Source organism: Molothrus ater, chromosome 17, assembly GCF_012460135.2.
Source record: "Molothrus ater isolate BHLD 08-10-18 breed brown headed cowbird chromosome 17, BPBGC_Mater_1.1, whole genome shotgun sequence".
Taxonomy (NCBI): domain Eukaryota; kingdom Metazoa; phylum Chordata; class Aves; order Passeriformes; family Icteridae; genus Molothrus; species Molothrus ater.
In genome coordinates this window covers 8487092-8764964 of record NC_050494.2, presented here as the reverse complement: position 1 = coordinate 8764964, position 277873 = coordinate 8487092, and the positions used below count along the sequence as shown (strand labels likewise).

Sequence of the window (277873 nt, the reverse complement as noted above, 5' to 3'; positions counted from 1 at the left end):
GAGCTCTGGGAGCTGCAGGATCTGCAGAGTCTGGCTTTCAGCAGGCTGGAGTCTCTGGGGGGACAGACCTGGGTGCCTGTGAGGGCACAAACCCTGACTGAAGCTTTTCCCACGGTTTGGGCATCAATCAGATGTCAGCTCCAGTGGATTCTCCAGTGTCTAATAAGGTCTGACAGCATGTGTTGTTTTTTCTCACAGCTGCAGCCCTGGCAGGGTCATTCTTTGCCCAGCTGTTTGTAATGGCAGGAGCTCAGTTCTAACCACTCTCAGTTTTTGATAGAACTGGCCAAAGGGTTAAAAAGATTTTGAAGAGAATAATTTTGAGGAACGTGAGTGGCCTGATATACAATGTGATTGCATAAGCTCTGTTACATTAGGAAATCAAAATAATCGACCCGTTTTGCTCTAAACGGGATAAAATTTAAAGACTGAATGCTGAGCCTGGTAGTGCAAAATCCTCTTTTAAACTTTGCTCCATGACCTCCAGACACACTCCAGAACTTCAAGTTGCTGCTTTATCGTCAGCAGCAACGTGAAGATTCAGTACAGGAGAGGCAATCTTTGCACTTCAGGTCCCTGCGGAAAAAACGTGGCCCCCACCAGAATGGCTCTTGAGTCAGGCTGCGAGCAGCCCTGGGGAGCCACAGAGATATGCAGGTTTGTAGCACACCTGATAGCCAAGGCAGGGACTGGGACTGGAAACGTGTCTCTGACATTCCACAGGAAGCTTTGAGGCCTTAACAGAGTAGAAAGGCTGTGAAGGCTGCACAGGTACTTCTCACAAGGAATAAATCAGCTGTGATGAGGCTGCACAGCTCAGACCAGGTATTCTGCAAACGCAGCTCCACCACTGAGATTCACAGGGTGGATTTATGCCCTGGAGCGGGGCTGGTCCCCAGAGCAGCTCTGCTTCCTGCACTCTCACGTGCCAGCTCTGTGCACACACAGGAGCATCACCTCAGCGTGTCCCCAGCTGCCCCCAGCACAGGAGCTGCACGTTCAGGGACAGGGTGAATGTGACCTTTACAATCTCAGCTCTGACAAGCACTTCCTGCAGGGTGACAGCACAGAGCTGCTCCTCCTCTGCTTCTCACATGGGCCTGTAGAAGATCAAGGACTGTTACTTCCTCAGAGCCCAGTGCCAGGAGCATCTCTTTTGGTCATTCCAGTTTGAACATGCTCTGCTGCTTGGAAAGCTTTAAAAAGCCCAGGTAGATGGTGGGGGAAAGGCTTTCCTGAAGCAAAACCTCGCTGAAGCCTTCATCCATCCAGCTTCATCACCTGCCAGCCTCTCAAGGGACACACAAGCTGAAAACACTCTGGAAGGGATCAGCCCATTCTGCTGCTGCAGCCAGGCTGATCCTGCAGAGCACTTTGGACATGGCATTGAGCAACTGTTGAAGGATTTCTCCAGCAAATTGTGCTTTGCAGACCCACTGGGAACCTTGCTGTATCTCAGTCCTGACACAGGCTGGCTCATCTCACATATTCATCAAAGGAGACCTCCTGCTCCTGAGCATCCTGCCTGGAGTTACTGGAGTTCTCCTTGAAGAGGAACAGCAGCTCTGCAGGTGCTGCTGTTGTGCTGTATTCACAGCTCCCTGCAGCCTATGGCAGAGCTCACCTCTGCTCACACAGCACCTTCCTAAAATCACAGAATCAGAACAAAACAGAATTGTTTGGGTTGGAAAAGCCCCCTAAGATCATCAAGTCCAACCATTACACCATGGCTGCCAAGCCCACCACTAAACCATGTCACCAAGTGCCACATCCACGGGGCTTTTAAATCCCCTCATGGATGGTGGCTCCACCACTGCTGGACAACCTTTTCTGTGAAGAAATTTTCCCTTATGTCCAACCTAAACCTCCCATGGTGCAACTTGAGGCTATTTCTTCTTGTCCTGTTGCTTGTCCCCAGGGAGAAGAGATCAATCCCCATCTGGCTACAATCTCAGGCAGATGTGGAGAGTGAGAAGGTCCTTCCTGAGCCTCCTTCTCTCCAGACTGAGGTCCCTCAGCTCCCTCAACAGCTCCTTGTGTTCCAGGCCCTTCCCCAGCTCCGTTCCCTTCTGTGGACACCTCCAGCCCTTCAATGTCACCTTTTCAACCAAACACCGGTTTTGAGGTGTTACCTCAGCAGTTCCCAGCACAGGGAGGGCAGTTGCTGTCCTGGTCCCGCTGGCCAGGTCTGAGCCTACTTAGCAACAAAAGAATTAGCAGAAAATCAGGGGAAACACGGATGAAGTGCCCAGCTCTTGCTGTCAGGACTTCCTTCCGATGTGTCCGTCGGGTACCCCAGGAACCGGCAGCAGCTCCGGGGGATGGTGCGCGGCTGCCCCGCGCTCCTGGGGCGCTGCAGTGAGTGCGCTCCCCGCTCCCCGCTCCGCACAGGCTCCTGCTCCCGGCGACCGCGGGGGGCAGGGAGCAGCCAGAGCCCCGCCGAGCCGCCGGGAACCCCCGCTCCACCGAGCTACGGAGACCCCCGAGCCTCCGGGGATGCCCGAACCGCCGGGACCTGCCGGGCTCCCGCAGCCTCCGGGGATGCCCGAACCGCCGGGACCTGCCGGGCTCCCGGAGCCTCCGGGGATGCCCGAACCGCCGGGACCTGCCGGGCTCCCGCAGCCTCCGGGGATGCCCGAACCGCCGGGACCTGCCGGGCTCCCGGAGCTCCGGGGATGCCCGAACCGCCGGGACCTGCCGGGCTCCCGGAGCTCCGGGGATGCCCGAACCGCCGGGACCTGCCGGGCTCCCGGAGCCGCCGGGGATGCCCGAACCGCCGGGACCTGCCGGGCTCCCGGAGCCTCCGGGGATGCCCGAACCGCAGGGACCTGCCGGGCTCCCGGAGCCTCCGGGGATGCCCGAACCGCCGGGACCTGCCGGGCTCCCGGAGCCTCCGGGGATGCCCGAACCGCCGGGACCTGCCGGGCTCCCGGGCCCCCGAGCCGGCGCTCCCGGCGGAGTCGGGCGGCACCTGCGGGCAGGTCCCGCTACTGCAGCGGCGGCCGCGGGAACGGCACGGCCGGGACGGCTCCGGTGCGGGAACGGCCCCGGGCACCGGCACGGAGAGCTCCGGGCAGCGCCTCTGCCCCCCGGGTGCCACGGTTCAGCACCGACACGGCTCGACCGAGGATGCCGCTCTGTCCGCCGGTGCCTCCGGGTGCGGCAGGATGCTGTCAGTCCTTCCCCGGGAGCTCTCCAGGCTGGCACGGGGGCAGAGCAGCTTTCCAGCCCCCAGCAATGTTCCTGGCTGTCGATGGCAGCGTTTCCGATTGATGGAAAAGCTGCGAGGCCGAGCTGCTGCACCCTGGGCAGCCAAGCGTGCGAGTCTGGCTGTTCACTGCCAGCCCCATGGAGCAGGGGGTTTGGAAGCTCCAAGCATTTCCTCACAATCCACACTCTTTAAAGAAAAGCCATGATTTCTCATCATCATCTGAAGGGATAGACTGGATGGAGAATCATAAAAAATCACAAGCCCAAATCATAGAATCCTGGAATGGCATGGATTGGAAGAGACCTCAAAGCTCATCTCATTCCAGCCTCCTGCCATGGGCAGGGACACCTTTCAGTAGAGCAGGTTGCTCCAAGCCCAGTCCAACTTGGCCTTGAATAATTCCAGGGATGGGGGGAAATATTCATGGAAATCTCTAAAAATCTCAAACACACACTACAAAGCAGTTCCTGAAGATGTGGGAGCCTTTATGGGCATTTGTGAGCTTCCAGTTAAATGAATTGCTAAAGAAAATCGTGAGGGCTGGTGGCCCGGTCACACAGCAGGAGGGAGCAGCCTGGCAGTCACAACTCCACACTGGAGCTGCTCTGAAGATTTGCACAAGTTACAGGCAGAGGAAGGACCCTGCTTTGTCTGCAGAGGTCCTGGGGCAGGTCCCCCCTGGGTGAGAGCTGTGGAGATCCCACTGTCGTGAGGATGGGTGAAGAGAGGAAAATCCAAAGTGCTGGACAGGGCAGGCTGAAAATGTGGGAGGCACTTTGAGTCTGTCTAATCCCCCAGTGCAGAGGCAGAGGGATCAGCTCAGTGATGCTGCTCACATGGGTGGGGGTCAGGGTGGAGTTTTCACTGCAGGAGTCACATTTGGGGCCTATTTTAAACACGTCCCCCACGTCGCAGAGTGCACGTCTCAAGGATTGAAATAGATGGCGGTTTGATCATTGTCTCTCCCAGGGAAATGGTTTTTAATGAGGTTTTAAATAATAAAGTGGGATAATTTCCCTGGCTGGCAAGATCATGAAATTTTTATGCCTCCTTTCTCTCCCAAAGTTTTATCACCCTTTATTTTTAGTGATGTATAATCCCCACTTTTGAGAAAAGAAACTAATAAATAAAAAAAAAAAAAAAAGCAGAGAAACCACTGACACAGGGAAAGCCACTCCTGGGCAGGGAGCCTTAGGTGGGAAACAGTCTGGGGGAAGCTTCACAGACAGCCCTTCCTCATCCCCTGGGGATGGGAGAACACCCCAGAGGGGCAGAGGGGATCCCCAGTGTTGGTGCAGGGTGCCAGTATTGGGTGCACGACGCTGGTGCTGGGTGTCAGTTTGGGGTGCAGGGTGTGAGTACTGGGAGCCAGTGCTGGGTGTGTGATGCTGATGCAGAGTACAGTACTGGCTGCATGGTTCTGGTACTGGGAGCCAGTGCTGGGTGTGTGATGCTGGTGCTGGGTGCCAATAGTGTGTGCATGGTGCTGGTACTGTACCAAGTGCTGGTACTGGTTATCAATCGTGGGAGCACAGTGCTTGTCCTGTGTGCCGATATTTAACACGGGGTGCTGGTGCAGGGTGCTGGTAATGGGTACCAGTGCTGGTACTGGGTGCCAGTGCTGGTTCTGTGATGCTGGTGCCGGGCACAGCCGTGGGTGCCTGGTGCTGGGGGCAGGGGCCGGGGCCGTGGGTGGGTGTCGGTGTGTGAGTGTGCGTGTGTGTGTGCCGTGAGGAAGTGCCAGGGCTGCAATCGCTTTCGGAAGTGGCCGGCGGGGCCGGGCCGGAGCCTGCGCAGTGCCGCCGCCGCCGCTCGGCTCCCGCTGCCGCTCCCTCTCCCTCCGGTGCCCAGCCCGGCGGCAGCGCAGCGGCGGCGGCCGGGGGCGGCGGCGGCGGCGGCGCGGATGCCCGGCCCGTGAGTACCCCGCGCCCCGGCCGGGGGCTGCCGCGGCTGGGGGGGACGCGCTGCCCTCGCCCCCTCCCTCGCCCGCTGCCCAGCCCAGCCCCGCTCCCCCGGCGGACCCCGCTTTGCCCACCCGCTCTCCCTCCCCCAGCCCCTCCGCACGCTCCCCCTGCATGGACCCCTGCCCCGAGCATCCTCCCTCCCGCACCGCTCCCCCCACACGCGCCGAGCCCCGCGGAGGATGGAGAGCCCTGCCCGTGCCTGTCTGTCCGTGCGTCCGTGTGTCCGGCTGCCGCCTGTCACCGGCCCCGTGTGCGAGCGCTGGGGCGGGGGGATGCTCCGTGGGGACCGGGCGGCGGGGCGGGGGGACCCCGAGCACCGAGCAGGGAGGGGGAACTCCCCGCCGCATCCCCCCAGGGGAGGGCAGGGCTCCTGCCAGGAGGAGGAGGAGGAGGATGGAGAGGGGGAAGGAGGGGGGCACCCTCCAGCCGCAGGGCCGGCTGCGCCGGGGTTTGCCCAGCCCGGGGCGGGGGTTGCAGGGAGGATCCCCCCCGGAGGCCTCCCCGGCTCTCCTGCACCCACAGGTGGGTGCCAGGGCGGTGCCGGAGCATCCCCGCAGCGGCTCGGCCGGGCAGAGCTCCCTGCCCGTGCAGCTCCCCGGGCACCGTGCGGAGGGTGCCGAGCCTCGCCCGGGCGAGGGGCAGCGCTGAGCCGGGCTCGGGCAGCGCCGGGGCTCGGGGAGGTTGCCTGAGGTCAGGGCAGCCTCGGGCTGCGGTGCCCGCGGGGTTCTCCAGCAGCGGCACGGCCAAGGGCCGGCTGAGGGACCTGCCTCGGGGGTGTCGAGGACGCGGCTGTCCCCAGAAGGAACGTGACATGCGACTGTCACCCAACGCGAGCCCGTCACGTGCGCGGCGTCGCGGGATGCCGCCGCTTGGCGCTGGGACTCGGTGGCCAAGGGATGGAGAGGGACAGCGCGGCCACCGCGCCCTGTGCGGGTCACCGCGCATCCCCCGGCACCCAGAGGCTCCCCGGGAAGCTCCCTCTCCCCGCTGCTTCCATGAGGCTGCTCTGGCACGGATCCATGGCCTTATTAAAGAAACTAAACAAAACGTGTGAAGCGAGTGGGAGGGATTCCCCTGCTGCGAGGGGAGTTCATTCCCCTCTGGATGCGTCTCCATCCCCGTCAGTGGAGATGCTCATCCCGTGTCGTGCTGGGTGAGCGGAGCTGTGGCGTTTGCTGGCCTGGTGCATGGCATTTTCTTTGAGAAAACGGGTCACCCCAGTGGGCACATACTTCAGAGTATCTCCCAAGGGAGAGCGCCACATCAGACTTCCCTACAAGGATTTTAGCTGCTCCGCGTCAGCCCTTCCCCACAAATGACTCAAGCCACTGATCAAAATACAGTCATGTTCTTCAGCAATTAAACAACCTCCACCTCACAGGATTGTAGTGGAGAAGCAGGAGTTTAGTGACACGAATATATCTCAGTCAGGGTGCAGGCACCCGTTTTGATATTATTATTTAAGAAAAGAAGGAACTGAAGGCAGATAAATAATTCAAATGAAACCCGGAAAGGGTAAGGGAGAAAAATACCTTGGCAGGGTTGTTGGTTCTGAGTCTGCCCAAGTCTGCTGGAGCGGCCCATCTCAGCCCATCTCCTGAAGTGCATCCTCTCCCATCTCGGCTGAGCTTTGGTTCTGGTCTTTGCTTTTAGGCTGGACCTGGGTTTCAGCTGGGCTGATGTGAAGTGAGTGGGTGAGCTCAGTGCTCAGAGCTCTTCCCTGTGAGCAACAGGTCAGGAGTAGCAAAGCAGCCACTGTGTCACTCCTCAGCCTCTGCAGAGCATGAGCTTGAGATGCTGAGGCTTTTCCTCTTATTTTTTTTCCCCAGATTTTTATCCTCTGGATAAAAATAATTTTGGAAAGCTCATGAGGAGGTAAGAGCCACTCTGCCTTTCCCCCCCAGCTCCTCCTGCTCCTCAGATCAGTTCATGCACCAACCCCTGGCCATGCCTGAGCATCCCAAAAACGAACAGGCAGGGCGCAGCAAGGCCAGCAGGCACCCTCACTGCCATGCCACACTCTCAGGGCTCAGCAATGGGCTCTTGCCTGGAATAACAGCAGGTTCTGAGTGATCTGGTGCCCACGGCCTTCACCCGAGACTTCCTATTGCTCAGTTCCTTATTCATCTGCACATCCCTCTCTGCATCTCCATTACAGAAGCTCTTCAGAGAGGGGGGGATCTAAATCCAGCTGGTTTTGTACATTATTTCATAGTTGTCACTTATTCTGGGAGAAGAAAAGATCCTGGACCTTATCAGTGATATTTTACATCCCCCCATGTGTTACAACCTGGGTTTCACCTGTGGGGAGGACAGGAGAGGGAAGTGTCTGACATCTTCCGTGGTGTGAGAGGGGAAGGAGCTGAACTCGCAGGGACTCCAAACACCCTGTCACAGAGGGGAAGCAGCTCTGTGGTGCCATCACTGCCCCAGCTCTGGCAGCTCAGGGAACAGGCATCCAGCCCCAGCATCTCCCTATTCACTGCCCATCCTGCACCAGCACCACTTGAGCCTCCTCCAGCTCATTCCCATCACTGCTGGGCTCAGCCTGCCCTTTTCCATTCCCAGTTGCCACTCCATGGGTTGCCCCATGCAGCACAGGGAGGGTGACCTGCAGAAAATCCTGAATCCTCACTGCCCTGACTATCCAATGGGTATGATGGTAACTCCAGTAACACCACTGGCCAGCTCTCCCCTCTGCTCCCACGGGTTTCAGGACTTCCAGAACTTCTCACAGGGATCAAACATCTTAAATCCAGCTGTGCATGCTCTGCAGGAGCTGTTGGCTGTGCCGGTTCACAAGCCCTGGGGTGAGTTCCCTCTGCAGCTGCCCAGCCTTCCTCAGGACCTAGGGACACAGGAGCTGGTGGCTTTGGGGTAAAACTTGTGAAGGCAGAATCCTGGCTCCATCCAGATCCTGAGCACCGTGTAAAACAAGGCAGCAACCCCAGAGTTTTGATCAACCTTTCACCCTTCTGCGAAAGCGCTCCCTGGGAGCATGGAGAATTATTTTATTTCTGTTATTTTTGGCTGGAAGTCCACTGGGTTCCTTCTTCAGAGTGGACCAGTAACAGAAACCTCCTGCCTGTGATTTTCCTCCTCCCCAGACACTGTGCAGGGCATGGAGGGTGATGCCTCAGCCCATCCCATCATATTTTCTGGATCCATAGGACCTCAGTCATTCTGAGTGAGTGCACCAGGAGAGGCAGGGAGTGCTCTGCCACTCACCCATCCTGCAAAACCTCCTGCCCTTGGCCATTTCATGAGAGCAAAATTTAACCAGCAGAAGGGTGGAGCAGCAATGAAAACAACAACAAAGTTCTTTGGGGTTCAGCTTCACCATTCATCTTAGACATGGAAAAAAGGGGGTTTCCTGACAGCAGGAAAATGTGTGGTCGAGTTTTCGAGCAAGCCGCCCTTCCAGTTCTCCGAGCACTTGGAACCAGCCTCGGTTGACCTTTTGAGGGCTCTCTGCTCCAGCTGTGGAAACACGCTGGGCTTGGGGGCCCAGGTTTGCCACACTCCACTCTCACTTGTCAGCACTTGCCCACTCTGGAGGCAGAAATGCTGTAAAGCCTCCAGGGGAGCAGCGGGGTGGGCACGGCAGAGCGGGGCTCGCAGCATTCCTGTGCATGGCTGTGGCTCCATGCAGGGGACAGGCTCTGGGTGCATTGGCACTGGAAGCACTGCTGGTTCAGCCTAAAGGGGGTCAGCAAAAGGGTTTGGGGCAAGAGTTTGGGTTTTCCAGCTGCTCCCCCTCCTGCTGGTTTAACCCAAGCAGGGCAGTAGCTTCCTCGACAGAAGGCGAATGCCCAAGCAGCGCTCCAGGGCAAAGGGCAGGAGAAGAACAAACAGGTACATATTGGCATTAGTGGGCAGAAAGCTTCAAGGTAGACTGGAAAAAACCCAACAAACCCAAGGGAAGATGCTGCCTGAGAGCCTGGTGTGGGTTTCACCAGGAGGAGAGAGCTGGCAAAGCAGATTTGGGGGTGCAGAAATGTATTGCAGTGACAGCAGCTTGTGTGCTGTGATGTGACCCGCACCCTGCAGCATCCTGGGGCTCAGCAAAGGGCATCACTATGGTCTGTCAAATCAGGGTCTCACTGAGATGCCCTGCAAGGCCCACTCCCACCATCTGAGCCTAGAATGCCTGCAATGGGCACTCACCATGGCCAGGGTCCTGCAGCCCAGCTGTGCCTGCCCTGTCTGGCAGCAGGGGGATGCAGCAGCTGCACTGCCAGACAGTGTCCCAGGGCATGGGGCCACACAGGGTGACAGTGCTTCCTTCCTCCTCACACTGCCAGCTCCTCCCTGGGGTGATGGAGCTGAACCCAGCCATCAATCTTCCCCTTAGGTTGGGGTTTATACCACCAGGGCAGCTGGATTCAGAGGACAACAATTGCTCACCCTGATCCCTTCTGGTGGCTGGGGCACGGCAGAGCCTCCCTGCTGCCCTGGCACCATGACCACACCACAGGGGTCGCCTGTCACCCTTGGGATTCTCCAGAACTTGGGCAGGGCATTGGGTCACCAGATCCCCTTTTCCATGTGTGTTTGCCTGCAGGATGAGTCCTGGGGGGCTCATTCCTCAGTCCCTCTGTTTTAATGCAGGACTGAAGTCTGATGTGGGAGGAAGTTTTGCTGGTACAAGTGACAGCCCAGCTCTGAAAGCTGTCATCCAGGGACCTGATGCTGGGGACATGTCCCAGCCCTGGTACATATCCAGCACAAAGTGACATCTGCCTGAAGCCAGGCCTCCAAAGGCATCTGTCAGGGCTGGCAGTGTGCAGGCAGCAGCACTCACAGCTGAATAAACCATGCTGGGCAAATGCCCCTGTGTGCAGCATTTGGGGTGTGTTCCCAGCTGTCCCCAGCTGCTGGTGTGGCCCTGGCCTGGCTGGTCCCACTGCTGGTTGAGCCAGGCTCTGCCCTGCCCTGACCACATCAATGCCATGTGGGGCCATGCTTTGGGCAGGAAGTGTGGCTGGAGAGCAGGGCCAGACCTGTCCTCAGCATGGTCACACTCACCTCCTGCCTGTGCCAGCACAGGCTCCCAAACCTCCTCCTGCACCTCCTGGTGCCTCCCATGCAGGGCTCTGCATGCAGCCACTGGGGTTTGGTCTCGTGCTGGGGCTGGAGGAAGAATCATCCCTCAGGTGTGTTGGGAGCTCTCAGAGCTGTGCTAAGCCAGCCCTTTGATCCAGCATTGCCCTGTGATGCAGTGTTCTTCCTTTTCATCCCAGTCCTGCCTTGGTTCTCTGTCTGGTTCCTCATTTCCTTGAAGGATGCCACTCTTCATCCCTCAAATTGCCACTGTCCTGTGGTCCCTGGCAGCTTGCTGTGAACAAGGAGCACCTCACCACCTGCCCAGCTCAGCTCTTCCCGTGGTCATGCCAGTGCCTTATCCCCCTCCCTTTCCTCTGATCTTCCCTTCCATCAACCCACAGGCTCCTCCGTCCCTTTGGCCCCTGCTGAGTATTGATCACTGATCTGTCTCCTCCTCTCCCATGGATCATTACTGAGGTCAGAACAGGCCCCTGCCCTAACACCACAACACCTCTGGTAGTAGAAACAATTGTCAGGGCTTGCCTTACTAAATCCCCCAGCTGATTGGCATGGGGCTATTTTTATGCTATAAACAATTGACTCTGTTTCAGTGTTTCAGGGTCAGGGGGTGGGTGCTGGCAATGCTGTGCCTGTCCTGCTGTCCAGCAGCTGTGGTGCCAGGACAGAGCCATGGGCCTGTTCTCCTCTTCCCAGCAGGTGCTGCATGGGTTCATGTGGTCCTGTTGGGAGGGCTTATGGTGGGATTCAGCTTGGAGGATGCTCAAGCAGAAATACACTGGGAGCACAGGAGATAGCTGGTCTGGAGAAGGACCCTGGCATTGTCCTCATCCTGGCAGGAGAGGGGCTGTCAGCTCTTGTGGTGTCAAGGACTGGGGAGGTGTTCGGACACACTGAAGCATCTCACAGTTCCCATCAGCAGGATTTGCCTTTCCAGCCTCTGGGAATGGCAGAGAAATCACTGCAGGGCAGAGGATGTCCCCAGAGGTACCCGCTGGCCACCGCTGCCTCAGCCACGTGTGCGGGCACATCTGCGGCGTTATCAGTGCCCTGGGCTCCTTATCAGTGCCGTGGGCTCGCAGGGCAGCGAGGACACGGCAGGGTGCAGCCACATGGGCACAACCACGCCTTCATCGCAGCAGAGCCCACCCAGCCCCTGCCAGGCATCACTGGCACCTCTGTGCTGGTAGGATTGGGCTCAGCCCAGCCCCATCCCGCAGAGCCAGGGGGCTCAATCCCTCAACCTCTTTAATCTTTTTCTGAAAGATTGCTAAGGGGTGGGGTGGGGGGATTGAAAACCGAGTCTAAAAATAACTCCTAAAACTTCCTGTGCTGCTGGCAGGTGGCTGGGACAGGCTGCGGGGGCGGGAGGCAGCTGTGGGGCTCGGCGGCCGTGCCTCGGCTGCACCGTGGGGTAGCCCTGGCAGAGGGGTCCCGGGGGGTGCCAGCCCCCTGCCACCCACCCCAGCTGCCTGCTGGGCTGCCTCGCCTCTGGTTGCACTCCGTGGCTGGTTCCAGCCAAATTTGGCAGAGATCAGAGGTGCTGGGACCTCCTGGGAGAATGCCAGGGAGGGGGTGGGGAAGCTGCAAGGCTGTGCTGAGCCCTTATTAGACACTGGAGAATCCAGCAGCACGCCAGGGCTGCCAAGCTCTCCTTGTGCTGATCCAGCAGGGCTGGTCTAGCAGGTGATGGGTGTTTGCTGCTCCTCCAAGGCATGGAGAGGGCTCAGATCCGGTGCTGCTCCTGGCTGAGGCAACACTGGGCTATGACAGGGACTTGGACAGGGATGGTGTCTCCATGGCCACTGGGGGTTTGTTCGTTGCCCCCACCCAAGTGATCCTTGCCGGGTTCTGTGATGAGCAGCAAAGCTGCTATCCTGGTTTTGACCCATAAAATACGAAGGGAAGGTCCTTCCTGGGGTGGAGAGTGACAAGAAGTGGCCAGAGAATAAAAATACTCTCGGTGCCTGTGAGCTGGGGTGCCAGAGGCCGTGGGAGCATGGCTGCATCCTGACAGTGCCAGCTCTCTCCCTGCCTTGCAGCAGCAAAGAGAATCCTGGAAAACCATCTGGGGAATAAATGAGGTTCAGGTGCCCGGAGAAGCAGCGCCCGGCTGAGCCCCTGGAGCGCCCGGGGGTGACGGCAGAGGAAGGAGCTGCCCAGGCCGGTGGTGGCTTTTGGGTGACAGGAGGGTTTCCATCCGGATGCAGGGGCTGGGGGCAGCAGCAGCACAGCCGCGTGGGGTTTTGTGTGCCGGGTGTGCGGGCTCGGGAGGAGGGGAGGTGATAACGCGTGTCCGGGGAGGGCGGCGCTGGGATGAGCCGGTAACAGGCACATGGCGCTGCCCCAGGGGAGCGGCGGTGGCTGCCAGCATCCCTCCTCCCTCCTTCTCCCCTTCTGCCCTTCTTCACCTGCGGTGAGACCGTGCCACTGAGGGGCAGTGACCACAGCCAGCAGAGACCACAAGAGGTGTTGGTCGCTTGTGGGCTGGAGCCTCCTCTGCCCACAGCAGTGCCGAGGGTGAATTTAATCAAGAAAACGGAGGTTGGCGGCTGATTCCTCTGTCTCTCTCTCTCTCTCTCTCTCTCTCTCTCTCTTCTGTTTCTATTTTTCCTGAAGAGGAAAAAAATCAAACAACTTTGTTTGTGAGTCACTCTTGGCCGAGGGAGCAGGGCTGCGCTCCGTGCATCAGGCTGGCACATCCCACCTCGCACGGACGATGCTGCCGGGAGGCACCGCCGGCGGCTCTGACTCAGCCCACCCTCCGCACAGCCCCTTCCCGCACTGCCCACCTCGCTGCCGCTGTCTGTGCCCTGCGGGCAGTGCTGGAAGCCCGGGCACGTCGGAAGCACAGCGTGGCAGAAAGCGCTGTCGCTTTGAAGTGGCCTCGGCTGGTCACCGAGGACCTCGGTGCAGCCTGGGGACACATCCTGCCCTGTCACCCTCGGCACAGCCGCTTCCTCGGCCGCGGGGTGGTTCCAGCACCAGCGTGCCCGGGCTGTTTCCGAGGAGCTGCCATCAGTGCCAGTCCTGGCTGGGGAGCCCCATCTTGGTAGCCCTCGTGCTTGCATGGATCCAGCCCTCCTGGGAGGCAGGAGGCTGACCTGGCTCAGCCCCTGGTGGGACCCACTGTGCCCCTCCATGGGGCAGCTGCCCCCGTGATGGAGCAGCAAGGAGAGCGTCTGGGCCAGGCTGGGGCTTTCCCAAAAAAGGCCTGAACTCTTCAGTTGAGTTTGCCACTTCCCTTACCACTCCCTTTCCTGTGAGAGGATGTGTTCTGCCGCTTTCCTTTTCTCTTTCTCTCTTCTTTTCTCCCCCACCTCCCTGCCTGCAGAGCCGGCGGTCCTGGCGATGCCACGCACCCCCTGAGCCAGCCGGGGTCACCCTGGCTGGTGCCATGGCCAGGCTGCAGGTATGGACACAGCACAAGAGCTGCTCCCACACCCCCCAAGTCCTCCCAGCACCCACAGCACAGGAGGGCACGTTAAGGACAGCACAGGTTGTGCTGGGAGTGCCCCTGCACTGAGGTGGGTGCTGATTTGTGCCCCATGCTGCAGAACTGGGGGAGGCTGCTCTGCCCAGGGTGAGTAGGGCACAAGGAGCTTCATATGCAGGTGTATGGGATAGGGCCAATGTCTCAGCAAGGCCTGCTAGAAGGGAAGGAGGTTCCCTTTTGAAAGAGATTTTGGGGAGAGCTCATCTTGTCTGGTTGCTTGGAGGGTCCCCGCTCCATTTGGCAAGAGGACAGTGCCAGACATCATGGGGACATCACAGGCGTGTGATGCCACCTGGCACAGCTCAGGGACAGCCGGCACACTGGGGACTCCCAGACTCACAGGGAGATTGGGGAGCTCAGGGAGGGTGGCTTCTGGGGTGTCTCTTCTCTCTGTGGGGAAATGTCCTCTTCTTGTCATCCTTCCTCTTTCTGCAGCCTCGAGCACACGCCCTCGCCTTCCCTCCAGCACTTCCCTATCCGCCAGCCCCGTGGGGAGGCCTGGCACTGGGGCAGCTGGTGACAGCCCCATGGCACCCAGTGCCTGCCAGCTGGGGAGGTGGGGGTGGCAGGGGCATTAAAGGGTGCTGGGAAATCATGTCTGCAAATCCAGATGATGGCAGTGCCCTTTGGTGTCCATCAGAGTGTGCTGGCATTGCCTTTTGGTGCCAATCCAGATGTGCTGAGCTTGGCTTTTGGTGCTAACCCAGATGTGCTGGCATTGCCTTTTGGTGCCAACGAGGATCACACAGCAGCACCTCTCGCTGCCATCAGACAGTGTTCCCTGTGGTCCCTGTGCAGGCCCACAGCTCCTTTCTCCCTGCTCCCCATGGCACAGCACACTCCTCCAGAATGGCCCTGGGTGTGTCCCACAGCACTCAGGGTGGGCAGTGACCTGATCCTGCTCCTGGCTGCGTGCTGAGCACACCCCTGGCATGGGAAGGGGGTGCTCCTGCCAGGGGATGCTGCTCCCTCCTGCTGCTTCTCCAGGGTGTGTTGGCTCAGCCACTTACGGGTCAGCTCTGGCCAACGAGCAAAGTGAAGTACCTGGATGTCCCCACAGAGCAAAGCCACATGCTGTCCCCACATCCCAGTCCCTCAGCCACCCCCAGTCCAATCATTCCATAGGCAGGGCTGTGGCAGAGCCAGGCTGAGCTGGGAGGGAGCTGGGTGCTCCCAGTCCTCAGGTTTTTGTCCTGCTCAGCCCATTCCCACAGCCTGGACCCCAGCTCCTGCTGGTGCCGCAGCCCCCAGCAGTGCTGGGTGCCATGGGATGGGCTGTGGGATGTGGGTGGGCAGTGGGAAGAAGGGTGCTGGGAGTGGAAGATGGTTGGGCCAGGGGAGGCAGAGGAAAGGGGGAAAGTGGGGGGTTAAGTGGACCCGAAGGCAGCGTGGTGTGAGAGGGAGCAGAGCTGCTGCTGAACCGGGTGACAAGGTCACAGCCACCCTGCCAGCACTTGGGGCTATAAATAGGGACAATTGGGAGTGAAACACAGACTCTCTCCTTTTTCGTTCCTGTGGGAGGGTTTGTGAGGGCCCAGGAAAGCACTGCTGGGTGATGGCTGTGCTGGGCACAGGGGGGCTCCACCCCAGGGCTCGTGGAGGGCTCTGGGGACAGTTGTGTCCCCAGCTGCATCCCACAGCCTTGCTCTGTGCCCTTGCTGAGTGGCAGCAAGACTCAGACGAGGCCTGGGGCTGCTCAAGATGGGGATGCTGAGGCTGAGATCTCTGGGGGCTCTCCCAGCCTGCTGCCTCTGCTCCCATTCCTTCCTTCTGGCAGGGGAAGGACCAGGATTGCTGCTCATCACCCTTGGCAAGGCACAGGGAGGTAGAGCCAGCTGTGGCCTGACATAACCAGTGCCCATGCTGAGCCCAGCATCTCTCCTTCTCAGGAGCATCCCTGCTCCAGGCTGAGCCAGTGGTGCAGGCAGGGACAGGCAGGTGGCCTGGGACCAGGTTTGGTTAGCACTAGGAGCTGTGAAAACTCACCACCACCACCCTGTTTCCTTCCACTCACGTGATGCTGTGGAGCAGATCTGACTTCCCCATGCCATGCCTGAAGACACCAGGGATTTCAGCCACTCTTCCTCGTGGCACAGGGCGTGGCCAGGGGTGTGCAGGGCCAGCACTGAGCCCCTCACCCTGCCAAGCCCCACTGCTGTCTGCAGTGAGCCCCACAGCATCCCCAAAGTGTGGGATGGGATCCCAGGCAAAGCAGGGGGCTGACAGAGCATGTCCCAATGCATTTCCTCTTCTACTTTCCTTCTCACTTCCTTTTCTTGCACTTTCTGCCTGCTGCCGTGCCCTCGCTTGCCACCTGCCCAGGGCTTTCCCCAGCACAGAGCTGCCCCCGGAGCCGCTCCAGGCCGGGGCTGCTGTGCAGTAACGAGGTGCCACTCCTCTCCCTCCCCACAGGCTCCATCCAGGCGGCGGCAGGGACAGTAGCCAGGGGGTCTCGGAGCTCACCCGCGGGCTGGGAGGAGCCGAGAGTGGCAGAACAGCCCCTGAAACACGACCCAACGCCGTCCGCCGTGTATGAGGCTGGGACACAGGTGAGGCCGGGCTGGCAGGCAGGAGCCAAAACTAAATTACAGCAAGTCACTGCACAGGGGCTGCTCCTCCATTGCTGTGTGCTTGCACAGGTGGGGGTTGATCACTGGCAGCTCCCTGACCCTCTGCACCTTTCAGTGCGCAGGACCCGCGTCCACAGAGTCACTCCTTCCGATGTCCCGGCATGAGACCTCTCCGACCACGGTGCAACCTGCCAGCAACCACCGCCCCAACGCCTGCTGCTTCTGCTGGTGCTGCTGCTGCAGCTGCTCCTGGTACGTCCCACTGCCCCTGCCCTGGCTCCTGCAGGCTCCCCCACTGAGCGTCACCCACCCACCTCGTCACGGGCAGGTGATAAGAGTCCTGGGTGCACTGTGATTCCTGTTCATGAGACAAATCTCTTAGAATACATACAGGGACTCCCCAGTGCTGCCCTGATGGTCTCCAGGGAAGGATGGCCCCGTCCATATGAGCCCTCTGGGAAGCTCTGCTTTGGAGCAGCGGGCACAGAGTGCAGCCCTGCCCTCTCAAGACTGCCCAGAGCCAAGGATGGAAGCAGCTGCTTGCCTCCATCTGCATCTCCTGTCCTTACTGAGGATCTCCAGCTCCTTATTCTCTGGATAGCCCAGAATTTGGAGAGCCCATCTGCTCTTCCTCCTCAGCATCTGCTCATTCAGAGATTGCTGATGACTCCAGCTTTGCAGCAGCTTTGGTCTTTACAGCCACCAAGAGCAGCAAGCTTGGAGGAGTAAAAAACCCTGGAGCTGAGCCCTGTGCGTCTCCCTCCTAGACACTGTCCTAGGCTTGGTGGCATTCCCTGTGTCTGTCCTTCATTTCTGCAAGAGCCTGCAAGCAGAGAGGGAGCAGAAATCCCAGAGATGGGACAGCTGTCCCTCCTGTATCCCGTTCCTGGAGCAAGCGGGGCTGGTTGCAGAGTGGGGCTCAGCCTGGCAGGCAGTGAGCCCTCGGGGTGGCACAGGCAGGGACATGCCCAGAGCTTTGCCCACCCAGCTGCCCACGCTGGGGCAGAGGTTTGCACAGCCAGTCCTGTGTGAGCAGCGAGGACAGTGTCGCAAGCAGGAAGGGCTGCGGTCAGTGCTGGGCACCGAAATTCACGGGCCCAGGGGAAGTTGGCTGATGGCTGGTCTCCACTTGTGCCACCAGCACCCCCGGGGACAAGGGGACACAGGGACAGGGAACACCACATCCCCAAGCCCCAGCACCTCTATCCCACTATCTGCCTCCAGGCTGGACCCATGCTGGCACATCACCAATAAACACTTGTTTATTTCTTGGTGATTGTTCGTGACACAACAGCTCGCAATTGTTGTGAACACATCAGCTTCGCCTTGGGCTGGTCCAGCACTGACCTCTGCCGGCTGTTGTGGCCACTCCAGCTCAGCTCAGTCCTGGCACATGGCCCTGGCACATGGCCCTGGCACACAGCCCGAGTGGTGGAGCAGGACCAGAGCCACAGCAGCCCCCGAGCACAGGGACAGCACAGGGACATGCTCACATGGTGACAGCAAAACTGCATGAGGGAACCAGGGTGCCACCAGGCAGTGGGTGAGAGGAAGGCATGGCTGGGGGGTGCTGGTGCCCACAGAGGAGATTCAGTGGTCAGGAGTCAAGGTGGGGTCTGCATGTGTCCCCCAATGCCCCTGACTACCTTTCTGTCTCCCCGTTAGGAACGAGGACCGAGAGCGAGCATGGAGGGCATCCCGGGAGACCAAACTGGAGAGCATCCCAAACTGTGAAGCGTGGTGAGTGGAGGGCCAGTGCAGTGGGCTGGGGTCAACCACAGCATGGCACAGTATGGCACTGTCCCCTCTGCCACCCTTCATGGCAGCCAGGACTGTGTTCTGCCCTTGGGGTACACACCAGGGCTCAGGGGTTCCTGGTGATGTGTCCAGCTCATCCCCAGTTCTCACCAAGAAACAGGGAATCTGGAGCTGCAGGCTGAATCCTACTGTGATTCTGCGCTCAGGCCCATTGCGAAGGGAAACTGAGGCATAGAAGAACCTCAGCAGATTTTGGACCTCATTCTACCATTTAGACCCACTGCCAAGAGCATCTTGCAGCCACAGGGAGAGGAGGGGACAGGCCATTCCCAGGGGGTTTCAGCACTGAAGTGGAAGCAGCAGCAGTGTCCACATCCACTCAGGGAGGAGCAGGATGGGCCAGCAACCCACTCCAGGAATGCTTGGTGCCAAGCTGAGTGACAAATGTGACACACCCAGCTCTGGGGGCTCATGTGCAGTGCCTGGAACAGCTGGGTCAGGGTTAGATGTGCTAATTAGCCATGGATAATGAGTGTACCTGGCCTGCTTGAGCAGGTGCTGAGCATTTGCTGGGAAACAGCCTCCCCACCCCCTTCTCTCCCTCCCCAGCTGAGAGGGGTGATGGACCCATGTCAGTCTCTTGCCTCAGAGCTGCCTCTCCACGAACAGGCTTTTCCTCCTGTTGACATTTGCACAGAGCCAGCACCAAAATGCATCCCAGTTTGGGAAATCCAGCCCAAAGCAAGGCCATGCTCCAGTCTGGCTGAGCAGAGTCAGGATAGACCCCAGGAGTGACCTCTGGAAGCTCCACACCACCGGAGCCTGAGCAGGAACATCTCCCCACGAGCATGGGGGATGCGGTCAGGCTCAGTTCCTCTGGGGTGGGACCAGGGATGAGCAGGAGGGACACAGTGGGATGTCTGGCTGGCTGTAACATCTTCCCCTTGCCTTGCCACGGACCTGTCAGTGCCAAACCCACGCCAGAGGAGGTGCAGGGCTGGGCACAGTCCTTTGACAAGCTGATGAAGAGCCCGGCGGGGCGCAACGTCTTCCGGGAGTTTTTGCGGACTGAGTACAGCGAGGAGAACATGCTCTTCTGGCTGGCATGTGAGGAGCTCAAAACCGAGTGCAACAAGCACACCATCGACGAGAAGGCCAGGATGATCTACGAGGATTACATCTCCATCCTCTCTCCCAAGGAGGTAGGAGTCAGAGCCTTTGAGGGGAGGGCTCAGGCTAAAATGGGGAGGGCTCAGTTCCAGCTGCTGCCAGAGCCCTGTGACAGTTTGGGGATGAGTTTGGCAGTGTGACGGCGGTGGCAAGGGGATATCCAGCCCCCCAAAACCCCCGGGACGCTGCTGGCAGTGGGACCGCGGGCCAGGTTGTGCTGCGGGGCCGAGACCTCACGAGGGCACCAGCGGGCCGGGAAAACGCTGCATCCCGACTTCCAGCATCCCTGGAGTGGGGTACCCAGGGCGGGACCACCCCAAACCACCTCCCCGTGCCCACCTGGGGAACACAGAGGGGACCCAGGGAAATCCCCACACCTCCCTGCAACCCTCCCCAACCACCAGGGCTCCAGTGCCAGTATCTTCTGGGATGGAGCACGCTGTGGTCGCCCCACATCTGGTGCTGCTGCATTGTTACCCAGTTTCCCTTGAGAGGGGTGCGGGGATGGGTGCTGGGCCGGGGGCTTGTCCTTGGGTGTCCCCCAGCCCCCACTTTCTCTCCGTGCCCCCCAGGTGAGCCTGGACTCGCGGGTGAGGGAGGTCATCAACCGGAAGATGCAGGAGCCGTCCTCGCACACCTTCGACGACGCACAGCTCCAGATCTACACGCTGATGCACAGAGACTCCTATCCCCGCTTCCTGAACTCTGCCATTTACAAATCGCTGCTCCAGACCGTCTCCCACTCCTCCTCGGAGTCCTAAGGGCACCCACTAGCCATGGGGACACCAGTGGGGACGTGGTGGCCAGGGGCGGTCGGTGCCTCCTCCCCTCTACCGCCCTCCTTGCCAGACCTCACCAAGTTTTTAGCTTTTTACCTATGAACTGTCACCCCGGTGTCTGGGCCACGCTCCACGACTGTCCCCAGGACACAGCCTGGGCCAGTTCATACTACTGATTCTCTGCCCTGTCCCCAGTGCTGGCCAGAGCGAGCTGGGGGAGCACAGGATGGCGCCCAGGGCCTGGCTCCCCCCACACCCTGTTTGGAAGAGATCACTTTATCCCATCCTCACCACGCCTGGGGACATGGGCCGTCCCCATTTGCCACCTGAGTCCCAGTTGGGAACTGGGTTGGGGTTTTTTTGAGGTGGGAGGGAGGTCAGCTGTTGTTGGTTTGGGTTTTTTTTTAATTTTAAATGCTCTTTTGGTTGGCTTTTACTGGGGGACTTGAGGTGCGGGAGGGGGGTCGATGAGCATCTCTGTACATAAAAAAACTTGTCAGGTTTACCTGGTTCCAGCTGTTTGAGGTGACCCAAAGGGCAGGGGGGTGGTGCTAGAAGCTGTTTGTATTCCTGGTGGGGCAGAGGGCAGAGCTCTGAGGTGCCATAAGAGACCATGGGCATGTGCTGGGGGGTGGGCAGGAGATGTCTTACAGCTCCCCGTGACACATCAGCACTGCTCCAGCCCCAGGACACCACACACTGTCACCCCAAACCCAGAGCGTCCTCCATCCTTGCTTCATGGACCTCAGAGAGGGGGAGAACACCTGCAGAACCCACAGGATGCCTGCATGAGAGCTCCCAGCTGGCCCAGGCCTGCTGTGCCAGCAGGGAGAAGCCCAGGGGTCTGCCCTGGTCCCTCACTGAGCAGGGACCTGGGCTCCATGCAGGATGGGAAGTGTCCCAGGGAGGATACAGAATTCCCATGTTTTTGCACAGCACAAGGAATGATTTACTGAAGGCTCAGTATTCAGGATTAAAACATGTCTGTCCCTGCCCTTTACACTGAAACAAAGCCAACACAGGGGTTTTGCTGCCAGTCTTTGCTTCTCCTGATCCACTACAGCAGTTTCTTATTTATCCATCCCTTCCCCTCCTCTCTTCAGCCCTTCCAAAAGAAAAAAAATGCTTTTTATTGAACATATTTTTTAAACAAACCAATTCTTTCAGCTTTTTTTTTGTTTTGTTTTTGTTTCCTTCCTTCCTCATGGCATGACTATGTGGAAATTCATGTCAGAAAATTTAGTTTTCTTTGCCAAGCTGGAAATACAGTTCAAGAAAATGTTTTTTTGAGAGAGACCAGCAACGGTTTATTAGGAATGTCGGTATTGTTATTATTGGCAGGTTTTTCCCCAGTCTGCAACCTTACAGCATCCCCACCCTGCACAGGGGAAGTTTTAGTTCTGGGTTCATTCTGTGAATAAAGGAAATACTCTCAAATGCAGCCCTAGCCTGAGGGTTGGAGGTTGAACATCCCTGAAGCTGTTCAAGAGCATGGCTGGGGGTCGGAACATCTCCACACACCACAGAACTCTCAGCACAGGGAAGACCCCACTGCCACGAGATAATCGAGTTTTTCTCTTGCTCCCACTCCCTTTTAAACACCTTACAAGCAAATCTTTACTTCTGAAACACCTCTTTATCCAATGTGCTTCCCCTCCCTGGCTCTCCTGAGAAATGGAACTGTAAAATGACATGGCAGTTTTCCTAAACTCCTGCTCGGGACTCTTGGTACCTAATTCAGGATTGTCAGAAGGCTGTACACAAGCTCAGCTCCGCTCCTCACAGGAACACAAGAAGAAAGGCAAGAGGCACTGGTAAAGAGCTGGCTCCCTTTCCCAGCACATGAGCCAGTGCTGTGGTCAGCGTGGGTTTTAGATCCTGAAGCTTTTTCAGCATCACTGCGAGGACACTGCTCCCTCCCAAGCCTGGCTTGAATAATCCCATTCACCACAAGACTCGTGAGGCTTAAAGGAGTTGTCAGCGTCTTTGAATATTTTCCTTCTTGGGAGACTTGGCTTCACCCTGTAAAGTGAAAGCCCTGAGCGAAGGATGCTGGTGGGATCCCTGCCTCCGGAGCAGCACAGCCCTCAAAGGGGCTGGGAGCACGTTTTCCGCTGCTTTCATGTGGCTGCTCACTCCTCTCCAAACATCTCCGAGGTCTCTGCTCAATGTCTGCTGTCTGGCATGCTGGGAAGCCAGTGGAAATACTTGTTTTTCACTCTGGAAGAGGGAAGCGATGCCATGAGAGATGTGACTGCAAATGCTCCTGCCCTGCCCGTCAGCACAAGAGCTGGAGGGCACAGCACTGTTCCTGGGCAGCCTCAGACCCACAGCTGGGGTCCCCCAGGTGCTGCATCACCCCAGCTAAAGGCTATGAAAAGGAAAGAAGAGGAATTTTAAGTCTGGCTGAAAGCTGTTGTGAGCTCAGATGGAATTTCCCCACCAGGTTTTAGTTAGCTCCCAGAAGGAGCCTGATTCTGTATCTCTCCTTCACAGGGTCACATCTGCAGATGTGGCACCTGGGGCTGGCTTTGCTACAGGATCTTTTCCTTATCTGACCCCTTCCAAGCACCAGCTCTGAGCTCACTTCAAACCTCCTCCACTTCTACAGCTAAATGCCAACAGCTCCCACCCATCCCTCTAGCCCTTACCTTGTCCAGATCCAAGCCTCTGGAAAAATTCCTGTATTTGCAGCATTTTCCCTCCTCCTGAGCCTCTCCAGCAAGCCCCTCTGAAACTCCAGGCTGTTTCTCAGCTGTCAAGCTACAATCAGAGCACAAACAGTAAAGTGCCTGGGACTCACTTTGAACCGTTTGGGGTGGAATTTTCTGTGGCTGGTGTCACCCTGCTCTCAGTCTGTTACAACCTGGGCAGTACATTCTGATCTTTGCAGCAGCCGATGCTGTTGGCATTTAAAGGCTCAAGATGACAAGGAATCAGTGCAAAATCCAGGGAATGCTGCCAAGATAGCAACATCTGATCTCTGCCCCAAAAGCTGTTTCCTGTCAACAGTACTGCCCACCCAGCTGCCCCAGGCCGTGGCCCAGTGGTTAAGATTCCATGAGGTGACAGAAACAAGCCTTCACACACCAAGGGTGTGCCTGCAAGTCACATCTCACTTTCTGCTGCTCCAGGCATTATTCAGTCCTCATCCACCTGGACATAGACCGCCTGTCAAGTTGCCATGCTGGAAAAACAAAGTGCTGCACACACAGTTGAAATAAAAGTCAGAAACTGACAAAAATGTTTAATATTAGTTTTGAAGAGAAAGTGACCGTACTCGCTTAGATGAGAAAGTAATGACTGGGTGTGTTTAGTGAGCTCTCCTGCCAACCTGTCAGCCCATGGCTGTGGCTCTCTGTGAGGCCCAGGCCTCCCCGCTGCTGCTCTCAGCATGTGACAATGCAAACTCACTGGGACACAAAACACAACTGCCATGGGAGCCGGCGTGTGGAGGCTGCGCTCGGGTCTGCGTTTGCCTGCCGCTCTGGGCCTTGGCACGTGTCAGCAGAACTGCAAGAGAAGGGAGTTTAAACCCCAATTAGAAACCTCACTGCCAAGGGGAGCTGCAGAAAAAGGTAAGGAGCCAGGTATGGGCTTGTTTCAGAAGCTGGCAAGGGCTTGGGGGTTCTCAGAAGCAGGGGCCAAAGGGAGCTCCCATGTGAATCTCTCACTGTGGCTCTTTGGCAACTTGTAGTGGCATCATTTCTGCTCACCACTGACCAGGAGATTTCTGCTCACCCCTGAGCTCTGTGCACAGCATGAAAGAGCCGTTCTGAAATCCTGAACATCATCACCACTACCCTCAGAGGCTGCATGGAAAGCACTGTGAAGCTGGTTATGGAAGAAGGGATATGAGAAGAGTGCAGGGAACGTGGAAATGAGACTCGACCCCAGCTGGTCTGCAGGGATGAACCCAGGAGCTCTTGCCTCTGTGCTGGGAGGGAAGATCACTCTCTAGAGCCAGTTGAGGGTTTGGCAAGCACCTCTGAGCAGCAGCCAAGTGCCTGCAGCATGCTGGGTGCAGCCCCCCAACACCCCTGGGTACCAGTAAAACAGCCCTGGTGCACTACCTTCCAGCGATTCCCACACTCATTGCACACGACGAAGGTGGTCATGGGCTCATCGGAGCTGCGGGTCTGCACCTGGGGGGACAGAAGGGAGGTGAGAGCTGAGCATCACACATGGCCCTGTCCCTCTGGCCTCCAGGGATTGGTGCTGGGCTCACAAAATCAATGAGAGACCGAGGTTTGGGATGGCAAAAGGAGCTTTCCAGTAAAATCAGTCTGGAGGTTGTGTTACAGACATACATACATCATCACCCCCTTCAGCCTGACATTACCTCAGTGACAAGTTTTGGGACAGTGTATTTCCCTCCTCACCCATTCTGCTGTCCATTTCTTGCAGGTGACTCTGGAAGTGGACATGCCCACAGCCAATCCCTCCCCAAACTGTCCCCCAGGAAGGGATGTGGCCAGCACTGCCATGACAAACCCATCAGTCCCAAGCACAAAAGCATTAAAAAAGCACTCAAGTCATTCCCATTTACAGAGCAGTCCAACATCCTGGCCTCACAGGAACACACTCCGGGTTACCAGGTTCTGCACTGTTCCAGTCTGGTTTGTGTTTGAGCCATTAAGGAACTCTGATATTTAACCCAGATGTGATTGCTGCCTCTGACTGGCTCTTGCCAGAAACACATACTTTAGTAAAAACCAGATTTTCGTGGCATTTGAATACCACAAGGCAGATCTAGACTGAAAACACTGGTACTCCCCACACTAGTCAGGCAGAACTGTGTCGAGGGGTGATTATGGTGATCTATGTGTGTAATTACCCAATGTGCAAGAGTCACAGTATTTGCATGGTGCAAATTAACCATTTTTGCAAGAATGCTGGATAGCTAAATTCTGTAATTCTCCCCCTTTACTGTCTGCTTCCAACATGCTCATAAATGCCAGCTCACCTACTTGAGATTTACATCTCATCACTCACTACTGATTTCACTAGAAAACAAATCAAAGTACAGAAAGCCCCCTGATATTGATATTTAGAGGACACTGCTGTCTCCTGCCTAAATTCCAGGCAGTCAAACTCCAGTCCACTCCAGGTGGAGACAGTGCTGGGAGTGTGCTGGGACAGCCCAGGAATGCTTACTGGGAGCACTGGCAGAGTGAGGCCCCTTGCCTGAGCCAGCCTGTGGGATGCAAGGCTGCTGCTGAGCCAAAGGAAACTCCCTGGTCAGATTCCTGGATCTCCTCCTCTTTCCATGTGTTTATATGTCAAGTCCAAGCAGATGCAGGAGTCTCAGCCGGCGCTTGCACACGCAGTTTGTGCGCAGTCACTCAGCAGCAATCTGGTGGCTGCTGGTGCATTTTTGGGTATCTGCACATTCTAAACCACTGACTCACAGCAAAGGCACATTTATCTCCAGATGCCTGGCACAAACATGGGAGCTAAAAAGCACTGGTAATGCACAAGGCTTCCAACAGCTGGCCACAGGGAAGAAAAATCCTCTGTCTGCTCACATCACAGCTTCGTTTATTCCTTTTGTTTCACTCATTTCATGCTATTTGATTTTAAATAAGTTGGGACTTATCCAGCTGCAGGTAATCTATATTCTTAATTTGTACTTTTAATACCATCAACATGTCTGAGTCAGTTTCTGCAGCCTCTCCTCTACACTACCCACTCCTTTCTTGTCTGAATCCCAGCATTCCCAGCACCTGCTCTCAGTGTAGAGCACTGCTGAACTTTTGAAAGCTTCCTCAGTGCTGCACAACTCCAGCTCTTGTACAAGTGAGCCAAAAAGTTACACAAGCTCACAGAAACATGTGCAGAAGTACATTTTAGACAGCCAGGAGTGTTTACTGTGCACCAGTAGCAAAATTTGTGCTGTGCTGCAGGGCCTATCACAGAGCAGTGCGAGCTCATGACCATGACAGATCCTGGCCTGTGCAGAGGCCAAGACAGGAGCAGGAAAACCAACCTGGGTGTAGGTGCAGTTCTTCTTCTTGCATTTCCCACAGGTGAAGAGGTCAGTCTGTGTCCCTCCTGTCTTGGCCATCTGATGCTCCCGGATTGCTTCTTTTGTCATGGCTTTCCTGATCTCTTTCAGCTCATTACTGGCCATTTCCTTTCAGAAGAAAAAAAAAAAGAAAAGAAAAAAGAAGCAATAAAATCACATCTGCCCAGTTTTACCACCACACCCACTACAGTGGAAACAGCCAACAGGACAAGGCAGCCTGACAGATGGGCATTAACACAGAAAGCCTGTTCCAATTCTGGTTTCTGGTTCATACCCAGGGCCCCAGGATGATGGGAAGGCCCAACAAACCACTCTCCACACTGCAAACCCCACTGCAAGCTCACTCCATGCACTCTGGCAGCAGCTACAGAGAAAACTGCAACCCTTGCAGCAGCCCAGCTAAGCCTCAGGACATCCCCTGTGAGAAGCAAACCCTGCTCCCCAGGCTCCCTCACCTCCGAGGTCATCACTGCGATCTGCTCGGGGGTGATGGCCCCACACAGCACGTTCTTTTTCAGCTCAGGATTTTTGGAGTCCTTCAGGTTGGAGATGCGGCTCCTCACGCGGTTTTTGTATTTCATGTCGGTGTTCTTGACATCCTGGTAGATGCGTAAGGGCAGTCAAGGAGCCTGCAACCAACCCAGAGGCATCAAGCACTTCCCAGCCACCCATGAAGAGCAGAGATTGTCACCCTGGAGGTGCTGGGACACAACAGCAGCATCTGCTCTGGGAGGTCAGTGCTGGATTTGAGAGCAGGTTTATACAATCCCAAACTCCAGGGGCTTCCAGCTTGGGCTTTTTCACTGTGCTGGAAATATTCAGCTATGCTCAGGTTCTACAACCTCCCCTTTCTCTCAGCAAGGCAGCCACAAACCCCTCCACTGAGAGAGTCCAGCTGCTCCTCCAACCCCACAGCTCCTAAGCCAAGCAAACTCCTCTCATAAGGCTTATCTCACATCACCATGGAACTTGATCTTCAAGCTCCATCCTTTCCATTGCTTTTGTCTAGATCATTACAATCTCCTCAACAGGGAGCACAGGGAAGTTGCATGGATTTGGAAGCAAAATCAAAAGCAGGAAACAACACTCTGATGGGAAGGACAAACAAGGGACTACAATCTCTGAGCTCCAACTCCACACTGGTAGTTCCTTAGACCCAGACCCCTGACAAGCTGCAGCAGAACATTTATGCACAGAGAGTCCCATGTTTCCTTTGAGCACATGGATTTCACTGCTGGAGGCACGCAGGAAGCACAGTACAGCAAGGATATACTCTTCAATCTGGGCTGCTATGTGCTCGCAGTCGGCACCGATGGCGATGTAGTCGTCTGTAAGACAGCACAAACAGGAGCTCAGTGCCTTCCAACCAAGCCAGGGTTCCCCAGGCTCAGCATTTCTGAGCTACACATCTGGACAGTTTGCTGGTTTGATTCAGGTAATCTTCCCATCAAATGGCATCTTGGTCTTTGCTCTTGCTACTCTCTGACCCTTTGGAAAAGGGCAGTGATGAAAATGGATTCATCTAGCCAGTCTGTGCCCTGTGCCTCTCTAGGATATGGACTGCATGAGACAAAACTAACAACAGCCTTGGCCCAAGAACTTACTAGTTTTCCATTATATTTTTCATACAATTTATATCAAATGTATATAGGCAGGAATTGAGTTTCATCAGATATTCACCTCAGTAAGTAACTCTACTCAGACCAACCACCTGGGAGGGCCTGGAGGTGTGCAGCATTGGGATCAAGCCTTCCTTTCTCATCTCACCTCAGGACTGTCTGCTCCTCCCCTCTTCTCCCACACACCAGTTAAACAGCATCATACAGAGTGCATAACTGCCATGGATTTGGACAGCCAGTATGATAAACACCATAAAGGAAGGAAGGTAAGGCACAGCTGAGCTTAGGGAAAGGCTCAAGGGAACTCTTTCCCAGATTTCATATGGAAAGGGTTTTTCTAAGAGCTGTGCAAAGCATTTAATGCAGCATACAAAGACATGCACGGGAAGACTAGAAATAAAGACCTCATGAACTTCTCCATCTGTCATCTACATTCCTTGGCTCCAAATTAACAAGACTCTGCAGTGCTTAAACCCCATCTTTTTAAAGGGGTCTGCAATGTGGACACAACCAGATGCTCAAACTTCCAGACATGCTGAGTACCCGCCTCTCACTTGAGATGGCACAGTCTGAAGGCAAGAGGGATCTGTTCCACCCCAGATCCAGAGGACCACAATATTTAGGGAGCTCCTGTCTGCAAAGGCAGCAGAGTCTGACAGCAGATGCTGACTGGCATAAGCACCATTCCTACAAAGTCCATGTACTGAATAATAACTTCACCCCAAGGGTGACAGGAAGACAGCTTCACTTAACAGCAATCAGAAAAGATCTAGAAAATGAAGCAAATCCCTGCACACCTGAAAGATTAAACTTCAGCAAAGACCACCCCATGTTGAACCCTATGTGACAAACCCTGTGTTCTCACAAGCCATTGCTTTGCACATTGTCATGCCTCCAGCTCCAGCCAGGGCCCTGTGTAAGTGTCTGAAAACGCTGCAACAGCAGCCAGTTCATCAAAGGGGTGACCAGTGGCTAGACTGAGCTGCTGGCAATAATCCTTTGACAAGGCTGCTCTAGAACAGTATGTCTAAACTGAGCTGGCACTGAGAGGCTCTGTGAGAATGGTCCAGGAGCTGTGAAGCACTTGAGGCAATGGAGGGCTGCCCCCAGCACTTACCATCAGCCTGCAGAGCTGCTGTCAGCATCTCCCTGCATTTGTTGCGCACAGCGTCGCACGTGATGGGGGCCGGAGGGAAGGTGGTGATTTTGGGGGTGGTCGGAGTCTTTGGAGGCTCCTGCCTTTTGTTGGAGCTAAAAGAAAAACTTCACCTGTCAGAATGTCTCAGTTTGGGCCACTGAGAGCAGAGAAGGAAGCAGCAGGTATGTGGCCAAGCATCCTGTTAATCACAATACAGAACCAGTCAGAACACAGTGCAAAGTCATTGTCCCAAACCAGCACAGAGCACAACACAGCAGCCAACGCCCTCAGCCCCGACACGAGCTCTCCTGTGGACACTGCTGGCTGCCAGCAGAGGTTTAATCCATGAACAACCCTGCCAACCATCTTGTGTTATTCAACACACATCAGCTGCTGCACCACTGGGCATCAAGTGAAAACATCACTGCTGAACACCACCAGTAACCCAAATACACTCAGAACATCTGAGACCATCAGCACTCTCAGTTTGGCAGTGCAGTGCAGATTCATGGTACTTCTGTCCACTTTAACTTTGCAGGACACCAGGCCTATCACTGCTCTCAGCAGAAAGCAAGCAGAAAGCTCCAGAGGAAGGAGCTGTGCTAAGAAAAACAAAGAAAAAGAAAGAAAAATGGCTCCTTCAGCTTTGATATTTAAAAAACAACAACAAAGTGTAGCACATAAAAGGTTCTTCCTTTTTCCTGTAATCTGAGCAAGATACTGATTACTCATCTCACAGAAGAGCAACCCTACACAGCCACACACAGCTCATACAGGGGCCAGGCTAGCACAGGACTAAGAAATACTGCTTTGCTCTCGAAAATAACTCCATTTCCACCTGCAGGCAACCACGGGCACAGGCAAGGGAATGCAAACACCTGCCTGCTGTGGCTGACTCAGTCAGGTCACCTGCCAGGGGAGCAGGATGGAGACCTGCCTGCACAATCAGCACATGATGTGGGCAGGCTGAGTCACTGCTGCGGGGTCTGCATGCAGAGAAGGAACCTCAATGAGCAGCTCAGCTGGTTGTGCACACAGAAAGCCTAACATCTGCACATGGTGTTAGTCAGCCCTGCAAATACTGCTGGTAAAAGATCTGGGTTAGTATGAATCACAGATGATTTTCTAGAGCTTTGTTCTCCCCCCTAAATCTAGGCAGCAGAACAGCAATTTTTTTTTCAGCAGAGATTGCTCTGGCTTTGGTGATTTGGCTGTAAAATGCCTGGTACCATTATTGCACAAAGGGACAGAAAGGGAAAAAAAGAAACCTCAATATTCCACCCATGGCATGCCAGCAATATCTTCTTGAAGATCCAAGTGGCTTGACAAATTTTGTTAAGCTGGGTCACTACTGCCAGTTCTTTGCCATCAAAAATAAATTTGTTATGAAAAAGCACTTCCACTACACTGTCCTGGAAGGGATTAGTCAGCCCACAAAAAAACAGCACTAAGCTGGAAACCTTCCGAATCTGCTGCCACACAAACTGAGCCAGACGACTTTAGGGGACTTATCCTGTGACTAAGGTCATATCCAGTCTGGCTCAAATCCCATAGATCATCACTGGGGCTACCAGATTTTCTCAGTTCAGAAGCTCACCAAGCCCTTTTCAGAAGCATCCATCAGTGAACCTTCAGCAAATGGCTCACATCAAACCAAAGCAGAACTTTGATTTCTTGCTTATATGAATGAGATGATGCACTCTGTGAGGGAGATTGTACTGTCAGCTCACTGTGTTTTACTGACCAGTAGCTGAATAAAACCCCTTTTTACCAGCTGGTTTTACTGGTCAGCACTGCAGGATCTTATTAAAGAGCAGATTTTGTCCAAGCAGCTCAAAACATTCAACAGGATTTACACTGCATGTGTTACAAAAAGAAGAAGCAACTTAGCCTGTAAATAATCCATTAGATGACGATGTTTTCCCATCTGGAATGTAGAAACTGCCATCAGGTACTTTTGTGCTTAAGAAGCTACACACAAATCATAGGCACCACTCATGGGGGTGTATATGCCAGAGCATACACTAAGGAATAACCCATAATTCAGGAATAACCCATCTAAAAAATCACAGCTTCTCATGTTACATAAAACAGTTTGGAAAAATTAGACTTCCCAAAGGACAAAGGCAAAGCATACTTACAGTAAGAGGAAGGACTGAAGGAATATGGGTGGTTTGTGGCAAGAGAAACTTAAAGGAGACAAGTCCTGAAATTCCTTACAAAGGAGGATGGTAGGAAAAAATCCACAGAAGAGTGTAGAAATGGGTTTTGTAAGACAGGTTTTGATTGAGAGCAAGTTTTAAACTGTAAAGGTGAGTTACGAATTGGAAATACTGCCAAGGGCAGCTGTGGAAATGCCTTACCCTGAGGTTTTCTAGGGCTGTCAAAGAGCTTGAAAAAAGCCTGTCAGGACAGCTTGGGCAGAGGTTGTGCTGTGCTGAGAAGAGGCTGCAGGAGAAGTTTCCTGAGAGCTCTTCCAGATTTAAATTTTGTATCAATTTTCAATCAACAAACAAAGGTTTCCCAGAGCAAAATGCTGTGTGTGACTCAGTGACCTCAGTGTGAACTCAGAACACCAACCTTCACTACAATGAGTCCTCAAACACAGGCCTTCAAACCTGTATTTGTAGAGGTAATATTTGATTTTCAGGAAGGTTCTAACTGCAATTGAATATTTAGATGTTTATTCCTTGGGGGTGGAAAAAAGCTCAACAAGATGCATGGTAAGTCCCACTTCTGTTAGCTGATGAGGAAAGATACATTTGCCTGCACACACACACATCAACCATGCACTGAGATGAGAGCTGATCCCTCAAGAATTAGATGAAACAGACTTCTCAGCCATTCCAAAGACAGAAAATTATTTATTAAGGTTTAGAGGTTAGTTTATAAATAGAATTGTTGGGAAATAGAGCTCAAACACACCTAGAAGACTTATTTCAGGAAATCCTTGTGGTTCACACTGTTCCTGTTGAACATGAGAAAGAGCTTGTAAATCTATCCAGGCAGCAAAAGTTTATACACAAAACAAGGCTATGCTGGAACAAAATGGTGGCAAAGCAGCAGCCAGGGACTGCAAACAGATCTCAGGGCTGCACTGGAAGAAAATGCCACAGAAGAGCTAAATTCAGGCCACAGATCCAAAACCTCCTAATAAAGGCAGTTTAGAGAATCCTGGAAAAGAAAAACCTCATGCTGCCAGAGACAGAAACATTAGACACAGCCCATTAAAGTGTACTACACTATGGGTCTGAAAGTCTGCAGCACAACAGAGTATGCTTTGGATTAGAGTAATGCAGCATCTAAATTCACAGGTGCCAGCTCCACACTGGCTGGCTCAGAGCCTTCAGGTCTTGCAGTGATAGCTCCAGTCACCACACAGGGATTTCTACATCTGTGCTCCAGAAAGCAAGATGAGTTTCAGGCTAAGAGTTAGTCAAATATTTTTCCCTGACCAAAATGGAAGGCGTAGCCAAAATCTAACAGACTAAGAGGCTGAAATATCTGAATGCAAACTGATTTCTTTGGTGTCTTGACAGCAGCCTCATCTGAACCAGCTATCACACACTGAGCAACCAGTCTGACTCCACTGCAGTCTCTGCTTCAAAGAACAGAGACTCTCCTCTGCCAATAAATTATTATTTTTTTAAGGCAGATTAGTAGTTTATTTTGCAGGACTGGAGAAAAAACATTCCTGTCTCTGGAAGAGAGCCTGGCTCAACAGACTAACACCAGAAGCTGGCCCCTGCTCCTGGTCTAATCCATTGGCTTCTGTTCATCCTTCACAGCCAAGGGGATGTTTTGCTAGTCAGAAGATGGAGGTTGAATACACATAAAAAGCATCAAGGATTAAAAAACCCCATCAAACTGCAGCATCTGCAGCACATGAAGGCACAAGGGAACATCACCAGCACAAGACAGACAGACAGACAGACCCCATAAGTGGCCAAAGCAAGGAGGCAGCAAGGAGGGATTTTGGCTCTGTGCTTACAGCCAAGATTCTGTTCTGAGTGAAATCCCACCCAGTTACACACAGATCTGGACAGCCCTGGCTCCCACTCTGCACTGCATCACTGAACTCCATCCTGGCTCTGAAGTCTCCCAAGTCCTTTCACTGCACTACTTAGCAAATCCTTTTTGCCATTTTATGGAAGTGAAATAACCAAAGATACCAATCATTTAAAGTCATGGAGCATCAGCAGCCTTCTCTCCATCAGCAGTTCTGGATCGAGCTGCAAAGGCTCACCCTGAAGTGCCAAGCCTTGAGAGAGCTGAGCAAAACCAAAGAAGTGACAAGAAAGTGACAAACAAAGGCTGCAAACATGGAAAATCCTGCAAGCCAGCAGGGCTACAGCCTGAATACTCTAAATCTTCTGTCAAACTTGGGAAATTGGCTAAATCACTTAAGAGCCAAATCTAGGAAGCACACACCCTCCTGGGATCTGAGGCTGGGAGAAATTTCTAGAAGAAGGCTTTAAATCCCATTTTTCCCCTCCCCTTTGATCACTGTCTGCACTCAACAACTGCAGTGACAGGCAGTGAAACAGGATGCAGCATCCAAGGCATGGCAAGGAGCAAGCATGCAGCTGACCTGCCAGCTGGGGGACATCAGCCACAGGGAAAAGGGGACTTCTGCTGGGATTTGTCAAGGACAAAGAAATGGAAGTTTTACTTTAGTAATGTAATCAATCAATCCCATCCACTGCAAAGGCCAAAAATAATCTTCTTTAAAGTTAGAAATAAACAAAAATGCATAAAATGCAACATAAAAAAAGAATTGGGGTATGTTCTACTTCTAGAAAAAATAACTTATAACCAAGAGTAAAAAACTTTACATAAAATATGAGTAAAATTTAAAAACTCACTTAAGTCACTGTATTTTTAGATGTGTATTTCTGCATTATAGTTAATTATTAACACCACACAGATCAACCTTGAAAAAGAAACAATTCCAGCATCTCTGATAAGAATTTTGACTATACAAAATTCCTGACTCAGACACTTAAAAATAAAAATTAAAGTAAGATGCCTTAAGAAAACTTAAATTCTTTAACAGTGTCATCTTTGGTAAAAGGGAAATATTACCTTTGGTCTCTTGAGTTACCAGTCTCCCTGGAGGAAGATGTTGGCAAAGACAGGCTTTTCTTTTTGTCCTCATTTTTTTCCTCAGAAGCATCTATGTTCAAAAGAGGAATAAGTTCAGAACTGGTCTTTATGCTACAGCCCTGCCAATACTCCTCAGTGTTTTCACACTACCCACTGTTGGCCTTATTATTCTCCCAAAAAGAATCAGGAGAAAATGCCTTTATGGCCTTCCTGCTTCCCAACAGACCTTCTCCTTGCCTCCAAGTAGAAACTAATTCAAACAAAAGCTTTCCTCACCAAACTAGAGAGCAATCAGTTTCCCTACCTGGGAGATAAGCTTACTCACAAGACAAGCCTCTTCACAAAAGTTTCTTTCAGAGGCTGCTGAGCAGGCATTAGATCAAGTTCTCTCAAGCACAACTAAAAGCAGAATTTCCAGCCAACACCAGCTGAAGGGCCAGTCCAGGCTGGTCCTTGTGGAACTTCTTCTGCTTCCCAAGTGCTGCTGAAGGCCAACAGCACAACCCTGGAGAGGACCTTCTTGACACTGTAGAACAAGTTTGACCCAGAGGTAAATTGTCTGAGTCTAGCCAACACACACCCAATTTAATGAGGAGGTAACAAACCAGGACAGGAAAAGAGCCCTTTTAACACTCATCCAGCCTGGCAAGAAATGGGAGCCCATAAAAGGGAAAGCCTCCCCAGCTGGACATGGTCCATGTGAGTTTATCTACAAGATGGTGAACTCAGATCCTTCTCCACCTCACCACCCCAAATCCATTCCAGCTCTTCCCTTCCTGAGCCGCTGCACGAGGCTGAGAGCACACATGGTGCTAATGGCACGCAGAGCCAAGTGGGAGCAGAGGGTTCAGAGCACAAATAACATTGCTAATTATTATGTGATGAGGTATAAGTTAATAGTCCTGAAGCTTTCAATGCTCTTCCAATGATGAGCTGGCTAAACAGGAGCTAAATCTAGAGGGATGCATGATAGGACACAAAACTCGCAAGACAGAGAGGGTGGAATTGTAAAGGCTGATTTGCTAGAATGTTTATTCGGATCAAGAGATAAGCTCTCCCAAAAAATTCAGCCTCCCACTGAAGGCAGCTTGTTCACAAGCTGAATCTGACAGGAACATGCTGATTTCCTTACCTAGAAGTTTCTTCCAAGATTTGATGAGGGATTTGGCAAGTGATATCACTTCTTCATCTGTGCTCTGCTTCCTCAGTGCGTTCACCGACATCCCAATGCGGGTGGACTGCAAGGGAACACCCCAGTGAACCACTCCAGAACAGACTCAGTATCTGTTACTAACTGAAATCTCAAATAACCACGACAAAGTCAAAGCCATGACCAAGACAGGAGTATCCAAAGGCTTGCAGAATGATTCTGTGAGCCTTACAATTTTGGAAGAGCAAGGAGACACTCTCCAGCTTGCACAACTGAACAGAAGACACATCCAATCCCCACAAATCCCTTCCCTACACACTTGTGAGTGACATTCAAGCTTTCAATGCATCACAACCTCCAAATTGTAATTCTGCTCACTCCTCCCCAGTGTTCTAAATATCAACATTACAAAGAACTTCTCCCACGACTGCCCCTCTGTGTTTGCTACTTTAACCCAGTCTTTCCTCTTTTTGCAGCCTACAAACAAGATTTGAGCAGTTACACACATGGTGACCCAGAGCTCTTTAATTGCCAGTCCAAAACCCAACTTCTGCACTATTTTGTTGGATTTATTGCTTATTTTTATTCTTTGCATGAAGCAAGAAGTGTGAGGAAATCTATTAAGTTTATTTAGACAACATTTTGAACTCATCCAGATGTAAACTCAAGCTTTTTACCATAACTGTGCAACTCACCTGCAGTAAATCCAAAGTCATAGGCATACTTTTCAGTTCTTTCAGTAAATCCATTGCACCTTCCTGGAGAGGAAAAGAGAAAGAGAATGAGTGCTTTTATTAAAGAAATTCAACAGCTTGGGAATAGATACAGAAAGTTGAATTCAAGGGAAAAACACCAACAAGCATTCCCTGAAACATCAGCAAATGCACTGCTGGGTGCTGTTCCACAAGACAGTAGATTCTGCAACCTGAAGGCACCTGAATCATTGGAGTGGGCAAAACAGAAGATCAGTGGAGTGCTACAGGTCCTTGCTTGTGTATGGTGCAAGTGCAGCATTAGTTTATTATTCTTACCTGGTACACTGAGCATTTTTAACACCTGAAAACCACACTCTGAATTACAACTGTCAGTGACTCCATGTAGCTGTTTCCTGGTTTTCATATTAATACCCCACTCTGCTCAGAACAAAAGAGAGACCAGGAGCAAAGCCAGCAAGCTGTGATGCTGAAGAGTTGGTCATTTGAAACTTGCTCTGTGAAGTCTCCTTACATCATCTCTACATGCCAGAACCCAGGACCAGGAAAGATCTGACGAGGATTCTGTAGATACCTAAAACTGGCAGTCACTCAGAGAACTGGCAATCACTTGTCTCCCTCTAGCACATCCCAGCCTGGCCCAGGCCTGTCTCCATTCAGCTGGCTCTTTCCTCCCAACCCCCTTCGCTCAAACAAGGCTTCCAGTGTTCACATTTAGCAGCTCATTTGCAACACCGACCACTCCAAGCCCAGTTGCAGCACAAGGCCTGCACAGCCACCATTGTAGAGGAGCCAGCCCTGTCGTCACATCCCGTCCTCCCTATGCAGAAGGGCTGCTTCCAACTCATCCCAGGAAGCAATCCAGCTGCAATCCACCCTACAGAACAGATGCTCGAATCAAAGCAGAGTCAAAGCTTTCAGCGTGCACACAAGCAACTCACACCAGCATAAACCACACACATTTACTGTACCCAGAACGACTGACTTGCCCCTCAGGTAGTTCCACACCTTCCTGTTCCTCCAGCCCCGAACACCCAAAGTGACCCGGTCTGACTCCAAATGGAGCCATTTGCCACAATGGCAGCAAATGAGGATCCACAAAAAAAACAGAGCAACAATCAGGTACTCCAGGAAACTGTCCTGCAGGAAGAGTTCTAAGATTAGCCAACATACAACATGCTGTAGTTCAGCACTGTCTCAAATGCCAGCCAAGAGGAAATGTTGCATACCCCCCCTGTAAGAAGCTGCCTCTTTCCCAATGAAGCTGGAAGCAAATTCTGCAAAGCTGCTCCTTTCCTATTTCAACACGGATGCTGAAAACCTGCCACCAGCGAGAACAGACATCACAGGCTGTGCTTTAGCCCAAACACACTTCCCTGGGCTGTTCAATAGTGACATAAGTGACAGCACCCGCCCTACCCACAGCTGGCAAGGTCAGTCCAACATCCAAAAGTTCATGTGATAACAGCACCCAGCATCCCACCACAGAGTACCACACTCCTCTAATCCCTTCCCCTCCTCGCCCATCATCTCCCACTCCCCACAGCCCTTCCCAGCCCAAAATCCCTGTCCCCCACCCCAAACACAGATGTACAGCTTACCTCCATCACAAACCCTTGTCAGCTTTCTGCCTTAGCACTCGCATGACACTGTCCCTACAAGCACTGATATATCCCATCAAGCTGGAAAGCACCGGCTCCTGTCCCCCCAGGCTGTCACATGGGTCACAGCACACCCTGCGAGAGTCCCCGAGTGCAGACACCAGCTTGGCCAACCCTCCACACTCCAGAGGCCACAGCAGTGAGCAGTGGTGCCGGTGTGGGATGGAGATGCAGGAAGCAAATCCATCAGCACCGGGGCTTTCCCCGAGGGCAAACCGGAGCCCCAGCCTGGTGGGGACTCCCCTCCCAAAGGGCTCCCACCGGGACAGGGGAGCAGGGGCTGGGGATGCTCTCCAGGAGGGGAAGACAGCACAGGGGGAGCCCCGGAGTGCTGAGATGCGGGCTGGGGATGCCGGAGGCCTGGGGTGCGGGGGCTCAGCATGGGGACTGGAGAGTGCCACAGCACCCAAAGGGGCACATAGGGCTGCCCGCCCAATAAGTGCCAATGGGTGGATCCTACACCTACGCAAAGGATGGGGACAGGAGAGGGCGACGACGCCTGGGGGAGGCAACCCTACTTTAAAGGCGGTCTGCTCCAGCATGATGTTATGACCGGGGTGGCACTGGAAGAGAGGCTCCCAAAATGGGGTCTCGGGGGAGGGAGGCTCCTGACAACGGGCACCGAAGGAGAGGCGGGGGTCCACCAGCGCGGCAGCGAGGAGGGGATCCTGCGGAAAGGAGGGGGCGCGTCCGCCAGACAAGAGCCCGGGGCAGGGGGCGGCTCCCCACGCCAACCGGGCTGCGGGGGCCCTGCCGCCGCCACTCACCGCGTTCTTCTTGGCCACCATCTTGTCCAGGCGCCTGGCAATGCGCACGATCTCGTCCTCCCCGCCCATCTCGCCGCTCCCCGGGATCGGTGCCGGGGTCGGACGGGGGTCCGGGCGGGGGGAGCTGCGGTCGGTGCCCGGTGCCCACCTCAGCCCCCGGTGCCGCAGTCAGGGCGGGCACACGCGGGGCACGACGGGAGTTGTAGTCCTCGGGACGCCAGCTCCACCCGCCGCCTGAGGAGCGCAGCCCACGGGCGGGACTTCATCTCCCAGCGTGCCCCGCGCCCGTCCCGCGCGGTGCCGCCCGGCCGCCGGGGGCGCTGTGGGGGCTGCGGTTCGCCCCGCGGAGGGGGCTCGGCGCGGAGCCGGGGCTGAGGGACCCCGGTCCCCCGTCCCCACCCGCGGGGCTGTGCCACAGCACGGCAGGAACAGCCGTGTCCCAAAGTGCTGTAGCGGGTCCGGACGAGGCCACGGAGATAATGAGCACCTCTGCAGGGGAGACAGGCTGAGAGCTGCGGGGTTCAGCCTGGAGAAGAGAAGGCTCCGGGCAGACCTTTAAAGCCCCTTCCCGTGCCTAAAGGCGCTTGAAGAGAGATGGAGGGAGGCTTTGGACAAGGGCCTGGAGTGACAGAGCAAGGGGGAACGGCTTCACACTGACTGAGGGCAGGGTTAGATGGGATATTGGAAATAAATTCTTCCGTGTGAGGATGGTTACAGCACTGGACAGGGTGCCCGGAGTGGTTGCCCCTAAATCCCTGGAAGTGTTCGTGGCCAGGCTGGATGGGGCATGGAGCATCCTGGGATAGTGGAAGGTGTCCCTGCCCATGACAGGGGGTTGGAACAAGATGAGCTTTACAGGCCCGTTCCACCCCAAACCGTTCTGTGACTGTGACTGTTGTCCATGGCTGTGCTGAGCCTTCGGAGCAGTGCTGGATAAACTGCTGGATAAACTGGATAAAAGCTCCCAGGATGAACCGAAGCCGTGCCCCTCACACGGCCTTGGGGTCTGGACAGCAGTTACCGGTGGCGAGAGGATGGATGCTTTGGGGGGGCCCGGCTGGACCCCCTGTAGATGGCACTCGCACACTGTGCGAGGGCAGCGCATCCCCCGGGAGCTGCTGCTGAGGGCTGTCGCTCCCTCCAGCTGGTTCCTGGCAGAGGGACAACTTCCATGCACAGCCGCCTGCAGAGCCCTCGCCAAGCAGTGCTTCAGAGAGGGCCCTGACTGTGCTGGTGAGGAGCGGCCGTGTCCTGCCCCGGTGGAGCTGCAGATCATGTGGAAGCACAGGGATATGCTACGTGTGGCCTCGGGATGCACAGGCACGTCTTGGGAACCAGAATTCCCAGCACTCATCTCCAACTGCACTCTGTCCTGGGGCAGGCTGAGTCACTGAGGGCATGATCACAGACTCACAGAATTGGTAGGGTTCAAGGGCTTGGAGATCGTCCAGCCCTCCTTCAAAGTCAGAGTCACCTAAAGCAGGTGACACAGGAACTTGTCCAGATGGGTTTTGAATACCTCCAGAGAGAGAAGTATTGAACAAATCAGTGCTAAAGCTCTGATGGGTGCCTGACCCCCAGATCGGCCCACCACCAAGCTGCCAGCTTGCGGTGCTTTATAGCAATACCATGGAGATTTATAGAAATACCATGGAGCTCTGGAATCTCCTTGAGCAAGAACTGTGCCCTGGATGTGTAAGGCACGTGTCAGTTCATCCCTAAAGCAGCAAAGGTGGTCCCAGACCAAAAGTGAGCCCTGGACCCTCTCCCTGGCATGACACCTTGAAACTTCTTGGCTTGGCCCCATGTTTGTGAACACAAGTTCCCTCCACCCCACAGTCTGGAGCCTGTGCAGCACCTGGAAATCCTCCAACCCTTGGCAGGGTCTGGCTGTGGAGTCAGGGGGTGCCATTTTGGAGAGGCCCACCTCTGTTAGGGATGAGGAAACAAGTCCCAGCAAGAGGACCTTGTGGAAATGAGCAGCTGCCTGTCCCGTGTGTGGGGTCGGGTCACGCCGGTCCTTGGCGTCAGAGACACGCTCGAGCGGCACTGCTGCCACTGTCAGTGTGGTTTGTGTCGCTGCAACGCAGAGATGCTTCCTGACCACAAGTATGGCCGGGGACGTGTCTGAGATTCCAGAGCACACAGTCACTGCTGCCATCACCCCGTCGCTCCCTGCCTCGAGCAGGAGCCATCACCCTGCCAGCGCTGGCCTCCTGCAGTGGCAGCCAGCCTCACCCAGGGCCCACCACTGCCTGCCTGGTCCCCGAGGACAGAATGGCACAAAATCCTCATGCCTGCAGCCCTATGTGCCTGCTGGGCACGTCCCCTACCCCTGTGTGCCCGTGGGCACGGGGCCATCTCTGCAGCCCAACCCTGCTGGCCTGTGGTTCCGATCTTCCCAAGGGTTAACAGGACACCGCAAGCCAGGGGTTTGCAAAGCAGGGAGGGTTTCTGGCTGACCTTGGCTGGGAAGCAGCGGTGGCGTCGCTCAGCCCTGCCCCCCCAGGCGTGGAGCCGCTGGCCAGAGCGCTCCCCTAGCCTGGGTGGAGGTAGATCCAGAGGAAACTCCACCTCCGCGGGAGCCAACCTGCTATTGCAGGAATTCCCAGAGAAATTCCCGCTTCGGGTGATCTGTCAACGGATCCATGAACTTTCTTTTACCTCTTGTGAAAGCAGCTACTTGAATGTGCTAAAAACAGAGCAGGGGCGAGTCCGTCAGGGAGAGGCTGGGAAGGGGCTTTTGCTGACCCCTGCACACCAAGAGACTCCCTGAAAATCTCTGTTTGTGGTGCCTCACTGGCAGCTGCCCTTGGCAGGCAAATCTGGGAGAGCCAGGAGAAGTTTCCTGCAAAATAAAAGCCCACAAAATCTCACCTGTTTTTTCCACTGGGCTACTGTATTTCCCAAGCAACTCTCAGCAGATTTGAACACAGCAAATGGGCTGGATCAAGTTGCTTGCACTATCCCCAGTAAGTTCAAGTCATTTGGAGATCAGCCATCAAACCCCACCCTTTCTCTGCTCCCAACCACCAGAGGCTTGGTCTGGTCCACTTTTGGAAAAAGCAGAGATGAGAGGCGCTCCTGGGCCTGCCTTGTCCATCCACCCACCACAAAACCCACAGGGAAGCTCTTCCTGAGACACCCCCTAACTTCAGGGGTGCTCAGATCTCCTGGACCTCAGCCTTGGAGGACTGGTTGTCCTGGGTGACACACTGGGCTCTGAGCTGGTAATGAGTGACCCTATCCAGAGAACAACAGACAATCAGTAGCTGGCAGATGCTGAGGCCAGGACATGGGAGCAGCTGCTGTAGGCTTTGCCAGAGCACCACTTATTTTGGGGAGGAGTTTTGATGTGTCTACCCTCCTTTTCACCCTCATGGTTTTGATGTGTTTCCCCTCGTTTTCACCCTCAGCCTTGGCTGGAGGGGTCCTGATTGATCCTCCAACCATGCACTTGTGTCAGGAAAGGAGGAAAGGGATCTGTCTTTTCTTCCCCTCCTAGCTGCAGCTGCTTGATGTCCTTAATCTCCTGGCCTTGGCACTGGGGACATTTGACCCAAGAGCAGACAAATCCTCCATTCAAACACTTAGGAAACCTGAAGAATGTGGCATGAATGGTGACTTATATTTCTGTCTTACAGACCATCCTGTTTTCCTCCTTTGAGGAGCCAAGGGACCTCTCCACACCTCTTCTTATGGCACAGGCTCTCTAACACAAGAGAAAGCATAATGGTTCCCAGGAGATATTTTAGGATCCATCCATGCCATTCTGGAAGAGCAGCCCACAGAGGCTCTGTGTCCTCCGCTCCCTACATCCCCCCACTGCATCTGTCCTGGAGCTTCAGGTGAGCACCCGTGCCTGGGGACACTGCCATCTGGACCTCCTGGGACAAGTCCTCCACCAAGAAAAGCTGCAGGATTTGGCTACAGTGGGCAGCAGCTGCAAGGGGAACGTGGCCAGGACCACCCTGTGTGCTAGCCCAGCCTCTGCCACCCTGAGAAACGGGGAGCATGGAAGGGAGGATGCAGAGGAGATGATGGCTCCCATGGGCCCTGCTCATCGTGAGTGCCAGGGTGGAGTTTGGACCTCCAGCTTTGCAGATGCTCTTCTGAGACATTTTGGATTTTCCCTAAACCTCTTCCTCCTAACAATTTTAATTATACTGGCTGCTGTTCAAAACAATAATGACAGGGAGAGGAATAAATGCTAAGCAGCAGCCTGTCACGCTTCATGAGATGCCCCCGGGGGACACTGGGCCAGACAGGCAGCCTGCCCAGAGCCATGCCAGCCAAGTGGGTGCAGGCTGCCACTCCACATCAGCCACCAGCAGATGGTGGGTCTGGGCTGGCCTGTGTGAGCGTGAGAGCCTGTGCAGGCACTCAGGTCTCCTTTCTCTCCCCCTCTCTGTCTCCTTTTATTCACCTCCATAAAACATAGGAAGTTCAAGCCATTCATTTTGCTATTTGTGTCTCCTTCCCCACGCCCCGGTTCCCTCCCTTGCCCCCTGCAGCCTCTCCTCTCACTGCTTGCCCAGCATCCTTGACCCCGAGAAGTCTGGTGTGTATGCACTTCCCTTTTGGCCCATGGAAAGCACCACTCTGAACTGGTGCCTTGATAAGTCTGCTGTGGGAAGGCAGGGGCTCCTGGGCTCCCACACAGGGCTTTCCCATGTAGCATTTCCTATGCTGTCCCTGCTCCCCCGTGCGATCTCCAGACCCGGGCAGTGGGAAGCTCTCTGGATGGCAGTGCCCCTCCGTGGCAGCAGGTCTGACCTCCTCAGGATCTCGTGACTTGCTCTGTATCAAAAGTTACAGTGGAGGCATTCTCCTGAGGAGGAGGAGGAGGAAAACGGTTGACTTCTTATGGGGCATAACATGGCACCTCTCCGTTCAGCAAAGGATTGCAAAGGGCTCGAACACCCCAGCCCCTTCCTCTCAGTGCCCTTGCAAGCAGAGCTCAGATATTGTCTCCCACAGAGTTTGGGATCAACAGGACCTGTGTCCTGTCAGCAAAGGAGCAAACACGTGGCAGAGCACACAGAATTGGGATGGAGACCTCAGAGGTGCTGGAGACAGGGACTGACTGGTAGAAAGGCAGGAAGGAGAGGCTCAGCGAGGAGGGCTGGAGCCTTTTCCATGAAATAACCTCAGCATTCAGCCGTGGTTTGCCGGAGGGCAAAGGCAGCATGTTCCCTGCTCAGTGCCCTCATCGAGCAGAGCCAGGTCACCGCGGCTGTGCCGTGCCCTCTGCTCCCCGCGGCGATGGCAGCACAGATAAGGACCTTGTCCCGCTTATCGCCCCATCAGCGGCTCTGCAGCGGCTCCGCTGCCCCAGCTCCGAGCACCGAGCCCTGATCTCATCAGCGCGCCGCACACTTGCAGCCCGAACAATGACCAACACAATTCCCAGAAATGCACAGCCTCCTGCTAAAGCCTCCCTGGGGGAAAGCATGCCAGCCGGCCTGTCGGCACCAGCACGGCCATCGCTGCCAGCCGCTGGCAAACGCAGCCTGTGGAGGCACCCCCGAGAAAACAAGGGTGTGCTGGGTGGGGTGGAGGAAGAGTCCTTGGGGCCACCCATGAGCTCGCTGTCCTCAGGAAGTCGCTCTCCCTCTTGCTGTTTGTGACCAGGTGTCTCACCCTGTCCCAGCCACCCCGTTTGCAGCCCCTGCCCGCTCTGAATGCCTGCTCAGTTCACAAAGGGGCCGAGATGCAAAACTTAGCCACAGCTGCCTGGGCTGGGAGGATACAGGCAGGGCCATGGACATTCCTCACCTCAGTGGGGACCCTGGAGAGGCTTTTCCACATCTCACAGATGTGAGCTTCCCTAAGTGTCTCAGGATCACAGAGCCTTTCCTGTCACATTTGAGTAATTGCTGTTTCCACTTCCAGATGGAATATCTGGACTCTGAAGCAGGCATGGCTGGATGCTCAAAGCAGGTATGTGCCTTGTCTGAGCTGAGCTGGAAGTGGGAGAGGGCCAGCAGCTGGCATGGCCATCCTTTCTGCAAGCACTTCCTCTGGAGCTCACCAGCCTGTCTTCTCCCCACACAAGGCCAGATGTGCCAGGGAAGCTGCACAGTGCAGCAGCAGAGATGTCACCTGCAGACCTCACAGCGATGCAGTAGACACACCAAATCCCCCTGCAAAAGGTGCAACGCCAGCACCATCCCAGATCTCACATGAGCGAGGAGCATCACCTGGAACAGCACAACGGTGTTCCCAGAGCAGGAGGATGAACCTTGCAGTGCCCCAAGTGAAGGAGGACCTGCCTCCCAGCGTCCCTGACACGAGGTGCATTGTTCATGAAAACACATGGGGAAGTCCAAGGAGGACAGACTCGCTGGCTGCGTTGGGCTTCCTGCCTCCTGCCCCGGCCGCCGCCTGACATCATCACTCCCGGTGGGAATGGCCACCCTGGCCCCACTCGGTCCCTGACATTAGCCAACAATTTCCTGACCTCCTGTCCGGCTTTTCAGCCTCCCACGGCCCCCCATGGTGGGGAGGCTTTTGTGCCTGAGATGATAGAAAGATGATAGATAGATTAGATTGATAGATAGATAGATAGATAGATAGATACATACATACATACATACATACATACATAGAAAGATAGATAGATAGATAGATAGATAGATAGATAGATAGATAGATAGATAGATGCTTGACTCCCGCCACCATGGCACGAGAGCTGGCAAACCTGCATCCTCTTCCTTACTACCATGGGTACAACCGAGATGATGATGCCCATCACCTCACCATCCTCATCTGAGGGTATGGGAGTGTGTGTTCTCCAAAAATGCCTTGGCATGGGAGTGTGTGTTCTCCAAAAATGCCCTGTTCAAATTCACAGGGGAAATACAGAGGGGAAGGAATGTGGGGGTAAGCAACACAGGTGTTGGAAGGATGTGTGTGAAACACACAGGTACTGCCTGGCCTCCATGCACCAGCCCTGTGGAGGCACCCACCTTCTCCCCATCATCCTCAAATCTGCCCAAGTGACAGCAGGGTCTGGGTACAGTGTATGCCACATCACCCATCCACCCTGCAAACATTGGCTTTTCCAAACAAACACACTTTTTGGTGAAAATGTGGAGGATTGTGCAAGCCTCGGGCTGTTGCTGCACAGCCTCTCTTGCCTTGCAGCTGTGAGTTTTTCTCTGAGTGACTCCTCACGAGCAGAGCACAACCTTGGGCTGACGTGCTGCAAACCTGCCCTTGTCCAAACCCGCTGCCATCAGCACTTTGCTGCAGCTGCTTCCAGTGCTGCTCTAAGAGTTTTTCCTTGCAGCCTAAACCCCCACTGCTGGCTCCATCTTTCTGGCTCCAGCCCACTGGGGATGGAAGGTTTCTCCTTCCCGAATACAAATATAACTGTAATCTGCTAAACCCTGCTGTTGATCCCGACTGCATCCTCCTGTCCTGAGCTTTCCTACAGTGCCTTTTATACCGGTAATAGCACCAGGCTCCTTCTCCCATCATTGTTGACTCGACAATGAAAACTGTTTGTATTATTGTGTCCCCGAAGCTTTGCCAATAGCACATGTGTCCCGAGCTGATAGCAACAGGCTTTGGCAAGGCTGCAGCTCCATCAGATAAGAGCCTTTAACCTTATTTCTGCAGCTCGAGCGCTCCTCGAAGGGCCATTCTGTCGTGAGCCTTTCCTTATCCTTCCCCTGAGCTTGCAGATCCACGGGCTCCATGGGCCAAGAAGAGGGGTCGCTGGCAGAGGGCAGAGGTGGAGGTGTTCAGGGCAAGCAGCCTGGGAAACAGCCTCAGCTTGGGTGAGGGAAGAGCCCTGGGGGGAGATGGAAAGACAGAGCTGCTTTCCCAGGCAATTTAAGGGCCAAATGCACGGCCGTCCCTTGTCCCCTGCCTTCCTCAGGGACCCTCTCCACCCCGCCGTGCTCCACCTTGGCTCGGCTCCCGCACGCAGCAGGAGCGAAGTGGAGGAGAAACGCTGGAGCCCGGAGGCCCTCGCACGCTCCCGGCTGGCCCGCGAACAAAGCCTTTCCCTTGGAGCCCTTCCCCGCCGCCTCCCTCCTGCCCCGGCCCCCTGCGCTCCGCCAGCCGCGGGGATCCCCGGCATCGGCACAGCCCCGGGGGTCCGCAGCACCCTCCCCATCCCACCCTGCATCCCTGTGCCAAGCCCCTCCATGACTGCTCCCAGCACCCCCGAGCTCCAGCTCTGCTGCTGGGGGATTTCCTGAGCTGCAGCACAAAGGATGCTCTGAAATCAGAAAGCAAAGAAAATGATGCTGCCTGTAGCAAGCTTTAAAATCTCACTTTTAGGCCAATTTATGGCAGGGATGTCACAATTCTTGGGGTTTTGAGCTGCAAATGCAGCACATCCCCTTTCCCTTCCCTTACTGTCCCCAGTGCAGCACCTAAAAGCAAAAGTTGTTCCTCTGCTGGCAAGAGGGAATGCTCTCAGGTCTTTCTCTTTATTTTTAGTGTTATTATTGTAATTATTATTATTATTATTGTTGTAATTATAATAATCATTCTCTCAGAGGACAGAAGCACTCAGTCAGAGATACATCCTGCCCTTTGCTGGGGACATTGTTGTCTCTAAAGGGCCTGAGGAGAGACTGGGTCACCCCATGCCCTGTACAAGATGTGGAGAAACTGAGGCACAGAGCCACAGCAGCATCTACCTCACTCTGAGCCAAAATTCCTCTCTTCCACATGCCTTTCCCTGTCTGTATGAGGTGAGGTTCTCTCAGCAACATCCTCATTCTTTCTGCTGGGCAGTAAAAACCTTGGTGAAGCACAGAGGTGGCTACGAGATCCTGTGTGCAATGGGGTGGGCTGCAAGCTTTGGCAAAGGTTGTCACTTCCAGGGATGCTGCAAAGGGCTCCCCTCCTTCCAGGGATGCTGTAGTGTTCCTCTTCCTCCAGGGGTGCTGCAAAGGGCTCCCCTCCTTCCAGGTCTGGTTGTGGTGATGCTCAGAAATCAGGCAGCCACCTTTGCTGAACAAAAACCAGCCAGTGAATGGAAACCCTGGGCAGAAAGCACTGGGCTGGGGGCTGCAGGGGAAGTGGAGAGAGAGGGGAGGCGAGAGGAGAGAGGGAAAGGGAAGAGGGAAAAGGGAAGGGGGGCACATGGCACAGGCATCTGCCATCTGCTGCTGCCTGTGGAGGTCATGCCTCATGCGAAGTTGAACCACGTCAGGAGCCACAGCAGCTCCTGAGAACAGCAAACCTTTCCTAGATGGAGATGTCCTGTGCTGCTGGATCCATCCCAGTGAGAGAGAGGATGGGTGACCCTTCTGCTGCCAGCCAGGGGGCTCGATGCCCACAGTGGTGCCACCACCCACTGTCTCACGTGGGCACAGAGGCTGGGAATGCACAGAGCAGAGCTCTGTGAGAAAGGTGTATTCAGAGGGGAGACTGCACTTCTCCTGGGCATCACATCCTGTCCTGGGAGTCCCCAGGGCTAAGGCCATGGAGAGGGGCCATACTGGAGCTGCAGATGGCTGTGGTTCTCATGGGCATGTGTGGCTGCAGGGCCACAGATGGGCAGCTCCAGCCTACCTCCCAAAAAATTCCAGGCTCAGAAATCATTCTAATTGCAGTTTTCCTTTCCTTAGCACCCAAAAGGAGGTCAGGCATCCCGAGGCAGCCAGCCTGGGCATGCAGAGGGAGCAGGATCCCAGTTCTTGGCTGCATCTCCTGCACAGACACCAGCAAGCAGCGTTCTCTGCCAACTGAAGCGATGGAAGCAGCGAATAACCCCGGCATGCCCAGGCTCTGCACAGCCCAACTGTCGGCCAGCTGCCTGTTCCTGGGAGGATGCAGTGCCACAGGCAGGGAGCATTTTCTTGCTATAATCAAGAAAAGAAATTGTGCAGATCGGAGCAGCTGAATGGCAGCCAAATCTGCTTCTCGGCGGCTTTTCTACACTCTGTATTCATGTATTTGGCATGAGTAGCTCTGCATTGAGGTAATTCATTAATGCTCAACCAAAAATGTGTTTATGGAAGTCTTGAAATAGTTGGTAGAAGTGTAAGACTTTCCTTCCTAAAAGCCTGGGCTCTCTCTGTGATGGGAACTGGGTATTAAAGCAACGAGTACTGCTGCAGTCAGCTGCCAGGGAAGCGACTGCAGGCAGCGTCTGCCCTGCGCATTCCTGCATGCTCTGATCTCCTTGTGCTGAAGCCTTTCCTGGGATTTAGTGCCCATAAGCACCATGGGTGGGATTTGCAACAGTTCTGCTCATGCATGGGGTGTGGGGACATCACCCCAGGTTTCACAGGGAGCAGCTTAGGAGCAAACTCAGGGTGATGTGGCTGGAAGTGCAGCACCCCGAGCTGATGGTGGGACCAGAGAGTCAGCTGTGCCAGAAGGGGCTGTGGCAGAGCAAAAGCAGGGGAAGGGGAGGCAGGACAGCCTTGGGGAGGCCCAAGGTCTCTGGCCATCACCCAGGAGGTGCAGTGGCTGCACCCATGCAGAGCAAACAGCTTTTTCAGGTTAGCTCTGGGTTTCGCTGCTCGCACAATGGATATCGCTGTTGTCGTTCCAGTTATAATCCTGTATAAACAAGGCTGACCTCTGGTTATTGAAAAGAGCTGAAAATAAAGACAACTTTCTCTGCTTCCTCAGATGCAGTGTCTGATTGCCAGGCTTGGCTGACACAGCCCACACCGTGCTCCCAGCTCAGCCCCTGCAGCTGTTGGGGACCTGCAGCACAGGTTGGCAGCAGGGCAGAGTGGCAGTGAGCACACAGGCAGAGAGCCACTGTGGCCCAGGACACCTTCCACTGTCCCTGATGCCCTTCACTTGTCAGAGGGAGCTGGCAGCCCCAAAAAACAGCACATGAGCAGAAAACAGCTGAGCTGGGCATTCCCTGGACTGGGAGTGGCACAACCTCCCACTTTCCCCGACTTGGGTGGGAGTTTGATCCTGGCTGGGGACACTGGGGTTTGTCACCCTTGTACAGGCACATGGCTGCAGCCAGGATGCTCCTGACACAGATGCTGAACCCCAGCTGCCTCGCTCGGCACTTTCCAGCTCCACCTGACCCACTGAACTCTTTGTGCCCGAGGAAACCAGTCACTGAGCTGGGCCCTGGAGCAAGGGAGGCTCCGGTGAACACAGCATTTCCCAGGGATGACTTCAGCCTCCCAGCAGGGCTCACACACAGCCCCAGCCCTGAGTCCTTTGCTCTGCAGGAAGCGCCTTTCTTTGGGAAGCCTTTGTTCCAGCAAGGCTGGAGCAGCCCCAGCCCAGGGGAGCCCAGGGGACAGGGACACGGGGGCACCTCTCAGGGCACTGGGGGAGCTGCCAGCCTGGGCTGTGCTGCACAGGTCCCCAAAAACTGTGTGAGGAACAGCCCATGGTCACCCTGAGGATCCCCATCTCCTTTGGCAGGTGTCACGTCCATCCCACCTGGCTGCACTGCTCTGAGTGGCCTAACGATAATAATTCACTATAATTAATAACAAATCTCTCCCTGTGAAAAATCTCATTCATCCATATTGGACACACAGCAGCACCGGCCACACACGGCTGGTAATTGCATGGTGATTAATCAATTAGTGCTGTGAACACATCTAGAGGCAAGGCTGGTCTGTGTGAGCAAGGGAAGGCAGTGCTGGGCACCAGAGGAGGGTGCAGCACTTGGCCCAAGGACCCATCCTGCCCCTGCCCCTGAAAAGGGAAGATAAAAAGCACCCTGCACCCTCTGAAAAGGAGGATAAAAAGCAATTGTCCCACTGCAGCTTGGAGCCTGGCCACTGCTGTGCTATAGGAACCTGCCAGCATCCACCCGCCACCTCTGTTACCTGGATGCAAATTTTGGGGACAAGTTCCTTGGATTTGGTTGCACAGCCTCAGCCTGGGGCTCCTGCACCAACCCACAGGCAGCAGCAGCAGAAATAACCACCAGGTTCAGTTGGCAAGAGGCTCTTCCCTCCTTGCCATCCCCACCAGCCCCTCTTTGAGCCCTCAAATCCCTGACACCCCTTGGGATGATCCAGGTGGTGCCACTTCTATTTTTAGCCGGGTGGGAGCTCGGCATTGGACCTGGCTGGGAGGAATAACCGGGAGCGGGCGGGCTGGGGCGGGGAGGGCAAACGCCTTTGTGCCGGGGAGCAGAGGCGGCCGTCCCGCCACGCTTCCTCTGCTAGGTGTGGCCTGGGATGCTCGGGAGGGAAGCCAGGGGCCGGGCTGGGGTCAGCCAGCTGCCAGCTCCATAAAACTGCAGAGGGAATGAAAAAAAAATTAAATTAAAAAACACGCAACTCCAGAGGCTGTGTGCTGGACTGGGGTCCAGCTTGCCTGATTCCAAGAGAGGAGGGCACGGGGAGAGGTCACTGGACTGGCACACACCGGTCCTGGCTCTGCCCGGGGATGCCCAGAGCTTCCTCCCTGCCTGCAGCTGCAGGTGTGGCTGGTGAGGAGCCGCTGGGCCAGCAGCACCCCAAGCTCCAGCCCTGCAGGCAGCAAGGAGAAAGGAGGGCTTTATCAAACCCCTCCCAGGAAGGCTGAGCCAGGCACAGACCCTGCATCTTCATCCCACACCTGGGTGAGGGGGCTTTCACTCCTGGAGTGAAGCTCTGTGGTGCTGGAGGGGAACAAAGCAGGGTGGCATTGTCCTTGAAGGCAGGCTCCTCCCGGGATATTCTGGGTGCTTTGCACACAGGCATTTCTGCATCCAGGCATTTCTGTGTGCTTTGTGTACTGCTCCATCCCCCTCTCAGCTCTCCTTCCCCTCTCTCTGTGCTTTGCCTCCTCCAAAACCATGCCACACTACATGGCTCTTCATCCCATTCCTTTTTTGCAATTTTTTTCCTTTTTTTTTTCCTTTTTTTTTTCCTTAATGATTTCCTAATGATGCAGAACCAACAGCAAATGCACTGTAAGACCAGGTTTGCAGACCCAGTGCAAGGCTGGGTTCCATGCAAGCTTGAGGGTCAAAGTGCCTGGCTTTGCTCCATGGTCAGGAGTTCTCAAACAATCCCATTATAACAGGGACAGCAGCACCACCCTGATCTCTGCCCCCTGCAATAGGGAGAACATCCTGAGCCCAGGCCTGCAGTGGCTGCACAGCGCAGTGTGGATGACATGAAGCTCTACCTCTCTTGGGGAGGGTTTGCCCCAGCTCTTCACATCATTCCAGGGCTAGGAAAATCAGAGCTGCCCCCACTCCCACCCTGCTGCAGCTCATCCCCACCACATCCCAAATGCCAGCTGGTGCCACCAGGTCCAACCCCAGCTCCAGAGCAGCTTGGTGCACCCCTGGAGGCCAAGGATTGTGCCAGGGCCATGGAGGAGGCACAGAGAGGATGTGATCAGGGAAAGCACCACATGCTTGGCTGAAGCCTGGGAGAAGGAGATGTCCCCATCAGCTGCCGAGACTGATTGCCCCCAAGGCTGCTCACTTCACTCCACAGGCAGCCACGGGTCGCAGCTTGAGAGTCCCCAGATCCCCCAGCACCCACCTTGCTTCTGCCAGAGCAGGGACAAAGAGCCAAAGCCTCGAGGGGCTCTGCTCTGGATGGCAGCAGGGACTGCTTCTCCACCAAAGCAGTGCTCCAGCTCCCTCTGGATGGGGGAGAGAGGAGAGGAGACTCCTTGCAGCTGTGTGGGCTCTCCTGTGGACTGGTGCTGATTTGCACTTTCAAAATTTTAATTAGAAGTTCCAGAAACGTGAAGGAAATCTCGCCCGAAACCTCTGTCGCTCCTGGTTGATGATTGAAGAATAAGTGAGACATGATTTTTAATTTTTTTTTTTATTATTTTTAGAGGCCTTTGTTTTGTTTAGGGTTAACAGCAGATCGGCTTGTCCAAATCACTTCCAGACACACAGAAACCATGGCATGCAATACCCCACGGCTGTGAGAGGCTGGGGCTGGGCTCTTGCACAACCCAGTGCCCCAAGTCTTCCTGAGGCTGAGGTTCACATTTCAGGCTGGGGTCCAGGGCATGTCCACAGCCAGAGAGGGCCTGGGGCAGGTACCCGGAGCTGGGACACCTCTTCCAAGTCAGCCCGATTGCCCCGGGGGTTTCAGGGGGCAGGCACAGTGTGCCAGACGATTGATTGCAAATGGGCCCCGCAGTAGCTCCCAGTGCTAAGGGCAGGAAGGTCCTTCAGACCACCTGGGCTGACCCTTGGCACTGCAAATCCCCTCTGGATGGCGGCCAAGCCGGCGGAGCAGTGACCTGGTGGCAGGGGACGTGCTGCTTTGCTGTGGCTGCCGGTGGCAGCGTGCTGCGGGCACCCAGCCGTGCCCAAGGCATGCAGCGATGGCACCGCCGCGCCAGCCCCGGCAGCCCTGCAGGCTGGGCTGAGCCACCATCACCTGGCTGACGCTGACCCCCCCGTTCCTCAACAGTCCCTAGAAAACACAATGCTTTCCGTGTAAAACTCAAGGAGCCGTTTCTTTGCCTGACACCGAAATTCCCACAGAAAAATGCCGGGGGAGAGAGGGCTCACCCCTGCCTTCACCCCAGGGCTGCTCCCAGCCCCGGATGGGGAATGCTGGCCAAAACACACACACGGAGTCAGCCGTAAGAAAAATAAACGCCGAGCCCTGAACATCCCTGTGCCCCTGCACACAGGCTGGCGGGCGAAGCTGAACGCTTCCCTGCTTCCCTGCTTCCCTGCTCCTGCCTCCCTGCCTCCCTGCCTCGGCACCGCGGGTGGCGGGGGGCGAGGGCAGGGCACAGCGAGCAGAAAAGGGGCTCGCAAAGAGAAAGAAAAAAGAAAAGAAAAAAAGAAGAAGACATAAAGAAAGACAAGAAAGACAGAAAGAAAGACGGACAGAAAAAAAAGACAGAAAGAAAGACAAAAAAACGGAAAGAGAGAGAGAGAGAAAGAAAGAGAGAGAGAGAGAAAGAGAGAGAGAGAGAAAGAGAGAGAGAGAGAAAGAAAGAGAGAGAGAAAGAGAGAGAAAGAAAGAGAGAAAGAGAGAGAGAGAGAAAGAAAGAGAGAGAGAAAGAGAGAGAAAGAAAGAGAGAAAGAAAGAGAGAGAGAAAGAAAGAGAGAAAGAGGAAAGAAAGAAAAAAGAGAGAAAGAGAGAAAGAGAGAAAGAGAGAGAGAGAGAGAAGAAAGAAAGAAAGAAAGAAAGAAAGAAAGAAAGAAAGAAAGAAAGAAAGAAAGAAAGAAAGAAAGAAAGAAAGAAAGAAAGAAAGAAAGAAAGAAAGAAAGAAAGAAAGAAAGAAAGAAAGAAAGAAAGAAAGAAAGAAAGAAAGAAAGAAAGAAAGAAAGAAAGATTTAAAAAAAATAGAATGAGAGAAAAATGTAACAACCCTTCTCCTTGGACAGAAGGGAACGGGGCAGAAGCTTCCACACCGGTCCCAGCTCGGCCCTCCCCGGGTGGTTCTTCCTGCTGGTGCCTGGGGACGCCCCCCTTCCCTCCTCCTCCTCCCCCTCATCTCCTCCTTCTCCTCCTCCCCCTCATCTCCTCCTCCTCTCCCTCTCCTCCTCCTCCTCCTCCTCCCCTCGCCCCGCTGATTGGTCCAGCCCGGCTATATTTTGCCCCTTCCAGCCCAGCATCATCCCAAAAGTTTTTTTTTGGGGGGAAAGGGGGGAAAAAACCAAAAAAAGATAGGAAAAAAAAAAAAAAAGAAAAGAAAAGAAACCAAAACAAACGCAGGCGAGCCCGAGTCCCCCGAAGGCAGGCGAGGGAAGCGAGCTGCGGGCGGCTGCTCGGCGGTGCTGGACCCGGTGGGACGCGGCAGGAATCCCGATTCTCTCTCCGGCACCCGCTCGGGTCGGACACAAAGTGCTGTCTAGCTGGAATGAATATATCTGAGTCTAACTACTGCCGAGAGGAGATATCGCAACCCCGGGGCGACTGTTCATGGGTCACCGCCGCCGTGCCGGCCGCTGAGCCCGGGCTCGCCTTCCCGCGCCCCCCGGGAGCCGCCTCCCCCGCCAGCCGCACGCCCAGCCCCGAGCCCGGCTTCGCCTTCGGCCCCGGCCCCGGCGGAGCGGCCCCCGGCGCGGCCCCCAGCCGCACGCCCAGCCCCGAGCCGGGCTATGGATACAGCCCCCCGGCCGGCCGCCCCGAGGGCAAGGCCGCCGAGGACTCCCGCATCCGCCGGCCCATGAACGCCTTCATGGTCTGGGCGAAGGATGAGCGCAAGCGGCTGGCGCAGCAGAACCCCGACCTGCACAACGCCGTGCTCAGCAAGATGCTGGGTGAGCGGGAGCGGAGCGGGAGGAGGGCTGGGGGCGCGGGGATGCGGGAGCGGGGCTGGGGATGCGGGAGTATGGAGCTAGAGATGCGGGGATGCTGCGTTACGGGGCTGGGGATGCGGGAGTATGGAGCTAGGGATGCGGGGATGCTGCGTTACGGGGCTGGGGATGCGGGCTGCAAGAGTACAGGGCTATGGGATACAGGTTTACAGAGCCAGGGACAGGGGGATGTGGGGCTGGGGATCCAGGCTGCAATAATACAGGGCTGTGGGATGGAGAGGATATCGAGCTGAGGGGACGGGGATGTGGGAGTACGGGGCTGGGAATACAGCAATACAGAGATACAGGTCTGCGGATGTGGGCTTCAAGAGTGCAGGGATGCAGGGGTACAGAGCTCAGAATGTTGGGGTACAGGGCTGGGGGTGTACAGGATAGGCAGGTTTGGTTCTGATAGTCCAAGGCAGTGGGATGCAGGGCTACAGAGCTGGAGATGTGAACTGCTGAGGTACAGGGATTCAGGGCTGGCAGTGTGGGATGGAGCAGTGCAGGGATCTGGGGTGTGTGCTGAGAGTCCAGGGCTGTGGGATGCAGACTGCACAGATACAAGGCAGCAGGCTGTAGGATGCAAAGCTGTAGGGCTCTGCTAGCCAGGCTCCAAGGGTACAGGACTGCGGGATGCAGATTGCAAGAATATGGGGGTGCAGGAGTTGAGGTACAAGGATGGGGTGCTGTTAATACAGAACTGGGGGATGCAGGGCTATGGGCTGAAAGGGTAAAGAGCTGCAGGACACAAGCTTTAGGGATGTGGGATGAAGGGCTACGAGTTGCAGGTTGCAAGGATGCAGGGCTGCAGGGATGCGAGCTGTAAGGATGCAGGACTCTTGGATGGGACTCTTGGATGCAGGACTCAGGCTGTGGGATGTGATGTTATATGATGTGGGAATATGGGGCTGTGGGATGTGAGGATGTGAAGATACAGAGCTGCATGTACACAAGATGCAGGGAAATAGGGCTGCGGGATGCAGAGATCCAGGGCTGAGCAGTGCACAGCTGCAGGGATGCAGGATATGGGAATACAGGCTGCAGGATGCGGGATGCACGACTGTAGGATGCGGGATGTGGGAACACGGGAAGCAGGATATGGGTAAATGGAGCTGCAGGATGCGGGACTACGGGAAGCAGGATATGGCCAGACAGAGCAGCAGGATACAGAGACACGGGGCTGCGGGGTGTGGGGATGTGGCATCCAGGATATGGTGCTGTGAGTTTTTGGGATGGGTGATTTGCTCTGCAGAGGTGCAGGCTATGGATGCAAGATGCAGGGAAGCAGGGACTGTACCAAGGGGCAGTGGGAGGTAGAATCCCCAGCCCTGGCAGAGGGGCTCCCATTCCATGTAGCCCCATTCTCCCACAGCACTGAAGTGCTGGGCACTCCTGGAGCCTCCTTCTGGGACAAGGGAACAGCCTGGCTTGGGAACACATTCCCCAGCCCTTCCTGCTGCCAGCAGTGAGACCCTTCTCAGGTGCCAAGCCATCTGCAGGAGCCCTTCACCCCTAGGCTGCCTCTCCCTGGGTGCCCCCGTGCCCTGGCCAGTGCCAGGTGGCTGAGCCACTCTTACAGAGCTTCTCTTTCCTCTTCCAGGCCAATCGTGGAAAGCGCTGAGCGCCAGCGACAAGCGTCCCTTCGTGGAAGAGGCAGAGCGACTGCGAATCCAGCATCTCCAGGATCACCCCAATTACAAATACCGCCCAAGGAGAAAGAAGCAAGCCAAGAAAATCAAGAGGATGGAACCCAATATCCTCCTGCATAACCTTTCCCAGCCTTGCAGTGACAACTTCAGCATGAGTCACCATGGCGGCAGCCAGCCGGGCCACCCCCAGCCTCCCCCACTTAACCACTTCAGAGAACTCCACTCCATGGGGTCGGATATTGAAAACTATGGCTTGCCAACTCCTGAGATGTCTCCCTTGGATGTCTTGGAACAGACCGAGCCGGCGTTTTTCCCCCCGCACATGCAGGATGACTGCAACATGATGCCCTTTCGCAGCTACCACCACCATCACCAGATGGAGTTTCCCCAGGAGAAGTGCATGGGGCGGGACGTGGCCGTGCCCTACACTCAGACCCCCTCACACTTGGCCGACGCCATGAGGACTCCCCATCCCTCCAGCCTTTACTACAACCAGATGTGCTCAGGAACTCAGAACGGGCTTTCCGCCCACCTGGGCCAGCTGTCGCCCCCGCCTGAAGCCCACCACATGGAGAGCGTGGATCACTTGAACCAAACCGAGCTCTGGACAGACGTTGACCGCAATGAGTTTGACCAGTATTTGAACATGAGCAGGACTCGTCCCGAAGCCTCGGGCCTCCCTTACCATGTCTCCCTGTCCAAAGTGACTCCTAGAAGCATCTCCTGCGAGGAGAGCAGTTTGATATCCGCCCTGTCCGATGCCAGCAGTGCTGTTTACTATAGCCCCTGCATCACTGGTTAGGTTGACCCCACCATCCAATGCGTGCACCAGGAGAGCCCTGACTCTCCTCTAAAAAACAAAAAGCCATCCTCCTTTAACCACGAGCTCCATCATATTTAGAGTATCTCATTAAATGCATCGCTTTCTTGTTTGTTCTTTTTTATTTTGATTTTTTTTTTATTTTTTTAGAGACAGACCATGCTGAACTCACTGATATACCGTATAACTATATAACACAGATAGATGCCTTTCCCCGCCGTGCTCCCCGCTCCAGCCCTCGGCAGGGCACATCTCCAGCTCTCACCAGCTCCAAGGGGCATTTTCAAGCCAATTCCAGTAAATCCTGCCTGAAACAATCACACCAGGATGAGCCAAAGTGTGACCTGTCCCCAGTATTTAACCCAAGGACAGGTGAACTTTTAGGGGGGAAAAAGCTTTTAGAAAGACTTTGCCGGGGCTGTTAAAGAGTCAGCACCCATTAGGGGTGGGCTTTAGGACAGTTTTTACTGTATTCTCAGCAATATATTTTAATTGGGCAACAAAACTATATTTTTACTAAGCATTTTTATATATAAAATGGTATTTAATGTCTTTTGGGTTTTTTTATTAGACTTTTTAAAAAGAAATCAAGGGATATCCATGAGATCTAAAGCATTTATGTAGCAAAGCTGGATTTAAAGAAAAAAAAAAAGGAAGGGGGGAAAAAAGGAGATATTTTGTGAAAAGGGAATGCTAATGTAAATATTGAGGAACAACTGACTGGAATTTTGTACAAAAGAAAAATATGACTGCAAACACTTTTATTGTCTAGAACTGTATGGAGAGCAAACTGTTTTATTCTGGTTAATTATTAAAACATCTTCATATAATTGTTCCCATCTTGTGTGCTTGTTGTGTGAACACATATTTTCCGCAAATACATGTTGTCCCAACCATTTCCAGATTTTTGTATCCGTTGATTAATGTTTTGACAACCTGGCAAATGTATTAATTTCCAAGCTGCCGCCCGCCTGCCCCGTCAGCCGCCTCGGGCTCCTCGAGCACGGCTCTGCTCGGTTCAGCACAGGACGGTGGCTTGGGATGGGATGGGATGGGATGGGATGGGATGGGATGGGATGGGATGGGATGGGATTCTGGCGGCAGCCCCACAGCACCGCACCGTGCCGCCTGGAGATGCTCCCAGCAGGAAAAGCAGCTGTTCTCAGATTAAAATATAATAAAACATGTGATATCCTCCTCCGAAACGAGCCTTGGTGTGGTCATTGTTTTGGCATGATGGCAGCGCACCGATGCGTGGTGCCCATGGCTCACCCTGTTTTCCCATGAAACCCCCCAAAAATAGAGCCAGGCTTCTCCAATGCTTTCTCTCCAATCCTCGGAGCTGGAAGAAAACTCCGTGTACCGGAGCCTTTCCTCCTCCTGGCCTTCATTGGCTGCTTCCCGGCTCCAGCAGTGGCGGATCTTGCCGAGCCACCACCATGCCCAGCCGGATCCTGCTCGGAGCTGCTGGTGCTTTGCTGGAGCTTCATCCCCCTCCTGTGAATCACTGTATGATTTACAGGGAGCTTTTTTGTTCAATTTGAAAAGGAGGAACAACAATCTGTTGCTTAAAACCCGGTGGCATCCATTCCTTGAGCGCCAAGTGATTTAAACCAGGCTGATATTGCCAAAAAAGGCTGTTTAAAAAAAAAAAAATTAAAAATTGAATAGAAGAAGAGGTTTTTTGTTGTTGTTGTTGGCAAAGAATTGCCTTTTAGGGGAAATGGATATTTAACAAATGACATTAATTTTCAAGCTTCTCCTAAATTAAATTCACATTAGTGTTAACAGGACTCAATCCTGACTCACTTTTTTTTGTTGTTGTTGAATGTGAAGCGCTAATAAACGGGACCACTCTGGGGGCTGGCGGCGCGTTCCCATGGAACGCCACAAAGGCGCTTCATTGTCTTTCCATATACAGTATGTAAAAAGGGGGAATACATGGAAAAATGACCTCACTACCTACACGGGAGGGCTGGCGGGCGCCCGGCGGGTGCCAGAACCCGCGCTGCAGCAAACAAACACAACACCAAATGAGAAGCATCCTGTGCCGCCGCCGATGACTATGAAAGGAAGCAGCCGGCTATGGGCTCCATCCCCAAAGCGGCCTGGGAGGAAGGAGATGAGGGAGGGGGGAGAAGAAGAAAGCCCTGAGTTATTTTCCAGCTCCCAGCTTCCAGGTACCTTCCAGGCATGGATGCGGTCACTTCCTGCGGTTCGAAGCAGCGGTGAGCAGGCCGGTCCTTGCCCAGCTGCTCGCCGTGCCGGGGAGAACCTCTGTCCATCACACCGTGGAGCAAACATGAAGTCACTTTTCTGCAGCAGAAATTCCCTTCTTTTCCCATGGTTCAGGCTGTGCCAGCTCACTGTGGTTTTTCAATCAAAGGAGGGTCAATTTAGATTAGATATGAGAAGCCGTTAGAATGAGGGTGGTGATGCAATGGCACAGGTTCCTGGAGAAGCTATGGATGCCCCATTCCTGGAAGTGTCCAAGGCCAGGTTGGATTGGGCTTGGAGCAGCCTGGTCTAGTGGACGGTGTCCCTGCCCATGGCAGAGGGTTAGAACTTGATGACCCTTAAGGTTCTCTCTAACCCAAACTACGCTGTGATTCATGTCCCAGATGCTGCTGTGGGGTTCAGCAGGTACTGAAAGCTGCAATGGATGGTCATTCCCATGCATAGCTGCACCAAGGACACACCACACTGAAGCCACAGCCGCTGTGAAAGCCCCACCTCGCTGGTCAGCCCTACCCCAGGTCACAGGGAAGCAAAAGAGAAGGGAAAAAAGAGAGGAAAAAAATAACCTCCACCTCTCCAGTCACAGCTGCAGCCTCATGGTTTAGCCATGGCCAGGACAGGATTTTTCCCCCTCCAAATCCAGGGTTTGGTGAGACTGGTGGCACAGGGGCTGATCCAGCTCCATCAGGAAGGCAGAGGATTCAGCTGAACCTGGGAGGGGTGCTGGGTCCTTGGGAAAGGTGCTGGCTCCTTGATGGGCTTTAACCACACCACTTATTTTACATAATAATTTTTAATTTTATATCTTGTTTCATATCTTATATATTAGTTCTGTATTTATCTGTAGTATTTTTATACACTGGAATTTATTTTATATTTTTTATATTTAATATTTTAATTTTTTAAAATATTTTTATATCTTACTTTTATATATTTTTATCATATATATTATTTTTATCTTTTCCCTGCTCCTGTCCCTGTACAGCTGCTCTGGGGCCAGGAAACCATCCCCCAGTGTTTTCTTTCACTGCATGCCAATGGCTCAGGTGTGACGTGGGACTGGAAATGGCTGGAGCTGACATAGTTTGGGGATGATTTCACTGCCGTTATGGCTCAGGCTGGGGCTGTTACTGCACAGCCCCTTCCGATTTTTATGACTTAATCTCTCCAAAGCTCAAGGCCGGATGGTTTTGGGCTGGGGAGGAGGAGTGAGGGGCTTTTAGCAGGTCGTTACGGCAGAAATATGGAGAAGGTACTTGACAGGTAAATGGAAAAACTGACAGCCCATCCTGCCGGCTTTCCCAGCATGCAGGGAGAGGGAGAGGTGATGCCAGGTCCTACCTGGGCTTTATTGGCAGGTGGCATCTGCTCTGTGTCCCCTGGGGGAGCGGGACAGTGGATTCTATCCGTGTGCAACTGTGCATGCATCCCAACACGTCCATGTGCAAACCTGCGCGTGTGCAAGCATCGGTGTGCATCTGTGTGAATGGGTGTGCAAGCACCCGTGTGTACCTGCACCACTGCATGCATCCATGCTCACACCCATCCCTGTGTGCACTATCCATGTGTGCAGGCATTTGTGTGTGTGTGTGTGCACACTCCTGGATATCCATGTGCCTGCATCTGGGTGGGTTGTGTGTGTGTGTGCAAGTGTGAGCACACCTCTGTGTGTGCTGCTCCTTTTTGTGCATCTTTCTTCTTGTCCCTTGATGTGTCTGAGCCTGCACACACATCCACGTGTTCCTCCATGTGTATCCCTGCTTGCATCTCTCCATGGATATGTCTGTGCATGCATGTAGGTGTATCCATGTGTGTATGTCTATCTCCATGTATGCATCCCTCCATGTGCCCATGTGTTTGTCCATGTCCATGTGTCCATGTGCCTGTCCATGTGCACACACGTGTGTGTGTGTGTGTGTGTGTGTGTGTGTGTGTGTGTGTGTGTGTTCTGCTGGAGGTTCACAGATCAGCTTTATAGACGTTCTGGATTTTTTACAGCGTTACGGAGCGCTCGATGACATCACCCACCCAAATATTAAAACCTCATGTGCCAGCCAGCCCAGCTCGGCAGCGTTCAGCTCCGGGCTCGCTGTTCCCAAGGCTGAAGCTGTGGCACAGCCAGGGGCAAACAGGATGCACAGGGTGGCAAGTGGCAGCTCCAGAGCAGCCCCAGCCATCCCAGCCCAGAGCTCACCGTTGGAGTGGGAACACTGACATAACAGCCTTGATGAAGTCATCCTGGCTGGGATGAACAGGGAATTAGACCCTCTTGATCTCTGTATTTTGGGTGTTCAGCGTAAGGCTATCTCTAGGAAAAGGAAAATGCTGCCAATGCTGGTTCCTCACTGTGGCACCAGGCAGCTGCTTTACACCAAGTGATGGGATTTATATTTTCCCCCCTCTTCCAGGAAAAAAAAAAAAATTATCAAAACCAAACCTGTTTGTGGGAAACGGCTCCAAAACATTTCCTGACTAGAGAAAAAGTGCATTGGAAAAAAAAAAAGTTTCCAGGTTTTTTTAGATGGAAGGCAAAACCTTTTGAGAGGTAACAGCATTCTGTGGTGGGAGGTTAAGCAAAGGGAAAAGGTTGAAATGCAAAGAAAGGTTTCAAATGTTCCCAGAACAACCTTTCCTGGTCAAGCAGAAGCAAAGTTCCCAAGCCTTCCCCAACTTTCTTCTTTGCAGCTCAGTTTGGGAAAGGAAATGTTTGGAAATCTCAGTGCTCCTTGCAGACAGGAAAGGCCCCGTTTCCTCTGCGCCATGCCCAGAGCTGCCGGGCAGCAGGAACACTTGGGTGAGGCTGGGTGCCCGCCCCAGCTCTGCTTCCAGCAGCAGGAATTCTCTGCAGGCAGGGGAGGGCAGCTGCCTGCAGGGAACAGGAGTTGGGGTGTCATAAATATTACAGGTTTTGCAAAAGAAAATAAAAGAAGCCAGCAGGGACCGCCCTGGGAAATCTGTGCAGCCTGAAATGCTTCAGCACTTTTCTTGCTGTGAAATTCAGCCTCTACATCCCTTGTGGAGCTTTGGTTGTCTCCCCCCAGCTCCCAGCATTGCTCCCACCAGTCCTCACATCCCTTCCCCTGCCTTAGGGCCACCACAAGCCCCTGGACCCTCAGTCTCCAGCCCCACACCAACATCTGCTCATCCAGCACTTTGCTGGGGGCCCGTGAGAAGGACAGGTCCCTGTGAAGGAGGTGGGTTTGGGCCTCATTGTGTGAACCATGAGGGACTTTGGGGGCTTCTTCTCCTCACTGGTTCTGAGCTGACTGAGCCCCACAACACCTGTCAGAACCACTTTGTGCTTCTCTTCTGAGGTGATTCAGCAATGCTGTGAGGTACCAGGAGGCCAAAGGGTCATGGAAAGTTTGGAGTGTTCTCCAGAGGTCACCTAGTCCAATCCAACACAGCACAACCCAGAGAGCACGACCTAACCCAGCCCACCCAATCCACCTAATGCAATACAGCCAAACCCAACCCAGGCCAGCACAGCCCAGCATAACCCAACCCAGCCAACCTAATCCCAAAGAACCCAACCGAAACCAACCCAACCAAACTAACCCATTCCAACCAATCTCAATCAAATGTAACCCATCCCAAGGAGCCAATCAACCTATCCCAACATAACCCAACACAACCCAAACAACCCAACTGAACCTAAGCCTGCCTAACCCAACACAGCCCAACACAACCCAACTGAATGTCCCTAACCCAACACAACCCAACTGAATGTCCCTAACCCAACACAACCCAACTGAGCGGGCCTAACCCAACGTGACCCAACCAACCTAACTCAACTTCCTACACAAGTTCCAAGACAAGTCTCCCCATCGCCTCCCACTCAGCTGAGCTCAATCCTTCCGGGATATCGCAGCGGTTTTGGTGGGAGCCTCTCCCTCCTCCTGTGCTCGGCAGCCCAGGGAGGTTGATCCCTTCAGGGAACTGAATCACGTCCCCCCACCATCGTGGGAGCGTCACAGAGCGTCTGAAGCTCGTCAGGAGAGTCAGGCCAGGCCGCGCGGGGCCGTTCTGGGAAGCCATCCAGCCATCCGCTGGAGAGAGGAGTCTGCCTAAAAATGCCTCTGCTGGCTCCTCTCCACGCTCCGACCGTCCCATATGGAACAAATGTACATTTTCCATCAATTGTTTGTATTTTGCATTTAAAGAAAGAAGGGGGAGGGAAAGAAAAGCCAGCAAGCGAGCGGGCTATACATATACGCAAAGCGCCGGTGACAGCAGATAGGCCCCATCGCGGAGAGGGAGAAACACTGGCCAGCATTCAAGAGACTCAAACGTATGGTATGAAACAATAATTTTAAGTGTGTTTTGACATATTTGGTGGTCTCTGCCTCATGCTTAATGAGCATTGGTCCACGTTGCGGGGGAACTGCGCAGCTCGGGTGGTTGGCAGGCTGTGCCGGGCGGGGGGTCGGTGGCCAGCGAGGCCGGAGACAGGCATTGAGGAGGTCCTGGCATGTGTGTCCCAAGGGAATGGGGCATGGGGATGTGACACCATGGACTACTGCACTGGCATGCTCGGTGGAAGGGATGCTGCGGGTAGCTCAGTGCCTTGGGGGGACAAGCGGTGATGCCAGCTTGCAGGAAGAAGCATCAAGAGGTAGAATGGTAGAATTGGGTTAAATTTGGTCAGGAGGGGACACACAAGATGGTGGAGATGTCCCAGAGCAGCATCCCTCATCTCTGCATGGCTTGGGCAACCTGTGCTCCCACCTCCAGGCTGGGTCCCAGCCAGGCAGAGCTGCTTTGCCTGCAGGAAGGGCTCCCACGTCCCATCACCACAGCAGAAAGCCCAAAGGGATGGGCAAAGCAGGAGGACAAGGGAGCGCAGCCCTCCCGCATCCCGCGCCTCTGTGCCAGGCTGCCCGGCTCCCCCCGTCTGGCAGGGCTTGATCAGAAAGATGGACATGAAAGTGGAGCTTGGCTCTGGTTTCTCTCTCATTCAGAACATTCAAAAACTATTAACTGTGGTGGGGGTAAGCAGGCAGCTGGTTTTAATATTGTGCTCTTCCAATTGTGTTGGTTTTTTTTTTTTTTTCCCTTGCTTTTCGCGAGCACTTTAAGTGACATGGTTACATGTATTTGATTAAAAAGCTGTAATTCAACGAGTGCATTTTCTTGTACTGTACAAAATGGTTTAAAGACACAGGATTTATTTACGGTGGTCTCCCAGTTTTCCAGCTCTGCCAAAAGACAAGATGACAGTGAATTCACAGGAGGGAGAACAGATAGCAGCAGAGGGGGACATGCAATCCCTCCTGCCTTTCTCACTGTGGGGAACACGACTGGGTCATTTCCTCTGCTGTAAGGTCAGCCCACTGCCACCAGCCTGGTCCTAGGGGCCATCCACTGGTCCCAAAAGCACAATTTCCTTTTGGTGTCCCCAGGACTGGGTCTCAGCTTACAGGAGCTGGCAAAGGGGACAGCTAGGAGGGGACAGCTAGGTTTGTCCAAATTGGCCCCTATCCTGACTGCAGCAAGATGCTGCAGGACACAACTGGAGGCAAGAGGGAGAGATTTTTTCCAACCATGCCCATCCCCTGCCCGTGCAGAGATGCTGCCAGCACTGGGGAGCTCATCCCAATCCAGCAGCTCTATTTCCTAAGGAGGAAAAAGCTTTTATGAGATCCCAGCAAGGAGCCATTGCCTGATGCTGCTGAGAGCCCTGGATCATCTCCCATTAACCCCAACATCTCCCATGGCACAGCCACAGACTGGAGCCATGCTCACCCACACCTTTTTGGCTTCTCTGATTCCAAAGTGATGAATTTTAACCCAAAAAGGCAGGCATGGAGGTGAATAAAGAGTATAGGGCTGCGCTGCAATGCCTCAAGCATCAAAATTGCCATATCCCCCCAGTCCACTGGCCACCAGGGGCTGTGGCACGGTCCCTGCACTCCATCACATCCCTGGGCTTTTTGCATTCCTCTGGCCTGGAAAGGAGGTGTGCGCCTGTGCGTGTGCGTGCAATGCTGACCCCACAAACCCACTCCGCCCAGCACAGCTTCACCTTTCTCACCCAGATGCATAATAAAAATATGTAATAAAAATAAATCCAGAAATGCTTGCACCTCACCTGCCTCAAAGTCCCTGATGTGCAGCCCCGGGGACATGGACACCGACCCCAGCATCACTCAGGACCACCCTGGGAAATCCCAGCTCCCCCATCCCTGCCTGGGGGGCCGGAGCCTGCCTGGCTGCTGGCCATGCCGAGCTGAGCCGTGTCTCTTCCTCAGCTCTCTCCTGCCCAGGGATCACCTGCAGTTCAGTTGATTTATGAACGGAGAATTTTTCGAGCTCTGTTTCCTTTTCATTGTTGTTTCAGTTGCTGCGCTCGCTTCCGCCTGCCTTTGAATAACTCCTGCCACGCTGTGAGCGGTGAGAAAGGCACCGAGTAAACACTCACACTCAGCCCAGGAGCAAGGGCAGGAGCCCCAAAACCAGGGGGACACAGGGCTGCCCACTGGCTAGTCCTACCTGCAGCAGGTAGCTGAGCTCCGAGTGAGCAGAGCCCCGAAATGGATCTCTCTTGTCTCAGATCTGCAGTTCGGGATGGGGTAGCCACATCCTGACCTCCTGCCCTGTGACACAGCTGCTGGGAGGTGGCAGTCCCGTGGGGATGCTGCTCTCCCATGCTGTGGCTAGAGAGAAGAGGGGTGTGGTCGGGCGGTTTGACTGCAGGGACCCTAAAATGCAGTTTTCGGGGGGGCGATTCATTGCCCCATAGAGGGCAGGGTCCCCCCACCCAGGGCTGTGCTCCACCCGGCTTCATTCCTGTCCTCATGCCCAGCTGCAGCGGGGGCTCCCACTGCTGTACAGAGACAATGCTCTCTAGGGAGCTTGGGTTGAATTACAGCAAAGCCCTTGGAAAAAAAAGAAAAAGAAAAAAAAAAAAAAGAAAAAGAAAAAAAGAAATCAGGAAAGGAAAGAAACCCCATCCGCAATCTCAGCTCAGCCCAGGACCCACATCCCCGCTGCTGCCACCTGCCATCCGCCACCGAGGAGCCCCCATCCCGGGCGATGGGCAGCTGCCCGTCCCGACCTGCGCCCATTGTCCTGCCCTTCCTCCCCGCGCCCCTCGCCCCCCGCCGCCGCCCCGGGGCCGGGGGGAAAACAGGAAGCGCTCCCCAGCACGGTGCTGCGGAAATGAGACAAGCGGGCTGGAGCGGCGGCGAGGACGGCGGGAGGAAGCGGACGGGATATTTGGAACCGACGGCGAATTCTTGGGCTTATCTCTGCGCCGCAGAGGCCCAGGAGTCCTTACAAAACAGCGCCCAGCTGGAGCGAGGCCCGCGGCTGGGGACGCGTCCTCGTCCCAGCGCCACCCCTGGTGCCCGGCTGGGCGGCGGGATGCTGGTGGCAGGGAGGGGACACGCATCCAGGGTGGTGGGTGGCACCTGCGTCCCAGCAGTGCTCACAGAAGGGACCTGACGCCCCGCTGCACGGTGGGGATGGGCAGCCCCCGGGCTGAGTGGTGCCCAGGTCGGATGTCCCATCCTTCCGCAGGAATTCGGGGATGAGGGCACTCCCCAGCATCCCTAAAGCCTGTCTAAAAATCCGGCTGTTTTATGAGCCCCCAGGCACGAGCTCCCCCTTTCCCATGGGAAACCATTCCCTGTCCTGCCCACAGTCTGCACTGGGGCGCTTTCAGCCCATCACCTTCCCTTCCATACCCGCAAGCACCAGCGGCAGGGCTGGGATGTGGATGCTGGTTCCCTGCCTGCCCTGCCCTCCCTGCCCACGAAGGGTTACAGCCAGCCCGGATTGCTCCGATTTCACCCTTCCATCTGCTGCTGGCCTTTTTGGTGGGTTCGAATTATTTTTCATAACAATGCTGTGATACTTTATATTCGGCACACCCCAGCTGGGGAATAGAAAGCGGGTCCGGGCTGGGAGCACCCGACCCAAAGGCAAAGGTCTCTGCAGTGCTTCCTAAAAGCTGGAAGCTGCCCGCTGGGAGAGGGGCCGGGGTGGTGCCATCATCCCGGGGAGCTGGGGCTGCTGCCAGCACCCAGGGCTCCCCACTTGGGCTTTGGTGGGGTCAGTCCTTCGTTTTATTAATTGGTAGTGAAAATTAAACAGGAGCCCCGCAGCGGGCAGGGAAGGCAACGGGAGCACCCCAGGGGCAGCGCTGGGAGCGGCTGGAGGTGCGTGTCACCCTCCTGGAGTGTCCCTAACCTGGTGGAGACCCCGGCCGAGGGCACCCAGCTCGGCAAGGCTGCAAGGAGGCGCCTCTGGAGCCGGAGAGCGCTGGCGGAGGGGCCATGCCTGCAGCCGGGACCCGCCGAGGAGGGCTGCGGCGGCCAGGGGAGCCAAATTTGGTGGCTGGGGGCGGGGGGGGACAGGGTGTGACGGGTCACCCTGGCAGAGGCTGAGACTCCTCCTCTGCGGGGAGGAGGACAAAGGATGGAAGCGGCTGCCCCGTTGCAACACATCCCCGGCGAGCACAATGGAAATGCCATCCTCCGTCTTGTGAAACAGGAACCTCATATGATCTCGCTGAAGGCTTGGGGACACTCTTGTAGGTCTGAGCGTGACGCTCCCCGGGCTCCTTTCTCTGCCCGCAGGGGATAGGGAGAGCGGGGAGTCCCCCAGAGCATCCCTGCCCTGGTGAGGACCCAGCTGCCACCATTGTCCCCTATGGCACGCTGGACCCGCTGGCAGGAGGAAGGTGATGCCTTGCCACTCACCCTGGGGCCAAAACACCCCCAGGTTCCCCCACCCAGCCCCACCAAAACACCGTCCTATGGTTCCCCACAGCCCTGCTGAGCATCCCCCTCCCGCCCTCCTCGAGGATTCCTAAATAAACTTCGTTCTCCCTTTATGTTCTTGACCCCAGATTTAATTAGACCCCCGTTTCCTGCCTATATGAAAAATCACTTCCCCGAGCAGGTGGCTGCGGTACCGCGGGGGCTGTTGTTATTTTCTTCGGGGCGGGGGGAAGGTGGTAAATGGGGGGAAGAGTTTGTTGTTTATTTTTATATTTACAAAGCGCAGCTTTTTCCTGGTGCCGGGCATCGGAAGAGTGGCAGGATGTGACCTTCATCCATCTCCTCCTCGCTCACACAATACGGCCCCGGGCTCCGCCGGCTCTGTCCCCCCGCGGGCGGCGGGCACCTCCCGCGCCGCCCCGCCGGCACCTGGCGCCCGCCGGCACCGGCATCGCTGCCCCCCAGCTGGGCCCCGCCGCTCACACCGCGAGAAAAAGGAAAATAGAAAAAAAAAATCGAAAAAAAGAATAATAGCAAGGTTGCCGGTTTCCTCTCTGGAAAACAAGCTGGAGCTGAGCGGGACAGCAGCGTGGGAAGGAGGGGGAGAGGGGTCCCCTGGAGCCCCTGGGGAGCCTCCCCTTGTCGGGGAGTGGCCTGGGCACGCTGCCGCCTCCCTCACTCCGTGTGTGGGGCAAAGCAGCCTTTTTCCACCAGGCCTGGGGCAAATGAGCTCTGTTCTCCCACGCAGAGGTCAAACACACCTTGGGCCCCGTCCAGACGCAGTCCTGGCATAAGCCGGGGTGGAAGGCAAGGAGGGGATGCAGAAAACATCTGGTTCCCTCACCCTGACACCGTGGGGAGCACCCAGCAGGCAGGAGCCCACCCAGACCCCAGCAGAGTCGCGGAACGGGTTCTGCTCTCTGTCCCCATCCCTCGGAGCATCCCGATCCCTGCCGGGATCGCTGCGGGGCTGATCAGCAGAGCCAGCCCAGGTGTGGAGCCGGCAGTGCCCGGCCTCCCTGTGCCCGGGCCGGGATGGATGGAGACACAACGCAGCGAGCTCTCCTTGTTTTCCTTCTTCCCACGAAGCACCACGATCCCACAGCCCCTCGGTTGGGGAGGGACACGCTCCGTGCCCGGCCCCACCCGTTTGTGCAGAGCAGAGCCTGAGGTGACAAAGCTGCAGGGACAGACCTCTGATGTGACCCCAAACCAGCGCTGGCACCCACCGGTGGTACTTGCTGGTGGCAAAGGAATTGCTGCAGGATTTTACGAGGACAAGGGGTCCTTTACCCCAGAGCACCTTCCCCAGAGGATCCCTCAGTGTGGCTGAGCTCCCCTCAGAGCTGCCCGAGAGCCCAGGGCAGCTCTGTTCAGGGAGCTTGAACAGGGGCTGGCACAGCCAATGTGACCCCCAAACACCCTCCAGCACCACGGTGGCAAAGCTGGACACTGCCAGCTGGCACAGGGCTGGCATGTCCCAGCCCCCTGGTGACAGCCTGGATCCTGGAGCAGGGGTGGTGCTAGAGCATGGCACGCCACAGCAGGGAATGGAACAGCATGGAATAGCATGGAATGGTGTGGCACAGCTTGGTATGGCATGACAGCATAGTATAGAGGGGTGTAGCATGGCAAGCATGGCACAGGATGGCACAGCATGTCACAGCATGGCACAGCATGGCACAGCATGGCACAGCGTGGCACATCACCAGGGCTGCCCTTGCTCTCACAGAAACACCACCCAGAGACACCAGCACCTCAGTCTGACCCTGGCCAAGCATCCAGCAGCAGAGAGGAGGGCTCATTAATTTCTCTTTAATTCCCCAGCACCCCCCATCCCATGAGCTGGTCAGTGCCCACCCAGCCCAGGCAGGAGCAGGTGCAGCCCCAACGGGGTACAGCACCCACCAGCCCAGAACAGAGCACCCTAAAACCCGCGGGACTCCCCCAGCACCCAGGGACCTCCAGGTGTGCTGGGCAGGGGGTGCCCACCTGGGCACAGGGCTGGGTGTGCTCACTCCAGCCCTGGCCAGCACCCTTGGTTATCCTTACATTTGGCATCAGCTGCTTCCATTGGGCTCCATAGGGGAGGGAGGGAGAAAAGGAAAACTCAGCTCAGGGCGATTTAATAAGTTCAGTGTTACGAGCTGGGGAAAAGCTGTGGAACACACAAGTGGTAACGCAGGATTAATCTTTCCTTTAGTCTTGGGAATTATGTTTTCATTAATCCTAATTTTTCCAGATGTTTCACTCCTTATACCATGTTCTTCAAAGCCTCTGTGGCTGCAAATTCTAATGAAGCCATGAGAACATTTTAAAGAGAAAGATTCAAAGCTTAAATTGCTTCCTTTTTTTTTTTTTTTTTTTTGGACTTGGGTTTTTTTTTTTCTTTTTTTTTTCCCCTCCCTCTTTTCCCCCCGGTTGGGCTGTCGGGGAGTGCATGCGTGTGCGGTCCCAGCGCCTCCACATATTGTGTTACACAATGTGCTAACAAGATGGAGAAGGCCACTCGGTCCGCGTGATGCCGGGGTGACGTCTGTGGGGCTTTGTGTCCCCCCCGGCCGGCAGGACCCGGCTGCGAGGGGCTGGGGAGGAGGGGGCTGGCCCGGAGCTCCTACAGCATTCCCGGTGATCACTCCGGGCTCCTGCAGGCAGCAGGAGGGTGGGTGTTGTAGGAGCCCGGGAGGGGATGGAGCAGAGCCGGAGCTGCGCAGGTAGCCCGGCTTTGTGGCAGGGTCTTAAGGGAACGGGGAATTTTGGGGTGCTCCAGGCTGGAGGGAGCTGGGGTTAGAGAGTGATGCCCAGGTCGGGGGTGTTGTCAGCAGTTTCCTCCCATCCCTGCAGGGATGAATTTGGAGCTCTCTCCCGCCCAGCAGCCATCTGGGTGCCAGTGCATCACCTCCGTGTGATGGGAGCACCCAGCCCCTCCGCTGCCACTGCAGCATTCCCGAGCCTTGCTCCCCTTCAGGCTTCTCTCTGCATCCATCCCCAGCCCGGCACAGGGGCAGGATCCGGCCGCCACCGCCCGGTGTCCCCTCCTGGCCGGGAGGGAGCCCTCGTCTGACGCAGGAGGTCAGGCAGGACGATCGTAACAACCCTGCCGGGCTCCAGCACCCGGGATTCAGATCCATGTACTTATATGGCCTGCAGAACGCGGTGGGAGCATGACCAACGTCTGGAAATCCAGATATGACTAGATCCCTTCATTAGTAATTTCTTGTACATGACTTTCTAGACCATGGGGATTTGTTAAATTTGCAGGAGTGTTTCTCACAGTGCCATGGACTGGCTGCTGCCAGCATATATTGGCTCAGATCTGTCAGATCCTGTTGCCTTATATGACCCTCGGTTAATTCAGCTTTTCTTTGTATCCAGCCCTCAGCGGGGAACTCCTCCAGCAGTCGCAGCGTGGATCCTGCTAAAATGGTTCCCCAGTCCTCCTGCCATAAAACAACTGCCCCCCCCAGTGAAAGGGGGATGTGGGGGGTGGAATTCAATGCTCCCCTCCCTCCCCACTGCCCAGGCCCTCGCCAGATGCTTCCTCCATCCCTTGTCCTTCGGTGCCAAGAGAAAACTTGGTGTGCCTGAAAATGTTACTGGAGGGATTGGACCTTCTCCCCACAGGGACCGTGGCATCCCAGTGGTGCACCCTGCACTGTGGGGTTAATCATTCGCTGCCCTCAGGGGTGCTCCAGGGCTTGGGGGGAACTTTCACCATCCCAGCGACCTCTTGGAATTCTGACCTTCTTTTATGGGTGCCATAAAGGTTATTTTTTAATCTGCAACCTAGCAGGGTTTCCCCCCTCTCAGCTGCGGGGTCTTTGGTCCAGGGAGTACATGGCCATCACTGCTTTCTGTGCCTCATGTGGTTTGGGAGGTGGAAGGGCTCACAGGATGGGCTTTTCCCAAGGAAAGGGGATTGTGGTACCCAACAGCTCATCAAAGGAATGTGGTGTTGGTTGGCCCTGTGGATGTGGCAGAGCTGAGGGTGCTCTGGGTGGGGATGTGAGGTGCTGTGGGTCACAGGGAATCCCAGATACCCAGAGACACATCCCAAATCCCCAAGTGCTGCCAGAGCAAGATTTCCAAGTGGAAAAAGATTGTGTGTCCGAGGACATCCTGCAGACCCTGCAATTCCCTGTTGCCCACTGACTGAGCCGTGCCACCCCCTCAAGCATCCCTCCCCAGGCACTGAGTCCCTGCACAGGAGCTTTCCCTGTGTCCCCAGCATCTCCTGACCTGGCAGAGCCCAGGGAGTGACCCCGACCTCCTGGTGCCCTGTGCGTCTGTCCCTTGCCGGAGATGATGGCCAGATCCAGGAGATCCAGGAGAGCATTTACATCCCAAGCTTCCCAAAGTGCTCTTTGTCCTCTCCAGCAGTTCTGGCAGTGCTGGGATGCTCCACAAGGATGCATGCCTCTGGCATCTTCCTCCTCCTTCTTGCAGGAGGCAGTGAGCCATAAATTTGAAGCCTTCCAAGCACTGTGTTTCTTAAAAGACCTGATCTATAGCTTTTCCTTTTAGCATTTGATTTAACCACACCTTTAAAAAGCTGCATACTAAAGCAGGAAGAGGAAGGCTGAGATGCTGTGGGGAGCAGGAGAGGAGCAAGAGGGCAGCACCCACCTCTAGCCACCCTGAGAGGAGCCCAACCCCTGCTGACCCAGAGCCAAAGTGCTTCCTCAGCTCTGTAAGAGCAGCCCAGCTCCTCCATCACAGGAGCACAACCTGCTCCATGCATCTCTCTGGGTTTGTATCTCACCCACAGTCAACCAAAGAGGTTTCACTGTACCAGGCCAGCTCCTTGAGAATCCCCTTGATGGGCTGGTGTGGTGTGCAAAGGGACACAGGTGAGGCGTTGGGGGCTGAAATCCCCTTACTTTGCCTTTTTTATACCAGCAGCCAGGGGAGGCTTTTCCTGCATCCCTTTGTCCTTCATGCCACTGCCTGGTGGAGCTGGGGGCTGGCAGCAGCCACGGGAGGTGGGTCAGGCTGTGCCCCTGTGCAGGCAGAGGAGGAGCAATGGGAGCATCCTGCCTACTCACCCCATCCCATCCCATCCCATCCCATCCCATCCCATCCCATCCCATCCCATCCCATCCCATCCCATCCCCAGCCACCTCAGGGACAGCAAAGATCCGAATGCCACCATGAAGACCCCAGCCCCCCATTTCCTTGGGTGAGGGAACCCCATGGGAGCATCCACTGCCATTAGCACCACCAGCCATGTGGTAGGGACATGTTAGGGGCAGACAAAGCATCCCAACTCCCATCCCAAAACCCCCAGAGCTCCCACCACCCCTCTTTGCTGTTGGCCATGGCTTGGGCGCAACACAGCCCCATCTCACCCGTCAAAGGCACTGCCTTCAAAGCACCACCTCCTCCTCTCTGTTGCCCCCATTTCCAGCGTCTTTGGGTTGAAAAATGGCCGGGGAGGGTTTGGCAGAGGAGCCTCGTGCAGATTATTCAACAATTGTTTCCCATTTTGCGCCCTCGCCTGCCTCATCCTCCAGTAACAATGACGAAGAGCGGCGCGGAGCCAGCGCCCGCGGCAGGGGTGTTGAGATCAGGGACAGCACAAAAATATCTCCTCTCTGGAACAAATATTTACCAACCCTTCTGCCTTTTGTTCTTGTGGTTCTCATATATTTTTTTTTTAATTTCTTTTTTTCCAGACATTCACTGGCAAAATGTCACACTAAGCAGCAACCCAGAAACTTCGGGGTAGCTGCTTGGCTGCTCTGGGCTTTGTTTTTCTCGCGCGCTAATTGTTAATGAATATCCAGCCATTTAAGCCAATGCAAACCTGTGAGAAAACAATCTTTGCAGCCCTGGCTTTAAAGCTTTATGGGGCTTTGCAAAATCCAAGTGGTGGATAAGGAAAACGTGCATCATCCTGCAGAATGGGGTGGTGGCGGTGCCAGAGCCAACCTGGAGTGGAACGTGGCAGAGCCAGAGCAGGAGCTGGCATTGTCTGAGCTGCCAGCATCACTCCAGGGCTGCAGCAGGGAGGTCCCATTCCTGGATGGGGATAAGTTCAATGGGGATGAGTGCCATGGTACCCTCATCCCTGGCCAGCTCCTCACAAAACTCCTTCTCCCTCATCTACCCCACCACAGGATTTTCTTGTTTCCCTTCAAAATCATAATGCCTCTCATGTCCACTTTTATGGCGGCCAAACAAGAACATGTGGTTATTTTATGGGTGCTGTGTTTAAAGAAGGGAAGGGCAAACCCCTCCTCTTCTGGAACATAAACCTGGATCTTTGGTTAATAATTAACCGTGGCCATAAAACCCTCAATGTAGGAGCAAGTGGAGCTCACCCCAGAAGCACTGCTGGGCTGTCACCTCACCCCAGTGCCCTGCTGACCACTGACCACCATCCCCTCCTGTCTGCTCCAGGATGGCTGTGCCACCCTCCACCTATCCCCGTCGCCTCCTGCCCCTCTTCCTGGGGCTTTTCCAGGGTGCCCTGCTCCTCTTCTTTGCCCTCTTCGTCACCTATGATGAGCCTTCGGCGCAGGTGGAGGATACCAGCTTGGTGGCCAACCAGGTCTACAGCACCTTCCCCTTCTTCCAGGACATCCAGGTGATGCTGGTGGTGGGGCTGGGACTCCTGCTGACCTTCCTGCCCCGCTATGGGTTCAGCGCCCTCACCCACAACTTCCTCCTGCTCAACTTCTCCGTGCAGTGGGCACTGGTGCTGCAGGGCCTGCTCCACCACTTCCACCACGGCCAGATCCACCTGGACCTCCACAAACTCCTCCTCTCTGAGTTCGCTGCTGTGACAGTGCTTATCTCCGTGGGGGCCATCCTGGGGAGGGCCAGCCCCTGCCAGCTGCTGGTCATGGCCACCTGTGAGATCGCCTTCTACCTGGCCAGCGAGTGGGTCATTGTCACCTGCCTGGGCGTTCTGGATGTGGGTGGCACCATCACCATCCATGTTTTCTCCTGCTATTTCGGCCTTGGCGTGTCCAAGGCTCTGTTCAGGGCAACACAGCAGCCACTGCACCCCAAGGAGACCCCAACAACCAGCTCTGACCTCATGTCCCTGGTGGGGACGCTCATCCTCTGGGTTTTCTGGCCCAGCTTTGTGGCTGTCCTGTGCCAGCCGGGTGATGCCCAGCACCGTGCCATCCTAAACACCCTGCTGGCCATGAGTGCCAGTGCCATAACCACCGTGGTGGCCTCCAGCCTGCTGGACAGGGACGGCAAGCTCAGCCCCAGCCACCTGCAGAACGGCAGCCTGGCCGGCGGGGTGGCCATCGGCGTGGTGGCCGACATGGCCGTGCCCCCAGTGGCCGCCCTGGCCCTGGGCAGCCTCTCGGCCGTGCTGTGTGTCCTCGGCTTCAGGTTCCTCACCCCGCTCCTGGCGAGGAAACTCACACTCCACGACCAGTGCGGCATCCACAACCTCCACGGCTTGCCCGGCATCCTCGGCGCCGCAGCCAGCATCGTGGCCGTCCTGGTGGCGCCCAAGGACGCCTCCGGGTCCCATCCCTCTCAGCTGTCCCCTGCTGGGGGCAATGCCAGCGAGGCGGTGGAGGGGCAGGGCGGGTCCCGCGGGGTGGGCGGGCAGGCGCTGTGCCAGGCAGCGGGGCTGGCGGTGGCCGTGGGTGCCTCGCTGCTGGCCGGGCTGCTCACCGGGAGCGCCCTCCGGCTGCCCTGCCTGGCCCGGCCGCCCGAGCGCCTCTGCTTCGATGATTTGCTGTATTTTAAAATCCACGATCAGGCTGAGAGCCCGGGGCCAGACAGCAGCGCTGAGGAAGGAGCCCTGGCTCTGAAGGAGCAGGTTTAGGCAGTGGCGTTCGTGCAGCAGTAGGGAGGGTCGGGGAATGTTACAGACAGGATCAGCAGGCGAGAGATGCTGCCTGCTCTCACTCCTGCCCCATGTCTGGAGCCAGCTGTGGAGGATGCCGGCACAGCTGGGTCAGCACCGTAGCACTGGTCACCTCTCTGTCCTCCCACCCTGCAGCTGCAGCCCCTCTCCTGTGTCCCAGTGGCTCCCGGCGTCCGTTCACTCCCGGCAGCAGCCAGAGAAACGACCTGCTCAGGGTGTCTCCCCAGGATGGTTAATAGCCCCCGAGGAGCCCAGACGGTCGCTCTGCAGGGCACTGGCCTCGGCTGTTTCACTCCCAGCGAGCGGCATCACCCTCAGTGCTCACCCCGACCCTCCGCTCCAGATTCCCCTGCCCACGACGGGTGGCACCTGAAGGAGGCTGCCAGCTCAGGCCACAGCTACAGGAAAGGAACTCAGCATCCACTGCCCGGAACGTGGAACTGCAGCAGCAGGGAGATGGCCCCAAGCAAAGGACTTTACAGGGATCTGATAACCTGAGCTGGGCAGTTCACCCTCCAGGAGAGTTTGCAAAGGGAAGCGCCAACCCTTTTGACAACTGGTGCAGCAATGAGGATGCAACCCAAGCACGGAGAGGAGCCTCGGAGAGAGAGCCAGGATGCAGGAGGCACCCGCAGCCCGCAGCACCCTCATCCCACCCCGAAGCTGGAGCTGGGAAAGCTGCGCCAGCATCCCAGGAAGAGCAGCGGCCCCATCCCATCCCAGCACGGGCAGCGAGCCGCTTCCACCCTGCGGAGGACAAAGGCTGCGGTCCATGGCTGGCATGCGGCAAGCTGGGAGCGCGGGGCCGCATCCTGCCCGGGGAGCGAGGGCTGTGATTCACATCCCCCCCGCCGTGAATCACCGCTGCCCCTGCGCCCCCACCGATCCCGCTGCTGCCGAGACAATGCGGGCCATGCTCCCGAGGGGGTCGAGGCCACCGAGCCCCCCAGCGCTGGCTGCAGGACTGGGGGGCTGCTGGCGAGGTTGGGGGTCCCCATCCCTGAGCGGGTGGGAGCGGGGCTGGATCCCTTCCACCCGGTGCAGCCCCAGGCGGAGCCAACACCAAGAGGGAGAGAGGCTGGGGAATTCGCCCTCCAATAATCACAAACAGGCTTGGGGGGCCGGGCGTGTTTGGTTAATTGTTAGAATAAAATATTGCCGAGCTCTGACAAAGAAATCCTGCCCCGCAGCCCGGCGCGGCCGAACAATGGGCCCCGGCGCAGGATGCTGCGGGCTGAGCAGTGGGGCCAGGGGCCTTGGGGGCGGGAGGCAGCTCGGTTCCCCCTTCCCCAAACGAGCCCCAGAGCCCCTCATCTCCTTGGCAGCTCGGTGTGGATGTGCCCCATGACAGCGTGGAGCCATCGGAGCGGGGACCAGCCCTGCCCATCAGTGCCTGGATCCCGCTGGGCGCCGAGAGCCGCCGGGACCGGGGAGCCGCGATCCCACCGGGGCCGGATGGGCAGCACCAGCCCCCGTGCGAGCCCTCCCGTGAGAGCCCGGCAGGCCAGGCCCCGTGCGAGCCCTCCCGTGAGAGCCCGGCAGGTCAGGCCCTGCATCGAGGCCTGCCGGGTCTGATGGCAGCTCCAGCACCGGGAGAGGGACACGGGGTCAGCGGCACCGGGGCTCAGACACCCTGTGGGGAAGGTGGAGGGGAGCCACGTGCACAGGCGTTTACACACCTGTAATCACACACACGTGTGTGCACAGCCCTGCACTCACAACAGCCCAGGCCTGTGCCCAGACACACAGGCACACACACATGCACACACACATGCACACACACATATGTGCACACACATCTGCGCACACGCATCTGTGTACACACACACACATGTACACACCTGCATCATGCGATGCACAGACACACATGCACACACACATCTGTGCACACACACATGTACACACACATATGTGCACACACATCTGTGCACACACACAGTGTACACACCTGCATGTAATGCATGGACACATGCACACACACACATGCACACACACATCTGTGCACACACACACATGTACACACACATGTGCCCACACATCTGTGCACACACACATGCACACACACACATGCATGTAATGCATGGACACATGCACACACACACATGCACACACACATCTGTGCTCACACACCCAGCACCCACTCACATCCACATGCAGGCACAGCCCCGAGGCTGTGAACCTCTTGCTGTCGGGGACAGTGGAGCAGCAGCCGCTTTCCAGCATCTCCCGGCCCTTCCCGGCGAGGATGAGGACGCAGGCTCCCGCTGAGCAGCCCGCGGCAGCCAGCGGGGGAGCGAGCAGAGCAGCGAGGGCGCAGGGAGGGGAGCACACCCGGAGCCGGGGCTGGGCACACCCCGCCTCCCGGCTGGCATGTCCTGGCACGGGCACCCCGGCACGCCGCGGCACAATCTGGTCGGCAGATGCTCCAAAAACCAGCAAGAGGCCCAAGAAATGATGGGGGGGTCAGCGCTTTCCCACTGCCCACAGGGGCTTAGGCACCCGGTGACCCACGGCCAGGACCCACCTGGGTCATGGCACAGCTCCATCAGCCTGGCCATCCCTCCTCCCTGGGACCCGCTGTGCTGTTCTGCCTCTGGGTGTGCTGCCCAGAGCTCCCTGCTCCTCCAAACCAGTCTCTCTCCAAAGGATGGAGCAGTCAGATATTTTGCAGAGCCTCCAGCGTTTATCACACTGTAAATCTGGGCTTTCAGCAGCTTCACGAAGCTGCAGGGAGATGGGAGAGAACAAAACGCTGCTCTGCTCCATCAGACACAGCCTGCGTGTGCCAGGGCTGCCAGGGGCTGGGCCCCCAGCCCCGCTGCAGAGGGAGTGAGCATTGAAGCAGAGGGTTTATGTGGGCAAGGGTCCCCTGGAGCCAAGAGGGGCTGCTGGCACCCCAAGATGGTGATGGCTCAGGGACAGCTGCGTTTTGGGGGACAGTGGTGGTGAGGAGGGCTGAAACGTGCCTCTGTGGAACCACAGCAGCCCCTGTCCCCCAGGCATGGTCCCCCAGTGTGGCAAAGCTCCCCACGCACAGTTCCTGGGCACAGTACCCCGGTGTGGACCCAGAGCACAGCAGCTGGGCACTGCCCCCCTGTATGGGCCCCGGGCATGGTGCCCCACTCTGGTCCCCCAGAGCAGTGCCCCCCTCACTGGGCTCTGCTGCTGACTCTGAGCTTAGCCCCGAGCCGGGTTGGGATGCAGCCCAGTGGTCCTGGCAAGGAGCACCAGCCCCCATCCTCGCCCCCATCCCTGTCCCTGCAGCCACTCCACCAACCCCCACCCCCCAGGGGACCCTGCTGTGATTGCAAAACAAGCGGGGAGGGGAGGAAGCCGGGGCTGTGCTGCTCGCACAGCGCTCGGATGCAGCTGGCAAAGCGAGCCGGGCACAGGGCACGAGGTGGGGCTGTGGGCACGGCCAGGAGCCCCCAGCCCCTGCGTGCCCTCGGCTCCAGCACCCTGTGCAGCCCCTGCCACGTCCCTGCAGGGCCTGCACGAGGGCACACAGGGACCCCGGGCGAGGCAGGGGCTGGCTGGGCCCTGAGCTGCTGCCGCCGAGTGCCTGGCACAGCACAGGAGGACTGGGGGGCCATGGCAGCGGCTGGAGCCACATCAGAGCGGCCCCCCTGGAGCAGATGGGAGCACACAGAGCTGCCCCCGAAGGAAATGTGCTCACTCCCATGTGCTGCACACTTGGGTTCGCTTCGCTGCTATTTTTATTTGACTTTTCAGGGCCTGTTTCCTTTTTCCGGCTGTTTTTGCTGTGATTCCACCATCACAACGACCTCGTTTTTCCCCCTCCCTCCCTGTTGCTTCTTCCTTCACTCTTTCCTTCCTTTCCATGCACTCATTCCCACTGCCACACCAGGCTCCCAGCAGCAGCTGCCTGTGAGGGAAGGGTAGTAAAGGGAGGTGGTTTTTGCTCTGGTTTATCTGGGAAGGTGCTGACAGGTCACTGAAGGGGGGACTTTGCTCCAGCCTTGATAAAGAGAAAGGTTGGGACTCACCCTGTCCCAAGCCACCGTCCCCATCCTGTTGGTGCCTGAGCTATCAGGTCCTGCCGTGGCCCCCAGCCTCATCCATGGGATATCAAGTGTCAGTAGGGCTATTTTGGGATGCTTGTGGTTTGTGGAGGGACCCTGGTTGGGATAAGGGAGGAGGAATAAGAAAAAAAACCTAGGAACTGAACCAGTGCAAAAGCTCCTGTGGGGGCAGCAGAAATGGCAGTGCTGGCTCCCGAGGAGGAGGAGGATGGAGCTGAGAGGAAGGAGCCCAGGCATTGTGGGGCCAGCTGGGGAGGAGCATGGCTCCAGGAGGGCTCTGGCATTGGGATGAGCTGAGCTGTGGCTCCCTGGCCAGCCCCTGGTGCCAGCCTGCCCCGTGCCAGGGACACAGCATCTTCCAGGGACCCCACAAGAGCAGCATTCCCAGGCTGCACCCCCTGCTCTGACCCCCAGCCAGGGTCCCTGTCCTGCCCCATCAAATCCACGAGTCCTGCCTGCACCCTGCTGCACCCCAGGGACTCTGCTGTGCCCAGGGCAGGGAGAGCTCTCCCCCACCCACCCCTGGTCATGAAGCCCTTCCAGCTCCTCCCAGCCCAATTCCCAGGGGGAATTGCAGGGTGTGGGCAAGGACCCCTGAGCACCCCTTGCCTTTCCCTCCCTGAATCCCCCCTTCCCAGTTTGAACCCCCAGAAACCCCCAGGGAGAGCCGCCCCCATCTCCTCCAGAGCATGTGGGGTACCCCCCTCCCTGCAGCGCTCAGTGCCCCCCTGGGCACGGCCCTGCCCGGCCCGGGGTCGGTGGCCGAGCTCGGTGGGGACGAGGGCCGGCGATGCTGGAGTGGCCATGGGAAGAGCCGGCGTGGGCAGCGCCCGGCTCCGCTCAGCACACGCAGCCCGCTGCTGCCATCTCGTGTCCTGCTCAGCCCCTCGGGGCTGGGACAGCAGCACACGGCCGGAGACGGGCTGGGGAAACTGAGGCACGGGCACGCTGGGGTGGGGGAACTGAGGCAGCCCCTCCCGGCTGTTGCTCCAGGGGAAACGTCCTTCCAAAAAAGCAGCTCCTGGTTTCCATCTCCCCACCCCAGGGATGCAGAGAGAGTGAGCAGAGAGTGTGCCCTCCCCTGCTGTGGGCTTCTGCCTGGGCTTCCATGGCCAGAGCCAGCACTGTGCCGGCTCCATCCACAGCACAAGAGCCCCTGGATCACCAGATAAAGCACCCAAAGTACTTCCAGGGAAGGAGAGATTTTATTTCTGGCTTCCCAGAGGCTGTTTGCTACCCAACAAAGCAGTGGAGGCCACAGGCAGGGTGCTGGCAGAACACAGTGACAAGGGAGGATGCCCTTCACCTCACCCCACCCCAACCCCACCATCCCTCCCTGCTGGGGCACCCACAGTGCCAAGCACACCCCGGTCCCTCCACAGTGCTGCCTGTCACTGAGGCTGAGCCTTGCCCTCAAGCCCCCACACTGCCTGGCAGTTTTGGATATCAGAACCCCCCAGGCTTCCCCAGTGATGCACCTTTACCTCCCTGTCCACTGAGGGTGCCTGGCTGCTCTGCACATCCCAGCAGTGCCTCAGGGACACCTGTCCCCATGCACAGCCCTGGTAACCTCAGAGCCTTGCAGATCACTGTGGCCTCACCTGCAGCAGAGCCCCCAGAGCAAAGCCATGGCCCCACATGTCCTCTTTCTGCCCCAAAACACACCCATTGTCCTCAAGAGAGCAGCAGGTTCTGCAGGGCTGGGAGCAACTAAGAATCCACACCTCACCTTCTTCTTTTGGTTCTTTCCCTTCTTCTTCCCAGTGTTTCTGGTGCTCCAGGTGTCTGCCACAGCCATCCCACAGCAAACCAACCTGCCAGCCCCAGCCAGGAGTGGCGGATCGGGTGCCTGGGCACGGCTTGGAGCAGGAGGATGAATCCAGCCCTCAGGGCTGAGTCTGTCCCAGCTTCCCAAGCGAGCCGCAGGCAGCCCCGGGGCTGGAGCAGCGCATCCATCCCCCGGCGGGCGCCCAGGGCGTCCCTACGAGTCCCAGGAGGTCTGGCGGGGAGCGTGCAGGGCGTTGAGCTTCTCCCAGCAGGTCGCCAGCCTCTCCGCCCTCCTGCCGATGTCCCGCAGCCGCTGCTGCCTCCTGCGGGCCGGCTGCCGCCGCGGGGCCGGGGCCGTGTGCGCCGGGCTCTGTGGTCCGTGCGCCCGGGGAGGGACAGAACCCCCCCCACATCACAGAGACATTAGTCAGGGGACAAAAGGCACCACACACACGGCTGAGCTGGCCAAACTGCCTATGGCCATGGCAAGGACATGGTCTCAGGTCCCCAAGATCCCCCCAAAGGTGGCTGTCCCTGCCTGAGCTGGCAGCATGCACCCCACAGCACACCCATGGACACCAGAGCAGATCTCCAGAGCAGCTGCAGCTCCATCCCACACCAGCAGACCCCAGGCAGGGAGGACAGTCCCAGCCCCGTGCCAGGTCAGGCAGAGCTGGGAGCTGGCATCCACTGCCCTTGGTTTTCCCTGCTGGTTGATGAACTGCTGGTGCTGCCATAGGGATCCCCTGCATGGAGATTCCCCAGCAGAGCCTCGGAGATGTCAGAGGAACCCAGACCAGCCCTTAGGGGAGAAATGCCAATTCTTGCCTATGAGCACTCAGGAGCAAGAGCAGGACAGGGTGAATGCACCCACAGGGTGAGCATCCCACCAGGACAAGGCCCTGCGTTCCCCTCAGCCGTGGCATCGTGGCACATGTGGAAAAACCCACTTGGGAGCCAGTGGTAAAACCCCACCAGCCTGGCACACACTGCCACAACTGAACCTCCCTCCCTTGGTTATTCTGAAGCTCCCAGGGATGGATGTGCCATCAGCTTTCCCCAGCTCCCAGAGCGAAGCAGGCAGAGCCTGGAGACTCCTCATGGGCAGCCAGGAGAGCACAAACAAGGCAAGCTCTGCCCACAGCCCTGGGAACTGGGAGCCACTGACATGGCTGGGAAGTAGAGGGCTTCCTACCTTGCTGATTTTCCTGCAGTTCTCCCGGAGCACAGTGTTGGTGTTCCTGGCCACCCTCCAGACCGCCAGCTCCTGGGGGCCCTGCAGGGTGCCGGCCCCCACCTCCCGCAGGGACATGCTGATGTTGTAGATGGACAGCAGGATCTTGTGGTCCTGCAGAGGAGAAGCACAGGGCAGGGAGGGAGGCTCCGTGGCTCCCTGGGGGCTCAGCCCACGCCATGCCCCAGCCCCGGGTCCCTCCATGCTCACCTTGTCTGAACGACAAGCAGGCCCAGCCCTCCCGCTCCTGTACACCGACCCAGTCAGGTTCCTCTGCAGAAACAAAGCAAAAACATCCAGCAGCTCTCAGGATCAGTGCCTCCCACTTGGAACAAGGATCCCCCATTTTATCACAACCACAATCCCCCATTTAAACAACAAACCCCAACCCTGCTGGCAAAGCAGCCAGCTCCACATTAAGGTTCCCTCCCCACGTCCCTGCTCAGGGCTGCACCCAGCCCAGCAGCATCCCCGGGCCAGGGCTGGCCCCAGGCAGAGCCCTGCCTTGGCTCACCAGGTTCTGGAGCTCATGGAAGATGACTGCACGGTACTGCCGCAGGATCTTGGCAATGCTGCACCTCCTGCCTCTGCTCAGCACGGCCACCAGCAGGAGCAGCAGAACAGCACAGGACAGCACCCGGGGGAAAATCTGCCAGGGAAGGGCTCACAGTCAGCTGGGGATTAAGGGATGTCCTGGGCTCTGCCTTCAGCCCTTGGCAGAATCTCTATTGGACCTGTACCTGAAGATGCAACATGTGATGGAGGAGCCTCAACTGTCTTCTCTCCCAAAGAATATCCTCCCTGATGAGCCATCTCCCCTTGGGGCAAAGCCCTTGGGAAACTGCATCAGCCTGAGCCCAGCCCAGCAGCGCTGCCCATGGCACACACAGAGCTCTCTCTGATGCCAGCAGGTGGGTTCTTGGCACAGAGCTATGCCAGGGGCCTGTGGCAGTCTGTGGGGCTCACCCCTGAGCTCTCTGCCCCAACATGGTTCCACTAGATCCCCACCTTGTGCCATTTCAAGGCCAGAGAACCTCGAGTGCCAAAACCCAAGGGGAGCAGAGAGGGAGGTGCTGGGCTCCTTGGAGAGGAGCTGGAGGCAGGAGCTACCTGCTCCCCACCAGCAACATCCACAGCACAGCTCAAACTGATCCAAACACCTCAAAGGGATGCTCCCACACCTCTGTAATACAGCATTTTTCCAGCTTCCCTGCAGCTCAGGCTCATCCCAGGCTTGGGGGCCCTCACCACAAGCAGCACAAGCATCTGCTCTCACCAGCACATCCCAGCTGCTGCTGAGCTCCTGGCTCCAAACCTCCAACAGCCCCAGGCTGGCCCCTGCAGAGCGGGGAACCCCAAGGGCTGACATCCGAGCTGGCAGAGGGGCACAGGGAGGGGTGGATGGACCCTCCAAGGCAGGGATGAATCCCACAGCTTTGAAGAAAAGCCAGCACAAGCTCAAGTGACCAGGACTGGGGATATTTGAGCAGCCCAGCAGCAGCAGAGTGAGGATGAGGAGCTCAAAGTTTGTTCCAGGAAAGGAACCCAACAGCTCAACACATCTCCACATTCTGAGCGAGGGCACAGCCCTGGGGCCCCAGCCTGGCATTTCTGTCATTTCGCATTTTCAGGAAAAGTCCCCCCCAAACACAACCCCCTCCCAAACAACCTCATGCTGCAGGTGTCAGGTCTGGGCAGGCAGAAAGCAGCTCAGCTCCTTCCAACTATGCAACCCCTGTGCTGCAGCCAAAGCGAGGGGGAAGGGGCCACAGCTCTGCCTGCAGCTCTGCTGCTCCCCACCTCAGCTCAGGGGTCACTGCCTTCCCCAGCACCTCTGCACTTGCTCTTCTGCTCCAAGAAACCATAAGTATTTCCCTCACTGAATTCCAAGCCCAGGCACACTCCATCTGTCCTCATCTGACGAGAACCTGGGGGGTTTTGTTTGTAAAATCCACACCTGCTCTGTGTTCCCTACTCAATCCTGGGCTAGACCTGGTTCCAAAAGGGTGAGGAAACGAAACCTTTTCCCATCCTCTTGCAGCTCAGTGGGAGTGATGGAGGCTTAACATGTGGCAAAATTCAACACAGCACAGCTCTGGACACCTGGACACAACCATCACCTTGGAGCACGTGTGAAGAGAGGAGCAAACCCAGGTGTAACCTGTAGAAATCCCACTAGGCTCTTCAGCATCCCTAATCACCACAGACCTTCCAGCAGAGCTGTGCTGAGCTCTACCTGGGAGCTGGGAAGGGCAGGGAAAAGCCTCCTTGTGCTGCTGGCTTTGCTCCCTGCAAACCACTGAGAGATCTTGCCCCAGAGGTGATTAAGCAGAGAGCTGAGGGTATAATCAAAGGAGAGCACTGCTCCCATGAGGACACCCTGACCAAAGTCTAAGGGTTGCTCTCCAGAGGTCTCCTCTGCCAGGAAGGCAAGGCTGTGCAATTTTACCAAGAATAGGGGAATTACTTCCCTGAAGTGGTGTATTAAACAACTGGGACCCAGTTTTAGGAGAAAGCACACCATTTCCAGCATTCCAACCCAGCCAAGGCTGGGCTCAGTGCTCAGCCCAGAAGGAAGTGCAGAGTAGTCCAGGGAACAGCCACGGCAGGAGGTCAGCAGGTGCGGTAGGTGCTTCCCCCCACCATGGAAAGCAGGAAAGCAGCAGTGACAAGAGAGGGATGCAGGGAGCCTGAGGTGGCAAATCCTGCTCCCTTCAGGATGGAGGAGACCAAGTTCAGCAGCTGATTTAGGGTTATTCCTTCTGCCTTCACCCCCATCCCACAGCAGCAAGCTACAGGCAGGTGGCACATCCCTTCCTAGGGGAGAGCTGGCAGTGAAGGAGCAGCCTTGGGAAGCACGGGTGCAGGACAGGCACAGCTAATCTCATCCTCACTCTAATCCTCCAGCAAATACAAAGAGATAAGGGGAATCACCATTGTTGATAGAGCAGCTCCTGCTGGCACTCCTGCCAGTCCCAGCCAGCAAAGCAGCAAGGGGCAATTCCTGCTGCCAGCCTGGGAATCCCACCAGGTCCTTCCAGCCAGCCAGACTCTGTCCCTGGGTCCCTCCTACCCAAAGGGACTCTGTCACCTCCCAGAGCCCCAAGGCAGGGATAGACCCTCCATCCTCAGGACCAGCCAGATCCAAGCCCCATCCCAGCGAGGTCTCAGCCTCATCCCAGACCCAGCAGCCTGATCCCAGCTGGACCAGCTTCCCCGGCCAGACCCCAGCCCTTCCTCACAGACTCCCAGCTCAGATCCTTAGAGGGGTCGCGATGGAACAAAGTCCCATTTGGACCCAGCCCAGTCCCATTCCAACTGCTCCAAGCCCTTTCCCAAGTGCTCTGGCCCCATCCCGACCAGTGCGAGCCCCTCTCCCGGGGGATCCAAGCCTCATTCCCGGAGAAGCAGTCACCTCCCGACAGGTCCCAAGCCCCACCGCGGGTGCTGCGAGTCCCACTCCGGCCGAGCCGACCCCATCCCGGCAGCGCGGCGGGCTCCGGTCCGTCAGAGGCTCCAGGGAGGGGTGTCCGGAGAAGAGGAAGGGGGTGCCGGGGACAAGGGGGGGTGTCCCGGGGACAAGGGGGGTGTCCCGGCGCACTCACCATGGAGCCCCGCGGGCGCGGCGGTCCCGGGGAGCCCGGTCCGGCCCCGTCCCGCTGCGCCGGGGCCCGCGGTTTGAACTTGGCTCCACGGTGGGAGGGGAGGGGACGGGCCCGGCCGCCGCGGGGGGGACGGGACACGGCACCGCCGCCGGCCCAGCCCCGGCCCCGCGGGGGAGCCCGCCCGGCCCCCCCGGCCGCAGGGAGCAGCGGCGGTGCCCGGGGTGCGAGAGGGTCCCTCTGGGCCGGAGGGGCCGGCAGGGCAGGAGCCCCTGCTCGCAGCCACCCGGGGATTCCAACCCACGCGTGTCCCCAGCCCGGAGCTGCACGCTCTGCTGCAAACCCCCGCGGTTTCGATTTCTGTTGGCGTGGGGCGATTCTTTCACTCTGCGTTCACAGACCGCAGTGGGTGAACACTGACAACGGCACCAAGTGACTGTCCAGGGTGAGACCCCCAAAATATCAACGCGAGGAATGTCCTCGTGCTTCCCACCAAAGCCCTCTCCTCCTTCCCCTCTGCATTTTGTACCTCACCCCCAGCCCAGGCACAGAAATTGCCCTGACTCAATTTGTATCAATTTTGGGACAAACCGAACTGACTGCAACAAGGCTCCGCTGAGGAGCTGAATGTGGGTGATTGAGTAAGAAATAGAACAAATGGTGAATAATCCAGCTCTGCTCAGCTTGGTGAGAACGTCCCTCCCCAGGAAGTGGGACCCACAGCACACTGCAGCATTCCACTGGGACAGGACCCATATAACTTCTTTATTGAGCTCTATATATAGCTAAAATTCATGGGTGCCATAATCCATTTAAAAACCACCAGGACATCTACAAACATTAAAAGGCTCTAAGATTGATGGCCCCTTTTAAGTAAGAAAAAATAATCTCCAAGCTAAGGAATGTAGCCCAAAGGAAAGCTGCAGGTACCAGGAGCAGGTGGCCAAAGGAGCCTGATGTTGTGAGAAGGTGGCACAGTGTCCAGCAAAAGGCCCCGTCCTTGGGGCTTCCACATCCCAAAAATTCCTTGCAAGATGAGGTAGTGCCACCTAAGCAAGGGGCAGGGGTAGCATGAGGATCCCATCAGTGGGTTCCACCTGTGTTACCTGGCTCAAGGGAAATGCTCCCAAAATAGGTCAGCAATCTCCCCAGCAGGAAAAGCCACACCACTGCAATTCCCACTGCCCCTTCCCATCCCAATTCTGCAGCACCAACTGGGCAGAGGGACTTATGCACCACAAGCAGCCAGCTTACCCCAGTACATCACTACACCAGGAATCAGAATGCCACATTCCTTGCCCAGAAAAGTAGGATATAGCCCCCATGGGAGCACAGGAGGCTGAAAGACAGCACACACTGAAAACTACTTTTCAAGTTGTTTTCATCCTGCACTTTCTGCCTCAGTCTTGAATTCTTGTCCAGCCAGGTTCCCTTGCCATGTCTACCCTCTCCTTCGAACATCATCTCCATTCCCCTTCCCAAACTCTTCCACTCTCTTCCAGCAATGGCACAAAATCCCTAAGCAAGAGCCTCTCAACTCCCAGTGCCTCTCACTCACCTTTGGGAAACGACAATTCCATGGGACATCCGTGGAATGTCTACACCCTTTCATCAGCTATTCCAGAGAATGCACATGAGTTTCCATTATGAACCCAAAGAAACAAAGGCTTTTGCTCCCAGACCAACCTGGAAGCAAAAGCCTTTCTGCTCCAGGGTTAAAAGATCCGTTTTTGGCTTCTCATCCATTTTGGCAAGAGGCTGTAGCCCAGCTTGGTGCAGCCAGCACTGGCAGGCAACTTCCCAGAGTGCTGGGAGCCTGATAAGTCCAAAGGTTTCTGCTATCAGACCCCCTCTTCCCAGTCAGAATCAAAGGACAAGACCACACTCAAAGACAACAGAAGGAAACAAAAAAAAGAAGCTGTATTTTATACATATTCTCCAACAAGTAATAAGGGAGTTTCTCCTCCAACTAAATACATGGGATAATGCACATCCACAGACCTGGATACAGCTGCTATAGCCTCAGGTGTAAGACAGTACAGCTTCTCATTCTATGATCACAAGAAAGTCAGGAGGTTGGGGTAAAAATAGTACGCATCACAAGTGTAGAAAATTGAAGACAGTGTACAAAGGGTCCCAAACACAGAGCTTTCCCTCTCTTGAGTTTGCTTTTTTCTATCTGCACTTGGAGGGAGCCATCCCAAACCTCCCAGCCACAGGCAGTCACAGCTGTGTAACAGCACGGTCTCCCAACAACTCTAAATAAATGTTCTTCCTTAAAAGGGCTTTCAGGGATTGCTGAGTTTTGCCTTGTTACTTCAAACCACCACTGTGCTTAATGAACTCAGATACCTAAAAGAATAAGCTTTACTATATACATTTAAAAATTGAGGAAAGTTCTCTAAAAATATGCTTTTGAATTTGACAAAATGCTCCAGCTGCTCAGGTTGGAGGAAGACCTCCAAGCTGTGCAGCAGCTTGTTAGCAGAGACCAAAGTAAAGCACCTGAAGAAGAGGAGCCAGCCCAGAGCTTTCCCTGTGCTGCTGGGCTGCTCCCAAAACTCCACCCATCTCCTTCAAGGACACTCAGCGTATTCCAACAGCAACAATCCAGACAAGGAACCAACATCAGATGGGCCAAACACTAAAGGGGGACAGGGAACACATGCCAGGGCCAAGAACAGAGGGACTGCCACATGTCAGAACCCATACAAGCGCTAATTAAAGCTTGTGTTTGCAGGGGGAATCAGGAATCAACATGGAAATGCCAACAGAGCCTCACAAGACTGCTCCTGTTTCCTGTGTGACACCAGCTACAATGTTCCCATGTGCTGCAGAAGCTGATGGCCATGCTGGGGAAAGAAGGAAGCAGCTTTTCCTTTTGGGAGAAAGCTCCTTCCTATCATCATCCATGTCCTGTCCTTCGAAATCTGTGCCACTGAAAGGGCACCACAAGCAGGTTGAGTCCTACAGGGACCTCTGAGGCAGCTGAGGCCAGCACACTCTAGAAGGTATTTTTCAGCTTGGCTGCCACAAGCACAAGAATCTCTCCAATCTTTTTCTGCCAGTTCTCTATGTCCTTGGAGACATCACACCAGAGCTCTCCGTGGCGAGGTTCAGCATTCTCACAGCGCTTCCTCACCTCTTCTTGTTGCTCCTACAGGGAAGAGAAATTACAGTTTGTCCTGGTTTGTTCCAGAACACAGCTAAAAATTGAACTCTCTCTGATTCAAAAATTCTTCCAAAGATTATGGTGGGGTTTGGGGTCTGTTATTTTCAAAGGAAGTCCATGTCAAAATTCAGAAGCAGCAAGTCTCCTGCCTGGCTGAGCTGCAGGTAAGCAAGTTTTGGCTATTGCAGAGAAACTGCAACAGAAACTTCCTGTGCATTACCACCTGCAGGAGCTGTGTCAAGTGAAAGGTCTCTCTGAAGTCAGAAGATAAACACCCCCATCATTTCAGCAGTAAAAACTGCTGTAAGAGATTAGAGTTGGCTGTTCCTCTGGCTGTGTTCACATGCAACCTGTACTCAACACTTGGGAAGAAACAGCCCCAGTTACACAAACCCAGCACCACAATTCCAGCACAATCCCCTCTGAGCAAGCTTGAGTTTTACAAGAGGAAGATTCATTTCAGAGATTTTTGCATGAACCAGCAGAACTGTGGACAGCAAAGCGGCCTGAAACACAGCTCAGCTAATGACAGCACCTTTGAAAAGCCACCACACAGGCCTGTTCATGCTCCTTCATGACCAGGCGTGACACCCGGCCTCCCCTGTGACCACACAGGCAGGAGCAGTGGCAGCGTGCTCAGCCCAGCACTGCAGCAATCCCAGGACTGGGCAACCCCTGCCAGCCAGGGATTGCTGCTGCCTCCCCTGTTCCCAGGCACACACTCACCTCTGTGCCGTGCTGGAGCTCAAATTTGTAGAAGAAGGCCCAGGCATCCCCCAGGTCAGAGTCGATCTTCACCGTGCGGTGGAACCACTCTCTGGCCTTGGTTATTTTCCGCTCGCTCCAGAACAGCCTGGTGGGAAGAGCAGAGGGGAGCTGACAAACAGCCTCACTTTAGAGGAACAGGCAACCCACAAGAGCTCCAGCTTAAAGGCTCTGCAGGTGTTCCAGTTCTCTGCTCTCCCAGGAAGTAAGCAGCAGATTTTTAGGCAACTTGCAGACCATCCTGCCCCTGGGAAGGGAAGGGAGTGAGAGGACTGAAAAGAACATCCAGCACTTCCTATTCACTGCCCCACACTGAGGCAGGACAACTTAGAGGATAACTCAGCCCCAGGCACAGACAGGCTCTGCTGAGAGGGGAAGCATTACTGAGCTCCACCTTTGCTGCCTCAATTGCTTTAATTTTGCTGTTCTAGATTGGTGTTGAAGAGACAGGATTACACGCCTACATCTATTCCCAATCCTTCAATTTCTTTACATTTCAAGTCAATTTTAGCATCTAATAATTAAATAACTTCTAAAAGCTGGTAACTGACTGCTGTATGGTCACATGCTCACATACACAAAGCCTGCTGGAGTGAAGTGGAGCAGACCTGCCTTATCAGCCCCATTTTCCAAGGAAAAACAAGTATGGAAGCTTCTGCAGTCAAATCCCAGCCTGGCACAGCCCCACTGCTGCCATTTCATCCAAGCACTGGTCAATGCTGAAATTTCTCCCCAGTAATGAACAAGCTGAGTCAAGAGTCTCTTGGTTTCACTCCTTTGCATTAAAGAGTTCATTTGAGCTATAAGGTCTTTATCAAATCAGCCACCCCTCATAAAGAGCTTAGCCTGTCATAAAATTATACAGCTTATGTGATTGTTTTTAAGCCCTATAATACTCTTGATTGTTCTGTGTTAAATAAACTGTGATTTACAAGAGCACGAACAATGATAGCAGAGGTTTAACACCTGCAAGTAGTGGCCATTTTCAGGAACATATTTAACAAAAGTTTGTCACAGATGTGAGACACTCTGTACCTACAGAGGCAAGTCCTGATGGGTGGTGGAAGCTGTTTATGTTGGGATTAGCTGTTAAACAGCCTGAGGTTGCACCAGAAGGGGCCTGGGAGCAGTTGCCATAAAGCGAAAGTTAACATTTTTCTCACTTGCTGCTAAAGCTGAACAAGTCAGCTGTCAGGATCTGGCAGAACCCAGTGTTGCAGTCACTGGAGTGTATCCTACAGTTTTCTTTGGCTTATAAAGTAGAGTTGTGAAAGAATTGGGCAACTTTGAGCAAAATGTCTCCTGTATTAACCTCTTCTGCTATTCACAGAGGGAGAAAAGTAAGTTTGTTTCCATCACAGCTGCTATAAGGCTGCTCACACATCAGAGCAGGATATGGCACATGTCAATTCTAACAGTGAGTTTTAATCACTGCAATCCTCACAACTCAACCTGGACAAGAAAACAATTCCTAGTAGATTATCTTCCCATTTCAGAGAAGCAAACTACAGAACGGCTGGTGGTTTGCATTCTGGCAAAGGGCACAGCTGAAGAACACTGACATAGGGGACATTCAGGAGCAGAATATCTAGCTCAGAATTTAAAAAGACACCTGACAGAATCTAGGATAGAGAGAAAAGATGAAAACTACAGTCAGCCACATAAAACCTGAAAAATAGCTAAAAAAAAAGTTCCTATGTTCACAGATACTTAAAACATATCCTGAACCACTTAATAAAGCCTAGTTCACCTGACAGCACAGTGAGACCCTCTTCAAGGGACAGAAAGAAAGCAGTTTGCAGGGTGCCAATACCCACCACTGGCAAAGGGCTTTGTGTGAGTGTATTGCTGCCTGTGCCAGTCCCAGACCCACCAGAACAGCTCGAGGGCAGGCTGACATTCCTCACTTGGAATCAAGGGAGAGATTTGCACAGTTACCAGGAGACAGCTGGAGAGCTGCTCCTTGCTTTGGGACTTATTAGAGCTGCTGCAGCCAGAATCACACGGCTGTACTGGAGTGCAGTGTTCCATACTGGAAGCAGCCACACAGAGACATGGATATTTTTACTGCATCAAGCACAGAAACTCACTTGGCCACAGCCAGCAGGACATGTGGGTCATGTTCACACTTCTTGAGAGCATCCACACTCTTGGTCTTTCGTTGCGGTCGCGCTTCAAGGAAAATTGCTTCTGACCACAGGATTCCTTAATCAAATCAAGCAGGAAGATTGTTTAGTGTTATTTTGAGGTTAGCCCTCCCCACCCTGGCATCAGGCTGGTGCTGTGCATCACAAGCAGCAGTACAGGCCCCACCCTGGTGGTTATTCACCCCCAACCTCATCCCAGACCACTCTTCCCACACAGATACTTCATTCAGTAATATGAATTTTTAGCTACTGTGTGAACCACACTGGAGTTTCAGCTCTGGGGGTTTCTGTACCACAATTCCTGCAGCTCCAGTACCTCCTAACCCAGAGCTCAGGCTTTTCAGATGACACACTGCAAACTCTGGGACAGAGAGGGAAAATCAGCATTTCCAAAGGGAAAGGTATCTGGCTGTTTGAACAGGCAACTGCAGTGGCAGAAGTCTCAAAAAGTGCAAAGTACAGTCTGGGAGCAGTTTCAAGGGTGCTGGAGAGCACCACAGTCTTATTGATGCTGGCTCCACACACACTGATGAAGGACACAGTAGATCCAGGAAAGCTGGGTTTAATCCCTAGCTCCTCTCACTGCCAAAAGCAAGGCAGGAAATAAGCTCAGGGGAGCATGAAATCTGCAGTTTCTCATGTCAGCCAGGCACACCTGATCACTTCAAAGCAAAGCCTGAGAGCTGGTGTCTGCCAGGACTCCATCAAAGCACTCTTGCTTCTCATAAATGGCACCACAGGAACACACACGAGAGCTTTGATAACTGCAGTGAGGACAGGAGAGAGACTCTCTTCTTGCTCTTTACATATAGGACCACAAACACCAGAATATTTCTATTTTATTCTTTGTGCAGCCTGCCACCCATAAGGAATCAATTCAGCAATTGATGGACCCAAACCTCTGGTTTGCATGACTGCAGGTGGCCAACCAGCCAAGTCCTGCAGGCTTTGATTATGGTTTGTTGAGGTCTAAGATAAAGTTGGAAGCAATTGGTTAAACAAAAACTGAGATCCTGCTGCCCATTTCCATAGCAACAGGCAGATCTGTAAAACAGCCTGTGATGACAAACACTCATTAGGTCATTCACAAAAACAAAGCAGGATTTTGGGTGGTGCTGCTTTGGTGACCCACTTGCATGGAGAGTACCTTGCAATGAGTTTATCATGTCATAAAAGTAACTTAATTCCCAATTATTTTACTGAGACTTAAACAGCCACCAATTAAACACTCTTCAAAACCTAGCCTGAAGGAAAGCCAAGCCTTGCCCTGAAGTAAGTTACTACAATTTGGAGTTATGTGACATCTTCTCCCCAAAGACGTCAACATGTTTAAATAATTAAGTCTTCGTGCAATTCTGTCCCAAAATAGGGATGTGATAGGCACTTTATCCTCCCATCCCAAGAGGCAAATGTTTCCACTGCTGGTTAGAACTAACTGACTTACATCATATGACCTCTTAGCCTTTTCTAACATGAGCTAAAATAATCAAAAACCAGGACTGAACATTTACGGTTCATGATCCTCTAATCACGACTGTGGTGGAAATTCGCTGCCAGCACAAGTTATTAAACTCACAGTGGTGCAACCAGTGCAGGCAAACCAGTAACTGGGAATCTCCTAAGGCCAACTGTACTCCAGAGGGACAGGGAAAGCACCATTCTTTTTCCACTGAACTTCCTAACTACAAACACTTCTTTAATTTTAAACCTTGGCAGACGTCTACCAGCTTCCGAGAAAGCCCACCCATATTCAACATGCTTTTTCAGGAAGCCTGGGCACAAACTGTGGACCACAGACCCAATAACATAGTGGGTACTGCAGAAAAATTGAACAACACCAACTCATGATCCCTCAGGTGTGAGAGAGCACAAAGTAACTTAGATTGTTCTCAAAGACCCTCAACATTTCCTTTGCAGAAGGATGGCTGCCACCTCTCCAAAACACCACATTCTGAGACCTGGCCAGAAAGGATATCTTGGGAAAAAATGTGCTTCTATCAACTGGGCAAAACAATTGTGTTTAAGGTAGAACTGAGACCCAGCTCACCTGAATTGGGGCACTCTTGCAGTGCCTTGGCCATCAGTGTGTTTGCAATGTTCTTCAGCCCAGCTCGGTACTCCAAGCGCACAGACTCCAACCTGGTAGGGAAGAGACCCTGATGATATTTATGACAACATTCACCAGGCTGAAACAAACACTGGTGAAGGTCACTGGAAACTGAAAACATCTGCCCGTATTCTGAATATGTGTAGGTGACTGACATCTTCCCATTCCTCTCCATCTAAAAATAAATGTGACTTTTATTCCATAATGGCCCAGATAAAAAACAATCTGAAACCAGCAGTAACAGCAAGGAAAGAGTTCTGTGCATGCTGCATGCTCTGTGCACTACACCTATCAGTAAAGAAATAACTACTTCCCAGATCCTTACAGTAGCTAGCCAGGACCACCAAAGCATTTCTGCTATTCAGGGAAGTTATTAGTCCAGAAGAAACTCCAGGATGGGCATGGTCTTAAGTCCCAGGATCAAATGGCTGAGATTATGTGAAATAGCTGTCCTGAAGAGCAGATTGAATTTGTAGCACAAATTCAGTTTAACTACACACAACTCACCAGAGATCTGGATTCTTTGGATTCTTCAGGCGAGACTTTTCCAAGATGGCTCTTGCTCTAGTCAGCTGCCCAACTTTCTCCTCCAGCCTGGACAGCAAAAGCCACAGGGGTATGGAATGGGGGCACTTCTTCAACTGTTTAAAAAAAAAAAGTATGCTCATAGGTAAATTTGGAAAAAAATCTTCTAATTCCTATAGAAAATAATTTCCCTCCCTATATCCTCCTGGAGAGTTTAGCAGAAGAGAGACTGAGTTGAATACGTCTCTCAAATTTCTCCAGTTAATCTTATAGCACAAAAGTTTAGGTTTTCCTGTACCCAAAATAGTCAGGTACCTCAGGTATGACTGAGCTATCCCAGAAGCAAGAGAAAGAACACACCTCCCTTAACACAGCCACAATTTGTGCTCCTTCTGCAGATGGAGGGCTCTCACACATCCCCAAACCACAGCAGAGTGTGCAGGGAATGATTAGGATATGGACCCTGGCAGAAACCTGTGCCCAAATGACTTTGATGGCTGTGGACTTTGAGCATTCATACCCAAGGACACCAATTACCATTTAAAAGAGAGAGTAGTGCTCTGTAGGCCACCTCCTTTCACAGTGTGCATCTAAGAGCTGCTGAGAAAGATTTTCTTTTAAGAGTTCTGGTCTTAGTCTTTACAGGTCTTAGAGAATTACTGTGCAAAGCCTTTTTTCCTGCCTGTGAGGAGTCAGGCATACAGAGAACTCTCTCAAGCAAGAAAGTCAATCTTGCACATGGGTAATGGGTAAAAGAAATTCTTGCTTATTTCACTATTTTTTTTCTTTTGCTGTTTTAACCAATGATAGAAATCATGTCTTTGGCTGTCCATTTTGATTCAAAGACAGACATCTCTCCATGCCAGCAGCACAAAGCAAACCTGCAGTAACATCCATCTTACCCCTTGATTATAAGCCTCCCGTGCTTTCTCTACCAGCTCTTTTTGTTCCTCAATTTGTCCTTTCATCATCCACAATTTGGGGAAGTCCTCATAGTGCTTCAGGGCTTCCTCACAGAGCTCCTGGGCTGCAGCAATGTTCCCAAGCACCCACTCCAACTTCACAGACTTCATGAAGACCTGGGAACAAAGCAGAGCTGTTTACCACCAGCAGCCATTAGAAAACCATTTATCTGCCAAAGCAGCAGGTTCCCACTTTCATGTATCCTTTAATGTATCATATTAGAGTGTTATTGATTAGCTACAGTTTGAAGTAAAATAAAAATTAAAATATCAGTGTTAAATAATAGCAGGAACAAGTAACAATAAGAAAGGTAAGTGAAAATACTAAAGGAGTTAGAACAGTCTGGTCCTCACCTATTATCTCACCTGTATCTCACCTATTTACATAATTATTAACATAGATCTGGCATTTGCATTATCACAGAATCATAGAATGGCTTGCATTGGAAAAGTAGTATTTGCATAAAGAGCACAGCTTTAACAGCACAACCAATTAACAAATCTGAGCCTCCTTCACCAGCACAATCTGATCTCCTCAGATCCAAGCTACCAAGACAACCTTTTCTTACTTATGGCTTCAGGCTCTGTTGTCTTGCTCATTAGAAACTGGTACATGTACTTTTCTGTCCCCCAAGTCCTTCCTTCTGGCTATGCAGGGAAGTCACAGCTATGAGAAATACATGACAAACCAAAGGCTCTCTCACTGCTCTCTGATCCCCATCCTCCCCATTCCCAAACTCCCCCAGCTGTGACCTCACAAGAGAGGCACCAAGTCTGGAAGCAGAGCTTCAGCCCCAGCTGCAGAAGCTCCCTGACTCAGGGAGGAAGAGGACAGTTAAAAAGATGTAGGATGTAACAACAACTGAGGGGGAGGAACACAGGACAGAGATCAAACTAACTTTTCATTTACTTGGACAAGTTAAAATGTTTTTGTATGAAGAGCTGAAAACGGACAGTTTATCATACCAGAGGTAACTGGAGATAAACACAGGAGTGTGACTTTAAGCACCAAACCACCCCAGAGCTGTCTTTAGTAGAAGCATAAGTGAGTCTTCTGTGAAAGCATTTTCTCTTTTTTCCAAGACGTGCTTTTATGCAAAACAAACATTACACAAACAGCTGTACACTGGGAATTTCCTGACTTTTGCCATTTGTGTAAAAAACCAATTGAAACCCTTCACTTGATCCTGGCCTTTTTTTCCCATCATGCCACGACTTCGTGTCGCAATTCAAAGCGCTTGCAAAGCGGCCCCATGCCCCGGAAGGCAATGGCAGGGAGCCACAGGGTCAATCCCCACGGCCACAGCACTGAAGGAACTCCTCCTTCCGTCCCAAATCCCCTGTGGCCAAGAGGCCTGAGCCTCTCCACCCTCCCCACGTCCTTACCCTTGCTGTGGGGGCACTGCTGCGAGCCTTTGCCAGCAGCCTCCTCGCTCTTTCATACTCATTGTTCTCCGACTCGAGCTTCACGGCAGCCAGCCAGATCTCCTCGCTGTTGGGGTTGGCCTGCAAGAACACAAAGTGACAGACAAATGCACACAGTGAATCAACAGCAGATTTAATCCTCTGTTTGATACAGATTAAAATTGAAATCAGAGCTTTGTCAATCCACAGTAGGATTTTTTTTCAGCGCAAGCTCCTCCCAGTCTTCTTTGACCTTTGAAGTTTATAGAAATCCTCCAAAACAGATGAGCAACACAAAGATATATGCCAGTTTAGAAGTTGGATGCTTCTCAATTGTTGAAAAGCAGTAATGCTTGATCTTCTGAACTTCCAGTTTAAATACTGAAAACATCACAGGGTCTGCCACAATGAGACCCTCATTTTATTACCCTCAAGCAAAAAAGCTGCAGCTTTAATTCCCCACTGAGGTCTGTGAAAACTCTTCCAATAAAAGTCATTTCAGTCAAGAACTTTTCAGCCTAGTAACAAAGAGCACTGAGAACAGATTAAGGAAGTATCTTTTACCTTCCGTTTCAGGACCTGTCTTTTTTTTTCTCACTTAGCTTTTAAGCCTAATTCCCAGTGTTAGAAGCACTCTGCCTATCTTTGCTACAGCATCCAGCAGGCAATTCCCTTCATTAGTGGGTTTGATGCAAGACATAAGTAATGCAGTGACCTCATTAGGGCAGACCACAATCCTTCCCTTGAGGTGACCCAAGACAACAGGATTTTGATCCATGACTGGGATTGGTGGGAGTCATGCTAGTAAAACTGAGGGTTTGCAAATTCATAGAATCACAGGCTGGTTTGGGTTGGAAGGGACATTAAAGATCATCTCATCCCAATCCCAAGGGTAGGGATGCCATGCACCAGACCAGGTTGCTCAGAGCCCCATCTAACCTGGCTTTCAACACCTCCAGGGATGGGGCAGCCACAACCTCTCTGGACAACTTGTTCCAGCTCAGAACCTGGTGTAGAACTACTAAAAAAAGAGCAGTAGCACAGCCTTGCTTCCAGCTTGCTGCTATTTTACAGGAGAACATTTCGTCACACAAAGCAACCAAAGAACAGCGGAAGTCTCCATCACTCTGAAAGCAGCAGGAATCCGGTGTTGACAGAAAAAGCCTGCTCTGTATTCTTTACCTGTCACATTTAACACCCTCTGACAAGTGTAACAGACCCACCTGGAAAGCCAGGGCCAAGATGCTTCTGGCTGCTGGCACATCTCCTGCCAGCCACTTGGATTTGGCTCCCATGAGCCACAGCACCTCGGCTTTGGGACAGTGAGCAACAGCTCTCTGCAAAAGAGCCTCCAAGGATTCTCTGAGGACAAGAAACAGCAAGTTACAATCCCTCCAGGTACTGCCAAAGGCGAGCTCTCTCACACCATTTCCACTATCACTCAGTGCTATAAATATTGTTGCAAAGTCCAGTGTTGTAAACCTTGATAAGTTGTTTCATAACAAGGAAAGGGTGGGGTCTTTTTCCACAAGGGTTCTGAAATCAGCATTCCACAAACGGCTCATTGTTCAGACACCTTTGATAGCCTCTGTGGAAAGAGCCCTCACACAAACAGCTCCTTTCTCTTAGAAAGAGTCATTCTGCTTAACAAACCTTTCTAGAAGCTGAGACAGGAAGGTTTTCAGAATTGTTAGATGACGTTGGCTTGATCTTATGCAATTTATTTTTTTCTCCTCTGGCAAATACACTTTTCAGGTAGAACATTGGGCTTAAAAGCCAGCCACCACTGGGAAACATGGGAAAACAACATCAAAAGAGAAGGTATATTTGTTCCCAATAAAAAAAAAAGGCTTGAATGAGGAAGAACTCAGCATCTGCAGTCACTTCCACAACATAGCCTTGTTGGACTTAATAAGGATGGTTCCACGTGTATAAGTGGCCTACTGCAGATTGTTTGCTTTAGTCTAAGCTGTGGGCAGAAAGTTTCTGATATGTAAAGCTTTGTGAATAAACTTTAAAAAGAGCCTGAGCTGTAACAGTATAACACCACTCTTAATTCAGAATGTGATACACATTCACAGTGTTTAATCAGAAAATACCAGAGATGCTTGGACACATTGAGCTATGAAGTCGTTTATCTATGAAAACTAAATAAAACACATTTTAGGTGATTTGTAGCCCTATATCTTTCCAGAGGTGCCTTCTCAAAGACAATTGTTCCTACCTTGTCTCTTCACAGCTATTTTTACCACGTAACCCCTATTGCCAAGAACCATTTTATGACTTCATAAAACTTAAGGATGTTCTGAGCACAACAATAACAAAGAAGGTCAGACCTGCAAAACACGGCAGTGAGTTTCATCCAGCTGCACTAACTCTGCACTTGCACCACACCAGGGAACATGCTGCAGTTTTCCTTCATCCCCAGCCTGTCCCCCTGTCACAGGGATTGTGCAGCACACCCACCTGGTTCCATGGTTCTTTTCAAAGTAGGCTGCTCTCAGCCACACGCTCTTCTTGCTCGGGAACACTTGCAAGGCATAGGCATAAATGGCTCGGGCACACTCCAGGGCATTATGAGCAACACACTGAGGGAAGACAGATCAGGACTAAGTCAGCTTAAGGGAGCACAGGAATCGAGAGCAAGCAGGAATTACACATGCACAATTCAACCCAGAACTCAGTAACTCGGTGTAATCCATGAATTGAGGCATTAATAGAGAACAGAACACTTACAATCAGCTTTTTAAAAGGAAGCAGGGAAGGAATTTCCAAGTATCCCTCTACAGAGCACAAGAATCCCTGGCCTTTCAATGGGACTGACACTCACAGGCCAGCTTGAAACATCAGCAAGGCATTGGAAAGGATCTCATGTTAGCACTTCATTTTGTTATTTCACAGGCAAAACCCTAAGCACCACAGCATGTGCCCCCCACTGCTCTGAGCCCAATTTAAGGCCAGTGAAGTTGGACATTTCTCAGGCTGAAATATGATTTAGTTCTTAGCACATGTTCAAACTATTCCCCTAAAGCAAAAAAAGCCTGGTAAAACTTTTACCCACTCCATTGTCCAGTCTTACATTAACTCCTGAGCTACAATGGTTATGCCTTGAAACTCAACTCCCAGCTCCTTTACTCATAACTCAATCTCTGTTGATGTCTCACACTCACCAAAAAAAAAAAAATCCACACCAAGTTAGCACACAAGCTATACCAATATCAACTTTTTGTTTAGTAAAAACTCAAATCTGAATAAAGCTCTGTAATAACCTCCTGAGGCAGAGAGTGGCCAAAGGCAGGCAGGTGGTGTGGGAATCACATCCACTTTCACTGACAAAGCCATTTCCCAAGCACCAGTGCAATTTCCTCTAACAAAAAACCCCAATCCTGCAATAAAGCAAACCCAACAAAAAGCAGCATCCCAGCTGGACATACACTGTCTGCATCTTCCATCCAGGTGTGTTTCCGATCTTCTTCCTCGATCCCGATCCCAATCACAGCTCTCATGATCGCCTGGCACGTGGCCACACTTCCAGCTTTATCACATTCCTCGGCATCCTAGGAGCAACAGGAAAGCCCTGCTCATTCTGAGAGCTCAGCACAAGAGGTTAAAGTCTGCAATGGCAACTCCTCGTGCACAAACACAGAGACACCGTGGTCACTGCCACAGCACAAACATCTCATTGCTCCAACACACCCTGACACTGAGCAGGAGCCTGCAGCCACCAGGAAGGTGCTGCAGCTGTACACAGAACCTTTCACAAGCTGCTTAAGAAACAGATCACATCAATTCCATCCACTGAAAAGGTGACAATGTGTGATCTTTCCAGACCCAGAAGTCTTTTCCTACAGCTCCATAACCCTGGCCTGACCCAAGCAGGGACTTGGCCAATAAGAAAAGCAAAAATTTCACAATGAAGAACTGTAACATCAAAACTACTGACCTTCTTTTATCTTTGAGATGATTATGTCTCAATAAGGGCTTAGCAATAACTAAATTTAAGAGTACCCCATCAAGCTGTGTAAAGTCAAAGGTGCAAAGACTCTCTCACCAGACCATGTATGGAAAAGTGAAGTTTCCTGACACTCAAAGCTTTCAGAAAGCCAAGCATGTCTTGCTTAAACTTGTTGAAAAGCCCTCTGATCAGATAACAGAAATGGAGCAGTTCTAGTACTGAGAAGGAACTCGAGAACACAATGATGCAGATGCTGTGCTCATGGATTTTTTTAGAGAGAAGTTGAAATTAACCTTTAATTCTTTTACTGCTGTAAAGAAGTCAGAATGCTTTTAGATGTTAACAAGAATATCCATTTAATATTAAATACTTCATTCATTATCAATGCTCTTAAGCAGTGTAAGATTTTGCTGCCTTGACCCACTGTAAATTATTTCAGTAGGAAACTGCTTTAAAGACTAATGATCAAACAAAGCATAGAACATATTCAGGAGGAAAGAGTTTCAGTACAGGACTAACAGAGTATTTCCTACACGCTGCAAATGCAGTATCTGTACTGATTTCTCATAATGCCATTTGACAAAGACTTGTGGGGCAAACAAATACCTGTCAAGCCAAAAGAGACATATGCAAAAAAGTACATAAATCCTTCACTGAAGGCTTTAAGCCCCCATCCTACTTAAGGCAGCAGCTGCTTCAACTTGAAACTACTTATCATCCATGACAGAAGCAAACCAGACATTTCTCAGCAAAACACATGTGATGTTACCCCAGGGTATCACTTATGGCCTTGACCCTACTCAGCGTTTTAGTCTCATCTCTTGTCTCTTCACAGAGACCTCCACTGATAAGCCAGATGCAAAATGACACTGTCCTGTAACCACCAGCAGCCTTCAGACCAGAACCTGAAGAGTCTCCCTGGGCCTTCAAGACCAAGCACATACCTGTATCCACTGCTCCCTGTTGATTTCCACCCCGTTAGCCCTGAGAGATGTGATGGCTCTGTCAATGATTTTCTCCACCATCTGGGTGTTTCCATTGGCTTCCTCCAGTTTGGCAGCAGTGATCCAGATGTGCCGATCCGTGGGGATGTTCTCGCGGGCTTTGTTTAGGACTTTACGAGCGTTCTCATATGTCTCCAGCCTTGCCAGCGCCAGCCACAGCTGCAGAGCAACAAAAGATGGATTGGAGATGAGAACAAGGAGATGACAAGGCTGCTGTATGGCAGTGTCAGCCCACAGAGATAAGCAGCTTCACGCTGCTTGCTACTGGTTGGCAACAGTCCTCAGGCACTGCAAGGAGGCTGTGGAATACCAATGGAGGAGAGGAGAAACAGGCTGCTACTGCCCTGATCATCCCACGGTATCATCCCCATCTGCTGGGCTGTTATTCTCCTATTTCTGTTCACATCAACTCTCAAACAGCTGAATTGAACACTCTGGTTTGGTCTTTCAGAAATGAGTAACTTCTGGATTCACCAGGTTAAATGTTCACTTGTTTTCCCAACTGTCAAGGCACCACACATGGATACAAACATGGCTCAGTGCCTACAGCAGGCACAGCTGTGCACTGCCATGACTAACCTAACAATTACACACCAAAATGAGGCATGTAATGACCACCAGACAATTAACTCCAAAGGGAAAAAAAAACACATTCCACTACTCATCATATCCTTCCCATTGTGGGAGAAAACCTCCCATTGTGAGAGAAACACAGCTCATCCTGCCTTTTGCCTGCAAAGCTCTACTGCCAGCCTGAAGTGGGGTGTAGGGTTTTTTTTTATTTCACTTTTTTTTTTTTTTAAACTCACTTCAACACTGGTTGGACAGCACTCCACAGCCCGGCTCAGCATGATCCTGGCATCCTCAGGTTCCTCCAGCTCCACGGCTGCTTTCCACAAACGCACCGAGTTTGGAACATGCTCAAGGGCTAGAGAGGCAAAACAATTATGTCAATAATGATAAAATAGTTTACCAATGAGATCTGTATTTTCTAAACATGATACAATAAAGTATTTGTGCTATTACAAGGAAATGTCCTGACGGAGGGAAAGGAGGGAATTTACTTATTTGGGCTGTTGCTTCAACAATGAGAATTTAAAATCAGAAAATAAAACACTTAATCATTTTAATTGGAAACAGGTTTTGGAGAGCCAAGGGCTTTTTTTTTGTTGTTGTTCTACATGCTGCAATTGCATCCTCCTCAGTAAAACACCTGGCTGAACGAAGCCTCCAGTCTCAGCATATGAGCAGATGAAGATCTTCAAAACTGGGCAGCTTAAATCTCGCCAGGTCTGCCTTTATAGAAAAGGAGCATCTTCAACACTAACTAATAATACAGCCTTGTTCCTTACATGTTGAAACTGTCCCTTCACAATGTTTTCCTGTAAGCCTCTCCTGACAGCTCAATGGACCCCAGCTTCACTTCCCAAAAAGCTGTTGTCCTGCCATGCAAATATAAAACAGGGATGCATAAAAACTTAAAAGGTCTCGCTGACAGCAAGCCATGAGCACCAAGAGTGCTTCCAGCAATCCAATATGGACTCCACCTGATTAGGATTCTTCAAGGCTTCCTTAATCTTGTCCCAGAGTTAGCTGCTGCTGGTAGAACTGCATTCTCTGCAGCCTGTCCTACAAGTGCTGTCTGAAACATTAAATACTAAACAACAACTTTCCTCAGCCCTCGTTAAGAGAGATTGAGAAACCAAAGGGGTTTTTTAGCCTTTTGTCACTCCAATTTGCACCCCAGACTGCTGAAATCAGCTGCATTGCAGCATTACTTCCACTGCTTCCATGGTGACTGTACACAAATGTGCCATAGTTACAGAGGACTGAGCACATCCCTATTCAATAAAGCAAGCACAATCACAGGGACACAAAAATGAGTGGGAAAAGGCATCTAAAACCACTTTGGAACTAGCTGGCCTTCCAGGCAAGGCTGTTCTTTGAGGCATTGCTGCAGAGGTACAGTGCTGAGCCTCAACTCAGAACACATCCTACCCTGACACACACAGAGATTTACAATAAACATTAACCATTTGTCTCCAAGTCTACAGCTGCAGAGATTTTCCTGAAGAATTTAAGTGAGTAATGTCAGCCTCCAAGATCTGAAAGCATCACTCTGCAGGACAGAGCATGTTTTCATAAACACAGAATTTGATTTTTAGACCTCAAGCTGTATTTCAGCCACTCAGCTTGCTGAGTCTCCAGTCAGACCGAGGCTTTAAAAACTCCAGAGGTTCTGCTGGATGGTAGGAATGCACACAGAGCGGAGAAATGCATTATGGAAGGTCACACTTCAGTGACATTACCTGGCACTCAGGCTTTTTTATTTTGGAGAAATAATGGGTTATGCTGCCACTTAAGGCTCCAAGCTCCTTATTACTGATGCTCCCTAGGCAGCAGAGGAGCACTGTGAAGCTGTTAACAGGCAGAAACTGGGAAGAGAACAATAAATCCAGTTCCATTCCACTAACAGCTTTGTACCACGAGATTAGGTAGGTGGTTCCAAAAACTGAATGTTTTTCTCTTCATAAATACAGCTTTTAAAGCAAAGCTCAGTACTTAGTGGGTAAGTCACTGCTCTCACACAAGACCCTCCCCTACCTGAGCTGGGCTCACAGATCTATTTCTGCTCCTTTAAAAGTGTTTTTCTGTTCAACATCTGTGATTGTTCCTGAGAAGGACACGCAGTGTCACAGGAGCAGCACTTCACACCATGCTGTACTGCAGAGCCAATGGAAATTAAAAAAGCTAATGAATAGTTAATATCTGAACTCATTAGAACTTCAAATCCAGCAACTTTGAGATGCCTTTCGTCCAGATGTAGTAAGAGGTCATCTCACTAGAGATCTGCAATTTTACATGCAAGAGGTAAGAGGTGGGAGGCAACTAGTTCCTTTGAACCTAAATCACTCAATACTGCAGACTGCTTCACAATGATTCAGTAAATGTATCAAATCCAGACCCTTTTCCCTGTCTAGATTAAAGGCAGGAGATGTAACTAATACAATTCAGTAGTCATCAAGGAACTAATCTCTACTGATACAGGCCCAGCTACTTAAACTAATCAAAGAATTCATATTTTGAACTTCTGAGGAAGACCTGGGCTCAGGACAATACAACAAACTGCTGTTGAAGAGATCATTGTTTGGAACAGACAGTAATTCCATGAAAGAGGAAAACCTCCAAGTGCAATCAATCCAAGAAAATGTAAGGTTTCAGGTAAGCACCACAAAGAAAGGCTTTTTGTCCTTTTGTCAAGGACAAAACTTGCTACACTATAGCAAATCCTGCAGCTCAACAAGCTGAATGATAAGAGAACCCCAAGACCTCTAAAGCTCCTCCAGCAGCAGCCACTGTGGCGTCTGAAGGGCTACAAGCAAATAAGAACAATCAATTCCAGTATCTTTTCCAAAAAGTATCACAAGGTGACATCTAGAGCACCTTTTTTATCCTTAGAACATAATTTTTTAATTGTGTCCATCTACTTATCTAATTGTGATCAAGCTGGAACTGGCTTAGGTAAGTGAAATACCATTTTGGAATTGTTCACTACCAGCAGCTTTCTGCTGAAGGATATTTTACAAACACTTCAACACTTTTGTTCTTTGGCTCAACAGCAGCAAGTTCCACCATTAGTACACAAATTGTAATTTCAACAAGGAAGCTAAAAAAAAGCAGCTGAACTTATGGCCACATCTTGAACAACTTACAACACAATACAAAGAGTGCAATGCCTTCACTCCCTGAGCCCCCAGGAGCTCTCACCTTTCCTAAGGACACGTTTCTTGGCCCGGATGTCAGTCTCCAGCTCTGCTGCTCTGATATAGATGCGCACCGACTGCGGCAGGTGCCGCACAGCCTGGGCCACAACTGCCTTGGCTGTATCTCCAGGCTGAAGCCGGGCAGCTTCCAACCAAACATCTTCACTCTGTCAGGAAAAACAACCCAGCATCCTTTATATCAGAACAAGAATGTAAAGATCACAGCTCCTGGCTAAGCAGGTGTTTTGTAATACAGTGGACAGTGAAGCTGTATCGGGCAGAGCTTCAATCAACCTTAACAGAGATTCTGCTGCTCATGAACCACAACTTTTTCCTACTATGCCACAAGGATCAGCAGGGAAGCAAAGCAATTCTGACCTTAGGGCACATCTCTGTGCCTTTCATGATGAGGTTTCGGGCCACCTGGAGTTTGCCAGTGACCTCCTCCAGTCGGGCTGATGCTATCCAGGCTGGGGGATGATGGGGATTGGTCTCTCGGACGGATTTCAGGAGCAAACGGGCTTTTTTGATATCACTGAAGGAGGAGGGAAAAACAGGAAGGAACATTTTCAGCACATTGGGAAACAATTCTCCTGAACCAGGATGTGCTCAGATCCACAGTAACTGTGATCTCAAATTTTTCCATATTGGAGACACAAACTACTTTCTACTAAAACAAGCTCACATATACACACCAACACAGCCAGATCACAGTGAAAACCAGTTAAGTATTTAAGCAAGATTTTTGGGAATTACAGCTGGGCACTTGCAGCCAGAAGCTGATAAGCCCAAGCACTGATGTAAATCAAGAATTAGCATCAATATTTGCACATACTGCTCGATTTAAAGAGCAAGTCTTTATGAAATGTCAAGCTCCAGGCTAAAGAGGTTCTCAGAGGTCGTCAATCAAGCCTAAATTAGCAGCACAAAGGTAACAATTAACCAGGTTATTTCCTGGCTGGCAGGCAGCCACACACTGCCATCACTCTGGCATGGAAATAGGGACGGAATGGAAACAATCTCCACAATTGATGCATCCAGGTCAGATGCTAATACCTCAGCTGAAAGACTAGACCAGATCTCATGTTAAAAGAATTCATCCTCAAAAACTCACCTGCCATTTCTTACAAACTAAATGCCAGCTGAAAGCCTCCACTCAGACAGATTTCCATTTACATGTAGGATCAGTGCCATTGCTAAGAGGATAAATCTGTTAATCCTTCTTAAACTTACTTGATATCTCCTCCATGTGTGGGAATCATGGAATTCAAGTCTGTCAAATATCCTTTTGGGTCCACTACAGTCTGGCCACTCACAGAGTCCGACACCTGGGAAAGTCAAGTCACAGCTGCTGAAATGACCACTCACAGCCCCTGAATGCCTAAAAACACACTGTGGCTCTACAAAAATCCTAAATATTCATCTGTTTCCAAAAGCAAGAAAGGAAGAAAACACAGAGCCTTGCTGATTAGTTTTTTTCTATTTCTAAAATACACAATTTTAACATTAAAATCCAGACAAGAAGCAGGCTGGTGATAAGCAGTCACCCAAGGTCTTACAGGCCTGTCAGCTAAAGGAAGTCTTTTTAAAATAACCAGATTTAGATGAGAAAATCAATGATAAAGAAGACAAAAATCAGAATTTTTCAGCAGTTTGTCCTGCATCCTCACATAGGACAGAAGAGATGCTTCCATTGGTAGCACTATCTGTGCTGCTTGCCTGAAGGGCACCTCTGCTATAACCAGGTAGTCTGTTCTTCCATAATGACCAAGAATTCCAGGGACAAACCAGTATTTCTCAGGAAATTCTATTCATTTTGAGGGCATGAAATCTGGGGAGAGGGACTACAAAGTTATTTCACAGCTCAGCTGTCCTTGGATCTTCTAACACCCAAGAGAATTTAACACTTTTCTCAAACCAGTGACAGATCCTGCCTTCCCACATCCTTACCTGGCTTAGCCTCATATCCATCAAGGTGTTCCTGGCCTGGCCAATCTTCCTCATATCCAATTCACCTGTCCCAGGTGTCATCAAGCCTGGTGTCATTCCTCCTGGGTATGGAGTATTCAAACCCCCTGGATATGGAGTATTCAGTCCACCAAATTGCTATTAAAAAAAAAATAGAGTGAGAAATTTCCTAAAACCTCTTCTGAGATTTCAAAAATTATTCAGACTATTGGCTGATTTGCACTTCCCCAGAAGCTGCAGGACACAGATGCCCAACCCCCACAAGTACTTCTGATATGGCTTCCCTGGATCCCAAAACGTTTCTCATACACGATTTTCAAATCTATAGGTAATAACTAAAGTCCAGTCAAGTCAGTGAAATAAGCAGTGAGAAAGTGAAAAATTCAAGCTCAGGCATCTGAATGTGGCACATTTAAATAAGAATATTTGCAAAGAAGTCCCATGGACACCTGGAGCTAGTCCAGGGCCAGTCAGCTGCTCCTATAATTCTATGACCACAGTAGACTCTGGCCACAGAGAAGCAAGCTAAATTACCTCATTTTTAGTTGACTGAAAGGCAAACACTTTTTAACACAATTGCCCCAGAATTAGGCAAACCATTAAATGAAAGCAAACTTTATTTTCTGTTCATTTTTTGCAAGATGTTATTGTAACAGAAATGGTTTTGTTCACTAAAACTATCACCACCTTGCATTCAGCAAATAAGAAAAGAAACACTTTCTTCCATCTCTAAAACAAGAACCAGGTTTTTTCTGCTTATCCCCATGTTTTCTCTGGTAATGGCTGTGAATTGAAAGTCTCCAGCAAGCACACAAGTTTAACATCCAGAATTCCTTTGGCAGACTCACAAACCACACCAAGTTTTTTGGTCAAATCCCAACCTCTAACCCAGTTTGGCCACAGCTTGCCCAGGTTTGCTGTGTACTCACTGTCTGGCGTGGATCCACTGAAGTGTGATTCTCCCCTGACTGCAAATGCTTTGCAAAGAAGCTGTCGGGGACAGGAGTCAGCTTCTCATAGCGAGGATTCCTCTGCCGCTTGTTCCTGGCATCCCCGACCTCAGGAATACTCAGCCACTCCTCCTCAGTCACCTCTGCTAATTTCCGCTGTTCACACAGGAGCTGTCATCAGTATTTGCTGCAGAAATGGCTTTTGAAGTGCTCTAACTCCTTAACAGATTTATTTTCTTGAAATAATTCAAGATCAATTAAGAATTTAAGGGTCAGACTTTTTTCCTAATCCAATGTACAAAAGAATCAGATGCGTTTAATTGGAATTTGGTTTTAGTCCAGACTGAGATTCCAAATCAATTTTGTTATTAGATTCAGTGCTACAAACATTCAGATTAATCCTAGTGCCTGGAGCATTGAGTGGTTTACTACTAATGATTAGACAACAGCTTAAACAATACATTTTACTTAAAAGAAGATTTAGAGTCAGGAGATTCTGCTCAGCTACTCCTGCAAAGCCAACAAGTTATCAGTTTCCCTCAAAGACAGAAGTGTAGCCTCTTCCACAAAGCACAAAACAAAAATTACCAATATCAAAACTTGCAGAAATTTCACTGCCTTGTGTACCCACAAGAACAGTGTTTATTCTTCCAACAGAAAGTAATTCTAATCTGGAGAAGATCAAAGTACTCCTTTGCCAATACACAAAATCAGAGCAAAGAAACAAACACACACAAAAGAACACACAGCCACCTCTTGTATCTCACAAAAAGTCACATTTCAGACATTTTTTTCCTTACTTTCAAGTCTGAGAACTGCTGCTGAATTTTGGGTCGTTCCATACGGTATTTTTCTATTTCCTCTTTTTCTCGTTGTTCCCTTAGGAAAAGGAATACTGAGGTTATGCTCAAAGCAACACTTGGAAAGTCTTTGATTAAAGTGTTGACATAACAGAAAAATGTGTTTGATAAGAGTTAGGGCATTAAAAAAAGTCATTTTTTCCAAGCTTAGATTATCAACATAATAACAAGAGATCCTTTATCAAATAAGAGAGTATTATAGTGTAAAAACAGACATCTCCAAGTGAACTTCAGTCTCTGACCTCCTCTTAATGAGAAGTGAATTTAACAAGTAACACACACTGTTTACAAGCATCAGGTGACTTCTCTAACAATTTCCAGTCTACTGTGCAGTCTGTGATGCATCAATATCAGTTGCTCAGCATCTCCCCACACCATCTTAATGAACTACAGCGACTCTTAATTAACTACAGTGAAGTAATTTAACCACATTCACTATCAAAGCAAGTGGTGCAAAATACCTGTCATCCTCAATTAACCAGAAAACACCCCCTGCCAGTGCTGTAGCTTATCCTACCTCCTCTCCTTCCTGCGTTCATCCATCCTCTTATCCAAAGCTGCATAAATGGCATCTGCTTCTTCATCATCTTTTTCATAGGGGCCACTTGAGAACAGGCTCCCAGCGTAGCCATTGAACTGGGAAATTGGAGAGAGAGAAAAAAAAAAATAAAGAGGGGAAAAAAAGGCATTTTTTTAAAGTTGTGTTCCTGCAACAGCCAACAATCACCTGAAAAGGCACTCACAGGCTGCTGCTGACAACATTACATCAGACTAACACATCCCTAAATAAAAACATCCTCCTTCTACCACCCCATGGTGGTGTTTATTCTCCCACACCATTTGAAGCAAAACTGCTACAAAATTGCTTCTTTCAAAATTGCTTCTCTCTCTGAACCACTTCTATTCAGTAATAAATGAGATCCCAGGACAGAAAAGCCATTTTCTTCCATTAACCACTTTCACTTTTTACACCAGTGAAAGCAAGCAGAAAGAATATCACAACATTCAACCAACCAAAGTGGGACTTAAACACAAGAGACTACACAGGCCACCTAAGGACAATATATGGCACAGAATCACAGAGTCATTTAGGTTGGAAAAGACCTCCAAGATCATCGAGTCAAATCTTGTCAAAGCACACAAGCTTTCATTTGAATAAAAAAAAATACAGAAAAATTTAAAAAATTACAACCCCTGAAATGCTTAAACTGATTTTTATTTATAGATATTTTATCAAGACTCTCAGGGCTCTGTATCAGTAATTAAACCACAATCCACAAAGCAAGGCCACAACAGAAATCTGTAAGCACCATGCCATTGTGCATACTGAGGTCTCAAACAATAAACAAAAAAGGAAATGCTGCCTGCAAACTACAGGAAATTCTGGGTTTGAAGCCCCAGCTAAGAGTGGGGCTCTTACTGACTGAACCAGAGGACACAGTCTCAAGCTGCTTTAAGGGAATATAGGCTGGATATTAGGAAAAAGGTTTTTACAGAGAGAATGATAAAGTTCTGGAACAGTCTGCCTGGGGAGGTGGTGGAGTCACCATCCCTGGGTGTGTTTAAAACAAGCCTGGATGTGGCACTGGGTGCCATGGCTTAGTTGAGGTGCTTGGGCTGGGTTGGATTCAATGATCTTGGAGGTCTCCTCCAACCTGATCATTCTGTGAATTCTGTGAGTTTGTAGCAGGGAGCTCAGGGACTCTTGTTCCACCTGGGAAAAAACCTTTCATCATCTGCAGGATGATGAAAACCTCCTCACCTCATCGTAGTTGGTGTCATTCAAATCCTCATCATCATCATCTGCAGTCTGGTTCTTCTTCATCTGGTCGCCCACGGTTCTCTTGCCCGGCGGCGCGTGCCGGTCGTCCACGGGGTCGTTGGCATCGCGGGCAGGGCCGATGTCGGAGCGGGTGGTGAAGCCCGTGGCTCTGCAGGGACAAACCAGGGGCTGCTCAGCTCACTGCACCCCAGCCTGCCACTGTCACTGCTCAGGACAGGCAGGGGAAATGTCATTTGGCAACAGGAACTCCCCACGACCAGCATTCGTAAAGCCAGGGGGGAAAACGGCCTTGGAATCATGGAATGGTTTGGGCTGGGAGGGACCTCTGGGCTCACCCCATTCCAACCTCCTGCCACGGGCAGAGACATCTTCCACTATCCCAGATTGCTCCAAGCCCCATCCAACCTGGCCTCAGACATTTCCAGGGATTGGGAAGCCACAGCTTCTCTGGGCACCATTTTACAGGGAGAACTTTTCCCACAAACACACTGCAACCAGCCAGCTCACGGCTCTGCCACCTACCCTGTGCATGGCCTCCTTTCTAAACTCTGTCTCTGGCTCTCTCAGCTGACCCTGCAGGCTGTGGGGCTCCACGGGCTGAGGGTCTGGGCAAAAGGATGGGGCAGCTGGAGCTCTTCTGAACCCCCACAGTCGGCTGGCAGCACCTCGAGGGGCACAGCCAGCAGGATCTCCCCAGGGAAGGCAGTAGCAAATCAGTGGGGGACGAACACAACTCACACCCAGCAAAAAACACCCTAAAAATGGTTTCAGCCGTTACCAAACCCTCTCACTGTTCCCTGAACAAAAGCCCTGAAGTTTGATCATTTTTCAGACGGTCCCATGCACACAGAGGCACAAGATCAGGAGGGACATAATCCCAGTCTGAGGCACCCGGGAACTCATCCTCGGAGCCAGGCTCGCTTTTAAACACAAACCTCCCCAACGCGAACCATCGGGAAGGGACAACATTGAAAAGCCTCGAGGCCACCCCGAGGGGACAGGGATGAGCTGGGGCAGGGAAGTGGGACCCAGCCGGCAGCGAAAGGGCTCGGGAGAGCCCCGGGGCCCGGCGGAGCGACCGGGACGGGAAGGGACGGGGGTGGGGGGGGGTGGGCCAGGCCTGGCCTGGCAGCGTCTCACCCGCGGCCCAACCCCGGCACGTAGCCCAGGGGCGCGGGCATGCCCAGGAACGGCTTCTTCTTCTTGTTCATGATGGCGGTGGCGGCGAAGCGACACCGAGGCGAGACCGAAGAGGAACCGGAGCAGAACCGGGAGAGGCGGCCGAGAAAGCGGCAGCGGCGGCGGCGGCGGAAGCGGCAGCGGGAGCAGGCGGGGCTGCCCGCGAGGGCAGAGCGGCGCTTCCGCCCCCGCCGGGGAGAGCGCGCCCCCTGGCGGGGCGGAGGACCTGGGGCGAGGGGAGGGGGACGGGGAAGATGGGGATGGTGCGGATGAAGGTGATGGGGATGGGGATGGGAAAATGGGAATGAGGGTGGTGGGGATGAAGGTCATGGGGATGGGTAAAGTGGGAATGAGGGTGGTGGGGATGAAGGTCATGGGGATGGGGATGGGAAAAGCAGGAATGAGGATGGTAGGGATGGGTAGGGGAAAATGGAAATGAGGGTGGTGGGGATGAAGGTCGTGGGGATGGGGATGTTGAGCTGTGCTGTCATGGAGTTTAACATTTATAGCAATTTATTATTTTTATTGTGATAGGAAACGATTAACATATAAGGGACATCCCAGGCAGCGAGCGGCCCTGCAGGGAGCAAAGCTGATAATTTTGAGCTGTGTTAAACAAACCCCGGGCAGAATGGGGCAGAAAAGGGAGAAAAAGGGCCAGAATCATCCCAGGAGGGCCTGGAGCTGGACTGAGCCCCTGTGCTGCTCACCCTTGTGTCCCCCAGCCTTTGCTTGCAGGGCTGTAAGCTGCAAGCCTCGCTTCCCCCTTCCCTCCTACTAAAAATTTCCAAGCCAAATTATCTCTGGGAGCAGAAGATTTCTGCTCATTTCACCTCATGAGCAGGTTTTCTGCTCATCCCTTCTGAGGGGTCTCACTTCCAACCCTGCTGTGTCCTATGGGGACAGGGTTGATGTCCTGATGGGGACAGGGCTGGGAGGGGATGGGGCTGATGTCCCGATGGGGATGGGGCTGGGCAGGGGATGGGGCTGATGTCCCGATGGGGATGGGGCTGGGCAGGGGACGGGGCTGTCCTGGGGACGGGGCTGTCCTGGGGACGGTGCCATCCCGCAGCCCCCTGGCAGCAGCAGCAGGCTCCCTGCCAGCTCTGGGAGCAGAACCCAGCTGCAGGGAAGATAAATAGCCCCATTTTGCATGCTAATGGCATCCCAGCCCCCAGCCGCTTCCCATCAATCTATTTTTGGTTTTCGCTGGAGAAAAAAAAAAAAAAAATTAAAAAAAATTAAAAAATAAAATCCTTTTTGCCAAATGGTTGGGGTGGCAGAGAGGGAGGGAGGCTGCAGTGTCCCAGCTCTGCTGTCCACCCTGGGGTGAGGGCAGAGCATCCTCAGCACCAGGGAGGGGTGTGGGACCCCCTGCCTCCCCAGCCTGTCCAGTGAGCCTGGATCCCTCTGAATACCCAGGGCTGCATCCATGTTCTAGCACATCCAACGTCATGGAGCTCCAGTGGGTCTTCCCTGTGGGCTGGGTGTGGTAAATTTGGGGGTTTTGGAGGTAAATTGGGTTCCCCCATCCTGCCAGAGGATGCAGGACTGGGGGAGCCCATCAGGAGCCTCCCTGAGCCATGGATGGATGGGGACAGCAGAGAAGTGCCCAATCTCTGCTGAGGCCCTGAAAGCTGCAGGAATTTCACTTTTGGGACAATCTCCTGAAAAACAGAGCTGAGGTGAGGGATGGCAGCAGGGTGACCCCAGAATGGGACTGGTGTTAGGGCTCTAAATCTTCTCTCTTTACACAGCAACTCTTACACACCAAAAAAACCCTCAGAATAATTTATAGGTTAAGTAAAATCAACCCTAAATGAGCTTTAATTGTCTCTGGGGGTGGTTGGTATGTCCTGGTGAGTGCAGGGCTGTGCGTCCCACTGAGCCTGGGCAGCTCAGTGGGACAGAAGAGGCACTGGCAGCTCTGGGCTGACCTTCCCACAGTGCTGGACACAGCAGGGATGAGCTGGTCAGGATCCAGCCCTCAGGCATCCTCTCCAGCCCAGCTCGACTTTTTGGGCACTCCAGGCTTTCTCCTTGGGTTTCATTTTGCTACCAAAGCCTGGCACTGGGTTGCTGCAGGAACGTGGCCAACAGCCCAACAGGGTAATTAATCAACAATTATTCTGATTAATGCAACTGGGGGGTGGTGGGGTGGGAAGTGAGGTGGGGAGAAATCCCTGAGCTGCTCCTGGGATCGTCAGGATCAGGAGGTGGCCCATCCCCATGGTGGGAAGGAGTGAGGCATCTGCACTGTACACTGCTCTGTCCTCCCAAAACACCTTAGAGCAGGGTGTGAAGCAGGAAGAAAAGATGTTTTCTCCCTGGTGCAACAAAATCTGAAGGGCTGAAGGGGCAGCAGCCCCTGTTAAAGTTGCAAATGTGCTGCACCTTAACCTGCAGGGAGCTGCTGTCGGGTCTGCATGTTGGCAGAGTGCTTCTTACCACCCTCAGCAGCGTTTTTGGGGAGGGAATAAAACCCCAGAGGGATGAGAACACCCACAGCAGGTCACTCCCCTCTCCTGGGTGCACAGAGTCATCCCACCTCTGCTTTGGGACTTCCCAAGCTCTGTTTGTGTGTGTGTGTGTGGCTGAGGAAAGCCAGGTGGGAGGGGGATGCTGGGCACATCAATGTTGAGGATCACTCACAAAGGTTTGAAAAAAATCACTTGGATGAGCCCAAGGACGAGCTCACCAAGGCAGATCCTGCCAGGGACTGCGATCAGGGTCAGCCCAAAGCCCAGCAAGGAGCAGCCCAGCCCAGGGCAGGGTCACCGCGGCCCCTCGGCCGCACAAAGCCGCCTCTGTGTCCCCGGGGAGAGCAGAGGAGGCGGCGGCTTCTCCCGGGACAACGGGAAAACAAACCCCGGGGCTCTCCCGAGGCTGGGAATCCGTGGTTTTAAATATCACACAGCGCTGCAAGAATGCATCTGCGGGGCAGGAGCAGCGCTGGGACTCTTCCCAAGCGCTGTTTCCTGCTGCCTGCCTCTGGCAATCAGAGACGGGGAAACGGCTTTAAACTAAAAGAGGGGAGATTTAGGTTAAATATAAATATAATTTATTACAGCAGGGGTGGTAAAACACTGGTTCAGGAAGCTGTGGATGCCCCATCCCTGCAAGTGTCCAAGGTTAGGCTGGACAGGGTTTGGATCAGCCTTGTCTAGTGGAAGGTGCCCCTGCAAAAGCCAAGATGGGAGGGACTTTAAAGGTTCATTCCAACCCAAATTGTTCCACAATTCTATAAAAATCCCTGTTGCAAAACACCTGCCTGCAAGTCCTGAGCAGAAATCCAACCCCTTCCTGTGTGCCAGTGCCAGGCACGGGGACAGGACATCCCAGAGGTGCCAGGAATAGCTGGGGCAGTGTGAGCTCCTCAGCTGAGCCCTGAGAGGGCAAAGAGCCCAAATTCGGCCACTGAAGCCCCACATTTGCACCCTCAGCCAGTGTGGTGCTTGCTGGGTGGTGGTGCCATTGCTTTGCACTCCCAAATGGGATGATTACTTGGATTTCAGATGTGGAAGTGCAAGAGAAGAACAAAACAGGGGCTTATTTTTAATCCCTGTTGTCTCAGTTCCTAAATTAACACTTTTGGAGCCTGTTCTCACTTGATTATCACCCGATGCCGTGAAATCCTCTGAAGACAGGATGTCCTACTTAACAAATCAACTCCCTATTAGGTAAATATACATTCTGAAGTTTTAATTAGTCCCATGCTATGATACAGAGGTGCCCTGAGGACTCATCTGCAGCATCTGCCCCCCTGTGCACCCCAAGCCCAGCTCTGGTGTGCGGTGGGGATTTTGCCAGGGCCAGCAGCAGCAGGTGCCAAGATCCCGCAGCAGCTGGGGGGGAGGGAGGCGCCTTTGAGAGTCACCTCCAAGCCATTGGAGGTCTCAGTGACAATTAGCAGAGATTCCTAAAGGGTCTTCAACACAAGGCTCACACTCTCAGCGATCCAGAGAGCAGAGCTGGCACCAGCCACGAGTTTGCTGGGAAGAATCCCCACGTAGGAGAGAGCTCAAGGGCACAGTGTCTTGCCAGGAGAATGTTAATGATGCTGCCCAAATGGGATTCCTTAAAATTGTCTTTTCATCTGGGAATGTCCAGAGTCAAGAGCTCTGGCAGATGGACAAATATTTCCCAAGGTGCTCGGTGATTTGGGCTGCTGGATGAGCAGGGGGAGGAGGGTCCCTGTGCCAAGGGCAGCATGTCCATGGTCCTGCCCTCCACTGCTCCAGGTTCATCTGCCACAGCTGAGCCATCAGCAAAGCCTCTGGGCATCACTGCTCCAGAGTAAGAGTCTGGGGGATTTTCACTCGTTCCTGACCCCAAGGTAGTGCAGCTCCCACCATGGGCAGGGTAAGGAGTGAAGGTGAAGGCAAAAATGAAGGTGAAGGTGATGATGAAGCTGAAGGCAAAGGTGAAGGTGATGATGAAAGTAAAGGTGAAGTGGTGATGAATCCTCCAACTGCTAAATCCCCCAAAAAGCCAGGTCTCCCATTTGCTTCCCATTCTGTTACTCCCTATCCTTTCTGCTCTCTCCATCTGTCCTGCACTTCCATCCATGGCTCCTTCCTAAAACCATTTAGGAATGGTTGCCCTCTCCATTCCCCAAACCTTTCTTCTTCAGTAAGGGGCGCCATTAAAATCATCTGATCTCTGCAGCACTGGGGTGACAACCTTTGGGAGACACCAGTGACTCCATCCCACTGCCCCCACTGGGACCAGCACTCCCTGCATGCTGAGAGACGCAGCCAAAGGCGAGAGGAGAACACAGAGCACTGGGCAGTTTGAACTCTGGCATTCCCTAATTCCTGATTTTGCAGCCTGGCTGCATGAGCAGCCAGCTCCCAGATCCCAGAGCAGCATGCAGTGGCAATCAGAGCACGGCAAATCAATTCATGCCAGGCTGTACCTTGCAATGTAAATAATAAATCGGATTCAGTAGCAATTGAATGCAGCCCAGAGCCCTGAAATCGGGCTTGGGGAAAATAAGAACTTGAGGCTGTTAAGATGCAGCAGGGTGGTGTATGGTCATTAGCTGTGAGATGCTGCAAGACTCTGCTTGGATAGTGGTTTTCATTTGTGCTCATTCTGGGCACTGGAATAACAAGTGCAGCACTGGGATGGTGGCAGAGCCCAGCCTGGGGGGAGCCCTGGTGAGGATGGGAGGATCTGTCCTGCCGGAGCTTCAGTTCCCTAATGGAGAGCAGAGGGAGCTGGATGAAATTATTTTGGCCCCAAAAAATTACAACACATGTAAAAATAAAACCCTGTAATTAGTGGGAATTTCATCAGGTTTCACTTGGGACAGAAAAAGCCAGAGAGTTCAGATGCTGCAGAGTTGCAGCTGGACACGAGGCAGTCTCAGCACAGGGTGGGCTGAGCTACTGCAGAACCAGCAAAACCTCCCCACCCCATCAAGGACCTACCCATGATCTTCTTAAAACACTTTCTTTTTTTTTTTTTTTAATACAAAAAAAAATTTAAAGTATTCTTACGTGTTGTGCCCTTGCTGGGAATTGATTAGGAACCTGGCAGAGGTGGATCCTGCTGTCCTGCCGTGTCCTTGCAGAGTTACATCATGTGTGTCTTCTGATTGGATTAAGTTGCAAATTCACAATTTCACTTGGGGAAGCAATATTAAAAAGAAAAAAGCCAGTCCTCTGTTTTGAGGGAAAGGAGGTGATCAGGCTCTCAAATAATTACAGACTGCCTTGAAAATAACCGTGACGTGCCAAAATCCAATTAGAAATATATCTATATAAACCTCCAAATGGAAGAGTTTTCATTGTTTCAACCCCTCTCTGTGTGCCAGAGAGCAGCAAAGAGGGAGCAATGCCTTGGATGTCCTCTGCCAGTGAATCATGAACCTTGGGAAGGTGTGGATGTCTCACTCACGCTGTGAGTGACAAGAGGGTCACCTGCCCAGCCAGGGGCCAGAGGACAGCACAGGTTCCTCCTGGGCTCCGTAAGCCAGAGCCTGATGTGACCTGCAGCATCCCCACCCTCCAATGCTGAGCTTTGGTTCTTTTATTATCAGCATGAAAATAAATTCTTTTCAGGGAGAGATTTTCATAACACTAAACATTTCCATGCCTGGTTGAGATAAGCACCATCCATCAGCCTGCACCAGGCAGGAGGCTTCAGCACGAAGCTGTTTTCGATTCTATCTCCCTGCAAGGGCCTCAACAAATTCATTTTGAAGTCTTTGCACAAAAAATTTTAGGGAGGCAGGTAGGGGAGGGGTGTTGGGATTTAGGAAAACCTTTCCATGGTGTTTAACTTGGGAGTGTCTGTTCCCAGCCCACGGGGCTGCAGTCAGGGGGGGTCCCCAATACCCAGCTGCATTCCCAGCCCCCAGGCCTGTGGTTGGGTGCCATGGGAGGCTTTGTGGAGGTGACATCCCAACAGAGCAGGATGTCCCAAGGCCACCAAGACCACGTGCCCAGCCACTGGTGGATGTGTGGTTCTGGTTCCTCCCCCTCGCTGGGTGCTCCCTTTTCCTGCTGATGAACGGTTTTCATTAACGAGCAGACAAGCAAAGCACCAGAGAAATTAGCCACTTTTCTCCTTGGACAAATAACTTCCGTCTGAAGGCTTTTCATCTCCTCCCTCTCATCCTCGCGGGGCGCGGCGGGAGGAAAGCTGATGTTTAATTACTTCCTTTATTCTCTGAAAAACGAACGTGCTGAATCATCCCAGCCTCACACCCTCTGCAGAGCCGGGTGCTGGCGAGGGGTGGGACCCACGGGAACACTGGTGCTCTCCCTACCCAAATCCATGTGCATGTGCAGGGGAAGCCTGTTGGTCTAGAGATCACTGCAGCCACTGTCCCCAGCTTGGCCCCTTCCCACATCATCACTGCCTTGGGAAATGGAGCCCTGGCTTTGAGTGCTTTGAGTGCCCCAAGCTGTGTCTTAGTTTAGGGCTTTCCCTAAAAAACTGTTTAAGTCCTGCTGTTTGACTCCTGTTTAACTGTGGAAGTCCTTAACCAGGCATTAAAAGACCCAAAGTCAGACCAAACCCAAAGCAGAGTTGCTGGGGCTGTTTAAAAGATGCTCCATCATGGGAGGGATTGAGTGAGCCCGAGGGTGAAGCTGGATGCTGTAAAACCAAGGATGGCTGGAGCATGAAGCAGGTGTGGGGACCGCACCACCTCCCCAGCCCTTCCTATACAGCCTCAAGCTCAAGGTTTTTCTGAAAATCCTTTGGAATTTCAGATGGATGAGCAGTCTGAACTTGCCCAGGCACCCAAACCCCACCATGGTATCCCCAGGCATTGGGATACTGGGCTGGCACCAGGCTCACTTGCAGATGAGGAGGAAACAAATTCCATCCGCTGGACATGTGAACCCTTTACTGGAGAAGTGCAATTGCTACCAGAAAAATCACAGAAAGCAAAGGCTGGAAGCAGCACAGCACTTATTTTTAATAACAGCTTGGTGTAATCTGCACACATTTCTCAAGCGACATCAGCCTTTTCCTGCCAAGGCCCCTTTTTAACCATATTTCTCTTGGAAAATTTCTGCCATGGCTCAAAAGCTCTGTGTGCAGACAAAGGCTGAGGGAGAAATGGGAAATTCAAAGGGATGGAGAACACGTTCTTTCTTTATCTGCCTGCAACAAGCAGCATTGCCCTGCCCGCTCTCTTGAAGCCAGAGGAGGAATGCCAACTCCCCCCAGGAATTCTCAAAGGATTTTTGCAGGCTACAGACAGGGTTTGGGGCCTGATGTCCCTACTAAACACATGGTTTGTGACTCGATGTCCCTGCTCCCTGCCTGGCAGCATGGTTGGCTGGCTGAATGTGTCAGCCCTGGCCAGCTCCCAGCGCAGAGCTGAGCCAGCATCCAGCCTTGTCAGGGGCTTGAGCCTCATCCAGAGCAGCTCCTGATTGAGCATCCAAAATTTTGGAAAGCTCCTATTGATTTGGGGAGCTGAATTTAGTTTTGGCAAGTGCTGCACTCTCACACACACAGCTGCACAGCCCCGATCCAAGAGGGTTTTATGCCGTAGCTATGCAAGGCTGATGAGCAGGCACACAAACCCTGCCCCAGGCTGTACAAGGTCACTGCCACCTGCTGCACCTTCCCAGCCCACAGGCCAGTGATCCTCACTCAGTGTGATTAAGCTGAATGTTCTTCCTCTTAAAACAAGGGTGAGGATGCTGCTCTGTGCTGCAGTGGGTCTGTGACAGGGGACCCTTGGCAAGGTGGAATATCACAGCCCAGGTATCTGCTTGTCCTTGTTCTGGGCAGCCAGAGGTGCTCCCAGCCTGGGGCAGGATGAACACAGGGTGCACAGCCAGGCCCTGCTCCCTTGGTGCTGCAGGGGCTGGCAGTGACAGTCCCTGGCTGGGTCAGATGTGACAGCTGAATGCAGGCACCTAAAAAAATACCTGTGGGATTGTCACCTGGGGTAGAGGTGGGTGCTGGTGACACCCTTTAGCTCCATGCTGGTGTGCCAAGCCCCAGTGAGGTTCGGTGGGTACCCACTCATGCCCACCAGAGCTCATGCAGCACCCACGGGGGTGAGCACCTTCCTCTGCCTCCCCCATCCAGGGAGCTGGAGATCGGGGACACCAGAGACATTTGGGGTGGAAGGAACAACCAGATGTTTTCCGCTCTATACCCACTGCAAACATGACCAAAAACCTGTCCACGGTGCCCACTGCACCCTGCTGTCCCCAGGGACCCGCTCCCCCAGCTGGAGAGCGACAGTGGGGATGACGCCCGGGGCAGGGATCGGGGGGTGCTGCAGGAGCGGGGCGATGCTCGGGGATGCTCGCGGCGGGCGGCAGCGCGGGGCCGGCGGCGGGCGGAGCCCCCGGGGGTGGCGGATGGCGGCGCCGCCCCCGGCGCGGACACCGGGGCGGGGCGGGCGGGAGCGCCCGGTGCCGCCGGCGGCGCGGGGGGCGCGGGGCTCCGTCCCCGCCCGAGCGCGGCGCCGCTGCCGGAGGATGAGCTGCGGCCGGCCCAAGGACATGGAAGGTACCGGGCGCGGGCGGGGGGGCTCAGGTGCGCGGCGGGACGCGCTTCCCTCAGCCGCCAACGCGGCGGGCACGGACCTGGCTGTCCACTCCATCCCGGGGGCCGCCCTCCATCTCCCCCCGATGCCGTCCCCTCCATCCTGGGGCTCTGTCCGTCCTCCATCCCCCGGTGCTGCCCCTCCGTGCCGGGGGTCTGTTCTTCGTCCCTCCCCCGGCGCTGCCCCCTCCATCCCGGGGTCTGCCTGCCCTCCGTCCCCAGTGCTGTCCTCTCCATCCCGGGAGTCAGTCCCTCCACATTCCCCTTTACTGCCCCATTCCGGGGAGAGGCTGTTCTCGTGCCCTACCCTTGGAATTGTGGTGTGCCAATGAAATAGGCTGGAAAATTTGGATAGAGCAAAGGGATGCAGGTGTGAGGACAGGGCAGGCAGGCCTGGGGGTGCAGGAGCAGGGCAGGACCCCCAGGAAGAGCATGTCAAGGTGGAAGGGAGCTCACTGGAGGCAGGGGTGTCTGTGCCTGTGGGCTCCCACACCTGCCAGGAGAACCTGGAGTCCTGCCCACTGCCCTCACCCCACACTCTCACACTGTCCAACCCTACAGAAGTCCTCAGTCAAAGGGTGTTCAGGGACCTCCTGGCAGTACCCCTGGCAGTCTCAGGAGCACAGATATCCTAAAGGCATGAACATTTCCCCCAAACACTGTGCCCACTCCATCAGCATGTGCCCAGGGCACCCATCCTGCTGCACAGGGAGGACAGAAAGGACATTTGCCTTTTGTTCCCTCCCTCCTCTGTCCTCGGGAGGCACCAGCAGTGGGCAGCCACCAGCCTGAGCTCTGGCCGGGGCTCTTATCTCATCTCTGCAAGCTGAGAATTCAGAGGGAAGCGCTGGGGTGACACTCACCACACCCAGGGCCTGAGCCAAGTACACTCCAGGGGAAGCTGGAGGGGCTGGAGGAAGTGCCAGTCCTCTTTGGGTCTGGTTTCATCTTCCTCAGATCTTTGGGAATAGCTCAGGACAGGACCTGGTCCACCCTGTAGGCACAGCTTCAAAGATGGGATGTGTTGGGGGATTCCAGAGAGCATCACTGGAGTGACCATCCCTGGAGGCTCCACCGGCTCCTGCACCAGGGTGAAGCCACATGGAAGGGGCAGAGGGGACCAGGGCAATGGCAATGCCAGCTGAGCTCATGGCTCATGCCACTAAAAGCAGGATGAGTTCTTCACAAAGCTGCTCCCTGAACTGAGCAAATTCTCTGGGTCCTCAGAGAGTCCTAGGCGTCCTCAGAGACTTCTGCTCCCATCCACCCTTCCTTCACCTGCCTGCAGGATCACAAGAAAGATGACCAGCTCCCCAAATCCACCTCCAGTTATAAGTAAATCCCTCGTTTTATTTGGTGCTACACATCTCTTTCCCTCCCAAATGCCGTGTGAGGACCCACCCTTAAGGGTCATCACACACAGGCAGCCAGGCAAGCCAACAGAGTGATTTCATTCTTGAGGAGCTTGTCTCAAGATTCTCCCATTAATCCCGGGAAGCCTGTCTGACCCCGGGAAGCCAGGCTGCCCCCACCGCAGCTGCCTGCAGACACGGCCCCATCTGCAGGGCAGGTCTGTGGGACAGCCACGATGGCATCAAAGACACGGGGATGTTCCTGAGGCCGTGATGAGAAGTGATGGCAGAGGACAGAACAGGAGTCTGTGCCTGCCCAGGCTCCCCTGTGCCCCTGCCTGCTCCTCCTGCAGCTTGGCTGTCTGCCACCGTGTCCCCTGGGCAGTCCTGGTCACCTGCGAGCAGGAAGCATCGGCGGGAAGTCCCCTGGCCGCCGCTTTGCTGGTAGTGATCAGCCCGGGGCAGCTCGGCACCCACACGGAAATGCTTTTGCCGGGGAATGCTGCCGCATCCTGCCCCGAGGTGCCCAGCCCCGGGAGGCTTCCCGTCCCTGTCCCCACCAGCAGCTGCTGCTGCTCTGAGCCTCTCCAGCGCTCACGTTTCACCAGCCATAAAAGTGTCTGGAGAGGGAATGGGAGCGGGAGCAGCGCCGTGCCTGGGGAGGGGACGGAGCCGTGGCTGTCCCTGTCCCACCGCTGCTGGTCCCCCTGCGGTGACCCGGACCTGGCCTCCCCCTCCTGCGAGGCTGGAGAGGTGCCCAAAATGGATCAAAGAGCCATGGAAACAAGCCGGCAGCGATTCCCCGGCGGCGAGCAGGCAGTGGGGTGTCACTCACGGGGGCAGGCAGAGGGGCACAGGGACCCGAGACCAGCAGGCAGAGACTTGCAGTAGTGGGGTCACAGTGGCTGTTTGGGGAGCTGAGCTGAGCTCTCCCCTCCCCACTCCAGCTCGGGCTCAGCCAGCCTGGAGGTTCCTGCATTCCCGTGTCAGGATCCAGCACAGCCTCTGCTCTGTGGGAGCCCCACTTCGGCCGGGACCCCAACACGACCATGGCCATGAGAGCTCTGCCGGGAGCAGGTGCAGCCCGCACCGAGCCCTGCAGCCCCTTCCCCTTAAGGCTGTTCCTCACCACGCTCCTTCTTCCCTTTCCTCCTTCACCCGGCCGCCCTAAGCCAGCGGCGCCCCCGGTGCTGCCACACTCGTGCCGCGGCTCGCTTGTGCCCTTTGGTGCCCGGTGGGCGCAGTGTCCCCTGCAGCAGCCCCCCAGGCTCCCTGCCCACCCCGGTGCCAGCTGGCCCTGCCGCGGGATTAGGCGGGAGCACGGGAGGAAAGCCCGAGCATCGCCCGGATCAAACGCCCACGGGGCAGCGGGGAGGGGGTGTCGGTGTCATTCCCCCCCTGTCCGTGTGAGAGCGGCTCTGGCCGCCCGGAGCTGGGATGAGCGTGCAGCCGGGGCTCAGAGGCAGCGGGAGGGAGGCGCTCGGGGGAATCAGTCAGGTGTGGACGAGGTATGAGGGGAGGCAGGGATGGAGCCGCACTCGTGACAGCGGTGCCGAGCGCTCACGCGCATCCCTCCTCCCGCCGAGATGCAGCAGGGCCGGCCATCCCTCTGCTGCGTCTCCACCATCCGCAGCTCGCAGGGACCACCCGAGCCAGGTGAGGCGTCTTCAGGGCATGGCCGGGGGGCTGTGGGGCCGGCGGACCTGGGGGGAGATGCTGCATGAGCGTTCCTGGCCGGAGGGCACAGCCTCCAGGCTCAGCGGAGAGGGGCGGAGGGGATGGAGGGCGGCTGGTAGCTGCTGGGGATGCTGTGGCTACTCCCTGTGCAGGGCACGGAAAGGAGAGCCCGTGCTGGATGTCACCCCCATGTCCCTGCGTGGAGCCAGCCCAGGGCTGTCCTGACACGGGGTTCCTCTGTCCCCATCCTTTCCTTGCTCCAAAACGCTCCCACATGCCCTGCTCACCTTCCCTACCGTCCCATGTCGGGTGCTGCCAGTTGATTGGAAAGTTGGGATGCAAGGGCTGGGCTGGGGAAACTGAGACTGTGGAGGAGCTGCTGGAGCCAGGGCCTCTGGGCTGCAGGGCAGCCACTGCCTGCTCCAATGGACAGCCATGCCCCCAAAGCTCCTGGGGCTGCCTTTCTTCCTGGTTCGTTTTTCCTTTCCACTTTCACCCCCTTTCCCATCTGCTCCCGCTCCTGGTGTTGCCTCCAGCAGAGTTTGCTGCAGGAGCAGAGATGCCCATGTCCTGCTGCTGGAGGCAGCTGCTCCATAGCTCCCTATGGATTTGGGTCCTGCTGATGGCCAGATCCCTCTGTAGCAAGTCCTGGGGAAGCCCTGGCACAGCTGAAGGACACAACTCTGGCAGCAGCCCCTCCAGACCTGCCAGGGTTCTATCTGCCACAGCACCCAGTGGGATGGGCAGGTTCCAGCTCAGTGGCATCCCAGCAGAGCTGCAGTGCTCAGGGTGATAGGGACAGGATGGTGGCATCTCAGACATCCTTGGCTGGATGGAGCACAGCCCACTCTGGTCCTCACCCAACAGGCCCAGGGTGTCTGAGACTGTTGGAAGTCACCCAGGACAGGTGCAGAGACCACCCCTACCAGTCCTGCCTCTGTTCCCCACTGAGCCTCTCCATGCATCTCCCTCCACCTTGTTTTCTCTCAAATCACTTCCCCAGCCATCACACAGGTTCCCTGCCTCAGTTTCCCCATGGCAATGCTTCCTGCTGGGTGTGTTTAAGAAACAACACTGTGTGATGTGGTCTGGGTATCCTGGGACAATCCTTTTTTGCTCTATTTTGACTTTTTTTGGCCAGTTGTTCTCCTGTTGCATAAAGGTGTACTTGAATGGTCTCTTTGAAACCTCTTCCCTCTTAAAACCTGCTAATTAGGAAATTGAGCTGCATCAGGATTTCTCCAGCCCTCCTGCTCTCCCAGGGTGGTTTGTCCTGGAAGTGAGTCACCTTTGGGTGCTGCTCTGCTCTTGGAGGTGGTTCATGGCTTGCCTGGCTCCCTGTGGTGGGAGCAGGTGAGCTGGGGGATGCTCCAGTCTTTGCTTCTGCAGATCAGAGCTGCTTATGTCAAGCTGTCTGGCTTTTATCTGGAGCAGACAGAGCGTGAGCCCCTAATACCCACTCACCCTCCTCCTGTGGCAGCTGGGTCCCTTCAGCCCCCCTCAAAGGAAAGCTTTGCAACCTCATTGTAACCCCAACACCCCCAGCTTGTTAAAACACAAGGAATTGGACTTTGATGACCTTTGTGGGTCCCTTCCAACTCAGGATATCCTATGATTCTGTGAATAAGGGACAAAAAGCACTCGTTGTGGGTAAGTGTCTCTTTGTGGTCATTATTGAAGGGCTGGTGTGTGTTTGGCCATCACTGGAGTGCACAGTAGCTGTCCCAGGCACCCATGGTCTGTGCTGGGGGACCAGCCTGCATTCCCTTCTCCACCAGGCTGCCCAGGGAGGGTTTCTCTGCTCCCTTTCCCTCGGTGGTGGCTCTTTGCTGTCAGCCTGGACCATGGGAAGCAGCTGCCCTGGGCCTCCTCCCGGTCCCTGTCCCAGCAGGGTGGCAGTGACAAGCAGGAGGTTCTCACCACGTGTTGGGGATCAGCTGCAGGTCCTGCGTCTGCTCGGCTGGCAGGTGTCAAAACAAACGTCGCTCATGAGGGGTTTGTGTGGGCAAACATCTTGTCGGGTGCCTGCTGGATCCCAGTGCCAGCTGGCGGTTCCTGGGCTGGTGGATTTCCTTCTTGGCAATGGGGAAGGAAGGCAGGAACGGGGAGATTTTGGAGAGAAGGGCCCACAGCCTGAGTAGAAAAAGGGTAGAAAAGGCACTTTTGTGTGCCCCGGCATGGGGTGGATGGGCACCATGGCCGTCTCTCACCCCCCTTCCCTCTGCAGCCGCCGCTGCCGCCTCTGCTCACTTCAGCTTCTGCCGCAGCCTCCTGGAGCACACGGTGTCGGCCGAGAACCTCAGCTACCGCCTGCAGCGCGCCGCGGGCAGCAGCCTCACCTGGCACGACGGCCGCAGCCAGCGCCCCGACGGCACCGGGCGCACCGTCAAACTCCTGCGGCAGCCGGGCACTGAGGGCTCGCAGGTACCCCACACCCACCCAGGGCGTGCCCAGGGAGCACAGTGTGTGCCAGACCCCCTGCAGGTACCCCAGACCCCACAGGCGTGCCCAGGGAGCACAGTGTGTGCCAGACCCCCTGCAGGTACCCCAGACCCCACAGGCGTGCCCAGGGAGCACAGTGTGTGCCAGACCCCCTGCAGGTACCCCACACCCACCCAGGGCGTGCCCAGGGAGCACAGTGTGTGCCAGACCCCCTGCAGGTACCCACAGCCACCCCGGGCGTGCCCAGGGAGCACAGTGTGTGCCAGACCCCCTGCAGGTACCCACACCCACCCAGGGTGTGCCCAGGGAGCACAGTGTGTGCCAGACCCCCTGCAGGTACCCCAGACCCCACGGGCGTGCCCAGGGAGCACAGTGTGTGCCAGACCCCCTGCAGGTACCCCAGACCCTAAGGGCGTGCCCAGGGAGCACAGTGTGTGCCAGACCCCCTGCAGGAGCATCCCCTCTTTCCCTGCAGGATCAGGCCTTCAGGTCTTGTTTTGCTGGAAGTTCTGGGTATTTAGTTATAGTGACATGTAAACATCATCATGTGTTTCCATCAGGCCTCGTGCTGTGCGGGGGTGAGCTCTCTGTGTCACCTCCCCTCTGTGCATTACCTGCACTCCCACCTGCAGATGGGACTTAAAACCATTTTGCATTAAATATGCCACAACCAAATTCCTTATAATGCCTTAAAATCGCTTGTGTGTGTCTCTTAGCCAGGTTTGGACCATTGTCTTCCTGAAATCTGAAACTTTATTGTACTGTGGAGGCTGTGAGCCAAAGGTTTCCCTCTATTCACTGCTGCACAGACAGAGGAAGGAATATCAGCCCTGCAGGTGGCTCCTGGTGCTTCCCAGCCCCTCCATAACACCCTGGGAGTCAGGTTCAGAGTGGCACATCCAGACAGTGAATGCTGGAAAGAAAAAGGGGAAATCCAACTGCCTGGCTTCCAGCTGCCAGCATGGAGATGCTTTTGTGTCACAGGGCCTCCGTTCTGGTTTGGCTTCAGAAGGGAGCAGGGACCCCACAGGGATGGATATGGTTGTGATGCTCTCAGGAGCAGCAGCTCCAGGGCAGACAATGTCCCATGTGCTGGTGGCACTGTCTCATCACCTCCAGGTGACTCCTGCATGGGGACACACCAGCCACCCTCCAGCTGTGGCTTATCATGATTCTCCCTCCTCCACCTCTATGTGCTGCCCAGGAGGATTTAGTGAAAGGCTTTTAATTTGCCATAAGCAAAGGAAAATGCCGGAGTGAAGGGAAGTGATGCAAGTTGCTCCTCGCAGTGCCCCCGGTTCCCCCAGCCACCTCCTGCCTTCCTGCCAGAGCAGCCTCCCAGCCTTCCTGCCTGCTCTCCTCCACACCGGCGCTCGATATTCACGGCTGAGAGTTTATCAGAGAGACAGCGCGGCTCAGCCAGCTGGAAAACAAACCCATGATCCCTTTACACCTCCCCTGCCCCTCTGGGGAGTGCAGGGGCTCACCTTGGGGACCCTCCGTGGGGAGGGGGAATGCACGCCGAGCAGGCAGCCAGGGGTTTGGGGATGCTGGGACGGTGCCCGGCGCAGGGCTGTGCGTGCAGCCGTGTGCGTGCCCAAGGAATTGCCGGTTGTTTGTCACCTCTTCCCCCGTGCCTCGGAGGGTTACTTGGATAATAGCTGTGGGAAGCCCGCGGTAAGCTCCCGGGAAGCTGGTTGTTATTCCCCCCAGCCCCTCCGCTTCTCATCATCGCTCGTTAGTGAATCCAGAGCAAATCGCCGCCTCCTCCTCCTCCTCCTCCTCCCCACGGCACACTCTCGGGCGCGCTCAGCCGAGTGTGAAGGAGCCGCGCAGCTGGCGTTGGGCTGGGGCTGCTCCCGCAGGCAGGCGACTCCCGGGATGCGTCTGCTGGAGCCGGGCAGCTGCCGGGGTGTCCCCCAAAGGTGAGGGTTTGGTTCAGAAACGGAATCCTGTGCATTGTCTATTGGATTTTCCATCTGCTTTGGAAACGGACTCCTTGCTTATTAACGCACAGCCTCCCAACTTTGCCTTATTCCCTCTTGCTTGGATGTTCCCAACGAGACCTGCTTGAGGAACAGTTCTTTTCCAAGCCCAAAGGCTCCCCTGGGCACAGGCAGCAGCCCCACCAGGCTGGCCATGCTCCATGGCAGTGCCCGGCACGGGGCAGGGAGCACATCCAGCCCAGCTGCCCTCCACTGCCTCCTCCGCAGCATCTCTCAGGAATGTGTCATTAGTTTCAGAGACTGCGGGATGTCTGGAGTCCCTCTTACACTAATTATCCTGCTCCTCTATTAGACATGCTTAATTAGCCAGCGTTCACGGCAGAGGTCGGTGTTGGCACACCGTGGGCCACACGCTGCCGACCTTTGCCGTGCCCGTGTGTTGTGCATCAGCTGCTGTTCCTGCCCTGTCCCTGCCGTGCCTGGGGCGTGGGTGAGCCCTGGCAGTCCAGTACCCTTGTGCTGTGGGAAGCAGGGATGCCTTTTCCACCCCAATTTGCTGTGATCCAGCCCAGGACAGTCCCAGCAGCTTGGCCACAAGCTTTGGAGCAGTGATGTTTGCTGGTGCTGCTCAAGGATGGAGTCTCAGCATCACCAGCAGTGGAGAGCTCACCAATTTCTCCTGGGTGCTAAAAGCAGGGAAAGGGAGATTCCTGCATCCTCCAGCCCCATTTCCCAGCCAACCTGGAAGATTCCCTAGGAGAAGCAGGCTTGCTACCTGTGCAGCCACAGCTCAACCTGGAAGATTCCCTAGGAGAGGCAGGCTTGCTCCCTGTGCAGTCACAGCTCAAGATGAGTGATTTGCTCTGTGTCAGATAAGTCCAGGCTGCAACAACCTTGTGAGGCCAGAGTAGCTGTGATGAGGGAGAGAAAATGGAGCTGCCAAGTGGCTCAGGGTGAGACTGGGTGGCTCAGAGTGAGACTGGCCAGTGCAGCAGACAGCTGGAGGAAGGGAAGGTGGGGCGGAGGGATGCTGTCAGGGAAGCCCCCTCTCCCTGTGGGCATAGCTTGGTACTGTGAGTGGCATAGCTCAGCAGGTGGTGGAGGTGGCCAGGGCACACTGGGGTGCTGGGGACTGTGGCCCTGCTTTATCCTGGGTGTCTCTGAGCATAGCAGCACCCCAGGAACAGCTGCAGGATTGAGAGGTGGCCTTGGACACCTGCAAGGCTGCAGGACCTTGTTGTGACCAGTCAGCTCAGGGTTGAAGGAGGTTGACAGGGAGAGTCCTTCCTACTCCAGGGCACCAGCTGGCTGCTGGCTGCTTTCCTGGGGAATTCTGGTGGGGATGAGTTTGCACCAGCACCAACATCTGGTGGGAATGGCTTTGCACCAGTTCCTACTCCCCTCCAGGATCCCACTGGCTTCATCCCCACTGAGAGCTTCCAGCAAATGCCCACCTCTGCCTGGTGAGGTGGGGACCCCGAGGACCCCAGGACATCTCCTGAGCCTGTGCAATGCTCTGCTGGGCTGGGAGATGCATAGGGGAGGGGAGTTGGGTCTCTTGTCTGCAGCAGGAGGGCTGGGAAGTTTAAAGTGTTGGGTCTATATATGGCAGGACACCAACTCAACCTCCCATCCCCACTCTCTGTGCCCCCTTTACTGGTTCCTCTGATTTCAGGGTGAGCCCAGAGACTCCAGAGGGTGTGGAGCCAAAGTCTGCAGCATCACCACAATCCTATGCAGCCAACCAGCATCTCCCCCATCCCCAGGGACTGATTTCTGTTTTCCTTCTCCCAGGGTTGAATCCCACTAACACTCTCCCCTCCCACTCCCCTCAGGTCCGTGGCTGTGACCATTATGGCATCTACCACACCAGCCCCACGCTGGGCAGCCTGGTCAAGCCAGTGGTGCTGTGGACCCAGCAGGATGTGTGCAAATGGCTGAAGAAGCACTGCCCACACAACTATCTCATCTACGTGGAGGCGTTCTCCCACCACGCCATCACAGGTACAGAGTGTCCTGGACTGTGCAGAGCGTGTGCTCCTGGGAAAGGCTGTTTGGACATTGGTGGTTCATAAGATGGACATACCCCTCATTTCTGTCCCCTCTCCCCATGAGATGCAGCCAGGGTGAGAGCAGGGGACACAGTGACACTGACCCAGGCTGGGCAGGAGGCATCTGCCACCAGGGTGAGCTCCAGGACAGGCTGGAGGTTCTTTAGAATGATTAAATTGGTTTATGAGACAGGGAAGAGTCTTCTCATCACCTAGCTTAATGTAATAATACTATTATAAAAGCTTTTTCAATACTGAAAATTTTTGCATAAGAGAAAAATCTCTGCCCAGTTGGAGTTCCAGTTTCAAAGGTCTTTGTCCAGGTCCAAATCCAACTCCCAGTCAAGTCCTTCAAGCAGACTCACCTCTAGGATCTGCTCCCTCCCCTTTGCTCCCTGTGGACAGTGGCTTTGACCTCTGTGTAAGAGCATCATTCCAGTCCAACTTCAATATGTGCAAGGCCAGACTGAGCTCTGCCAGGGCCAGGGGACGGTGTCAGGGAAGTGAGGGCAGGAGCTGCCTGGGGGGGATGAGAAATCCTAATGCATAAGCTCTGCCAGCCCTTGCTCAGGCAACAAAGGCAGCATTAGTGAGTGTATGCTGTAAAGCAAGGACAAAAGCTGGTTTAAAATCCCTCCTGTAATAGCCCCAGACTGGAGGGAAGTGGCTCGGTGGGGACTGGAGCACTAATGCGTTGTGATGGGCACCGCCATTCATAGCCCCGGGATGAGCAGCCCTGTGTGGGGACTCTGTGCTCAAAAAACATCTCCTCATCTGGGAGGTGGAGCAGAGAATAAAAAGCTGCTGCCTGCGGGGATGGGTTGCAGGATTGTGCTGCTGATACCTGGCAGAGGCTGGGGACATGAGCTGCCACCCGGCGCTCTCTGAAAGGGAGGTCACAAACCAGAATGGAAGGGACCTGAAAGCTCATCTCATTCCACACCCTTGCCATGGGCAGGGACAGCCTCTGCTAGAACAGGTTTCTCTAAGCCTTGTCCAGCCTGGTCTTGGACACTTCCAGGAGTGGGGCAGCCGCAGCTTCTCTGGGTAACCTGTGCCAGAGCCTCTCCACCCTCACAGGGATGAATTTCTTCCCAGCATCCAGTTTAACCCTATCCTCTGCCAGTCATTCCCCCTCATCCTACCCCTCCACACACAACTGCAGGCAGTGAGAGAGCGCTCCCTCCTCCTTCCTCCATGCTGATGGGTTCCCCTTTGTGCTGCCCTTTCCTGGGCTCATCCCCCACTCTTTGTGCTGGTGGGGCACTGAGCCACCCTGTGTCTGCAGGCCGGGCGCTGCTGCGGCTGAACGGGGAGAAGCTGCAGCGCATGGGGATCGCGCTGGAGGCGCAGCGCCAGGAGCTCCTGCAGCAGGTCCTGCAGCTCCAGGTGCGCGAGGAGGTGCGGAACCTGCAGCTGCTCAGCCAAGGTAGGGCCTACGGGGCAGCCCACAGCTGGCTGTGGCACACAGGGATGGGGTGTGGGGCCGTTCAGGGAGGACAGGGGGGGAGTTGTGATGCACAGGGACAGGCTGCCACACGCAGCCCAAAATCCATCAGTGGCACACAGGGATGGGTTGTGGGGCCGTTCAGGGAGGACAGGGGGGGAGTTGTGATGCACAGGGACAGGCTGCCACACGCAGCCCAAAATCCGTCAGTGGCTCTCTGCATGGAAGGGAGGAGATTCTCTGGGGATGGTAGTGGGTGAGCTGCGACGTGCCACCCTGCAGGCTGTTTATTCCTTCCTCTCCCACCTTGTTCCAGCTTCTTTTGGAAATGTCTCCTAGCTGATCCGTCTGTTTGGCAGATTGCACCAACACTGTGAACCGAGCTCCGCTGGGATGGGCTGTGCATCGCCGATACGAGACCTGAGCCACACGCTTGGAATAAGAAGAGACAGCTTCCCAGACACTCCAGGGCTCCTCTCCTGCTTCTTCCTTCTCTTTCTTTTAAAGGAACACATTCCTGTGCAGGGATGGAAGGTTTCTTCCAGCAGACATGGCTCTTGGCTGGAGGAAAATCAGCAAACCAGCTGCTGGGACAGATGATGAACTTCCATCCACCTGAGCCTGACAGTTCACAGGGAAAGAGATGGAAAAAAGGAGATGGCAAAAGGCAGGGCTCAGCACTGTGGAGAAAGGGAATGCAGTGATTCCAGGGACAGCTCGGAGCCATGTGCAGGACACTGAAGCATTATGCACTTGGGCAACATCCCAGCACCCAGCAACTCGTGTCCATGCCTCGGAGCTTATTTAGGCAGCTTTGGTTTCCTCATCAGACTGGGCTGCCTTCCAGTGGCCAGGGAGGTGACGTTATCGGTAGCAAATAAGATGATACAAGCAGCCAAAAAATTCAAAGCGGGGCCAAGACCCCAGCAGCCAGCTCCACTTGGGAGTTAAAAAGGGAGCTGAGTCATCAGAGCTGGAAAATCTGCAAGTAAAAGCAGGTTGGATGCACCAGGAGGGTGCCATGGCCGGGAGGAAGCTGTGCCAAGAGCTCATCCTTCATCCACAGGCAGGCAGGGGAGCCCGTGCAGGGCTGGGGGCAGCAGGCATGGGTGCTGCTGTGGGGTTGTGGGGCTGGGGGAACACTGGGTGCCAGGTCCTCCCCTGCTCCCATGCCTGATCCTGCTCTGCTCCATGCTCCCACCAGCTCTGCAGAGCTCTGCTCATCCAGACATTGGCAGGCTCCTGTCCTGACCTCCTGCCAAGAGCTGGCGATGGTGCCACCAAAGCCAGGCACCTTCCTGATGACCTTCACCATCATTACAGTAAAAGTGTTTGCTGTCAGGTCCCCATCTCCCAGACTCTCCCATACAGAGCTACAGAATGCCCCTGTGGGCAGATAAGGAAAATCCATGTGTAAATCAGGATTTTTGGCCAGGGCGGATGCTGTCACCTCCCCACATTCCACCTCAAGTGATGAGGGTAGGGCTGTGGGTCATGGGGGTCCGAAAACAGCAGCACCCCAAACCCCCTGGGGCACTGGGATGTGGAGGCAGGTCACGGTGCTCCCTGGCTGGGCATCCTCCTGCCTGCTTCTGTGCTGGTAATAAATTAGAGACTGTTATTTTAACTCACTGCTCTTCTGACTCTTCCCACACCTGAACCCGCCCTGTGAGTTTGGTCCCTCCAGTCCTTCCTGGGGATGCTCAGGAGATGTCTACAGCCCTAAATCCCTCCATGCTAGGCTGAACATCTTCCCTCTCTGCCTATGAGTCAGGAGTCTGTGACCCTCAGCTCTGTCTGCAGGGAAGCAGCTCCAGGGCTTTGCTGTGTGTACCCCAGAACACAGGAATTAGAATTTCCTCCTCATTCCATACTGACCTTTTCTAATATGCAGCAAAATTTGCTCTTCTCACCTCACCGGAGACTCATGAGCAACAGAGCTGGGAGAATTTACTGAGTTTAAAGAAAAGGAAAAAGAAGCCTGGGAAAAGCCCATCTTCCCCTGGTGGGGTTTGTTGCTGTCCTGGTGGGGCAGAGGGAGCTGTGGGGAGGCACGGGGAGCTGCAGGGTGACGAGGGGCCAGGAGCCCAAAGAGCAGATCACGGCTGCAGGTGTGTGCACATCGTTAGAGGGAGACGCTGAGCTTCTCTCCAGAGCCTGGGAGCTGCACGGGGAGAAATGCCTTCTCCAGGCTCCGGCTGGGCTCATGCAGAAAGCTGATGGAGATCAGGCTTGGAATGCAGCTGGGGTGCACAGAACAGTGCTGGGGCTGCCCTAGACCCTCTGGAAAAGGCAGGGTTCCCCCCAGATCCTGCCCCAAAGCCTGGCTGCCCCTTGCTGTGATCCTGAGGATGCTCTGGCTCTCTCCAGCTCGTCAGCATGAAAGAAAGCAGAAACCCGACCAACTGCATTCAGCCAGGGCCCCAGCCATAGGGCTCAGGTATCTCTGAGATCCACCAGCACAAGATGAGGTAGAGGAGCAGTGTGAAAAAATGTTCCCAGGGCTGGCAGGATGATGCTGTCCTGCTCCCAGTCCCCTGCTCTGTGTCCTTGTTCTGATGAGGGTGGTGATAGTGAGAGCAGAGCATCTTGGCAGGCTGGGTCTGAACTACTGCTCTGGCAGTGTCTGGTGCCACCTAATGCCCATGGCTTGTCCAAGGGGCACCCAGGACTCTGCCCAAGGCAGCAGGGATGCATCCAGGACAGCCCCGACATGGTTTTGACTTCAGTAGCTCTGGGCATACAGCAAAATGCATCTGCAAGGTGGATCCAAGGAAGGACAGTCCTCCTCATGGGTGAGAGTTTGGTGGTGAGTATTGCACCAGGACCCTGAGAACTGGGGGCAGATGCTGCTCAGGATCCTCTCGGACTGAGGCACAGCTTGGTCACTCCTCATCTTTGGCTGAGCAAGAAAAATACCTTCTATTTGTCCAGCACTTATCTGCCAGTGATATTCCAGGCACTGCCCCAAAACAAACAGGGCCGACAATGAAACACAGATGAATCAATTCATGCAATATTAAAACCAGACAACAATTAAAGTAAACAGAAAACACCAGCAAGCATCAGTCAGTCCCCTGCAGCAGGCAGGAGGATACAGGCAGCAGCACTGGGGCACAGGGACAGGCAATGGCCACACAACTCCTGGCTCTGATAATTTTTTTTTTGCCATTTTATTTGGTGGAAATTCTTTTGAATAAGAGAGCCAATGTGTCACCAGCATCAGGAGTTATGTTCAGCACCTTCTTAGAAAGGAACAATCCAGCAACTCCCTCCCAGTGGCAGAGGCAGTTTGCAGATTCCAGCAAGGTTTTCAAGCAGAAAATAAAAAAGCCAGCAGAAATGCCCATAGAAAATGCATGCAAATTTGTCTGAGTAATTACTGAGCTTGATGATGTAAACACCTCCAGCTCTGAAGCACTGCTGATTGTGGCTCTGATGCAGGGAATGCTCCCCATCCCTCCAACCCTGAAATTCACAGTGGGTGCTGGAATTCCCAGCCTGTGCTGTCCTGGCAGAGCAGAGTGGGAGGACACGGTGTGCTGGGCACAGGGGTGGCAGTGCCTACCACTGGCTCTGCTGAGGTGCAGCTGGTTCAAATTGGAATGCCTGTCCTCAGTGGTTTGTATTCTCCATCTAATTAGGACCTGTCATCCCACCAGTGCACAGGGAGGATTACAAACCACCCCAAGGCATTGGGGAAGTTTGACATGAGCAACAAGTGCTGGCAGCCCAGTAAGCCAACCCTGCCCTGGGCTGCATCCCCAGCACCATGGCAGCAGAGAGGGGGGGTTTGTCCTCCCCTTCTCGGCTCAGGAGGGACCCCACATGCAGCACTGCCTCGAGCTCTGGGGATCCCAACATCAGAAGGTTGTGGAGCTGCTGGAGTGAGTCCAGAGTGTGAACCCAAAGGTGCTCCAAGGGCTGGAGCACTGCTGCAGTGAAGACAGGCTGAGAAATCTGGGGTTGATAAACCTGGAAAAGAGAAGGTTCTGGTGAGATCTTAGAGCCACTTTCAGTGCCTAAAGGAGCTGAATGACTTTGAACAAGGGTCTGAAGTGACAGGACAAGGGGGAATGGCTTTAAACCAGCAGAAGACAGGGTTAGGTTGGATATTAGGAATAAATCCTTCCCTGTGAGAGTGGTGAGGCACTGGCACAGGCTGCCCAGAGTAGCTGTGGCTGCCTCATCCCTGGAAGGGCTGCCTGGGTGCTGCCCCAAGTCAGAGCATCCCAGGGAAGAGTGAGGTGCCAGCGTGTGGCAGGGGCACAGTGAAACAGCCACTCCTGGGATGCTCCAACAGCCACAGCCCAGCTCTGGCACATCTGCCTCTGCCTCATCCCATAGCCCTGCTCCCCATCCCACTGCCTGGTGCTGGAGGACAAGACAGGGCTTGGGAATACACACAGAGTCTCACAGTGATGGCAGCAGAAGTCTTCTGCTCCTGTATGTTCTTGCTGCACATCCAGGACTAATCAATCTTGATTTATTGCTAATGAACTTGAAAACAGTGTTGGGATGGATCAGGTGCCACTCAGGGTGAGATGGATAATATAATTAAGATTTCCTCAAAGGTCCCGTTTTTCTTACCTTGTTAATTAAGCTGATGTGGGGCCCTCCATGCAGAATACGTAATGAGAGGCTGCCAAGACAGAGCTGGCTGTTAATGGGAGGTGATGCAGGAGGAAATGCTGGTCTTGACCGCAGGGCTGGAGACATTTGAGCAGCTCTTTGGTGGCTTGGTCCCCCAGAGCAGCCAAGAGCTGATCTCTGCTGAGAACTCAGCACATGCTTTGCACAAATCCAGTTGGAGCCCACAGGGCAGAGCGTGCAGTCACAGGTGGAGGTGGATGGGCTCATCCCTGTTTGGGATAGGCTGAGCATCGTGGCAGAGCACACCAAGGCACAGCCCAGGGTGTGGGGACGGGGCATTTCCTGCAGGAATCCATGAGCAGCCCCCAGCAGCAGCTCTCTCCCAGGGCTGGAGCCTGTGGTGCAAGGAGGAGGGGAAGCTGCTCACTCCCCGTGGCCCAGGCACGTTTTTGGTGCTTGCACTGGTGGTGACTTATGACAATGAATTAATGGCCTCTTAATAAGGGAGACACTTTCCTTAATTAGAAAGTATCAGAGCAGGGATAATTGCTTCATTTCTTTTTGTTCCCCTGTATTACTTCCTTCATTTTTGGTCCTCATTCTCAGCTGCTGGATGCCCTCTGAATGCTCTGCTTTCCCAGAGCCAGAAACACTCCCAGGGACTGTGGGCATGACACAGAGACAGGAAAGAGGGAGAGAAGTAGGTGTGGGTATGGCTGTGGAGCTTTTACTGGGACAAGGATGAAGAGGGGTGGGTGCAGATGCAGCTACAGTGCTGCTGCTTCCACCAGGGGGGTCCCAGGTTTGCAGCAGTGCCAGGTGCTGGCAGCACCTGGGCAGGGTCAGAGCAGGGATCTGCCTGTTTGCACTGGAGTTGGTGGCACATGGGACCACCTGGCAAGGCTGGAGTAAGGGGGAGGCAGCATCCACAGGCTGGAAGCCACCAGAGGGAAGGCAGCAAGTGGTGGGAGTCAGGCAGCCCAGGGAAGGCAACAGGACTAAAATAAAGAATTGATCCAAAACAAGTATCATTTGGGTTGACCAGAGCTGTTCCCCAGCCTGGATGCACCGGTAGATTTGCTGCAAAACCAAGTTGAACATCCACAGCATTTCACTCGGGCCTTTTTTGGAAAGGCAATTTTGGGGTTTGGTTTCGGGACATTCCCAGGCAGCACATTTGCACAGGCTGTTACTGGGGCCTCCAGGAAAATCCTTCACAGCCCCCCCAGAAAATTAGCTGCTTCACTTCCCATCAGAGGAGGCACTTTCTAAAACTAGGAAGGATTTGATGAAGCCACATAACTTCATCACCAGCTGCACCCCCACAGCTCCCACTGCCTCTATGGGGCTGATGGGTCCCCATGGGACATGCCCCCCATGTCACCACAACCCTGTAAGTTATAAAAAGCAGTCTCAGGGCTGCTGGGAGCTTTACAGCTCCAGCTCCTCCTTGAGGCAGGAGCTTTTCCCCCCTTAGCCTTCCCTCTTTGCACTGCAACCATTTTGCTTTGTCGCCATATCTAAAATTGAATCTGTTTGGATTTTCTCTCGCTCTTCTTTTTTTTTTTTTTTTCCCCTTTTGCTTATATTTGCTGAGTGCATTCAAGCACAGGGAGGGGGAAAAAATAATAAAAAATCCATCAGCATAATTCCTGGCTGCGGGAGTGATGGCAGGCTCGGGTTTCCAATCAGCGGCCCGGGCTGCGGAGCAGCGAGCGGGAGGAGGCTGGGGCTGCCCCGGATGCTGCGGCACAAATCAGCTGCAAATCCCTCTTTGTTCGGGAATCACTCTCTTTCAGCCGGGCCAGCCTCTGCACAGCCCGTCCCGTGGATGTGTGAGCATGTGGCTGCTCCAAGGGGCTTTGTCCCCCTGCCACTCCAAGGATAAAGGGGATGCAGCAGCCGGCTGGGATCCTTTATCCCAGGATAATGCCTTGGGATACAGGGGATGCAGAGTCTCCCATCATGGGTCTGGGCATCAGTCATGCCCTTTCCCTCACCTGTCTCTGTGCATGGTGCTCAAGGCTCAGCAGACATGGGCTCCCAGTGCTCCCAGTGCTCCCAGTGCTCCCAGTGCTCCCAGTCCCATGCATTAAGCATCTCACCATCCCACTAGTGGAGATGCTGGCCCTGCACAGCCATTAGTGGGAGATTTTGGGATGTCTCCAGAGCAGCGACATGTGCAAGAGGCTCTGCAGACCCAGCATACATTTCATTATAACAGACTTAAGGGTCTGAAGGGTGCTGCTGCAGCCCATGGATCAGACACTGCCACAGGCTGCCCAGAGAAGCTGTGGCTGCCCCATTCCTGGAAGTGTTCAAGGCCAGGCTGGACAGGGCTTGGAGCAGCCTGGTGTAGTGGAAGGTGTCTAACTGTGATTCTAAAATGTGCTTAAAATGTGCCTTTAAGTTACTTTTTAAAGTGTAAATGCCCCATGAGCCCGGCCCATTCTGGGCAAGGAGCATTGTCCCAGCTCCAGGTCCCAACATCCCAAGAGGATCTGCATCCAGAAAACCAGATTATTTCCTGCCTTTCCTTAAAGGGTGGTTTTTACATTTGTGGAGTTTTAAACTCTTGGCCAGGTGGGATACAAGCCAGAACTGACCCTTGTAGGGGGATACCCAAATTGCTGCTGGGTTGGGGTGGAGGTCACTGTGCTGGCTGCATCCTGGCAGGCACAGGCCAGCTCCAGGGAGATCTGCTCAGCACAAGAGGCTGGGGAAGCAATATCAGGACTGCATGGAGGGTGGCAGCACCTCGCTGATACAGGCTATGTAATTGTTTTTTCCCTCATCACCTCTTCCTGGGGTCCGTATCAATTTAATTTACATGCTCAATGGCTTGGACTGTTTAATCCCTGCTGCCAAGCACCTTCTCCAGCATCTACAGCTGCAGTGTGTGCCTGGGTGCTGCTCCTTGGCCTCCTCCTGCCTCGAGTGGTGGGAACAGTGGGGACAGTGGGAGCAGTGACCAGGGGCCAGAGCACTGGGAATCACCATGTGGCGCCTCCACAGCATCGTGCTGGTTTGCAGGGATGAGCTCTCATCCACAACCCACCTCTGCAACAAAGCCACAGTGCGAGAGGGGATGTGATGTTTGCCTGTGAGCACATGGAGGAAGGCAGCACCACTGCCCCTGTTGCTCTTCCTCCTCCTCCTCCTCCTGCCTTTCCCAGCACAGCTCTGCCTGTGAAACAAAGCTCTCCTCAGCATCTGCTTAACATTTGCTGCTCTTTTCAAGTCCATCCCTTGGCCTGCTCTGCTAAGCAGAGCCTGAAAATAACAACAGTGGGTGCCTTTATATTGCATAATTTCAGGGGTTTGTTCCTCACCCAGCCTGTAGCTGCCTGCTCTCCCTGCCCCTGTCTAACCCATCGTGGCCAAACTCCCTATCTCCCCTCACCCTCATCCCTTTCCTGGAGATGCAAAACTGTTCTTTCTGGATACAGAAAATGGACATTGTGGCACCTTCGCACATGTGGAACAGCTGCCAGGGTGAGCGATGGGCACCGTTTACAGCGAGGAGGGGACCTCGAAGGTGCTGAAGGCACTGCCTGGTCTCAGCGAGCACGTGGAGCTGCCCAACAGCCACCCCAGCTCTCCCGGGAGGCAGCTCCTTGTCTGGGAAGCGAGCCCGCCTCGGATATGCCTCATTTTATACAAAGAAGGTGGGCTGTGCCTGTCCCTCCCACCCTGCTGAGCACCCTCCGCTCCACCGATAACCATACCTAGCAATTACACCGAGCTTTCCCTGCTCTCTGCAGACGTTAATTAAGCTCTTTTCCCCGCAATGGAGACAAAGAGGGGAAAACCGCGGGGAAACTCCCGGCTTGGGTTGGGCTTTTTTTTTTTTTTTTTTTGCACAACTGTGCCACAGGGCCTCCCAGTTCCCGGCAGCACCGCAGGATCACGCACTGGTAATGGCAGCAGGATGGCCCTGACAGCGATGGTTGCTCTGGGTTCTGCTCTCACCTGGCAAAATTTATGTGGTTTTCCCTAATTTCTTGGCTACTGCTGGGTCCTGGTGTGGCTGTGCATTCCTGCAGCCGGTAACCAAGGCTGGCTGTGTCCTGCAGCCCCTCCCCAGGTGCCCCCGGCTCTGCCGAGGTGACATCCCAAGCCTGGGAGCTGGGAAAGTGTCCCATGGGCATTGCAACAGGCTCACGCTCAGCATCATTCCCGGAGGTTGGGGTGGCTTTACAAGGGGACCTGGAGCGCCCTGGGTTTAGATGTATTGATGGATGGGGAGGGCATCCTACCCGCACTTTTGCAGGCAGGATGATGAACAGGACACCCTGAAGACAACAGTGACATACAGGACACTGCCAACACCTTGGGAGGTAGGATGATGGGCAGGACACCCTGGAGGAAAGGATAACGGGCAGGGCACCTTGCCGGGCAGAATGACAGGCAGGTCATCCTGTCTGCACCTTGGAGAATCGGGTAAAGGGAAAGGCGTCTTGCCTACGACCTGGAAGGCAGGAAGGAGGGGAAGATGACAGGCAGGACACTCAGCGCCTGCACCCTGAGGGCAGGACGGCGGGCAGGACACGCTGCCCGCACCCCGGGGTGTGACAGAGGCCAAACAGCCTGGACGTGCGGAGGGCAGCTCGGCACCGTGCCCGCATCCCGCGGAGGCAGCGCAGCGCAGCCCTGCCCGCACCGGGCTCCGGCCGCACCTGCCCAGGTCAGCCCGGTGCGGGGGGCGCTGCCCCGTCCCGCCCTCCCGGGGCGGCGCCCCCGCCCGTCCTCCCGGTGCCGATCCCGGTGCCGGTCCCGGAACCAGGCGAGGCCGGAGCGGCCCGGTGGCGGCGGTGAGGGGCGCGGGGCGGGCCGGGCCGGGCCGGGCGGGGCAGGGAGCGCGCATGAGCCGCGGCGGCGGCGGCGGCGGCGGCTGCGAGGGGCGGGCGGGAGCGCGGCAGCGGAGCGCGGCGCCGCCGCGGGTGTGGGCGCGCCGGGAGCCCCGCACGGCGGCCCGGGGGCGGCGGGCGGCACCGCCTGGCCGGCCGGGGGGTGCCGGCCCAGCGCGCCCCGCACCGCGGCCCGGCCCGCCGAGGTAAGCACCGAGCGGCCCCCGGCCCGCCCGGCCCCGCGGCGGGGACCCCCGCGCCCCGCTCCGCTCCGCTCCGCCCGCCGCCGCGTCGCCATTTTGCCGCTCGCTCTTCCCCTCCCGGAGCGCGGCCGGGCCGGGCTGGGCCCTCCGTCCCCTCCCTGCCGGGCCCGGCCCGCGGGGAAGCCCCGGCCGCCTCCCGGGGATGGGGCGCGGGCCCGCGGGGTGACAGGCCCGGGCGGCGCTGCCCGCGGGGTGACAGCGGGGAGGGGCAGCGAGGGGACGCGGGCGGCACGGCCGGGCCGGGAGGTGACAGCACAGAGGTCCCCCTGCTCGGGAGGTGACAGCGGCAGCGGGCAGGGCAGAGCTCCCCGCGCCCAGGAGGTGACAGCGGCAGCGGGCAGAGCTCCCCGCACCCGCTGACCCCCGGGACAGGGGGCACACCGGTCCCCGCGGCTCGGTGCGGACTCATTGTCTGCCAGGCATGTGCGGGCGCTTTTCCCTTCGTGTCAGTGCCCGGGGACGGCGAGGGGAGGGACGGGATAACGCGCCTCGAACAGAAACTTTACACCCTCAAATGCCTCGTCTGCGCCTGGCCAGAGCCATGTGCGGCAGGAGCGGGGTGTGCGTGCCTCGGGTGAGGTTCTCCCTCCTGGAGAGCCTCGATGGGTGTCACTCGGTTTGGGTGATAGCGGCGGGATGTGCCGTGTCCCTCCGGGGCTGCCCGGCTGTCTGCCGTGCCCAGCGAGGCAGCGGCTCGCAGGGCTTCATCCGCCACGTGCTTCCCTCCCGGGGAAACCTCCAGCGAGGGCGATTCTTCGACAGGAAGCCTCTCCCTCCGCTGCCTTGTCTTTATTCCCTGCAAGTTTTTCCCAGCATCTCTGGTTCTGCCAGGAGTTCATGGGAGGGAGCACAGCTCCTCCGACAGCGACAGGGATGGTAGTGCCCTTTGGCATCCATCATCTGTGCTGGCACACGGCTTGTCCTGGGTCAGGCAGCTCCCTTGGCTTTTGGTGTTCCGTAGTTCTAGAGCTGTTGGTAGATTATTGATGATAGGTAGAGCAGATTGACAGGTGACCAGGCAGTTGTCATGCAGCAAAGCCCATCTGTAGGGATGTGACTGAGGTGGGAATCCTGGCAGGAGAGCCTGGGGTCATGGTCTGCAGGTGACTTTCCACTGGTAACCATAACGATGTTGTGAGAGGGTCACAGCCAGCCCTGGCTATGTACATGCTCCTTCAGGCCTTATCCAAATTAATGAGCAGGAATTTCTGCATAGAATTATTTCCCCTTTCCCATTCTATGCCAAATTTCCAGCTGCATAGGGCTGCCAGTGGCTTGGGAACAGTGCCTTTTGTTCCCAAATGTCACTTTCCCCTTCCCACAGCCATGGGTTTCCTCCTTACCCTTGCTCCCAGCAATACCAGTTTAGCCTTCACTCATCACATTTTGGTGCTTGCGTTCACAGGAGCTTTTTTTTCCTGGAGCTGGGGTGAGATGTTTCAAAAATGTTGCCACAAAGTTCTAAAAAGTTACCTGGAAAGAGCTGGAGACCTCATAAGATGCTACTTGGCCCAGCCTTCCCACACCACATCCCGTCCCTGGCTCATGGCTGGAACCTGTGGATGCCTTCTCTTCCCATTACCAGTTGCAAAAGAGTTTTCAACAAAACCTTAAGGAAAGTGTGGAAGAGCACACACTGCCTATTTTCAGTGTGTGTTACTCAAACATGAGTGAGAAATTTGAACATTACCAAAAAACCCCACAATGGGCTGATTTTTGCTCTGTGTCCCCTGGACAATTCCTCTGTGATCCCTGGGGTTGTTTCAGTGGCCAGGGAGCAGATTTTGGCTCTTGCTGACAGGTTTATGACATTTTTATTTTTCATTTGGTTAAAAAATAATGAGAAAAATGCAAAGGAGTATTTGGTGTGGAAAAACAGAAGATTCAGAACCTCTCAAGCTGGGCAGAGAGGATTCCTTTGAGGGACAGGTGTGTTCAGGGCGGTGAGAGGTGTCCAGCTGCTGGAGCAGGGCTGAGCTGGGCACTTTGGATGTTTTGGGAAGGGAGAGTTGGGAGGATGCTCAGTGGTATGCAATGTCATGAGGTGCAGGAGGAGAGCACCAGAGATGTCAACAGGGTCTGTCCTGGCTGTCACTCTTTGCGTGTCACCTCGAGCTGGCCAGTGAGGCAGGCAAGGAGGTTCTGTACTCTATCCCCCATGGCATTTTGGCACTAGCCCTGGCTGGATAGAGGTGTCAGTTGTGTGGGTTTCCCCTTGGTTTTCACACCATTGTAAGCACAGAAATCTTGTCTTTGGCTTTCACTTCACTGGTTTTTGGTGAGTCTGCTTTTTCCCCTTTTTCCTTTGAGCAGCTTGAGTGAGGGTTGCTCAGAGGTACCAGACAGCAGAATGGGAAGAAAGGGGACTGCCACATTTGCCTGTGGAGGACTGGGGACAGTAGCAGTGCCCACACTGATGGGAGTGGAGCAGCAATTTGGGAAGGAACCACAGGGTCCCCTCTCCGTGCCTGCTCCAGAAAGGAGCTGCTGTCAGGCAGACTACAAACTCCTACCCAGCTCTCCCACCAAAAGAGCCCAAATTAGTTGAATCAGCGATCCCCATGTTCAGCACCAAATGCCACAGAACCAGTTGCCAAGCTGGAATTTCTCACTTGATCCGATTAACCTTTGTGCCCATGCAAACAACCACATATGTGTCACCAGCCAAGCACATGCTGGAAGCTTTTGCCAGCTCTTGGAGCATGTGGGCTGCATCCCACATGGAAAGTCCCAGATCCTACACAGAAAGTCCCTGGGGACACCTCAGAAAGAACTGCTGGACCCTCGTGTCCTGCATGTTGGTGGCATGGCTGGCAATCTGGCCACACAGGAGATGCTCCTCCATCCTCTGGGCATGAGGACAGACAGGATGAGTGTGGATGCTCTTGGGAATCAGCTCCTTTGAGTTGAATGATGCTAAACATGTGGGAGGAATTGCAGGTGATGAGTCAAATCCGTGTTTTAAAAAACACATGGGTGAACATCAGCATCCCGTCCCAGCCAAGGTCTCAAAGTCATGGTGGTCCAAGGAATCTCTTCCCAAGGGCCTGATGCTCTCGTTGTGGAGGCATGGAGGACCTCTTTTCCCCAAATCCATATATGGCATCTCCCAGAGCAGCCCCCATCCTCAGATGTGCCTTTGCTTGTGCTGTTGGGAGGGGAAGAAGGAACTTGAAGCCGGAGGCAGAGCCAGTCATGCCGTGGGCTTCCTCTTGGCACTGCTGAATGGAGGGGTGTCCTACTGCCCACTTCCATCAGGAGTGAGAGTGGGCCTTGTGCGATAATTCCTGACATTCATTATTTATAGAGAAGCCAAATTGAATTATTAATACAGAAAATTCAGATAGCATTAACAATTCTCAGTTTATAACAGTTTCCCATTAATAAGGAAAATTGGAAATTTATCATTACATCTGTTCATTAAAACTCACTTTTTTTTTTTTGCTTTTGGTGTCTTAAATGAAAGCGGAGAAATAAACGAAGAGGAAAAGCCATTTATTCACTACTTCTCTGGGCAAAGTCAGCCCATAATTTTTAATAAAGTCTTTGCCATTGTATGTGAAGGGGAAGCCAGGCTGTAATGAAAGCAGCTTTCCAGCCATGTCTGTGGCGTTCCTCAACTGTAGAACAAATACTCGGAAGCACGTCCCGTTTCTTCTCTTTGTGGGAATCTTGAAGCTGCGTGATGGTTTTCTCATTTCCCTCCCTCCCCAGCAGCTCTCCTTGCTTTCACCATGTGTTGTTCCCAGCTCCGAGGAGTGAATTTTAACGCCTCCCCTGCTTCTTTCAGAGATGGCGGATTCCTATACCTGTAAAGGTGGAAGGAAAACTGCAGGCTCTAACAAACCCACTGCCAGCAAAGAAAGCAGGATGGAGACAAGGATAAACCCACCGGCAGAGCTGCCCAAGCTGGGTAAGGAGCTGATTTGTCCTTTCAGTGGAGGTGGATGGGGCAGAGAGGGTGAGCCCAGAGGCAGGAGTTGGGGGGTGGCTGCCAAAACAAGTGGCCTGGTCTCGATGTGTCTGCTCCTCACTTTGACTCAGCAGTGAGGGCTGTGCTGGCCAAAAAGCCCCAGCTCTGAGAGCTCGGTGCTGGGAGCAGGAGGGGAGGGATGGAGATGATCTCTCCCTTCGGAGAGGCGTGTGTCTGGCTTAACGAGATGGGTGTCTCGCCGCCCATTTATCGTGTTGGTAGCTAAGTGTTACATCAAAGGATGGAAAGGCTTAAATGAGTTCAGGCCATCTGCTGCCTCCCATGTTGCGGCCCCCGGGATGGAGGCTTGCTGGCGTACAAGCCCCAGGGGACCCTCACACTAAGGGCTGTCACGCTGATGGATGGCTGATTTCTCTATCCAGGAATCTCCAGGCCCAAGGAGATTTTTCCTCCTGTCTCTTTATGCTGAGCAGATCCCCTCTATGAGAGAGGGTCCCGCTGCCTTTACCTTGGTAAGGGCAGCTCTGGATGCTGAGGGGTGCCTGCACCCCTGGAGAGGGTTGGACCCCAGCGATGCAGCTCAGACGGGGCTTCCAAAATCAGTGGCTTTGTGGGGAAATGCGTGTGCCCTAAATGTTTCCCAGATGCCACTGTTACCTTGAGGGGATTAAAGCCATAATTGCAAACAGAGGAGGATAAGTTATTGCTAAAGGGAATGAACTCCAGCTGTCTGCAATATGAACACGCCTGTGTTCAGGAGACTGTTTCTCCCTGTGTCACGTCTTATCAGCACCTCATTTGCAGGGGAGCTGGCATTGCCTTCCAGAGGGGCATCTCCATCCTTGCTAGGACAGAGAATGGCCAGCCTAGAGCTGAGGGCACAAGGCAGGCAGCAGGGAGCTGGGGCTGGGCAGCAGAATTACTGGGACAGTGGCTCCTCTGGCACAGCTGGTGATTGTGCTGTGTCTGTTTGCAGGAAATGCAACCAGTGACAAAACTGAAGGCAGGAAGAAAGGAAGACCCAAGGCTGAGAACCAGGCGCTGAAAGATATCCCTGTAAGACCTCACACACTCCAGTCCCTGAGCCCTCCCTGCTTCACTCTGACTTATGTGCCCTGCACTGTGCACTCCAGCCAGCCCTATTCCACTGTGGTTTAATCTTCAGAACAGCCTTGTCTTGGGCTGAGCAAGATCTTGGTCCCTCAACCCCTACGTGCAGGCATCCATTACTTTCCAAAACCCTGGTTAAGGAACTGTACCCCTTTCCAGCCTTGCTTTCCCAGAGCAATGTCCAGATGACCGGATCCTGTCACAGCCATGTCAGGCTTGGCTAATGAGCCAGCAGCAATGGCAAGGGGGTGATTTATTCCCTGTAGAGCTGTGCAGTTTAATTCATGCCTGGTAGCATGGACAACACATGGAGTAGTTTGTCATGAGAGCAGGGACATGGGGTGATTTACGGACTAGATGAAATGTGGGGTGATTAAATCAGCCAGGTGACTTCAGGCCTGATTTATTCCCCAGCCTGGTAGGGAGTGTGTGTGCGCTCTGGGAAGCACAGCAAGGTAAAGCCTCAGCAGGAATCATTAGCCTGTGGAGTCTGCAGCATCTGTCCCAGCAGCTCTCACTGGAGTGAGCACTGATACCCTGAAATACACCCCTGAGGTCCCCTTCATGACTGGTGGTGGAAGGTGGAAAGGATGGATGGGAATAATCAGATTTCCCATATGCTCTCCCAGCTCCCTTGGGATGTATCAGCACACAGCCAGGCACAGGGTGCTCTTCACTCAGCTATCTCTTGTTTCTCCTGTTCCCAGCTTCCCCTGATGAACCAGTGGAAGGACGAATTCAAAGCCCACTCTAGGGTGAAATGTCCCAATTCAGGCTGCTGGCTGGAGTTCCCCAGCATTTATGGCTTGAAGTACCACTATCAGCGCTGCCAAGGGGTAAGGAAACTGGAGACCTGTCTGTCCTTTCCCGTGGCTGGCTCTTCCATTACCATCTGCAGGGTAAAGCTGCTCTCAGGCCTTAAACACCAGGAAAAACATGAGGTTAAAATGAGGAAATGGGGAGGGCAGAGGTGGGCCAGGAGCAGTTTGTGAGGTGTGTGTGTGAGAGGGACTGAGATCTCTCAGCTCAGTGTGAGGTCTGGCCAGGGGAATCATGGACTTCGGGTAATCGTTTGGAAGGGCAGAAGGGTATTACACATGATTTATGTTCATGCCTGTGTCAGAAAAAGCCTCTCTTTTGTGATCTAACATCTGTGCTCACCTGCTTCTCCCTGCTTCACTCAGGGTGCAATCTCAGAGAAGCTGACATACTCATGCTCGTACTGCGAAGCTGCCTTCACCTCCAAAACCCAGCTGGAAAAGCATCGGCTCTGGAATCACTTGGACCGGCCAGTGCCAACCAGCAAAGCAGAAAACAAAGTGCCCAAGGCCATTGGGAAGAGCAGTGGAAAGAAAAGGTACCAGGCTGTGGCTGGGCTGCATGGCAGTGGCACAGGGATGGTTGGGAGAAGGGGAACATGCCTGCCTCCATTCCTACAACCTGGGCTGGCGAGGGGGGAGAGGTGTCAGGACACTTGTCTAACAAGCCCTCTTTAAACAAGCCCTCTGTGCTTTGCCCTAGACCTGCTGAGAGTTCAGCTTGCCCCACCATCCATCCCAAACAGGCAAAGACGGAAAAAGCCGTGGCCCAGGAGCACGCGGAGAACGGCGAGTGCCTGGCGGAGAGCCGGGAGAGCAAGGAGTTCCAGATTGCAGCAGCTGAGGCCATGGCAGCTGCCACCCCCACGGCCAAATCCTCCAGTGGCAAGGACGTCGGGCAGCAGCGGGGCAGCCAGGCCTCCCTGCAGGAGGAAGACCCCGAGAGGATGAAGCACAGTAAGATTAGAGCCCAGGGCTACACTGGTTCAGAAGGTGTCCCATGGGAAGGGGATCTGCTGCAGCCAACACTACTGAGAGTGTCTCTGAATCCAAGGGATGGCCAAGCCTTTTTTCCAGACCTTGATAACTTGCCCTGCTCTCCAGTTTCTTGCAGCTTCAGTGGGAGTTTAAACTCCACAGTTGTAGCTGTGGTGGAAGTATTTCCAAAGGACCTGTGTGATGGTTGGATTCAATGATCTTAGAGATCTTTCCAACCTTAACAATCCTATGATAGGATTGGAAATGGGTTGAATTCCTGGCAGCACAGCAAGCTGCCGTGTCAGCCTGTCTGTCCTCTCTGAGTGTGTGAGGTTAAACCAGAATGGTTCTGGCAAACTCATCTTCCTGAAGGATTGGGACAGGATGAGGAGTCTCTGTCTGTCCATGGTCACTGCTGAGCTGGTGTAGGACAGTGGTTGTCCCCATCATGGTTTCCACTGCTTGCAACACCAAAGCAAACCACCACAGCCACATAGCCACATGTGGGAGCTGCTTAGCTTTTGCACTAGGCAGAGCCACCACTTTCACTCATTGAATTAATCCTGAATAACAGATTTATCCTGGTTTTGTGGAGTGGGAAGCAGCAGTCTGTTGGTGTTTAGTGGGTGGGTGCTTCATTTGACAGCCTTTGACCCACTCCTAACATGGAGTGTGTGCCCACCCCATGCCCCAGGACTGATGAATCCCCCTGGCAGTACAGTTATTTGACCAAATCTCTCTCTCTGTTTCTCTCTTTTGAGTCAGGAAGGAAACAGAAAACTCCTAAGAAGTTTACGGGGGAGCAGCCGTCCATCTCGGGGACATTTGGACTGAAAGGTAATACAGGACAACTCGGGGCAGCTGTAGGTTGTACCTTCTCCCCAGGGCATTGCAGGGAAGTCCCTTTCCCAAGGGAAGGGCTCCCTGTGGTGGAGTCAGACAAAGCCCGAGGATCTCACACTGGAGGAGCTGGCACCTTTTACCATGAGAGAGCCATAAAGAGAGTGAAAAGCAGCAGCAGAGCTGGGACTGATTAACCCTGTCCACTCTGCTCTGGAGCCTGGCGCTGGGAAAGGGGGGACAGAGGAAAGGATCTGGGTGTGTGCTCATCTGTAACACAAGAGTAACGAGCTGCTGACACCAGTGAGATACGAGAAACATCCTCTCATCAGCATCCCACCATGCTGCGTGCCGCAGCGCTTCCAGCGGCATCGGAAGGAACTCTGCTGCCTAGAGAGGCTCGTGACGCACCCATCCCTCAGCCTCCATCTCCTGGGCTGGTCGCCCACGTTCGGGAGAATGAATCCAAGGGAGAGGAGACATGTTGCCGGGATGTTTGCTGAGAGGAGGCCCAGGAATTGGCTGCTGCAGCCTGACAAAGCAAGAGCAAGTGGGACTTTGGTCATGCTCCATAAATACACCCAAATGGGCTTGGGAAGGAGGGGGAAATCCTGGAGCATCCCTGGAATGAAAGCAACTGGATTCAGGCTGACTATGAGATACGTTCAGCCAGAGAAATAGGAAGCAGATTTCCAGGCACTGCAGGAGGCAGCACCTTCCAGGATGAGGCACTCGGGGGAGAGGCACTAATGGCTTTGAAGGAATTGAACACTGACAAGCAGGCTGGATGTGGTCTCTGTGATTTCCTTTCCTCTGGCTCCTGGGAAGTCTGGGCTTGTTTCCCTTATCTTCCCCACAGAGGCGCTGCTGGAGACTGAACCATCTGCTGTGGGTTCCTGGAGAACAAGGTGTCCCCATGACCCAGTGCCTCAGATGGAAGGTGCAGATGGGGCAGGGGTTTGTCTACGCTCCCCAAGCTCCATGTGGCAGTCACTGCCCCAGCATGTCATGGGGTGCTGTCTCCATTCAGACCCTGGGTTTGCAAGAGTCACAGCCCCCAGGTTTAGGGGGATGTGGATCTGACCTGGTAGTCACCTCATTACCTCCAGCACCTTCTGTGGAAGCACAGGCACAGGGCTGAGCTACGCATGGATTTGGGGATCCAGGGGAGTTAAACAGCATTTCCAGTGCAGGAACATCAGCAGGAACATCCCTTTTACAAACTGAACTTGCTGTTCCAATTCCCTCCTTCAGTTTCTTGCAAAACACCTTATTCCCTTCACCCCATCCTGTCTGCCTGGCTGGAGGCATCCTACCTCACTTTGCCATGGAGTTTCCATAGTTCATTTTCCCCAACACAAGTTTATGATGCTGTTTGTGAAACACCACAAGCTGTTAGAATATTGCTTGTCATAATTATGGACCCGAGCCTACATGTACAGCCTTGGCAGACACGCAGCCAGCTCAGTGTCCCTGGCTTAGAGGGAGAGATTTTTTTACCTGTTAAATGTGAATTGCTCAGAAGGCATTAAAGCAAGTAGTGAATAAAAATCCTCTTTCCTTACAGGTCTTGTCAAAGCAGAGGACAAAGCAAAAGCTCATCGAGCCAAGAAGCTGGAGGGAAATGCCAACATGGAGGAGCTGAAAAAGAAACCTCCAGGAGCTGGTGTGAAGAAGGAAACACCTGTGCATCCACCAGCAGGTGAGGCTGGTGGGGGCAAAGCACAGGCAGCAGCTCTCTGTGCAGTTTAGCTCCTTTTCTGTGCACTACCCCAAGCCTGCATGGCCCCTACCTTCATGCCTCCATCCCCACACCCCTCTTGCCCCAGCAGGTTGTTTGCTGGGTGAATTTTCCGGCAGGTTTGTCAGGAGAAGCAGCACAAAGTCAGAGGTAGGAGCACACAACTCCTGACCTTTTGAGATATAACACAGATGTGGAAACAGCCACTGCTGCTAAAATATTGGTGCCGCCACAACTCACATCCTGAGGGGCGCCTTACCCTCAGTTCACTGCCAGGTCAACGTGATGAAAGTGCTGGGAGTTGAGAGCCAAGTTCCACCTGGCTTCACTGTGAGTCAGCATGTGACCCATGTGATGATGGCATTTTTCTAACATCATTCCCATGAATGACAGCAGTGCATAACTCTGGGCATAATTACGCCTTCCCTGAGCCTTGAGGTGCAGCCTACACCCAGCACAGGTTGCTTGCTTTCCCTGAGAGCTCTGACAGCAGGAGGAACGCAGGATGTGCAAGATAAACACAGCTGCAGTGCCTTGCACTGCTTTCAAATTCAAATAAACGACTCTCTGATCTCACAGCCATGCAAGAGCATCCAAATAAACAGACTTGGCGGATTTTATTCAGCCCAGGCTTCCCTTGCTGGAAGGCCAGCGCTGCTCTGCTGAGAACACGGCATGAACTCTGGACCTGGGAGCTGCTTTTGGCCCCACATATGTCTTATTTTGGGTTTTTTTAAGACCAGTCACAGCCATTCAAATAAACAGATGCCTGGAAGCCAGCAGTCCCCCAGCTTCCTCCGTGTCTGTCGGGAAGAGGATTGCCAGGGAAGCTTTCCAGGCACACGTCCGGATGGAGCTGAGACGCTCACCTTTGTTTCACTCCCGCTAATTGTTTCACTTGGCAGGGGGAAGTTATTCCAAGCAGGGCAGGATCAGGTGGCTGGGGGCACCATCATCTTTTTATAACTCCCAGTGTGCAAGATACCAGAGTGGTTGGAAAAGACCTGGGTCTTTCCCCAGGTCACCAGGTCTGGTAACTCTACATAAAATTGACCCAGTGACCCAGTTTATTTGGGCAGCTGCAGGAGAGTGGGACAGGGGGAGCTGCATGCTTCTTGTCCAGTTTTGGCTTTGCCTGGGAGAGTGTATCTCTTTTTTTAATATCAGGAACTTCCCACTTCACTGCTTTTCAACTTAGCAAATCAAGCAGCCGAGGCAGGTTGGATGCAACACCTCTCTTCTCTCCCTCACCAGCAAACCCCGAGGACCAGTGGCAGCGGGAGATCAGCGAGAAGGGGGAAGTTTCCTGTCCAACCTGCAGTGTTATAACCAGGAAAACTATTGTAGGACTCAAGAAACACATGGATGTCTGCCAGAAAGTAAGACCTTGCTTTATTCAGTCAAACACATGGATTTTGGGGGGAATGGATGTGTATATGTGCCTCTCATAAATGTGCAGTGATGCTCCTAAAACCTTTCTCAACTGTATTTGATAGAACACTTGTTGGTCATCTTCAGCTTGCTGGCTGGCTTGCATTGACCCAGAGGGATTTGGACACTAATTCTCAGCAATTCTGAATCCCTTTGCCCCAGTGTCTCAACAGAGTCAGGTATTTCTAGTAGCTAAACAAATAGTTTTAAGGCTGGAGAGATTGTTGGGGTTGTCTCTAATCTGGCCTCCTCTGGAGCCCTGGCTGTGGGGTTTCCCTGTGTGTTGTGCCTTGTATCCGATCAGATAAACTGGTTGCATGAGAGTGTGTCTCAGGGAGACTCTGAGCCTGGATGTGCTCAGGCAGGCTGTCAGGATGCAGGAGTTCAGTAATGGTGCAGTGAAAAATTGTCTCTGTGCCACTCCACCATCCATCAGAGCACAGGATTACATCTTCATCCGTCACCTGGCGGAGCCGTCGCCACAGAAAGCCAACGTGGGATCGATGCCTCCTGCTTTGAAAATATGTGGCTGGGCTTTGATTCCACATTCGTTTGCTGTAAATGCTTCCCCAGCCATTGCCTTGCTGTTTATACAGCAGTGGGAGGCTGCTCTCCCTCCCAAACCCCATCCTACAGCAATGCTGGGCAGGATCCTGCCGCCTCCAATATCCGCCTGGCCTCAGTGGAGTGGGGATCCTGGCCATCACTGGTCATATTTCCTCCACTTTGGAGCATCTCCCAAGCCAGGCTGGCTGTGTGCAGGCTGCACAGCCAGATGACCTGCTGAGCAGGGCTCTGCTGGAGCAGTCAGCAGTGTCTTCCCTGCTGGAAATATGCCAGCCCTATATTCAGCTGAAGATTTCGGGCTCCAGCCCTTGGAGTGGGTGTTCTGTCACAGTTCCTGAGAGGGAGAGTCCTTGCCAGAGCTGGCTGTGCTGCTCTGGGAGCTGGGATGCTTCCTGGAAACACAGACAGGACAGTCCCTGAGCTCCAGGTGTGTGACCAGAGGTTCAGCTCTCAGCATTCCATCTCTGAGATGAACCTGTGGCACAGCCTTAGTGAGACCCTGCTGCTACAGCCACGTGGGATCCCTATCAGAGCCAGCCTGGGGTTGAGGCACCCCCTCTTTTTAATGACTGATTTATTCCTTAGCTGGACAATGGGAAGAGGATGTGCAGGCTCCCAAAACTCTTATTAAAAAAAAAAAGAGCAGTCTGCACTAAGCAGTCTGCTTAGTGACTTGTTTCCTTTGGTTTTGGAAAGGAAATAAGGGATGGAGAGGGTTGCAACATGCTTGGGCCTGAAGGAGGCAAGGGCGGTTATATCATCCTGGAATCCCAGCTGGGAGGGCTTGTTGGAATGTGGACATGGTATGTTTTTAAGTGTTGACCTGAGGAGTAAATCCCAAGTTTGCTGCTAGTGGCATCTAATGAGTCAAGGAGCTGTTAGAATCCACCTTGTTAGGATGAAGTGCTTGGGTCTGGGACAAGATTAACTGATGGGAGTGCAGGTACCATGAGTCACTCCCAATTGACTGCAGTGAGTCTATTCTTCATTTTCCCAGAGTTCCATAATGAGGAGAGATTTGCAGATCCATCTTCATTGCCTCTTCAGCTTTTAGTTCAGTCTTGCTTCACCTTCACCACCCTCCCTTCAATCATCTGGCAGGAGAAGCAGGAATGACCACGGCTGGCCAGGCACTGGCTCCCTGTCGAGATACTCTGTCTCTTGGTGCCCAGAGCATGAACCTCCTGAATCAGTAATCTCTGGTCCCTGCCCCAGCAAAAGTCAAGATCTGTTCACCCACTGTGCAAATGCCCCTTGTACCTCGGGGTGTGCAGTTAATGCATCTCCCCACACACTCAGGAGGCTGAGTTGGGTCAAACAGCAATGAGAGGTAGAAAATATCCTCCTCTGATTGTGCCCTTAATTTCACACAGCCCAGGCACCCAGAAATTGCACTGTATGCCAGCATCTGTCTTACTTAACAGGACTGCAGAGTACTGTCCACTGGCATTGGTAGATCAAAGCTTCTTCTCTCTCTAACCCTTTAACAGGAAGAGTAAGATGCCAGATCCAGATGTTTTCAGCCACTGAGGCTTTAAATCTAAACCCAAAATGGAATGTTTTCCAAAAATTGGGGCATGTGGGTTTGATAACAGTATCCAGGACAACAGAGAGAAAGCTCTGAGCTGCAGGCAGGGCCTGGGATAGGAAACAGGGGTGCTGTGTTGCCTGCTGGGTCCCACCATTGGCTACTGCTGCAGCAACAGCCACCCATGGGGTTATTGACCAGCAGCAGCAGCAGCAGCCCTTGGAAGGATGTGGCCTATCTGGTGACTTGCCTTTAATTCCTTCAGCTGCAGGATGCCTTGAAGTGTCAGCACTGCAAAAAGCAGTTCAAGTCCAAAGCTGGGCTGAATTACCACACCATGGCTGAACACGTCAGCAAGGTAAGGGAGCTGGGCTGTGCTCGTCTTGTGCCTCCTTTCTCCATGCAGGTGAGGAAGCCATCCATCAAAACTCCTCTCTCCATGATCTTTGTAAAGGAGGGATCCACCTTTGGAGCATTTCACACACTGCTCAGCCTGGGAAGGTGGCCTTCCCCTTCCTGCCAAGGAAAGCATTTCCTCCTTAGGTAGTGAGTTAGGCTCCTGTTGATCCTGATAAGTAGAGCAGAGGGCTGAAAAAATAAATCAGGGTTTCAGACCCCAACATGGGGAAGATCTGGTGAGTATGGTGAGGTGGATTTTGAATGGCAAAGCTCTGCCTCCAAAACTGTGCCTGCAAATCTGGGACTGATGGGTTCTGCCTTGCACGAATCTCAAAATCTGATCTTTAGCTCTTCAATGTGCATGGGAGAAGCAGCCACAAAATTTATCATGAATAAATTTTGTACATCTCTGAGAGATACCAGGGCAAGGCATAACTACATTTCTACATGTCCCATGCTTACCAGTTGTGACTTGTCTTTTACCTGTGCCTTAATCTCCTGCTCTTCAGTCTTGCTGGTGAATCCTCTGTGCAGGAACTGCTCCTGGGTTTCTCAGCCGGCCCTTTGGGTGCAATCACAAGAAAGGCCTGAGCAGATCCAGCACATACCAACGCAGCAGTGGGAGATCCAGCTCTCCTAATGAGAGGTTCCCTCCAGCCCAGGGCAGCTCCCTGCAAGGCAGGGCTTTACCATCCACTCCTGGCACAGAGGACATGAGTAAATGGTTGACTCTGTCGCTTCTGTTACTTCCTTGTTTCCAGCCTGTTCCTGTGGAAACCGCTGGACTTGGTGAACAGGAAGAGCGGGAAAGGCTGAGGAAAGTGCTAAAGCAGATGGGAAAACTGAAATGCCCCAATGAGGTACGAGAACAATTCTTGTTTCTCGTTCTGTGAAAAAGTGGAAGGAGAGAGTCCCATGCAGAAGGGGACATGTACTCTCCAGGCATCCCTTGGCATGTGCTCAACGTTTCCACATTAGCTCAGCCATCCCAATCCCTGTCCCAGTGGCTCTGTGCACTCCAGCAACAGGACAGCCCTGCAGGAGGGTGGGCACAGGGCAGACTGAGGAGCGCTGGAGGGCAGGTTCTGCCTCCTGAGCTCAGGAAGGAGCACAGCCTGTCCTGGGCACAGCATAAAACCAAACCAAACCACACCAAAACCAGAGCCAGCGGGTTGCAGACAAGTCACGAACAGGTAAGGGAGGCGTGTGGCAGAGGTTTGTCCCGCGGGTGCTTTGCTGTCTGTGCAGGCAGCGCCTCCCCAGTGCCTTCCCCTCCCGCTGCCTGCTGTGTGTCTGTCCAGAGAGCTCTGTCCGTGTGTTTGGGCAGGGAGTGCCGGGGCGGGGACAGCTCCTCCCATCCCTCCAGGGCATTGTCTGTTGCGCTTGTGCCTGGCTCTTTGGGAACCGTCAAATTCCCCAACACTTGGACAGAATGGGTTGGCAGAGCTGCTCTTCAGAGTGGGCTCCTCAGGAATGCTGCTCTTCAAAGCAGGCTCCTCGGGAATGTTCCTCCCTGGAGAAACGGCACCCCAACCTTTTACACGTGGCCACGTGAAACCCCAGCCCTCCTTAACCCTCCCTTCTCCCCATCTCCATAGGGCTGCGTGGCCAACTTCTCCAGCCTGATGGGCTACCAGTACCACCAGAAGCGGTGTGGCAAGCAGCTTGCCGAGGCCGACAAGCCCGTGTTCAGCTGCCCACACTGTGGCAAGAAGTACAAATCCAAGGCTGGCCACGACTATCACGTGCGGTCAGAACACACGGCCTCGGTGAGCCCCCCGGAGGCCCCTGCAGCCCGAGGAGCGGGGCCATCCCCCCCCGGGGGGGACTGCAGAGCTGCGGAGCCCGTGGGCAGGACAGAGCCGGGCAGGGCCGGGCCGGGCAAGGCAGGTGCAGACGTCGGGCCGGTGTTGTTTTCTCCCTCAAATCACCATGCACGTGTGTTGTACCATGCAGTGCTGGGGGGAACAGGGTGCACCCTCCTCCACCCCTCCAAAAATGCTGTTTTATGGGAGTGGTCAGCAGCATTCCCTTTCCCCAGTGCCCACAGGGCTTTGCTCCAGCCCACCCTGCATCTATGCCGTGCAGGAAAAAAAAAGCAGACCTCAGGCCGCTCCTTCACAAGCGCCGGCTGCTTGCCAGTGCTGGGGTGGCAGGATCTATCCCTGGGGAGCATCCCTTTCTGTTCTCTTGATCCCTACTGACAGTGCATCTGACACTAATCACTCCCTAAATCTAATAACTGGAGACATTTATACATGTGGGAGCACAGAGGGACACAGCCTATGGCTGCTGCTGGGCTGAGGGAGGCGGGTGCTCCCCTTGCTCCCATGCTCCAGGGCAGAGGCACAAAGCAAGCCTGGAAACACACAGCCCAAATCCCAGCATCCCCATCCTGGGGCCAGAGAGCTCACTTGCTCTCTTGTCATGCCCTCCCTGACTCTGTCTCTCTTGCAGCCTCCAGAGGAGCCAGAGGTGAAGCCAGAGCCTGCTCCTGTAGAAGATTTTGAGAGGACCCCGAGCGGCCGCATCCGCCGGACGTCGGCCCAAGTCGCCGTCTTCCACCTCCAGGAGATAGCAGAGGATGAGCTGGCCAGGGATTGGACCAAAAGGAGGATGAAGGATGACCTGGTGCCTGAAACAAAGCGGGTGAGCAGCCTTTAGTTCTCCTTTTGGTTTTGCACAGAAATCCCAGGATTCTAGCCTGGCTCCAGCTGCACACAGAGATTCCAGGATTCCAGCCTGGCCCCAGCTGGTTGAGGGCTCACATGTCTCACTTACTGTGCCTTAAATTAATTAGCTGTGATGGCAGATTTATTGCTGAAGAGCCCACCCAGCACAGGCTGAGCCGCTGTGGTCTGGAGGCTCCCAGCAGCAGGCAGCTGTGCCCTTTGGAGAAAGAGGTGCACTGGGACGAGATCAAGGTCTGGCCCCGAGAGTGTTGGGGTGGGAGGTCATTTCTGGTCCATGCTGAGCAGGGAAGTAGAGGCTGGCAGCCAAGAGGAGCACGTGAAGAGAGCAGATGAGATCTGAAACCATCTCCCTTGCACTGTCAGAGAGCAAAGATGCCCCAGGCAGAATTCCCTCCCTTCCAGGTCTCTTCCTTAACTTCTGGGAGATGCTTTCCTGGAGGTAAAAGGCCTGGAGCATCCCAGAGCAGTGGTGCTGGGAGCAGAGGAAGGCAATGAGTGGAGACAGAACTGAGCCCCCTGAGCTCCAGCAGCAGTGCTGTGGGGTTTGCACAGGGCCCCAAAGGCTTGAGCTTTTTGTAGGCATTGGAGTGAGTACACATTAAACCAAACCTCCCTTCTGCCTGTGGGAAGGCTTGATTATTCCTGGGGATGTACTAAAGCTGAAATTCCCTCAGGTATGCTCCGTCTGGACTGTAAAAGGAATGAAGCAGCAGTAAATCATAAACCATTTCAGCATAAAGGAAAAAAAGAGAGGGAATAGGAGTTCTTTTTGTTTGCCAGGACTCAATGCAGAGTCTCTGCATGAGGTGCAGCCTGTTTCCTGAGCAGGTGACTCTGCAGGTAGGTGCCAGGCCTGTTCCCTGCTCTGAAGAGTTGGGCATCTCTTGTCCAATGCTCTGAAATTCACTCTGGCAAGATACTGGGCACATTGCAAAGATGAAAGTGAGGATCGGAGTGCATCAAGAGAGTGTGAACAGTCCCAGCCCAGAGGACCTACCTCAAGCCATAAGACCAGCCCAAGTCTCAGAGCCAGCTTGGAGAAGTGATGGTGGTCACCCCAGGAAAAGGGGTGGCAGGAGAGCAGAGCTTGCACCAAAATGCCTTCCTGCTTCCACAGGCTGTCCCATGCTGTCCTGGCACCTGTGTGTGCTCAGCAGAAGTGCCACCATCCAGAGACCCAGAGAAGCCAAGGCTGGCTCACCTCTGGTCTGCATGTGGTGGACAGCTGGAAAACCAGCACAGAAACAAACCAGCAGTTTCTTTACCCCCATTGGCATCCTAGTGAGGCACTGGCACAGAAGGGGATCCAGCTGCAGCACTGCTATCCACCTTGGGGCAGAGCTGGGTATTTCAGGGCCAGACCTGCTTGCAAACGTTTTATTTCCCCAGTGCTTGGTGTTGCCATTGTTGGTTTCCAGATGACTTCAGCTGCAATGCATTAATAACTTTAAAAAACCCAGCCCAAAGTAGCTGTTTCATTTCAGATACTGTGAGAGAAGAGGTGTGCTGCTCTCTTTTTCCCTCTCCTATCTCAGCTCTTGCATTCTTCTCTTTCCACTTGGAATTGTTCCCTTTACTCATGACTTTGGGTATTTTCTTTTTGAATTGAGGGAGCAGCCAGGACCCCAGGCCTGGAGCAGGGGCACATGCTCAGGCTGACAAAGGCATCGTAAAGGTCCCAGCACTGGTGTAATTGCTCCATGAAGTGCTGGTGGGCTTTTTTAATGAGACATTTCTTGTGTTCAGAGCCTGATTGTTTAAGTTTAACTGAACCCCATCTCAGTGCTAAAAAGCAAAGAATTGCGGTGAGGTTGGCAGAAGCAGTTTTGCATTAAAGATGGGAAAGGGGGGAATTGGATCAGCTCCCAGACGGCAAAACAAGGCTCTTGAGTTGGAGGATCAAGAGACCTCAGGCCCTGCATGAAATCCCACATGGATTTTGGAGGAAGTCAGTGTAGTGGGTGAATCCGTACATAGCCGTGCGTGTGCCTCTGGGTACGTCTTGCAGTGACTGTCACGTTCCCTTGACAACACTTTATAATCTGTTCAGTCTATGACATTTTTTCTTGATGAGCGATGCTGGGAGGAGGTGGGAGGCAGGTTCTGCCCAGGCAGGCTGGTGGGAGTTTGCTGACTTCAGCACGCTCTGAGCTGCTCTGCTCAGCCACAGTTTGCATTGCTCAGGACTGCTTTGCCTTTACAAGTTGGTTCAGTTCAGGGTGTAGAAAGAAACCTCCCAGCAAGTGCCCAATTGGACCTCATAATGGCCCCAAAACAGAACTGCCTGTGAGGCAGCCTTGTGCCACATGGGAGGCACAGAGCACCCAGCAGCATCCCCGTGTCCCTGTGCCACCACCCCACCAAGTGTGTGTGGTGGCCCTCCCTGAGGGAACTGACAGCCCAGAGCCACTGGAGCAGCAGGAAGATAAACACCAGTTCACCTTGACCAGGGCACTGGGACTGGTGGGAAATGGATGGAATTCCCAGAAAAGCCACCACACCACCACCACCTCTCCTTCCCTGAGTCATGCCCAGCCATTGGGAGTACACTGCTGGGCCTGCAGACCCTGTACTGGATGTGGAGAGAAGTGGGATGTCAGGGATCAGCAGCAGATTGCAGCTGCTCCTTCACTTTTCAGCAAGCTGTAGGGATTTCCAGGATACCAGAGGGATAGATGCTTCCCAGCTCAGGTCTGTAGCCAGAGGTGGATGGATACACCCAGACTTGCTGCAACACAGGGGAAGCTCCATCCCTGAACTCTCCAGTTCCCCACCATGGTCCCAGCAGTCAGTGTTGATTTCAAGGAAGCTGATGAAGAAAGCCACCCCTCTCCATCCCTTTTCCAGGCAGAAAAACCTTTTCCCAGGGGAAGGCACAAGCCCATGGGACACAGTGGTTCTCAGCCCCACTGCAGCCCCTGCTCTGTGGCCACGTGGCAGCCGGTCCCAGCCGGGGGCAGGGACAGAGGGATGCTGGCTTTGGATGCCGTTGGTGGCCTGTGGTGGGATGTGTTCGCCTTTCCCCGGGAGGATGGATTCCTTCACACCAAAGCAATGGCAGCAGAATAAACGATTGCTGCTCCATCCCAGGCCCTGCGCTGCCTTCGGTCTCTGCTAACCAAATCCAGCATTTCTAAATATACACTGGAGTCTTATTTTCTCGCTCCGATCTTTATTTGCCTCCAGATAAGCTGAAACAGATGGGGTGTTTCACAACAGCCGCTTGCTGGGGATGTCAGATGGGGAAGGGCACACCCCTGCTGCTTTTCTGGGAAAAATCCCCTCTGCAGAAGCTCCATGAAGATGATGCCGACCCTCCTCTGGCCTTTGCTGGGGCTGTCGCCTTCCATGAGCAGCCTTGAGGCTGCAGGTTCCCAGCTCATGGCAGTGGGCTCTGGGGTGCAGTGGGGAATGAGAAACAACCTCCTTGAGCATAGGGAAGAGGAATCTAAGAGGCAGAAGGGGAGAAAATGCTGTGGGTAGTCCATTGTTTAGGAGTGTGACACTTTCTTGGTAGAGCGTGAGGTGGGTTCCTTGCTTCAAGGTGCTGGAGGTTGTGCTGGGCTCCTGCAGCCCAGGCAGGAGCTGTGCCACACAGGGAGGATGCAGAGCTCCACTGTGGGATACATGGATACTCCACTTGCCTCCCCACAGCTTGGGGTCTCAGTGTCAGTAGGGGCAGCCATGGAATCTGCACATCCTTGTGGAGTTTGGTGCCGTGGGGTGTCAGGGATCTGGAGCAAGGGACAGCCATAGGCCAGTCATAAAGCTAAAGGGGAAAAGTCATCTCCAGGCTTGAGGTTTTATACTGGAACCAGGATAAATTCCAGAGCAGAAGAGGCTGGCTTGGGTTTGTCCCCCAAAACAATGGCCCTGCAATGCAGGCAGGAGCCAGGCTGAGCCCTGCAGATTCGTGGCACTGGGGGCCAAACCGGATCCCAGCTCCAGCTGTGGGGCCGAGTCCATCCTTCCTCCCCTTGCTCTGCAGACCCTCCAGTGGGACCTGGCTGCTGCCCAGCACCCCTGGGTGCATTTTGCATTCACAGCATCACCCACAGCTTCCGCAGGATGAAGGGAGAACTGTACCTTGTGCTGGGGACCTGGTGAGGATTCAGGGGTGCTCGTCAGCTGAGACATCCTGCATGGTTCTCATTTACTGTGATATATTTTGGGGAAGGGGAGAGCTGTCTAGGGAGCAGAGAGGATTGAAATATGAAAGTTAATTAAATAAAACCGTCAGTCAAAGGAAACAAACCTTCCCAGCCCAGCATCCTTCGACTGTTCACAAGAGATGGGCTGTAGCCAAAACCAGTTGTAGTCGTTTAATGATTTGGCCATGAAAATTTTCACTTACAGGCTGTTTGAGGAAAATAAATGGAAAAGAAAAAAAATATAAAATATTCCATGCCTGGGGCTCCCTCTTAATAGAGACATAAAGATGACTTTGACATTCCCAGAACCGCAGCGCCCTGGGAAGACATGGGATTTGCATGTTATTGTGCAGGACTGTTGGAGGAGAGCAGGGAGGGATTTTTCTCTGGAGTGGGAAAGCAGAGCAGCAGAGTCCACATCTCTGAACATCCCCCCTCGCCTCCTCCCTGGGGACAGGCAGAGGGAGAGGTTGTTGCTGGGGCTGTGTGCGGTTACCGTTAATGTTTGCTCATTCATGGGATTGATTGGGTTTTAATTATGGAGACTGTTTGGCATCCTGGCTCTCAGTATCAATGGCAAAAAGGGACTCCTGTGTTCTACCCTGGAGGTGGCATTGCCTTCCCTGGGCTGGGGACCAAGCTCTTGGTAGATGCACCATCCCAGAGCTTCAAAGAGCTCTGCTGGCATCTCCCCCAGCCACGAAGCACGACAGAATTGCAGCACTGGGGCTCGGGGGAGTTTTCCACATCCACATCCGTCCTTAGCAGTGTTCACAGCGCTGTTTCGCAAGGCCCTGTGCCCCTGCCTCTCACATGGAGCCCAGTGCTCCCTGACCCAGCCATGCCCTGCCACGTGCCAAGGGGAGGGCTGCAGGGGCACATGGATCACTTCAATTTGAGCGGAAAGGAGGGGCTGGCATCTGAGCCTTCAGCATCCCGAGCTTCCCTTTGCAGGGAGGTTTGGGAACAGCTGGGGCGAGCTGGCCAAATGCAGATTTGCAGCTTTATCAGCATGTTCAGGAAAAGTCACAGCTGGAAAAGAAATCCAGCCAGCCTCCTTTTGACTCCAAACCACCAGCTTTGGGACCTCGGGGAATGTTTGGCCTGGGTTTGCACCTCTGCAAGCACCTTTTGGCCATGCATCCTCTCCATCCAGCAGGGATGCAGGGATGCAGTTGGGTCCCGTGTTCAGAGGTGCCCATGGAGAGTGGCAGGTGCTCAGGTACCCACACCTGCACCATGCATTGCTCCCACTCAGAAGGTTTGGGGCTCAGAATGAAACAACATCCACTGGCTTTAGCAGAGCTCACCAGGCTGGGCTGGCAGCTGTGCTGGTGTGGTTGTGCAGCCCAGTGTCCCCTGCAGACCTTGGCACAGTGGCTCAGTGTCAGGCTGGGAGCAGCCCTGCAGGTAGGGCCAGGCACAGTGGCTGGGAGGCCCGGAGATGCCTGGAGCTGCCACAGCTGCCTTGGCTTGTGCTGAACAGGCAGAACTGGAGTTGGGAAGGCCAGGCTGCTATGCTAACCCTCAAAGTCGCTAATAAAGCGCTAATTAAAAGCACTTGGAAGGAGCAGCTCTGCCAGAAGGAGAGGCAGAGACACAAGGGCCTTTCATTGTTTAACGGGCTGTGCCCATTCATCCATGGAAGGCAGCCATGGAGGCCCCTGGCCCCTCTGCCCAGTGAGCAGGGTTGTTTATTCCCCTGGTTATAAAACATGGCAGAAGGGCTGGGCACCAAAAAGGCCGGGTCCAGTCCTGGCCCTGAGGGCATGGACCCGGGAGCAGGAGCCTCCTCTCCTGTTTGCCAGGGACTCCTCGCTGGTGGCAGGGCACTGGGCAGAGCCACCTCCCTGCTCTGCGGTGCCCAGGGGGAGAATGGCATCTCAGGAAGCCTCCCAAGTAGTTTTCAGCTCCTATTCCCTTCAGAGCAGGGCAAGACCCATGTGAAGAGGCAGGACCATGGACCGGGCTGGGGTGTGCAGCTCTGCTAATCAACTGCTATTGTTCACAGCTCAATTACACCCGGCCAGGGCTTCCAAAACTCAATCCCAGGCTGCTGGAAAACTGGAAGAATGAAGTGAAGGAGAAGGGCCGCATCAACTGTCCTAACAACGTAAGGATTGTCTCTTCTTCTGTGGGCTGGCTGGTCTCCATCTGCAGGAAGAAGGGGGAGTTTTTGGGGCAGAAACCCACCAAAATGGTTCTTATTGGGCCCCTGATCACAGTGATGCTCAGACACTCATTTCACCTCCTTTCCCTCAGCTTGCTGCTGTGTGTGGTTAAAGCATGTCCCACCTTTGTGATCCTCCTTGTGTGCTCAAGCCACCAGGCTTGGGGACAGGGCCACCCTTGGGCTGAAGGTGCAGCATTGCCCAGTTTGAGCTCTGGAGCTGCCTTTGGGAAGATCCTGACAGGGTGAAGGCTGCATATCCTGCACAGCCTTTTGATGCAGAGAACCTGCTTTTCCCAGAGTTAAGCGAAGATAGATTTAAGCCAAGCTTTTTAAAGCCCTGCGACAAGCACAGACCTCAGGGCATGGTGCATGTGCCTCATCTCCCTGTGAAACACAGCCTTGGCCCGAGCTGACAGAGAGGTGAACCCCACCCTGGTGCTGAGCCTGGATTTATCGTCCCAAACAAAGCCTTGCTAATGGGAGTTCTGAAGGAGGCAGTTCCCACAAGGCCAGGGGAGCCGGGCTGGCTAATTAATGTCATACACAGGCACTTGGAAAAGACGTTGCTCAGAAACTGGTCATGCTGCTGCCTGGGTGATTTCTCCTCTCTGTTAAGCCTCTGCTGTGGCTCCAAGAGCTCCTGTAGCCCAGCAGGACCTCCCGACAGCTCACAAATATAGGTTTTCCACGGAGACATTCAGGGGAGACGTTTCTCAGCCCGTTGCAGAGGGATGTGGCCACATGACTCCCATTAGCACTAATGGGAAACGTGTGACCAGAGCCCCAGGCGCCTCGCAGAGCATTAACCTCACACTGCTCAGCCTGGGCCGGTGGCCGTGCTGGCTCAGCAGGCTCCTGGCCACAGCTCAGAGGAAGGCAGGGGATGAGGGGGATCATGTCTAACCCTGCTTTGTTTTGTCCTGCAGTGCTGTGAAGCCATTTACTCCAGTGTCTCGGGGCTGAAAGCTCACCTGGCCAACTGCAACAAGGTAGGTCCTGCCTTTTACACCCTTTTCTCAGAGGTGGCTTTGGTGTTGGGTTTTCTCTTCCCCCCCGAGCTGGTTTGGAAGGAACAAGGCAAGGGACAATGGCACAGGTTAAAGGATGGTGGCTGCTGGAGGTCTGGCTAGCAGTGCTGCTCCAAGTGAGTTATCACCAGGCAAATGGAGGCAGAGAGGCTCGAGCTGAGTAGATGGGATGGAGGGGATGTAGCTGCTATTCCAGTTATACAGAATAGGTCCCACAATACAGGCTTCTCACCCAAGCCCAGACCTCTGACACACAAAGTGTCACAGGGAGCTGCAGACACACTTGGACCCACAGCAGTGCTCCTGCCTCATGTCCTCCTGTCCCACAGCAGCCCCTGCCCAGCTGCTCCCTGGGACAGATCACTCACACACCCTTGGCTAAGCATGGCCAGCATGTCACACAACCACACATCAGCCACAGCAGCTCAGAGCCAAGGGGCTGGGTACTTGAAACTGAATGTTTCCTGAGGCAGGTGGGAATCAGGAGTCTTCTTCCATCAATTTGGGCAGCCCTACAGCCCCTCTGGAAGCCCAGCTAGAGGGATGCTGCTCCTGGGATAAGCTGAGTCTGGAAGAAGCAGCAGAGACCAGTGCCCTCCCACTGGATGGATGGAGCAGCCCTGAGCTCCAGTGCCCTGCAGCTGCCCCAGGGGAGGGATCAGGAGCTCTGTGTAGGTCCCTCAAATTGGAACCAAGTAAGAGCTGCTAAAGCTTTATACCCTGAAACATTTCCAGCTGCAGCTTCCATTGAATGGAGCTTCCAGGAGGCAGCTCCAATACATACCCCGTGGTTATTAAAAACACCAACTCCTGCACTCCTCCAGCGCTAGCTGGAACAGCAGCTCTTGATGAGATCATTTAGAAAATGGGCTGCAGAGATCCGGCAGGAGAAGCTGGATTTATGCAGGATAAAAGAACAAACACAGAAGACTAGGACAGCTCCTTCTCTGAGAGAAAATGGAGCTGGTTTCTTGTTGGTTCCATGCACGGGAAGCAGCCAGGATCTGCATGAACGTTTCCATGAACCACAGAGCTGCATCCTCTGGATCTGGCCCAGCTGGGGCCAGGTACTGGGTGTCAGCAATGGGGAGTTGCTCTGTGATCCCCACACTGCCATCAGCAGGATTCTTCCCCTTAGGGGAGAGGATTTACTTTGAATACATGTGCCAACAAATTTGGCATAAATACATCACAGCCCCTCCAGGACTGGTCTGTGATTCTCACTGTAAAATCCTGTAGAACTGGTTGCAATACTCAGAGCCTTAGCAGGAGCAGAGGCTGCTCCCAGGCAGCACCCCATCCTCAGTGGGGATTGATGCACCAGCATGATTTTGCACAAGGATTCTTGAAGCCAGGCCTGTCCTCTCCCAAAATGAGAGACCTGTCTGACTCAAGATTTACAGCTATGGAGAAATTCCCAGGGAGGAAATATATGGCCCAGAGGGGCCCATCCATAACCCCCTCGTCAATAGAGAGCCCATTATCTCCCACGTGCCATGACCTGCAGCAGAGCCAGGAGATCTGTCATCCCACCAGGGCGCTGGTGACAGGAATCCAGCACTCACCCTGGCTCTTTGACAATCTAACAGGAAAATGAGGTGAGTGTTGGACATAAATCTGGTGGTGGCTCAGTCCCAGGGGATCACAGATCTGCTGATAGCGAGGACAGGGGGCAATGGCCCCATCACCTGATGTTGGGGACACACAGGCAGCAGCACGAGTGGCATGGACTGAAACTCAGAAAGAGGATGTGGCTGTGAGCTCCTGGCCCAGCACCGAGGCTGGCAGAGATCTGGTGGTTCAGACATGAGTGTCTGAACCACCTGTGTCTGTTTATTTTGTGTCACTTTGAGGTTACGGGAGGGTCAGGGCCAAGGGAGGGCCACCCCTTGGGGCGCTTTGGGCTTTGCAGGAGCCGCTGTGTCTTGCAGGGGGAGCACTCAGTGGGCAAGTACCGCTGCCTCCTGTGCCAGAAGGAGTTCAGCTCCGAGAGTGGCGTCAAGTACCACATCATCAAGGCTCACTCAGAGGTAAGGAAACAGCTGGAGCTGGCCTGGGCTGGTCCCTGCTGTGACACACACATCCTTGGGCTGTCCCTATCCATCCATCCATCCATCCATCCATCCATCCATCCATCCATCCATCCATCCATCCATCCATCCATCCATCCATCCATCCATCCATCCATCCATGTCTGTTAAGAGCAGAGCTGAGTAACAGCTCCCAGTCAGCCTGGGGGGTTCTTCCCTGTCCCCCTTGGTGTCCCTGACACCCCCAGGCTCATTGCAGCAGCTCAGCCTGAGCAATTTGACCTCAGAGAGGTGATGGCAGTGGGGTGAGGGGTGGGCCAGGCTCGGGGTGTGTGTGCTGGTGCCAGTGCCTGCCCCCAGGACTGTCACTAACCCCCGTGTCACCCCACGGACACAGAACTGGTTCCGAACCTCCTCAGAGGCCAGCCGGAAAAAGAAAAACAGGGAACAGCTTTCTTCCAGCAAAGAGGAGAAAAAGAAAAGCACAAATGGGAAGAAAAGGGGGAGAAAACCCAAGGAGAGGCCTCCGGAAATGTCCCCGAAGGGCAGAGAGAGCGTGGCAGCAAAGACTAATCACAAGAAAACCCTCGAGCACTGGGAAGGCTCCCGGGGCAGCCCCGAGGGGGACGAGCTCGCCCTGAAGCCCCCGAGCCAGCGGAAGGGAGGAGCCAGCAAGATGCCCGAGAAATGAGCAGCTCAGAGACTCGTCTCCGAGGATTCGTTTACAGCCCAGGGTAACAGGGTGGGGGTCTCTCCCAGTTTTATGTCCCCTCCTTCCCATCCCACCTCCTCTTGCCCCACCCTCCTCTCACCCTCTTTTTACAAAAAGAAAGGAAAAAAAAAGAAGAAGAAAAAAAAAAAAGAGACAGAAAATACCAGTTAACCACTTTAAACAAATCACGGACCTTGTTTCACACTGGAAAACAAACAGGATCAAGGAAGCTGGGACGTTCTCCACCCCCTGCCCATGTACATAGCCCTCGGTGGGGCCCCGCTGCCTCCCCCGGCCCGTGGTTCCCCTCCCCTGCGCCAACCTGGTGCCGCTTGAGCGAAAGAGAAGTGCAATAGCAGCGGGGTCCTGCGGGCAGGGACCCTCCCCAGCGGCTCCGTGCCGCTCCGGGGGGAGCTGCCCAGCGGCCCCCCAGCTCCGGGTGATGCTTCCAAAGATGTTTGGGCCGGCTGGGCGGGGGATGCTGCGGTGCGGGGGAGTCGGCAGCGCTTCCCCGGCAGCCGCGGGTCCGGGGGAAGGTGCTGGGCAGGGAGCGGCTCTGAGGGCTCGGCAGGGTTGGTTTGTTTGTCTGCGAGGCACGGGCAGGGCAGGGAGCGGGACGCGCTGGCGGTGTGAGCAGGAGAGGGGGTGAACGCGGCTGGTCAGGCTATAAAGGGTTTAATGGGACGTTGTGGGAATGCTGTGCGCACCGTGGAGAGTGGCAGTGCAGCCGTGGAGGGGGTGCAGTGAGGGAGCTGTGCCTCGGTGCTGGGGCTGTGTTTGCCGGGCCCGGAGTGCTGTGATGGCAGAGATACGATGGCAGTGCAGGGTCAGGGGGAGATGGCAGCCAAGGAGCTGCCCCCCGGCCTGGGGGCATCCAAGGGCGATTCAGGGTCTCACTGTGCTCCATCCCGACGGTGCTGATCACCCAGGAGGGAGGAATGGAGTCTTGGTTCCCCAGCTGTGGCCGCAGGGACGGGGGCAGCATTGAGAGACAATCATGGGTCCTGCTGTAGGATGAGCCCAGTTGCTGCCCAGGCACCTCACATTCCCCTTGTCCTTTTGGGCTGGGACCCACCATAGGAGGAGTCTCTGCTTCCAAAGATGCACCTGAGCCCCTGACCACCCTCCTCAGGGTGGCAGGTCCCTGTGGTGCCATCCCTGCTTGTGCTCTTCCCTGGAGCTGTTCTTTGCTCCTGTGCTGACACTGTCATCACACCTTGCTCCAGCCCGGGGGAGCCATCCCTGGACCGGGATGTGCCCGTCTCCAGACAAAACCAGGCTACCTCGGTCCTTGGGAAATGGGCACGTTTCCTCTCAGTAGCACAACAGAAAACCTTAAATTGATTTTTCCCCTATGCAGAGCCAGGAAAGAGGCATCAGAGGGGGAGCTTCTGCTTTTGCTTTAATCAATTCAAACCTCAGTCCTTGCTTTCCTTCACTGCTCCTTGTCACCCACCAGAGGCTCGGTATCATTCTCTGCTGCGAGCAGCAGCTCAGTCACAATTAACATCCTCCACTGGCAGGTCATTCCAGCCAGGGAGGGGGGACAGTGGTGGCTGAAGCCAGGGTGGCTTCTCAGGGGTCCAGGGCTCCTGCTCTGTCCATGGCTCTGGCACCTGGATCCACCCTCTGCATTGCCCAGCGAGCTGGGCACGTGCCTGCGGCTGAGGGAACTGCCTGAGCATTGCTGGCTGTGCGGGGCCTCGAGGCAATTAGTGAGAAAGCTTAATTAGTCACTGCCTGGTCGCTGCTTGCACTTCATCAGATCGTGTTTGGATGGTGTCAGTGGGGTAGATCCTGCCTCCCCAGGGAACAGGGAGAGCTTTGGGAGCTGTAGGACAGCTTGGAACAGCTCACAGGCAGCAGCAGGAAGGGGAGCACAGGCAGAGCTCTGGGCCTGGCACTGAAATCTCTGTGAGGGTGCAGAGGGAGCCTCTGGATCCTAAAATCATGTCCTGCCGTGGAGGGAAGCCCCCAGGAGAGCTCCATGTCCTGGCTTAGGGAAGGGAGATCTGGGTAGCCCAGGCTGCTGGCTTGGATGGTCACCACACAATCCTCAGTGTCTCCCCTTGGGTATGGCCTGGGACTCTGTTCTCATTAACATGCAATTAATTGGCTTCCATTGATTAAATTAACTGGCAGCACTGTGCTCCATAGGCAGGGAGCCCTGGGAGCTGCTCAGGGCAGGGTAGACATGGGAAAGGGCCAGCTCAGGGGGTCATTGTGAGGTCCAGATCAAAATCCACCTCTGCTTCCATAATGAGTGTCTGGCAGGAGCAGGGACACGAGCAGGGACAGCTGCAGTGGCCTCGCAGAGTGACACCAGCCTGGAAGGGACCCCAGGGACCATCTGGGGACTCAGGGCAGGCAGTGGGAGCAGTGGTCCTGGTGCTGGGGCTGTCCCTGTCACCTTCAGAGCACTCACAGCCCCAGTGAGGGCAGCACCATGGTCAGGAGGGATCTATGAGAAAGTGAAATCTTCAGGGCTTTTTCTCCCCCAAAAAAGGTGTTTTCCCCACTAGTCATCACTCAAAGAGGAACATGTTCCCCCCACACACCTTCTCCATGAGGCATCCTTTACTCCTGCTTGTCCAGAGAAGGTTCCAGAGCAATTCTGGGATCCCCAGCACCTGCCAGTGCCACGACAGGTGAGCAGGCAGGGCCAAGTGACACCTCAGTGTCACTGCTGGGGCCAGTAGGTTGTGCCCCTTCAGGTGCTCCCAGTGAGGCAGTGCCAGAGGGGAAACCACCTTGATCCAGAGGGACAGGCTGTGGGACCAGATGGGGGACAAGTTGTCCTGTCCCCTTCCGTCCCATCACCCGTGGGATTTGGGGATTTTGTCACCCTGGGCACTGTGACACTGTGGTCCTGCGCCTCCACTGTTGGGGAAACCCACCACCCCATCACCCATGTCCTCAAGGAAAGGGTTAAACCTCCATGGGAGCAGGCATGGGCTGCAAGCCTGTGGGAAGTCATGGAAAGCTTGGATTGTGGGGAAGTGGGGAACCCTTGGCCCAGGCCCAACACCTGCCCTGGTGAGGTTGGCTGTGTCACACCAGTGGCTGGAGCTGCCCGAGCCTGGAGCATCTCCCACCCCCAGGAACCTTGAGAGCATTTTGTTCTTTTCTTTCTCTCCTCGTGACACCCATCCCATGGCATATCCGAATGTTTCTCGTCGATGCCAGTTATTAGTGCATAAGTGTATTTTGGGGAAAAAATTAAAACAGAAAAAAAAAAAAAACAAAAAGGAAAAAAAATTTTCAATTTATCACTTGTAACCATATATATAAATATATAAATATATATATTAAAAAGTGTTTATTTGCAAAAAATAAAATTGTTTTAACGGTAAACTATCTTATAATAAACTCCCGATTTGTGATGATCTGTTCTTTTGTTAATCATTGACAAATCCTCAGTTGGAGAGTACTGTCCGAGCAGCTCCGAGCAGCGCCGAGGCGCTCCCTGTACTGTATGTATGAAACAGCTGTATCGAATAAATGGTTATTGATTTTTTATTAGCACTGTCAGCCCCGTTATTGGGCACTTTGGTGGGAGGGTTGGACATGGGATCCAGGGGGTTTGGATTTGTCCTTCCCGGCAGTGGCTGCTGAGGATGGAGTGTGTGCTCAGCAGCCCAGGGGTGCCCCAAAACCAGGATGGGGAAGGTGAGGAGTGGTGGTGCTTGGCACAGCCAGCACTCCTGGTGCCAGGGGCATCCCAATGCCCACAGCCCCCCAGCTCCCATGGTAGAAATCCCCCTAAAGCTGTTTCCAATCCACCCATCCCATCAGCGGCATCCAGCGTGTCCTGGCCACATCCAGCCCAGGACTTCTCCACCCTGGGGAGCTCTGCGGGACCCGGGGCCACCCCCCGGCTCTCCCAGCGTGGGAATAAATCCTCTTCTGCTCCCTAATGGCTTTTTTGGCACGGAACCCAAGGCAGGGACAGATTTAGACTGATCTCTCTGCTGGCTGGGAGCGCTGCCTTTCCCCGCGGGCGCTCTCGCCTCCCCAGGGACGGGTGGGGACCCCGGGAGCGCTGCTCGCCCCCCAGCCCCGAACATTCGGCACCACAAACCTCAGCCCCGGGATGGTGCTGAGTCAAACCAGATCCCAGCCAGCGCCCCGGGACCCCCACGGGGCCAGGGTCCTCCCAGCTGTCCCCAGTGCCCAGCGACATTGTCAGAGGCCGGGTCACCCAAACCGCGCTTCCCCCAGCTGCAGGATGGTGGGGGATGCTCTGTGCTGCATCCCTCAGCGTCTTAGGCAGGGATGCTACTGCGGAGCCACCCACAGGTATCCACAGCATCACTCTGAGCCCCACAACACCCAGCCATGCCCAAAACACCCACCTATACCCCAAACACCCACCCGCACCCCACAACCTACCCCTGTGCCCTACAGCACCCAGCCGTGCCCACACGGACCCATCTCCCCGCACAGCTCTCACCCATGAGCACAGCACCCCTCCGTGCCCCCCAGAGCCCCCATCGGTGCCCGGATCCCCCCAAACCCCACCCTCCCATCCCGCACTACAAGTCCCGGGGATCCCCGCGGCAGCGCCGCCCCCGCCGCTCCCGCCTCTCCCCGCAGCACCATGGCCGCGGCCCCGGTGCCCGAGGGGGCTCCGGTGGAACCGCAGGACAGGTAGGACCCCGCTTTCCTTTCCCCGGGGTGATCGCTCCGGGACGGGACCGGCCCCGCGGCGCCCCGGGGCCCCCGGCTCGGGTTCGCCGCCGGTTCGGGGCTTGCGGTGCCGGTCCCGTCCCCCACGGTGCCACTTCCGCGAGTGGGGCCTCCCCGAGCCCATCGCTCCACGAAATCCCTGAGCTTTTCCCACCAACCGTTTCTTCCCACCACCGCTTTATCCGTTGTTTATTTGCATCCTATTTCCCCCCTCCCTTTCGTGTTGTTACCTTTTCCCTTATTTACCTTATTTTATGGTTTTTGCCCTGAATTTCCCAGCTGATAAACCACAGCCTCCCATTTTCCAAGCTTGCTCGCACATGCATCCTCTCCATCAAGATGAAGAGTGGTACAACCTAAACTTTTCCACCCAAAACCCCCATACAGGGTGACTGCCTCAGTCCCCCCCCCCCCCCCCACACACACTCATGTTTCCCCTCTATTTTCCAGCCCCTTTTTCCAGCACAAACCTCAGGGGACTGACTGCTCCCAAACATCAAATATCTGGGAATTGCATTTGGAGCATGACTGGTGCTCCAGGAATGTGGCAAAGCTTACAGGGATGGAGCATCCCTGTATCCCTGCTTGTAGGGTACCAACACCCCACCAACCCTGGAGTCAGTGCCAAAGCATCCCTTGTGTTCCCGTCCCTCCTGTTCCCATCCCTCCTGTTCCCATCCCTCCTGTTCCCATCCTCGTGTTCCCATTCCTCCTGTTCCCATCCCTCCTGTTCCTGTCCCTCCTGTTCCCATCCTGCATGTTCCAGCAGCTAAGCCCATTGCTGGCAGCTGCCTGTGCCCTTCCTCTGAGTCGGTGGTGGATAGCAGGGAGGGTGAGGATGAGGATGAGGATGAGGATGAGGATGAGGATGGGGATGGGAGGAAGGAGTCTCCCTGAGTTGTGCTGGTCAAGTGAGGGATGAGTAACTGTGTTGTGTAACAGAGCCCATCCACCGTGGCTCCCACTTGTTATAAATAGCAACAGATAATTGGGTTTGCAGAGGGAAATGTTTGTCCTTTTGTGGCGAGGGAGCAGAGACCATAACAGAGCTGGAAGCTCTGAGCGTGGAGCTGCTGAGATGAACCATCAGCTCCAGTGGCTCTCGCCAGGACAGAGCTTGGCACAAGGCTGGGTAAACTGGAAATGACGTTCTGTGGGTTCCAGGATGGGCATGGGCCTGACATGTGGCAGTGGGATGGCAGCCAGGTCCCTCCATCCCTTGTGTGGGTTCCTCCACCCCTCAGGCAGGTTCATCCATCCCATGGGCAGGTTCCTTGATCCCTTGGACATGTTCCTCCATTCTTTGGCTGTGTTCCCTCATCCCTTGGGATGGTTTCTTGGACAGGGAAGGCCCAGCCAAGAGCTGGCACTCATGGATCCAGCCCAACTCAGCAATGGAGGAAGCAGGTTTGACCTCCACGCTCCTGTGGGTGCTGCTCCCAGGATGGGATCTGGGAGCAGGATCCTCTCCTGGGAACAGGCATCCTTCCACTGGGGGCTTGGTGTGTCTGCAGCTCTTACACCAATCCAGTGACAGTACTTGTGACCAAATGAGGAAAATCCACATACAGTCCAGCTTCCATCCTTAAATCCCAGGGGAAACCCACCCAGCAGCTGCCAGCACCAGAAGGAAAAGGAGATCCTGGCCTTTGTGCCTGCTTTCCTCTTTTGCCATATTTTAAGTCTGCCATTAGAGGAGGGATTTGCTTAAAAATCACCAGGAAAACCCAGGAATTTCAACTTGTGCAAGAGCTCAGAGGGTGGGAAGGGGCTTGGGAAGCAGAGATTTGTACCAGCAGGAAGGCTCGGTCCCAGCTGGCCTTTGGAGCCAGTGTGCCCCACCTGGGAGCCCAGTGGGAATGGTGGGTGGGATGCTGGGAGAGTTGCTCCTGTGGCCTGGACATTTAACAAAGGCAGGAAAAGTGGCAGCAGGAGCAGGCGATAAGGAACAATATCCCTGGGCCAGGGCTCCTCGCCTGTGTCCCGCATCCCTTTGCTTTTTTGCTTCTTTAATGAGAAGGAACAGAAGTGGCTCCGGAAGAGAATTTTATTTTTAAACTTCTGAGAGAGCTTTTACAGCGAGAAGGGAATCCAGGCAGAGACCAGGGGTGGAAAAGTTCCTTTGATCATCGCTCCCTTCCCTGACTTTGGGACAGCAGCTGCAACTCATGCTGGGGACAGGTTACCCCAAAACCCTCCTGTCCCTGTCCCATGCCTCAGGACCAGCCCCTCATTTCTGGTTCCCATCAGGTTTCCATCTTTTGAGATGATGCTCTGCAGGTCCCACGGGTGAGCAAGAGCAGGAGGGGTGTCCTGCCAAGTCTGGGAGGCAGTGTGTTTCACCTGCCTCTGGAATAACCTTGATGGCTCGAGGAGGAGGAGGAAAGGGACTTTTTCCATGTCTGGCCCCATCTCCAGGTGTTGGCACTAAGCAGGAGGGTGCTCCCTCCCTGGAAGCCCTCTGCAGTGGGTGTGCAGGGGCCAAGCTCCTGTCTCACCATGCTGGCGTCTCACTTGGTGGCCATGGGACTTTGTCTGGGTGCTCTGTGCCCCTGGCAGAGCCTGGCTGCCCTCCTGTGTGCCCTGTGCCACCTCCTCCCTTCCTTGGCAGCCAGAGGCTGTGTGCTGAGGGCAGCTCTGCCCCAGTCTCTGCTTCAGGGTTGGCCTGGACCCCCCCTTGCCATGGTGCCCAACATCTCCCACCTTTGGCTCATGTCCTGCCCTTCAGCAGCCTCCTGGCTCCCTGGCCTTCCTGCAGCTTGCCCAGGCTCCCTGTCCTCCCTGGAGAGGCTGATGCTGGAAGAGGAGCTGGCTGGCCCGGGGGGGCAAGGGCAGCTGGCAGGGAGGGGGTGGCGGGCACAGCCCATGGGATGTTATTCTTAGCCACCGGCAGCCCCGGGGTGTTGAGTTTCACCCACTTGTTTACTCCAGGGCTGAGGGGCAACTCTTGGGGAAACTGAGTGACCAGGGGGGACCCTCAGCAAGACCCCCCACCGATGGGAGCCAGGGGAGAGGGGTGAGGGATGGGAGTCCTGGATCAAAAAGCCCTACATGGCCAGCAGCCCCTGGCCCCCAGCCCCAGCTGCTCCACCAGCTGCATCAGGGGTGCTGGCTGGCTGGGTGCCCCCTGCCCTGGGCTCATCCCCCCTGCCCCCTGCAGCCCCCTCCCCAGTGGTGTGGAGAAGTCCCTGGGAACTCACCAGTGCCGGGGGACGTGGATGTCACTGTCCAGTTGCCCTCCCTGCTGAGCCCACAGCCCAGGGCGGCCGAGCACCCTCAGTGCCAGGAGCAGAGGCACTGGGGCTGGTGTTTATTGCCTGTGCTGGGGCAGTGAGGGGAGGTGTCACCTCATCCCCAGCCCCCCTCTTTTTCTTTAATCAAGCCAGTGCTATTAATATCAGGTAATGAACGTAATCTGGAGGTTAAGCTATCCTCTTATGCTGCTGACCGCCCGCAGCTCCCGGGAACAGACACTCCCCCTGCTCTGCTCCCTTCTCCTGCCGCCATCTTCCAGCCCCCAGCTCTGCTGGGGCTCTGCCTCACCCCGGCCTCGTGGGACCCTTCAGTGCCCATTCCAGGGGGACACTCCCTCCATGGCTCTGTGCCCCAAGAATCACCCTGGGAGCCCCTCTGGCACAGCCCCTTCCTCACCCTGCTAGTGCCAGAGGCTGTGGGACAGGGGCTGAAGTCTGGGCAGGGACAGGGGGTGACAGCCTCAGTCCAGGATCAGCCCTGGACTGGCAGCAGGGGGACATGAGCAGCCCCCCAGCCTTCTCCAGCGTCCGCATCTCCGGCTGCTGGGCCCTTGGGCCAGATGGAGGGTGAGTTTTGCTTTGGTTTTGGGTGGAATTTGCTGGTTTCCATCTGTTTGTTTGCTGGAGTGAACTCTTGGTGGCTCCTGTCCCAGTCCCTCAGCCCCAATTCCTGTCTGAAAAGATTGGCTTCCCATGGGCTGGGCTGCAGCCAGCTGGGCACCTCAGCAGGCTGTGGGGGGCTGCTGGGGGGTCCATAGGGTGGGAGCTCAGTCAGTGGGGTTGTTTACAGGGTGCAGAGCCCAGGACATGCTCTCCTGTCTGCTGCCAAGTTCAGGTTTGGGGCTGTGCCATCTTTCCTTGCTGCTGTGGGTGCTTTTGGGACCTGCTGCCTTTGCTCTGCCAGCCCAGCATGGATCCAGGGTGGTCAGGGGTCTCTGAAGGCAGTGGGATGCAGAGAGCCTGGGCACAGGACACAGGGATGGTGATGGGAGCACAGTGGGAAGGAGAGGGGTGTCAGTAAATCTGTGCTTGCACTAAGCAGGAGCAAAATTCTTCCTTCATTTGTGCTGGCACAACAGCAGAGCTGGAGAGCCCTTCTCAGGAGCAGGACCCCCCCAGGCTTCCTCTGGGACACTCTGTCACAGCAAAACCCACATTAGAGATAGAAGTGAGCCAAGACACACACTCTGGTTCATCAGCCAAGGTCCAGGTTTATTCTTCCTCACAGCTCAGCCAACAGACTTCAACTGCTCACAGTCTCTGACTACAGCAGGCTCCCACTGTGGGGCTCCCTTGCAGGCTCAAACTGAGCCCACAGCAGACCCCTCACAGCAGCAATTCTCCCTCCCGTTTGGTCAGACCTCCCCCAGCCAGCTCATCCTTATTGGTCACAGCTGTGACCCACTAAGGGCAAGGCTGGTTTTGGTAATTAGCGCAGCTGTGGCTTATCCAGGTGAAGGTTGCCTGTAATTCATTCTCCTACAATGCTCCAGCAAGGATGTAGCACCTGCAAGGAAGGCAAAAAGCATCCCCAAAAGCTGGGGACAGCCTGGAGAAAGCTGGTGGCAGCCAAGGCCTCCAGGAAGGCTTGGCAGGAGAGGGGTTGCCAAGCCCAGGTGACGTTTCCTTTCCTGTTTGTGTGGCTTTGGCACCCCAGGGGTTTGCTCTGCTGGGGAGGGTCCATGTGGGACAAGGACCCTCCTCTGGGCAGAGCAATGGCATTGGCTCCAGCTCTAAACAGAGTCCCATTCTCTGGGGGCTTCACCTTGTGGGTACAGGGCATTGCAGGGGCTTCAGCACTGCTGCAGGGAATTTCTGTAAAGGAGTAGGGAGGAATGGCCAGTGGGGATGGCTGAGATCAGCCAAACCTTTGGAGCAAGAAGAGCCCCTTCCTGGCAAAGGCAGCCGTGGAAAACATCTACAAATCTTGAAGTGTAACATTAGGAGAAAAGGCATGACCTTTGGAGAACTCCAGGACAGCCCTACAGTCCCACAGCCACACTTCTCCCAAATAAATCATGGGAATTGTGGATTTGAGAGGTGTAGAATATCATCTGCCTGTAGAGGATACAGATGTAGATGAGGCGTAGATGTACAGGTTTAGATTATACTGAGAGAAATGTGTAGAATTTTGGTGAAAGTCCAGAATTATTTGGATGAGATAAGGCAGAACACCAACTCTTGGGATGGGATTCAGGTGTTGCATCCCAGAGGAGCCTCAGGTGTGCAGGGGGAGGATGGCTCCACTCGTCTCCCAGGGGTGTGTCCCTGCATCCTGCAGCAATGTCCCTCTCTGGGGGTGCTGCAGGCACCCTGGAGGGCAGAGTGGAGAGATGATGGCAAAGCAAGGTGGGGCTGTGGCTGTAATTCTGGGCACTGGTGGAGTCCAAGCCTCTTCCTGCCTGCCAGGACCTGGGTGATGTTGATGCTGGTGGGAGCAGAGCTCAGCCTTGCTCCAGCTCCAAAAAACAGAGCTTCATCCAACTCAGAGTCACTTTGGGAATGGTGGCCTGGGTCAGGGTGTGCAGGCTGGCACAGCAGGGCTTGGTGCTGTGTGACACCGAGCAAGGGGCAGAGCAGCCCCACGGGCTCTCCTGTCTCACGGAGGCTGACGTGCAGTCCCACGGGAGGAGCAGCCGAGCTCAGGCTCTGGAGCAGCGCGGTCCCAGGGGAGGGGCTGGGATGTGGATGAAAGGAGCCGCTTTCTGCTGTGGTAAACAACTGTGTTTGTGTCACCTCTGCTTTTATCCAGCTGAAGTGACGTCGTTTGTGCCCCAGCACCGGCCTCTGCTGGCAGCCCCGCTCTGGGAGTAGCAGCACTGGTGGGCAGCAGCTGCTGCAGCATCACCCGTGGGACAGGAGACCCAAACATCCCGCCTGGGTTTGCTTCTCCTCGTGGAAGGAGCCATTTTTTCACAGGGAGACACCCCAAAAGGTTTCCTGATGGGTGTCATCTCCTGAGGTTACTTTTAAAGAGTCGTAGTTGGGGTGTCTTGGGCTCCTGGTTGAGCCTGAGCCTGGCAGTGCTTGGAGCTGGCTGTGTGTGCCAGGGATGGGGGGTGTTGGTGTCCTGAGCTCTTGTGGGGAGCACCATGAGTGCCCAGCTTAGGGTGGACGTCGGTGGGAGAGCTCCTGTCTCAGGGGCAGGAGCTGCAGCCTCCCCTTTGTCAGCAGGAGTTCAGCAAAGCCAGGCAAATCCCTGTCCCCTTGCCTGCCCCACAGGGATGTGCCAGGGGTAGGGATGGTGTGCTCTGGGCATCCTGCCATGCCCAGGGCGTTTGCCAGGGGGATCCTGCTGTGCCCAGGGGGTTTGTTTGCCACGCAGGGTTGGGGGTTGCCATATCACTTAACACACAGATGGCCCTTCTGAAATTTTGAGCTTTATCTAAAATTGTTCTAAAAAGGCCTGGGGGAGGGAAGGGAATTAATCTTCATACCAAAACAGCTTAAAATCAACCCAAAATCTGTAAAGCCCTGCAGTTTAAGCCCTTTCAAGAGCAAGCCATAACAGAGCAGCAGCAAAGCCCTGCTGGCTGGGCTGGGCTGTACCAAACAGTGATGGCTTGGAGCCAGTGGTGCTCAGATCTATTGATTTCCCTTCCAGCCCAGTCATGGCTGGGGAGAGGAACAGCAGGAGCCAGGAGAGCCCTTTGCACTTTCTCCCAGGGAGCAGACATCCCTCTGGGGCAACAGAACAGGAGCAGGGAGGAGCAGGCACTGGTATAAATAATCCTCCCTGTCCCTGAGCTGGCCAGGCAGCGGCTGCAGCTTATCTCCTGGCCAGAGGCCACTTATCACCTCCAGGCCACAGCTCTCCTCCTGCCAAGCTGGAAAGGGCTCTGGAGGGTGCCTTGTTCCTCTCCAGCAGGGAAGATAAAGGAGAGTGTTCAGCAGCTCCAGGGCTTTGGGTGAGCTCAGAGCTCTCTCAGCTCCCAAGGCAAAGCTGATGGCTCTGCCCAGCTTGAAGGCTTGTCCCTGGGGGCTCCAGAAGCTTGGGAGAATTATGTCTAGGGTGTGAGTGGAGCACTCAAAGTGGGGAGAGGAAATGGATTGGGGATGGGGGGATGAGGATGGTTGTGCTGTAACCCGTGTGTTTGACTGCTATCCCCAAGAATGGTCCCTGGGTACAGCAGGATGGGTTATTGTCCCCTGGAACACACCCCTCAACGCTTTGAGAGTTCACTGGGGGATTTATTTCATGCAGACATTCCTCAGACAGCAGGACTTTAGGCATGGATGTTTGCATGGCACCTCTTCCAGTTTAAAATTGCTTCTGTGTGAGAATTCCTGGGTGTTGTCTGTGGCTGTGGGTCACAGAGCTGTGGGTGCTGGTAGTGCTGCAGCGGGGCTGCGCTTGACCGACTTCACCTGTGTGACTCGGGATCCCCAAAGACCCCGCTCCCACACCCCAGGCAGGTGTGTCCTTCCCCACCAGGTAATTTTTCCCCTCTCTCCCCACGCAGCAGCAGCAGTGCAGAGTCCCTGGACAGGCTGTACCCCGCCGTGGGCTCCTCCAAGCCCCCGCGCAAGCGCACCACCAGCCAGTGCAAGTCGGAGCCGCCGCTGCTGCGCACCAGCAAGAGAACCATCTACACTGCAGGCCGGCCCCCCTGGTACAACGAGCACGGCACGCAGTCCAAGGAGGCCTTTGTCATAGGTGGGTCCCCTCTGCACCCTGCCACCGCTCCCACGGCTCTCCTGGAGATACCAGTGCGAGTCCTGCCCCACCGCATCCTTGGGAATTGGAGGTTGGCTCCAGCCTGGAGAGGAGCAGGGGGACTGCCTGTGGTTAGACTGGGCTGGCTGAACCTCAGAGTGTGCATGGGTTGTAGGAGACCACGCTCTGCTTCTTTTCCCTCAGCTCCTGCTGCCTGAGCTGTCCCAGGTTCCTAGAGATCCTGGACTGGTTCCCATGCCAGCACTCCCCATGTTACATAACCACCTAACAATGGGTTTCCCAGCTTTTGCTGGGCATGTTGCTGGCAGTTCCAGTACATGCCATTTGACATTTTCCAGGATAATCTCTTGGAGCGCCTGTGACTTCCCTCTTTGGAGGCCCCTCCAGCTTAGTGCAACGGTGCAGGACCTGGGCTCCAGCCTGTGGTGGGAAGGGCTGTGCCTGGGCTTGGTGGCTTCATCACCTTTTCCCTGGCAGGCCTGGGAGGAGGCAGCGCCTCTGGGAAGACCACGGTGGCCACCATGATCATTGAAGCTCTTGATGTGCCATGGGTGGTTCTGCTGTCCATGGACTCCTTCTACAAGGTGAGGCTGCACCCCTGTTGGCCTGGCCAGACTCCTCAATTTGCCATTGCCCAGAGAAGCTGTGGCTGCCCCATCCCTGGAAGCATTCAAGACCATGTTGGACAGGGCTTGGAGCAACCTGTCCTAGTGGAAGGTGTCCCTGCCTATAGCAGGGGGTTGGAATGAGATGAGTTTTAAGGTCCCTTCCAACCCATACCAATCTAGGATTATGTGGTAACCCCTGGTAAGGAAACACGTTGTAGATTTAGGGACAGCCATGTGGTTTTTCCCTTCCAGTGGCTCTTGAGGGGCAGGGAAGAGTGACTGGGCACAGCAGAGGGGAGGGAAGTGCCCAGCCATGTGCCCTAAGCTGTGCTCTGTGGCAGGTGCTGACCAAGCAGCAGCAGGAGCAGGCAGCCAGCAACGACTTCAACTTTGACCACCCCGACGCCTTCGACTTTGACCTCATCATCGCCACCCTGAAGAAGCTGAAGCAAGGCAAGAGTGTCAAGATCCCCATCTACGACTTCACCACCCACAGCCGGAAGAAGGAATGGGTATGGGACACCGAGGGGGGTGGGACAAGGTGGGGATGGCCAGGGCAGGACAGGGGGGAGCCAAGTGCACCCCTCCAGCCCCTGCTCTGTGCAGTCTGATTGGTGCTGTCACCCCCTGCTCTGTGCCTGGGTGCGTTTTTTGGGTGAGCTGTCACAGTCACAACCCAGAGAGATCTCCTGGGACAGGGCACCTCTGACCAGATGTTCTGTGCCTAACCACATCCATTTTGACTCCACAGAAAACCCTCTATGGCGCCAATGTGATTATCTTTGAAGGCATCATGGCATTTGCAGACAAGGAGCTCCTGAAGGTGAGGAAAGGTTTTGAAGCAGATCCAGGGAGAGATGGTGGGAGGATGCTCTCTCCTGAGGTCCTGCAGCAGGGAGGTTACCTTCTCTTCCAGGTTACACCAGATGCTGCAGCACTTCCCCAGGTAGGAGGAATAGGGTTTGACTCTCAGCAGCTGGGGAAGAGCCCCTGGCAGAGGTCAAGTGTTTCAGCAAATACCTCAGTCTCAGCTGGTGCATAAACACAACTAGAAATAGCCCACCTCCACACTGCATGCTGCAGTTTCCACAGCCAGGGGCAAAGTCTGCTGAACTTCTACTGCACAGAGCCTGGTGTTCCTAGCATGGAATCATCCAGCACTTCAGGCTCTCTTGGGGATTATTTGGATATATCATAGGATCACAGAATGGTTTGGGTTGGAAGGGACCTTAAAGCTCATCTTGTTCCACCCCCTGCCATGGGCAGGGACACCTTCCATGAGACCAGGTTGCTCCAAGCCCTGTCCAGTCTAGCCATGAACATTTTCAGGAATGGGGCACCCACAGCTTCTCTGGGCACCCTGTGCTAGGGCCTCACCACTCTCACAGGGGCAAATTTCTTCTCAATATCTCATCTAACCCTTTCCTCTGGCATTGTGAAGCCACTTCCCCTTGTTCTGTAACTTAAAACCCTTTTCCAAAGTCCCTCTCCACCTCTCTTGGAGCTTCTTTGGATACTGGAAGGGGCTCTGAGGTCTCTCCAGAGCCTTCTCTTCTCCAGGCTGTACAGCTCTCTCAGCCTGTCTCCATCCCTCAGAGCATCTTTGCAGCCCTGACAAATGCTGCAGCAGGCAGTGAGCCATACACAGACTTAGCCAAGCTCTGTCTGAAAAGTTTCCTCCCCGGCCAAGTGAGAGCTTGGGTTGCACTTTCCTGGAGCAAGGATGACCTCCAGTGGACAGCTGGGTGAGAATCTCCCAGGAGACTCCACTCAGCATCCCCGCTCCTGCCTCTTGCAGTTAAGGACAGTCATGAGCTGCCCTGCTGTGCTGGGCTCCTTTCCAGCATTAATTCCCTGCCTGTGGGAGAGGCTTGGAATGAGATGATCTTTAAAGTCCTTTCTGATTCAAACCATCCAAGGATTCTTTGATTAAGAAGCCAGTGCTTGGTGTGTGTCACAGACAGTCACTCCTCATCTCCTCCTTGCTCTTAAATAACATCCAGCAAGGTGTTGGAGCTGGTTAGCAGTAGGGGCAGAGTTTGGAGCAGGACAGGTCTCAGGAGACACGAGAATAAGGTGGCAGCAGGGGGCTCACAGCAGCACCAGCCAGGTTCCAGGGAAAAGCTCCGCTCAGGCTGGAGCAGAGCAGAGCCAGGCCCTGTTAAACACATACTGGGCTGGGCTCAGCCCCACTTGGGGCAACAGGCGAAGGTGGGTTGAGTCCCACACCTGACCAGGTGGGATTTATCCCCTCCCCTCTCCTTTCAGCTCTTGGATCTGAAGATATTTGTGGACACGGACTCGGACATCCGCCTGGTGCGCCGCCTGCGCAGGGACATCAGCGAGCGGGGCCGCGACATCGAGGGCGTCATCAAGCAGTACAACAAGTTTGTCAAGCCTGCCTTTGACCAGTACATCCAGCCCACCATGAGGCTGGCTGACATCGTTGTGCCCCGAGGTACCTGCCCAGGACCGTCCTCAGGGGCACCCCTGACAGCACTCAGAGACCCCAGCCCCCTGCTCTCAGCTCTGGCCTTTGTGGTTTCCTGAACCCTAACCCCAAGTGTAACCCTAATGGACATGGTTTAGTGATGGGCTTGGCAGTGCTGATTTAATGGTTGGACTCAATCTTAGAGGGCTTTTCCAACCTTTACAATCCTGATTCTGTGATTCTTTTGCTTTTTGGTCGCCTCAGGGAGTGGAAACACTGTGGCCATCGACCTGATTGTTCAGCACGTCCACAGCCAGCTGGAAGAGGTGAGAGCTGCCTGGTGTGTGGGTGGTGAGGGGGGTTCACAGCCTTGCTGTGCTCTGGGTGCCCAGGTGGGAATGGCCTGCCTTCTCCTGTGCTCCAGGTGTGGGAGTTCCTGTGAACTCCTCTCAGCCCTCTCCCTCAGCCCAGCGAAGGAAACTGCCTTCTCCCTGTGCTCTGGTTGGTCCTGGCTCCTCTGCCAGCTGTGGTCCAGCTGCAGCTTCCTTCCCTCCCTGGGACAGCAAGTCATGAGGGGACAAACCATCCACCCTTCCATGATCCAAGGGATGTGTCCCCCTGCCTGCAGCCCTCCCAGGGCCAGCATTGCCCCAAACCCTCCACTGCTCTTGGGCTTCTCCTCTTCCCTCCCATGCAGACACTGCTGCACAGTCTTTCCAGTCAGGAGCACACTTCTCCTCTTCTGTGCTGTGTGCAGCTCCTGGGTTCCAAAACTCAAAGTCTTGTCATGTTTGAGCCCCAATCCAGGCACATGCTCCATCACTTCCCCACTGCTGGCTTTAAGTCTTCTCCTGTTTGTCCTGGGCCAGTCCTTACCTGTGGTTTGGGACTCTGCAATGAACTGATGGCATTTTGTGTTGCTGTCCCCGAGCAGCAGAGTCTCCTCCCACCCCATAGCTTTGGTGATGTTTCAGTCATGGAAATGCTCAGAGTGATGTCCTGGGAAGTGCAGGGAGTGTGACCTGGGTATAGACGCACTGGAAAGTAAAGGGCTTGATTCTTTCAAGTCTTTTTTTGGAGCTCCCAGGTGGCAGGAGCTGCTCAGCCCTAGGATGGGAGCTGGCATGCCTTGGCATCCAGCTTCCTGTGCCTGCTCAGGAGGGACTGCCCTTGCAAAGGTGTCTTGACACTTTCCTCCTCCTGGAGTACCTGGCTGCCTGAACTCCCAGCACCGAACTCTGGTTGGGAGGGTGGTTTCTAAACCCTCGGTCACAGGAAGAAGGCTGGAAGCCCCAGCATCTCTGCTGGTGCCAGGCTGAGAAGGGCACCCAGCCCTGAGGCAGAGTCCAGGAAAGGGGAATGGCTGTTTCCCCCAGCTCCTGGGATCCAGCCAGGGAATACCACAGCAAACCCAGCACCCCCAGGGTGCCACTGTGAGCCAGGCAAGGGGTTGGCTTGGGGAGGGCTTTCCTAACCTGGGGAGGGGAAGAAGGGCAAAAAGGCTGCATGTGAATTCAGGAAAATACTCCTATTTTTCCTTTTCTTTTATCTTGAAACGACCCTGGTGTTGACAATGCTTAATACCGGTTGCGTTGTGTCTTTGTGTTGCTGCCGCAGCGTGAACTCAGTGTCAGGTAAGAGCCCTCACTGTGTCCTGTGTGTGCAGCCCAGGCATTTCCAATGCCAGGCACTGCTTGGCCTCACCCCACCCACAGCAGGACCAGCAGAGTGCATGGCCTTGTCACCCCCATGGTGACAAAGGCCACTTGCCCTTAACTTTGGGATGGCAGGGACAGGGCTGCTCCCCAGGGAGGTACTGCCAGCCTGAGTGCAGACCCCTGAGGCTGGGACCGGGACAGGTTTGTAGCTGGGGATCTCCAGTCTCTGCTTTGCATCCTGAGATTCTCTTTTGCTTCTCTTCATCCTCTAAAATGAACGATTTTCAGAGCCACTTTCCATCCCTGATGATTAAAGATCATTAAACATCAATTATTAGATTAGTCAAAGCATCTTGAAAAAAGGGTGGAGAGTGACTTTTTAAATGGGCAGATAGTGATAGGATGAGGGGGAACAGTTTCAAACTAAAGGGAGGACAAATTTAGATTGGGTAATAGGAAGAAGTTCTTCTTGTGAGGGTGCTGAGGCCCTGGCACAGGTTGCCCAGTGGTGATGTGGCTGCCCCATCCCTGGAAGTGTCCAAGGCCAGGTTGGATGGGGCTTGGAGCAGCCTGGGATAGTGGAAGGTGTCCCTGCCTTTGGCATGGGGTTGATGTAAGATGCTCTTTGAGGGTGGTGGGAGCCCTGGGCCCCTCACTGCACACAGGAATCTGCCTGGAGGCACCCAAAGGAGCGTGGCACCTTCACATGGCCAGAGGTACCAACTTTCTCACAGATTTGGAGGATGCAGAACCTTTTCTGGAGGACTGAGAAAATCCTGCTGCCTAAGTCCAGCAGTATTTCTAAATTCTCAGTATCTGCAGGCGATGCCATAACATATATGCTGAATTACTTAACCTCTTCAGCATGGGGCCCCAGATGGGACTTCAGCTCTCCTGCTTCCATTAAGAAGCCACCTAGGCTTTCAGGTATTCTTTCAGGGAGCAGAGGGAATGCATTACTGAGGAGGGGTTTCCATTTAGATCTCCATCATTGCATGGAGATACTCAACTCAAGTAACCTTATGATTTACATTTGGCATACAATGAGCTTTTAAAATAACTGAGATGAACATGGAAAAGGCTCTGCTTTACTTATTTCTGCCTCAGCCAGGCACTTCCTAGACTAGACAAGTGGATGTTTTATTTTATTTCCCTTTGCTTGTTTAACACCCTGGGGCCTGATATTTCCATACAGACACGTAAGCTTCCCTCTGTGTCTGGAGGTCCAGGTGGGAAAGTGCTCTTTAGTATGAAGAGAAATTTGTGGCTTTAATAATGGCAGGAATAACATCAGAGAGGAGACTAATATGTGTGCAAATAGGAATGTGTATATAGAGACAGATAGATTCTTAAACACACATAAAATTTCCTTTCTCCTCCTTAATCAAAGGGTTGCTCAGTACAAGTGATATTCTTCTGCGCTTAAAAATTGGGTATTTAATATATCCATACAGTATTAGAGATTTTATGATAGCAAGTTTGGAAAGGTAACTGTGACCTCCAGAAACACCTCTGTGATCACCACACTCACAGGTGGTTTTATGTTCTGATTAAAGCTTCCATTTATGCCTTTGACTGAAAATCTGGAAAAAAATTCCTGCAAAAACCCAAATCTGTTGCTGCTGCTGGAGGCCCAGTGCTTTACTGCTGCTGTGGTTTCCCCCAGCGCTGCTGTCTCTGCAAGAGGAGTGGGGTGGATGGAGAGTCACATTGAGTGAGATGTGCCTGGCAAACACAGGCTTTTCATCGCATCACAACACAAACAATTCCCCATCCTCTTGTCTGGAATGGCTCCATCTAAATGTCACGGTTGTTCTGAAGTCACTGCTGTTTGGCAGTGGTGGGGACACAGGGAGGGCTTTGTGCTGGTAGGATAAAACCTGAATGCTCAGATCTGGCCCCAGTCCCAGGTGTCTCTGTGGCCCTTGTGCTCCAGGGCTGCCTCTCCTGGCCAAGCGACCGTCTGGGACAGGCAGGGAGTGCCTTTCCCCACTCAGGTGGGTGAATTCTGGGGGGTTTAAAGCAAGTGATGCCTTCCTTGGACATGCAAGGCTTGTTTTCATTCTGAAACCACTGGCTCCTGAGGAGCATGCTTGCCTTTCCAGTTAATCCCTCAGAGCACAGCTTGGACCTTAGCATTCTTAGGATATTTCCTGTCCAGCTTCCCCCCTGTTTGACTGTGCTCACGCTGGAGATGTGGTTCCATCCCAGCACTCCCAGGTGGGTGTTCCTCCTGGAGCCTGGCAGCAGGAGCTGGAGCAGCCAGCCCATGCTGAGGCTCAGTGCTCCCAGCCCAGCCTGTTCTCCATCCCTCCTGCCACGCTCTCAGCATCCAGCCCCGCTCCTGGAGCCGCCGCTCTTCCCAGCCCGTTCCCCTGGCCAATCAATATTCCCCACCCCCAAGGTCCCGATCAGCTTGGCGTGCCCTTTGCCAATTGTGTCTTTAAATATCAACCCGTGGCGCAGTTTAATAGCCCTTGTTTGAAATGTCAGCCCTGAAAGGCAGCCGTGTACGTGTTTGAAATGCCTTGACTGCATCATCTCCTTTGTAGCTGGATGTCTCTTGTCTGCTTCCTGCTCGATAGCATGTTCCACAAAGAGCCAAGGATGCTCCCTGAAGCCTTCCTGGGAGATGGTCACCCCTTTCTCTCTCTCTGTCTCTCTCTCTTTCTTCTTCTTTCTATTTTATTTTCTCTTTAAAGCCTTTGTTCTCAGGGGGAAAAAATAAGTTTCCAAAATAAGACGTTTTCTTGACGTGCTCATGGCTGCCCGTCTGGATGTTCCGTCACAGTCCGGTGTTGGCAGGGAGGGACAGGAGGCATCACAGTCCCTCCTTCCCTCCAGGATGGGCAGGGAGTGACACAGAGGATGGCTGCTGGAAGGGCTGAGCTCTTTCCTCAGCCTGCAGGCCCTCTCCAGTCATGGTGAGCCCAGGGCAGGTCCAGGTGAGCCCAGGGGAAGGAAAGTCGTCCCTGCAGGTGGTGTTCTGTTCAGAGCCTGGTTTCTCTCCACATTTCCAGTGGTTTTGGCTTTCAGTGTTCTCCAAGACTTGGAGATCATCATCAGGCAGGAGGGGGACACCCCTGGAAGCCCACAAGCATTTTGCCTGGGAGCAGGGCAGGTTGGATGAAGGATTTTTAGATTGGGCAAAGGTTTTTGGCCTTGAGTGCCTGTGTTTGCTCTGAGCTTGCATTGGAGCCCACAGTGAGGGCTTGGCATGAGCCCTGGAAGTGTTGAGAACAAGTTGGATAGGGCTTGGAGCAACCTGGTCTATTGGAAGCTGTCCCTGCCTGTGGCAGGGAGGGTGGAATGAGCTGATCTTGAAGGCTCCTTCTCATCCAAATCATTCTAGCATTCTATCGTTGTATGTCCCTCCAAACTCCAAGAGCCACCATTGCAGTGTGGTACTACCTGGGACCCAGGTGGGACAGTGTCCCCACTGTGGCTCCAGGACAGTGAGAGCTGACAGTTCTTTTCCCCCATGGAGCCAGGAGTGAAGCCAGTGCTGTGGAGAGCAGTGGTGACATGCCTTGGTCACCAGGGGAGGAGTGCTGTGTCTGCACAGTGCAGGTCCAAGAGCCATTGATCAATTAGGGGATTTTTTCCCCCTCTGACTAATGACAGTGCTTTCTCCTCTGTTTCATGTCATGTTTGTCCCTCTCCTCTTAAACTCTGGGTGTCTCCTGTCTTGTCTCCCCTGAACATCCCTCCCACCGGGTGACCAGAGGAAGCTGCGCTGGGATATGTGAGGAGACAAATGCTTATGGCAGTGTTTGGTTGTGACTAACAGCAGGGATGGGCGAGGGCTGTGCAGGGTGAGCTGCCTCACTAACCCTGCCAGGGCACCTTGGGGCACACAGCTCATGGGGTCCTGCTTTGCTGGGGCTATGTGTGGGCCAGACAGAGGTGGGGGCACTGGAAAGAGAAGCTTTATCCCAAAAATGGGAGCTGTTTCCCCAGAAAGCACCAGGGGGAGACCCTCAACACTGAGTGGCTTCCGAGCAGGGTGGTATCCAGACCTCCCTGTCCCCACACTGCGTGGGTGTTGAAGGAAGGTGGGGAAAACTTGGTGACAGAATGCTGACAGCATTTCTTGGGGGTCTCCAAGTTGACAGCTTGGGATGCCGGGGAGGAGTTCCCACTGCTCATGGAGGTTGGAAAACCCTTGGTATCTCTGGCAGGGAGCAGGAGTCAGGTCACACTGTGACAGGAGAGGGGCTGCCCATTCCGCTGGCATGGTGGGATGCTGTGACATGGACCTGGCAGCGATGGAGGGGAAAAGTGCCAGTAGGCAAGCTCAGTCCTGTGCTCCTTGGTGAGCTGTGGTGATTGGAGATGACCCAAACAGCTCCTCTGGTTTAGGTGACAGCAGTTTTTCACCCGGGCAAACCCAGCCAGGGCCATGTGCAGGTGTGTGGCTCTGTGTTGGGGGCCTGTCTCTGCCCCATAAAGCAGGTGAGCTGGCAGCCCCCATGCCAGCACCAGTGTTTTCCCAAGGGCCTCACCACCACATGTTGGCATCCCAGGAGTGAGAGGGGTTTAGGCAGGGCTGTGCCCCCAGGATCTGTCTCCAGGCCAGCTCTGGCACGAGAGGGAAGGGAGGGCTGTGGGTGCTGCCAGCAGGGAGCGTCTCCAAGGGCTTCTAACCCATGGGACAGCGACTAACAGAGTGAGCTCGCTTCACTGACAGCAGGGCCGGGGCCTTGAGGGCTGCTTGTCCCAACCTGCAATGGGGTCTGCACACAGCAGGCAAGCCCACGAAGGAACCATAACCCATCCATGCTCTCTGCATGGCTGCCAGCTCTCCTGGAGTGTTCCCTGCATGGGGCTCTTGGCTGCTACAGAGGAGTGGAGCTGGTAAAGCAAGAAGGAGCCCTTAAGTACCCACAGACCTTGGGAATGTCTCATTTGGTGTTGGTTGGCCAAGACCAGGAGATGGCTGTGTGGATGGAGGCCTCAAGCTCTGCCCTCCTCCATGCCTATCCATCTTCTCTGTCTTCCTCTCTGCTTGCGTGCCTTTGTGTGCCATTAATCCAGGTTTCTGCTTGATTTGAAATCTTAATCATGCAGTGCTTTCATTTGCTCTCTTCTCTGCCTCCCTGACATCTCTGTGTTTTTTGCTGGATGCAGCCACTGGCACGTGTGTGATCTGACGTGTGGCTTTCCAACCCCAGCCCTCCTCCCAGACAAAGTTGCTTGTCCATCCTGCCCAGCCTTGTGGAAGCCAAATGTGACCTTCTTCTCATTACTGCCACTCTCACAGGGAGAAGTGACTAATGGGGCTCCATTGTGCACTTCCCTGTGAATGGTGTTCCCTTGATCCCAGAATAGCTCCCAGCCCTATTCGTTATGTGGAATGAGTCACACAGAGCCAGTCCTGTCCAGCCATAAAGTCTTGAAGCTGTTCCCAATTTGGAATGGCCCAAGTGGTCTCTAAAATAGTCACATTCCAGATATGTGCCAGCCTGGCTGCCTGTCCAATTCCTTGTGGCATCTGGCACTTGTAGGTCAGAGACAGCTACAACAGCCCCTCCTCACCCCATGAGTCCAAGATCCATCAGTAGATAACTGACTCTGGAACAGGAGAAGGTTCTGATTTTATTTTCTACTTTCTTCCCAAACAATGGAAACCAAGATGGGCCAGACACCTTCAGAGAAGCTGTGGCTGCCCCATCCCTGGAAGTGCTTAAGGCCAGGTTGGATGAGGCTTGGATTAACCTGGTCTAGTGGAAGGTGTCCCTGCCCATGGCACAGGGCTGGAACAAGATGGTCTTTAAAGTCCTTTCCAACCCAAACCACTCTATGATCCTGGGTGAGCTGTCCAGCAGGAAGGGCAGGCCCTTGTGCTGCAAGGTCACCCTAACTCCAGTGGCCCTGGTTTGTGGGTGCAGGTCCCTTTGCCATGGCAGGGACCAGGCGGGGCTGGCTGCTCACTCAGTTCAGCTGGATGGCCTGTGTGTGTGTTTGCAGTGAGAGATGACATCTGGGAGGATGGCTCTGGCCATGTTATGTGCTCCACCCTTTGGGCAGCCTTCCCCAGACCTTCTGACCATGTGTTTGGTTTTCAGGGCTGCCCTGGCCTCTGCCCACCAGTGCCACCCCCTTCCTCAGACCCTCAGTGTGCTGAAGAGCACCCCTCAGGTGAGGGGCATGCACACCATCATCAGGTAAAGCCCCTGCTGTGGCTCTTGGGGTGGGATGGGGCTCAGCTGCTGATGGGATGGGCTGGTCTGTCTTTGGGCTTCCCAATCCCACTTTTGCCTGTCAGTATGGCTTGGAGACAGAATAGGGCAGATGGTGGTGTCCCCTGCATAGAGGAGCTTGCCAACAGTTTTTCTGCTTTTTACCTTGAAACAGACAGCACAGTTTCAGGCTCAGATGGTGCAAACAAGAACCAGGAAAGGGCAGGGACTGCCAGACCTCTGCCAGCATCTCCTGGGACATGTTTTGGTCCAGAGCTGATGTTGCCTTTCCCTCCCCTCTAGAAACAAGGAGACCAGCAGAGACGAGTTCATTTTCTACTCCAAAAGGTTGATGCGGTTGCTGATTGAGCATGCGCTCTCCCTGCTCCCGTTCCAGGTGGGTTCATGGCTGTAGGTGCTGGGTTTCCTCTCTGATTCCTAACCCTCAACTGCTGGGGAGCCAGGACAGTCCTGGTGCTGCTCATCCAACTTTCCCCATGAACCAGTCCTTTCAACCCTCAGATTAAAACACACCAGGACTCCCCAAGGCCATGGAGCAATGCTGTAGCCCTGGGTGATAATTCTGTATTCAGCCTTGGTGTCCAAGGCTCCAGCCCCTGCAGCTTGCTGACTCCAGGGCTCCTGTGAGAGCCACATCAGAGCCCCCGGTAACTCTTCTCACATGTTTTTTGTAGAGTTGCACAGTCCAGACCCCTCAGGGACATGACTACGAAGGGAGGACATACAGTGGGAAGCAAGTAAGTGGAAGCCATTGAGACCTGCCTCATGGGGGTTCACTGGAAGCCCTGGCTGCCATCAGGCTGGGTTTGGTGCCTGCTATCATGAGTATGACACCCTGTACCACCAGGAAAGGCAGACTGGTGACCAAGGGTGCCATCAGCAGTGTCACTGTGCCACTCATGCCCTCTCACTGAGAGTGGCCTGGGAGAAGCACAGCCCTCTTGGAATGGATGTGCTTTTAGTTTGCCCATTAGAGTTCCCTGCTGCTGAGACCCAGTGTGGGGCGGTGGCAGCTCCTACCCCGTGTAACCACCCTGTGCATGTGCTGCAGATCACCGGGGTGTCCATCCTGCGGGCGGGAGAGACCATGGAGCCGGCGCTACGTGCGGTGTGCAAGGACGTCCGCATCGGCACCATCCTCATCCAGACCAACTGCAACACCGGCGAGCCAGAGGTAAGGCCCTGGGCTGCTCAGGACATCTCTTGGTGTTAACCTGTGTGCAGGCTGGGGCCGTGGCTCAGGTGTTCCCTGTCAGCCCTTCAGTGAGCCAGCAGTTTGTCTTGGCAGAGGTTGAGTGCTGTGGAAGCTGCTCAGGTGGGTTTTGCCAGCAGGCTTGTACACACAGGGGCTGGTTTGTGCTGGCTCCGAGCTGACAGCCAGGGTCCAGAGACAGAGAGGGAGGAGGGATCCTTCACTCCTCAAAGGGAAGGGCTCAGGTTGTTCCATTTGCCTGCAGCCTCTAAGCTGCTCTCTCTTTCCTGCACTCAGCTCCACTACCTGCGGCTGCCGAAGGACATCAGCGAAGACCACGTCATCCTGATGGACTGCACGGTGTCCACGGGCGCTGCGGCCATGATGGCAGTGAGGGTGCTGCTGGTACGGACGGGTCAGGCAGGGGGTTTGCTCTGGAGCAGCCTGCAGAGCACCAGCCACAGCCATGCTGAGGGGATGTGCCTGGAACTGACTCCTCTGCGGGAACGAGGGTGTCAGGGCACACGGCACAGGCTGGGGTAATCACCCTGAGCTATCCCTGTGCATTTCCTGTAGGATCATGATGTCCCAGAGGACAAGATCTTCCTGCTGTCCCTGCTCATGGCAGAGATGGGTGTCCACTCGGTGGCCTATGCGTTCCCCCGGGTGAAGATCATCACCACGGCTGTGGACAAGAAGGTGAACGACCTCTTTCGGATAATCCCTGGCATTGGTGAGTATCCTGCTAGGAAGGACTTGTGCTGAGGGGATTTTTAGTGCTTCTGGTGGGGAGAGCACATGGTTGTCAGCAGCAGTTTAGGTCTGGCCTCAAATTACCCAGAGCCCCACTGCCCTCATGGGTCCTGCTGCCAGCTGGGTGTCAGGATCACCATGCTGGGTCTGGGAGCTGCAGGGCAGCCATTGCCTTGTCAGCAGCAGGAGCCATTCCACATGCCATGACCCCTAGGCAGAGAAGTCCGGCTGGGACAGCTGGAGCAGCCTTGTGCCCACCTCTTTCCCTAAACTGCCACCTTCCACAAGTTCACCCAAAATAAGCTCACTGTGTTCTGTCCTCACCTCTACTGTGCCAGGAAACACCTTCCACCGGGTGGTAAACCAGCCTACAGGCTGCTCCAGTTTTGCTGCCACTCAAGTTTTCCTGCTGTTCAAGCTGTCAGATAAACCTGTTCTGGTCCCCTTGCTGTGATGAGGACAGGCAGCAGGATGAGTCTCAAGGCTCCCCCAGTGCTGCACTCTGACTCTGTGTCTCCCCACAGGGAATTTTGGAGATCGGTACTTTGGGACGGATGCTCCTCCTGACTGGAGCGACGATGAGGATGCTCTCAGCACTTAGCTGGATGTGGAGGTGCCTCTGGCACCAGGCAGCTTCAGCACCGCACCTTAACCCCTCTGTCCAGTGCAGATTTCTCCTTCCTCTCACCAAGCATAGATATTTTTTTCAAATCTTACATTGGAGATCTAGGGCATATTTTTTCAGAGAAACGTAAATCCTAGTTTGACTTTATGGGCAGTTGCGTGTCCCAGCATAGAGCGGAGTTAATTTATTTTAATTTAAATATTTGCCTATATAACTTATTGGAGATATTTTATAAAGAACAATAATAAATTTTTTCTCTGGTTTTCTTGAACTGAGCCATTCTTTGTCATTTCCCATGGGTGCCTAGAAGGATTTGTGACCCTTTAAGACTACAGTCCTGGGAGGGGAGATGCCATGAGCAGTGGTGGGAGGTCAAGAGTACCACACCTTCAATCCAAATGAGGACTTGGTACTAGAGTACAGGTTTCCCTCCTGCCTGAAGGAAACCAAAGCTATTACAGAGTGTCCAAATGAGCTACACAGGGATGATGAAGGATCTGGAGGGAAAGCCATATGGGGAGCAGCTGAGGTCACTTGGTTTGTTCAGCCTGGAGGAGACTGAGGGGAGAAACCGTCAGGATCTGCAGCTTCCTCCTGAAGGAGGTGGAGGGGCAGTCACTGATCTCTGTGTGTGACCAGGGACAGGGCCTGAGGGAACATCTGGAGCTGTGTCATGGGATGTTTTACGTTGGATATTAGGAAAACATTCTTCCCCCCCGCCCAGAGGGTGCTTGGGCACTAAAACAAGCTCCTCATGGCAGTGGTCACAGTCCCAAGGCTCCCAGAGCTCAAGGAGCATTTGGACAACAATCTCAGGCACATGATGGGATTGCTGGGGTGTCCTGTGCAGGGCCAGGAGTTGGACTCAAAAATCCTTGTGGGTCTCTTCCTACTCAGGTGATTCTGTGAGGTTCAGCTTGGATCACGAAGAAGCCCCAAGTGCCTGTTGTGAGTTCAGCAGCCAAAGTGAAACAGAGCTCACCCCAACCACAGCTCTTACTCAATCAGAGCTGCTCGAGGCATGGTGAGAAGCAGGTCCTGTGTCTGACCAGGGCACAGCGAACAGGATGTGACCTGTCACAGAGCAGGGTCACCTCAATGGAAGGGGAGCTGGCCCCACATGAGGGGGGGGTTCAGCCAGAGGAGGCTGTGACCTCCAGCGCTGAACATGGAGCATTTTCCTTTCCTGCAGGATTCAAAGTTCCAACCCAACACCTTTGTGCAGGAGATGAACATCCCAAGAGGAGCAAAGCTACCTCTTGTCTGGGTAGCCCTAGCCTGGAGCTGGCTCCTGAAAGGTCAGGCAAGGCCAGCAGGTGCTGCTGGCAGCGCGGGATCGGGAGGGGGATGCTCTGCCAAGCCCTCACCAAAATGGAGAATCACCTGGTGATCTCTCAGTGTGGGCGTGGGTGTGACCAGCCCAAAATAACCGCCACTGCTCTGCAGCACATTGTGCAAATTCTCTACCAGATTTAAAAGAAAACACACCCGAGTTCCTGCCAGCACTTGGTGAAAGAAGGAGCCCTCCACTGAAAGCCACACTCAGAGCCAACACTGACACTTGATTAGTGTCTGCTAAAAATAGTTCCCTGTGTGGGTGGAAGGAGAGCTCATGAGCACAAACACGAGGACAGGCAGGCATGGGGGGGCTTCGGCTGGAGCAGCAGGTCAGCAGCAGTGGGTCACCGGGTCCATGGTATGGACAGGGACATCTTCACTAGACCAGGTTGCTCCCAGCCCCATTCAACCTGGCCTTGAATGCTTCCAGGGATGGGATATCCACGTGTCACTTACTCTGGGGTGGCCAAAGCACCTTCTCTCCCCCAGACACTGTTGGTGTCTGCCTTCAGGTAACATGCGACAGGACAAGAGGAAACAATTGTGTCGGGGAAGTTTAGAATGCATATTAGGGAAAATTTCTTCGTTGAAAGGATGCCAGACATTGCAACAGGCAGCCCAGAGCAGTGGTCAAGTCACCATTTTTCTTTAGCAGATCCTTCTTTTGCCTCAGATCTACACTTTCCCCAATAGAGCCACGTTTTTACTCAGATTTGCACAACCCAGTCTGTCTGAATTCGAGAAGGGTTTGGATAAGGCACTTGGGCACATTGTGGGACTTTGTGTCCTGTGCATGGCCAGGAGTTGGACTCAGTGATCCTGATGGGTCCCTTCAGCATATTCTATGGGTCAATTCAGCATATTCTGTGCTTCTGTGATTATTTTGCTTCAGCAAACCAGCCCTGTGCCCATGCCAGCAGCTCCCACTGGGCAACTGCTCCCACCACTGGCAAACATGGAGCCACCACCTCCCTTCCTACCCTGTGGGCTGCTCCTGCCACTGAAATATATAGAGCCATCCTCTCTGCTCCCACACTGCACCTGCTTGAGGCAACCATGGCTGATTCATCCTCAAACGCCGTTTCTGGCAAGTTCCGTCCCCGTTGCCGCCATTGCCCTCACGCCACGCCGCCATCTTGGATCCCTAACGCTCCCTGTCAGCCCGCCATCTTCCTCTCCCTCACGCCGCCATCACCAGCGCTGCCAGACCTAATTTAGTTTCAGGGCTACAAGACAGAATTTGTTTTGTTTGTGACAAACTGCTGGTAGCAAATGCCACGTCGGAAACGCTGCGTGGGCGGCAGGCGGCTCCCTCCCTCCCCTCTGCCTGTGCCTCACTGCCCCCCCAGCCGCAGGCTCTGAGGCCATGCTGGCCACAGGCTGGGGTGGTGGAACACAGCAGAAACCACTCTGTTCTCGCCAAACTATTGGTCTAAGGCTTTCTGAGCAGCCCCAGCCATGAGGCTTCATCACAGCAGCGTGGTGGATGCAGCAGGTCTGTGCACCAGCGCAAACCTCCCCGCCAGGGCCGCACCATGTTTTCGAGCTGAAAAAAGGGCAAAAGTGGGGAGTTTTGAGCATGGCTGAGCCCAGCACTGCACAGACCCTGACTGGGACGGGCACCGCTCCAGCTCCCACCTGCTGTTGGACAGCCCAGCCAGGACCGTGTGGCACATGGTGACATTCCCTAATGCCTCCTCCATAACATGGAGACACTGAAAAAGAAAAAGAAAAAAATAGCCTTTTTTCTCATTGCAAACCACAGTTCCAGGTGTCTCATTAAATCAGACCAAAAAAAAAAAAGTATTAGATTTATTGCTATCACGAGGTGCCCATGGGCTCAGCTGCAGCACCCTGCTATCGCTGGGTTCCACCTCCCATGGCAGGAGCCCCACTTCATCCACCTGCTATCATCACAATCCCAAACCCCCAGTGTGGGATCCCTGCTCTTAGCAGCACCTGCAGCCCCCCACCATCTTCGGGGTCCCACTGCCCATGGCAGGGCCACCAGGAGTGGCTGTGCTTCATTTCCTGCCTGGCATGCAGAGTGACCCAAACCCACACTGAGGTGACCCATGGCAGAGCCTCCTGAGCACCATCCCCTCATGGCTAAAAATAGATCCGAGCGGTTAAAAAAAAAAAGCCAACAGAAAAAAAAAGCCAACAGGAAAAAAAAAAGCCAACAGAAAAAAGGAGAACAATGTCTGCTTGACCATCAAAGAGCAACCACAGTCATTTCGAGCAGGAACACCTGAGACGAGGACTTTCGGGTTGTGTTTTCTCTTTCTGCAGCAGATGGGCTCAGTTTTCTCTGAAATAGATTAAATCTCTCCTTGCCTGAGGTAATGGCATGCGAAGCTCCAGTGCTGGAGGCTGCCACCGTTGTGGGCTTCTCGGGGCTGGAAAGGAGCCAGAGGAACAGTGGGTCAGAAGAAAAATTCAATTTCCTTTTGAGCTCGTTACCTGCTTGATTCCTATTTGTACAGAAAGACACAGATCTTGTGGGCTGAAACCTGTGTGCCGGCCCCAGTATTCATCTGAGAACTTGGCAATTCATTGCAGGAGTGGGCTGTGCCGTGAAGGTCACCTCCCAGACCTGGTCTGGGTGAGCAGTGAAGCTCTCCGGACCTTCAAGAGCTGGCAAGACCAGCCCATGGCTCTGTAGGGCACAGTCTTTGCCAATTGTTAAAAAAATGCTGAATTTCTGTGTATTATAAGCGAGGAGATTTGTCAGGGCTGGCATCAAACACCCTGCTCTGTTAGCAGAGGCGGTTTTCAGAAGTCGATATTGAAACAGTGGTAAAAAATGGGGCATTTTGAAGCTGTTGAACGAGCAGTGTTGTGCACAGAGATCAGCCGATATATCCGACAGGCCACACATGAAAGTGTCTGCCTGGTGCCACTGGAAACTTTTTCAGCAGCACCTTAAATCAAACTCATCTAAGCCATCTGCTGCTTAGAGTGATCCTTGGCCAAACTCACTCACAGAGACATCCAGAAACATCAAAGATATTTAAAAGTCTTCATTTGACCTCAGTGCCTTTGAACAAGGGCATGAGACGACAGGACCAAGTGAGAATGGCTCCAAACTGACAGAGGGCAGGGTTAGATTGGACATTGGGAAGAAATTCTTCCTTGTCACAGTGGCAAGGCCCTGGCACAGGCTGCCCAGAGAAGCTGTGGCTGCCCCATAACTGGAAGTGTTCACGGCCAGGTTGGGTGGGGCTTGGAGCAACCTGGGATAGTGGAAGATGTCCCTGCTGATTGCAGTGAATTTTCAGTTTATGTTTGTTGAATTATAGACTCCCACAAGGAGCTGGAAGGGACTTTAAAGCTCATCTCATTCCAGCCATGGAGTCTTTCCCCTCCAGACCAAGAGACATTGTTCCAGATGGGCGTGGATCCTTTGACAGGTTCCATATTTTCATGGCAGGCAGTTTTCTTCTTTTCCCTTTGGCCTCCTCTATTTTACAGCCAAAATGGTTCTTCTGCACACTGGGGATAAATGAAAGATTGAAATTAATTGTCTCATCCAGATCTTTCCTCTTGGGTTATGCATCGCTGGAGGATCTGCTGGCTGAGACAGAATGAAGGGGGACACAGAGAGCCCCACAACCTCTGGTCAGAGCAGGACAGAGCTTTGTCTTGTGGCTCCATTCAGTGAGGCAGCATTTGGGAAGCACTTTTTTGGGGTGGAGGATGGGAAGGCGGATCTTCTTGCTGAACTGAGGAGCAGAACTTCTCTATCCCCTTGGGGGCAGGGAGGGGGAACCCAGAGCAGCTGGACCGAGACTGCAGGATGGCTTTCAGTTCCCACTGAGCCAGGACACCCCTTTTCACCTCTGCCTCCATCTAACAGAACTTTCTCATTTTCAAAAGAGTTGAGGGAACCACTGAAACACAGATACGTGTTGGGGTTCCATTTCTTGCCTCACTGCTCTCTGCCACCCTGCCTGTCCAGCGTGTAATGGAAATTTTACCGCAGGCGCTCGATGAGCAAACAGGAAGCCAGCAGAGAGCGTGGCAGCTCGCTGTGGCCCAGCTCAGCTCAGCTGGGGGACAAGAAAGGCTATAAAAGACAGCACGGGGGTGGCAGGGGGAGGAGAGCAGGCCAGAGGGGCCAGGGCTGCCAGCGGTGCAGGGGACCTGGTCCTGGGTTCACAGGTAAGGCAGGCAGTGCCCTGCACCCTCTTTTTATTCCTTCTGCAAATGATTCCTGACTATTTTTGGAAGTATTTTCCACTTTTCTTGGGGCCAATTGAGAGGATTCTGCCATACTTTATTCTCTGTACAAAACTTACTAAAACTTCACCTTCCTTGGAAAAAACTAATTCTAATTGGCTTTTACCTCTTCTTTTTCATCTTTGCAAGCACACAGGACAAACTTTAAAATCCCCCAAAGCTGCTCAGATTTCCAATGGAGGTATCAGAGAAGGTAAAGCTGGGCAGCGGTTCTGCAGTTCCCTTGCTCCTGTCAGAAAGATTTTTCTTCCTTTTCTCTGAAGGAAATCCAGAGTCCCTCTATTGAATAGTCTTGGCTGTGTGTGGAGTACTCAGAGCTGCATCTGGCTCAGTCCCCACCACAGAAGTGGGAGGTTGTTTGGACCCAAAGAAATCCAGAAAGGAGCTGAAAACAGGTTACAGATTCCTTTCACTGTGATTTTTGTGACAGCTTTCCAGGCTCGCTCACTTCTTGCACGGAGCTTGTCAGTGGGAAAACACTTCCTTTCAGTTTCATACTAAGTTCATTCATTTAGATTGATAAGCTTTTAATAGGTTTTTAATATTCATTTTTCCTTCAACTCCCTGAAAGGAGGCTGTAGTCAGGTGGGGTGGTCCCTTCTCCAAGTAACAAGTGACAGGATGAGAGGAAACAACCTCCAATTGCACCTGGGAAGGGTTTGCGTTGGATATTAGGGAAAACTTCGCCAAAACAGTTGTCCAGCACTGGATCAGGCTGCACAGGGCAGTAGTGGAGTCACCATCTCTGAAGGGATTTAAAAGTGTGGCTGTGGCCTTTGGGGACATGGTTCAGTGATGTTTTTGGCCATGCTGAGGGAATGGTTGGGCTTGGTGATCTCAGAGGGCCCAAATGGTTCTGAGATTCCTTGATTCCCTGGGAGCATGCAGGGCAATGTGAGGATGTTTGGGTGGGTCCCACAGGCAACCCCACCATAAAAACAGAGCCAAGGGGCTGCTTCTTTGTTGTCTCCAAATTCTTCAGAGGTTGGGAGACCTGGGCAAGCACACGGTGTGAGGCACGAGGCACAAGGCACAAGGCAGGGGGTTTGGCAGCTGCCCCAGCGAGGGGCACCTCGAGGACTGTCTAACCTGAGAATGGTGAAACATCAGGGTCAATCTCAGGTTCGTCAGCCCACGAGATGCCTTCTCCAGAGCAGGACGGGCAGCACTGACCCCCACCAGCCCCACGGCTGCCACCTCCACCCAGCTCATGGAGAAACACAGCAGGGAGACACCAGAGCTTCATCTGCACCCTGGCACGGCTGTTTGTGAGGCTGGGCAAGGACCAAAGTGGGTGTGAGCCCCCAAGGAGCAAAGGGAGGAAAGTGGCTGGCAAATCCCACCTGTCCCTCAGGAGAAGCTGCTGGAAGCTCGGCCACACCTCAGTGCTGGAGCTGCCAGGGCCGGCGATGCAGCCGCTGCCGCGTGTGAGCTGCTGCTCATGTGACAGGAGGCTCCGAGCATCAAAAGCACCTAATTAGGAACCTCTCCGACTCCCTCCCGGATCTGTGCCTCTGTGTGCAGCCAGCGCAGCCCAGGGGTAGGTTTGGCATCCCTGAAAGCATCATTAACACTTCGCTCCTCACATTCCTGACTAGAGGAGGAGAGAGTGACAGCCCTAAAAGTGACGATAATGAATCCCCAGGCAGTGCACAGGGCCCATCAGCGCTGGATTTGTCAGTAATTTATGAAGGGAGCAGAGAAAAAAAGAGTATTTTTAATTTTTCAAGTTGAACTTCCTAAATAAAACACAAGTCCAAGATACACTTGTCAGAATCGTTGTCTTTGCTACAATTCAATGACTAATGCTAAAGGCAAATGGTGTAAAACATGACCAGCCACAGAGCAGGCCACGGGGGCAGGGGCTGAGCTGAGCTGCCTCTCTCTGCGCCTGCTCCTGGCCGTGCCTGTGGCAGTGCAGGAGCGGAAATCTCTGCCCAGAGCCACGGGCTCACTCTTCTGAGACAAGGTGGCCCCCAAAGCCTCCTGAGTGATGCTCTGGGCACAGCCCCTCCTGCTGCATCTCTCCCTACTGCAGCCCCTGGCCCCTCCAAGCGCTGCTTCCGCAGGGCAGCCCAGGAGATGGGCTAGGAAGAATTTTTCAGAGACAGCCCAACCCCACATGCAGGGGAGGAGACAAAATTGCTGAGCTGGACCCCCTGGACCCACCAAGTCCTAGCACAACTTCAAGAAGATTTAAAATCATGCTGGGAGCCCCCATGAGCAGCCAGGCAGCACAGGGGAGGCAACTCCATTCCCCATGCTGGCATCCAGTCTCTGCTGGAGCTGCTTTCATCTCCTGATGGGATTTTGGGGTCTCATTGCCCTGAGCCCCCAGCAGGTGTGGGGATGCCCTGGGAGCTGCAGGCAGCATTCCTGGCAATGCAGCAGGGCCAGGCCCAGCACTGGTAACGGGATAGGGGACAACACGGGATCAGGCATGGGGCACAGGGAGAAAAGCAGCCTCAGGCGAAGCACTGGAAATGAGAGAGGATCTCGATGATTCAGCGAAGAAAAGGACTTTAAAAGCTCACAAAGCCAGCAAGGAGGCAGCTGCTCCCCCTTCCTGCCCACCCAGTGCTTGCTCTGCTGCTGCTGGGAGTTATTCTGCAGCTGGGGGGGGTGAGGGCCCCCCTGGCCTACCACCTCCACAAACCTTTTGAGCCCTTTGCTGTGACCCTCAGAACTCTGCAGAGCCCTTGTTTTCCATGTGGTTCTTGCCACGGAGGAGGATGGGAGGGGTTCTTGCCATTCATCCAAGTTCTACATAATGTGTGCTGGTTTGCTTTTTCCCCTTCTCTTAAGTTTGTTCCTCAGGAGGGAATTTTAATTTTAGAGACAGAAGTGCTTCTGCAAGGTGAAGGAAGCAATTGCTGAGCTCTGAGGGGCAGGCAATGGAGGCTCCGGCAGGGAGGCAGGGAAAGGCAAATGAATCCCTCCCATGGCTCCCATGGCTCCCAGATGCACCCCCAGGTGTGTGTCTGTGCTAGGATCAGGCCGGGAGAAGAACATGTCTTTGTGCTGTGTCAAATTGTGCTCCAGAAGCGCATTTTGCTTCTGCAGTGAAGTTTTCATCTGTGTGATAGCAGCAGAGGGATCCCTGGGAGGAGCCGGGGCTGCCTTCACCAAACAACCGCCCAAGGAGCCATCGGGAAAACTTTCCCTGCGACGTGAAACGCTGCAGAGCTCGGGGCCAAGCCCTGCACACAGGTGTGTGCCCGGTGTGCCCCTCTGCCATGGGCACATCTGGCCCCGAGAGAAGCGGGGGTTCCATGCGGTGCCCAGGAGCAGCACCCGGAGCAATGGGGGAGTGCAGGGCTTGGCTGGCGGGTCCTGCCGCAGCCCCAGGCTCCCCGTCACACACAGAGGGTCTGTGGTGCACACTCATGAACTCACACTCACCTCCCACACCCTCAGCTCCCCCTCACCTCTCCAACACACCGAAAACGCCCCTGAACACATCTGTGCCCGCTTGCACACACACCCCCGCACGCCCCACACCCCCACAGCCCCCAAAACACTCCCCCGGCCTCGCCCCACGTACCCCCCGGACCCACATGCCCATGAACCCCCCCTGACAGGCTCTCCCCCTGACAGGCTCTCCCCCAGCCACGTCCCCCCCAGCCTGTCCCCCCAGCCTGTCCCCTCCCGGCCCGTGTCCCCCCCGCTCTCCCCCCGTTCAGCACCGCGGACAGATCTCGGCCCCGCTCCCATCACGTGGCTCCCCCGCCCGTATAAAGCGCGGGGCCGGAGCGCGCGTCCTGCGGGAGGCGCGGAGCCGGCGGAGCGCCCGAGAGCGGTGAGACGCGCACGGGGACCGGGACGGCCACCGCCACCCCCGGCACAAGGAGGGGGATCCCGAGCTCGGGGGCGCCTGGTCCCGGGGGGAGGAGGGAGGGTCCTGTCCCGGGGTGCAGGGGTGTCCCCTCGTGGGGGTCCCAGGTCCTGGAGGGTCCCGTCCCGGCTGCCGAGGGTGTCTCATGCTCAGGGGGAGCCCCATCCAGGGGTAGGGGGGGATCCCAGCCCACGGAGGGTCCCGTCCCCAGAAAGGTCCTGTCCCAGGGACGAGGGGTGGGATTCCCATCGGCGGGGGTAGGGATACCGTCCCGGGGGGTTTCATCCCTAGAGGATTTCATCCCTGGGGAGGGGGTCCCCAACGGGGTGAAGCCCCTCGAGTGACCCCTGACCGCAGCGGGGGGGATGTGGGGGTCCGGGGTGGGGGGGGGCTGCTCTTGCAGGCTTCTGGCCCCGGAGTGGCTGCGATGCGGGTCAGGATGATTTCAGCTGCCTCCGTCCTCGTCCTGCTCTTCCTGCCCTCGGAGACCTGCTCCCCGCTGCAGTGGCCCCGGGGTCCGTCCCGCAGGCTGACCCTGGCCCCCCAGCTCACCTGGGAGTCCTGGATGGGAGCCCCGAGAGCCCCCGTCCCCGCCACCGATGCCCTGCCCCAAAGACTGTGCCTGTTCCACGGGGCAGAGCTCGCCCCGGCCCCCCGAGCCCGGCGGGCGCTGCAAACCGGCAAGAGGCGAGACGGAAAACCCAACTCGCTGGATCTCACCTTCCACCTCCTGCGCGAGTTCCTGGAAATGTCCCGGGAGGAGAGACTGGCCCAGAAGGCGCTCAGCAATAAGCTCTTGCTGCAGAGTATAGGGAAATGAGGGAGGGTCGCTGGAGGTGGGGGAATGAAGGAGACCGACCCCGTAACAAGACACCACAGCGGAGCGGAGAAACTGGGGGGATGCTGTGGGCTGCAGCCGTGCCCCGGGAGTCCCCGCCTTGCCTGGCAGTGCTGCTGTCACTGCGTCCCGCGTGTCACTGTTGTGCATTAAAGTCACAGTCGTACCTGCCCTGCTGCTGTGCTCTTATGCTTTCCTGCTGTCATAAACCTGTGGACCTGATCCAGGTCTCCCCAAAAACACCAGAGCAATCCCAGATGCTTCCTTGGGTGAGAAAAAATATCTCCATAAAGAGCTCTGAATGATGCAGGTAGTGCAACCCCGGCTGGAAGCTGCACCCTGAGACCCAGCCAGGGCTTCTCCAGTGCCCCTGCGAATGGCTCCAAAAGCTGCTGCTTCCCAACTTCACAGCAAGTCTGCACCTTTTTGTGTCACAGCTGGGGATTTGGGACAAGGTTTAGTGACGCTTGATCTTGGCGGTTCGTGGAGAAAGGTGAGCATCTGTGTAAGATATTGGCAGCAAGGGCATTGCAGCCCCCCCAGAGGCCCCCTCCCTTCCAAGCTGTGTCCTCTCTGGGGCATGGAGCCCCCCGTCAGCTCAGTCCCACTCCTGCAATCACAGCCCCAAGCTTGGAGCAGCCATTCCCACCCCAGGCTGTGCACAGTCCACTGCCAGGCTTGACAGGGCTGAGCTGGGTTTGGGAAGGCTCCCAGGCACTGACAGTCGTGGTGGAAGGAGGAAAATTGTCCCAGGGCCCTGCACTCTGCAGACCAGGGAAGGGGTCAATATCCTTCCCCCAGGCCAGCTTGGCCATCCCAGGCTTGGGTGATTGACTGGGGTGGGCACAGGGCTGGACAGGACCTCTGGCACCCTGGGGACATCAGAGGGGACAGTGAGGGAGCAGACTTGTGGGGTTGGGACAGAAATCACGGTAAAGATCAGACTGTGCTAAGACAGGAGTGCAGGAAGTGGTGAGGAGCATGTGCCTGAGTTGAGCAGCTTGGTCTCAGCTTTGAACCCAACCTGGCCTGACCCTGCACTCCATTCCTGCCTCTCCTGAGGGGCTGCTCGGTCCCAGCAGCTTTTGGTGTTGCCAGGGCAACATGAGCCATGGGCAGGGACACCTCCCTCTAGATCAGGCTGCTTAAAGCCCTGTCCAACCTGACAACCTCAAATTAAACCCCAATTTTATGCTCGCCTCCATCAAATGCAGAACCTTTCCAAAATGAACAATCCCAGGGTCAGAACAGCCGCTGGTGGCACCTGCAGCAGGGACAGCCCCACAGTCACCACAGGCTTGGGAGCAAGACAGATTTGTGCTGCCTTGGTCCCCACCTTGGCTTGGATCAGTCTTGTAGCTCCTTCAGCACATCTTCCACTCATCTTGGTTCTCTCCATCAGCAACAGCAGGAGCAAACCCAGTGTCAATAACCTGAGTTTCTCCAGAAAAGGCTGTTTTTACTGCAGGGACAGCTCCTGTTGCCTCCCTCAGCCCTGCATACAATTCCCACCCCACCAACAACTCTAACCTGCATTTGTACCCCAAATACCTGCCAGGGTCCAGCATCACATAAAGGAAGATCTTTGGACTTCCAGGCTCCAAACCAGCCCAGACCCCACGGTGGGTACAGGAGGGGTACAGGGGAGTGGCTACAGTTCCTGCCCCAGAGACCCTGCACCCAGTGCCCATCCCAGGGATGGGTGACCTCTCCCACCTCCCACTTCCCAGCCAGCCCCACCCTGTCCCACAGCCCCTCCCTCTTGCGCAAATAAACAAAGAAACATCGGATGGGCATTTCTGCATTGAAAACATTTATTTTACAACAGTGGTTTCCGATAACTTAGCAATCTTTATTTTAGTTTATATTCGGACATACAAGACACAAATTACCATGCTAAAACAGAAAATAATTCCTTCTGCCGTCGCCGCGGGTATGTACAGGAGCTCAGTAGTATCGAGTGTTACAATCCACGAAGTTCAGACAGCCACGTCTACTTACAGACAACTCAAAGTATGGTCCTTTAGTAACATAACAAAATAGATATATGTCTATATTATAATTGCTTCTCAGATGCATTTATACTTCGATTGTGGTGGGTTTGGTTTGGGGTTTTTTTTACTATTTTTTTTTCTTTTTTTAAAGATGGGCTCCCTCTATCCCCCACCCCCGCCTGAGTTGAAGTGCAGTGCAAATGCAGGCGAGTCTCTCCCGGCATCCTCAGCTCCCTCTGGCTCCATAAAGGGGCCAGGAAACCAAACCCCATGAGGAATTACACAGTTCAGGGCCTTGCTCACATGCAAAATAAACATAAACCGCCTGGGATGTCAGCAGTGACACCAACCAACCCATCCACAGCCTGCCCCAGCAAGGCAGGCAACGGTGGGATGAGAGGGAGGAAGGAATGACAGCGATCAGCTCAGCATCCAGCATGGAAACAGCACGTTTGGAATTGGCAAACCTGGAGTTCATCAGTCATGATGGTCACAAACAGAACTTCAGTGGTGCCAGCAGTAAAAATCTCCCCAATATTCCCCCATTTCTGCCATGAAGGAACCCCTGGTGTGCTGCGTGTCAGGAACAGCCCCTGGCAGGAACAGCCTGAGGAGGAGGAGGGCGATGGTGACTCTATCCAGCATGGCTAGAGGGGACATGGTGGGACTCACATGTGCATCAGCCACAACCATTGTGCCTTCACATGGATCACTGCCAGCTTCAGGAGTAGGAATTTCAGTAACTCCAAGTCCTTATGGAACCCACCTGCAAGAGGAGGGACAGCACCTGGCCGTGCAAACCCCATGCTGCTCATGTGGGAACTCCCCGAGCAGGGTGTGGGGAGCAGGAGAAGCATCTTCTCCTGCTCCTAGGACCCATTTATTTATACAACAGGCTCCTTCACCATGTCCTCACCAGTCCCTCAACCCCACAGGTCGGGTTTGGGTTTTCCTGCAGCTGAGAGCAAAGAAGCACAAATTTGTGGCCACACAAAACTCACACCTTCCCCCTGTCTGGCTGAGTTCAGAGCACTACTTGGAGCCAAATCTCACGTTTTTACCACCAAAGAAAAACCCAAGGTGCACACCTGTTGTATAAATATATACATATGTGCATATATACATACATACACACACGTGATGCTGCAGCCCACGCCCTCAGCACAGGGTGGACCTTGCTCTGTGAGCTCACCCAGCCCCATTCTGGGGAGTCCAATGTGGTGAAAACTAGGGGAAAACCCCAAATCCATGTGTTCTATCACAGCTTCAGTGATGAGCACATTAACCACATCTAAACACCCCATGTGCCAGTTGCAGAAGTTCCAGTCACTCCAGAGCTGCCTCTGTGCCCTCTGCCAGCTCTCCCTTCTCTCCTCCTAAGGAAAGCTGGAGCAGGCAGAGCTCTGTTCTATCCAGAGGAGCTGGGACAAGGGGCAGCTCATGGAATTCAAGTAGATTGTTCAATTTTTGGAATGGTTTGACAAGCAACCGCTCACAGACTGCAAGAGAACACCCACAGGGCTGGGAGAGGGAGCAGAGAAGACAACGGCACTCGGGAATGAACAGCCAGTTTATATAAGAGCTTCCTCTATACATATACATACATATATATATATAACCACTAGAAATTCCCAGCATCTATCCTTTTAACACCAAAATGAACTGTGCATGTAACATTGGCATAATGAAAGTTCATCTTCCAGATTTCTGGCATTTGGCTTGTGCAAACATCAGACAGCCAGCTTCCCTCCCGCGGTTTCTCCTCGTAAAGGAAGTGTCTTCTTGGAAGAACACAGGAATTGCAGTCTTGCTGAGTCCCAGACAGTCCCAGAAAGCCTCCAAAGGCAGCTCGTGGAGGGGACCATGGATCTTGCAGGAGCTGAACACTGACAAATTTCCTGCCACCTGGTGAGCTACTGGCTACGATTCTTTCGAGAGATTTTAAGCAGCTGTTGGTGCAATGAGACACTACAAACTAGATGATCTCCACTAAGAATACAGAGAAGCAGCACCAGATGCTGAAGCATGTGAAGTTTATATCGACCTGACACTATAAACTATAACTGGGGGTTCAGTGCTCCAAGATTAATGCATTTAAACACCATTTGGAATTACTGACACGAGGTGGGGACTGCAAACTGCCCAGACCACCCTGCCAGAGTGACCTGTTAAACATGATGCCAAGATACAGGTGCACTGGGTACAAAAAAACCTGCAGCATAAATTTCCTATATTATCCAGAACTTGGCAAAAAGATCAAAGGGCACCAGAGGAAGGGCACAAAGTAGTTGAGAGAAGCAGGTGCCTCTCTCAAGGAGTGGTACAAATGCTCTGGAGCAGCCCCTCAGAGTGCACAGGTGTCCCTCCCACACCACTAAACTGCCTCACAGATGGGACAGGAATAGTTTTTCTGTCAGGCTCCTGCCCTGGTTACACCTGTGTGAGGTGTTTACAGGCTGACAGGAAGAGTTTGGAGAGCTGCACTCCCCCGACCACAGCCTTGCTGCAGGACTGAGTGTTTCTGTGCCATGCCCAAGCCCTCCTCCTCTGTTCTGCCCCTCCAAACCTCCAAGAGGATCCTACTTTAATAACACTAGGAGTGCTAATATCTAAAGCAGTTTTAAAAGACTACAAATATAAAAAGAAGACTAAAAAGGGACCATGGCTCTAAAACATCACTGCATGGGACCAGCAAAAACCGACACCCTATGGGATGCCATGAGGTCTTACATAAATTTATATACAGATAAATATTTAAGAATTTCCTACAAATATCACTAACAAAATGAGACTGGCATTTAAGGGGTGCAATGCCCCTTCAGTACAGTGCGTTTAGGATGTTCCCATCCTAGGGAGGATGGGCAGGACAGATCCAGCACCTCCTTTTCCAGCAGCTCCATGTGCCAGGAGGGACAGCTGGCACCTGAGTGCTCTCAGCAGCAGCTTTCCCTCCTCACCTAAGCTAGGAATGGCTCTCCATGCAACACAGGGATAAATCAGTATCCTGAACACCAAACTCTCCAGCTGGGATTCGCCCTTAGCTACAAGTGCTAAGGAAATCAGCGCTGGAGAGTTTGGAGGAGCTGGATGGAGGCGGCCGAACACTGGAATGGAGGACTCAGGCAACTTGTACAAATGATACAACTTTAAAGAAAGAAAGAAATAAATAAAATCCAAGCTCAAGTTTTAATTCTGGCAAAACACTGGACTGAGATGGACAGTGGTAAGGTTTGATTTTGGAGGGAAACATTCTGCACTAAGCCAGGTCAGGCTGCAGCACTGGGATGCTGCGACTCCCCTTGACCAAGCTCAGAATTCCTGAGCTTCTCTGCCAGATTTAAACCATTATTCCCAGCTTTGCATTTACTAGGATTCTACTTGGCCATTATGAAGTGCAACTCGTGTTAGAGCCCAGGGTACCCTTGCACCTTCCCTCCAAGAGGGGAAAAGTGGGCATTAATGTACCTATGTGCCATGACACGGTTTTGGCTTCAAAGAAGGAATGTTTAAATCACTTCCTTACTTAGTTCAAGAAGAACTTCACTAATACACAACGATCCCAAACTCAGAGATTAAGCAGTAACATGGGCAAACTTGAAAGAGCTTCCAAAAACATGAATATTCCTCTAGAATTATGTTTTCCCATCATTCCCTGTAAGTGAGATCTCGGAACGGTTTCCCTTGGAGCATCTAACATCACTCTGGCATGTAACAGAGTAATTTCCTATTCACACACCACCCACAGACAGAACCAAGAGGAAAGCAGTCTCTCTCCAAACTCATCCCTTGCTAAGCAAAGATCTAAAACTGCAAACTTATCCTGGATGTCATCTTTCCCCACAGATAACTGTTCTGCCTCTGGTCCTCATGTGCTGCCCACACTTCAGTTCCCTTATCAGGAGCCTGCAGAGTGACTCCAGGTGTGTCACACACCTCCCTGGAGCCACAACTTCCCACCAGCCTCTCTACTTCTCTGGAAACAGCCCAGAGAGGGTAAGAAACAAGAGCATTATTCCAGATTAACAGTGACAACCAGCCCCCAGCAGTGGGGGCAAAGCTGCTCTGCAGCAGAGCAACACCCAACCACCATCTCTGTATTATCCACTGAGATGAACACAGGGAATGGAACAGCTCCCAGGGAAGAGCCCCTCCCTCATTCACTGACTTGCCCTGATCAGCCACACTCATTTACAAAGCCAAAAAACCTCAATACCTTTTTTTTTTTTTTACTAAGAACACAATTTGCAGATACAGGCAATTTTAACCAGTGAATGTGGAGAGGACAAAGTCTGCACATGCCCCACCATATTCCAGAGTGCAATTTTACACCAAGAACAGGCTTCAGGCAAAATCTACTGGACAGACAAAATTATATTGGGTTCAAGCCTAAAAATGGCTTTTTGTTCCAAGGGGTCAAAGAAAGACATTAACTAAATAAGGACCTCAAGCCAAATCATACACAAATGTCCTCAAGACCATCCAAGTCAGGAAAAGATAAAAGTATCTTGCACTAAACCACCACATTTCAGGTCTGTAAGGAACTATGGGCAAAGAAGAAATGACTTAAGGAGTGTGCTGCTGAAATTGAGCCATTAATTAAAAGGAACAGATTTTTTGGGGAATTTTGGGGGCTGGATATGGTACTAAAATCATGCTGATCTGCAGCAAGCTCCCATGCAGGCAAATATGTGCTTGTACCAACAGCCACAGCAAAGTCTGGGTGTGCAAACACTCCTCACTGAGCACTGAGACCTTGGGGAGAACATGTTCTCCTAGCCAGCACGTTTAACATGGTTTCATGGCAGATTTCATGTTGCTCATGCAAAGACAGCAGGAAAATATATTCAGAATAGTTCTCTGGGTCCCTGCCCTTGCCTGGCAGTCTTTGTGCAGACCAGGGGATCTCTACCCTGCTTCAAAGCACCACCTGGAGCTGGTGAGGGAGCAGCAGACACGGGGCGAAGGTGCCAACAGCCCCTCCACAGAAAGAGGGGAAAACAGATCAGGGGGATGGGGGTACAAGGGCCAGTAGAGGCATTGTGATATAAAACCGTAACCATTCAAATTAACGAGGCCGTAATTACCCACTGAAAGTGCCAAGTGTGGGTTTTCTGGAGCTGTTCTAGATCTGACTCTGGATCACCTAAACAGGACTATTGACAACAATATACACCAGTAATTCAGCAGCTGCCTAAAATGCCTTTTTAACAGTTAAACTTCAGTAAACCACAGTTTCTAGAACAGAATTCGGACTTGATTTGGTTTCAAAATAGTACAGGAAACCTTTCAGTGGTTTCCACATAGTTGTTCCAAAGAAAAGAGAAACAATGGTGTAAACAAATCTAAATGCAAGACAATGTGCAAATTATACAATATAAACACAAAGAATGGTGGTTTGTTCTTTAAAACCCATTTAAGTACTCCACAAAGATGTTCATTAAATTAAAGGGTTAGTGTATTATAAAAGCTTTTAAAAAAGATATGTAATACCCCATTTGCCTATTAAAGTCTCAAATTATTAGAACAAATTTTTAAACATCAATTGTTTTTAAACATTTCTGCTGTTGCCTACTGTCTGCATTTTACCATTTGCTCAGTGAGAGCCAGTTAACCAGTTTCACTTTAAGATTCTCATGCATTCAGAAACAAAGCTGCACTATTTGGTCTTTAGCATTACAGGAAAACAACGGAACTCAAATCAAAACAGAATTGTGCTTGGAGTTAAAATCCCACTGCCACCACCACAGGAGCCCATTCCCAGTTGGTTTTGGTTCCATTGTCATTGGAGATCGCCTCATACACAATGAGCTGTTCAATTTACTGTTCAAAGATTGGCAACTCTCCCTTTTTATTTTTCAAGGTAGATTTATTTAAGCTGAAAACCAGCATTAGAGAGGACTCCAGCTCTGCAGGACTGGCATTTTTTGGTTCTTGGCTTTGTAAACTTGCTTAGATAATAATGCAGGAATAGAAGGAGGAATGAAAGAATTGGTTTGTTGCACTCAAATGAAAATCCTCAACTTCTAAAGGTCTTCAACAGCTCAGCTGTACAGAAGAACAGTGGCTTCTGTGACACTTTTTAAATCTCATTTTTAGGCCAGTACTGCTGCTTAAAATGCAGAATGTCTCCACCGCACTGATATTGTGACAACTCAATACATTACACCACAGACATTTAACATAACTCCATACATGCTATAAAAAAAACAAAAAAACAAAACAAAACAGGAGAAAAAAAAAAAAAAAGAAAGGAAACAAATAAGACCGTAGCTAAACTGCTTTAAATACTGCATGCTACAGCACTTCACGTATCGTCGAGATACGACACTGAAAGGTGACAAAAGGCTGAAGGGATTACAAAATATTTTCGGCAGGTTGGAAAGCTGCCCTCTTACTGTGGCAGAATTATTCCCCCTCCCCATTCTCTACTTCTAATGTTCATGATTCTAGTGTTGAGTTGGCCATGTATTTTTTTTTTATCCATTCTAATGACAGTGTTTCCTTAACTTAATTAAATCCATCAGTGTGGTAGCTGGGGTGAGAGTCAGCTGTGAGCTGGGTTGTCTCTGTGGCTGATGCTGGCTGTATCACAATAGGTGCGTCTGAGGCCTCTGAAAAGTGAAGACAAAGGGCTTAGCACACCAAGGAACAAACACAGCACTCTATGTTTTGGTAATCACATCTCCCTACAACCCTCTGATAACACCATTTTATTATTTATCATTTACCATTTAGGAGCATGATATTAATTCCCTGATTTTCAGCGTGCACACAACAGCGTCACCTCAACTCTACATGTGGAATGTTTATTACCATTTCCTTTTTCCTGTAAAAGCTGCTGATCCTCACCCACCGTTCAGCAGTGCCCATTAAAAATATCATCAGAGCACACACAAGGCTCTACAATATTTTAAATTATTGGTTCAATCCTGCAGAAATAGCTTCACAAACAGTATTAGAGCTACAAGGGTAGCAGGGCCACTTCCTCTACACCTGACACAATTAAAGCCGCCTTGACACCCCAACCTTTGGGTACAAGAGCCCCTTGCTGCAATCCCACATGGCTGGTCCATATGTTACCCCAGGATGTGGAAGGAACACAATGATGGTCATTGAGTGCTCTGAAGCTGATCCCAGCTAGGTTCAGTGAAGACCCTCCAGGTGTTTTTAGCAACTTTATCTCTGGTGTCAGCATCACCCATGTAACTTGTGGCACAAACATTCCCTGCTCATCATCCACACCCCAGGACCTTATTTTTTCTCAACCAGCTCACTGAGCACTCCAGCAGGGACTGATGTTCATTCTAGAGAGCTCACAGCATTTTCACCTACCCCTTTCATCTGACTGCAACTGTGCCTCCAAGTCCTCTGGAGAGACGTAGAATTCCTGCTCTTCGCCTTCGGGAGGTTTCGGTTTACACTTCCCACAGCAACAATTACAGCAGCAGCACAGACAGCAGCAGCAGTAGCAGCCTGTGATGAGCCCACAGAACACAAACAAGGCCTGCAGAGGACAGAAAACACAGAAATAGTCATAACCTGTGTCTACTGTGCCATGACCACAGAGTTTGTGAGACTTGGATACAGAATCAGAGAGCAAAACCACAGCAGTCCAGAGACAGAACTTAGCTACAGCTTTGTACTTTATCACTGAGAAATACTTCAAATTATGTGCAAAAGTGGCTATGGTTGTCCACATTTTACACCGAGGTGAATACTGCCAGCCTGGTTTGCTTGAGTAATTTCTACCATTTAAGTTAAGTGGACTATTTTGCTGCATCTGGAAGAAGGTACAGGTCTAATAAGCACATCTGTACTAAAATCCAGGGGTACAACAGTTCAGGACAGGCTGTAACTTGCATAAATAACCCTGGAAATGACTGAGCTGTAACAGCTGATGCACAGGCCATGATGTACCTACAGCAGGGACTTGGAGCGGCCCAAGGCTGTGGGCATGGCTGAGGATTGATGCTCCCAGCATGTGAGCAGGGCAGCTCCATACAAGCCAGGCCTGCCAGGTGCTTATCACAGTGACAATGGGCTAAATTAAAGTCTTCCTATAGGTCACTGTGCAATTGTTTGAAAAAAATAATCTTACAGATAGCAAACCAGCATGGTGATATAATTATTGTCTTCCTTAGGGGATCAAGAGATGCAGGCAATGCTGGCAAAGGGTAGAAAAATGGACCCATGCAAGGAAATGCAAGGAGATTTTCTGTAAGCCAAAGTTCACAGTCAGGACTCATTCTGCAAAAATATTGACCAGATATTATCAGAGAATACACCCCAAATTCTTATCTCTTTTAAATCCACTAGAAGAATCCAAGCTTCAATTAGTAACCCAGGTCTTGCTTATTAGACCTGTCTCACTAGAAGTTCCTAGAAAAATACTCCTGAACTCAAGATCACGATACAGTAAGAGAAGTTTAATTAACCCAGTGTCATAAATTCCTCAATTTTCAAAGATAAAACCAAGAACAATTATCAAATGGAGCTCTCTAAGAGTTTCCAATACCAATCCAGAATAACTCCTGTGCCCTTTTATTTACCTTTGCCCACCAGCTGGACAGCACGAAGTATGTGTTCACATTTTCTTCACCAAACTGCTCTGCTACATAGAGCCCCAGAGACCCATACTTATCGTAAATGTTCCGCTTTGTGGCATCCGTCAATATTGCGTGGGCATTATTGATCTCTTTAAATTTTTCTGCTGCCTCTGGATTATCAGGGTTTTTATCAGGATGATATTTCAATGCCAGTTTCCTGCAGAAAGAAAAAAGATAATAAAACCTGGGGTTTGGGTCCCTGCTTTTTTGATTCATTTTTTTTCTAATTCTGTAGCCTGCCACTCAAGGGAGACTTTTAAGTTGCATCTGTTTTCCTTCATCTGTGATTCAACTTCCCTGATGATTCTTCCTTAGATGATAATAAAAGGCTACAGCAGTGTCTAGCTTAGTTCACAGGACTGACTTCAGACTGTTGGATTTGACCCTCAGAAATCCAATGGAAAAAAAAATAAGAGACACTGAATAAAAAAAGGTTTGGGTTTTTTTATCCTCAGCTCCAGCAATTTCCATCAGTAAGTTTTGCTCCTGCTACAGAAAAGACACACCACAAGTCTAAGGTATAGCACCGAAGAGTAAATAAAAGCAAGTTGCCACAGCTGCTTGAAGAGTGCCTGAACTGCTGCTTCTGCAGTGTCTGAACACAAAAATAGAACACACCATCACTTGTGGTTAATTCACCAATTCCTGTGCAGGAACAAAGTACTTTTCAGTTCAAGCTTTGCTAGAATAGAAAACACTTCTGAGTTTCGAGACATCAGGAAGTCACAATGTACCCCCTCCTAATCAGGCCAGATCTCTTACAAATAACAAAAAAATCAGATAAAGCATTGATAAATGTGCTAGTTCTCACATGGCCCAGGCTATTTACAGACACCAGTAGAAATAACTGGCTAAACACCTCCTTATGCAGAGAAAATACGTGCTCCTGAGTAGAAAAATGACACAGAGCCACATGCTGGCAGTTCTCCTGCACCACAAAAGGTACTTGTCCTCCTAGAGAAAATGACCACAAAGTCACGTATATGAGAAGGACAGGAGGAGTCTGCAGACAATTACATGTCAGCTTTGCAGTGGGGAAACGTTTAGACAAACATAAAACAAAGATGTGTGCAAGCACTTGGATGTGCCTGCAAGTATCTCAGAGCATTTAGAAACCAGCCTGAGTGTGCCCCTGGGACACTCCAGTGTGCCTGATGCTGCTCCAGTAAATCACGTCCACAGCTGCCACTTGTGCCCCAGCCTCAGTGAGGGCTGAAATAATCACAGCAAGTTTTATAAACCTGGAAAGGACTTAGTCAGGCTGCAATAATCAAATATTTCTATTTCCCATTTCCTACATGTACACAAACCCCACAGCCCCAGGCCAGCAAAGGACTGAACATGATGAAGGAGCAGCATAGGAAATAAGATCAGCTGAAGGTTCAGGGAAGTGTGAAGCAGCTACATTTCACCCCAGGATCTTGTAGTGTTGTTCCTCCGAAGGAAAAACTCACAGTATTTTCCCCAGGAAAGTAAAATTATTTTCCAGTTGCTTGAAGATAACCTATTCAAATTTCCACTTAAAGCTTTTAGGAAGATAAAGCTAATTTTTGAGAATCTGTGGACCTGGCTTATTCCTAGACTTCACCATGTAGTTGCCATCATGTAACTTTGGAAGGGAAAAAGCCTTGGTAAAAGTTAGAGACTAAAGGAAAACAAATTTGACAATGAGTATCCTCATGGAAAGATGATGCTGACCCCTAGTGTAATCCAAACACATTGCCACTGAGCACAGCAGCAATTGCCTTTAAGCAGATTTACGGGAAAGGAAGATGTCACAAAACTCCTTTTTTGTAGTTGTTATTTGGTAATATGAAGCCATTTCATGTGTCCAACTTTTAAGGAAAGGGATACAGAAAAAAAATAATATATTTTACAACTAATATCTCCACAAAAAAATAAGAACTTTTGAACAGAATTCCAGGAAAAACTAATCATTCATGCTCTGTTTTCATCCTTATTTGTATCTTTAATCTCCATCTCCCTGTGCCAGAAGTGGAAATGATGGACAGCAGGGCAGTTCTGCACATCTGTGGTACCCCTAAGACAGATAAAAGGCTACATAACAGGACAATTTTAACTCTGATTACAGTCCTAAAATTCTGCTGAAACTTAGGCAAGGACCTTTCAGAATGACACTGCATTTTAGAATTTAACTTACTAGATAGAAGATGGAAAAATTTAAAGCCTAGGCATGTTTTCACACCCTGTTTTGCAAGAAGCAACCACATTTTCACCTATTTTTCCCACATATCTTTCTTGCAAAAGGTCTAAATAAACCAACTGAGGCTCCTACATAAATGGACTATTTGCTGAACGCTGAATTAAAGCCATCTGTGTTACTGGGACAGGTGTAACACTCAAAGCTTTACCTGTAAGACTTTTTGATATCATCTGAAGTGGCATTTTTGTCCAGCCCCAGCACGTGGTACAAGGACTCCCCAGAGGTAGAGAGCGAGCGTTGCCTCTGGTCTGCCATCTTGAGCTAACCTGAGGAGAGAACTGGCCCCTGCAAAAATATAAAGATTAAGAAATTATTAAGCCAAGGAAAAACCAGACCTCTTTAAGCAAACTGTCCTCAAAAACAGAATCTACACATCAAGATTCAGCTTTGATAAAATGTGTTTAGAAAAGGTTCTTTACATGCATGGAAGGTAAAAAGTTTTAAAATTCAGTGAAAACAGCTATGACATTGTTGGCACAACAGCAGCCACCCTGAATCCCTGCTGTATAGACTCAACTCTTTCCAAAAACCCCAAATCAAGAGCTGAGGTGCAGCTATAGCTATGTACTGCATAACACATCTCTCAAGTCACTTCATCTCCTTTCTTAGTCTTAATACTAAGATCATTTATTTGTGATAATACCTATAAAAACCAGATGGCAACAGAGAAGTTGCTGTTGAGGCTGCCTTTTTGCACCACATTAGCATAGGAGTAATTGACTTTATTTGTATTTTCTATTTCAGAAATTACATTAAAAAAACCCAAAAAACCAACCTTCCCCACAACTCCCAAATTCCAGTCTCCCATCTTATCACCAGCACCAGGTCAAACAGAATCCTTAGACAGGACAAATCCAGTGTGACCAACCCTGTGCATTCCACAAGCAAAGAGGGAATGTCTGCCCAGAGAGGAGATCCCCTCTCTCATAATTTAAAGTTATGGATCCAACATTTAACATGCATTCTATTTAAAATCAGGCTACTTGAACATGGATTAACCTCCTGCTCCAGATCCAAATGTGACAGACCCCAGAGGTGTCCCCTTGTGCCATGCCAGGTCCAGATCTGGTTCTGCCCTCTCCCACCCTGAGGAGATCAGCTTTGCTGTTCTTTAGCTGCAGAACTGCAGCCAGGATGAGCATCCAAGAAAAGACTATTGGCTATTTTTGGATTATGTCATTACAATTAGCCCACACCAGATTATGCAGCCTTTGAAAAAGATATTTAAAGCAGCAGACTTTTCTAATTTAACCCTATGTCTTATATAACAAATTAATAACCTCAGCTTTCACAAGGCTGGCTGAAAGCACCACCCTCAGCCCTCAGGCCCTGCACTGCCTGGGAGGAGCTGTGACCACACCTCTGCTCCTCCCAGCACAAGAGAACTCACACCCACACAAGGGGGACCAAGTGACAAGGACGTGGACAGACACATCACCCTGCTGTTGATTCCCTGCCTTTACATCCATTTAACACTGCTCACCAGCCCAGCTGTTTAACTGGAGTACACTGGCTCAACCAAACTCTCGTCTAATCACCTTCAAGAAGCCTCTGGCAATTCTACCCAGTTTAATTGAATGCTTCCTATAGGGTGCTATAAATGATTACTATTCATAATAATTTGTCCAAACTATAATTCTCTGGCTAAAAATTCAATCTACACCCCAAATCTGGAAGGTGAATGTGTGGGTAGGGAGAGAAAATAATTTCTTTTCAAGGACACTGTTCAGTACCAAAAGCTTTCTGTATGGGAAGAAAATTACTGAGTGCTGCAAGACACAACACAAACAACTCACTTATTGGGGCATAATCTGATTCAGGGAAAGGAAAACCATATTTCAGGAAAGAAACCCTCTGGGCCAGCCTTTCCCAAAGGCAGCTCCCAGCCCCCTCTGCCCCAGAGCTGAGGTCAAACACTGATGATCCTGACGTGTCTCTGATAATCTACCTAATCACAGCAGCCTGCTCCTGCTGCTTCCCAGGCTCCCTGCTCAGCTCCTCCTGCTCTGTGCCCATCATCACTCCCTCCCACCCTCCCAGGAAGCTCCTGCAGCTCCAGCACACCAGTCCCTGCCAGCAGCTCCCTGCCAAGGAGTGTCTGTCACTACTGCTCCTGGACAGGGACCTGACAAGTCAGGAGAGGGGGAAAAAAAAGCATCCTGATTGGAATTTTACATGTTGATTTAGCCCTTCTGGAGAAGGTACTGCTTCAAACAGGAGCTTCCAGGGCATTATGGACATTTTTGCTAAAAGCTGCAGCTCTACTTAAGCATAACAAGCTTCCTGTAACATCAATCCAGCGTGGCCTTGGTGACAGATGCTGCAGATCACAGCCATACACCATGTTCTGCTTAACAAAATCTGCACTGCTCAATTAGGGCCAATTTGTTTAATAAAAATGAATTCAGTTTGACCCAGGCAGTCAGTCTGCAGGCACAGGGATACAATTCCACACTGCTGCATCCTTAATTGCTTCCATCTGAACAGTGCTGGGGATCCACAGCTTGGTCTAATGGGATGTTAACATTTATTTCTCCAAACTGGTATGAAATGGACACATTGGCCTTGGCAGAAGAGTGGAGGACAAGGCAGGGATAGGGAATTCATCTCAGAAGCTTTTTACTTAAGGGAACAGAGGAGTATTATCACTAGGAATGCAACCTTTGGCTTTTTAAATATCAAACAGACAGTAAAGGTGCACGTTATTTAAGTTCCAATTTTCCTAAACTCAGGTAGCATTTCTGTTGTTTTCACACGTGGCTCTAATTCACAATCCTGAAAGCTGCCCTGTATTTTTAAAAACTGTTGTGTTCAGCAGCAACAAACCATCTGCTCCCTTTTCTAACCAAGCAGGGTGCCCTGAAGAGGTTTCCCTGGGAAGGCTCTGGAGAAAGGTAATCTCCTGGATTAACCAGCAGAGTGTTTAACCATCTGAGTACCACAATATCCTGCTTCAGTCAGCTCTACCACAACAGGCAACTGCATTCAGCACCACCTTGCTGAGAAGACTCAGATTAAACCTGGCAGGTTATTTATGGAAGTCAGCCTTAATGTTTCTAAGTACACCCATGGAAAATTCAACCTTAGAAACACTAATTTGCTTTTCAGCTTCCCAAAAGAAGCTGAAAACCCCATCAAGTTTCATGAAACTGGTGATACCTTAGTTTCTGCCAGGTCTGCTGACCCTTTTGGAAGTTGTATTTAACTCCTTAAAATGGCAAAGAGTTATTACAGCCAAGGGAAAAAAAATCAATAGTTCTCTGCCAGTTTAGGGAATTAAATACTCACAGAACATCCCAAGTAATGTCTGCACTAAAAAGGGTGACAGCAGATCTGGTGGCCAGAAGCAGGTAAGGAGGAATTAAACTCCATCTGATCTGCTGCAAGATGCTGCAAGAATTTCAGTGGAAGCTGGCAGTAAGGGGGATACATTTTTCCAAGAAAACATGCTGGGCTGTGTGGCAGAATGGAGGGTGGAGGTCCTGACCCTGCTCACACAGACAGCAGGTGCTTGGGACAACACTGAACCACCACTGCTGGATCTAGGAAGGGCTACCTTGAAATGAAGGGATGGAAGGCTCATTCCATGGACAACAGCCACAATATGTGGGTGTCATCAGCCCCTGGAAGCAGACTAACAGCAGCTCTTCTCATCTCCCTCCAGGGCTGAAGCACTGGGTATTTATTCCAGAACAAACCTCTGGAAACTGTAAACTCAACTACCACTTTCCCCATCTCCCCCTGAGTAAGTGACACTTACAGGCACTGCTGTCCCTTGCATTTCCTTGCTGGAGGAAAGGCTGCTCCAGGAAGGAGTTGTGGCTGTTCACCTGCACTGATCAAAACCAAAAGGGGCACAGGACCCAAACAAGGTTAGCTTTAAAGATCTCCAGCTGGAGCACAAGCTCCAGAATTCTAATTTTCTCCATGCCTGTATACTCTTCAGTTTAGGTTCCTAAAAATTAAATAAAATAATGGAACCACTCCCTGAATGGATGTGCCAACACACAGACCTGTACACAGGTAAAAACTGCATTACAGTGAACTGTCTGCACACAGTGTGGGGAATCTGGTTGGAAACAGCTGTTCCAGAAAGTGAAATCCCACTGTGAAGGAGAAAATCCACCTCCTGCTGACACAGTGAATGATACCCACTAGACACAGGATAATGGGAGGTTGTTAACCTTAATGGCTATGTTTGCAAAAGAGTTTGGTTAAAACCAGCACACAACATCCTCCCAGTCTTCCAAAATATCACCAGTAACACAGGGAACAGAGGAATCCCCAAAAGGGAAGGTAAGAACCAGAAGGAATGACAGACAGACTCAGGGAAGTGCTGGACAGGAGGAGATGCTTCTGTCCCAGCTCAGCCCAACCCTGCACATGTCTGTAACACAAACTATCAGGAATGCTGTCAAGCCCTCTACTATTACAGTTTTAAGAGCATATAAAAAGATGATTAAAGAGTCCAGTTTGGAAATGATGTTTTGCCAGCTCTTATAAAAATAATGTCTAGTTGATATTTTATTATATGACTTTAGGAAGCACTTGAGTATTTTAGGAAAGATTTGGATTCTACAAAGCATTGCTGCTAAGTGGTAAAATAAAATGTTGGTTAAAGCTAAGATTCCAGCTTTGCAAAGATTTCCAGTGCAGAAAATCAACTATACTACACCTAACTTTAGATGTTAATCTAAAACTGAATTATTCTATACCAACCAGTATTTATCAGTAGAAATCTAAATAAAAATAACAAGCCTGAAAGCACTTCAGTAAATATTGATTTGACACAGAAAGGAAAAAGCACCACTGGCCTCCACATCCTGTCCATCTGTCTCAGAGTCACTGAGAGTTGTCCTCACAATCTGGTATTTTTCAAGGGAGAAAAAAAAATTAAAGGGGAGATGAGAGAAGCATACACAAGATTGTGTTACCACAAAAATATGAGGTGTGTTTGCCTTGGCTTCCTGAAGTAGTAAGAGATTTTTGTAGGAAACTTTGTTTCCTCAGCAATATTTTGCATTTAAATGAGATACAAGAAATAAAAAAATCCAGAACTCACCTGGTGTCTATTTTGAATATTCTAAGGTAAGTGATAGCAAGCTTCACACACTGCTAAAACTGATTCTCCTAAAGACAAAACAAAAGCAAATTAGTTGTTCAACAATTCTGAAGTTGTGGATTCATTGATAAATTATCATCACATTACCGGGCAGTAAAAACACAGAAGTGTTTTATAAATATTTATACCACAAGTACCAAACAAGTCCCCACGATGTAAATATTTGTCTTTAGAATTGATAAACGGTGACAAATATTTAAAAGCACAGAATCAAGTTTGAACCAGAGCTTCAGTCTCTTCTCTCCAACTTTTATCATGAGAAAGACACACACCTACCCAGTTGCATGGAAACTCTAATAACCATTATCTGTTTAAGGCTTTGGACTTTTTCAACTTAGGCCTTTGTGAATATATGTACTGAGAACATGAGAAGCATGTTTTTCAAGTCTTGCTAATCTGTTGTGCTGTTAGAGAGAGACTGTAAAGCAGCTCAGCCAACACAGCAGAGCCCAAGCTCCAGCACTGGAGCAGAAGGCACAGCCTGCTCTGGGGAGCAGCACCAGCTCCTCCTGCCAGGACACATTTCCATCAAGAAAACCATGGTGTCATCCAATTTGGATTCCCTCATCCTGATGCAGATGAAAACCAGTCTCATTTTGGTGTACAAGGAGGGAGAGAACCTGAGATGACCCAGCAGCACACACTTGGTCTCTCAGCAGTCAAGCTCCAGATCAGCCATCCCACAGAAATACCAGAGCAAAGGGGCAAGAACAGCCCAGGAAATGCTACATAGTGCTATGGAAAAATGCAGGGAAACTCACAGCAACAGATTAAAATGCCTTTCTGATTAAGCAGGTGCAGGACACATCTAACCCACATCACCAATCACAAAGTCATTTATGCATTAGATGACTGAACAATTTAAACCTCGTGAGCGGAACTTCAGAGCAGCTTTTACCTGGCAAGTCATCACTTAATCGTCATACAAACCCTTTCAACAGCTTTCAGAGAACAGGCCCTGAATGCACTTGAGAAATAAACTCCTCATTGAATTAATAATTATGCCTTTCATGGGCTGGAAGGTTCCAGCATGGCAAACAGAGATGTTGGGAATACACCCAGGGAGCTGCTGGCATTGCTGCCCACAGCAGTTGCTTGGTGCCATCTGTAAGAAGCTGCTTGATCCAGCAAGTGGGTATGAATGAACCAAGCAACAACTCAATAATCAGCTTATTGTTAATGGATCTGTTTAGTTCCTTTGATAGGAACCAGCAAAGGACTTTTTCTGAATAAAGAAAGGCAGGGAGTTAAACTTTCCCACTCAGAGCCTGTGTAATACCAGGGGCTGGACTAACTCCCCAAGGAAAAATGTGCTATTTTGTGAGCTATAGAAGATCCCAGGTTCTCTGCCCACAGCTTTCTTTATTAAAAATAATCCACAAGAATATTATTTAAGCATTTATAGAAAGGTGCAGATTGTTAATGGTGTTGGCAACCAGAGTTATGGCTCCCTGCTCAGATGAAGACCACCTCTAATTGTGCTACTCACTCTGTTTCAGACAGCAAGCCCAGATCCAAGTATGTTGACAGTCAAACTATGTTCAATTTATGGAAATAATATGAGTAGAACAGGGGAAAACACCAAAGTCCAAATGTAATGTGGAAGCAAGTGTGCTTTGAAAAAATGAGCTATCCTGCTAAGGTCAGAACTGGGCATATAATGATGTAAATATCAGACTATGATGTGTGGATAGAGGGTTCAAATATAAGATCCTGGCCCAGGCCTCATCAAAACTCCATCAGCAGAAAAGTTAGTATTTTTTACAGCACTTGTATATAATAACCAGCCATGTAGAGACTCAAAATACACAGTCAAGTGTTGTCTTAATCTGGATGCAAGCAGCAATATTTCCTTCAGTCTCACAGCTATGCCAATACCAACTTTCATTAAGAGCAGGCAGCCTGATTTACAGCTGAAAATAACCAAACAAGACAAAAATAAATTCCCAAGGAAACTGCTTCTTGTAAAAATCAAAGTACGTGAGAAACCCATGCCAGGTACTTCTCATCCTCCCTTCCCCAGTGCATCCTCCCTGCCAGCACTGAGCCAGCCCAGCACCTCCCAGGGGGTCACTCCCTCAGTTTCTGTTGCAATTCCAATTTAGTGACTCAGGAATGTTTTGATCTCCCCATCCAATCTCATTATTCAGCAGGCCAGATCCACCGACCCAGAGCTCTACATAATACCCTGCTTGTAATTACTTGTAAATATCTCCCCTCCTTATTACATGATATTCACAATCCAAACAAAAGCAGAGAAGATGAAAGGACAGATGCTGGAAAAGGAATGGGAGTGTTCAAAATCCACATCAGTGTATGACACCCAGTTCGACAACACACTTGAGAAAGGAGGAAGTCTGGGGACAGGAATATATAACTGTTGAAGAATCAGAAAATACAGAAATGAGTATGAAAATTAGAAGAAAAAAGATTAAAGAATGACAAAGATAAAAACAAGAAAAGCTACACAAATGCAAACTGAATTCAGCAACACATCAAAACTGTGGTAAATTTTGTAACACAGAGGAAGAAATTTGCTTGGGGAGGTTGCACGCTCTCCCAACCATTTTGCTCATAGCAAAACCAGCTCTTCCAGCCTTATTTCTCCTGCAAATTTGAATCCAATTTATGTACAGTTCTATCTTCCCCATATACTGGAACCATAAATCAGCACCCTTTTCTCCTCTACCCAAGAGACAGATACTGCCTTCTCCTTGCAGAAATCAGACATGTTCTCAGCTCTACTGGACAAACAGCATATGTGTTTCTTGAGAACCCAAACCTCCTCTGAGTGATGCAGAAGAACCCTTTTTACTGAATAATTCTACTGACAGAATTGTCCTCATCCTGCTCCATATGTTGTTACCAGAAAGGGGAAATTCTCTTCAGCATACATGGCTTCATAATAAATACATCCCCATGATGTACAGGAGCTGTATCACGGTTAGCAAGTATTTAAAGAATTAAGGCTTCAATTAAGGTAAATAAAATGAAGTAAATCAATACACAAAATAGAAACTCCAGAGTCTTTATTTTCACATCCCTTCTTGCTTACATGACTTGCAAAATGAATCATTACTGGAAAAACAATGTGAAACAGCTGAAGGAAAGCACTCTGGCTAACAAGTGCCTGCAGAAGACCACTACTATTTTAAAGCACTTTTCTTTGCCCTTAGCTGTCCTGAAACAAAGGTTTTTAACCTATTAATCAGAGCACTAGCACTTTATATTCCATTAAAGCATCCAAGAGTGTATTTTGGCATTGCTTATATTTTTATATCACAGCACAAAAGCCTTTCAGCTGAATTTTGCTATTCAGTTTGTGACCTTTTGATAAAGATCATGTGAGAGATCTCATATCCATAAAAACATTCTGTTTTAACATATAAGCCCTGATGGAAAGCTGAGTACCCAAGGAATTGATGTAAATGCATATATCTCCTGAAAAAAAAGAAACTTTAGTGTCCAAATCCATCTGCCTTGGGAACAGAGGACAGGTCTCCTATACTGAAAGACTGTGACACTAAAAACTTCATTAAATTCTCTTGAGTTCTTTAAAAAAAATAGAAAAACACATCTTTTAAGTAATTGAAACCTGGAGCAATACCATTTTTCTGCTAAATTCAAGTTTGAAATTACTAACATCCACCACGGCTGACTGCAGGAGAGGTTCCACTGAAACTTGTGACAAACTTAACTACAGCGACACAGAGTTGTTTCTCTAATGAGCTTAGCAGATTAAAATGTAACAATTTAAGTCTGATTGACCAACCTGTTATAAAGACTTGTGACCTTTTACCCTACACAAGAGTAAGATTCAAACCTACCAAAGAAGGCTTTCCATAGTAGGGGAGAAAATACGAAGTAATGGATTTGCATTTTCTATCCTCTCTCCTCAATTAAAATAATTACTCTAAAAACCTGGGGGGGATGGGGTCAGTGGATTCCCTACTTAGGATTTCATTGCTCCTATTTAATCTTTCAGTAATAATGAATTATTCTTTATGACATCACAGTAGTTTCTGTGCAGACTGCAAGCATCACAAACTGCACATGGCAATAAAAAACCCCACATCTGCTTACTCAGTTAGTTAACAATCTCTGAAAAATCAACAGCTGTGTTTGCTTTGTTCATTATTACTTTTAATTTTTCCTCCCTAAAATAGTTTTTGAATCACTGTGACTACTCACTGCAAGTTCACTAGAACAAATCAGCCAACCCACAACATTCCCTGCTGTGATGAGTGATGCTGATGCCACTTTTCTGAAGAAATACCTTCAACTTCTTCATAGACATAAAGCCCTACTTCTGCCAAGTGGGTTGTATAAACTACATCAATAAAAAACCCTCATATTGTTAATGACTATATCGATATAGCCTAACCTTTAAAATATAAAAGAACTCTTGGAACAGATGGGTCTACTCACATAAAAATGAGATTCACATTATTATGTCACACCTGTAGGTAAGACAACTAAAGGCTTTTAAAAGAAGTCTATTGTCTTGTGTAAGAAAAGGTTGAGAAAATCACTCAGTTGTCAAAACATGAATCTCTTGGCAGACTGTTACAAAAAGAGAATTTAAGGAGACAACATTGATCCAAGCAGCTCCTTTTTACAGCACAGGAGGCTTTTGCCTGGTCAAAAAGAAGGAACAAAGAACAGCAAAAAAGCCAAATAAGCAGTTTGAGACACAAAAGGAACAGAAAGGAACACATCTTTCAAATTACAACTTGGTTGGCGAAGGGCAAGAAAAAGATGTATCGAAAATTAACTTGGAAGGGCAGGGAAGGTGGTTCCTCTCTGTGCTCATGGACAGCTGTAAGAGATGGAGGGGAAAAAAGTTCATTCCTATTTTCTTTTCCTACCAATTGTGAGGCAGATGAAAAGGTAAATGAGGGTTTCCCCATACACACAATTTAAATAATGTGAAAGTATGGCCTTACAAACTGCAAAACATATACAAAAATTATTTTACACCTAATTTGGTGTTAGAATTGCTTTGTCATCAAATAAACACTATAAACACTCCTGGCAGTTTCAGTCATGAGCAGCTTTTGTTAAAGACTTGGAAATGAAGACTTTATTTTAATAAGTAAAAAAAAGCGAAAAGGAAAACCAGTTTATGGCAACAACTGAAGGCAATACTCGTATCTTCACCCTGATCTAAAATGATCCACTCTGGTGCTTCCCTTTTGAGAAACTTCACCTATTTTCAGATTATTAATCTCTTCTCTTTAATGGCTCTTTCCCACCAAGCACACAAATCTTCCACTTAAAAAGTTATGAATAAAAAGGCAAAATAAGCAGAATTGAGCAGCAGAACTTATAAAGATTTTATATTTTCCAGAAACAATCACGCAGAAAGCTCAGGAACAGAAAAGCCAAAAGCCTTCATGTGATTACCAGGAACCCAACATCACTGCCTCTGTCAGAGCCTTTCTATTTCACAGGATATTAGGTTTTATTCTAAAAATTAAGCTTATTTATTTAATAATACAGGCAGAAAATAAACTTCCCCTCTCCCCCATTTACTTTTACCTCTTGTATCCAATCAGGTCCTCCAGCCCAAGGTGAAGCATAATTATTCAAGCAGCACATGTATCCACTCAGTTAAGGTCCAAAGGCTTTAATTCCCGAGATTATTTCCACTGCAAAGTTAAAAAATTAAGCATATCTAAAGATCCTCACTTCTCCTAATTGCTCAACTGGATTTCCCCAGTTTTTGTGGAGGGTGGGGAAGAGACTATTTGATTATTTCACTTCCTCACTGAAACTGAGCAATTGGTGTTGTAAAAGATATTTTAGGCTTGAAAAAACAACTATAAAAACCTAAATAAAAACAAAACCAATAAAACATCAGCAGGAGCAAGGGGTGCTCTGATTAGAAGTGGGGCACAGGGTGTAGGTAAAACCCCTCTGACCACTGGGAGGGGTGAGCAAAACCCAAACAAACCAATACCCCCAGAGATTATCTCCAGGAAATAGATATATATAGATATATATGTCATGGAAGACATTCTTCACTTCATGCCACAGATTTCTCCCCTCTGGGTGGTGTCAGGTGTTACAGAAAATAGTCTAAAAGCCACAATGAGTTTCATATCTGCCCCATTCAAATTACCAGCACGTGGACATTCAGAAGCATGAAAGGGCTTAAAACCACAGAATTCCACAATAAAATCCGAACTGACCAGCACAACTTGTATTACCCAAAACTTCTACTTGTTGTTTTGGCAGGAAAATTCAACCAAGTTCCTTTTGAAGGCTGGATGATGCCAGAGGTGATGCTTTCACTGCAAATATTTCTGTTTCTTCTCAGGTGAATTAAACCAGAGCATATGTCAAGGGGCAAACACACAGTAAATCACAGAAGAAAGCACCTTGGGGTAGAGAACACATTTATTCCCTAGTGATCCCAAATTCATCCTTATGAATACAATGCTAATGTCACAATATTCTTATATTATCCCCAGAATGATACCCAGTACAGCCCCTGCAAGTTGGAGTCAGCTCTTTCAGCTACAAATACCCTAACAAATCACAGGGCTGTATTAAAACCAGCTTTAATTTAAACTGGCATTCTCTCACAGAAGACAAACTCTTTGGTATTTTCTAACCATACAGTGTGGTTTCACCAACAAAAAGATTTATTTTATACTACTCCCCCACAAACCATAATGATATTTATTTCCCCTGTTCTCTCACTCTGCATACATTTAATCTGCAGACTGCCTGATGAAGGATGTCCTCAGTTCCACCACTCAGTCTAGCAACAGTATTTCATGGCTGCTTAAAAAGAAAAAAAAAAAGCCAGTCCATAATTTAGAAATAATAGGGCAACAAAGCATGTATCTGTCCTACTGATTTTCCCACTAACTCACTGGTGATTTAATAAGCAAAGACACAGCTTGAATTTCAGACCACAGACTTAGGTTGAAATCCTGACACGTCAGGAAAAACCATGTTCAGACTTTATTTGCAATTGAGTTTTCTAACACTGTAATTGGGCAAGAATTAGAACACATGTACATTTTATACACTAGGTTTTCAGAGAGGGGTCATATTTCAGAGGGCTTAGAACCAAAAGGCCACTTTTGGTTATACTGGGGCATAATTTAATCACTTAATCAAAGGCCATTCCCAAGGCCTTTCGGTTTCAGCACAAAGTATGGAATGATCACATTTAGTCTTTTTTCCACCTAAATAACTGGTAATAAAGTCAGAAACCCCTATGCATAGTTTTTGACTGATGTTTTTATTGCTCCCTCTGATTTTCACCAACACTGGAGCATGACAGATGTCTCTTCACTCTGCCTGTACCCCTGTTGTGATGCCATCAGTACAATGTTAAACCAGGGTCATTCCTACATGTATTCCCCAAACCAAGGGTATGTCCCTCCTGGAGATCCTTAACAGGAACAAAATTAGTTGTAAAATAGCACCTTTCCTCATTTAGGGTTATTTAAAAATAATATTTCATACATCTACACATTTAAACAGCCTCAAAACAGCAAGAGGAGTGAAAGTCATCACAGATCTTTTTTAACAGCAAGAAGGACTCCCTGGCCTTTATATGGAAAACATCAAAAAACCAAGACACAGGAAGAAATGTGGTTTTTAGATAAGCTGCAGGAAGCCAGGGTAAGGAGTTGTGCATTACAGGACAAGCACAGGAGATGCTGGGTTTTCATCATCCAGGATGTTGCACACAACGTATATTCCATGCCAGGCCCGAGAACAAAGTCATGTTGGCTGCTGGCCCTGTTATCCAAAGCACTCAGGGAAACAGTAAGGTAGGCTTGGGAAATTACCCTGTGCACCTTCCAAACACCTTCTGATTAATTCTGACTGCCTGGTTTTCCCAAATCAATTGTGAAGAGCCAATGCTGTGCCAATTTAAAAGTGCAACAAGAATGAAGCGAGCTAGTATGGAAATCAGGAACTTTGTAGGAAAAGAAGAAGTGAGACTTCATTGAGGAAAATAAATATTTTCACTAGTTAATGTCTAGATAAAAATACCTCTATGGAACATGCAATTATTTTGCTCTGTGATAAAAATGGTGTACTCCAAGCAAGAATGTTATTTCCCAGCATTACCATGAGAGCCTTCAGAAGGACTGACTGACCAGTGATTTGTCAAACCAAACACCAAAATGATAAAATAAGATTTCTAAAGAAAAGACAGGCTTCAGACCCTATTTTTCCTTCACTACTCAGAGCAGAAGAACTCCAAGACACATCTCAGAATTGTACACGTGGAGAAAGCAGGGTCCCTGTGCAACAGAGCTTGTTAGGAATCACATGGAAAATATTCCTCAAGTTCTCAAAGAACAACAATTCAGAATGGACCTGGAACTTAAATCTATTCACTGCTCTGAACAGTAACTGAATCTGGCTTTTAAATTCCATTTAAAACAGGAATATTTCTGGTTATAGCTTCCCAGAAACAGGTCACCTCAGATTTCAGTGGATTTCATGGTCCCTTCCCTCCTCCTCAAGAACAGCAGGTGAGGAGATGCCAGGGAGTGCTGGGGGGAGTGGAGGATCCAGGACCTCCAACCACTCCAAACCTCTTCCCCTCTTTGGGGACCTCTTTGTCAGATCACAGCTGTCACCAGTCTGACCTGGAACTGCATTGGGATAACTCCAGTCCCTGTGGAGTTTTAAAGACCAGATCTTTAAAAAACCAAACCCACCACTGCTTCAATTCCCTGTCCAGATGATTTCACAGGGATCCCATATGGCCTTTGTGAAAGCACAGGAACACTTATTAATTTTATTCCCCTTCCACCTGCTTTTATCACAATGTCACATGTCTCCCAAAGGCAGACTGCAGTCCAGGCTCTGAATCTTACACATCCCATTTTGTCTGCTCATTCCCTTCCTGTACTTCTAACTATCAGAAGCAAGAGCATCAGCTTCCATGACGACCTTTGAACTCCAGAGAAGAAAAATTAAGACATTACTTAAAAGATTTTTAACAATAGATTCTTAATTGCTTACCCTCAGGAAACTCCAGAAGCAACTTGAAATTACAAATATCTCATTTGGTGGGGCCTTGCCTTGGTGGAAGGAATTTCCTGCACCTGACACATTGAAGATTATGGGAGATATTACCACTAGAAACTGCCCACAACATCTGGAGTTTGGATCCCAAATTCCCCTCCTCTCTACAAGCAGCTTTAAACCTAATCATGTAAATGTCCATTTAGGGACATTCCAGTAAATGTCCCTAAATCCTCAAGACATGAGAAGTAGATATGTAAAGAAAATTCTCCGACAACTGACCCAGGCAAAGGCCTACATAAATAAAACTGCACAGCAACAGAAAAACCTGCTAAGATATAAAATAAGTAATGGCAGATGGAATGGAAAAGAATATTTTCATTTGAAGTACAGCCAAAAAATTAAAGACATAAAAGGGGAAATGCAAAGAGAAGACCTCTGTGAGTTTCTGCTTTTTGGAACTGCATAATAGGTCACTGTAATGACATCAGAGAACTCTGGGCTTCTCCTGTCCCCACTGCAAAACATGAGCAATCTGTACATTCACTTTTTCTACAGACTGCTCCTTAAAATCACAAAGGTTCAGAATTCCTGACACCGAACACAACTTTAGTAAGACCCAGATGAAACCAAGGGAGGACTGTGAAGTTCCCTGTGACCAAAGCAGAAGCAGGATGGTGTAAGTGCTCACATATATACATAAATATTCTCAGAGGGAAGAGGAAGCCCCAGTGGCAGGAGGGGAAAATGTGGGGTGCTGGTGGAGATCCCTGGTTTGTGCTTTTCTGTCACTGGTATTAGATACTGCCTGTCATTGCAACCAGATCCACTGAACTGTTTACTTGCATCATCCACTGGTCAGAAGCCATCACCACAAAAATACCAGTTAATGAATGCAGACTTATGTCACAAAACAGAAAAAAGGTTCCTTAGTGATGCTTTGGTAACAGGTAACCAAATGCTGCTGGGGTTTTTTGTTTCTTCAACCATTTGCCCAACAAAGTTTAGATGATGGCATTGAAGTATATTTAAAAATATACAAAAATATATTAAAAAAAAAAAAAACAACAAATAAAGAGCCCCAATCTTTCATTGAGAAACTCTATTCTCATTTACAAAAGCTTTGGGCAGATTATGAAAGAGGAGATGGCAGCTGCTAATTTAACTCGGGCCTAGAGGACTCATTCTGTTTGCACCCCTGTGCACCACAAAGCTTCAATTTTCTCCTTTCAATACTTGCACAAGAAGATGAGAAACTTGCACCCAGAGGAAAAAGGCAGTTAGATTTTACTGAATTTGGCCCTACAACACACTGGCACTGAAAACATTTCACCATTAATGAAAGAGGCAGAAAAAGGCTTTAAAAGGCACATTTCAGTGCAATGCAGATACAATGTAAGAGGAATTAGAAGGAGCTGCCAGGACATAAGAAATTTTAACATATGATAAAACAATCTTATTATTTAAGCAATCTTGATGCACCTTCTGGAACACAGGTCTTTCTATCAGTTTGCAAGGCCTGAAATAGGAAGCAAAGTGCCTCTGAAGGTAAAACATGCACTTTCCAACCACTGTGCTTTGTATGTTTTTATTAAGACAATATTTCAACCGAGTCTCTGAGGAAATCCTAAGATATCACAACATTCAAACTCCTTTCTTTCAAGACCAAAAGCAGCCACTGGTTAACCAACCAACATCACCACAGAGCACCAGTACTGCTTAATTCAAACTACTTCAATTATCAGAGCACCTGGAAACCAACTTCTTCAGGTGAAAAGAATCAGTGCAATCCTTCACATTGGTCCTGGGCATTGGTGATGTTCCTCATCCCTCCCTCTGGGTTCTGCCATGACCCAGCTGTCCCAAGGCCCAGGTGGGCACACCTGAGACAGGGGACAGGCCCACTGCAGGACTCTGTGCCATCTGCTGAGAAGGTGGGGGCCACCTCACAGAACTCCAGTGACTGCCAAGCTGCACATTCCTGCTCCTGGAAAACATCCTTCTCCTCAGGCCAGTGGAGAGCAACAGAAGATCCTCATCTTCCCAGGCAGAGGCAAAGCCAAACAAAGAAGACTTGCACAGCTCGAGAGCAAACTGTGAGGGAAATCAATGTAGTAAAACTACCTTAAATGAATCCCTGTTTGTGGTTTGACAGGAGAGCAGTGAAGTTGCCAGCAGATGCCAGTTTGCATGCTCTGGGGAGGTACTGGAGTGCTCAGTCTGGGCATAAGCTCTGCAGAAAAGTTCTGGCAACCCATTTCCAGACATACTGAAAAATATTTTGATCTGGTTATTAACATTAACAATACTTACAAAAAGATTACAAACTGGAAAGCTGATAAAAGAGGGAAATGTGGCAAATATCAGAGGCAGTTACAGCACTGTTGTTCTAAGTCAAGTTATTCAGTGGATAGACAGGATTGGCTGAAGGCCCTTCCAGCCTTCAGTTGTGCCTGCTTTCCCAGGCAGGATATTCTGGCAATGGAGTTCATAAATTCAAAAGTAGAGTCAGAACAGCAGCTTTTATATTTAACCTAAACCATGATTTCTTAAGTAATCCAGTTAGGTTCCCATTCATACTCCTTATCACACTGTTCAACACAGACAAAAATCCTTCTTGAAGCTCACCACGAGAGGAACTACACTGAATAACAGCATCAGTGCTGACAACCACCACCTGCCAAACACAGAACCTGTGAGGGCAGGGATCTCAACATCAACTCTTGTGCTGTTGGGCTCCTGGAATCCCAGACTGCTTTGGTTTGGAAGGGACCTTGCAGATGATTTAGTTCCACTCCCCTGCCATGGGCCAGGACACCTTCCACAAGACCAGGCTGCTCCAATCCAGTCTGGCCTTGAACACTCCAGGGATGGAGCAGCCACAGCCTCTCTGGGCAACCTGTGCCAGGGCCCCACCATCCTCACAGGGAAGAATTCCTCCCAATATCCAGTGTAACCCTGTCCTCTGTCAGTGAAGCCATTCCCCCTCCTTGTCCTGTCACTCCAGGGGCTGGAGTCACTTTGGTACTGGAAGGGGCTCTAAGGTTTCCCTGGAGCCTTCTCTTCTCCAGGCTGTAGAACCCCAACTCTTTTAGTCTCTCCCCATAGCAGAGCTGCTCCAGCCCTGGGAGCATCTTCATGCCCTCCTCTGGACTCTCTCCAGCATGAAAGTTCTTAAGCCACACTCTGGTACTGCTCCATGTTTTCCAAGTATGAGGATCCAAAGTCCCTCGCTGACTCCATGGATGCCTTCACACGATGTGAGAAGCTTGTCCATACCCCAGCTGCATCCCAAGCCCTGTTCCCATCATCTGCTGCACAACAAGCCTCTGGCAGGCTCCAATCATCCTGGGCAACTTCCCTGCTGCAGCCAGGTCAGTGATGGTGCCACCTCAGCCACAAACCACATCAGCTGCCTACAACCCACTGCAAACTGGGACAGGGTACCAACAGAGCAGGAGGTGGGTCCTTGGGCACTGGGAAAGACTGAAACTGTGTTTATACTTCCTGGGAATAATCAACACGAACTATGGTCTACACCAGGAGCCAAAACACGCTACAAAACATTACTTTTTTCAGGCACTCACTAATAAAAGATGGTTAAATATAGCACAAAGCCACTCTGGGAAGGAGGGGAATCTTCCACTTGAGTCTCCAGCCTACAATTTATCAATGCAACACATCCAAAAATTAGGAGGAACATGACCACGTTGCAGCATCTCCCCTTTCATTTAAATGCTGCGGACAATCCCTAAGACAAAATAAATTTAGGGAGGGAGAGAAGTATTTATTTATGCTTACAAAAAGCTGTTTGGATGAAAATCCCATCTCCAAAGCCTGAGTTCTCCACAAAGCAGATTCTGCACTGCCAGCAACATGATGAATTTCTCCAAAGCCCTTAGAGCATGGCGAGAAAACCACAGGAAGCTGCTCAATAAAAATAAACTTCTTTTCATCTCACACTCTATATATTAACGTCAATTTCTCTTCCACTCCAGCTTCTGTTTCCCTTCTTGTCTCCCTCCCAGCACATGGCATACTTGATTTATTACAGCTAATTCATTAAAGCAAATTAATTTGGCATCTATTTCTCAGGATCCCTTAGTCAGATTAGGATTCTACCATATTCTATCAAAAGCAAACAAAAATGCAAACACTGATCCTAGGCAACCTGAAACCAACAGATGCCTGAGAAGCTGAAAACGCCTCTAATGAAACTGCAGTCAAAAGAATAAATTCCACTTCAAGGAGGCTGCTACAATTCAAGAATTTAAATAGGTCCAATCCTGACGCATTTCCAAAGGAAATCCTTGCAGCTCTGCATACTTTGGAGAGCTTAATTTACCCAGAGAAATGGGTGAACCACCACTGCTCAGCCACTGGGTGACTGCGGCCTGCAAGTTTTGGCTTCAAAAGCAGCAAACCAGCACAGTATTTAAGCACACACACAGCATTTCCCTTTCCTGATGATAAGCTGGCACGAGGCAAACATCACCAAGGAGAATTAGATTATTTCACACCGGTCTGAGATGATGTACCAAATTTATGCCTTTTTTTTTTTTTAAGCCTTACAGCAGCGCAGACAGCTCAACAGCAATGTCTCACAGTGCACAAAAATTAACGCCCCAATGAAAACAAGCCTAGAAAAGATAAAACCCTTTGTATTTCCCTCTTATGTCAGACAGGATGGCCTTCACCTTGCTCCCCAGGGAGCACCGGCTCCATCAGTGCCCACACTCCACTAATAAACTCAAGGCTTTGTGTCACCGGTGTGGAACAGGCAGGTATTGATACAGCACAAAAGCAGCAGCGAGGCGCTATCAGGGAATCCGCTGTCTCCGTTCGGTCCACTCGCATTCCGTATCTCCAAAATTACCTGACTGGAATTCTTAATTTGAGAGCCAGAAGACACTGCACGAATAAACAGAAATATGCTGCCTTTGCAAGTTTCACGTTATAAAGGCTGGATTTGCTTCCCGCCGCCGGTACGTCATTCATTAAGCACCTCATCAGCCGAGCGGCTACTAATTATTTCGATAAAAATTAAGCAGGATAATGTAAGGAAAGGGAAAGGAAAATCACCCCGGCTTCTGGAGCGAGCCGGAGTGATTCACGGCTCCCACACACAGAGATGACTTTCATTTAGAATTCACCTTCCCAGGCCTTTTGTTCGGGGTTCTTCCCCCCTGCTCCGAGGAGCGGGGGGGGCGCGGGCCCCGCACGGGCACCGCGGACCGGGGCGGGGGCTCCCGGGGCGGGGGGGCTCCCGGGGCGGGGATGCTCGGCGGGCGATGCCCCCGGGCAGGGGGATGCCGGCGGGTAGGGAGATGCCGGCGGACAGGGAGATCCCGGCGGGCACATCCCACCTTCCCCCGGTCCTCCCGTCTCGCCTCGCCGCGCCCCCCCCCACCCGCCACCGCCACCGCCACCGCCACCAGCTCCATCTTGGCCTCCGCCCGCGGCCCGGCCCCGCCGCGCTCACCTGCGGCCCGCGGGCGGGCGGGCGGGGGCCGCACAGCCCCGGGCAGGCGGGGGCGGCCCCGCGGGGCGGGGGCGGCTCCTCGCGGGCCTCGCGCGGGGCCCGGTCGCGGCGGCGCGCGCGCTCCGTCCTCAGCGCCGGTGCCGCCGCCGCCGCCGCCAGACACCGACCGGGACCCGGCCACGGGAGGGGGCGGCGCTGGCGCACTGCGCATGCGCGCCCCCGGCACGCAGCGCCGCCGCCGCCGCCGCCGCCGCCGCGCGCGCGCGCGCGCTCGCGGGCACGCGGCCGCAGCGCCGGGAGCGCGCGTCGGGGATCCCGATGGGAACGGAGGGGGCGGAGACGGGAGGGGGAAAAGCGGGAAGAGAGCGCGGCAAAAAGCGAACTTCCCTGACCGGGAATCGAACCCGGGCCGCGGCGGTGAGAGCGCCGAATCCTAACCACTAGACCACCAGGGAGCGATACGGGGTAGTTCTCACTCGTGTATTTCATGCACTGTCTCCGCGGCCAGGCAGGGACAGTGACACGGTGAGACCGGGGACTGCGGTACAGGGGGCGGGGGCTGCATCCATCACAGCAGCCGGTGACTGTGGCACAGGAACCGGGATCTGCACTGGGGTTGGCGGCTGCGGCACAGAGATCAGTGAGGCCGGGGGCTGCAGCTCCCCACAGGAGCTGGTGACCGTGGCACAGGGAGCGCTGGGTCCGGGGCTGTGACACGGGGATCGGCGAGGCTGGGGATAGAGGTACGGGGCTGCAGGGACAGTGGAGGAGCCGGAGGTACGGGATGCAGCAACACACAGAACACGGCCAGGACATCACCGTGTGCCGCAGGCTGAGGGTTCACTGCCCTTAGGGCACTGTCACTCAGCCCATGCCCGCACGCCGACCCGCAGTGTGCCTGGGCAGCACCTTCCGAGCATCCCATCCTGCCATCCCCACCCACCCAGCCCCACACCGGCCTTGGGCTCCTCAGGAGCTCAGTGCAGAGCCGGTTCCCTTTAATGAAAAGGAGTGCTTACAATAAGGGCAAATGAGGGTTTTAAGCTCATGAGTCTGTTTTTCCTAGTTGCAAGTTTCCTGGCTGTTTCCTGGGAAACACAGCTATTTCCCAGTGTTAGGTAAAAACACAATTTCCACCCATCCAGTGCATCCTGGAGCAGGTGTGGCTGGGGTGGTGACCTCAGGAACACTGGTTCCAGTTATCCCTCCCACCACTCCTGCTGCTGTGTGTCTTCTCTGTGAGGCTCTAATGGCCTTTCCCGTCTGCTGCCTCTGACTCACGTTTTAAAGAAATGAATGATGATGGATCCTATTTGCCAACAGAGTCATCACCATGAATCACACACCCACACCACCTCCTTGCTTCAGCTCCATCTCCAGCCCAGCTCCTGCAGCTTTCCCTGTCCAAAACACCAGCCACTTGCAGGGCTCCCCAGCGCTGACCTTGGATCTTGCAGAGTCTGCACCCAAGAAGAGATGCTGAGCCCACCCCAGCACCCATGGGGGTGCAGCAAGTGGGCCCAGGCTGGCAGCTTGGCTCTGGACGCTGCCCGCTCAGCCAGGATGAGCACAGGCTGCTGGAGTGGTTGTGCAACCCCTCTCAGACCATAAATCTCAAATTCCTTAAGAAACACTTGCTGTGGTTTTGGCTGAGGGTCAGGACACGGTGCCAGCAGGGAAAAGTGACTCCTTCCTGCTTTTTGCAGTTACTTACTTTTTGATTCTGCTGTTTATCTGCTTTGTGGGATGGAGCCATCTGCCCTCATCTCAGCCTGGGTGCTCCCAGCAGCATCTCTCCTCCAGGATCAGGTCTCACACCAACCTGTCTGTCCTTAGCCTCACTTGGAGAGATGTAGTTTTACCTAATGAAGTGATGTAGGAAAAATATCCCCAACTTTCAAAACAAACACCCAAACCCAAAACCAAACCCTCATCACCAAGGAGATGTCCCAAGCCTAGCTGGGCATCCTTCCTCTGAAAACAGCACACTGAGGATCTCTGCTGGCCTCTCCACAACCTATTTGCCTGCTCTGCACTGCCCTTTTAAGCTTGGAGACAGCAGCTCCCAGCTCCAGCCATCCATCCACAACTCCCCCATGCTGTGCTGTTTGACTGCCAGAGCTTCCATGGAGGTGACTGATTCCCTGAGGTACCACAGTGTCAGGCCATGCCAGCACCCCAGCTGCAGCTTTTCCACATTAGAAATTTCTCCAGCCTCAGCTCCCACTGCCAAGGTTACTGCTGGGATTGCAGTTCCATGCTCCCAGCTCAGGAAAAGGGCAAGAGGAAGTTTGGAATTCACCTGCAGCACCAGCCATGAAGTTTGCAGCTCCCCAGCCCAGAGGAAACAGCTTGGGAACAGTGTCCAGTATCTTGAAAACATCAGACTGTAAATATTATTTAGCACATTCCTTCATGAGAGAGCATCCAAAGAGCCAGCAGATAAGCCAGAGGGATATGATGGAATATTTCACTTGCTTCTTGCCTCAGGCTGCTGCAGCAGTTGGTATTTATCTCATGAGTTCATAACAACCACTTGAGAGGATTTCAGTGCTGTTAGAACAAGACAAAGACATTCACCCCATTTTCTCCCAAAGGAATTCTTTATTGACACGTTTCTTCAGTCTTTATCTTAAAGAGAAACAGTTCCATACCCAAGCTCCTGCAGTCCCCATTTCACTGGCCCTGTTCCTCACAGTTCCAGTCAAGCGAGGAGTGCCCGTGAACGACACTCTAACTCCACCTATGGCCTAGTACATCTGCCCACTAACATCTCATCCCACATCCCCAGGTCTGCAGAGGGAGGGGAGCAGGGGTGGGGGAAATGGAGATTTATCAAATCAGTGTCAAAACTTGCTTCTCTAAAGGGTCAGAGGCAGTTCAGTCCCTCCGGGGTGATTAGCCACTAAAACTACCCAGATATGTACATAAGTTTAAAGACCTGAGTAAGTCCCACTTCGCCTCTAAGGCACAGAATTGCTCACTCTAGGTATTTCTACGTGGAGGCACCTTGCCTAGAATAAGATCAGGCCTCTAGGAGAAAACTTGGAATTTGTCAGCTCCTGAGCAATGAAGTTGGACATCAAAAGAGCAAAACATCCAGCCCCTGGAGGGACTGGGTGAGCTCCAAGACTCTCTGCCAGTTTTGTAAACTAAAATTTGAGCTGGGGCTTTCAGCTGAGAAACCCATCCAGTCACAGCCAGATGTACCAGCTGGAGGAGCCCTCAGAGAGCAGAGCAGAGTCCCTCCAATGGTATCCATATTCCAGCCTTCAGAAATTCCTCCTCCAAGAATGAAGGGATAAGCTGAGAAGGGAGAAGCAAGTTTCATACACTCGGGAAACAGAGTGCACCACTGAATTTAACACAAGAACTGGCTTTATAAACATGCTGCTATGACTGCATGATGCAAAACTCCAGTGCTCAACAACCAGCTTTAGAACCCTTGCAGTCTCCTCTACAGAAAATAAACCATAAACAAGTAAAGCATAAGTGATGTAAGGCTTGCAGTTCAGCTTCAGAGTCCAAGGGAGCTTTGCCCTAATATGCGAAAGCTTTTTTGTTTGTTTGTTTTTACGCTTTATTTCTTTAAAGTTCATTGCATTTAAAAATAAAGATTCTTAGTTTTGTTAAAGCTAGAGCATTAGTGTAACAACGAGGCAGCTGCTAAGTGAAGTTTACCTTTTAGGAGCCCAGAAAAAACCCCAACTGTTTACCCCATCTACCCAACAGCTCCAGTGAGAGCCAGAGAAAACAGTAACAGGAGAAGCCTGGGAGCTCCCAGAGTAGCCCACACAGAGAACAGAGCCAGAAGCTGAAGCTAAGGTGCCCATGCACTTGGCTTCTCCAGTTACTGCCCTCCTCATGCTGCTCAGGGCCATGTATCTGCTCCAAGCCATGTCAGACAAAGGAAAACTGTTTTCATCCAGAGCAGTGGCATTTCTGAGCTACTTTAAGGAAACTCCAGCTTACACGCTCTCCCAAAAGGACAGCAGTGATACATTTAATCTACAAACTTTAGTGTAAAATATTATTTGTGTACAAAACTTTGCATTCTCTTTATTTGACTTGGATCCAGCAGCAGTGTCTATGAATGAAGGATGGATCTCTCCAGACTGGCTCTCAGCCCCTTCTTGGATTCGCATGTTGTTGCTGTGGTGAAGGTTTGGGAGGGAGGGGGCTCTTCCAGTTGTGCAAAGCCACATCCAGGCCTAGAAGGGAGCGTTGTCTTGTGGAGGCTTGTCCCCAGCTCCAGAGGGGGAGTGGAGGCCGTCAGTGCTGTTTTCCCTGCTGCCCACCACTCGGGACTGGAAGGAGAGAAGAGAGTGAGGACACCAAGAAAGCAGCACTGGGAATACCAAGTCAATTCCCCCTTGTCGAGGTCACCTACTGTAGCCAAGACTTCACATATCTGAGAGGCCATTTGCCCGAATACTAGTCTACAAGAAAAACATTGCAGAAATTAAAGTTTCTGCTCAAGGCTTCACTCTCTGTGTTTACAAGACAAAGCAGACTGTTACCTTTATGGTCCCAACTCTATCTTCAAAGGACTTGAAGGTTGCAGAATTCCTTGAAGAAAGAAGAGGGGAGAAAAAAAACAACAAATCAAGACAAGTTAGCTCTTAACCATATCAAATGGCACGGTGTGACTGGGCTCTGTGGCCATTCCCCTGCAGTGACACCATCACCCAGAGCACTCCCAGCTCCTCACAGCCTTTGGCACAAATCTCTCAGGCACATTAGGCATGAACACCACATCCAAACTCTGAAGGAAAACATTTATACCACATGCAGTCCACTTAATTGCTCAAGCTAAAGTGTTGAGGGAAACAAGTCCTAGTTTACTGGGGAATCAAGGCCCATTTAAGTAGAGAAGAAATCAGCTCTTAGCTTTAAAAAACTTCCAACTAAAAACATTTTGTTTTAAATAGTGGAAAGGGAAAGGTTTAAAACAAAGGCTTCATTTTCCTGTATCACATCCCATGGAGAGGAAGGGGAGGGCCACATACCTGCACCTATCAGCAGTTTTATTTCTACAGGGGTGATCATTTGCATCAGGAAATGCTCACAAAAATCACAGCTTAATAAATTAATCAGAGCATTTCATATTTCTAGCAAAGAAAACCAGGTCAGCTGTTTGACAACCCAACAAGCTGCTTGGCTGGCGAAGGATTTCAGGGAGTGCTCTGTGCTGAGCATCCAGACCAGGCAATTACTCATCGAGCTGCTCCCCCGGGCCAGGCTGCGGGAGCACTGGGAGATGACTCGCCTCATCTCAGTTATTTTTGTTCCAAGGCATTGCTTGAGATTTGCAGCCATAGAACAACCTCTGCTGATCTGGAAAGAGGATGAACAGAGAGAGTTCTGTGGGCTTGTCCAGCCCTAGCAACTATTTCTCCTGCAAGGAAATCACCAGCTAAGGCACAATGAGGGAAGGCTGAGAGGGTTCCTGTTAAGATTCACCTCAGTGTCAGCAATGGCTGTGCCATACATTGTGGCAGAACTGTAATTCTGCCCTTCAGGGACCTCTGAAAGCTGCAAGCTTCAACCAGACTTTGGTACAGGTGCAACACTGCACCTAGTCCAAGAAAAGACAGGTGCTAATGACCTCAAGAGATATTAAAAAACCCTTTAAATAGTCAAACTGCAGGCTGTGCTTAATCCATGCTCAGAGAGGGGCCTGCTCGAGGAAGGAGCTGGTTGTCCAAGTCAGAACAAACCCCCCAGCAGTGATGGAGGCAGCTGTTCCCCCCAGCCCCACTCAGGAGACACAGGCATGTGCTACATTACCTCATGGCTGGCATACTTATCGAGTGGCGGATGGAGTAGCCGCTGCTCGGAAGCGTTTGGGACAAGGAGGAAAAAGTTAACAACAATTTGACACCGTGCAAAAGCAGCCTAACCCCGGCTCTGAAGCACTCACTGTCCACACACAGATTGCTGTGGACAGCCCAAGTGGTAGGAGCCAGCCCTCTCTCCCCTTATTTAACAGCTGCAGCCCCAAGTTTAGTTTCCCAGACACAGGACAGCCAGTATTTAACTGCAACTGTGATACAAAAGTCAATCCCAGGGCATTGGTTTGCGGTAGATTTCTCAATCTGTGTCAAAAGTTTAGGCAAGGCTTAAATAACCAGCTTCCCCTTTAAGGTCTGCAAGGGCCTGGCATAGAAACAAATGCTCTTTTAGAGCCTTGAAGAGTATCTTACCTAAGGGAATGTGAGATGGAGTGAGCCCTGGGAGAGGCCACAGGCAGCACAGAGAAAAAGGAAGGAATGGTCAGAAACTTGCACAGAAACTTGCACCAAACGCAGGGACACGGTCACAGAATCATGGGACAGCAAAGTCAACTACCCAGGAGGAAGCCTCTCAAAATAAATCACAAGAGCAAGCAAAAAAAAATGCTTTTCATTAACTCCAGACAAGCTGTTTCTCAAAGAGCAGTAACAGCACCTACATCAACTTAGAACCCAGCTGGGGAGGGGAAGGAGTTGATGTGCAACAGAAAACCAAAACATTTTTGCAACATCTATTGCTTTCACACATTTTTTAAGCATTTTTTCTAAACTGAAGGTTTTACCAAGCCCCAGCTATATTGGTAGAGATACCTCCTTCCCCCATTTCCCCCTGTGATCCCTCATACAAAGACAGCATTGCTCAGACTTCTGGTGAGGACTTGAGTAAGGGCAAGCTGCAATGGATACCTGCACTTTATCTTGCCAAGCCTGCAAATCTCAAAGTTACAGTTCAGAGAACAAATGCACTGCAGGTTATCACAGAGAAGATTAAAGGTATCATGTTTACCCTGTAACTTGGTTGCCCATTTTTAGGATGGGACTTTGCAATGCAGTAGCATCTCAGCAGTCTGAAACAACAGACTGAGGTTTCCTACTTCTATTAGGAAGATTACCAGGATGCTCTAAAGGAGCTTCTCCTGCCAGGGCAGTGTTTTATTCCACTTAAATATAATTCTTCTGCAGTAGGAAGCAGTCATGGCAAGCTGGATGTGAAGTACTTGGCAATGAGTACAAGGGCTTTTCCTGACAGCCAGAGTGAAGATGTTGGGCTCTGTGGTTTCATTTCCCCATATATCCAAGTCAGCTCTTTTTGGCAGGGCAGATGCCTTGAAATGCTGCCTTTGCATGTGAAATAAATTAACTTTCTACTTACTCTTGCTTAAAGGAGAACAACACAGACAACACATCCATGCACCATGCTGCTCCACACGGAATACCACAAGCACTGGTTCCTTGTTCAGTATCTTGGCCTGGGCCTAGCAGTAACCCTTTTCCTCCTTCCATAAGGATTGAAAGTTTACATAAATTCCAGAATCTGCAGGCACTTTGGGTTCAGGCTAACATTTCATAATGAATTTGCTTGTAGCATTATGTACAGCAGCAAATTTCATCAGACACCACGAAGTGCACAGGTGGACACAAACCCACAAAGCAACAAAAAGGAAACACTTCCAATTTTGCAGTTTACTGGCATCAGTAAAATGCAGGAACAGAATGTCTAAAAGCCAATTTACTTTTTAACTGTAGGTGGAGATAACAGAGACATCTGAACAGGCCAAGATTTGAAAAAATCCCACCCACTAAATACATTTCCTCTCCTCAGAGCAATCCAGTAGAGCATTAATGCAGTGAGCACACAGTTACAGCATTAACTTCCCAAGGTTACAATCCACACATCAAAATTATTTTGACCAGAACACAGCATGTCTAAAGATTTAACATGTTACTTGTATTTAAAACAATTTGACCCAAGCATTTTTAATGGAATTAGGCCCACACCCTTGGTGTATTGGAGGCTCTGTCCCATTCATCAGGCCTTCCTTGCATTTATCAGCCAGTGAAGGCTGACTAAACAAGGAAATCCCCTCTGTTATCTCAACACTTCCAGTGCTGGAAAATAAACTCGCTTTGCAAGTGAATTTGTAGTGTAAGAAGGAAAAAAACAGAGTACAGTAATGGAGGTCAGTGTAGGCTACAAGGCCTGTAAGAGAGATTCTCTGGGAACAGAGGTCATCCCACTGGTTCAGAGCAGTGATCACAGCAATACAACAGACTTCACTCCTTGTCAGCTCTGATCACATACCAGAACACCAGAGTTCACCTGGCAAGGGTGAAAAGTGGGACAGCTCCTGCAAAACCTTATGCTCAGAGTTAAACCTTCTTCAGTATCAGAAACAGGAAGACTTGGATGCAGCACAGGAGACAGAAGTCTGTTTATATATGCAGAGAAAAACTAGAAGTCTTAAAAAAAAAATCATTACTGTGTTCCCCCACAGGGCCACATATACAAATCCTGCTGAAATAATTTTGGCAGGGATTCCCAAATGATAAAACAGAAGCTGCCTGTATTTCATAACACCTCACCCAAGGTATTAGCTATAAAAAGGAATGCAGATGTTGAAGCTGAGGAAAACCATTGCTGCAAAGGCCTGGCATGTGCCTGGGCCACCTGATTACGTGGCCAGCTGTGACAGTGACTGTGCCAGGCCAGCTCTGCCACCAGGAAAGCATCCCAGTATCCCCTCCCTCCATCACCTGCTCCTGGGATGGCACAAGCATTTCAGCAGCTGCATGACCTGCATTCTCCCAGCTCAAAAACAACAGGCAGGACCAAACCTGTCCAAACAGCTTCTGCCTGTGGCAACCCCAGTTCAGGAGTTCCCCATGTGGTCCCAAAAAAAGCACAGTTCCCATTCCTTTGCTGCAATAGCCCAGCCAGACTGCAGAAACCAGGCTCCAAGTTCGTTTATCAGTTTGGCAAAATGTGCTCCCACCACATCTCGTGCCAGTATCTGTAATCTGCTGTGATTACATGAAAGTCTCTTTTTCCATCAGACCAGGGAGTTTCCAGGAAAGAAAAGTTACAACTTGAATGCTGGAAAGGATAGGAAGCCAGCTAGTTCTCTGCCAAATTCAGAGATATGAGCTTCTGAAAACACCAAAAAACACCCTCCAGGAACACAGTAACTAACTGACTGAGGACAGAACCAGAATAAATCAGTACTATGTGATCAGAGGCCAACAAGTTCTTACCACTCAGATACTCCCAGCCACAGTGGAATAGGAAATTCCCTACAAAGAATGACAGCTACCCATTCAATCCAAGGTCTGAGACAGCATGTTAAATACAAGCCCCAGAAATCCTTCCTTAGTAACCTAGACAGGCTGTACACCCAGAATTAGCTCTCAAATCCAAGAAAAACATGGTCAAGGGATTCTGCATGAAAAATGTGGATGTTACCATCAGTGGGGGAGAAATCTTTAGCTTAAAGTTCTGTAGAAATCTTTAGCTTAAAGTTCTGTAGAAATCTTTAGCTTAAATCTTTAATCTTTAGCTTTAAGTTTACCCGAGGAGCAGGTAAATCACCAATTCTAACCTTGGGCTTTGTACAGCTGAGAATCTCACAGGGCAAGAACCTCAGCCAGGAGAGCCTGTCCCTCTTGCCAGTTTGGAGAGGTTGAAATTTGCAATTATTTCAGTGGCCATCTACTTAAGGAATGGAGATAACCCCAACCACAGAAAAAAATTTTAATGTGGTCATAATCTTCTGAATCAATTGATATTTTCCAACCAACGTGACCTAACTGTGCCTGGAAGACACGCTGCCCTTCTCCATGGAATGTCAACACCCAGGGCTTGAAACCACATGGAATGCAGCAAACAGACATTTCCCTTTTTGTTTTTAATCATAACAGAGCACAGGGGGGATGACCCCTCTCTAATCCAAAGCAGTTACACTGAGAAAACACACCTCTATAATCCAGTAAGAAATAGAAAAGGGAAATTTTAATTCTAATTTCTTACATATGATATAAAAGCTGCAGTGAATCCACATGATGGTAAAAGGGGAAAAGCTGCTAAAAACGTTTGGTCAGCTCTCCTAAACCAAACCAAACTTAAATGCCTTAGAACAGGCTTATCCCCTCAGTAAGTCTTCAATAAGAGTTCAATCTGTCCTAAGCTACAATGCACAGGGCCACACAGAAGGTGGCAGTCCATCAACAGCAGCGTGCTGCCAGCTAAGCAAAAAAACGGAAGAAAGCCTGGTTATTGTCTAAAGTCCCATTCCTGTTTGAAACCAAGATCAAAGCCCTGGAGTGCAAAGCAGAAATCTTACCTCATGTCACCAAGCTTCCTGCTGATAACAGAACCTACATTGGAAAGGGCTGCTGAAGTCTTCTGTCCTGCCTGGGAAAGGGTTTCCTGGGTCTTCTTATAACTATATGGAAAAAAAATCATAAATTGAACTAACGAGTTGGATCCAAAAGTGTCCCCCCCGCCCCCATTTTGAAAAAGGACCCCATATTAAAGGAAAGAAGCTGGGTTAGTGAACTGCACTGACTTCACTGAAAGAGCCACTTCCAGATTTGCATATACTCAAATACTTGAAGTTTTACAAAAGCAGCAAGTGTAGGATTAACCTTTCATTAACCTTTTCTCACCTTCTACTTTTGACCATATATTCTTAAATCTAACAAATATTTGCTAAAAACCAAAGCAAATCCAATTTTCCACAAAGAAGCTCTAACACCTCAGCACTGCAGCCTAATTGCTCTGCAATCATCTTCTCATGTTCTGGAGAAAATAAATCTAGGAACCTATTCCAAACTGTCCTTTCAGCCTTGAGGAAGCCGTAGCACTTGATGTGGAGTTATGTTTTGGAGGAAAGAGGCAAGAAGCAAGATCATCATCCCCATATAGAAAAGAAATGCAGGAATCAGCATTAGCTCTACAGCAGCAGTTTAGAAATAAATTAGTAGAGAAGTTTCCTATCAGTTACCATTAACCACAATAGGTAAAAAGTCTGACAGTTTTTATTTGTCAGCTGATTATTTGAGTTTATACCTGAGCTGCAGACACATGAGAACCTTTGTTTCCTCCAGATGAGACTAATCTCAGGAACAAAGATTCTTTGTGTCACTTTTATTAATTCATTCTCTCTAAACTATTCTACAGTTGATGATTAACATCTAGATTTATATCATTCTTCAGACTACAAAGAAAAGACTCAGGCTGGAAAACAAGTTCAACGTTTTAAACTTTTCTTATTCCAAATATTTCAGCTTGAGATTATTTTTTTGCCTGGTGAGGACATTCAGGAGAAGGGTTTTATAAACAGCCTAATGTTCTCTCATGCCTGAGCTGCCCTGGCTACAAACACCACGGTGACAGATGACTTACTCACATCTCCTTCTCTCCAGGCAGAAATGCATGGGCAGCACCACAGCACCAGAACTGGATTTGAGCAATTCCAATTACAACATTACAACATGTTGGGTTTTGTTGTTTTGTTTTGTTTTTTTTTTGAATACCACAGCCAAGTATTTCTGAATCACGAATACACACGAGATTTAGGCAGAACAGGGCAAAACTGCATCAGCTTTTCCTTCCTTCTTCCTGCTTCTCAAGAGAGAATTCTGTAACTCCTATAATTCCTGTAATTCCATTTTTCAGACCAATTCTTCTTGAAGTCAGGAGCTCCAGAAGAACCTGAGCATACCCCAACAGCAAGGCCTCAACACTGCCTCTGCACAGCACAATTTTCTGCACCTCAGCACAATTCAGGAGTGAACTGATCAGCACCAAGGCTGCTTGATCTCATACAAGGATTGCCTTCCTACTGCAACCACTGTGTCTGAGGAGGATCTCAAGCCCTGCCTTCAGCAGCCAGGCTCCTCCCTGGCTGAGCCCTGTCATGGGGTTTGATTTACAGCTGCCTAACAAGCATTGAAGACCTCGTGCTCACCAAAGCATGCAGTGCTGACTCCAGGTCTGCTTGGCACTCAGAGCTCAGCACTGAGAAATGGTTTACAGCCTCAAAAGACACCATCATGCCATTCATACTGCAAAATTCCAGGTGTTATGCCCAGCTTCAGCAGGCCAGAGATTTTCCAATCGTGTTTTCCACACCTGACAGCAGGATTTTTAATATAACCAAAGAACAAGCACTTGGGTGCTGCTCCTTCTTCCTGAGTGTGCTCCTTCCCCCAGCACAACTGCTTGTGCTGGCACAGCAATCTAGATCAAGGCAACGATCTGGATTAAATATAAACTTGGAAGCACAAAAAAGCAGCAGCTGGATCAGGTGGCCAGCCCAGTCCTGCACCCACAGCTCCCACAGACACATACACACCTCACTGCTGCCAGGCAGAGCCAGGGAAGCACAGGGAGATGAGCAGCTCTGTAACCCAGAACTGCCACCACACACATGTGCAGCTGCAGCTGTGACAGCAAGGGATCAGCTTATACAAGGCTTTAATGCAACTGAGCTACACCCAGCCCTGACCTAGACGTTGCAATTCTTCTCCTGCAAGTGCCACAGTCTGGTTTTCCACGAGTGTAAATTCACAAGCACTCTCTTCTCTTAGCCCCAGCACAAAGCACAATGGAATAATCCAAATCTGGGAGTAATAAATACAAGCTCTGGCTAATACCCCACTTTACTCACAGGCAATTGGCTGCAGCAGAAGCTGCAGAGATGATCTCTGCCCTGTGCTGTTCATCCTGTGATATTCAAACATTTCACTGCACCCCTCTCCTATAAACCCTGACAGGAAGGAGTGAAACCTCCATCCTCAAATGCTCCTTTATCCATTAACACCAGCTTCCTCTCACTTGCTTTCATCCAGCAATCACCATTTGAGCTGTCTGGCTAAAGACACAAACTGTGTAAGTCACCTCACATTCTGCTTACAGTGAAGCTGGATGGGTTTTTCCCTGTTTATGAACTGCTTGCAGAGGGAAAGTCTGTGGCCAGGAATGGCAAACACCAGGAAATTCCACAGCATGCAAAAGCACCATAAGGTCAGGAGTCAGGTCCATTCCCAGCTCACTCAAGAGCCTTGTTAGTTACAGAGCAGAGCAGCATTGAAACAGGAAAGACAATTTATTTGCATAAAAAACCCCAAAATATATGAATGAAACCTCACCCTTGGACTTCTTGAACTTGCCTTTTTGCACTCACTAAACTTTCAAGAAGTAGAAACTCTGATTGATTTCTGAAATGTTGCTGTTTCAATCCCCTTCATGTCCCTGTTTCAGTCTCTACCTTGCCAGCACCAATTGTCACTGTGTCCAGTGCCAAAGCAAGCAGGAAAGCAAAGGTGCCACAGCTCTTCAGCCCCCAAGTGCTCCACAAAAGCACATTTCCTCCACATTTCTGTGCTTATGAAGTACAAGGAAACAGATCTAACTAGAAGCTTTCTGCTCTTGCAGGCACACCCAGGGAGGGACTCTGAACTCTGCTGGAGTCAGCCACTGACAGCAAGCACAAAAACCAAGCTTACTCTACTTGGCAAGTGAAATGGTGACAGTTTACAGCTTCTTAATCTAGAAAACACAGCTGAAAGTCGACCTGCATACTTTAAAGTTCTTTCTGCTACTTCTACACTTTATCTCTGCTCCTCTTTCACCCGTGTTAGGAAGAAAACCGTGCATTCACACATGGTGCTTGATAACCAGCCAGCTCCAAGGACTGCACCCTATACCCACTCCAGGGAACAGGAAAAGCTGGCTCATATCTAAGACCTACCTCCCCAGTTAAATCAGCTCAGAAAATAATGACAAAACCTACCTGCACCCACTCCAGCACTGCAAGGGATCGCCCTAGATGCTGTGGGAAATGCACAGTGAGAAGGACAAAGGCCAACCTCCATAATATCCCTCCATAATTTAGTCCAGATGAGAATTTAATTTCAGGCATTTAGTAAGAGCATGTCTAAGAGAGATTTGCATTCAACAACTGGAGTAGAACAGCTGTGAGGTTTAAGCTGGTTGAGTCTACTTGTGGCCCCAACATGACAGGAAGCTGCCCTGGACCCTACAGCTCTATTCTCATCAGGTACCACAGCAGAAAGCAAAGCTCCTGCTCCTTGCAGAGCACGTTGGGGTAACAAGAAAGGCAGTCTGGCTATTCCACAGCTCCTCAGCTGAAGGTGTAATGTGTGGCACACAGGTCTCAGCTAGCCAGGGGTTCCAGCCAGTTCCTGAGACCAGGCAGGCATTCATAGAGTATCCCTTGGATACTGACCTGAGGAAAAGCTTCCTCTCCCAGCAGAGGCATTTATTGGGTTAAAAAGTTAAAAGCTAGGAAAGATAAATGTCCAGGTAGATCTGGTGAAAGCAGAGGACTGGGAGCAGAGGCACAGCACAGTTAGTGGCAGCAGACTGGCAGAGGAAAGCATTTGTTAAGGCTGAAGGTTAAGACACTCACGCTTCTGATTGAGTTAATTTTTCATTCCAGTCCTCCAGTGTGCTGCTGGCTGAAAGATATCTACAAACACAACTGAGGTTAGAGACAGCTCCAAGATTCACTACAGATGCTTCTTCTGACACTTTCCACATTATTAGTGACTCTTTACACTTACAGTATCAGAGGCTCTATTTCTCTGACAACAGCTTCAGCCTTTCTGGTACAGCCAGAGGGAAAAGAATTGCTTGAGAGGCAGGGAGACACCTAAGCCCCAGTTTCTTTTGTTTAAGCATGTTCAAACACTGAGCACAAAGAAACAAAGCCTGCAGTTTAAAAGGTGTCAGGAAATGAAAAACTTTGCATCTTCTACTCCCTTCCTACATGCTCTGTTGCTGGTCTGTATTAAAAGCACAGGGCAGTGAACTGATCTTAAAGCCAAAAAAATCAAACAGCCACACCCAAAGATGTATTTTACCAATACAGCAGGAACCAGACAAACAATTAAACTTTTGTTTTTCCAATCTTTAAAAATCATGTTTCTCTATACAAAAACAGTACCTTAAGGGCTGTGACAACTAACTCTGGAGGTACAGAACACACACTGCAGAAGGTGGCTGCTCCCACCTCAGACAGAACACAGAGGTGCTCAAAGGAGGGGACTTATCACCCAGAATTCACTTGCCCCAATTAGATCAGTGCCACCTTGCCTAATGATGTGATGCTCCCAATTCATGTTTTCCTCTTAGCTAAATCATCTCCTTCAACACAAGACAAAGAGAGAGAAGCTTCAGCACAGAATGCACCCAAGGGCTCCTTAAGTTCAGCTATGCAGCAGGAATCAATGATTTGTGTCTAATATCAGTGGAGCTCTAATATAATTAAAGAATATATTCCAGAAGCAAAAGTAGCCAGATGCTCTTTGTCTGCATTTGTCACCTGCTTGGATACACAGCAAAGATTAAAATTCATGGATTTCTAGTGCTGACACTGGGAAAGGGTCACACACCAATGCAGCAGATTCAGAAGCCCATGAACACATTGGCAGTTGCACAGCCCCTAATTCCAGCTATGGGGAAGCACCTCCAGCCACTTCTCTCCCAGGTGGCCATACAGAAAGGCAGCAGTCAAACTGATTCCTACCACATTCATGATGAGAAATAGTTTCACAGAAAAGGTAGAGTTCACTAATAAGACAACTGAAACAACAGACTAACCTACTAATTACCAGCTGAAGGGAAATTGTGGTTACATTTTTGTCCCCTCCTTTTTTTTTTTTTATTCAAAATGTGGTCTGGTAACTGATTGGAATTTTTCTCCTGCAATTGCAAGACCATGACAGAGATGATGGCAGTAACATTTACTCATCTCCTCTGCAACTGGGGGATGTTTCTAGCTGGAAGCCAGGCATGCTGGAAGTAACAATCCTGCTTCACCCTGCCTCCAGCTCCCAAGCAAGCCCTGATGCCTGGGAGAACAAGAAGCAGCACAAATCAGGAAAGGCAGCAAGGAACAAGGAGGTGATGCTGAGGAGCCCAAGGCACTCACAAGTCAGACTGTGTCACTTTGTCATTCCACTCTCCAAGTTTCTCAGATGTTTTCACATAACTAGAAACAGAAAGTGTTAATGAATATAACCTTAATATTCATTTTTTAGAAGACAATGACACAGATTCCAGTGACAAAGGAATAACAGAAATAGGGCAGGGACAGAGGAGGGAAGATGAGGAAAAAGGGAAAAGAATAAACAGCAAGATGAACAGCTCAACAATCTGCTCTGCAGTATCATTAACTCCAAACCCCAGTTAAGTTACAGGAGACTTTTTAGCCTGAATGATGTCCATGGGCACCCAGAGTCCCTGACACCCAGTGCAGGGACAAACTTACCTCAGGGACCCTCCTTTTGGCACTGTCAAGCATGGCAGGAACCATACCCTTAATGCCTGCTCAGGAACAGTCTCACTTCATATATTTAGGACAAGATGACTATGGTGAAGCACATCAATATCACAGATTTTTATCCTAGGAAGTGCAGGCTTTTAATTCAGGCTATACAACCCAGGGAATGCTTCTGAACTGGCACAAGCTGTGAAACTGCTTGCACTTCTCTTTGAGCCTGAGTTCAGAACAAGGCAGCAGCTGCCTGTGCCTCAAAGAACAGGCAGAAATGGGCAAACTGAACCAGTAAGTGTGATCCAGATTTTTAACACCATGGCAAAGAGCAGCCAGCAACAATTTATCCTGATCACAGATATGGAAATCCAGCTTATGCAGACATAAAAAGGATTTTTAAGGTGTCTTTTACTCCATAAACCCATCAGAAGAGAAACCTCCAGGCACTGAACAGAGCTCTGGAATACCCAGCTGGGAAGTGTCACACAGAGCCCTGGTTAAACACAGGTGGCACAAGCAACACTCACGCGTTGGAGACTTGGACATCGTGCCAGCTTTTGGACAGGTTCTGCTTCAGCCCATCCAAGGGAGTCAGACCCAGCTTCCTCTTCAGCTCCCCACAGTGCCTCTCTTTGGCAGCCAGAACTTGTCTGAGAGTACCAATTTCTTCTTCAACCTTAGAGAAAGGCAGAGGTTTGTCTCAAATCCCAGTTTAGTTAAAAACTAAATTAAAACAGATTTTTACCTCCCTTGAAACTATCAACAATTTCATTAACATTAATTTTACAAATTGGGAAGAACATCAGATGAATTATTCGACTCAACATGAACTGTGTTGGAATGGGAGGCCACTCAGACTTCACCTCCATACAAGTCACTGTGACTTAGTGACACTGAGATGAACAGAACCCATTCCTTGTATTGTAATTTCAACTGTAAACACCATTCAGTCGCCAAACCTTATTAACTAAGATTTTATCTTATGTTTCTTTTCCTCTGATGTCTTTAAAGCAAAGAGCATTTCCTCAGAGATCTTTCTTACAACACTTTCAAAGCACTGTGGAGCTGTTTCCAGGCAGAGTGGGTTCATTTCTGCCTTAGCTGCAGCTCAGCAAGCCCTGCATGAGCACCCAGAGCAGCAAAGTCCTCCCCTGCCACAACCTGCAAGTCAAAGAATTACCACAGGATTCTCACATGAAGGAAAGGACCACGGAGAAACAGCTGCAATTATCTTCAGCCACATATCAGACAGAAATGATAACCAAAGGCGCTCAAACTTTAGGATGCTACCTTGTAAACCCTCAGCTCTTTGAAAGTGTATAGGCACCAAAAATAGTTGCCTGTAAAGTGCAATAAATATTTAAGAGAAAAAGGTAGGAAGAAAAGCTCATTAAGTGCACCAATGTTTCAGTTTCCTAAGGAAAAATTGTTTTATTTCGCTTAGTATTTGCCTGAAGTGTTTTCTGGCTTCACATGGAACTAAAATCCTACACTGAGCTCCTGATATCAAAAGCCACTTACTTCCTTAGAGCTCTAAATTAGGCTGTTCTGGGAAAGAGCAAACAACACACGGCAGCGTTTGAAGTATCTGCCAGCTTTGTGCATTTCAACAATTACCTCCGAGACCCCAAGGTAACACTGCAAAATTAAAAAAAAAAAAAAAAACAAACCAAAAAAACCCAACAACAAAACACCCAGTCCTGCCCCTGCGGGTCCTGCTTATTCCTTCCCAGCAGAACACAAGCGGGGCACAGGCTGCCCAGGCGAGCCCCCCGTACCTTGGCGAGCTCGGCTCTCAGCTCCTCCTCCTCGGCCAGAGTCAATCCCTCGGGCGCAGCGCCCCGGGCCGCGTTATCCACGGGAACATCTGTCATGGCATCCGCCAGCAGACCTTTGTTGGGAGAGTTAAGGTTGATATCTGTCGCAGACAAGGAGCAGAGGGCACGGAATAAGCAAGCGGCAGGCGAGGCGCGTTATGCAAAGCAGGGCGGGGGGCGGCGGAGCTGCGGGAAGGGGACGGGAACAGAAACCTCGGCCGGAGTTTCCTCCGCGAGCATCCATCGGAACCGGGGGCAGAGCCGGGCATTCCGCGGCCTCACAGCCCCTGTGCCCGGCTCCGCGGGTGGGCACGGGGCGCGGTGAGGGAAGCGGAGCCAAGGAGAGACCCCCGGGGCCGCTCCCCATCCTCGGGGCCGCTCCCCATCCTCGGGGCCGCTCCCCACGCCCGGGGCCGCTCCCCACGCCCGGGGCCGCTCCCCCATCACAGCAGCGGCAGCTCCCGCACCGCCGTCCCCGGGCTCCCCCCGTGCCCGGCACTCCCCGGCCCATGCCCGCAGCAGCCCCCGGGCCCTACCCTGGTTCGCGCTCTCCATGGCGGCGCCCCGGGCCCGTCCAGCCGCCGCCGCCGCCGCCCCCGGTGACGCGCTCAGCGCGCGCCGCCCGCCCGTTCCGGGGAGGGTCGCGGGCACAGCGCGTCAGCGCCGCGTCGCCACGGTGACGGTGACACGTGTGTCACTGCCCCCCGCACCGGACACCGGGGTGACGTCATGGGGGGGGCAGCGCGGCCGGGCGGGGCCGGGCGGTGCCGTGAGCGCGGCCGGAGGGCAGGGGGCAGCACCGGCACGGGGCACCGGGACAGCGGGCACGGCACGGCACACGGGGCGGCACCGGAACGGGGCACCGGGACAGTGGGCACGGCACGGCACACGGGGCGGCACCGGAACGGGGCACCGGGACAGCGGGCACGGCACGGCACACCGGGCAGCACCGGGACAGCGGGCAGCGGGACAGTGGGCACGGCCCCACACACCAGGCGGCACCGGGACACCGGGCACGGCCCGACACACCGGGCAGCACCGGGACAGCGGGCAGCGGGACAGTGGGCACGGCCCGACACACCGGGCGGCACCGGCACGGGGCACTGTGGTCATGGGGCAGCACCGGCGGAGGGCACCGGGGAATTCCCTGCCCTGTACGATCCCCGAGCTCCGTTCCCGCCCCAGCCTCCCACCGTTCATTAGCGCCGATCACTCAGAACGGTGACGCCCTGCCTGTCCCCGCACCTTCGGGGTTCGGGGCTCCCGTTGGGTCCGGCGGTGGCTGCGGTGCCCGGAGCCTTCCCGGCACCCCCGGCCCGCCCCGGGTGCCCGGTCACAGGGACCCCCCGCCTGCTCCCGGTGTGCAGCTGCAGGGATCAGGCTCCAAATGTGCCTCAAAAACCGGATCGCCGCGGTGCCACCTGCAGTGACATCGAAGGGGAAGCAGTGGCAGGAGGGGGAGGTCTGGCCCGTGCCTGTTGCAGCAGAGCCCGGCTCTGGTGACAATCTGCTGCTCCCTTTGCAGGGGCTGGGTGTGCACATGGCAGCACAACCTGCAGTCCCACCTGGGTCTGAGACCTGCGTCAGGGCACAGGGAAGCCCTGGGCTGCTCCGCTCCCAACTGTTTTGCAATCCGTTCCTTGAAAATCCCTCTGGGTTGGGGCCTCGTTTCATTTTCAGAGCCTTTTCCCCTGTCTCTTTGGGTTCCCCAGGATGAGGCATGAAAAGGGAAGTGAATATAGATAGGGAAATGGAATTTGTCAGAGCCCTTTCCATCAGCACCTTGGCCACCCGAGCAGAGGGTTAGCACCCACAAGAGCTCTTGGAAATGCCCTTCCTGGAGCAGAGCACATGACACCCATCCGCCTGCTTGGCCTTGCAAGGACAGGGAGCACTTAACAGCTTAACTTTTTATTTGGGGGATTTTTTACGGGGTTATTGTGAATTTTGGAGCCTTGGTGCACACCTCATTTCAAAGCTGAGCTCAGTGGAAACCCAGGGAGTGGCCGAATGCTGAGCCCATGAGAAAAATCTGGATTTTTCCAAGCTCACCGGAGCCCGAGTTCCTGAAAAATCTGGCCCTGAGGTGGCAGTAGCAGGAGGGGCCAGGGGGGCTGCGGCTCCCAGGGACTGCTGTGGCCTCTGCCAGCTCTGCCAGGCACAAAGCCCTGCCAAGTCCAGCCTCCCTGAACAGCCAGGGATCGGGCTGTGCCTCACGGGATTGCCCTCCAAAAATCCCCTGCTCCAGCAGCTGATTTCCCTCCACCTTCAGGCGCTGGCTTTTAATTAAATGCATCGTGGTGCCAACTTAATCATCCCCCAATCCCAAGACCTTGAAAGGTGTTGGGAAGTGCAGAGCAATCTTGAATTTGGGGAGAGGGGAAAAATAAAATCCCTTTTGTGTTTTCGGATCTGCTGGGGCTCTGCCAGAGCTGGGCAGTTATTTGGGGGACAAAATGTGGAGGCGTTTGTTCACCCTGGCAGCCACAGCTCTGCACCCTCCACCTCTCCCCGGTTCCCTTTTTGCTGCCACCGGGATTTTTGCTCGGTTGGGGCTTTTTTTTTTTTTGGCCGTTTGCTGGCGAATGCAGAAATGTCAGGCATGGGGTGAGTTCCCTGCGCTGACGCCCTTCCAGCCGTGTGGAGGCGGAGGGGAAGGAGGGGGCCATTTGACCCTCTCGTTTGGGAGGTGAGCGGCATCTCCCTGTGTCCATGTCTCTGGAAAGGGCATGTCCCCGGGGCACCACGCTGTTTTCCAGCCCTGAGCTACAAATCCCCGTTCCCCGACAAAGCAAGGAATTGCGTGAACGGCCACGCACACGAGGAGCAGCGCCGGGATGGGGATGCTCCCGGTGGGTGAGCACCGACATTGCTCAGCTCCAGCTCCCGGTGTCTGCGCCGGGCTCGGGCAGGCGCTGCTGCTCCGTGGCTTCGCTGGAAGCCGCCGCGTTCTGGGCTCTGTGCCCCCTTTTAAAGCAAGCCCTGACCTAGATTCCCTCCCTGCCCGTGCACAGCCGCCGGGCTCTGCTCTCCCGCCGCTCCTCCCCGCGGCTGGAAGGGGCCCAGCGGAGCCAGCTCCTGCTCCTTGTGCCAGTGGAGCCTGCGCCGGCTGATACAGCCCCTATCGCCCTGCCCCGGCCCGGAGCCATCCCCAGGCGCCAGGTGTTGATGGAGCATCCCCCGAGCAGGAGGGGCGGCCGGTGGGGCTATCTCTGCTCGGCAGAGAGGCGGCGGTGATGGCCCGCGGCCAGCCTTTGGCTCCTCTTGTCCTCCCCCCACGGCAGTGCCCCCGTTCCCACTGGGCCCCAGGCATGTCCCACCCCTCGGGCTAACACTGGGGACAGCATCAGCCGGGGGTGCAACAGGAAAGGAGCACAGCTGGATGGCCTCATGCAGAGTGTGCAGAGTGTGGGTGCAACAGGACCCTGTCCGTCCATCCCTGTGTCCATCTGCCCATCGGTTTGTCCGTCCATTCCTTCCTTCCTTCCTTCCTTCCTTCCTTCCTTCCTTCCTTCCTTCCTTCCTTCCTTCCTTCCTTCCTTCCTTCCTTCCTTCCATCCATCCATCCATCCATCCCTCCATCCCTCCATCCCTCCATCCCTCCATCCCTCCATCCCTCCATCCCTCCATCCATATCCACCCCATCAGCATCAGCCCCCACTCATGGTTATATCCCTGACCTTTCCTTGGGTCACCCACACACGCAGCCTCAAGAGCTAACATTTACCATTTACATGGGGACTGGTGGCAAAACACACGTTTAAGAGCAAAAACCAGCATTTAAAAACAGGGTGTGCACCAGCACCCTGCCCCTGGTTCACAAAGGCAGGAATGGGGAGCTGGACACATTGGAGGATCCCTTGCAATCACCCTGGGAACCACCCAAGCCACCAAAAACCTTTAATGCTTCAGGTGAGACAGATCCTCTTTCCTCATCCCACAGGTGGGAAGGGGGTGAGGGGCGATGTTGGGGTTCCTCTTTCCCCACCCACCACTGGCCCCTGTGTGCTGCAGGGCATCGCCCGCCCGGTGCTGCCTTCCGCTTTTCTCCAGACCCAAAATAGCCCCGGACACGGCGGGGGGATGCTGGGGGTGACACTTCCTCTTTCTGAGACACCACCGTGGCTGCTGGGGAAGGTACAGGGACTCTCAAGTGGGGATGAGCTGAGGGGATGTGGGTGCAGCTGCTGGGGCTGACATCAGGCATGGATCCAGAGCATCCTCAGGGTGCTCAGTTCCCTGCCTGGATCACCCCCACATCCCCCTCTCTGCCACCTCCCTGCCAGTGTCAGGGGTTGGTGAGAGCACCTGGACAATGTGGCTGCATCCCATGGAGCAGTCTGGGGTGGGCTGGGGTCCCACCATCCCCAGGGGTTCCCCATGCCCACCTCTCCACCCCAAGCAGAAAGCTGCACCCACGGGCTGCCCGAGGGGTTCCTGTTCACGTCTTGCCCTTTCCCAGAAAATGTCAGTGACTCCCTGACTGGGATTTCCCACCGTCAGCTGGAGTCCCCCTGTTCCCACCACAAACGCCCTCAGGAGCCATGGGGACAATCTCAGCTGGAGCAACTCAGACCCTTCTCCTCTAAGGCCACTCTTGAAGATCACACCCCTCTGCTGGAAATGGGTCCCTTAATTTCTGCTTTGTTATCCCAGCTTGTTTTGCTGCTCTCAGCTCTGAAACAGCTCCTGAGGGCACTGGGGCACTCTGTGTCAGCCACCAGTGCTGCCCTGGCTGTGGGGTTTCTCTCTGGGCCTCACCTCGTCATCTCTTGTTTCCACCCTCATCACTGGGAATTCCCCCAGCAGAATTTGGGGTGAAGTTCCTCATCTCTGCAGTCACAGCAGAGTCCAGGGAGCCACCAGCGCTGTGGGGCAGGAGGGGCTGTCCCATTCCAGCCCCACAGCAGCACCCTGCTGCCCACAAACCCATCCCTGTGCCCAAGAACATCTCAGGGGCATGCAGGGGACATGGAGGGACATCTAGGGCTTCCCATGCACCCCCAGAATGACATGCACACCTCGGAGCATGTACTCCTGTTGATGCCTTAGGATTTTAGCTTTTATATTTTTCATATATTTGTAATCCTTCAATTCTTTAGTGTATAACTCTAGACTCCATAGGAAGTGTTAGCTACTGCTTTCCCATTTTGGTCAGACAAAACAATTCCTCTCCAGGCCTGGGAATCAAGGACACCTCACTGTCTCAGGCCCCAAGAAATGTAAAAAAAAGTGAGTTTCGGGGGGGGGGGGAACTTGAGGTAAATTACTTCATAACCTGAAGGTGTAATTGGAAGATTAACCTCCAATATACAAAAGGACCAAACTTATAAAAGTGTGAAAACCCATCATCTATTTTGGGTGTAGTCCCTGCAGGGCTTTGTCTGCCCAAAACATACCTGCAGGCCCTTCAACAAATATAATCACTCTTTATTCCCTTAATTTTGTCTGGCCTCTGTTTTTAGATAGCCCAAAAAGGCATTCCTGTGGCCAAGACCATCTCAGGGGGATGCAGGGGATGTGGAGGAACATGGGATGAAGCCTCTGGTCTTGGGGCTTCCCACGCACTCCCAGAATGATGAGCACACCCGGGAGCGTGCACTCCTGTGGAGACACCCACACACGTGGGGACAAGGGACATGTGCAGCTGAAGGACCCCGTGGGTGATGGAGCCACGTCCCGAAACCGGGACCTTGAACCCCGCAGCTGGGCTGGGGTACAAGGGAAACTTCGCGGGGACAAAAGCCACGCTGCTGTCACTGCAGCTGTGACCGGCTCTGGGCGTCAGCTGCCATTTCTGGGAGCCGGGGCAAGGATCCGTCCCTGCAGCCCTCCCTCGCGCTCCGGAAACGGGCTGGGCAAAAACCCTCCTCCACCTCCTCCTCCTCCCTGCTTCTGCCTGATTTCCCCTGCCCTGCCCAGGGTTGCTCTGGGACCTGCTTCCCACCCCTCTAACCCTGCCCTGGGATCCATCCAGCACCATCTGCCGCTTGGAAGAGCCCTGTTCCCTAAGCTGCTCTAATCCCTGAATCCTATCTGCGCCCCGCAGTCGGTGTGAGCTGCCGGCAGCGAGCATCTCCCCGGCTTTCGCAGCCCACGGCCCCGCTCCCTGCGGCTCTCCCGGCTTTTCCCTGCCCGTGATGGGCTGGTCGGGCTCTGAGCAGTCCCTGCGCTGCGGGAAAATGGGAAATGCTGGGAGAGGCGAGAGAAGAAAAGCAATAAGTGATGCTCGACGCTTCTGCCTCCTGCCTTGCTTTGCCTTGGGAGCGAGGCGAGCTCTGAGCCAGGAGCGCAGGAGGCAGCCCCAGCATCGGGAGGCGGGAGAGGGGAGAGATCCCCCGGGATCGGGAGCTGGCAGCAGAAGAAAAGGAGCGAGGGGCCGCGGAGAGGTGGGCGGAGGGTGGGGGACGGTGAGCCCGAGGGTGAAGGAGTGAACGCTGGAGCGGACAGAGCCGGCGGCTCAGGAAGCCGGGGCCGGAGGAGCGGGGGGCTGGGGAGGTCTCCCTCTCTTTCCCCGCCGAGGAAGCGCAGGGAAGAGCTTCCCGAAGGATGCGGGGCATGGAGGGAGAGGAAGCGCCGGAGACAGCTGCACAACATCTGGCAGCGGCGCGGCCCCCCGGGACCCCGAGGCAGCCGAGCCCGGGGGAGCCGGGCCAGCGCGGCGCTTCCTGCCGCCCCTCCGCTGCCAGATGTGCACCCCGCTCCCCCCGGCCCGCACCCCCAGCCTTCCTCCCGCCGGGACGTGCCCAACACCTGCTTCCAGCTCAGTCCCAGCTCGCCGGCGCTCCCAGGACCCCGCGGTCCCCGTCACGCCCAGGGGACACGCGGCCCCGTCACCTTTGGCATCCCCATCCTCTGATGGCCTTCCCGGCTCCCGCGGGGCGGGCGGGGGAGCGATCAGTGCGTGGCCGCAAATGCGGCGCCTTCCCCTCCGTGGCACCGCGGTGCCCTGGCCCAGGTCAAGGCCGGGCGTTCAGCAGCCCCGGGCCCGGCAGAGCAGGGCAGGGGGTGCAGGACCACCCCATCCCCATCCCGGCCGGCCCTTCCCACCCCATCCCTCCTGCTCAAATCCCTCTGGATGCAGCTGCCCGGGGCAGGGAGCTGCCCATTGCGTGGCCCCGGCAAATAGCTGGGTAAGGTTGAACGGCAAGACAGGATTAGCCGCGGGCAGGGAAAATAGCCTCTCCCTTCAAAAATAGCTTCCTGGGATTAAAAATAGCCAGAGGTCCCGGAGCCGTGGCTGCGGGGGGACACAGGCACCAGCTGGGCCGGGCCACCCGCTCCCGCGCCGGGGGACAATTAGGGGCATTATGGAGAGCTTAGGGCTGCTCGGAGCCATCTGGTCACAGGCAGAGCCCCTCGGCACCCTCCCTGCAGCTGGGTCAGGCCCCTCCAGGTGATCCCGTGAGTCCTGTGGTGGGGATGGTCCCCAAATCCTGCTTATTCCCCTTTCCAGGCAAGCCATGTGGTGCAGCTGACATGCTGGAGGGAAGGGATGGTATCCAGAGGAACCTGGACAGGCTGCAGAAGTGAGCTTGTGCTGCCCAGAGGAACCTATAGAGACAGTCCAAAAGCTGGAGCACCTCTGCTCTGGAGACATGTTGAGAGAGCTGTGGGCATTCAGCCTAAAAAAAACAAAAAAGCTCTGGGGAGACCTTAAAGCCACTTCCAGCACCTAAAGGGGCTCCAAGAGAGCTGGGGCCTTTTGACAAGTGCCTGGAGTGACAGGACAAGGGGCAATGGCTTCAACCTGACAGAGGGCAGGGATAGAGGGGACATTGGGAAGAAATTCTTCCCTGTGAGGGTGGTGAGACATTGACTCTGGTTGCCCAGTGATGCTGTGGCTGCCCCGTACCTGTGAATGTCCAAGACCAGGTTGGATGGGGCTTGGAGCAATCTGGGACAGAGGAAGGTGTCCCTGCCTGTGGCAAGGGGTTGGAACGAGATGAGCTTTAATGTCCTATTTAATCCAGCCCATTCTGTGAAGTCCCCAGGGATGTTTTAGGCTGTCCCAGGGCACAGAGCAGGGGTTTCCCTGTGGCTTGAATGGGGCTGGGGCAGGTGAAGTCCAGCTTAGAGTTCTGTGGGTGTCCCACGACATGGGGACTGCCCCACACCCCTGGCACTGGAAACCCCCAGCCTGGGGTGGTGCTGGGGCCAGGCACCCCAAACTCCAGCCAGCCCTGGGGGTTTTTCCCCTATGTCACAGGAAGGTGCCATCAAAGGTGGTCAGCAGTTCCAGGCTGGGAATGTGGAGCTCAGATTTTGCCTGAAAACTCCACAGCACTGGCAGGGAGGTGGCTGCAGTATCACCACCACGTTGGGGACCAGAGGCAAAGGTGGTCTCAGTGATTCCTTGAGGGACAAAGACTAAAAGCCACCAGCGAGCACTCTGTCCCCACACAGCCAGTCCTGGGAGGTTTGACATTTTCACCTCCACCTCCTGTTTTCTGCTCTCCTCCCACCGAGCCCTTGGAAACAGCTCCTCTTTCTCTCCCTGCTTTTCTTCCCGCATTTCCGCTGCCTGTGGGCTTTACACAACATCTCCCGCTAGGAGAAGGAGAGCAGAGACCTCCTCCCACTCCGATGGGAGCGCTGGGTGTGCTGGGGCTGGTGGGAGTCTCTCAGGTAGAGAGATTTTAGCAGGAGCCTTGTAAGGAATAAATCCCCAGTCCCTGGAGTCCCAGGAAAGGGCGAGTCCTTGGATCGTGTCGCTGCAGCCAGAAAGATGCGTGCGGAGTGACAGTGGGGACAGCTGGCAGGGAACGGCAGTGTCGCAGTCTGGAGCGGGGACAGCCACGCTCGGGGAGCAACGGGGTGGGGTGGCCTGTCCGTGCCCCCCCGTTATCACCAGCCCCCCTCTGCCCCCGCCAGCATTATCCAGCTGATCCCGCCCGCAGCCTCCCTAAGGCACTTACAGGGGTTAAAAACAGCAACTGGCCCAGCCCTGACCCCAGGGGACCCTCCGAGTCCCCAGCTCCCTTGGTGCTGGCACTGACCCAATGCGGGGTGGGCACTGTGTGTGTGTGTGTGCGGCCCTCCCCATTCCAGGACACCTCCTGGTCACCCCATGCCAGCTGGGGTGGTGGGAGCACACCCCTCCTATCACTCTGTCCTTGCCTGCCCAGGCACAGAGATGATGGGTGACATTAATGGGTGCTGCGGGGTACTGTGGCTGTTTGTCTCCTTCAAAGGGGGGCAAGGGGGTGCCACAGCACCCAACTGGTGCCCCCTTCCCGGAGCCCTTCTCCCTGCTTTCCCCAAAATCCCGCCCGAAGGCAGGGAGATGAAAGCGGGGTCACGCTGCCCTGCCTACCCACATCCTTCCCGCACATTCCTCTCCCTCCTTCATCTCTCCGGGGGTGCCCATCCGTGCTCGGCTCCGCAGCAGCCCAGGCTGGAGGAGACCTTGGCGTTTTCCCCTCTGTTAAAAATAGCCTGAGATTTATTTTCTGGCAGCATGGAAAGCCCCCGGGGCGGCCGAGAGGAAGCAGCCGGGCTGGGGCAGGCAGGGGCGGCGGGGGGAGAGCGCGGAGGGCAGGAAATAACCCCCGGCAGCGGCTGCCCTGGACGGGGAGAAGGCTCAGATGTGAACAGTGTGTGGTTCATGTGGAAACTCCCAGGACAGCAGCCATAGCTCTGGCCCTGAGCATCCTGAGCTCTGGCCAGCTGCCTCCGCCTGCTCCCCACAGCCAAGGTCGGACAGGGCTGGGAACAACCTGGCCTAGTGGAAGGTGTCCCTGCCCATGGCAGGGGGTTGGAACGAGATGAGCTTTATGGTCCCTTCCAACTCAAACCATTCCATGATTACACAGCAGGGCTACAGCGCCTCCAGATTGTCCCTAGCACCCCAGTCACCCTGCCCAAATCCCTGGGTTTGTCCTAACCCCAGGCCCATGTCCCCACACCCTTCCTGACACCATCCTTCCCACCTGTGACATACAGAGGGCAGATGGGATGCTGTGGAAGTCCCCAGAGATGCTGGCAGCCAGCAGGCAGAGAGGGCAGGGAAGTGCCATGCTGAGGGAGGACTTTGCTTGCCACCACTCCCTGCCCTGTTCCCCTTGGGTCCATCCCAAACCTCTCCTGGAGTGCTGGGCACTTGCTTTGGTCTCTGTCCCCCTCCATGACCCTTCATGGCCATGCCTGGAGTGGAGGTGGCAGCTGTGTGCACACAAAACACACAGAGCTCTGTGCTGCTCTCCTCCTCCCGGCATCTCCCTCCAGGGGTTCCCTCCCACCCTCCGAGGATGCTCAGGGTGCCTCTGTGCTCATCTGCCTCCCACTGTCCCCCTGCCCAAAGCAGGATGTGGGGACGGGGCTGCCCCCACTCCTGGCTGGTACTTCCCACGTTGCTGAAGCATTCTGTCCATCCCTCTCCTGCACTCCCACTCTCCGGGAGCTCAGAACCCCCTCCTGTGCCGTGACCTCCCTTTGCTTCCCAGAGGGACCAGTTCCCATTTCCTGGGGACCTTTTGGTTCTTGTCCCCCTTCCCCAGCCCATTCCTTATCAGCCTCACTATCATTTCCTCCCTGTCCACCCACCTGCTTATTTTAGCTGCTTCTTCCTTCCTCTCAGCTGCTTTTGGAGCAGGTTCCGTCCCCTCTCCCCTCTGGCAGCCCCCAGCCCGGCCGCACCACCCCTGCAGTGTCCCCTCCGCAGCTCGAGGGGCCCGGCGGGCGATGCCCGGTGCCGGCAGCGCGGGGTGCCAGGCCGTGCTGCCCACGGGCACAGTTCCCTGCCCGCCGGCCGGGGATGGAGGCTCTAATTGAGGCAGGATCCTGCCGTCTCTCCTCGGCTAATTGCAGCCTGCGCTGCCCTGCCAGGCTCCCTGGCTCGCCCCGGTCCCTCCCCGCGCTGCCTGCGCTCCCTGGCCTCTGCCTGAACCCTGCCTGCGGGCTCTGCCCGCGCCCGGCCTGCCTCCCCCGGCCGCCAGTGCCTTCTGGAACGCTCCACCCTGCAAACCGGTTTGCAAGGAAGCATCTTCCAGCAGGGAAAAACCGACGGGTCACATCCCCGCTGCCCCGCCCGCGCCCTGCCTGCGTTCCCGCATCCCTCCCTCATCCCCACGCCCTGCCCGCATTCCTGCATCCTTCCTGCATCGCCACATCCCCGCATCCATCACAGCTTCCCAGGAAGCACCAAGTGCTTCTCTCCCAGCCGACCCTGAGTCATTAAATCCCATTCCCAAAGCAAGGCTGTGATGCTCCATCACAAAGAGCTTTAAGGGGAGGGTTGGCAGAGCCATCAGCCAGCGCTGACCCCGCCAGGGGCTCCGCCAGCCCTTTTCCCTGGATCATTCCCACCCCCCGGGCCGAGCTCCCAGCAGCACTGTCCCCATTCCCGCCGTGTTCCGGAGTGCGGGGGCTGCCAGCGAGGGCTCCCAGCGTGGCGCTGCCAGCGGAGCCGGGAGATGTCGGCAGCTCGTTATTTATTTAAAGCTCCATCTTTGCGGGGAGTGCCTGTCCTGCAGGAGGGATCCGGCTGCCAGGGACGGATTCGGCTGCCAGGGAGGGATCCGGCTGCCGAGGAGGGATCCAGCTGCCAGGAGGAACGCTGGCCAACAGCCACCCTTGCAGGGGCTTTTCTCCCTGCCCAGGGCTGGGCGATGCCCCCTGCCCCGGGGGAGGACACGGCCGCCCTTGCAGCCACCTCTGCCCCTGCCTGGCACCAGCCATCGAGCGGGATTGGGGAACGCGCTTCCCAACGCTCCTGCTGTCACCCTGAGCCTGCGAGTGGGGCTTGGCCTCGCCACCGCAGTGGCTCAGTCCCTCAGTGGTGACAGGGATGTGTGGCTCGGGCGCCGTTTCCAAGGTAACCCTGGATGAGCTCGGCCTCCGCATCTCTCCATGTCCCCGCATCCCTCTGAGCCCCTGCATCCCCCAATCCCCCGCACCGAGGAGTCTCACACTCAGTGCGGCAGGGGCTTGGTCCCTCCAGGGACGGGATGGGGAGGGAACCGACTGCAGGGAGGAGGGATAGGGAAGTGGAGAGGTACAGGACATCCCTCCCCTCCCCGTTCCCAGCACAGCCATCCCCTGGGCATGGGTGTGTATGACCTATTCCAAAGACAGGACCTCAAGGACCTCGGGGACCAGGTCAGGGTGTTCCCGTCCTCCCTCCTGCAGCACCTCCCCGGGAGAAAACCAGAAATAGAATCTGTGGTTCCCCACCCTGCCCTGGGCAAGAGGCCATGGCCGCGGGTGGGAGCGTGCCCCGAGTCCCACGGGATGCCCTGGATGGAGTCTCTCCCCACACACCTCCTGTCAGGGTGGGATGGGCTGAGCAGGCAGAGCAGTGGGTGCAGGGGTCCCTGGGGGTCCCAACCCAAGGAGGTGGGGTGGGGTGAGAGACATGTGGGTACTGTCCCAGCAGGGACATGCTGGCCAGACTGGGAGCCTGCCTGGGCTGCCAGTGACTCAAAAAAAGCCACTTTGGAAGTATTCCAGGGGGTCACTCTGGCCCTCCAACCCCTGCTGTGCCCCAGGCCAGTACAGCAGCTCTGAGTCATTCAGCACAGACAGACACTGAAACCCCCCCTCACCTCCCCACCTTCCCCCTGCCCAACCCATCCCTGCAGTCCAACCAGGATGAACATCCCCAGTTTTCCATTAATCCTGGCTTGGCTTGTGTTAAACAAGTCTTTCAGGGTAGGCAGCCAGGGCTGGAGAAGACTGGGATGCTCCACCAGGAATGGCACAAAGGGCTCAGCAGGGGTGGGATGCTCCCAAAGGGAGCAGAGATGATGCCAGACTCATTTCCCCTTGCATTGGGAAGCCCGGGGGGGCTGTGGGGAGCACAGGACACCCACTCCCTGAGCCTGGCCCACTGGCTGCGTGAGGAGGGGAAGCAGCTCCTCTGCCAGGATGCTGCCAGCCCGCCCTGGGCACTGTTTCCATCTCAGCCCTCCCTTCTCCATCTGCTCCTGCCGGCTCCTCAGGGCCTCCTACACGGGGCCACCGACAGCAGCGATTTCTTATTACAAATATGTTCCGGTCCATCGCCCCCCGGATCTGCATCCCTGGGACCTGTGTGAGGAGGAATTCGATTCCTCGCCGTTAATGAGTTTATGCCAGCAAAGGGCTTTGAAGACGTAATGCTCTGTACGGGAGCTGAGCATCATTTTTATTATTGATTTCACTTCCAGCCCCTGAGATCCTGCTGGAGGACACGGACCTCTGGGTGAAGCCTCTCGAATCCTTGGGGAGGTAGTGGGGAAGGATATGCAGAGAAGGAGAAATCCATCCCCTGTGGGCAAACATCTCTGCAATGCTTCCAGGTTTGTGCCCTTCCAAGAGCAAACCTCCCACACACAGCAGGACAGCAAACCTCTCCTTGGGATGGAGAAGGGGTTGTATGGCAAAGCCCCACTTCAGGGCTGGGGCAAGTGATCTGGGTCAGCCACTAACAAAATGTCATCCTGCCACCCTGCCCCAGCCTCAGCCAAGCCCCGGGGCCCTGGCGCCACAGGGGACCCTGAGTCATGAAGGACCTGGAGCAGTAGAGGTCAGGGTCAGGGTGGGGCCATGGGTTTGGAGGCAGCAGGAAGAATGTCCAGAGCCTTTTATCAGCCTTGGATGGTGGCAGCCACACAAAGGTCCTTGACAGGCTCTACACGGCCCTGTCCCCACATGCCCTCCCCAGGGACCAGCTGTGCTGGCAGCTGCCCTCCTTTCAGAGCAAACGTGGGGTGGGTGTGCAGCCTCCCCCGACTGCTGATCCCACTGGAGCAGGATGTGGCAGAGGATTCCCTGCCTGCACCACCCTTGCTGCCCTGGGCTGAGCCTGGAGCTGCTGAGATGCTCCACAGACCCCTTGGGCTTTAAACACTGGGGAGGATTTCCTGCCAGCAAAGGGCACCGCTGTCCCTTGGCCTGGACTGTTCCTGGCCATGGGATTTTCGGGAAACGCCTCCCTAGTTCCCCACTCCTGGGGCCACCCATGGTCATTTCCCGTGGTGGGAACCAGAGTGGGTGTGGGGCTCACATCTCCCTCCCAGCACCCAAATGGGGAAACGCCACGCTGGGAGAAATCACCGGGAACCGCAAAGCTGAGGGCTAATTATCGGCAGGGGAAGGAAGTGGGGAGGGAGATGCTGTGCTGGGGCCGAGGGTGGGGAGAGGAACCGGGCTGCTCCCGGCTCCGCCACTGACTCACCGGCAGCCCTGGGAAAGGCACCTCGCTCCATGGTTACCAAACACTGACATTGATAATGCCCTTTGGCCATCACACCCGAACAATGTGATCCCGGGATCAGCATCCCTCCCTCCTGGGTACCACTTCAGGGATGCTCTGCTGGCCTCAGGGCTGCCAAATGGGACTGGCAGAGATGTCACCGTGGTGGTGAGCATGGTGAGGCGACAGCTGTGATCTGGCATCAGGAAACGTCTAAAAAACTCAGGTTAAGAAAAAGTACAGAAACCAAGCAGAGCCCCACTTTTGCTTCCTGTTTTGGGGTCTCCATCTCTGCCACCAGGCACTGCCCTGGGGCTCCAGTTTGGTGCAAGAGGCTGATGTCACCTCAGTGCTGGGGACATGGCTCTGGGCATGCACCGTTCTCAGAAGGGGGGTGCCCAGAGCTCACTTGCTGTTTGGGGGATTTTCGGTGGAGTTCCCGTGGGTCCTTTCTCACGGGTTGCTCCTGCTGTGGGCCGAGCCAGCACTGCAGGCAGCACAGGCATCCTGCCCATAGCAGGAGCACCCTTGGGCACATCAAAGCTGAGTTTTGGGGTCTGAGGAGGGAGCCCAACCTCCCCCCATGCAGCAAACACCCCCCAGGCATGCAGAGGGGGCCGGGCACTGACCCATTTATCAAGGTCACGGCTGTGGGCAGCGCAAAGCAGAGGCGATGTGACTATTTCGGTGAGCTGAGGGAACTTCACTGGCCTGATTCCCATAAATAAAACATGCAGGGAACAGCCCCTGCTCTGTCCTATTAATTCTGGACCCCAGGGGCCTGGCTCTGTGTGCATTCAGCAGCTCAGCGTTGCCTGCTCCGCTCCCCTCTCCGGAGCCTGGCTGCGCTCAGGAAGGCTCAAAACCCCCGGTTTCCACAAAATGCCGAGTGTGACGGCTCTGAGGGCACTTCATGGAAAATCCATTTGTTTTCTCAGGCACAGAGGCAGCTGGGAAGGATGCTGGTGTGTGGGTGGGTCGGGGAGCAGAGCACAGCTCCGGCTTGCTGCAGGCCCCAGCCCAGCTCCCCGGTTTTAAGGAGCTGGAGCTGTTTCCACCCACTCTGCTCCCCCATCTCCCAGCACTTCCCCAGCACACCTTTGCCTCCCAGCTCTCCAGCAGCAGCCACGGCTCTCCCATGGCTGATTCCTCCAGCCCCTCACAGAAGGCATTAACAGAACAAGGGAGTTTAATTATCTGGGTTTTCTTCCAGGAGGGCATGAACCTGTCTCTCCCTTGAATTTATCAATTGCTGCCAGATTTTATCTCTTGCTTTCAATTTGCTTGTGATGGTGTTTTCTGCACCAGGGGCACCATGTCAGCAGCTCCCTCCTCTCTCACCACAGACACAGTAAATGATCTCGCTCTTTCCTCGGTGGCATTGAGTCCTGGGTGCTTTCTCTGACACCCATGGCTGCTCACACTGGATTTACACCCATTACTGACCATGGCATTGCCCACCCAGCAGAGCCACAGAGCAAACCTGGAGCAACGCCAGCGCTGGGAGCACATCTTGCCCTGGGGCTCTGCTGAGATCCACGGCCCCACCAGTCATACCCAGAGATGAAGGGCCCCCATTTTCAAGTGACTCAGACTCACCCTTCCTTCCTCAGGAAAACCTGTGATCAGATAAAGCCATCAAACTATCTGGTGAGAATAAACACGCTGCATCTGCACGGATGCAGGCTGTACCCCTGCTAACCCCGCAGAGCCCAGGCAGCTGCCCCAACCCCGTCCTTTGGAGGGACACCTCCAGCCCCAGGCAGCACAGCAGGGGTTGCACATGCCTGTGCAAGGCTGGGACCCGCTCTTGCTGTGACCTGCACTCACTGCAGGTCAGGAGGGGTCAATTCCCAGCTGGCACCGGGCACAGCATCTCCCCATCCTCCCTCATCCCACTGAGCTGTATCCATGCTGCACCAGCAAGAAACACATGGAGAAAGCAAAGGGTGAGAAGAGGAGGAGCAGAGGATGGAGGAAGGAGAGGGAGGGAGGGAAAACATTTAAAAAACCTGCAGTTGCCAGCAGATGGGCACTGCCCCCGCCAAGGTGCTGCACTGGCAGGCGGAGGGGCTGGCGAGGAAAAGAGCAAAGGAAGGTGTGAAGATCTCCCTGCAGATTAAACCAAACCCACACTGCTCCGGTGCTCACTGAGCCAAGCCTGGGCTAGGAAAAGAGCAGAGTTGGGGTTTGGGGTTCCAGTGTGACACAGAAAGGACCCCTTTAGGTCCCCCACGCTCCCCACAGCCCTCAGCCCTGTCTGTGAGGTGTCAGGGGCTTTCAGGATCACACTGTTCCCACACTACCTGGGGTTTGTGTGATACTGATGGGGCCAAGAACCCATCTCTGGGGGCAGCTCTGCTCCCCTCACCCCTTGGAGGTTGGAAGTGAAGGAGTGTGGTGCTAAGATGTGGCTACAAGTGCTAGGGGAGGTTACACAGGCAGCTCCAGCACTGCTTTCTCTGGGAAAAGCAAGGATGGAGTGGGATGTGAGCACGGCAGAGGGGAAGCACAACAGGGCTGCTCAAAGTGATGCTGGGTCCAGCAGGATGTGGAGCTCAGGGCTGGTGTGACAATGAGGGAGCAGATAATGTATTACAGGGAAAAAACTCCTGGAGGGATAATAAAAATGAGTGGGTTGGGTTTAGAAAAGAGCTGAGAAGAGAGCACAGACATTTTTTGGAGGGGGTTGGAACTACTAAATCCAGGGGGAGAGAAAATAAAGAAAGCATCTGTCTTCTTTCTCCTTGCCCACATCCCCGTGCTACTTCCCAGAGATCAGGGGCTCTCCTGGGCTTTGGGGCCAGCAGTGGTTCTGCCTCTGCTTGGGAGCACCCCTGAACCTTCTGTGCTTCTGAACAGCTCCAGCTGTGGGCTCCAGGGCTCACCAGACACTGGATGCCAGGGGGCCCTGCCTGCCCCGGACCCCCACACCCTCCGGGCCGATCCCCCCGGCCCCGGCCCCGGGCGATGCTGAGCTCTGCCCTGCCTGACCGGAGAAGAGGAAACATCTTCCCGAGGGCAGCTGGCTCCGGGAGGGATTTTCCGCTGCCTGTTGGCCACGTGCTGCTGGAGCCAGCTCAGGTGCTGGATCTCCCTGGCTGTAATTCCATCCCTGGGCTCCTGTAACAGCTCTGCCTGGGCGGCACGAGGGAAGTGACCGGGGCGCAGGTCCGAGCCCCAGCCCGGAGCTGCATCCGCCCAGCGTTTCCAGCCCAGCCTTATCTGGCGGCTCCCCCTGTGACTCCCCATTTTCCTCCTCTCCCCTCCTTTCCCCCACTCCACCCCGTGCTCCCGGCAGAGTTTCCTGCAGCAGGGCGAGGGCTGGGGGCTGCGGGGTGCTTGGCCGGACCCCTCCCTGCTGACCCCGGCTCTGCCCAGATAGGAAATCCTGCGGGAACTGGAGCCTGGGAACAGCGGCCGAGCTCTCCCCAGGGTTTGGCAGCACTGGGATTTCGCCTAAGGGTCACAGCAGCCAGCCAGGCTTCTCTGGGAAAAGCTGGGATGAGCCAGGAGAAACCCAGGGAAGGGCATGGAGACAGTCATCAAGTGCCCAGGGTGGACGCCCATCATGGAAATGTGCCATTTACAACAGGAGGGTTTAGGCACTTAAGTGAGCCACTGTCCCATTGGAAACGGTGGGAGGAGAGGGCATCACAGCAGGGAGATGATGACCAGTGTGATGCATGGCCACTGGCATGACTCAGGTGAGCAGGAACCAGGTGGGTGTTCACAGAAGGGTGCAAAATGCCATGGACAGCCTTTGAACAGCTCCAAATATAAACTAATTATTGACAGCCTCATTGCTCCTCCTGACAGGCAATTTAATATAAATTCAAATATCTTGCAAAACCCTTCTTATTTACTTAAGAGCATTTTGTGAATGCTTTGCCAGAGTCCTCCTGATTTTTCTTATTATTATTTTAGAATGGGAAGCAAGCAGAGATGTGCTGCTCCCCACACCCTGCAGTTCAGCTCCAGCACAGCCCTGCAGGGAACCCTGAAATTGGAGCTGTCTGAGCAAATTCAGGACACTGGAGGTAAAACCAAATGGAAGCATCAGGGCAGGAGCAAAAGGAAAACAAGCTCTCCACACCCTCTCAGCTGAGGAGGCTGGGAATGGAGGTGGGTTAATGCTCCCAGAGTAGAGTGTCATCCCAAGCTCCACATTAACAGGAGCAAAACTTGACTCAGTGTTTAACCCAGCTAAACCCTGGCTGTGGCCTGAGTCGATAGGAGAACCAGCAATTGCCTGCTGAAACCCCAAACCACACTTCCCAAACTCCAGGAGTTATGTATATTTATATATATATGTATTTTTTAACTGTTGCCTCTGCCTGTTGCCAGCACAGCTCCATGGCACGCACAGCTTTCATGGATCACACTGAGCCAAGGACTTACATGCAGCCCTGCAATTTCCTTGGGTTCTGAGTAAAATGAAATCTTTGCAAACAGAGGGATCTATTTCAGTGAAATCTCTCTTATACACTGGGTTTGTAGGTGTTGTGGTAAAGAGGGTTGCGCTTGACTGAGAGACAAATCAGACTTTGAAGGATCTGGGACCATGGGGATGTCCCTGCTTCTGTCTCCTGAAAACGGGTTTGTCTGTTTCTAAATGAATGCTGTGAGCTCCTGATAATGACCAGGAGAGGCTGCAGGAGCAAGGGAGGGTGATAGTGGAGGAGGAAGAATCAAAATTTATTCTGAATGTACTGACATTTTGCTGTTGGCATCAGGACAAAGCCTGGCCCAAGCACCGACATTTCCCAGATGTGCAGAGGTGACAGTCTGCAAAAAGCTGCAGAAGGAGAAGATCTGGTTAAAGAGCACTGTCCAAAGTGCACAGCAGTGAGCTGCTCCTCATCCATACCTGGGACAGGAGGAAACCTGGGAAGGGGTGAAGTACCAGAGCACTGTGATGCAAAATACAGGAGGAAACAACTCTGAGGAGAACCCAGGCTGAGAGAAAGGAAAGTGGAGATCCTTTATTGCAGGAGGAGGGTGGTGTCAGCAGGGCACAGAGATCTCTTGAGCTCCAACCAACACACAAATGGCCTGTGGCTTCTGGGTGGGACTTTGAGGGGCCCAGGTTGGTTCCAGGCTCCCAGTGAGGACCACAAGAATCAGTGTTTGGCTGCTGCTGGGCCACTCCAGGGAGGGGAACAGAGAAGGATGATACAGAGCCAGAGCACAGTGGAGATGGAGCAGGAGAAGGTGGTGACAGAGCTTGTTGCACCCCCCTGCCATGGCCCCAGCATCCTTCATCCTTATGGTCACCTGCAGCCTTGGGGGAACCTAGATGGACACCCCAGAGCTGAGCTCACCCAGGCCACAAGAAGTTGGGAGTGAGGGACTGAATTTGACAGCCTGGGTGTTTCTCCACTTGAGAAGCTTTGAAAGGGAATGTATTTTTGGAGCATTAAAGATCAACTGTTTGACTCTGGCCAATCCTTTTCAAGAGCAGCACCAAAGGAGGTCAGTGGGATGTGTTTGGTCAAATATTTTGTACATGAACATCATCTCTCACCCCCTCAAGTATTTACAGACCTGAGAGCATTTCCTGCTGTTCCCCCCTGTTGAGTATCTGGTGTCTCTGCTCCAGCAGGACGGTCCTGTGTGTCTCAGTGCATGGTGAAGCCATGAAGGACCACCCCAGCGCTGCCCTTGGGTGCAGAAATCAAAACTAAATCAGAACAATGTGTTTAGTCCCACAAATGGCAGCAGGTTTACCCAGCCAGCAGTGAGACACAGCACAGGATAATGAGAACAAATCTGCGGGGGTGGTGGTGGTGGGGAGATGGGGTGGAAAGAGGGAGGTTTACTCTCCAGGGTTTTTTGTAATCTTCACTCACCATATTTAGTAGGCTTGTGACTTGCCCTTGCTAGCTCATGGAGAATTCCCCCAAGTGTTTACTCCCACAACCTAGCAAATGCCTCAATACACATCATGGAAAAAATACAATCAACATCTTCACTCCCACTAGAGAAGGAATTCCGACTTGCCCGGCACAGACCGGGAGTATGAGCCTGTGAGAGAGACAAATGCTGCTTCATTAGCTCCCCTCAGATGTGGTTTACTCCTCAAGTGACCTGGTCAGGGCTGCACCACCTCCCTCCTTTCCTTCACCTAAGGAACCCCTGACCTTTGGTCAGGGCAGTGGGGACAGGAATGTGGGTCCTTTAACCCTTTCCTCTGACATCTGCCAGCTGCTCTCCATGCCGTGCACAAAGCTGATGGTCCTGGGATTTCCAGGGATTCAGAGATGCTGTGAAGGGCAGAAGAGGAGCTCTGCAAAATTGTTTTCTTCCTGCTATACCTAGGGAAGAGCAGGGTTTGGTGATGGAGAGCCAAGTCTACCTTGTACAGAACATAGAAACAAAATGGGGATCACTGAGAGCAGAGACCACAGATTGCCCAGGATTGCTTTGGACTTTGGAACATCTATTTCTACAATACTTTAGTAGAGGAAAAAACAGTAGTTGGGCCATTTAGATTTTGTCAACCTGTTCCCAAACTGCCTGCATGACAAGGACACTCAGGAAATCATTTCAGTTTATCAAATGTAGAATCTCCTACAACTGCAATGAACATAAACTAGAATAGAGCTGGAAAGAGGAGCTGAAATGAGAATGTTCAGTGCTTCTGATGATTTGGAATTTCTGGCCAGGAATTTCTTTGCCCATATTGGCAAATTTGGGGAATTTCTGCCCAGGGAAGTGGTGGAATCACCATCCCTGGAAGTGTTCAAAAATTTGCAGATGTGGCACTTGGGACATAGTTTAGTGCTGGGTTTGGTAGTGCTGCTTTAGCATTTGGGCTTGATGATCTTGGAGATCTTTTCCAACCTCACCAATCCCATGGGTTTTGCAAATGGGACATGGTATGAATGCAGCACCCAGCCAGCTCTCCTCTGCTGCTGTCCCCTGATCTGGTCCTACCATACCCCAGCACAGGAGACAGTGGGAGGATGGTGCTGACTTATTTGCACTGGAGAGGTCCTGGAGATTGTGCAGGGAGCAATCACAGGGGTGATTGTGCAGGGAGCAATCACAGAGGTGAATTTCACTGCCTTTTCAGTGAAAAGGCAGTGAAATTCAGCAGCACACAGGCCATGGTGCTTAATTTGCCCACTCAGTGGGGAGCACTGGCACGTGGAGGCATGTGGCTGTGCTGGGGGTCCAAGTGCTTTGGCAGAGCAAAAAGAACATATCAGGGCAACCCCAAGCACTCTTGTGCTACAGGAATATGGTCTTTACCTGTTGTGCCAGTGGCTAAAACCCATCAGTAGTGTGATACCACCAGTCTCTGCAGGGTAGAACTCTGTGGTATAGTGGGTACCAAGGGATGTGGACTCGGGCTAGAAACACGTGGTCTCTAACCTCTGGCATGATATTACACTCCTAATCACGCCTTTGCACGCCAAAAATCACAGGAACTGCCCCAATTACTCCAATTTTTCCTCCAAGCTCTTATTTTTTCCATGCACATCCTTTCCTTTTTCAGGAGGAGAAAACACCTCTCAGGGCATGCTGAGCTATTGCAGTATTTACCTAAAATACAATACAAACTTCTAATTGAAGGAGAGGGGGTTTGGCAAAAGAATATTAAAGCTTTTCAAGTCTCCTGAAATCCTTTGTGTGGAACAGCTTTGGGAAACGGGGCCTGCTGCCACCCTCCCCCTCTTGGGAACATTCCCCAGGGCAGTGCCCGGGCAGCAGCTGCTGCTGCTCCGGGGGAGTCAGCCCAGCCTGACACACAAACAAATACCACAGGTATGGAATGCTTTCTTCCAACAAAGACCAGGGGAAGAAACCCTGGGCAGGAGGAGAGGAGGGGAGAGTACATCCTGCACCTGAGGAGCTTTGGGGTAGCAGGGGAAGCTTGGCCTCAAACGGAGGAGTGAGGAAAGGCAGGGATGGTTACAGCCACAACCAGGTATGATGCAGATGTCATGCAAAACGAGGCATAATGGCATAAAGACAAAGCTCCGCTTTCAACAGCCCCTTGAACCTTCGTGTTTCAGCTTAAAAAAAGCACTGACTCAAAGCACAGAAGGATTTAATACCTGCAGGTGTAGGGGGGACAGATACATGTGAAAACCAGTGCAAGCATTTAGGGTGGAAAAGGAATTTTGCTTGTTTAGCTCTGGTGCTCCTGACCCACAGATGACAGAGGCTGGAAAACATGCTCTACACAGAACTGTGTGTGCAGAAAGAGCAGGTGGCAGCAGGAACCCCTGCCCAGCATCAATTCTGTGTTGCTCAAGTCTAAGAAATTGTGTCCTTGGTCACATTAACAACTTCTGCAAAGTCTTCATTTGCATTTTAATGGAACTCTTTCTAGGAAGGTGGTGCTTGGTCTCTGTTGC

The 277873-nt window shown here is 53.0% G+C and overlaps 12 protein-coding genes and 1 non-coding gene across 33 annotated transcripts; 7 read left to right on the top strand and 6 right to left on the bottom strand.

Annotated features, from left to right (window-relative positions):
• The first annotated feature begins 5043 nt into the window (after positions 1 to 5043).
• On the top strand, positions 5044 to 20099 carry RGS19 (regulator of G protein signaling 19). Its single transcript, XM_036395506.2, has 6 exons — positions 5044 to 5125; positions 16148 to 16284; positions 16421 to 16557; positions 17971 to 18045; positions 19031 to 19265; positions 19806 to 20099. Exons 3-6 carry the CDS (start codon positions 16457 to 16459, stop codon positions 19992 to 19994), a joined length of 600 nt encoding a protein of 199 aa, XP_036251399.1. The 5' UTR covers positions 5044 to 5125; positions 16148 to 16284; positions 16421 to 16456; the 3' UTR covers positions 19995 to 20099.
• A 3128-nt stretch (positions 20100 to 23227) lies between these two features.
• Positions 23228 to 38368, bottom strand: TCEA2 (transcription elongation factor A2). Its single transcript, XM_036395505.2, has 10 exons — positions 38195 to 38368; positions 35749 to 35811; positions 35036 to 35141; positions 33883 to 33973; positions 28777 to 28910; positions 27312 to 27368; positions 26496 to 26650; positions 26002 to 26148; positions 24086 to 24157; positions 23228 to 23525 (listed from the first exon to the last, which is right to left on the bottom strand). The coding sequence occupies exons 1-10, from the start codon at positions 38261 to 38263 to the stop codon at positions 23517 to 23519; spliced, it is 903 nt and encodes a 300-aa protein (XP_036251398.1). The 5' UTR covers positions 38264 to 38368; the 3' UTR covers positions 23228 to 23516.
• Positions 38369 to 53739: 15371 nt separating this feature from the next.
• SOX18 (SRY-box transcription factor 18) lies at positions 53740 to 57753 on the top strand. The gene is made up of 2 exons (XM_036396030.2): positions 53740 to 54347; positions 55987 to 57753. Exons 1-2 carry the CDS (start codon positions 53945 to 53947, stop codon positions 56835 to 56837), a joined length of 1254 nt encoding a protein of 417 aa, XP_036251923.1. The 5' UTR covers positions 53740 to 53944; the 3' UTR covers positions 56838 to 57753.
• An 8501-nt stretch (positions 57754 to 66254) lies between these two features.
• Positions 66255 to 75617, top strand: LOC118694708 (ammonium transporter Rh type A-like). Its single transcript, XM_036395890.1, has 4 exons — positions 66255 to 66494; positions 67676 to 67779; positions 74222 to 75302; positions 75372 to 75617. Exons 1-4 carry the CDS (start codon positions 66255 to 66257, stop codon positions 75615 to 75617), a joined length of 1671 nt encoding a protein of 556 aa, XP_036251783.1.
• Positions 75618 to 81075: 5458 nt separating this feature from the next.
• On the bottom strand, positions 81076 to 87892 carry C17H20orf204 (chromosome 17 C20orf204 homolog). Its single transcript, XM_054516688.1, has 7 exons — positions 87864 to 87892; positions 86309 to 86692; positions 84071 to 84077; positions 83218 to 83352; positions 82914 to 82976; positions 82665 to 82817; positions 81076 to 81839 (listed from the first exon to the last, which is right to left on the bottom strand). Exons 1-7 carry the CDS (start codon positions 87890 to 87892, stop codon positions 81684 to 81686), a joined length of 927 nt encoding a protein of 308 aa, XP_054372663.1. The 3' UTR covers positions 81076 to 81683.
• A 314-nt stretch (positions 87893 to 88206) lies between these two features.
• PRPF6 (pre-mRNA processing factor 6) lies at positions 88207 to 112973 on the bottom strand. The gene is made up of 21 exons (XM_036395685.2): positions 112812 to 112973; positions 111651 to 111819; positions 110406 to 110524; positions 109829 to 109907; positions 109008 to 109184; positions 108061 to 108216; positions 107344 to 107438; positions 106489 to 106645; positions 106115 to 106277; positions 103156 to 103274; positions 102287 to 102505; positions 100822 to 100944; positions 99854 to 99975; positions 98611 to 98749; positions 97370 to 97489; positions 95924 to 96100; positions 95004 to 95137; positions 94437 to 94528; positions 92333 to 92447; positions 90204 to 90330; positions 88207 to 89462 (listed from the first exon to the last, which is right to left on the bottom strand). Exons 1-21 carry the CDS (start codon positions 112880 to 112882, stop codon positions 89310 to 89312), a joined length of 2826 nt encoding a protein of 941 aa, XP_036251578.1. The 5' UTR covers positions 112883 to 112973; the 3' UTR covers positions 88207 to 89309.
• Positions 112974 to 121746: 8773 nt separating this feature from the next.
• SAMD10 (sterile alpha motif domain containing 10) lies at positions 121747 to 134422 on the top strand. Of its 4 annotated transcripts, none has more exons than XM_054516671.1 (5): positions 121747 to 121844; positions 127137 to 127333; positions 131133 to 131301; positions 132637 to 132777; positions 133155 to 134422. In XM_054516671.1, exons 1-5 carry the CDS (start codon positions 121814 to 121816, stop codon positions 133217 to 133219), a joined length of 603 nt encoding a protein of 200 aa, XP_054372646.1. In that variant the 5' UTR covers positions 121747 to 121813; the 3' UTR covers positions 133220 to 134422. The 4 variants fall into 4 exon arrangements, with proteins under 4 accessions (XP_054372646.1, XP_036251716.2, XP_054372644.1 ...); XM_036395823.2 differs by lacking the exon at positions 121747 to 121844 and adding an exon at positions 121881 to 124888; XM_054516669.1 differs by lacking the exon at positions 121747 to 121844 and having other exon boundaries at positions 125075 to 127333.
• Positions 134423 to 142176: 7754 nt separating this feature from the next.
• Positions 142177 to 172156, top strand: ZNF512B (zinc finger protein 512B). 5 transcript variants are annotated; one of them, XM_036395545.2, is made up of 17 exons: positions 142177 to 142202; positions 146292 to 146414; positions 147412 to 147491; positions 148253 to 148381; positions 148730 to 148902; positions 149067 to 149320; positions 150107 to 150178; positions 151749 to 151883; positions 153177 to 153301; positions 155714 to 155806; positions 156609 to 156707; positions 157446 to 157733; positions 158305 to 158496; positions 164703 to 164804; positions 165791 to 165853; positions 167824 to 167922; positions 168320 to 172156. In XM_036395545.2, the coding sequence occupies exons 2-17, from the start codon at positions 146294 to 146296 to the stop codon at positions 168611 to 168613; spliced, it is 2319 nt and encodes a 772-aa protein (XP_036251438.1). In that variant the 5' UTR covers positions 142177 to 142202; positions 146292 to 146293; the 3' UTR covers positions 168614 to 172156. The 5 variants fall into 5 exon arrangements, with proteins under 5 accessions (XP_036251438.1, XP_036251441.1, XP_036251437.1 ...); XM_036395548.2 differs by lacking the exon at positions 142177 to 142202 and adding an exon at positions 142376 to 142444 and having other exon boundaries at positions 157446 to 157616; XM_036395544.2 differs by lacking the exon at positions 142177 to 142202 and adding an exon at positions 142376 to 142444.
• A 1059-nt stretch (positions 172157 to 173215) lies between these two features.
• On the top strand, positions 173216 to 194996 carry UCKL1 (uridine-cytidine kinase 1 like 1). Of its 3 annotated transcripts, none has more exons than XM_054516662.1 (15): positions 173216 to 173284; positions 181041 to 181234; positions 181733 to 181839; positions 182205 to 182375; positions 182615 to 182686; positions 184132 to 184321; positions 184559 to 184620; positions 189678 to 189697; positions 192021 to 192119; positions 192438 to 192531; positions 192830 to 192892; positions 193207 to 193329; positions 193645 to 193752; positions 193924 to 194080; positions 194625 to 194996. In XM_054516662.1, exons 1-15 carry the CDS (start codon positions 173235 to 173237, stop codon positions 194699 to 194701), a joined length of 1587 nt encoding a protein of 528 aa, XP_054372637.1. In that variant the 5' UTR covers positions 173216 to 173234; the 3' UTR covers positions 194702 to 194996. The 3 variants fall into 3 exon arrangements, with proteins under 3 accessions (XP_054372637.1, XP_054372636.1, XP_036251537.1); XM_054516661.1 differs by lacking the exon at positions 173216 to 173284 and adding an exon at positions 176791 to 177144; XM_036395644.2 differs by lacking the exons at positions 173216 to 173284; positions 189678 to 189697 and adding exons at positions 176791 to 177144; positions 185912 to 185928.
• A 1369-nt stretch (positions 194997 to 196365) lies between these two features.
• Positions 196366 to 205149, top strand: LOC118694561 (uncharacterized). Its single transcript, XM_036395697.2, has 3 exons — positions 196366 to 196421; positions 203903 to 204104; positions 204544 to 205149. Exons 1-3 carry the CDS (start codon positions 196366 to 196368, stop codon positions 204958 to 204960), a joined length of 675 nt encoding a protein of 224 aa, XP_036251590.2. The 3' UTR covers positions 204961 to 205149.
• A 1619-nt stretch (positions 205150 to 206768) lies between these two features.
• DNAJC5 (DnaJ heat shock protein family (Hsp40) member C5) lies at positions 206769 to 237591 on the bottom strand. Of its 2 annotated transcripts, none has more exons than XM_036395451.2 (6): positions 237416 to 237591; positions 222865 to 222932; positions 217951 to 218087; positions 215522 to 215735; positions 214305 to 214476; positions 206769 to 213583 (listed from the first exon to the last, which is right to left on the bottom strand). In XM_036395451.2, the coding sequence occupies exons 3-6, from the start codon at positions 218055 to 218057 to the stop codon at positions 213480 to 213482; spliced, it is 597 nt and encodes a 198-aa protein (XP_036251344.1). In that variant the 5' UTR covers positions 218058 to 218087; positions 222865 to 222932; positions 237416 to 237591; the 3' UTR covers positions 206769 to 213479. The 2 variants fall into 2 exon arrangements, with proteins under 2 accessions (XP_036251344.1, XP_036251345.1); XM_036395452.1 differs by lacking the exon at positions 237416 to 237591 and adding an exon at positions 228466 to 228575.
• A 207-nt stretch (positions 237592 to 237798) lies between these two features.
• Positions 237799 to 237870, bottom strand: TRNAE-CUC (transfer RNA glutamic acid (anticodon CUC)). Its single transcript has one exon. It is a non-coding gene; the product is annotated as a tRNA-Glu (tRNA).
• Positions 237871 to 239999: 2129 nt separating this feature from the next.
• On the bottom strand, positions 240000 to 255967 carry TPD52L2 (TPD52 like 2). Of its 11 annotated transcripts, XM_036395515.2 has the most exons (11): positions 255542 to 255587; positions 255290 to 255429; positions 254039 to 254187; positions 253167 to 253226; positions 251643 to 251702; positions 247548 to 247649; positions 243622 to 243648; positions 243206 to 243247; positions 241936 to 241984; positions 241806 to 241854; positions 241629 to 241722 (listed from the first exon to the last, which is right to left on the bottom strand). In XM_036395515.2, exons 1-10 carry the CDS (start codon positions 255570 to 255572, stop codon positions 241819 to 241821), a joined length of 696 nt encoding a protein of 231 aa, XP_036251408.1. In that variant the 5' UTR covers positions 255573 to 255587; the 3' UTR covers positions 241629 to 241722; positions 241806 to 241818. The 11 variants fall into 11 exon arrangements, with proteins under 11 accessions (XP_036251405.1, XP_036251406.1, XP_036251404.1 ...); XM_036395512.2 differs by lacking the exons at positions 241806 to 241854; positions 255542 to 255587 and adding an exon at positions 255865 to 255967 and having other exon boundaries at positions 240000 to 241722; XM_036395513.2 differs by lacking the exons at positions 241806 to 241854; positions 255542 to 255587 and adding an exon at positions 255865 to 255967 and having other exon boundaries at positions 240000 to 241722; positions 255290 to 255402.
• Positions 255968 to 277873: the final 21906 nt, after the last annotated feature.

Bases quoted from the DNA above. Each gene is read 5' to 3' on its own strand.
- RGS19 (XM_036395506.2), top strand. From the start codon at position 16,457: ATGTCCCGGCATGAGACCTCTCCGACCACGGTGCAACCTGCCAGCAAC. The intron at 18,046-19,030 runs GTGAGTGGAGGG...CGGACCTGTCAG, and splicing joins ATCCCAAACTGTGAAGCGTG to TGCCAAACCCACGCCAGAGG. The intron at 19,266-19,805 runs GTAGGAGTCAGA...CGTGCCCCCCAG, and splicing joins CCATCCTCTCTCCCAAGGAG to GTGAGCCTGGACTCGCGGGT.
- TCEA2 (XM_036395505.2), bottom strand. From the start codon at position 38,263: ATGGGCGGGGAGGACGAGATCGTGCGCATTGCCAGGCGCCTGGACAAG. The intron at 35,812-38,194 runs GTGAGTGGCGGC...TTTCCTCTCCAG, and splicing joins TGGTGGCCAAGAAGAACGCG to GAAGGTGCAATGGATTTACT. The intron at 27,369-28,776 runs GTAAGTGCTGGG...GCTGTCTTACAG, and splicing joins AGCAGCTCTGCAGGCTGATG to ACGACTACATCGCCATCGGT.
- SOX18 (XM_036396030.2), top strand. From the start codon at position 53,945: ATGAATATATCTGAGTCTAACTACTGCCGAGAGGAGATATCGCAACCC. The intron at 54,348-55,986 runs GTGAGCGGGAGC...TTCCTCTTCCAG, and splicing joins CGTGCTCAGCAAGATGCTGG to GCCAATCGTGGAAAGCGCTG.
- LOC118694708 (XM_036395890.1), top strand. From the start codon at position 66,255: ATGAGACAAGCGGGCTGGAGCGGCGGCGAGGACGGCGGGAGGAAGCGG. The intron at 66,495-67,675 runs GTGGGTGGCACC...CTCTGCCCGCAG, and splicing joins GGGGACACGCATCCAGGGTG to GGGATAGGGAGAGCGGGGAG. The intron at 75,303-75,371 runs GCCTCCGGGTCC...GTGGAGGGGCAG, and splicing joins TCCTGGTGGCGCCCAAGGAC to GGCGGGTCCCGCGGGGTGGG.
- C17H20orf204 (XM_054516688.1), bottom strand. From the start codon at position 87,892: ATGTCCCATGGAATTGTCGTTTCCCAAAG. The intron at 86,693-87,863 runs GTGAGTGAGAGG...CTGTGAACGCAG, and splicing joins GGAATTGTCGTTTCCCAAAG to AGTGAAAGAATCGCCCCACG. The intron at 82,818-82,913 runs GTGAGCATGGAG...TCTCCTCTGCAG, and splicing joins CTGCTTGTCGTTCAGACAAG to GACCACAAGATCCTGCTGTC.
- PRPF6 (XM_036395685.2), bottom strand. From the start codon at position 112,882: ATGAACAAGAAGAAGAAGCCGTTCCTGGGCATGCCCGCGCCCCTGGGC. The intron at 111,820-112,811 runs GTGAGACGCTGC...TTGTCCCTGCAG, and splicing joins GTGCCGGGGTTGGGCCGCGG to AGCCACGGGCTTCACCACCC. The intron at 94,529-95,003 runs GTGAGTTGTGTG...CTTCCCTACCAG, and splicing joins CCAAAGAATCCAGATCTCTG to GTTGGAGTCTGTGCGCTTGG.
- SAMD10 (XM_054516669.1), top strand. From the start codon at position 126,992: ATGGGGAAGGAAGGCAGGAACGGGGAGATTTTGGAGAGAAGGGCCCAC. The intron at 127,334-131,132 runs GTACCCCACACC...CACTCCCCTCAG, and splicing joins CGGGCACTGAGGGCTCGCAG to GTCCGTGGCTGTGACCATTA. The intron at 132,778-133,154 runs GTAGGGCCTACG...TCTGTTTGGCAG, and splicing joins CCTGCAGCTGCTCAGCCAAG to ATTGCACCAACACTGTGAAC.
- ZNF512B (XM_036395545.2), top strand. From the start codon at position 146,294: ATGGCGGATTCCTATACCTGTAAAGGTGGAAGGAAAACTGCAGGCTCT. The intron at 153,302-155,713 runs GTAAGACCTTGC...TAATTCCTTCAG, and splicing joins ACATGGATGTCTGCCAGAAA to CTGCAGGATGCCTTGAAGTG. The intron at 158,497-164,702 runs GTGAGCAGCCTT...TATTGTTCACAG, and splicing joins TGGTGCCTGAAACAAAGCGG to CTCAATTACACCCGGCCAGG.
- UCKL1 (XM_054516661.1), top strand. From the start codon at position 177,077: ATGAGCAGCCCCCCAGCCTTCTCCAGCGTCCGCATCTCCGGCTGCTGG. The intron at 184,322-184,558 runs GTACCTGCCCAG...TGGTCGCCTCAG, and splicing joins TGACATCGTTGTGCCCCGAG to GGAGTGGAAACACTGTGGCC. The intron at 194,081-194,624 runs GTGAGTATCCTG...GTCTCCCCACAG, and splicing joins TCGGATAATCCCTGGCATTG to GGAATTTTGGAGATCGGTAC.
- LOC118694561 (XM_036395697.2), top strand. From the start codon at position 196,366: ATGGGGGGGCTTCGGCTGGAGCAGCAGGTCAGCAGCAGTGGGTCACCG. The intron at 196,422-203,902 runs GTATGGACAGGG...TCCCCCTGACAG, and splicing joins AGTGGGTCACCGGGTCCATG to GCTCTCCCCCAGCCACGTCC. The intron at 204,105-204,543 runs GTGAGACGCGCA...CTGCTCTTGCAG, and splicing joins CGGCGGAGCGCCCGAGAGCG to GCTTCTGGCCCCGGAGTGGC.
- DNAJC5 (XM_036395451.2), bottom strand. From the start codon at position 218,057: ATGGCAGACCAGAGGCAACGCTCGCTCTCTACCTCTGGGGAGTCCTTG. The intron at 215,736-217,950 runs GTAAAGCTTTGA...TTCTTTCTGCAG, and splicing joins GATATCAAAAAGTCTTACAG to GAAACTGGCATTGAAATATC. The intron at 213,584-214,304 runs GTAGGTGAAAAT...TTCACTTTTCAG, and splicing joins GTTGCAGTCAGATGAAAGGG to AGGCCTCAGACGCACCTATT.
- TPD52L2 (XM_036395511.1), bottom strand. From the start codon at position 255,572: ATGGATGCTCGCGGAGGAAACTCCGGCCGAG. The intron at 254,188-255,289 runs GTACGGGGGGCT...CCTTTCTCTAAG, and splicing joins TGAGAGCCGAGCTCGCCAAG to GTTGAAGAAGAAATTGGTAC. The intron at 251,703-253,166 runs GTGAGTGCCTTG...TTGTGTTTGTAG, and splicing joins AAAGTGACACAGTCTGACTT to ATATCTTTCAGCCAGCAGCA.